The following is a 288,358-nucleotide window of genomic DNA, read 5'->3' as shown; positions in this document are numbered from 1 at the left end:
CAAGCGTTGTGCTGTGCTCGTTATAATGGTTGTCTTCGTACAAAGGGGGTGTTGAATACTCCTTCGCGAGTAGTCTAGGAGGTGGTGTGATGGGACGTATCTCAGAGGCGTTATGTGAGCGTATCACCATGGCCTAAGCAACTGCGACTACTGAGAGTACACCCAGTACAGACAGCGAGATCATTTTTTTTCTTGGGTGTTGTACGTGTGGGTACAGCCTCTTTAATGGCAGTGAGAGCAAGTGGGTATATGTTTTTATAGGTCACTAGCAGAAACTAAGGCACGTGGTCATAGTGTAATCGTAACTACCTAAAGTAGCTCTTGTCATAATTTAATATACATAGAAATCAGAAACGGGCATGTCAGGATAGACATCACGAGTGAAAAAGCGGCCAGTATCTGTGTGTGCTTGAGAGCACCTTGTTGTTCTACTGTGGTGCCCATGCCGCCGGGTCTGTAAATGTCATCGACCTTCTTTATATACGCATACGCTAAAGACCGTATATTCTCTATGGATTTGAACACGTCCTTTGTTTCGCGTAACGCTTGAGCTGTCTCGAGCGTGATGTTTTGAGCGTACGCCAGAGTTTCGCGTGCACCGAGGTCCGAAAGGGCATGCGCTACAACTATTAACCTTGGTTTGGGAGTGTGGCAAAACGCTCGCTCCGCTGTAATGGGCGGATGCAATGTTATCACCGGGTACGTTTCGTTAGCCGGGTCGTAACACACCGGTCCGTGTCACGGACCGTCACATTGTATGGGGCAAAGTAAGGACAACACGCCGCCGACCGTGACTTCGCACTCGACCGCGGTGGTGTTGTCGATTTGCAAAGGATCACATACGCTTCTCCAGTCGCCATGAGGCACATTGTAGTCGACGCGACCGTCGGTCACCATAGCTTTCGTCAGCCAACACACTCGATTGCCCTTCGAAACATCGGCGATCAACGTGAGCGTAGAGGTCGCCGTCGCTTTACTGTACGCCAGGATATCCGTGTGTGAGTGCACGCTCGACGGTGATTGACAACCGGTCATTTCAGACCTGATCAGACCTTCCGAACACATGACCATTAGTTGTTGTGCGGCCGAGAGTATCGCGATCATACTGTTGAGATGTGTAGAAAGCGCGTACACGCCAGCCTTCCACGTTTCCAAAGTTTCCAGCAGTCTAGAGGGACTTGTCTTAGCGCGCACGGCTGTGCTGAATTTGCGTTGAGTAGACACAACGGCTTCGACCTCGCTTAGGATCTGTGGGCTCATGTACTCGTGGTAGGCCAAGACGTGTATAGTCGAGCGCGGTGATGCCCCAAACACTTGACCCGGTTTTGTTGTGGCGATATGCGTGTCCAGTAACGCGGCAAAGTCCGCGTGTCTAGCGTGTATTGATTTTACAGCTCGCTCATACCCCAACAGTACGGTCCGTAGAAGTTCGTTCACTTGTTTCCATGCGCTCGTGGAACATAGGACATCGCAACCTCTGTGATACTCAAGTAAAGCGTCACACACCAGCTGCTTGCACGTTGGAAATACAATCGGTAGTAACTTCTTACTCTACTCTATGTTGAACTCGTATAGTATGTATATGGGCGGTTGCGGCGATTTGCGCATTTTCTATCTACCCTCCACTAATATGACTCTGTGGTCTGTCTCCTGAGATGGTGCGGTTGGAACTTGCGAGAGTGCACTATCGACGGTCGGTGTTTCCATTTCGCCAACTGTGCCATTTTCAGCCGCTGGCAAACGGCCGTCGACGGTCGATGCGAGACACCAACATAACGTTAGACCGTGACCCTCATGCCAGTTTTCTGTAGTACTGGTTGTAGTTTCTGGTGCACACTCGATACGCCATTAAGATCACAATTACGTTGATTAATAAATCCAGTGTTGTAGTGACTGCAGCCAGCGCCGTCGCGCAACTCGTGTCGGTGTTATCTCTCGATACTTTCATTCGTATCCGAGCATATGCAGAATCTACGGATCTGGTGAAATTGCTTGTCACTAGCTTGCGCACGTTTGATATGGCACTTTGCGCGAGACTCACACAACCTGCAGTGGCGACCGTCGCGTCAGTGCAAAGTTTTTCCGATATATCGCTCGCAACATCGTTTGTCATTTGCTGTACACTGCGCACACTGGCCGCGAGGTCGCGGAGAGGGTCTACGTTACGAGTTGTGTAATATCCGCTGACTTGCCGATTCAATTCTGGTGGCGCTGACCCAAACGAGAACGCTTTTAAGGCGCATGTCGTGGTAACTCTGGTAGCGCCGTGGTTGACGAGGACGATCATCTTTAGCAATAGTTCATCTCGAAACGCAACGATGGTGAGGGCGACGGGTTGGCCGGTTCTGCCTTCAGGCCACTCGGTTGCCGCTAGATTGCCCAATGCTACACACGCAGACGAACCCTGTACACACTCAATGACCCGTGTGCGATCGTTGATTTCTGCTAGTACGTTTGCTAGTTCTACGTGCTTCCACAGATCGGGCGTGGGCACTCGCTTGTTTTAGAGGCGTTTTTGCGCAGCCTCTACCCTGCACGACCACTCGTGGCCGCACTAGCTATATTTATCTTTATTTGTTTCACACACACACACACACACACACACACACACACACACACACACACACGCACATGCACACGCACACGCACACACACACACACACACACGCACACACACACACACACAGGCCCTTGCGTGCAAACCCCGGTCAGGCCTGCACTGTACACATCAGAGACATGATGTTCTTTCACAGAACTGAGGTTGTTCATTACTAAATGACTTTTACAGGAATATTGTTATTATACTATTCAACAGGTTGATCATAATAATGTGTATTAAACCCACAACCTAGCACTGAGGACAGAGGGACTTTATTTAAATTAGTACTTAATGGAAACGATACATAATGATACATAAGAGCCATGTCATACTTTCAGCCTAGGAATAGTAGCATTGTGCAGTATTAAAAATATACACATCAATTGCTCGAATCCCATTGTTGCAAAGTAAAACTCTAATAAATCTCTAGTCTGACATCAACAGAGAACACTTAGTGTATGTACTACAAATACAGCATTATGATTTCGAGTGGACCGTGCACCTTGTGAACCATCAGAGGCTTATGACGCAACATATCTTCCAGTTGCTATTAGACAAGTTATAATTCTCAACCATTTTTCGGAACTGGTTTCTTGGGTCCGTGAGTAAATGCCAAATGAGATGATAGTCCTTAAGTAAGTTCCTGGCGATCCCATGTCACGCTCTTGCCCATCAGCCGGTGAACGCTGAGACGGAACTCGATGAGAGCGATGTATTTTTTAAGTGCTCCGAATGTACTTCTAACAAGCGTGCGTTTCACTTCGTGAGTAAACCGCAGCTGCAGCTGATTCAAACAGTCGAGCCAACTTTCTACATCACAATATGCGTTTTGTAGTTAGTCGAGTTACCTTTTGTGTGGCGCATGCACGGGTTGTTAGCGTCCAGCTCCCAGCTTAGAGAGTCCTGTATTGACACAGACATCAATACATCTCGATGTCATGCAACACACAAAGTCTGTCGTATACAGGTGGGTTAACACATGTACGATACCTTTTGTGTGGCGCATGCATGGGTCGTTAGCGTCCAGCTCCCGGCTTATAGAGAGTCCTGTATTGACACAGACGTCAATACATCTCGATGTCATGCAACACACAAAGTCTGTCGCATACAGGTGGGTTAACACACATGTACGATGTGTGCGATGGTGCGCCCATTTACAATGGGACACGACGATGATCATTGTTAACCAAACTCTTGTTTCTCACGACAGGTGGTAGCGTTGTCTCCTGCACCTGGTCTTCGTGCACAGAGGGTGTTGTAATGTGCTCGTCATAGTCGCGATCGTTGTCACTCGAATCCGTTGTTCTCACGACAGGTGGTAGCGTTGTCTCCTGCATGTTGTCTTTGTGTGCGGCAAGCGTTGTGCTGTGCTCGTTATAATGGTTGTCTTCGTACAAAGGGGGTGTTGAATACTCCTTCGCGAGTAGTCTAGGAGGTGGTGTGATGGGACGTATCTCAGAGGCGTTATGTGAGCGTATCACCATGGCCTAAGCAACTGCGACTACTGAGAGTACACCCAGTACAGACAGCGAGATCATTTTTTTTCTTGGGTGTTGTACGTGTGGGTACAGCCGCTTTAATGGCAGTGAGAGCAAGTGGGTATAAGTATTTATAGGTCACTAGCAGAAACTAAGGCACGTGGTCATAGTGTAATCGTAACCACCTAAAGTAGCTCTTGTCATAATTTAATATACATAGAAATCAGAAACGGGCATGTCAGGATAGACATCACGAGTGATAATGCGGCCAGTATCTGTGTGCGTTTGAGAGCACCTTGTTGTTCTACTGTGGTGCCCACGCCGCCGGGTCTGTAAATGTCATCGACCTTCTTTATATACGCATACGCTAAAGACTGTATATTCTCTATGGATTTGAACACGTCCTTTGTTTCGCGTAACGCTTGAGCTGTCTCGAGCGTGATGTTGTGAGTGTACGCCAGTGTTTCGCGTGCACCGAGGTCCGAAAGGGCGTGCGCTACAACTATTAACCTTGGTTTGGGAGTGTGGCGAAACGCTCGCTCCGCTGTAATGGGCGGATGCAATGTTATCACCTGGTACGTTTCGTTAGTCGGGTCGTAACACACCGGTCCGTCACACGGACCGTCACATTGTATGGGGCACAGTAAGGACAACACGCCGCCGACCGTGACTTCGCACTCGACCGCGGTGGTGTTGTCGATTTGCAAAGGATCACATACGCCTCTCCAGTCGCAATGAGGCACATTCTAGTCGACGCGACTGTCGGTCACCATAGCTTTCGTCAGCCAACACACTCGATTGCCCTTCGAAACATCGGCGATCAACGTGAGCGTAGAGGTCGCCGTCGCTTTAATATCCGTGTGTGAGTGCACGCTCGACGTCGATTGACAACCGGTCATGTCAGACCTGATCAGACCTTCCGAACACATGACCATTAGTTTGTTGTGCGGCCGAGAGTATCGCGATCATACCGTTGAGATGTGTAGAATGCGCGTACACGCCAGCCTTCCACGTTTCCAAAGTTTCCAGCAGTCTAGAGGGACTTCTCTTAGCGCTACGGCTGTGCTGAATTTGCGTTGAGTAAACACAACGGCTTCGACCTCGCTTAGGATCTGTGGGCTCATGTACTCGTGGTAGGCCAAGACGTGTATAGTCGAGCGCGGTGTCGCCCCGAACACTTGACCCGGTTTTGTTGTGGCGATATGCGTGTCCAGTAACGCAGCAAAGTCCGCTTGTCTAGCGTGTATTGATTTTACAGCTCACTCATACCCCAACAGTACGGTCCGTAGAAGTTCGTTCACTTGTTTCCATGCGCTCGTGGAACACAGGACATCGCAACCTCTGTGATACTCAAGTAAAGCGTCACACAGCAGCTGCTTGCACGTTGGAAATACAATCGGTAGTAACTTCTTACTCCACTCTATGTTGAACTCGGATAGTATGTATATGGGCGGTTGCGGCGGTTTGCGCATTTTCTATCCACCCTCCGCTAATATGACTCTGTGGTCTGTCTCCTGAGATGGTGCGGTTGGAACTTGCGAGAGTGCACTATCGACGGTCGGCGTTTCCATTTCGTCAACTGTGCCATTTTCAGCCGCTGGCAAACGGCCGTCGACGGTCGATGCGAGACACCAACATAACGTTAGACCGCGACCCTCATGCCAGTTTTCTGTAGTACTGGTTGTAGTTTCTGGTGCACACTCGAAACGCCATTACGATCACAATTACGTTGATTAATAAATCCAGTGTTGTAGCGACTGCAGCCAGCGCCGTCGCGCAACTCGTGTCGGTGTTATCTCTCGATACTTTCATTCGTATCCGAGCGTATGCAGAATCTACGGATCTGGTGAAGTTGCTTGTCACTAGCTTGCGCACATTTGATATGGCACTTTGCGCGAGACTCACACAACCTGCAGTGGCGACCGTCGCGTCAGTGCAAAGTTTTTCCGATATATCGCTCGCAACATCGTTTGTCATTTGCTGTACACTGCGCACACTGGCCGCGAGGTCGCGGAGAGGGTTTTCGTTACGAGTTGTGTAATATCCGCTGACTTGCCGATTCAATTCTGGTGGCGCTGACCCAAACGAGAACGCTTTTAAGGCTCATGTCGTGGTAACTCTGGTAGCGCCGTGGTTGACGAGGACGATCATCTTTAGCAATAGTTCATCTCGAAGCGCAACGATGGTGAGGGCGACGGGTTGGCCGGTTCCGCCTTCAGGCCACTCGGTTGCCGCTAGATTGCCCAATGCCACACACGTAGACAAACCCTGTACACACTCAATGACCCGTGTGCGATCGTTGATTTCTGCTTGTACGTTTGCTAGTTCTACGTGCTTCCACGGATCGAGCGTGGGCACGCGCTTGTTTTAGAGGCGTTTTCGCACAGCCTCTACCCTGCACGACCGCTCGTGGCCGCACTAGCTATATTTATCTTTATTTGTTTCACACACACACACACACACACACACACACACACACACACACACACACACACACACACACACACACACACACACACACACACACACACACACACACACACACACACAGGCCCTTGCGTGCAAACCCCGGTCAGGCCTGCAGTGTACACATCAGAGACATGATGTTCTTTCACGGAACTGAGGTTGTTCATTACTAAATGACTTTTACAGGAATATTGTTATTATACTATTCAACAGGTTGATCATAATAATGTGTATTAAACCCACAACCTAGCACTGAGGACAGAGGGACTTTATTTAAATTAGTACTTAATGGAAACGATACATAATGATACATAAGAGCCATGTCATACATTCAGCCTAGGAATAGTAGCATTGTGCACTATTAAAAATATACACATCAATTGCTCGAATCCCATTGTTGCAAAGTAAAACTCTAATAAAACTCTAGTCTGACATCAACAGAGAAGACTTAGTGTATGTACTACAAATACAGCATTATGATTTCGAGTGGACCGTGCACCTTGTGAACCATCAGAGGCTTATGACGCAACATATCTTCCAGTTGCTATTAGACAAGTTATAATTCTCGACCATTTTTCGGAACTGGTTTCTTGGGTCCGTGAGTAAATGCCAAATGAGATGATAGTCCTTAATTAAGTTCCTGGCGATCCCATGTCACGCTCTTGCCCATCAGCCGGTGAACGCTGAGACGGAACTCGATGAGAGCGATGTATTTTTTAAGTGCTCAGAATGTACTTCTAACAAGCGTGCGATTCACTTTGTGAGTAAACCGCAGCTGCAGCTGATTCAAACAGACGAGCCAACTTTCTACATCACAATATGCGTTTTGTAGTTAGTTGAGTTACCTTTTGTGTGGCGCATGCACGGGTCGTTAGCGTCCAGCTCCCAGCTTATAGAGTCCTGTATTGACACAGACGTCAATACATCTCGATGTCATGCAACACACAAAGTCTGTCGTATACAGGTGGGTTAACACATGTACGATACCTTTTGTGTGGCGCATGCATGGGTCGTTAGCGTCCAGCTCCCGGCTTATAGAGAGTCCTGTATTGACACAGACGTCAATACATCTCGATGTCATGCAACACACAAAGTCTGTCGCATACAGGTGGGTTAACACACATGTGCGATGTGTGCGATGGTGCGCCCATTTACAATGGGACACGACGATGATCATTGTTAACCAAACTCTTGTTTCTCACGACAGGTGGTAGCGTTGTCTCCTGCACCTGGTCTTCGTGCACAGAGGGTGTTGTAATGTGCTCGTCATAGTCGCGATCGTTGTCACTCGAATCCGTTGTTCTCACGACAGGTGGTAGTGTTGTCTCCTGCATGTTGTCTTCGTGTGCGCCAAGCGTTGTGCTGTGCTCGTTATAATGGTTGTCTTCGTACAAAGGGGGTGTTGAATACTCCTTCGCGAGTAGTCTAGGAGGTGGTGTGATGGGACGTATCTCAGAGGCGTTATGTGAGCGTATCACCATGGCCTAAGCAACTGCGACTACTGAGAGTACACCCAGTACAGACAGCGAGATCATTTTTTTTCTTGGGTGTTGTACGTGTGGGTACAGCCTCTTTAATGGCAGTGAGAGCAAGTGGGTATATGTTTTTATAGGTCACTAGCAGAAACTAAGGCACGTGGTCATAGTGTAATCGTAACTACCTAAAGTAGCTCTTGTCATAATTTAATATACATAGAAATCAGAAACGGGCATGTCAGGATAGACATCACGAGTGAAAAAGCGGCCAGTATCTGTGTGTGCTTGAGAGCACCTTGTTGTTCTACTGTGGTGCCCATGCCGCCGGGTCTGTAAATGTCATCGACCTTCTTTATATACGCATACGCTAAAGACCGTATATTCTCTATGGATTTGAACACGTCCTTTGTTTCGCGTAACGCTTGAGCTGTCTCGAGCGTGATGTTTTGAGCGTACGCCAGAGTTTCGCGTGCACCGAGGTCCGAAAGGGCATGCGCTACAACTATTAACCTTGGTTTGGGAGTGTGGCAAAACGCTCGCTCCGCTGTAATGGGCGGATGCAATGTTATCACCGGGTACGTTTCGTTAGCCGGGTCGTAACACACCGGTCCGTGTCACGGACCGTCACATTGTATGGGGCAAAGTAAGGACAACACGCCGCCGACCGTGACTTCGCACTCGACCGCGGTGGTGTTGTCGATTTGCAAAGGATCACATACGCTTCTCCAGTCGCAATGAGGCACATTGTAGTCGACGCGACCGTCGGTCACCATAGCTTTCGTCAGCCAACACACTCGATTGCCCTTCGAAACATCGGCGATCAACGTGAGCGTAGAGGTCGCCGTCGCTTTACTGTACGCCAGGATATCCGTGTGTGAGTGCACGCTCGACGGTGATTGACAACCGGTCATTTCAGACCTGATCAGACCTTCCGAACACATGACCATTAGTTGTTGTGCGGCCGAGAGTATCGCGATCATACTGTTGAGATGTGTAGAAAGCGCGTACACGCCAGCCTTCCACGTTTCCAAAGTTTCCAGCAGTCTAGAGGGACTTGTCTTAGCGCGCACGGCTGTGCTGAATTTGCGTTGAGTAGACACAACGGCTTCGACCTCGCTTAGGATCTGTGGGCTCATGTACTCGTGGTAGGCCAAGACGTGTATAGTCGAGCGCGGTGATGCCCCAAACACTTGACCCGGTTTTGTTGTGGCGATATGCGTGTCCAGTAACGCGGCAAAGTCCGCGTGTCTAGCGTGTATTGATTTTACAGCTCGCTCATACCCCAACAGTACGGTCCGTAGAAGTTCGTTCACTTGTTTCCATGCGCTCGTGGAACATAGGACATCGCAACCTCTGTGATACTCAAGTAAAGCGTCACACACCAGCTGCTTGCACGTTGGAAATACAATCGGTAGTAACTTCTTACTCTACTCTATGTTGAACTCGTATAGTATGTATATGGGCGGTTGCGGCGATTTGCGCATTTTCTATCTACCCTCCACTAATATGACTCTGTGGTCTGTCTCCTGAGATGGTGCGGTTGGAACTTGCGAGAGTGCACTATCGACGGTCGGTGTTTCCATTTCGCCAACTGTGCCATTTTCAGCCGCTGGCAAACGGCCGTCGACGGTCGATGCGAGACACCAACATAACGTTAGACCGTGACCCTCATGCCAGTTTTCTGTAGTACTGGTTGTAGTTTCTGGTGCACACTCGATACGCCATTAAGATCACAATTACGTTGATTAATAAATCCAGTGTTGTAGTGACTGCAGCCAGCGCCGTCGCGCAACTCGTGTCGGTGTTATCTCTCGATACTTTCATTCGTATCCGAGCATATGCAGAATCTACGGATCTGGTGAAATTGCTTGTCACTAGCTTGCGCACGTTTGATATGGCACTTTGCGCGAGACTCACACAACCTGCAGTGGCGACCGTCGCGTCAGTGCAAAGTTTTTCCGATATATCGCTCGCAACATCGTTTGTCATTTGCTGTACACTGCGCACACTGGCCGCGAGGTCGCGGAGAGGGTCTACGTTACGAGTTGTGTAATATCCGCTGACTTGCCGATTCAATTCTGGTGGCGCTGACCCAAACGAGAACGCTTTTAAGGCGCATGTCGTGGTAACTCTGGTAGCGCCGTGGTTGACGAGGACGATCATCTTTAGCAATAGTTCATCTCGAAACGCAACGATGGTGAGGGCGACGGGTTGGCCGGTTCTGCCTTCAGGCCACTCGGTTGCCGCTAGATTGCCCAATGCTACACACGCAGACGAACCCTGTACACACTCAATGACCCGTGTGCGATCGTTGATTTCTGCTAGTACGTTTGCTAGTTCTACGTGCTTCCACAGATCGGGCGTGGGCACTCGCTTGTTTTAGAGGCGTTTTTGCGCAGCCTCTACCCTGCACGACCACTCGTGGCCGCACTAGCTATATTTATCTTTATTTGTTTCACACACACACACACACACACACACACACACACACACACACACACACGCACATGCACACGCACACGCACACACACACACACACACACGCACACACACACACACACAGGCCCTTGCGTGCAAACCCCGGTCAGGCCTGCACTGTACACATCAGAGACATGATGTTCTTTCACAGAACTGAGGTTGTTCATTACTAAATGACTTTTACAGGAATATTGTTATTATACTATTCAACAGGTTGATCATAATAATGTGTATTAAACCCACAACCTAGCACTGAGGACAGAGGGACTTTATTTAAATTAGTACTTAATGGAAACGATACATAATGATACATAAGAGCCATGTCATACTTTCAGCCTAGGAATAGTAGCATTGTGCAGTATTAAAAATATACACATCAATTGCTCGAATCCCATTGTTGCAAAGTAAAACTCTAATAAATCTCTAGTCTGACATCAACAGAGAACACTTAGTGTATGTACTACAAATACAGCATTATGATTTCGAGTGGACCGTGCACCTTGTGAACCATCAGAGGCTTATGACGCAACATATCTTCCAGTTGCTATTAGACAAGTTATAATTCTCAACCATTTTTCGGAACTGGTTTCTTGGGTCCGTGAGTAAATGCCAAATGAGATGATAGTCCTTAAGTAAGTTCCTGGCGATCCCATGTCACGCTCTTGCCCATCAGCCGGTGAACGCTGAGACGGAACTCGATGAGAGCGATGTATTTTTTAAGTGCTCCGAATGTACTTCTAACAAGCGTGCGTTTCACTTCGTGAGTAAACCGCAGCTGCAGCTGATTCAAACAGTCGAGCCAACTTTCTACATCACAATATGCGTTTTGTAGTTAGTCGAGTTACCTTTTGTGTGGCGCATGCACGGGTTGTTAGCGTCCAGCTCCCAGCTTAGAGAGTCCTGTATTGACACAGACATCAATACATCTCGATGTCATGCAACACACAAAGTCTGTCGTATACAGGTGGGTTAACACATGTACGATACCTTTTGTGTGGCGCATGCATGGGTCGTTAGCGTCCAGCTCCCGGCTTATAGAGAGTCCTGTATTGACACAGACGTCAATACATCTCGATGTCATGCAACACACAAAGTCTGTCGCATACAGGTGGGTTAACACACATGTACGATGTGTGCGATGGTGCGCCCATTTACAATGGGACACGACGATGATCATTGTTAACCAAACTCTTGTTTCTCACGACAGGTGGTAGCGTTGTCTCCTGCACCTGGTCTTCGTGCACAGAGGGTGTTGTAATGTGCTCGTCATAGTCGCGATCGTTGTCACTCGAATCCGTTGTTCTCACGACAGGTGGTAGCGTTGTCTCCTGCATGTTGTCTTTGTGTGCGGCAAGCGTTGTGCTGTGCTCGTTATAATGGTTGTCTTCGTACAAAGGGGGTGTTGAATACTCCTTCGCGAGTAGTCTAGGAGGTGGTGTGATGGGACGTATCTCAGAGGCGTTATGTGAGCGTATCACCATGGCCTAAGCAACTGCGACTACTGAGAGTACACCCAGTACAGACAGCGAGATCATTTTTTTTCTTGGGTGTTGTACGTGTGGGTACAGCCGCTTTAATGGCAGTGAGAGCAAGTGGGTATAAGTATTTATAGGTCACTAGCAGAAACTAAGGCACGTGGTCATAGTGTAATCGTAACCACCTAAAGTAGCTCTTGTCATAATTTAATATACATAGAAATCAGAAACGGGCATGTCAGGATAGACATCACGAGTGATAATGCGGCCAGTATCTGTGTGCGTTTGAGAGCACCTTGTTGTTCTACTGTGGTGCCCACGCCGCCGGGTCTGTAAATGTCATCGACCTTCTTTATATACGCATACGCTAAAGACTGTATATTCTCTATGGATTTGAACACGTCCTTTGTTTCGCGTAACGCTTGAGCTGTCTCGAGCGTGATGTTGTGAGTGTACGCCAGTGTTTCGCGTGCACCGAGGTCCGAAAGGGCGTGCGCTACAACTATTAACCTTGGTTTGGGAGTGTGGCGAAACGCTCGCTCCGCTGTAATGGGCGGATGCAATGTTATCACCTGGTACGTTTCGTTAGTCGGGTCGTAACACACCGGTCCGTCACACGGACCGTCACATTGTATGGGGCACAGTAAGGACAACACGCCGCCGACCGTGACTTCGCACTCGACCGCGGTGGTGTTGTCGATTTGCAAAGGATCACATACGCCTCTCCAGTCGCAATGAGGCACATTCTAGTCGACGCGACTGTCGGTCACCATAGCTTTCGTCAGCCAACACACTCGATTGCCCTTCGAAACATCGGCGATCAACGTGAGCGTAGAGGTCGCCGTCGCTTTAATATCCGTGTGTGAGTGCACGCTCGACGTCGATTGACAACCGGTCATGTCAGACCTGATCAGACCTTCCGAACACATGACCATTAGTTTGTTGTGCGGCCGAGAGTATCGCGATCATACCGTTGAGATGTGTAGAATGCGCGTACACGCCAGCCTTCCACGTTTCCAAAGTTTCCAGCAGTCTAGAGGGACTTCTCTTAGCGCTACGGCTGTGCTGAATTTGCGTTGAGTAAACACAACGGCTTCGACCTCGCTTAGGATCTGTGGGCTCATGTACTCGTGGTAGGCCAAGACGTGTATAGTCGAGCGCGGTGTCGCCCCGAACACTTGACCCGGTTTTGTTGTGGCGATATGCGTGTCCAGTAACGCAGCAAAGTCCGCTTGTCTAGCGTGTATTGATTTTACAGCTCACTCATACCCCAACAGTACGGTCCGTAGAAGTTCGTTCACTTGTTTCCATGCGCTCGTGGAACACAGGACATCGCAACCTCTGTGATACTCAAGTAAAGCGTCACACAGCAGCTGCTTGCACGTTGGAAATACAATCGGTAGTAACTTCTTACTCCACTCTATGTTGAACTCGGATAGTATGTATATGGGCGGTTGCGGCGGTTTGCGCATTTTCTATCCACCCTCCGCTAATATGACTCTGTGGTCTGTCTCCTGAGATGGTGCGGTTGGAACTTGCGAGAGTGCACTATCGACGGTCGGCGTTTCCATTTCGTCAACTGTGCCATTTTCAGCCGCTGGCAAACGGCCGTCGACGGTCGATGCGAGACACCAACATAACGTTAGACCGCGACCCTCATGCCAGTTTTCTGTAGTACTGGTTGTAGTTTCTGGTGCACACTCGAAACGCCATTACGATCACAATTACGTTGATTAATAAATCCAGTGTTGTAGCGACTGCAGCCAGCGCCGTCGCGCAACTCGTGTCGGTGTTATCTCTCGATACTTTCATTCGTATCCGAGCGTATGCAGAATCTACGGATCTGGTGAAGTTGCTTGTCACTAGCTTGCGCACATTTGATATGGCACTTTGCGCGAGAATCACACAACCTGCAGTGGCGACCGTCGCGTCAGTGCAAAGTTTTTCCGATATATCGCTCGCAACATCGTTTGTCATTTGCTGTACACTGCGCACACTGGCCGCGAGGTCGCGGAGAGGGTTTTCGTTACGAGTTGTGTAATATCCGCTGACTTGCCGATTCAATTCTGGTGGCGCTGACCCAAACGAGAACGCTTTTAAGGCTCATGTCGTGGTAACTCTGGTAGCGCCGTGGTTGACGAGGACGATCATCTTTAGCAATAGTTCATCTCGAAGCGCAACGATGGTGAGGGCGACGGGTTGGCCGGTTCCGCCTTCAGGCCACTCGGTTGCCGCTAGATTGCCCAATGCCACACACGTAGACAAACCCTGTACACACTCAATGACCCGTGTGCGATCGTTGATTTCTGCTTGTACGTTTGCTAGTTCTACGTGCTTCCACGGATCGAGCGTGGGCACGCGCTTGTTTTAGAGGCGTTTTCGCACAGCCTCTACCCTGCACGACCGCTCGTGGCCGCACTAGCTATATTTATCTTTATTTGTTTCACACACACACACACACACACACACACACACACACACACACACACACACACACACACACACACACACACACACACACACACACACACACACACACACACAGGCCCTTGCGTGCAAACCCCGGTCAGGCCTGCAGTGTACACATCAGAGACATGATGTTCTTTCACGGAACTGAGGTTGTTCATTACTAAATGACTTTTACAGGAATATTGTTATTATACTATTCAACAGGTTGATCATAATAATGTGTATTAAACCCACAACCTAGCACTGAGGACAGAGGGACTTTATTTAAATTAGTACTTAATGGAAACGATACATAATGATACATAAGAGCCATGTCATACATTCAGCCTAGGAATAGTAGCATTGTGCACTATTAAAAATATACACATCAATTGCTCGAATCCCATTGTTGCAAAGTAAAACTCTAATAAAACTCTAGTCTGACATCAACAGAGAAGACTTAGTGTATGTACTACAAATACAGCATTATGATTTCGAGTGGACCGTGCACCTTGTGAACCATCAGAGGCTTATGACGCAACATATCTTCCAGTTGCTATTAGACAAGTTATAATTCTCGACCATTTTTCGGAACTGGTTTCTTGGGTCCGTGAGTAAATGCCAAATGAGATGATAGTCCTTAATTAAGTTCCTGGCGATCCCATGTCACGCTCTTGCCCATCAGCCGGTGAACGCTGAGACGGAACTCGATGAGAGCGATGTATTTTTTAAGTGCTCAGAATGTACTTCTAACAAGCGTGCGATTCACTTTGTGAGTAAACCGCAGCTGCAGCTGATTCAAACAGACGAGCCAACTTTCTACATCACAATATGCGTTTTGTAGTTAGTCGAGTTACCTTTTGTGTGGCGCATGCACGGGTCGTTAGCGTCCAGCTCCCAGCTTATAGAGTCCTGTATTGACACAGACGTCAATACATCTCGATGTCATGCAACACACAAAGTCTGTCGTATACAGGTGGGTTAACACATGTACGATACCTTTTGTGTGGCGCATGCATGGGTCGTTAGCGTCCAGCTCCCGGCTTATAGAGAGTCCTGTATTGACACAGACGTCAATACATCTCGATGTCATGCAACACACAAAGTCTGTCGCATACAGGTGGGTTAACACACATGTGAGATGTGTGCGATGGTGCGCCCATTTACAATGGGACACGACAATGATCATTGTTAACCAAACTCTTGTTTCTCACGACAGGTGGTAGCGTTGTCTCCTGCACCTGGTCTTCGTGCACAGAGGGTGTTGTAATGTGCTCGTCATAGTCGCGATCGTTGTCACTCGAATCCGTTGTTCTCACGACAGGTGGTAGTGTTGTCTCCTGCATGTTGTCTTCGTGTGCGGCAAGCGTTGTGCTGTGCTCGTTATAATGGTTGTCTTCGTACAAAGGGGGTGTTGAATACTCCTTCGCGAGTAGTCTAGGAGGTGGTGTGATGGGACGTATCTCAGAGGCGTTATGTGAGCGTATCACCATGGCCTAAGCAACTGCGACTACTGAGAGTACACCCAGTAAGGACAGCGAGATCATTTTTATTCTTGGGTGTTGTACGTGTGGGTACAGCCTCTTTAATGGCAGTGAGAGCAAGTGGGTATATGTTTTTATAGGTCACTAGCAGAAACTAAGGCACGTGGTCATAGTGTAATCGTAACTACCTAAAGTAGCTCTTGTCATAATTTAATATACATAGAAATCAGAAACGGGCATGTCAGGATAGACATCACGAGTGATAAAGCGGCCAGTATCTGTGTGTGCTTGAGAGCACCTTGTTGTTCTACTGTGGTGCCCATGCCGCCGGGTCTGTAAATGTCATCGACCTTCTTTATATACGCATACTCTAAAGACCGTATATTCTCTATGGATTTGAACACGTCCTTTGTTTCGCGTAACGCTTGAGCTGTCTCGAGCGTGATGTTTTGAGCGTACGCCAGAGTTTCGCGTGCACCGAGGTCCGAAAGGGCATGCGCTACAACTATTAACCTTGGTTTGGGAGTGTGGCAAAACGCTCGCTCCGCTGTAATGGGCGGATGCAATGTTATCACCGGGTACGTTTCGTTAGCCGGGTCGTAACACACCGGTCCGTGTCACGGACCGTCACATTGTATGGGGCAAAGTAAGGACAACACGCCGCCGACCGTGACTTCGCACTCGACCGCGGTGGTGTTGTCGATTTGCAAAGGATCACATACGCTTCTCCAGTCGCAATGAGGCACATTGTAGTCGACGCGACCGTCGGTCACCATAGCTTTCGTCAGCCAACACACTCGATTGCCCTTCGAAACATCGGCGATCAACGTGAGCGTAGAGGTCGCCGTCGCTTTACTGTACGCCAGGATATCCGTGTGTGAGTGCACGCTCGACGTTGATTGACAACCGGTCATTTCAGACCTGATCAGACCTTCCGAACACATGACCATTAGTTGTTGTGCGGCCGAGAGTATCGCGATCATACTGTTGAGATGTGTAGAAAGCGCGTACACGCCAGCCTTCCACGTTTCCAAAGTTTCCAGCAGTCTAGAGGGACTTGTCTTAGCGCGCACGGCTGTGCTGAATTTGCGTTGAGTAGACACAACGGCTTCGACCTCGCTTAGGATCTGTGGGCTCATGTACTCGTGGTAGGCCAAGACGTGTATAGTCGAGCGCGGTGATGCCCCAAACACTTGACCCGGTTTTGTTGTGGCGATATGCGTGTCCAGTAACGCGGCAAAGTCCGCGTGTCTAGCGTGTATTGATTTTACAGCTCGCTCATACCCCAACAGTACGGTCCGTAGAAGTTCGTTCACTTGTTTCCATGCGCTCGTGGAACATAGGACATCGCAACCTCTGTGATACTCAAGTAAAGCGTCACACACCAGCTGCTTGCACGTTGGAAATACAATCGGTAGTAACTTCTTACTCTACTCTATGTTGAACTCGTATAGTATGTATATGGGCGGTTGCGGCGATTTGCGCATTTTCTATCTACCCTCCACTAATATGACTCTGTGGTCTGTCTCCTGAGATGGTGCGGTTGGAACTTGCGAGAGTGCACTATCGACGGTCGGTGTTTCCATTTCGCCAACTGTGCCATTTTCAGCCGCTGGCAAACGGCCGTCGACGGTCGATGCGAGACACCAACATAACGTTAGACCGTGACCCTCATGCCAGTTTTCTGTAGTACTGGTTGTAGTTTCTGGTGCACACTCGATACGCCATTAAGATCACAATTACGTTGATTAATAAATCCTGTGTTGTAGTGACTGCAGCCAGCGCCGTCGCGCAACTCGTGTCGGTGTTATCTCTCGATACTTTCATTCGTATCCGAGCATATGCAGAATCTACGGATCTGGTGAAATTGCTTGTCACTAGCTTGCGCACGTTTGATATGGCACTTTGCGCGAGACTCACACAACCTGCAGTGGCGACCGTCGCGTCAGTGCAAAGTTTTTCCGATATATCGCTCGCAACATCGTTTGTCATTTGCTGTACACTGCGCACACTGGCCGCGAGGTCGCGGAGAGGGTCTACGTTACGAGTTGTGTAATATCCGCTGACTTGCCGATTCAATTCTGGTGGCGCTGACCCAAACGAGAACGCTTTTAAGGCGCATGTCGTGGTAACTCTGGTAGCGCCGTGGTTGACGAGGACGATCATCTTTAGCAATAGTTCATCTCGAAACGCAACGATGGTGAGGGCGACGGGTTGGCCGGTTCTGCCTTCAGGCCACTCGGTTGCCGCTAGATTGCCCAATGCTACACACGCAGACGAACCCTGTACACACTCAATGACCCGTGTGCGATCGTTGATTTCTGCTAGTACGTTTGCTAGTTCTACGTGCTTCCACAGATCGGGCGTGGGCACTCGCTTGTTTTAGAGGCGTTTTTGCGCAGCCTCTACCCTGCACGACCACTCGTGGCCGCACTAGCTATATTTATCTTTATTTGTTTCACACACACACACACACACACACACACACACACACACACACACACATGCACACGCACACGCACACACACACACACACACACACACACGCACACACACACACACACAGGCCCTTGCGTGCAAACCCCGGTCAGGCCTGCACTGTACACATCAGAGACATGATGTTCTTTCACAGAACTGAGGTTGTTCATTACTAAATGACTTTTACAGGAATATTGTTATTATACTATTCAACAGGTTGATCATAATAATGTGTATTAAACCCACAACCTAGCACTGAGGACAGAGGGACTTTATTTAAATTAGTACTTAATGGAAACGATACATAATGATACATAAGAGCCATGTCATACTTTCAGCCTAGGAATAGTAGCATTGTGCAGTATTAAAAATATACACATCAATTGCTCGAATCCCATTGTTGCAAAGTAAAACTCTAATAAATCTCTAGTCTGACATCAACAGAGAACACTTAGTGTATGTACTACAAATACAGCATTATGATTTCGAGTGGACCGTGCACCTTGTGAACCATCAGAGGCTTATGACGCAACATATCTTCCAGTTGCTATTAGACAAGTTATAATTCTCAACCATTTTTCGGAACTGGTTTCTTGGGTCCGTGAGTAAATGCCAAATGAGATGATAGTCCTTAAGTAAGTTCCTGGCGATCCCATGTCACGCTCTTGCCCATCAGCCGGTGAACGCTGAGACGGAACTCGATGAGAGCGATGTATTTTTTAAGTGCTCCGAATGTACTTCTAACAAGCGTGCGATTCACTTCGTGAGTAAACCGCAGCTGCAGCTGATTCAAACAGTCGAGCCAACTTTCTACATCACAATATGCGTTTTGTAGTTAGTCGAGTTACCTTTTGTGTGGCGCATGCACGGGTTGTTAGCGTCCAGCTCCCAGCTTAGAGAGTCCTGTATTGACACAGACATCAATACATCTCGATGTCATGCAACACACAAAGTCTGTCGCATACAGGTGGGTTAACACATGTATGATACCTTTTGTGCGGCGCATGCACGGGTCGTTAGCGTCCAGCTCCCGGCTTATAGAGAGTCCTGTATTGACACAGACGTCAATACATCTCGATGTCATGCAACACACAAAGTCTGTCGCATACAGGTGGGTTAACACACATGTACGATGTGTGCGATGGCGCGCCCGTTTACAATGGGACACGACGATGATCATTGTTAACCAAACTCTTGTTTCTCACGACAGGTGGTAGCGTTGTCTCCTGCACCTGGTCTTCGTGCACAGAGGGTGTTGTAATGTGCTCGTCATAGTCGCGATCGTTGTCACTCGAATCCATTGTTCTCACGACAGGTGGTAGCGTTGTCTCCTGCATGTTGTCTTCGCGTGCCTCAAGCGTTGTGCTGTGCTCGTTATAATGGTTGTCTTCGTACAAAGGGGGTGTTGAATACTCCTTCGCGAGTAATCTAGGAGGTGGTGTGATGGGACGTATCTCAGAGGCGTTATGTGAGCGTACCACCATGGCCTAAGCAACTGCGACTACTGAGAGTACACCCAGTACAGACAGCGAGATCATTTTTTTTCTTGGGTGTTGTACGTGTGGGTACAGCCGCTTTAATGGCAGTGAGAGCAAGTGGGCAAATGTATTTATAGGTCACTAGAAGAAAATAAGGCACGTGGTCAGAGTGTAATCGTAACCACCGTAGCTCTTGTCATAATTTAATATACATAGAAATCAGAAACGGGCATGTCAGGATAGACATCACGAGTGATAATGCGGCCAGTATCTGTGTGCGTTTGAGAGCACCTTGTTGTTCTACTGTGGTGCCCACGCCGCCGGGTCTGTAAATGTCATCGACCTTCTTTGTATACGCATACGCTAAAGACTGTATATTCTCTATGGATTTGAACACGTCCTTTGTTTCGCGTAACGCTTGAGCTGTCTCGAGCGTGATGTTGTGAGTGTACGCCAGTGTTTCACGTGCACCGAGGTCCGAAAGGGCGTGCGCTACAACTATTAACCTTGGTTTGGGAGTGTGGCAAAACGCTCGCTCCGCTGTAATGGGCGGATGCAATGTTATCACCTGGTACGTTTCGTTAGTCGGGTCGTAACACACCGGTCCGTCACACGGACCGTCACATTGTATGGGGCACAGTAAGGACAACACGCCGCCGACCGTGACTTCGCACTCGACCGCGGTGGTGTTGTCGATTTGCAAAGGATCACATACGCCTCTCCAGTCGCAATGAGGCACATTGTAGTCGACGCGACCGTCGGTCACCATAGCTTTCGTCAGCCAACACACTCGATTGCCCTTCGAAACATCGGCGATCAACGTGAGCGTAGAGGTCGCCGTCGCTTTAATATCCGTGTGTGAGTGCACGCTCAACGTCGATTGACAACCGGTCATGTCAGACCTGATCAGACCTTCCGAACACATGACCATTACTTTGTTGTGCGGCCGAGAGTATCGCGATCATACCGTTGAGATGTTTAGAAAGCGCGTACACGCCAGCCTTCCACGTTTCCAAAGTTTCCAGCAGTCTAGAGGGACTTGTCTTAGCGCTACGGCTATGCTGAATTTGCGTTGAGTAGACACAACGGCTTCGACCTCGCTTAGGATCTGTGGGCTCATGTACTCGTGGTAGGCCAAGACGTGTATAGTCGAGCGCGGTGACGCCCCGAACACTTGACCCCGTTTTGTTGTGGCGATATGCGTGTCCAGTAACGCGGCAAAGTCCGCGTGTCTAGCGTGTATTGATTTTACAGCTCACTCATACCCCAACAGTACGGTCCGTAGAAGTTCGTTCACTTGTTTCCATGCGCTCGTGGAACACAGGACATCGCAACCTCTGTGATACTCAAGTAAAGCGTCACACAGCAGCTGCTTGCACGTTGGAAATACAATCGGTAGTAACTTCTTACTCTACTCTATGTTGAACTCGGATAGTATGTATATGGGCGGTTGCGGCGGTTTGCGCATTTTCTATCCACCCTCCGCTAATATGACTCTGTGGTCTGTCTCCTGAGATGGTGCGGTTGGAACTTGCGAGAGTGCACTATCGACGGTCGGCGTTTCCATTTCGTCAACTGTGCCATTTTCAGCCGCTGGCAAACGGCCGTCGACGGTCGATGCGAGACACCAACATAACGTTAGACCGCGACCCTCATGCCAGTTTTCTGTAGTACTGGTTGTAGTTTCTGGTGCACACTCGAAACGCCATTACGATCACAATTACGTTGATTAATAAATCCAGTGTTGTAGCGACTGCAGCCAGCGCCGTCGCGCAACTCGTGTCGGTGTTATCTCTCGATACTTTCATTCGTATCCGAGAGTATGCAGAATCTACGGATCTGGTGAAGTTGCTTGTCACTAGCTTGCGCACATTTGATATGGCACTTTGCGCGAGACTCACACAACCTGCAGTGGCGACCGTCGCGTCAGTGCAAAGTTTTTCCGATATATCGCTCGCAACATCGTTTGTCATTTGCTGTACACTGCGCACACTGGCCGCGAGGTCGCGGAGAGGGTTTTCGTTACGAGTTGTGTAATATCCGCTGACTTGCCGATTCAATTCTGGTGGCGCTGACCCAAACGAGAACGCTTTTAAGGCGCATGTCGTGGTAACTCTGGTAGCGCCGTGGTTGACGAGGACGATCATCTTTAGCAATAGTTCATCTCGAAGCGCAACGATGGTGAGGGCGACGGGTTGGCCGGTTCCGCCTTCAGGCCACTCGGTTGCCGCTAGATTGCCCAATGCCACACACGCAGACGAACCCTGTACACACTCAATGACCCGTGTGCGATCGTTGATTTCTGCTAGTACGTTTGCTAGTTCTACGTGCTTCCACGGATCGGGCGTGGGAACGCGCTTGTTTTAGAGGCGTTTTCGCGCAGCCTCTACCCTGCACGACTGCTCGTGGCCGCACTAGCTATATTTATCTTTATTTGTTTCACACACACACACACACACACACACACACACACACACACACACACACACACACACACACACACACACTCACACACACACACACACACACACACACACACACACACAGGCCCTTGCCTCTCCTGGAGGCGCTCAGTCAGACCGAGTGCTGACATGTGGAGAGGACACTGAGCGCCTCCAGGAGAGAGGCCCAAGCAAGACGCGCCCCGAGGAGCGTCTTGCCACATGTCAACAATGGGTCTGACTGAGGGCCTCCAGGAGAGAGGCCCAAGCAAGACGTGCCCCGAGGAGCGTCAACACTGGGTCTGACTGAGCTTCTCCAGGAGAGAGGCCCAAGCAAGACGCGCCCCGAGGAGCGTCTTGCCACATGTCACCTCTGGGTCTGACTGAGCACCTCCAGGAGAGAGGCCCAAGCAAGACGCGCCCCGAGGAGCGTCTTGTCACATGTCAACACTGGGTCTGACTGAGCGCCTCCGGGAGAGAGGCCCAAGCAAGAAACGCCCGAGGAGCGTCTTGACACATGTCAACACTGGGTCTGACTGAGCGCCTCCATGAGAGAAGCCCCAGCAAGACGCGCCCCGGGGAGCGTCTTGCCACATGTCAGCACTCGGTCTGACTGAGCGCCTCCAGGAGAGAGGCCCAAGCAAGACGCACCCCAAGGAGCGTCTTGCCACATGTCAACACTGGGTCTGACTGAGCGCCTCCAGGAGAGAGGCCCAAGCAAGACGCGCCCGGAGGAGCGTTTTGCCACATGTCAACACTGGGTCTGACAGAGGGCCTCAAGGAGAGAGGCCCAAGCAAGATGCGCCCCGAGGAGCATCTTGCCACATGTCAACAATGGGTCTGACTGAGGGCCTCCAGGAGAGAAGCCCAAGCAAGAAGCGCCCCGAGGAGCGTCTTGCCACATGTCAGCACTCGGTCTTACTGAGCGCCTCCAGGAGAGAGGCCCAAATAAGACGCGCCCCGAGGAGGGTCTTGCCACATGTCAACAATGGGTCTGACTGAGGGCCTCCAGGAGAGAAGCCCAAGCAAGACGCGCCCCGAGGAGCGTCTTGCCACATGTCAGAACTCGGTCTGACTGAGCGCCTCCAGGAGAGAGGCCCAAGCAAGACGTGCCCCGAGGAGCGTCTTGCCACATGTCAACAATGGGTCTGACTGAGCGCCTCCAGGAGAGAGGCCCAAGCAAGACGCGCCCCGAGGAGCGTCTTGCCACATGTGAACACTGGGTCTGAATGAGCGCCTCCAGGAGAGAGGCCCAAGCAAGACGCGCCCCGAGGAGCATCTTGCCACATGACAACACTGGGTCTGACTGAGCGCCTCCAGGAGAGAGGCCCAAGCAAGACGCGCCCCGAGGAGCGTCTTGTCACATGTCACTACTCGGTCTGACTGAGTGCCTCCAGGAGAGAGGCCCAAGCAAGACGTGCCCCGAGGAGCGTCTTGCCACATGTCAACAATGGGTCTGACTGAGGGCCTCCAGGAGAGAAGCCCAAGCAAGAAGCACCCCGGGGAGCGTCTTGCCAAATGTCAACACTGGGTCTGACTCAGCGCCTCCAGGAGAGAGCCCCAAGCAAGACACGCCCCGAGGAGCGTCTTGCCACATGTCAACACTGGGTCTGACTGAGCGCCTCCAGGTGAGAGGCCCAAGCAAGACGCGCCCAGAGGAGCGTCTTCCCACATGTCAACACTGGGTCTGACTGAGCACCTCCAGGAGAGAGGCCCAAGCAAGACGCGCCCCGAGGAGCGTCTTGCCACATGACAACAATGGGTCTGACTGAGAGCCTCCAGGAGAGAAGCCGAAGCAAGATGCGCCCCGAGGAGCGTCTTGCCACATGTCAGCACTCGGTCTGACTGAGCGGCTCCAGGAGAGAGGCCCAAGCAAGACGTGCCCCGAGGAGCGTCTTGCCACATGTCAGCACTCGGTCTGACTGAGCTCCTCCAGGAGAGAGGCCCAAGCAAGACGCGCCCCGAGGAGCGTCTTGCCACATGACAACAATGGGTCTGACTGACAGCCTCAAGGAGAAAAGCCCAAGCAAGATGCGCCCCGAGGAGCGTCTTGCCACATGTCAGCACTCGGTCTGACTGAGCGCCTCCAGGAGAGAGGCCTAAGCAAGACGCGCCCCGAGGAGCGTCTTGCCACATGTCAACAATGGGTCTGACTGAGGGCCTCCAGGAGAGAAGTCCAAGCAAGACGCGCCCCAAGGAGCGTCTTGCCACATGTCAGCACTCGGTCTGACTGAGCGCCTCCAGGAGAGAGGCCCAAGCAAGACGCGCCCCGAGGAGCGTCTTGCCACATGTCAACAATGGGTCTGACTGAGGGCCTCCAGGAGAGAAGTCCAAGCAAGACGCGCCCCAAGGAGCGTCTTGCCACATGTCAGCACTCGGTCTGACTGAGCGCCTCCAGGAGAGAGGCCCAAGCAAGACGCGCCCCGAGGAGCGTCTTGTCACATGTCAACACTGGGTCTGACTGAGCGCCTCCGGGAGAGAGGCCCAAGCAAGAAACGCCCGAGGAGCGTCTTGACACATGTCAACACTGGGTCTGACTGAGTGCCTCCATGAGAGAAGGCCCAGGAAGACGCGCCCCGGGGAGCGTCTTGCCACATGTCAGCACTCGGTCTGACTGAGCGCCTCCAGGAGAGAGGCCCAAGCAAGACGCGCCCCAAGGAGCGTCTTGCCACATGTCAACACTGGGTCTGACTGAGCGCCTCCAGGAGAGAGGCCCAAGCAAGACGCGCCCGGAGGAGCGTTTTGCCACATGTCAACACAGGGTCTGACAGAGGGCCTCCAGGAGAGAAGCCCAAGCAAGAAGCGCCCCGAGGAGTTTCTTGCCACATGTCAGCACTCGGTCTTACTGAGCGCCTCCAGGAGAGAGGCCTAAATAAGACGCGCCCCGAGGAGCGTCTTGCAACATGTCAACAATGGGTCTGACTGAGGGCCTCCAGGAGAGAAGCCCCAGCAAGACGTGCCCCAAGGAGCGTCTTGCCACATGTCAGCACTCGGTCTGACTGAGCGCCTCCAGGAGAGAGGCCCATGCAAGATGCGCCCGGAGGAGCTTCTTGCCACATGTCAACAATGGGTCTGAGTGAGGGCCTCCAGGAGAGAAGCCCAAGCAAGATGTGCCCCGAGGAGCGTCTTGCCACATGTCAGCACTCGGTCTGACTGAGCGCCTCCAGGAGAGAGGGCCAAGCAAGACGCGCCCCGAGGAGCGTCTTGCCACATGTCAACACTGGGTCTGACTGATTGCCTCCAGGAGAGAGGCCCAAGCAAGATGCGCCCCGAGGAGCGTCTTGCCACATGTCAACGAAGGGTCTGACTGAGGGCCTCCAGGAGAGAAGCCCAAGCAAGACGCGCCCTGAGGAGCGTCTTGCCACATGTCAGCACTAGGTCTGACTGAGCGCCTCCAGGAGAGAGGCCCAAGCAAGACGCGCCCCGAGGAGCATCTTGCCACATGTCAACACTGGGTCTGACTGAGCGCCTCCAGGAGAGAGGCCCAAGCAAGAAAAGCCCGAGGAGCGTCTTGACACATGTCAACACTGGGTCTGACTGATCGCCTCCCCAGGAGAGAGGCCCAAGCAAGACGCGCCCCGAGGAGCGTCTTGCCACATGTCAGCACTCGGTCTGACTGAGCGCCTCCAGGAGAGAGGCCCAAGCAAGACGCGCCCCGAGGAGCGTCTTGCCACATGGCAACAATGGGTCTGACTGACAGCCTCCAGGAGAAAAGCCCAAGCAAGATGCGCCCCGAGGAGCGTCTTGCCACATGTCAACAATGGGTCTGACTGAGGGCCTCCAGGAGAGAAGTCCAAGCAAGACGCGCCCCAAGGTGCGTCTTGCCACATGTCAGCACTCGGTCTGACTGAGCGCCTCCAGGAGAGAGGCCCAAGCAAGACGCGCCCCGAGGAGCGTCTTGCCACATGTCACCTCTGGGTCTGACTGAGCACCTCCAGGAGAGAGGCCCAAGCAAGACGCGCCCCGAGGAGCGTCTTGTCACATGTCAACACTGGGTCTGACTGAGCGCCTCCGGGAGAGAGGCCCAAGCAAGAAACGCCCGAGGAGCGTCTTGACACATGTCAACACTGGGTCTGACTGAGTGCCTCCATGAGAGAAGCCCCAACAAGACGCGCCCCGGGGAGCGTCTTGCCACATGTCAGCACTCGGTCTGACTGAGCGCCTCCAGGAGAGAGGCCCAAGCAAGACGCGCCCCAAGGAGCGTCTTGCCACATGTCAACACTGGGTCTGACTGAGCGCCTCCAGGAGAGAGGCCCAAGCAAGATGCGCCCGGAGGAGCGTTTTGCCACATGTCAACACTGGGTCTGACAGAGGGCCTCAAGGAGAGAGGCCCAAGCAAGATGCGCCCCGAGGAGCATCTTGCCACATGTCAACAATGGGTCTGACTGAGGGCCTCCAGGAGAGAAGCCCAAGCAAGAAGCGCCCCGAGGAGAGTCTTGCCACATGTCAGCACTCGGTCTTACTGAGCGCCTCCAGGAGAGAGGCCCAAATAACACGCGCCCCGAGGAGCGTCTTGCCACATGTCAACAATGGGTCTGACTGAGGGCCTCCAGGAGAGAAGCCCAAGCAAGACGCGCCCCGAGGAGCGTCTTGCCACATGTCAGAACTCGGTCTGACTGAGCGCCTCCAGGAGAGAGGCCCAAGCAAGACGTGCCCCGAGGAGCGTCTTGCCACATGTCAACAATGGGTCTGACTGAGCGCCTCCAGGAGAGAGGCCCAAGCAAGACGCGCCCCGAGGAGCGTCTTGCCACATGTGAACACTGGGTCTGAATGAGCGCCTCCAGGAGAGAGGCCCAAGCAAGATGCGCCCCGAGGAGCATCTTGCCACATGTCAACACTGGGTCTGACTGAGCGCCTCCAGGAGAGAGGCCCAAGCAAAACGCGCCCCGAGGAGCGTCTTGTCACATGTCACTACTCGGTCTGACTGAGTGCCTCCAGGAGAGAGGCCCAAGCAAGACGTGCCCCGAGGAGCGTCTTGCCACATGTCAACAATGGGTCTGACTGAGGGCCTCCAGGAGAGAAGCCCAAGCAAGAAGCGCCCCGGGGAGCGTCTTGCCACATGTCAACACTGGGTCTGACTGAGCGCCTCCAGGAGAGAGGCCCAAGCAAGACACGCCCCGAGGAGCGTCTTGACACATGTCAACAATGGGTCTGACTGAGGGCCTCCATGAGAGAAGCCCAAGCAAGACGCGCCCCGAGGAGAGTCTTGCCACATGTCAACACTGGGTCTGACAGAGGGCATCCAGGAGAGAGGCCCAAGCAATACGCGCCCCGAGGAGCGTCTTGCCACATGTCACCACTGGGTCTGACTGAGCGCCTCCAGGAGAGAGGCCCAAGCAAGAAGCGCCCCGAGGAGCGTCTTGCCACGTGTCAACACTGGGTCTGATTGAGGGCCTTCTGGAGAGAGGCCCAAGCAAGACGCGCCCCGAGGAGCATCTTGCCACATGTCAACAATGGGTCTGACTGAGGGCCTCCAGGAGAGAAGCCCAAGCAAGACGCGCCGCGAGGAGCTTCTTGCCACATGTCAGCACTCGGTCTGACTGAGCGCCTCCAGGACAAAGGGCCAAGCAAGACGCGCCCCGAGGAGCGTCTTGCCACATGTCAACACTGGGTCTGACTGAGCGCCTCCAGGAGAGAGGCCCAAGCAAGATGCGCCCCGAGGAGCGTCTTGCCACAGTTCAACGAAGGGTCTGACTGAGGGCCTCCAGGAGAGAAGCCCAAGCAAGACGCGCCCCGAGGAGCGTCTTGCCACATGTCAGCACTAGGTCTGACTGAGCGCCTCCAGGAGAGAGGCCCAAGCAAGATGCGCCCCGAGGAGCGTCTTGCCACATGTCAACGAAGGGTCTGACTGAGGGCCTCCAGGAGAGAAGCCCGAGCAAGACGCGCCCCGAGGAGCGTCTTGCCACATGTCAGCACTAGGTCTGACTGAGCGCCTCCAGGAGAGAGGCCCAAGCAAGACGCGCCCCGAGGAACGTCTTGCCACATGTCAACACTGGGTCTGACTGAGCGCCTCCAGGTGAGAGGCCCAAGCAAGACGCGCCCGGAGGAGCGTCTTGCCACATGTCAACACTGGGTCTGACTGAGCACCTCCAGGAGAGAGGCCCAAGCAAGACGCGCCCCGAGGAGCGTCTTGCCACATGACAACAATGGGTCTGACTGAGAGCCTCCAGGAGAGAAGCCGAAGCAAGATGCGCCCCGAGGAGCGTCTTGCCACATGTCAGCACTCGGTCTGACTGAGCGGCTCCAGGAGAGAGGCCCAAGCAAGACGTGCCCCGAGGAGCGTCTTGCCACATGTCAGCACTCGGTCTGACTGAGCGCCTCCAGGAGAGAGGCCCAAGCAAGACGCGCCCCGAGGAGCGTCTTGCCACATGACAACAATGGGTCTGACTGACAGCCTCCAGGAGAAAAGCCCAAGCAAGATGCGCCCCGAGGAGCGTCTTGCCACATGTCAGCACTCGGTCTGACTGAGCGCCTCCAGGAGAGAGGCCCAAGCAAGACGCGCCCCGAGGAGCGTCTTGCCACATGTCAACAATGGGTCTGACTGAGGGCCTCCAGGAGAGAAGTCCAAGCAAGACGCGCCCCAAGGAGCGTCTTGCCACATGTCAGCACTCGGTCTGACTGAGCGCCTCCAGGAGAGAGGCCCAAGCAAGACGCGCCCCGAGGAGCGTCTTGCCACATGTCACCTCTGGGTCTGACTGAGCACCTCCAGGAGAGAGGCCCAAGCAAGACGCGCCCCGAGGAGCGTCTTGTCACATGTCAACACTGGGTCTGACTGAGCGCCTCCGGGAGAGAGGCCCAAGCAAGAAACGCCCGAGGAGCGTCTTGACACATGTCAACACTGGGTCTGACTGAGCGCCTCCAGGAGAGAGGCCAAAGCAAGACGCGCCCGGAGGAGCGTTTTGCCACATGTCAACACTGGGTCTGACAGAGGGCCTCCAGGAGAGAAGCCCAAGCAAGAAGCGCCCCGAGGAGCTTCTCGCCACATGTCAGCACTCGGTCTTACTGAGCGCCTCCAGGAGAGAGGCCTAAATAAGACGCGCCCCGAGGAGCGTCTTGCCACATGTCAACAATGGGTCTGACTGAGGGCCTCCAGGAGAGAAGCCCAAGCAAGACGCGCCCCGAGGAGCATCTTGCCACATGTCAGAACTCGGTCTGACTGAGCGCCTCCAGGAGAGAGGCCCAAGCAAGACGTGCCCCGAGGAGCGTCTTGCCACATGTCAACAATGGGTCTGACTGAGCGCCTCCAGGAGAGAGGCCCAGGCAAGACGCGCCCCGAGGAGCGTCTTGCCACATGTGAACACTGTGTCTGACTGAGCGCCTCCAGGAGAGAGGCCCAAGCAAGACGCGCCCCGAGGAGCATCTTGCCACATGTCAACACTGGGTCTGACTGAGCGCCTCCAGGAGAGAGGCCCAAGCAAGACGCGCCCCGAGGAGAGTCTTGCCTCATGTCAACACTGGGTCTGACAGAGGGCATCCAGGAGAGAGGCCCAAGCAATACGCGCCGCGAGGAGCGTCTTGCCACATGTCACCACTAGGTCTGACTGAGCGCCTCCAGGAGAGAGGCCCAAGCAAGAAGCGCCCCGAGGAGCGTCTTGCCACATGTCAACACTGGGTCTGACTGAGCGCCTCCAGGTGAGAGGCCCAAGCAAGACGCGCCCGGAGGAGCGTCTTGCCACATGTCAACACTGGGTCTGACTGAGCACCTCCAGGAGAGAGGCCCAAGCAAGACGCGCCCCGAGGAGCGTCTTGCCACATGACAACAATGGGTCTGACTGAGAGCCTCCAGGAGAGAAGCCGAAGCAAGATGCGCCCCGAGGAGCCTCTTGCCACATGTCAGCACTCGGTCTGACTGAGCGCCTCCAGGAGAGAGGCCCAAGCAAGACGCGCCCGGAGGAGCGTCTTGCCACATGTCAACACTGGGTCTGACTGAGCACCTCCAGGAGAGAGGCCCAAGCAAGACGCGCCCCGAGGAGCGTCTTGCCACATGACAACAATGGGTCTGACTGAGAGCCTCCAGGAGAGAAGCCGAATCAAGATGCGCCCCGAGGAGCGTCTTGCCACATGTCAGCACTCGGTCTGACTGAGCGGCTCCAGGAGAGAGGCCCAAGCAAGACGTGCCCCGAGGAGCGTCTTGCCACATGTCAGCACTCAGTCTGACTGAGCGCCTCCAGGAGAGAGGCCCAAGCAAGACGCGCCCCGAGGAGCGTCTTGCCACATGACAACAATGGGTCTGACTGACAGCCTCCAGGAGAAAAGCCCAAGCAAGATGCGCCCCGAGGAGCGTCTTGCCACCTGTCAGCACTCGGTCTGACTGAGCGCCTCCAGGAGAGAGGCCCAAGCAAGACGCGCCCCGAGGAGCGTCTTGCCACATGTCAACAATGGGTCTGACTGAGGGCCTCCAGGAGAGAAGTCCAAGCAAGACGCGCCCCAAGGAGCGTCTTGCCACATGTCAGCACTCGGTCTGACTGAGCGCCTCCAGGAGAGAGGCCCAAGCAAGACGCGCCCCGAGGAGCGTCTTGCCACATGTCAACAATGGGTCTGACTGAGGGCCTCCAGGAGAGAAGTCCAAGCAAGACGCGCCCCAAGGAGCGTCTTGCCACATGTCAGCACTCGGTCTGACTGAGCGCCTCCAGGAGAGAGGCCCAAGCAAGACGCGCCCCGAGGAGCGTCTTGTCACATGTCAACACTGGGTCTGACTGAGCGCCTCCGGGAGAGAGGCCCAAGCAAGAAACGCCCGAGGAGCGTCTTGACACATGTCAACACTGGGTCTGACTGAGTGGCTCTATGAGAGAAGGCCCAGCAAGACGCGCCCCGGGGAGCGTCTTGCCACATGTCAGCACTCGGTCTGACTGAGCGCCTCCAGGAGAGAGGCCCAAGCAAGACGCGCCCGGAGGAGCGTTTTGCCACATGTCAACACTGGGTCTGACAGAGGGCCTCCAGGAGAGAAGCCCAAGCAAGAAGCGCCCCGAGGAGCGTCTTGCCACATGTCAACACTGGGTCTGACTGATTGCCTCCAGGAGAGAGGCCCAAGCAAGATGCGCCCCGAGGAGCGTCTTGCCACATGTCAACGAAGGGTCTGACTGAGGGCCTCCAGGATAGAAGCCCAAGCAAGACGCGCCCCGAGGAGCGTCTTGCCACATGTCAGCACTAGGTCTGACTGAGCGCCTCCAGGAGAGAGGCCCAAGCAAGACGCGCCCCGAGGAGCATCTTGCCACATGTCAACACTGGGTCTGACTGAGCGCCTCCAGGAGAGAGGCCCAAGCAAGAAAAGCCAGAGGAGCATCTTGACACATGTCAACACTGGGTCTGACTGATCGCCTCCCCAGGAGAGAGGCCCAAGCAAGACGCGCCCCGAGGAGCGTCTTGCCACATGACAACAATGGGTCTGACTGACAGCCTGCAGGAGAAAAGCCCAAGCAAGATGCGCCCCGAGGAGCGTCTTGCCACATGTCAACAATGGGTCTGACTGAGGGCCTCCAGGAGAGAAGTCCAAGCAAGACGCGCCCCAAGGTGCGTCTTGCCACATGTCAGCACTCGGTCTGACTGAGCGCCTCCAGGAGAGAGGCCCAAGCAAGACGCGCCCGGAGGAGCGTTTTGCCACATGTCAACACTGGGTCTGACAGAGGGCCTCAAGGAGAGAGGCCCAAGCAAGATGCGCCCCGAGGAGCATCTTGCCACATGTCAACAATGGGTCTGACTGAGGGCCTCCAGGAGAGAAGCCCAAGCAAGAAGCGCCCCGAGGAGCGTCTTGCCACATGTCAGCACTCGGTCTTACTGAGCGCCTCCAGGAGAGAGGCCCAAATAAGACGCGCCCCGAGGAGCGTCTTGCCACATGTCAACAATGGGTCTGACTGAGGGCCTCCAGGAGAGAAGCCCAAGAAAGACGCGACCCAAGGAGCGTCTTGCCACATGTCAGCACTCGGTCTGACTGAGCGCCTCCAGGAGAGAGGCCCAAGCAAGACGCGCCCCGAGGAGCGTCTTGCCACATGTCAACACTGGGTCTGAATGAGCGCCTCCAGGAGAGAGGCCCAAGCAAGACGCGCCCCGAGGAGCATCTTGCCACATGTCAACACTGGGTCTGACTGAGCGCCTCCAGGAGAGAGGCCCAAGCAAGACGCGCCCCGAGGAGCGTCTTGTCACATGTCACTACTCGGTCTGACTGAGTGCCTCCAGGAGAGAGGCCCAAGCAAGACGTGCCCCGAGGAGCGTCTTGCCACATGTCAACAATGGGTCTGACTGAGGGCCTCCAGGAGAGAAGCCCAAGCAAGAAGCGCCCCGGGGAGCGTCTTGCCACATGTCAACACTGGGTCTGACTGAGCGCCTCCAGGAGAGAGGCCCAAGCAAGACACGCCCCGAGGAGCGCCTTGACACATGTCAACAATGGGTCTGACTGAGTGCCTCCATGAGAGAAGCCCAAGCAAGACGCGCCCCGAGGAGAGTCTTGCCACATGTCAACACTGGGTCTGACAGAGGGCATCCAGGAGAGAGGCCCAAGCAATACGCGCCCCGAGGAGCGTCTTGCCACATGTCACCACTGGGTCTGACTGAGCGCCTCCAGGAGAGAGGCCCAAGCAAGAAGCGCCCCGAGGAGCGTCTTGCCACATGTCAACAATGGGTCTGACTGAGGGCCTCCAGGAGAGAAGCCCAAGCAAGACGCGCCGCGAGGAGCTTCTTGCCACATGTCAGCACTCGGTCTGACTGAGCGCCTCCAGGAGAAAGGGCCAAGCAAGACGCGCCCCGAGGAGCGTCTTGCCACATGTCAACACTGGGTCTGACTGAGCGCCTCCAGGAGAGAAGCCCAAGCAAGAAGCGCCCCGAGGAGCGTCTTGCCACATGTCAGCACTCGGTCTTACTGAGCGCCTCCAGGAGAGAGGCCCAAATAAGACGCGCCCCGAGGAGGGTCTTGCCACATGTCAACAATGGGTCTGACTGAGGGCCTCCAGGAGAGAAGCCCAAGCAAGACGCGCCCCGAGGAGCGTCTTGCCACATGTCAGAACTCGCTCTGACTGAGCGCCTCCAGGAGAGAGGCCCAAGCAAGACGTGCCCCGAGGAGCGTCTTGCCACATGTCAACAATGGGTCTGACTGAGCGCCTCCAGGAGAGAGGCCCAAGCAAGACGCGCCCCGAGGAGCGTCTTGCCACATGTGAACACTGGGTCTGAATGAGCGCCTCCAGGAGAGAGGCCCAAGCAAGACGCGCCCCGAGGAGCATCTTGCCACTTGACAACACTGGGTCTGACTGAGCGCCTCCAGGAGAGAGGCCCAAGCAAGACGCGCCCCGAGGAGCGTCTTGTCACATGTCACTACTCGGTCTGACTGAGTGCCTCCAGGAGAGAGGCCCAAGCAAGACGTGCCCCGAGGAGCGTCTTGCCACATGTCAACAATGGGTCTGACTGAGGGCCTCCAGGAGAGAAGCCCAAGCAAGAAGCACCCCGGGGAGCGTCTTGCCACATGTCAACACTGGGTCTGACTGAGCGCCTCCAGGAGAGAGGCCCAAGCAAGACACGCCCCGAGGAGCGTCTTGACACATGTCAACACTGGGTCTGACTGAGGGCCTCCATGAGAGAAGCCCAAGCAAGACGCGCCCCGAGGAGAGTCTTGCCACATGTCAACACTGGGTCTGACAGAGGGCATCCAGGAGAGAGGCCCAAGCAATACGCGCCCCGAGGAGCGTCTTGCCACATGTCACCACTGGGTCTGACTGAGCGCCTCCAGGAGAGAGGCCCAAGCAAGAAGCGCCCCGAGGAGCGTCTTGCCACGTGTCAACACTGGGTCTGATTGAGGGCCTTCTGGAGAGAGGCCCAAGCAAGACGCCCCCCGAAGAGCGTCTTGCCACATGTCAACAATGGGTCTGACTGAGGGCCTCCAGGAGAGAAGCCCAAGCAAGACGCGCCCCGAGGAGCGTCTTGCCACATGTCAGCACTAGGTCTGACTGAGCGCCTCCAGGAGAGAGGCCCAAGCAAGATGCGCCCCGAGGAGCGTCTTGCCACATGTCAACGAAGGGTCTGACTGAGGGCCTCCAGGAGAGAAGCCCAAGCAAGACGCGCCCCGAGGAGCGTCTTGCCACATGTCAGCACTAGGTCTGACTGAGCGCCTCCAGGAGAGAGGCCCAAGCAAGACGCGCCCCGAGGAGCGTCTTGCCACATGTCAACACTGGGTCTGACTGAGCGCCTCCAGGTGAGAGGCCCAAGCAAGACGCGCCCAGAGGAGCGTCTTGCCACATGTCAACACTAGGTCTGACTGAGCACCTCCAGGAGAGAGGCCCAAGCAAGACGCGCCCCGAGGAGCGTCTTGCCACATGACAACAATGGGTCTGACTGAGAGCCTCCAGGAGAGAAGCCGAAGCAAGATGCGCCCCGAGGAGCGTCTTGCCACATGTCAGCACTCGGTCTGACTGAGCGGCTCCAGGAGAGAGGCCCAAGCAAGACGTGCCCCGAGGAGCGTCTTGCCACATGTCAGCACTCGGTCTGACTGAGCGCCTCCAGGAGAGAGGCCCAAGCAAGACGCGCCCCGAGGAGCGTCTTGCCACATGACAACAATGGGTCTGACTGACAGCCTCCAGGAGAAAAGCCCAAGCAAGATGCGCCCCGAGGAGCGTCTTGCCACATGTCAGCACTCGGTCTGACTGAGCGCCTCCAGGAGAGAGGCCTAAGCAAGACGCGCCCCGAGGAGCGTCTTGCCACATGTCAACAATGGGTCTGACTGAGGGCCTCCAGGAGAGAAGTCCAAGCAAGACGCGCCCCAAGGAGCGTCTTGCCACATGTCAGCACTCGGTCTGACTGAGCGCCTCCAGGAGAGAGGCCCAAGCAAGACGCGCCCCGAGGAGCGTCTTGCCACATGTCAACAATGGGTCTGACTGAGGGCCTCCAGGAGAGAAGTCCAAGCAAGACGCGCCCCAAGGAGCGTCTTGCCACATGTCAGCACTCGGTCTGACTGAGCGCCTCCAGGAGAGAGGCCCAAGCAAGACGCGCCCCGAGGAGCGTCTTGTCACATGTCAACACTGGGTCTGACTGAGCGCCTCCGGGAGAGAGGCCCAAGCAAGAAACGCCCGAGGAGCGTCTTGACACATGTCAACACTGGGTCTGACTGAGTGCCTCCATGAGAGAAGGCCCAGCAAGACGCGCCCCGGGGAGCGTCTTGCCACATGTCAGCACTCGGTCTGACTGAGCGCCTCCAGGAGAGAGGCCCAAGCAAGACGCGCCCCAAGGAGCGTCTTGCCACATGTCAACACTGGGTCTGACTGAGCGCCTCCAGGAGAGAGGCCCAAGCAAGACGCGCCCGGAGGAGCGTTTTGCCACATGTCAACACTGGGTCTGACAGAGGGCCTCCAGGAGAGAAGCCCAAGCAAGAAGCGCCCCGAGGAGTTTCTTGCCACATGTCAGCACTCGGTCTTACTGAGCGCCTCCAGGAGAGAGGCCTAAATAAGACGCGCCCCGAGGAGCGTCTTGCCACATGTCAACAATGGGTCTGACTGAGGGCCTCCAGGAGAGAAGCCCCAGCAAGACGTGCCCCGAGGAGCGTCTTGCCACATGTCAGCACTCGGTCTGACTGAGCGCCTCCAGGAGAGAGGCCCATGCAAGATGCGCCCGGAGGAGCTTCTTGCCACATGTCAACAATGGGTCTGAGTGAGGGCCTCCAGGAGAGAAGCCCAAGCAAGATGTGCCCCGAGGAGCGTCTTGCCACATGTCAGCACTCGGTCTGACTGAGCGCCTCCAGGAGACAGGGCCAAGCAAGACGCGCCCCGAGGAGCGTCTTGCCACATGTCAACACTGGGTCTGACTGATTGCCTCCAGGAGAGAGGCCTAAGCAAGATGCGCCCCGAGGAGCGTCTTGCCACATGTCAACGAAGGGTCTGACTGAGGGCCTCCAGGAGAGAAGCCCAAGCAAGACGCGCCCCGAGGAGCGTCTTGCCACATGTCAGCACTAGGTCTGACTGAGCGCCTCCAGGAGAGAGGCCCAAGCAAGACGCGCCCCGAGGAGCATCTTGCCACATGTCAACACTGGGTCTGACTGAGCGCCTCCAGGAGAGAGGCCCAAGCAAGAAAAGCCCGAGGAGCGTCTTGACACATGTCAAAACTGGGTCTGACTGATCGCCTCCCCAGGAGAGAGGCCCAAGCAAGACGAGCCCCGAGGAGCGTCTTGCCACATGTCAGCACTCGGTCTTACTGAGCGCCTCCAGGAGAGAGGCCCAAGCAAGACGCGCCCCGAGGAGCGTCTTGCCACATGACAACAATGGGTCTGACTGACAGCCTCCAGGAGAGAAGCCCAAGCAAGAAGCGCCCCGAGGAGAGTCTTGCCACATGTCAGCACTCGGTCTTACTGAGCGCCTCCAGGAGAGAGGCCCAAATAACACGCGCCCCGAGGAGCGTCTTGCCACATGTCAACAATGGGTCTGACTGAGGGCCTCCAGGAGAGAAGCCCAAGCAAGACGCGCCCCGAGGAGCGTCTTGCCACATGTCAGAACTCGGTCTGACTGAGCGCCTCCAGGAGAGAGGCCCAAGCAAGACGTGCCCCGAGGAGCGTCTTGCCACATGTCAACAATGGGTCTGACTGAGCGCCTCCAGGAGAGAGGCCCAAGCAAGACGCGCCCCGAGGAGCGTCTTGCCACATGTGAACACTGGGTCTGAATGAGCGCCTCCAGGAGAGAGGCCCAAGCAAGATGCGCCCCGAGGAGCATCTTGCCACATGTCAACACTGGGTCTGACTGAGCGCCTCCAGGAGAGAGGCCCAAGCAAAACGCGCCCCGAGGAGCGTCTTGTCACATGTCACTACTCGGTCTGACTGAGTGCCTCCAGGAGAGAGGCCCAAGCAAGACGTGCCCCGAGGAGCGTCTTGCCACATGTCAACAATGGGTCTGACTGAGGGCCTCCAGGAGAGAAGCCCAAGCAAGAAGCGCCCCGGGGAGCGTCTTGCCACATGTCAACACTGGGTCTGACTGAGCGCCTCCAGGAGAGAGGCCCAAGCAAGACACGCCCCGAGGAGCGTCTTGACACATGTCAACAATGGGTCTGACTGAGGGCCTCCATGAGAGAAGCCCAAGCAAGACGCGCCCCGAGGAGAGTCTTGCCACATGTCAACACTGGGTCTGACAGAGGGCATCCAGGAGAGAGGCCCAAGCAATACGCGCCCCGAGGAGCGTCTTGCCACATGTCACCACTGGGTCTGACTGAGCGCCTCCAGGAGAGAGGCCCAAGCAAGAAGCGCCCCGAGGAGCGTCTTGCCACGTGTCAACACTGGGTCTGATTGAGGGCCTTCTGGAGAGAGGCCCAAGCAAGACGCGCCCCGAGGAGCATCTTGCCACATGTCAACAATGGGTCTGACTGAGGGCCTCCAGGAGAGAAGCCCAAGCAAGACGCGCCGCGAGGAGCTTCTTGCCACATGTCAGCACTCGGTCTGACTGAGCGCCTCCAGGACAAAGGGCCAAGCAAGACGCGCCCCGAGGAGCGTCTTGCCACATGTCAACACTGGGTCTGACTGAGCGCCTCCAGGAGAGAGGCCCAAGCAAGATGCGCCCCGAGGAGCGTCTTGCCACAGTTCAACGAAGGGTCTGACTGAGGGCCTCCAGGAGAGAAGCCCAAGCAAGACGCGCCCCGAGGAGCGTCTTGCCACATGTCAGCACTAGGTCTGACTGAGCGCCTCCAGGAGAGAGGCCCAAGCAAGATGCGCCCCGAGGAGCGTCTTGCCACATGTCAACGAAGGGTCTGACTGAGGGCCTCCAGGAGAGAAGCCCGAGCAAGACGCGCCCCGAGGAGCGTCTTGCCACATGTCAGCACTAGGTCTGACTGAGCGCCTCCAGGAGAGAGGCCCAAGCAAGACGCGCCCCGAGGAACGTCTTGCCACATGTCAACACTGGGTCTGACTGAGCGCCTCCAGGTGAGAGGCCCAAGCAAGACGCGCCCGGAGGAGCGTCTTGCCACATGTCAACACTGGGTCTGACTGAGCACCTCCAGGAGAGAGGCCCAAGCAAGACGCGCCCCGAGGAGCGTCTTGCCACATGACAACAATGGGTCTGACTGAGAGCCTCCAGGAGAGAAGCCGAAGCAAGATGCGCCCCGAGGAGCGTCTTGCCACATGTCAGCACTCGGTCTGACTGAGCGGCTCCAGGAGAGAGGCCCAAGCAAGACGTGCCCCGAGGAGCGTCTTGCCACATGTCAGCACTCGGTCTGACTGAGCGCCTCCAGGAGAGAGGCCCAAGCAAGACGCGCCCCGAGGAGCGTCTTGCCACATGACAACAATGGGTCTGACTGACAGCCTCCAGGAGAAAAGCCCAAGCAAGATGCGCCCCGAGGAGCGTCTTGCCACATGTCAGCACTCGGTCTGACTGAGCGCCTCCAGGAGAGAGGCCCAAGCAAGACGCGCCCCGAGGAGCGTCTTGCCACATGTCAACAATGGGTCTGACTGAGGGCCTCCAGGAGAGAAGTCCAAGCAAGACGCGCCCCAAGGAGCGTCTTGCCACATGTCAGCACTCGGTCTGACTGAGCGCCTCCAGGAGAGAGGCCCAAGCAAGACGCGCCCCGAGGAGCGTCTTGCCACATGTCACCTCTGGGTCTGACTGAGCACCTCCAGGAGAGAGGCCCAAGCAAGACGCGCCCCGAGGAGCGTCTTGTCACATGTCAACACTGGGTCTGACTGAGCGCCTCCGGGAGAGAGGCCCAAGCAAGAAACGCCCGAGGAGCGTCTTGACACATGTCAACACTGGGTCTGACTGAGCACCTCCAGGAGAGAGGCCAAAGCAAGACGCGCCCGGAGGAGCGTTTTGCCACATGTCAACACTGGGTCTGACAGAGGGCCTCCAGGAGAGAAGCCCAAGCAAGAAGCGCCCCGAGGAGCTTCTTGCCACATGTCAGCACTCGGTCTTACTGAGCGCCTCCAGGAGAGAGGCCTAAATAAGACGCGCCCCGAGGAGCGTCTTGCCACATGTCAACAATGGGTCTGACTGAGGGCCTCCAGGAGAGAAGCCCAAGCAAGACGCGCCCCGAGGAGCATCTTGCCACATGTCAGAACTCGGTCTGACTGAGCGCCTCCAGGAGAGAGGCCCAAGCAAGACGTGCCCCGAGGAGCGTCTTGCCACATGTCAACAATGGGTCTGACTGAGCGCCTCCAGGAGAGAGGCCCAGGCAAGACGCGCCCCGAGGAGCGTCTTGCCACATGTGAACACTGTGTCTGACTGAGCGCCTCCAGGAGAGAGGCCCAAGCAAGACGCGCCCCGAGGAGCATCTTGCCACATGTCAACACTGGGTCTGACTGAGCGCCTCCAGGAGAGAGGCCCAAGCAAGACGCGCCCCGAGGAGAGTCTTGCCTCATGTCAACACTGGGTCTGACAGAGGGCATCCAGGAGAGAGGCCCAAGCAATACGCGCCGCGAGGAGCGTCTTGCCACATGTCACCACTAGGTCTGACTGAGCGCCTCCAGGAGAGAGGCCCAAGCAAGAAGCGCCCCGAGGAGCGTCTTGCCACATGTCAACACTGGGTCTGACTGAGCGCCTCCAGGTGAGAGGCCCAAGCAAGACGCGCCCGGAGGAGCGTCTTGCCACATGTCAACACTGGGTCTGACTGAGCACCTCCAGGAGAGAGGCCCAAGCAAGACGCGCCCCGAGGAGCGTCTTGCCACATGACAACAATGGGTCTGACTGAGAGCCTCCAGGAGAGAAGCCGAAGCAAGATGCGCCCCGAGGAGCCTCTTGCCACATGTCAGCACTCGGTCTGACTGAGCGCCTCCAGGAGAGAGGCCCAAGCAAGACGCGCCCGGAGGAGCGTCTTGCCACATGTCAACACTGGGTCTGACTGAGCACCTCCAGGAGAGAGGCCCAAGCAAGACGCGCCCCGAGGAGCGTCTTGCCACATGACAACAATGGGTCTGACTGAGAGCCTCCAGGAGAGAAGCCGAATCAAGATGCGCCCCGAGGAGCGTCTTGCCACATGTCAGCACTCGGTCTGACTGAGCGGCTCCAGGAGAGAGGCCCAAGCAAGACGTGCCCCGAGGAGCGTCTTGCCACATGTCAGCACTCAGTCTGACTGAGCGCCTCCAGGAGAGAGGCCCAAGCAAGACGCGCCCCGAGGAGCGTCTTGCCACATGACAACAATGGGTCTGACTGACAGCCTCCAGGAGAAAAGCCCAAGCAAGATGCGCCCCGAGGAGCGTCTTGCCACCTGTCAGCACTCGGTCTGACTGAGCGCCTCCAGGAGAGAGGCCCAAGCAAGACGCGCCCCGAGGAGCGTCTTGCCACATGTCAACAATGGGTCTGACTGAGGGCCTCCAGGAGAGAAGTCCAAGCAAGACGCGCCCCAAGGAGCGTCTTGCCACATGTCAGCACTCGGTCTGACTGAGCGCCTCCAGGAGAGAGGCCCAAGCAAGACGCGCCCCGAGGAGCGTCTTGCCACATGTCAACAATGGGTCTGACTGAGGGCCTCCAGGAGAGAAGTCCAAGCAAGACGCGCCCCAAGGAGCGTCTTGCCACATGTCAGCACTCGGTCTGACTGAGCGCCTCCAGGAGAGAGGCCCAAGCAAGACGCGCCCCGAGGAGCGTCTTGTCACATGTCAACACTGGGTCTGACTGAGCGCCTCCGGGAGAGAGGCCCAAGCAAGAAACGCCCGAGGAGCGTCTTGACACATGTCAACACTGGGTCTGACTGAGTGGCTCTATGAGAGAAGGCCCAGCAAGACGCGCCCCGGGGAGCGTCTTGCCACATGTCAGCACTCGGTCTGACTGAGCGCCTCCAGGAGAGAGGCCCAAGCAAGACGCGCCCGGAGGAGCGTTTTGCCACATGTCAACACTGGGTCTGACAGAGGGCCTCCAGGAGAGAAGCCCAAGCAAGAAGCGCCCCGAGGAGCGTCTTGCCACATGTCAACACTGGGTCTGACTGATTGCCTCCAGGAGAGAGGCCCAAGCAAGATGCGCCCCGAGGAGCGTCTTGCCACATGTCAACGAAGGGTCTGACTGAGGGCCTCCAGGATAGAAGCCCAAGCAAGACGCGCCCCGAGGAGCGTCTTGCCACATGTCAGCACTAGGTCTGACTGAGCGCCTCCAGGAGAGAGGCCCAAGCAAGACGCGCCCCGAGGAGCATCTTGCCACATGTCAACACTGGGTCTGACTGAGCGCCTCCAGGAGAGAGGCCCAAGCAAGAAAAGCCAGAGGAGCATCTTGACACATGTCAACACTGGGTCTGACTGATCGCCTCCCCAGGAGAGAGGCCCAAGCAAGACGCGCCCCGAGGAGCGTCTTGCCACATGACAACAATGGGTCTGACTGACAGCCTGCAGGAGAAAAGCCCAAGCAAGATGCGCCCCGAGGAGCGTCTTGCCACATGTCAACAATGGGTCTGACTGAGGGCCTCCAGGAGAGAAGTCCAAGCAAGACGCGCCCCAAGGTGCGTCTTGCCACATGTCAGCACTCGGTCTGACTGAGCGCCTCCAGGAGAGAGGCCCAAGCAAGACGCGCCCGGAGGAGCGTTTTGCCACATGTCAACACTGGGTCTGACAGAGGGCCTCAAGGAGAGAGGCCCAAGCAAGATGCGCCCCGAGGAGCATCTTGCCACATGTCAACAATGGGTCTGACTGAGGGCCTCCAGGAGAGAAGCCCAAGCAAGAAGCGCCCCGAGGAGCGTCTTGCCACATGTCAGCACTCGGTCTTACTGAGCGCCTCCAGGAGAGAGGCCCAAATAAGACGCGCCCCGAGGAGCGTCTTGCCACATGTCAACAATGGGTCTGACTGAGGGCCTCCAGGAGAGAAGCCCAAGAAAGACGCGCCCCGAGGAGCGTCTTGCCACATGTCAACACTGGGTCTGAATGAGCGCCTCCAGGAGAGAGGCCCAAGCAAGACGCGCCCCGAGGAGCATCTTGCCACATGTCAACACTGGGTCTGACTGAGCGCCTCCAGGAGAGAGGCCCAAGCAAGACGCGCCCCGAGGAGCGTCTTGTCACATGTCACTACTCGGTCTGACTGAGTGCCTCCAGGAGAGAGGCCCAAGCAAGACGTGCCCCGAGGAGCGTCTTGCCACATGTCAACAATGGGTCTGACTGAGGGCCTCCAGGAGAGAAGCCCAAGCAAGAAGCGCCCCGGGGAGCGTCTTGCCACATGTCAACACTGGGTCTGACTGAGCGCCTCCAGGAGAGAGGCCCAAGCAAGACACGCCCCGAGGAGCGCCTTGACACATGTCAACAATGGGTCTGACTGAGTGCCTCCATGAGAGAAGCCCAAGCAAGACGCGCCCCGAGGAGAGTCTTGCCACATGTCAACACTGGGTCTGACAGAGGGCATCCAGGAGAGAGGCCCAAGCAATACGCGCCCCGAGGAGCGTCTTGCCACATGTCACCACTGGGTCTGACTGAGCGCCTCCAGGAGAGAGGCCCAAGCAAGAAGCGCCCCGAGGAGCGTCTTGCCACATGTCAACAATGGGTCTGACTGAGGGCCTCCAGGAGAGAAGCCCAAGCAAGACGCGCCGCGAGGAGCTTCTTGCCACATGTCAGCACTCGGTCTGACTGAGCGCCTCCAGGAGAAAGGGCCAAGCAAGACGCGCCCCGAGGAGCGTCTTGCCACATGTCAACACTGGGTCTGACTGAGCGCCTCCAGGAGAGAAGCCCAAGCAAGAAGCGCCCCGAGGAGCGTCTTGCCACATGTCAGCACTCGGTCTTACTGAGCGCCTCCAGGAGAGAGGCCCAAATAAGACGCGCCCCGAGGAGGGTCTTGCCACATGTCAACAATGGGTCTGACTGAGGGCCTCCAGGAGAGAAGCCCAAGCAAGACGCGCCCCGAGGAGCGTCTTGCCACATGTCAGAACTCGCTCTGACTGAGCGCCTCCAGGAGAGAGGCCCAAGCAAGACGTGCCCCGAGGAGCGTCTTGCCACATGTCAACAATGGGTCTGACTGAGCGCCTCCAGGAGAGAGGCCCAAGCAAGACGCGCCCCGAGGAGCGTCTTGCCACATGTGAACACTGGGTCTGAATGAGCGCCTCCAGGAGAGAGGCCCAAGCAAGACGCGCCCCGAGGAGCATCTTGCCACTTGACAACACTGGGTCTGACTGAGCGCCTCCAGGAGAGAGGCCCAAGCAAGACGCGCCCCGAGGAGCGTCTTGTCACATGTCACTACTCGGTCTGACTGAGTGCCTCCAGGAGAGAGGCCCAAGCAAGACGTGCCCCGAGGAGCGTCTTGCCACATGTCAACAATGGGTCTGACTGAGGGCCTCCAGGAGAGAAGCCCAAGCAAGAAGCACCCCGGGGAGCGTCTTGCCACATGTCAACACTGGGTCTGACTGAGCGCCTCCAGGAGAGAGGCCCAAGCAAGACACGCCCCGAGGAGCGTCTTGACACATGTCAACACTGGGTCTGACTGAGGGCCTCCATGAGAGAAGCCCAAGCAAGACGCGCCCCGAGGAGAGTCTTGCCACATGTCAACACTGGGTCTGACAGAGGGCATCCAGGAGAGAGGCCCAAGCAATACGCACCCCGAGGAGCGTCTTGCCACATGTCACCACTGGGTCTGACTGAGCGCCTCCAGGAGAGAGGCCCAAGCAAGAAGCGCCCCGAGGAGCGTCTTGCCACGTGTCAACACTGGGTCTGATTGAGGGCCTTCTGGAGAGAGGCCCAAGCAAGACGCCCCCCGAAGAGCGTCTTGCCACATGTCAACAATGGGTCTGACTGAGGGCCTCCAGGAGAGAAGCCCAAGCAAGACGCGCCGCGAGGAGCTTCTTGCCACATGTCAGCACTCGGTCTGACTGAGCGCCTCCAGGAGAAAGGGCCAAGCAAGACGCGCCCTGAGGAGCGTCTTGCCACATGTCAACACTGGGTCTGACTGAGCGCCTCCAGGAGAGAGGCCCAAGCAAGATGCGCCCCGAGGAGCGTCTTGCCACAGTTCAACGAAGGGTCTGACTGAGGGCCTCCAGGAGAGAAGCCCAAGCAAGACGCGCCCCGAGGAGCGTCTTGCCACATGTCAGCACTAGGTCTGACTGAGCGCCTCCAGGAGAGAGGCCCAAGCAAGATGCGCCCCGAGGAGCGTCTTGCCACATGTCAACGAAGGGTCTGACTGAGGGCCTCCAGGAGAGAAGCCCAAGCAAGACGCGCCCCGAGGAGCGTCTTGCCACATGTCAGCACTAGGTCTGACTGAGCGCCTCCAGGAGAGAGGCCCAAGCAAGACGCGCCCCGAGGAGCGTCTTGCCACATGTCAACACTGGGTCTGACTGAGCGCCTCCAGGTGAGAGGCCCAAGCAAGACGCGCCCAGAGGAGCGTCTTGCCACATGTCAACACTAGGTCTGACTGAGCACCTCCAGGAGAGAGGCCCAAGCAAGACGCGCCCCGAGGAGCGTCTTGCCACATGACAACAATGGGTCTGACTGAGAGCCTCCAGGAGAGAAGCCGAAGCAAGATGCGCCCCGAGGAGCGTCTTGCCACATGTCAGCACTCGGTCTGACTGAGCGGCTCCAGGAGAGAGGCCCAAGCAAGACGTGCCCCGAGGAGCGTCTTGCCACATGTCAGCACTCGGTCTGACTGAGCGCCTCCAGGAGAGAGGCCCAAGCAAGACGCGCCCCGAGGAGCGTCTTGCCACATGACAACAATGGGTCTGACTGACAGCCTCCAGGAGAAAAGCCCAAGCAAGATGCGCCCCGAGGAGCGTCTTGCCACATGTCAGCACTCGGTCTGACTGAGCGCCTCCAGGAGAGAGGCCTAAGCAAGACGCGCCCCGAGGAGCGTCTTGCCACATGTCAACAATGGGTCTGACTGAGGGCCTCCAGGAGAGAAGTCCAAGCAAGACGCGCCCCAAGGAGCGTCTTGCCACATGTCAGCACTCGGTCTGACTGAGCGCCTCCAGGAGAGAGGCCCAAGCAAGACGCGCCCCGAGGAGCGTCTTGCCACATGTCAACAATGGGTCTGACTGAGGGCCTCCAGGAGAGAAGTCCAAGCAAGACGCGCCCCAAGGAGCGTCTTGCCACATGTCAGCACTCGGTCTGACTGAGCGCCTCCAGGAGAGAGGCCCAAGCAAGACGCGCCCCGAGGAGCGTCTTGTCACATGTCAACACTGGGTCTGACTGAGCGCCTCCGGGAGAGAGGCCCAAGCAAGAAACGCCCGAGGAGCGTCTTGACACATGTCAACACTGGGTCTGACTGAGTGCCTCCATGAGAGAAGGCCCAGCAAGACGCGCCCCGGGGAGCGTCTTGCCACATGTCAGCACTCGGTCTGACTGAGCGCCTCCAGGAGAGAGGCCCAAGCAAGACGCGCCCCAAGGAGCGTCTTGCCACATGTCAACACTGGGTCTGACTGAGCGCCTCCAGGAGAGAGGCCCAAGCAAGACGCGCCCGGAGGAGCGTTTTGCCACATGTCAACACTGGGTCTGACAGAGGGCCTCCAGGAGAGAAGCCCAAGCAAGAAGCGCCCCGAGGAGTTTCTTGCCACATGTCAGCACTCGGTCTTACTGAGCGCCTCCAGGAGAGAGGCCTAAATAAGACGCGCCCCGAGGAGCGTCTTGCCACATGTCAACAATGGGTCTGACTGAGGGCCTCCAGGAGAGAAGCCCCAGCAAGACGTGCCCCGAGGAGCGTCTTGCCACATGTCAGCACTCGGTCTGACTGAGCGCCTCCAGGAGAGAGGCCCATGCAAGATGCGCCCGGAGGAGCTTCTTGCCACATGTCAACAATGGGTCTGAGTGAGGGCCTCCAGGAGAGAAGCCCAAGCAAGATGTGCCCCGAGGAGCGTCTTGCCACATGTCAGCACTCGGTCTGACTGAGCGCCTCCAGGAGACAGGGCCAAGCAAGACGCGCCCCGAGGAGCGTCTTGCCACATGTCAACACTGGGTCTGACTGATTGCCTCCAGGAGAGAGGCCTAAGCAAGATGCGCCCCGAGGAGCGTCTTGCCACATGTCAACGAAGGGTCTGACTGAGGGCCTCCAGGAGAGAAGCCCAAGCAAGACGCGCCCCGAGGAGCGTCTTGCCACATGTCAGCACTAGGTCTGACTGAGCGCCTCCAGGAGAGAGGCCCAAGCAAGACGCGCCCCGAGGAGCATCTTGCCACATGTCAACACTGGGTCTGACTGAGCGCCTCCAGGAGAGAGGCCCAAGCAAGAAAAGCCCGAGGAGCGTCTTGACACATGTCAAAACTGGGTCTGACTGATCGCCTCCCCAGGAGAGAGGCCCAAGCAAGACGAGCCCCGAGGAGCGTCTTGCCACATGTCAGCACTCGGTCTTACTGAGCGCCTCCAGGAGAGAGGCCCAAGCAAGACGCGCCCCGAGGAGCGTCTTGCCACATGACAACAATGGGTCTGACTGACAGCCTCCAGGAGAAAAGCCCAAGCAAGATGCGCCCCGAGGAGCGTCTTGCCACATGTCAACAATGGGTCTGACTGAGGGCCTCCAGGAGAGAGGCCCAAGCAAGACGCGCCCCGAGGAGCGTCTTGCCACATGTCACCTCTGGGTCTGACTGAGCACCTCCAGGAGAGAGGCCCAAGCAAGACGCGCCCCGAGGAGCGTCTTGTCACATGTCAACACTGGGTCTGACTGAGCGCCTCCGGGAGAGAGGCCCAAGCAAGAAACGCCCGAGGAGCGTCTTGACACATGTCAACACTGGGTCTGACTGAGTGCCTCCATGAGAGAAGCCCCAGCAAGACGCGCCCCGGGGAGCGTCTTGCCACATGTCAGCACTCGGTCTGACTGAGCGCCTCCAGGAGAGAGGCCCAAGCAAGACGCGCCCCAAGGAGCGTCTTGCCACATGTCAACACTGGGTCTGACAGAGGGCCTCCAGGAGAGAGGCCCAAGCAAGACGCGCCCCGAGGACCGTCTTGCCACATGACAACAATGGGTCTGACTGACAGCCTCCAGGAGAAAAGCCCAAGCAAGATGCGCCCCGAGGAGCGTCTTGCCACATGTCAACAATGGGTCTGACTGAGGGCCTCCAGGAGAGAAGTCCAAGCAAGACGCGCCCCAAGGTGCGTCTTGCCACATGTCAGCACTCGGTCTGACTGAGCGCCTCCAGGAGAGAGGCCCAAGCAAGACGCGCCCCGAGGAGCGTCTTGCCACATGTCACCTCTGGGTCTGACTGAGCACCTCCAGGAGAGAGGCCCAAGCAAGAAACGCCCGAGGAGCGTCTTGACACATGTCAACACTGGGTCTGACTGAGTGCCTCCATGAGAGAAGCCCCAGCAAGACGCGCCCCGGGGAGCGTCTTGCCACATGTCAGCACTCGGTCTGACTGAGCGCCTCCAGGAGAGAGGCCCAAGCAAGACGCGCCCCAAGGAGCGTCTTGCCACATGTCAACACTGGGTCTGACTGAGCGCCTCCAGGAGAGAGGCCCAAGCAAGACGCGCCCGGAGGAGCGTTTTGCCACATGTCAACACTGGGTCTGACAGAGGGCCTCAAGGAGAGAGGCCCAAGCAAGATGCGCCCCGAGGAGCATCTTGCCACATGTCAACAATGGGTCTGACTGAGGGCCTCCAGGAGAGAAGCCCAAGCAAGAAGCGCCCCGAGGAGCGTCTTGCCACATGTCAGCGCTCGGTCTTACTGAGCGCCTCCAGGAGAGAGGCCCAAATAAGACGCACCCCGAGGAGCGTCTTGCCACATGTCAACAATGGGTCTGACTGAGGGCCTCCAGGAGAGAAGCCCAAGCAAGACGCGCCCCGAGGAGCGTCTTGCCACATGTCAGAACTCGGTCTGACTGAGCGCCTCCAGGAGAGAGGCCCAAGCAAGACGTGCCCCGAGGAGCGTCTTGCCACATGTCAACAATGGGTCTGACTGAGCGCCTCCAGGAGAGAGGCCCAAGCAAGACGCGCCCCGAGGAGCGTCTTGCCACATGTGAACACTGGGTCTGAATGAGCGCCTCCAGGAGAGAGGCCCAAGCAAGACGCGCCCCGAGGAGCATCTTGCCACATGTCAACACTGGGTCTGACTGAGCGCCTCCAGGAGAGAGGCCCAAGCAAAACGCGCCCCGAGGAGCGTCTTGTCACATGTCACTACTCGGTCTGACTGAGTGCCTCCAGGAGAGAGGCCCAAGCAAGACGTGCCCCGAGGAGCGTCTTGCCACATGTCAACAATGGGTCTGACTGAGGGCCTCCAGGAGAGAAGCCCAAGCAAGAAGTGCCCCGGGGAGCATCTTGCCCGTGTCAACACTGGGTCTGACTGAGCGCCTCCAGGAGAGAGGCCCAAGCAAGACACGCCCCGAGGAGCGTCTTGACACATGTCAACAATGGGTCTGACTGAGGGCCTCCATGAGAGAAGCCCAAGCAAGACGCGCCCCGAGGAGAGTCTTGCCACATGTCAACACTGGGTCTGACAGAGGGCATCCAGGAGAGAGGCCCAAGCAATACGCGCCCCGAGGAGCGTCTTGCCACATGTCACCACTGGGTCTGACTGAGCGCCTCCAGGAGAGAGGCCCAAGCAAGAAGCGCCCCGAGGAGCGTCTTGCCACGTGTCAACACTGGGTCTGATTGAGGGCCTTCTGGAGAGAGGCCCAAGCAAGACGCGCCCCGAGGAGCGTCTTGCCACATGTCAACAATGGGTCTGACTGAGGGCCTCCAGGAGAGAAGCCCAAGCAAGACGCGCCGCGAGGAGCTTCTTGCCACATGTCAGCACTCGGTCTGACTGAGCGCCTCCAGGACAAAGGGCCAAGCAAGACGCGCCCCGAGGAGCGTCTTGCCACATGTCAACACTGGGTCTGACTGAGCGCCTCCAGGAGAGAGGCCCAAGCAAGATGCGCCCCGAGGAGCGTCTTGCCACAGTTCAACGAAGGGTCTGCCTGAGGGCCTCCAGGAGAGAAGCCCAAGCAAGACGCGCCCCGAGGAGCGTCTTGCCACATGTCAGCACTAGGTCTGACTGAGCGCCTCCAGGAGAGAGGCCCAAGCAAGATGCGCCCCGAGGAGCGTCTTGCCACATGTCAACGAAGGGTCTGACTGAGGGCCTCCAGGAGAGAAGCCCGAGCAAGACGCGCCCCGAGGAGCGTCTTGCCACATGTCAGCACTAGGTCTGACTGAGCGCCTCCAGGAGAGAGGCCCAAGCAAGACGCGCCCCGAGGAGCGTCTTGCCACATGTCAACACTGGGTCTGACTGAGCGCCTCCAGGTGAGAGAACCAAGCAAGACGCGCCCGGAGGAGCGTCTTGCCACATGTCAACACTGGGTCTGACTGAGCACCTCCAGGGGAGAGGCCCAAGCAAGACGCGCCCCGAGGAGCGTCTTGCCACATGACAACAATGGGTCTGACTGAGAGCCTCCAGGAGAGAAGCCGAAGCAAGATGCGCCCCGAGGAGCGTCTTGCCACATGTCAGCACTCGGTCTGACTGAGCGCCTCCAGGAGAGAGGCCCAAGCAAGACGCGCCCCGAGGAGCGTCTTGCCACATGTCAACAATGGGTCTGACTGAGGGCCTCCAGGAGAGAAGTCCAAGCAAGACGCGCCCCAAGGAGCGTCTTGCCACATGTCAGCACTCGGTCTGACTGAGCGCCTCCAGGAGAGAGGCCCAAGCAAGACGCGCCCCGAGGAGCGTCTTGCCACATGTCACCTCTGGGTCTGACTCAGCACCTCCAGGAGAGAGGCCCAAGCAAGACGCGCCCCGAGGAGCGTCTTGTCACATGTCAACACTGGGTCTGACTGAGCGCCTCCGGGAGAGAGGCCCAAGCAAGAAACGCCCGAGGAGCGTCTTGACACATGTCAACACTGGGTCTGACTGAGCGCCTCCAGGAGAGAGGCCAAAGCAAGACGCGCCCGGAGGAGCGTTTTGCCACATGTCAACACTGGGTCTGACAGAGGGCCTCCAGGAGAGAAGCCCAAGCAAGAAGCGCCCCGAGGAGCTTCTTGCCACATGTCAGCACTCGGTCTTACTGAGCGCCTCCAGGAGAGAGGCCTAAATAAGACGCGCCCCGAGGAGCGTCTTGCCACATGTCAACAATGGGTCTGACTGAGGGCCTCCAGGAGAGAAGCCCAAGCAAGACGCGCCCCGAGGAGCGTCTTGCCACATGTCAGAACTCGGTCTGACTGAGCGCCTCCAGGAGAGAGGCCCAAGCAAGACGTGCCCCGAGGAGCGTCTTGCCACATGTCAACAATGGGTCTGACTGAGCGTCTCCAGGAGAGAGGCCCAGGCAAGACGCGCCCCGAGGAGCGTCTTGCCACATGTGAACACTGTGTCTGACTGAGCGCCTCCAGGAGAGAGGCCCAAGCAAGACGCGCCCCGAGGAGCATCTTGCCACATGTCAACACTGGGTCTGACTGAGCACCTCCAGGAGAGAGGCCCAAGCAAGACGCGCCCCGAGGAGAGTCTTGCCTCATGTCAACACTGGGTCTGACAGAGGGCATCCAGGAGAGAGGCCCAAGCAATACGCGCCGCGAGGAGCGTCTTGCCACATGTCACCACTGGGTCTGACTGAGCGCCTCCAGGAGAGAGGCCCAAGCAAGACGCGCCCCGAGGAGCGTCTTGCCACATGACAACAATGGGTCTGACTGAGAGCCTCCAGGAGAGATGCCGAAGCAAGATGCGCCCCGAGGAGCGTCTTGCCACATGTCAGCACTCGGTCTGACTGAGCGCCTCCAGGAGAGAGGCCCAAGCAAGACGCGCCCCGAGGAGCGTCTTGCCACATGTCAACAATGGGTCTGACTGAGGGCCTCCAGGAGAGAAGTCCAAGCAAGACGCGCCCCAAGGAGCGTCTTGCCACATGTCAGCACTCGGTCTGACTGAGCGCCTCCAGGAGAGAGGCCCAAGCAAGACGCGCCCCGAGGAGCGTCTTGCCACATGTCACCTCTGGGTCTGACTCAGCACCTCCAGGAGAGAGGCCCAAGCAAGACGCGCCCCGAAGAGCGTCTTGTCACATGTCAACACTGGGTCTGACTGAGCGCCTCCGGGAGAGAGGCCCAAGCAAGAAACGCCCGAGGAGCGTCTTGACACATGTCAACACTGGGTCTGACTGAGCGCCTCCAGGAGAGGGGCCAAAGCAAGATGCGCCCCGAGGAGCGTCTTGCCACATGTCAGCACTCGGTCTGACTGAGCGGCTCCAGGAGAGAGGCCCAAGCAAGACGTGCCCCGAGGAGCGTCTTGCCACATGTCAGCACTCGGTCTGACTGAGCGCCTCCAGGAGAGAGGCCCAAGCAAGACGCGCCCGGAGGAGCGTCTTGCCACATGTCAACACTGGGTCTGACTGAGCACCTCCAGGAGAGAGGCCCAAGCAAGACGTGCCCCGAGGAGCGTCTTGCCACATGACAACAATGGGTCTGACTGAGAACCTCCAGGAGAGAAGCCGAATCAAGATGCGCCCCGAGGAGCGTCTTGCCACATGTCAGCACTCGGTCTGACTGAGCGGCTCCAGGAGAGAGGCCCAAGCAAGATGTGCCCCGAGGAGCGTCTTGCCACATGTCAGCACTCAGTCTGACTGAGCGCCTCCAGGAGAGAGGCCCAAGCAAGACGCGCCCCGAGGAGTGTCTTGCCACATGACAACAATGGGTCTGACTGAGGGCCTCCAGGAGAGAAGTCCAAGCAAGACGCGCCCCAAGGAGCGTCTTGCCACATGTCAGCACTCGGTCTGACTGAGCGCCTCCAGGAGAGAGGCCCAAGCAAGACGCGCCCCGAGGAGCGTCTTGCCACATGTCAACAATGGGTCTGACTGAGGGCCTCCAGGAGAGAAGTCCAAGCAAGACACGCCCCAAGGAGCGTCTTGCCACATGTCAACACTGGGTCTGACTGAGCGCCTCCGGGAGAGAGGCCCAAGCAAGAAACGCCCGAGGAGCGTCTTGACACATGTCAACACTGGGTCTGACTGAGTGCCTCTATGAGAGAAGGCCCAGCAAGACGCGCCCCGGGGAGCGTCTTGCCACATGTCAGCACTCGGTCTGACTGAGCGCCTCCAGGAGAGAGGCCCAAGCAAGACGCGCCCCAAGGAGCGTCTTGCAACATGTCAACACTGGGTCTGACTGAGCGCCTCCAGGAGAGAGGCCCAAGCAAGACGCGCCCGGAGGAGCGTTTTGCCACATGTCAACACTGGGTCTGACAGAGGGCCTCCAGGAGAGAAGCCCAAGCAAGAAGCGCCCCGAGGAGCTTCTTGCCACATGTCAGCACTCGGTCTTACTGAGCGCCTCCAGGAGAGAGGCCTAAATAAGACGCGCCCCGAGGAGCGTCTTGCCACATGTCAACAATGGGTCTGACTGAGGGCCTCCAGGAGAGAAGCCCCAGCAAGACGTGCCCCGAGGAGCGTCTTGCCACATGTCAGCACTCGGTCTGACTGAGCGCCTCCAGGAGAGAGGCCCATGCAAGATGCGCCCGGAGGAGCTTCTTGCCACATGTCAACAATGGGTCTGAGTGAGGGCCTCCAGGAGAAAAGCCCAAGCAAGATGCGCCCAGAGGAGCGTCTTGCCACATGTCAGCACTCGGTCTGACTGAGCGCCTCCAGGAGAGAGGGCCAAGCAAGACGCGCCCCGAGGAGCGTCTTGCCACATGTCAACACTGGGTCTGACTGATTGCCTCCAGGAGAGAGGCCCAAGCAAGATGCGCCCCGAGGAGCGTCTTGCCACATGTCAACGAAGGGTCTGACTGAGGGCCTCCAGGAGAGAAGCCCAAGCAAGACGCGCCCCGAGGAGCGTCTTGCCACATGTCAGCACTAGGTCTGACTGAGCGCCTCCAGGAGAGAGGCCCAAGCAAGACGCGCCCCGAGGAGCATCTTGCCACATGTCAACACTGGGTCTGACTGAGCGCCTCCAGGAGAGAGGCCCAAGCAAGAAAAGCCAGAGGAGCATCTTGCCACATGTCAACACTGGGTCTGACTGAGCGCCTCCAGGAGAGAGGCCCAAGCAAGACGCGCCCCGAGGAGCGTCTTGTCACATGTCACTACTCGGTCTGACTGAGTGCCTCCAGGAGAGAGGCCCAAGCAAGACGTGCCCCGAGGAGCGTCTTGCCACATGTCAACAATGGGTCTGACTGAGGGCCTCCAGGAGAGAAGCCCAAGCAAGAAGCGCCCCGGGGAGCGTCTTGCCACATGTCAACACTGGGTCTGACTGAGCGCCTCCAGGAGAGAGGCCCAAGCAAGACACGCCCCGAGGAGCGTCTTGACACATGTCAACAATGGGTCTGACTGAGTGCCTCCATGAGATAAGCCCAAGCAAGACGCGCTTCGAGGAGAGTCTTGCCACATGTCAACACTGGGTCTGACAGAGGGCATCCAGGAGAGAGGCCCAAGCAATACGCGCCCCGAGGAGCGTCTTGCCACATGTCACCACTGGGTCTGACTGAGCGCCTCCAGGAGAGAGGCCCAAGCAAGACGCGCCCCGAGGAGCGTCTTGCCACATGTCAACAATGGGTCTGACTGAGTGCCTCTATGAGAGAAGGCCCAGCAAGACGCGCCCCGGGGAGCGTCTTGCCACATGTCAGCACTCGGTCTGACTGAGCGCCTCCAGGAGAGAGGCCCAAGCAAGACGCGCCCCAAGGAGCGTCTTGCAACATGTCAACACTGGGTCTGACTGAGCGCCTCCAGGAGAGAGGCCCAAGCAAGACGCGCCCGGAGGAGCGTTTTGCCACATGTCAACACTGGGTCTGACAGAGGGCCTCCAGGAGAGAAGCCCAAGCAAGAAGCGCCCCGAGGAGCTTCTTGCCACATGTCAGCACTCGGTCTTACTGAGCGCCTCCAGGAGAGAGGCCTAAATAAGACGCGCCCCGAGGAGCGTCTTGCCACATGTCAACAATGGGTCTGACTGAGGGCCTCCAGGAGAGAAGCCCCAGCAAGACGTGCCCCGAGGAGCGTCTTGCCACATGTCAGCACTCGGTCTGACTGAGCGCCTCCAGGAGAGAGGCCCATGCAAGATGCGCCCGGAGGAGCTTCTTGCCACATGTCAACAATGGGTCTGAGTGAGGGCCTCCAGGAGAAAAGCCCAAGCAAGATGCGCCCAGAGGAGCGTCTTGCCACATGTCAGCACTCGGTCTGACTGAGCGCCTCCAGGAGAGAGGGCCAAGCAAGACGCGCCCCGAGGAGCGTCTTGCCACATGTCAACACTGGGTCTGACTGATTGCCTCCAGGAGAGAGGCCCAAGGAAGATGCGCCCCGAGGAGCGTCTTGCCACATGTCAACGAAGGGTCTGACTGAGGGCCTCCAGGAGAGAAGCCCAAGCAAGACGCGCCCCGAGGAGCGTCTTGCCACATGTCAGCACTAGGTCTGACTGAGCGCCTCCAGGAGAGAGGCCCAAGCAAGACGCGCCCCGAGGAGCATCTTGCCACATGTCAACACTGGGTCTGACTGAGCGCCTCCAGGAGAGAGGCCCAAGCAAGAAAAGCCAGAGGAGCATCTTGCCACATGTCAACACTGGGTCTGACTGAGCGCCTCCAGGAGAGAGGCCCAAGCAAGACGCGCCCCGAGGAGCGTCTTGTCACATGTCACTACTCGGTCTGACTGAGTGCCTCCAGGAGAGAGGCCCAAGCAAGACGTGCCCCGAGGAGCGTCTTGCCACATGTCAACAATGGGTCTGACTGAGGGCCTCCAGGAGAGAAGCCCAAGCAAGAAGCGCCCCGGGGAGCGTCTTGCCACATGTCAACACTGGGTCTGACTGAGCGCCTCCAGGAGAGAGGCCCAAGCAAGACACGCCCCGAGGAGCGTCTTGACACATGTCAACAATGGGTCTGACTGAGTGCCTCCATGAGATAAGCCCAAGCAAGACGCGCTTCGAGGAGAGTCTTGCCACATGTCAACACTGGGTCTGACAGAGGGCATCCAGGAGAGAGGCCCAAGCAATACGCGCCCCGAGGAGCGTCTTGCCACATGTCACCACTGGGTCTGACTGAGCGCCTCCAGGAGAGAGGCCCAAGCAAGACGCGCCCCGAGGAGCGTCTTGCCACATGTCAACAATGGGTCTGACTGAGGGCCTCCAGGAGAGAAGCCCAAGCAAGACGCGCCGCGAGGAGCTTCTTGCCACATGTCAGCACTCGGTCTGACTGAGAGCCTCCAGGAGAAAGGGCCAAGCAAGACGCGCCCCGAGGAGCGTCTTGCCACATGTCAACACTGGGTCTGACTGAGCGCCTCCAGGAGAGAGGCCCAAGCAAGATGCGCCCCGAGGAGCGTCTTGCCACAGTTCAACGAAGGGTCTGACTGAGGGCCTCCAGGAGAGAAGCCCAAGCAAGACGCGCCCCGAGGAGCGTCTTGCCACATGTCAGCACTAGGTCTGACTGAGCGCCTCCAGGAGAGAGGCCCAAGCAAGATGCGCCCCGAGGAGCGTCTTGCCACATGTAAACGAAGGGTCTGACTGAGGGCCTCCAGGAGAGAAGCCCGAGCAAGACGCGCCCCGAGGAGCGTCTTGCCACATGTCAGCACTAGGTCTGACTGAGCGCCTCCAGGAGAGAGGCCCAAGCAAGACGCGCCCTGAGGAGCGTCTTGCCACATGTCAACACTGGGTCTGACTGAGCGCCTCCAGGTGAGAGGCCCAAGCAAGACGCGCCCGGAGGAGCGTCTTGCCACATGTCAACACTGGGTCTGACTGACAGCCTCCAGGAGAAAAGCCCAAGCAAGATGCGCCCCGAGGAGCGTCTTGCCACATGACAACAATGGGTCTGACTGAGAGCCTCCAGGAGAGAAGCCGAAGCAAGATGCGCCCCGAGGAGCGTCTTGCCACATGTCAGCACTCGGTCTGACTGAGCGGCTCCAGGAGAGAGGCCCAAGCAAGACGTGCCCCGAGGAGCGTCTTGCCACATGTCAGCACTCGGTCTGACTGAGCGCCTCCAGGAGAGAGGCCCAAGCAAGACGCGCCCCGAGGAGCGTCTTGCCACATGACAACAATGGGTCTGACTGACAGCCTCCAGGAGAAAAGCCCAAGCAAGATGCGCCCCGAGGAGCGTCTTGCCACATGTCAGCACTCGGTCTGACTGAGCGCCTCCAGGAGAGAGGCCCAAGCAAGACGCGCCCCGAGGAGCGTCTTGCCACATGTCAACAATGGGTCTGACTGAGGGCCTCCAGGAGAGAAGTCCAAGCAAGACGCGCCCCAAGGAGCGTCTTGCCACATGTCAGCACTCGGTCTGACTGAGCGCCTCCAGGAGAGAGGCCCAAGCAAGACGCGCCCCGAGGAGCGTCTTGCCACATGTCAACAATGGGTCTGACTGAGGGCCTCCAGGAGAGAAGTCCAAGCAAGACGCGCCCCAAGGAGCGTCTTGCCACATGTCAGCACTCGGTCTGACTGAGCGCCTCCAGGAGAGAGGTCCAAGCAAGACGCGCCCCGAGGAGCGTCTTGCCACATGTCACCTCTGGGTCTGACTGAGCACCTCCAGGAGAGAGGCCCAAGCAAGACGCGCCCCGAGGAGCGTCTTGTCACATGTAAACACTGGGTCTGACTGAGCGGCTCCAGGAGAGAGGCCCAAGCAAGACGTGCCCCGAGGAGCGTCTTGCCACATGTCAGCACTCGGTCTGACTGAGCGCCTCCAGGAGAGAGGCCCAAGCAAGACGCGCCCCGAGGAGCGTCTTGCCACATGACAACAATGGGTCTGACTGACAGCCTCCAGGAGAAAAGCCCAAGCAAGATGCGCCCCGAGGAGCGTCTTGCCACATGTCAGCACTCGGTCTGACTGAGCGCCTCCAGGAGAGAGGCCCAAGCAAGACGCGCCCCGAGGAGCGTCTTGCCACATGTCAACAATGGGTCTGACTGAGGGCCTCCAGGAGAGAAGTCCAAGCAAGACGCGCCCCAAGGAGCGTCTTGCCACATGTCAGCACTCGGTCTGACTGAGCGCCTCCAGGAGAGAGGCCCAAGCAAGACGCGCCCCGAGGAGCGTCTTGCCACATGTCAACAATGGGTCTGACTGAGGGCCTCCAGGAGAGAAGTCCAAGCAAGACGCGCCCCAAGGAGCGTCTTGCCACATGTCAGCACTCGGTCTGACTGAGCGCCTCCAGGAGAGAGGTCCAAGCAAGACGCGCCCCGAGGAGCGTCTTGCCACATGTCACCTCTGGGTCTGACTGAGCACCTCCAGGAGAGAGGCCCAAGCAAGACGCGCCCCGAGGAGCGTCTTGTCACATGTAAACACTGGGTCTGACTGAGCGCCTCCGGGAGAGAGGCCCAAGCAAGAAACGCCCGAGGAGCGTCTTGACACATGTCAACACTGGGTCTGACTGAGTGCCTCCATGAGAGAAGGCCCAGCAAGACGCGCCCCGGGGAGCGTCTTGCCACATGTCAGCACTCGGTCTGACTGAGCGCCTCCAGGAGAGAGGCCCAAGCAAGACGCGCCCCAAGGAGCGTCTTGCCACATGTCAACACTGGGTCTGACTGAGCGCCTCCAGGAGAGAGGCCAAAGCAAGACGCGCCCGGAGGAGCGTTTTGCCACATGTCAACACTGGGTCTGACAGAGGGCCTCCAGGAGAGAAGCCCAAGCAAGAAGCGCCCCGAGGAGCTTCTTGCCACATGTCAGCACTCGGTCTTACTGAGCGCCTCCAGGAGAGAGGCCTAAATAAGACGCGCCCCGAGGAGCGTCTTGCCACATGTCAACAATGGGTCTGACTGAGGGCCTCCAGGAGAGAAGCCCAAGCAAGACGCGCCCCGAGGAGCGTCTTGCCACATGTCAGAACTCGGTCTGACTGAGCACCTCCAGGAGAGAGGCCCAAGCAAGACGTGCCCCGAGGAGCGTCTTGCCACATGTCAACAATGGGTCTGACTGAGCGCCTCCAGGAGAGAGGCCCAGGCAAGACGCGCCCCGAGGAGCGTCTTGCCACATGTGAACACTGGGTCTGACTGAGCGCCTCCAGGAGGGAGGCCCAAGCAAGACGCGCCCCGAGGAGCATCTTGCCACATTTCAACACTGGGTCTGACTGAGCGCCTCCAGGAGAGAGGCCCAAGCGAGACGCGCCCCGAGGAGAGTCTTGCCTCATGTCAACACTGGGTCTGACAGAGGGCATCCAGGAGAGAGGCCCAAGCAATACGCGCCGCGAGGAGCGTCTTGCCACATGTCACCACTGGGTCTGACTGAGCGCCTCCAGGAGAGAGGCCCAAGCAAGAAGCGCCCCGAGGAGCGTCTTGCCACGTGTCAACACTGGGTCTGATTGAGGGCCTTCTGGAGAGAGGCCCAAGCAAGACGCGCCCTGAGTAGCTTCTTGCCACATGTCAGCACTCGGTCTGACTGAGCGCCTCCAGGAGAAATGGCCAAGCAAGACGCGCCCCGAGGACCGTCTTGCCACATGTCAACACTGGGTCTGACTGAGCGCCTCCAGGAGAGAGGCCCAAGCAAGATGCGCCCCGAGGAGCGTCTTGCCACATGTCAACGAAGGGTCTGACTGAGGGCCTCCAGGAGAGAAGCCCAAGCAAGACGCGCCCCGAGGAGCGTCTTGCCACATGTCAGCACTAGGTCTGACTGAGCGCCTCCAGGAGAGAGGCCCAAGCAAGACGCGCCCCGAGGAGCGTCTTGCCACATGTCAACACTGGGTCTGACTGAGCGCCTCCAGGAGAGAGGCCCAAGCAAGAAGCGCCCCGAGGAGCGTCTTGCCACATGTCAACAATGGGTCTGACTGAGGGCCTCCAGGAGAGAAGCCCAAGCAAGACGCGACCCGAGGAGAGTCTTGCCACATGTCAACACTGGGTCTGACAGAGGGCATCCAGGAGAGAGGCCCAAGCAATACGCGCCCCGAGGAGCGTCTTGCCACATGTAACCACTGGGTCTGACTGAGCGCCTCCAGGAGAGGCCAAAGCAACGCCCGCCCCGAGGAGCGTCTTGACACATGTCAACACTGGGTCTGAAAGAGGGCCTCCATGAGAGAGGCCCAAGCAAGACGCGCCCCGAGGAGTGTCTTGCCACATGTCAACACTGGGTCCGACTGAGCGCCTCCAGGAGAGAGGCCCAAGCAAGACGCACCCCGAGGAACGTCTTGCCACGTGTCAACACTGGGTCTGACTTAGCGCCTCCAGGAGAGAGGCCCAAGCAAGATGCGCCTCGAGGAGCGTCTTGCCAATTGTCACCACTGGGTCTGACTGAGCTCCTCCAGGAGACAGGCCCAAGCAAGACGCGCCCCGAGGAGCGTCTTGCCACGTGTCACCACTGGGTCTGAGTGAGCACCTCCAGGAGAGAGGCCCCAGCAAGACGCGCCCCGAGGAGCGTCTCTCCTTATGTCAGCACTCGGTCTGACTGAGCGCCTCCAGGAGAGAGGCCCAAGCAAGACGCGCCCGGAGGAGCGTCTTGCCACATGTCAGCACTCGGTCTGACTGAGCGCCTCCAGGAGAGAGGCCCAAGCAAGACGCGCCCCGATGAGCGTCTTGACACATGTCTCCTCTGGGTCTGACTGAGCGCCTCAAGGAGAGAGGCCCAAGCAAGACGTGCCCAGAGGAGTATCTTGCCACATGTAAACACTGGGTCTGACTGAGTGCCTCCATGAGAGAAGCACCAGCAAGACGCGCCCCGAGGAGCGTCTTTCCACATGTCAACAATGGTTCTTACTGAGGGCCTCCAGGAGAGAAGCCCAAGCAAGACGCGCCCCGAGGAGCTTCTTGCCACATGTCAGCACTCGGTCTGACAGAGGGCCTCCATGAGAGAGGCCCAAGCAAGACGCGCCCCGAGGAGTGTCTTGCCAAATGTCAACACTGGGTCCGACTGAGCATCTCAGGGAGAGAGGTCCAAGCAAGACGCGCCCCCAGGAGCGTCTTGCCACATGTCACTACTCGGTCTGACTGAGCGCCTCAGTGAGAGAAGCCCCAGCAAGCCGCGCCCCGAGGAGCGTCTTGCCACATGTCACTACTCGGTCTGTTTGAGCGCCTCCAGGAGAGAGGCCCAAGCAAGACGTGCCCCGAGGAGCGTCTTGCCACATGTAAACAATGGGTCTGACTGTGGGCCTCCAGGAGAGAAGCCCAAGCAAGACGCGCCCCGAGGAGCGTCTTGCCACATGTCAACACTGTGTCTGACTGAGCGCCTCCAGGAGAGAGGCCCAAGCAAGACACGCCCCGAGGAGCGTCTTGACACATGTCAACACTGGGTCTGACTGAGGGCCTCCATGAGAGAAGCCCAAGCAAGACGCGCCCCGAGGAGAGTCTTGCCACATGTCAACACTCGGTCTGACAGAGGGCCTCCAGGAGAGAGGCCCAAGCAAGACGCGCCCCGAGGAGTGTCTAGCCACATGTCACCACTGGGTCTGACTGAGCGCCTCCAGGAGAGAGGCCCAAGCAAGACGCGCCCCGAGGAGCGTCTTGTCACATGTCAACACTGGGTCTTTCTGAGCGCCTCCAGGAGATAAGCCCAAGCAAGACGCGCCCCGAGGAGCGTCTTTCCACATGTCAGCACTCGTTCTGACTGAGCGCCTCCAGGAGAGAGGCCCAAGCAAGACGCGCCCCGAGGAGCGTCTTGCCACATGTCAACAATGGGTCTGACTGAGGGCCTCCAGGAGAAAAGCCCAAGCAACACGCGGCCCGAGGAGCGTCTTGCCACATGTCAGCACTCGGTCTGACTGAGCGCCTCCAGGAGAGAGGCCCAAGCAAGACGCGCCCCGAGGAGCGTCTTGCCACATGTCAACAATGGGTCTGACTGAGGGCCTCCAGGAGAGAAGCCCAAGCAAGACGCGCCCCGAGGAGCGTCTTGCCACGTGTCAACACTGGGTCTGATTGAGGGCCTTCTGGAGAGAGGCCCAAGCAAGACGCGCCCCGAGGAGCGTCTTGCCACATGTCAACAATGGGTCTTACTGAGGGCCTCCAGGAGAGAAGCCCAAGCAAGATGCGCCCCGAGGAGCTTCTTGCCACATGTCAGCACTCGGTCTGACTGAGGGCCTCCAGGAGAGAGGCCAAAGCAAGACGCGCCCCGAGGAGCGTCTTGACACATGTCAACACTGGGTCTGACAGAGGGCCTCCATGAGAGAGGCCCAAGCAAGACGCGCCCCGAGGAGTGTCTTGCCACATGTCAACACTGGGTCTGACTGAGCGCCTCCAGGAGAGAGGCCCAAGCAAGACGCGCCCCGAGGAGCGTCTTGCCACGTGTCACCACTGGGTCTGACTGATCGCCTCCAGGAGAGAGGCCCAAGCAAGACGCGCCCCGAGGAGCGTCTTGCCACGTGTCACCACTGGGTCTGATTGAGCGCCTCCAGGAGAGAGGCCCCAGCAAGACGCGCCCCGAGGAGCGTCTTGCCTTATGTCAGCACTCGGTCTGACTGAGCGCCTCCAGGAGAGAGGCCCAAGCAAGACGCGCCCCGAGGAGCTTCTTGCGACATGTCACTACTCGGTCTAACTGAGCGCCTCCAGGAGAGAGGTCCAAGCAAGACGCGCCCCGAGGAGCGTCTTGCCACATGTCACTACTCGGTCTGAGTGAGCGCCTCCAGGAGAGAGGCCCAAGCAAGATGTATCCCGAGGAGCGTCTTGCCACATGTCAACAATGGGTCTGACTGAGGGCCTCCAGGAGAGAAGCCCAAGCAAGATGCGCCCGGAGGAGCGTCTTGCCACATGTCAACACTGGGTCTGACTGAGGGCCTCCAGGAGAGAAGCCCAAGCAACACGCGGCCCGAGCAGCGTCTTGCCACAGTCAGCACTCGGTCTGACTGAGCGCCTCCAGGTGAGAGGCTCAAGCAAGACGCGCCCCGAGGAGCGTCTTGCCACATGTCAACAATGGGTCTGACTGAGGGCCTCCAGGAGAGAAGCCCAAGCAAGACGCGCCCCGAGGAGCATCTTGACACATGTCTACACTTGGTCTGACAGAGGGCCTCCAGGAGAGAGGCCCAAGCAAGACGCGCCCCGAGGAGTGTCTTGCCACATGTCACCACTTGGTCTGACTGAGCGCCTCCAGGAGAGAGGCCCAAGCAACACGCGCCCCGAGGAGCGTCAGGCCACATGTCACTACTCAGTCTGACTGAGCGCCTCCAGGAGAGAGGCCCAAGCAAGACGCGCCCCGAGGAGCATCTTGCCACGTGTCAACAATGGGTCTGACTGAGGGCCTCCAGGAGAGAAGCCCAAGCAACACGCGGCCCGAGGAGCGTCTTGCCACATGTCAGCACTCGGTCTGACTGAGCGCCTCCAGGAGAGAGGCCCAAGCAAGACGCGCCCCGAGGAGCGTCTTGCCACATGTCAACAATGGGTCTGAAAGAGGGCCTCCATGAGAGAGGCCCAAGCAAGACGCGCCCCGAGGAGTGTCTTGCCACATGTCAACACTGGGTCTGACTGAGCGCCTCCAGGAGAGAGGCCCAAGCAAGACGCACCCCGAGGAGCGTCTTGCCACGTGTCAACACTGGGTCTGACTTAGCGCCTCCAGGAGAGAGGCCCAAGCAAGATGCGCCTCGAGGAGCGTCTTGCCAATTGTCACCACTGGGTCTGACTGAGCTCCTCCAGGAGACAGGCCCAAGCAAGACGCGCCCCGAGGAGCGTCTTGCCACGTGTCACCACTGGTTCTGATTGAGCACCTCCAGGAGAGAGGCCCCAGCAAGACGCGCCCCGAGGAGCGTCTTGCCTTATGTCAGCACTCGGTCTGACTGAGCGCCTCCAGGAGAGAGGCCCAAGCAAGACGCGCCCGGAGGAGCGTCTTGCCACATGTCAGCACTCGGTCTAACTGAGCGCCTCCAGGAGAGAGGCCCAAGCAAGACGCGCCCCGAGGAGCGTCTTGACACATGTCTCCTCTGGGTCTGACTGAGCGCCTCAAGGAGAGAGGCCCAAGCAAGACATGCCCCGAGGAGCGTCTTGCCACATGTAAACACTGGGTCTGACTGAGTGCCTCCATGAGAGAAGCACCAGCAAGACGCGCCCCGAGGAGCGTCTTGCCACATGTCAACAATGGTTCTTACTGAGGGCCTCCAGGAGAGAAGCCCAAGCAAGACGCGCCCCGAGGAGGCTTCTTGCCACATGTCAGCACTCGGTCTGACAGAGGGCCTCCATGAGAGAGGCCCAAGCAAGACGCGCCCCGAGGAGTGTCTTGCCAAATGTCAACACTGGGTCCGACTGAGCACCTCAGGGAGAGAGGTCCAAGCAAGACGCGCCCCGAGGAGCGTCTTGCCACATGTCACTACTCGGTCTGACTGACCGCCTCAGTGAGAGAATCCCCAGCAAGACGCGCCCAAAGGAGCGTCTTGCCACATGTCACTACTCGGTCTGTTTGAGCGCCTCCAGGAGAGAGGCCCAAGCAAGACGTGCCCCGAGGAGCGTCTTGCCACATGTAAACAATGGGTCTGACTGAGGGCCTCCAGGAGAGAAGCCCAAGCAAGACGCGCCCCGAGGAGCGTCTTGCCACATGTCAACACTGTGTCTGACTGAGCGCCTCCAGGAGAGAGGCCCAAGCAAGACACGCCCCGAGGAGCGTCTTGACACATGTCAACACTGGGTCTGACTGAGGGCCTCCATGAGAGAAGCCCAAGCAAGACGCGCCCCGAGGAGAGTCTTGCCACATGTCAACACTCGGTCTGACAGAGGGCCTCCAGGAGAGAGGCCCAAGCAAGACGCGCCCCGAGGAGTGTCTAGCCACATGTCACCACTGGGTCTGACTGAGCGCCTCCAGGAGAGAGGCCCAAGCAAGATGCGCCCCGAGGAGCGTCTTGTCACATGTCAACACTGGGTCTTTCTGAGCGCCTCCAGGAGATAAGCCCAAGCAAGACGCGCCCCGAGGAGCGTCTTTCCACATGTCAGCACTCGTTCTGACTGAGCGCCTCCAGGAGAGAGGCCCAAGCAAGACGCGCCCCGAGGAGCGTCTTGCCACATGTCAACAATGGGTCTGACTGAGGGCCTCCAGGAGAGAAGCCCAAGCAAAACGCGGCCCGAGGAGCGTCTTGCCACATGTCAGCACTCGGTCTGACTAAGCGCCTCCAGGAGAGAGGGCAAAGCAAGACGCGCCCCGAGGAGCGTCTTGCCACATGTCAACAATGGGTCTGACTGAGGGCCTCCAGGAGAGAAGCCCAAGCAAGACGCGCCCCGAGGAGCGTCTTGACACATGTTAACACTGGGTCTGACAGAGGGCCTCCAGGAGAGAGGCCCAAGCAAGACGCGCCCCGAGGACTGTCTTGCCACATGTCACCACTTGGTCTGACTGAGCACCTCCAGGAGAGAGGCCCAAGCAACACGCGCCCCGAGGAGCGTCAGGCCACATGTCACTACTCAGTCTGACTGAGCGCCTCCAGGAGAGAGGCCCAAGCAAGACGCGCCCCGAGGAGCGTCTTGCCACGTGTCAACACTGGGTCTGATTGAGGGCCTTCTGGAGAGAGGCCCAAGCAAGAAGCGCCCCGAGGAGCGTCTTGCCACATGTCAACAATGGGTCTTACTGAGGGCCTCCAGGAGAGAAGCCCAAGCAAGACGCGCCCCGAGGAGCTTCTTGCCACATGTCAGCACTCGGTCTGACTGAGGGCCTCCATGAGAGAGGCCCAAGCAAGACGCGCCCCGAGGAGTGTCTTGCCACATGTCAACACTGGGTCTGACTGAGCGCCTCCAGGAGAGAGGCCCAAGCAAGACGCACCCCGAGGAGCGTCTTGCCACGTGTCAACACTGGGTCTGACTTAGCGCCTCCAGGAGAGAGGCCCAAGCAAGATGCGCCTCGAGGAGCGTCTTGCCAATTGTCACCACTGGGTCTGACTGAGCTCCTCCAGGAGACAGGCCCAAGCAAGACGCGCCCCGAGGAGCGTCTTGCCACGTGTCACCACTGGGTCTGATTGAGCACCTCCAGGAGAGAGGCCCCAGCAAGACGCGCCCCGAGGAGCGTCTTGCCTTATGTCAGCACTCGGTCTGACTGAGTTCCTCCAGAAGAGAGGCCCAAGCAAGACGCGCCCCGAGGAGCGTCTTGACACATGTCTCCTCTGGGTCTGACTGAGCGCCTCAAGGAGAGAGGCCCAAGCAAGACATGCCCCGAGGAGCGTCTTGCCACATGTAAACACTGGGTCTGACTGAGTGCCTCCATGAGAGAAGCACCAGCAAGACGCGCCCCGAGGAGCGTCTTGCCACATGTCAACAATGGTTCTTACTGAGGGCCTCCAGGAGAGAAGCCCAAGCAAGACGCGCCCCGAGGAGGCTTCTTGCCACATGTCAGCACTCGGTCTGACAGAGGGCCTCCATGAGAGAGGCCCAAGCAAGACGCGCCCCGAGGAGTGTCTTGCCAAATGTCAACACTGGGTCCAACTGAGCACCTCAGGGAGAGAGGTCCAAGCAAGACGCGCCCCGAGGAGCGTCTTGCCACATGTCACTACTCGGTCTGACTGACCGCCTCAGTGAGAGAAGCCCCAGCAAGACGCGCCCAGAGGAGCGTCTTGCCACATGTCACTACTCGGTCTGTTTGAGCGCCTCCAGGAGAGAGGCCCAAGCAAGACGTGCCCCGAGGAGCGTCTTGCCACATGTAAACAATGGGTCTGTCTGAGGGCCTCCAGGAGAGAAGCCCAAGCAAGACGCGCCCCGAGGAGCGTCTTGCCACATGTCAACACTATGTCTGACTGAGCGCCTCCAGGAGAGAGGCCCAAGCAAGACACGCCCCGAGGAGCGTCTTGACACATGTCAACACTGGGTCTGACTGAGGGCCTCCATGAGAGAAGCCCAAGCAAGACGCGCCCCGAGGAGAGTCTTGCCACATGTCAACACTCGGTCTGACAGAGGGCCTCCAGGAGAGAGGCCCAAGCAAGACGCGCCCCGAGGAGTGTCTAGCCACATGTCACCACTGGGTCTGACTGAGCGCCTCCAGGAGAGAGGCCCAAGCAAGACGCGCCCCGAGGAGCGTCTTGTCACATGTCAACACTGGGTCTTTCTGAGCGCCTCCAGGAGATAAGCCCAAGCAAGACGCGCCCCGAGGAGCGTCTTTCCACATGTCAGCACTCGTTCTGACTGAGCGCCTCCAGGAGAGAGGCCCAAGCAAGACGCGCCCCGAGGAGCGTCTTGCCACATGTCAACAATGGGTCTGACCGAGGGCCTCCAGGAGAGAAGCCCAAGCAACACGCGGCCCGAGGAGCGTCTTGCCACATGTCAGCACTCGGTCTGACTGAGCGCCTCCAGGAGAGAGGCCAAAGCAAGACGCGCCCCGAGGAGCGTCTTGCCACATGTCAACAATGGGTCTGACTGAGGGCCTCCAGGAGAGAAGCCCAAGCAAGACGCGCCCCGAGGAGCGTCTTGACACATGTTAACACTGGGTCTGACAGAGGGCCTCCAGGAGAGAGGCCAAAGCAAGACGCGCCCCGAGGACTGTCTTGCCACATGTCACCACTTGGTCTGACTGAGCGCCTCCAGGAGAGAGGCCCAAGCAACACGCGCCCCCAGGAGCGTCAGGCCACATGTCACTACTCAGTCTGACTGAGCGCCTCCAGGAGAGAGGCCCAAGGAAGACGCGCCCCGAGGAGCGTCTTGCCACGTGTCAACACTGGGTCTGATTGAGGGCCTTCTGGAGAGAGGCCCAAGCAAGAAGTGCCCCGAGGAGCGTCTTGCCACATGTCAACAATGGGTCTTACTGAGGGCCTCCAGGAGAGAAGCCCAAGCAAGACGCGCCCCGAGGAGCTTCTTGCCACATGTCAGCACTCGGTCTGACTGAGGGCCTCCAGCAGAGAGGCCAAAGCAAGACGCGCCCCGAGGAGTGTCTTGCCACATGTCAACACTGGGTCTGACTGAGCGCCTCCAGGAGAGAGGCCCAAGCAAGACGCACCCCGAGGAGCGTCTTGCCACGTGTCAACACTGGGTCTGACTTAGCGCCTCCAGGAGAGAGGCCCAAGCAAGATGCGCCTCGAGGAGCGTCTTGCCAATTGTCACCACTGGGTCTGACTGAGCTCCTCCAGGAGACAGGCCCAAGCAAGACGCGCCCCGAGGAGCGTCTTGCCACGTGTCACCACTGGGTCTGATTGAGCACCTCCAGGAGAGAGGCCCCAGCAAGACGCGCCCCGAGGAGCGTCTTGCCTTATGTCAGCACTCGGTCTGACTGAGTTCCTCCAGAAGAGAGGCCCAAGCAAGACGCGCCCCGAGGAGCGTCTTGACACATGTCTCCTCTGGGTCTGACTGAGCGCCTCAAGGAGAGAGGCCCAAGCAAGACATGCCCCGAGGAGCGTCTTGCCACATGTAAACACTGGGTCTGACTGAGTGCCTCCATGAGAGAAGCACCAGCAAGACGCGCCCCGAGGAGCGTCTTGCCACATGTCAACAATGGTTCTTACTGAGGGCCTCCAGGAGAGAAGCCCAAGCAAGACGCGCCCCGAGGAGGCTTCTTGCCACATGTCAGCACTCGGTCTGACAGAGGGCCTCCATGAGAGAGGCCCAAGCAAGACGCGCCCCGAGGAGTGTCTTGCCAAATGTCAACACTGGGTCCAACTGAGCACCTCAGGGAGAGAGGTCCAAGCAAGACGCGCCCCGAGGAGCGTCTTGCCACATGTCACTACTCGGTCTGACTGACCGCCTCAGTGAGAGAAGCCCCAGCAAGACGCGCCCAGAGGAGCGTCTTGCCACATGTCACTACTCGGTCTGTTTGAGCGCCTCCAGGAGAGAGGCCCAAGCAAGACGTGCCCCGAGGAGCGTCTTGCCACATGTAAACAATGGGTCTGTCTGAGGGCCTCCAGGAGAGAAGCCCAAGCAAGACGCGCCCCGAGGAGCGTCTTGCCACATGTCAACACTATGTCTGACTGAGCGCCTCCAGGAGAGAGGCCCAAGCAAGACACGCCCCGAGGAGCGTCTTGACACATGTCAACACTGGGTCTGACTGAGGGCCTCCATGAGAGAAGCCCAAGCAAGACGCGCCCCGAGGAGAGTCTTGCCACATGTCAACACTCGGTCTGACAGAGGGCCTCCAGGAGAGAGGCCCAAGCAAGACGCGCCCCGAGGAGTGTCTAGCCACATGTCACCACTGGGTCTGACTGAGCGCCTCCAGGAGAGAGGCCCAAGCAAGACGCGCCCCGAGGAGCGTCTTGTCACATGTCAACACTGGGTCTTTCTGAGCGCCTCCAGGAGATAAGCCCAAGCAAGACGCGCCCCGAGGAGCGTCTTTCCACATGTCAGCACTCGTTCTGACTGAGCGCCTCCAGGAGAGAGGCCCAAGCAAGACGCGCCCCGAGGAGCGTCTTGCCACATGTCAACAATGGGTCTGACCGAGGGCCTCCAGGAGAGAAGCCCAAGCAACACGCGGCCCGAGGAGCGTCTTGCCACATGTCAGCACTCGGTCTGACTGAGCGCCTCCAGGAGAGAGGCCAAAGCAAGACGCGCCCCGAGGAGCGTCTTGCCACATGTCAACAATGGGTCTGACTGAGGGCCTCCAGGAGAGAAGCCCAAGCAAGACGCGCCCCGAGGAGCGTCTTGACACATGTTAACACTGGGTCTGACAGAGGGCCTCCAGGAGAGAGGCCAAAGCAAGACGCGCCCCGAGGACTGTCTTGCCACATGTCACCACTTGGTCTGACTGAGCGCCTCCAGGAGAGAGGCCCAAGCAACACGCGCCCCCAGGAGCGTCAGGCCACATGTCACTACTCAGTCTGACTGAGCGCCTCCAGGAGAGAGGCCCAAGGAAGACGCGCCCCGAGGAGCGTCTTGCCACGTGTCAACACTGGGTCTGATTGAGGGCCTTCTGGAGAGAGGCCCAAGCAAGAAGTGCCCCGAGGAGCGTCTTGCCACATGTCAACAATGGGTCTTACTGAGGGCCTCCAGGAGAGAAGCCCAAGCAAGACGCGCCCCGAGGAGCTTCTTGCCACATGTCAGCACTCGGTCTGACTGAGGGCCTCCAGCAGAGAGGCCAAAGCAAGACGCGCCCCGAGGAGCGTCTTGACACATGTCAACACTGGATCTAACAGAGGGCCTCCATGAGAGAGGCCCAAGCAAGACGCGCCCCGAGGAGTGTCTTGCCACATGTCAACACTGGGTCTGACTGAGCGCCTCCAGGAGAGAGGCCCAAGCAAGACGCGCCCCGAGGAGCGTCTTGCCACGTGTCAACACTGGGTCTGACTGAGCGCCTCCAGGAGAGAGGCCCAAGCAAGATGCGCCCCGAGGAGCGTCTTGCCACGTGTCACCACTGGGTCTGACTGAGCGCCTCCAGGAGAGAGGCCCAAGCAAGACGCGCCCCGAGGAGCGTCTTGCCACGTGTCACCACTGGGTCTGATTGAGCGCCTCCAGAAGAGAGGCCCCAGCAAGACGCGCCCCGAGGAGCGTCTTGCCTTATGTCAGCACTCGGTCTGACTGAGCGCCTCCAGGAGAGAAGCCCAAGCAACACGCGGCCCGAGCAGCGTCTGGCCACATGTCAGCACTCGGTCTGACTGAGCGCCTCCAGGTGAGAGGCCCAAGCAAGACGCGCCCCGAGGAGCTTCTTGCGACATGTCACTACTCGGTCTAACTGAGCGCCTCCAGGAGAGAGGTCCAAGCAAGACGCGCCCCGAGGAGCGTCTTGCCACATGTCACTACTCGGTCTGACTGAGCGCCTCCAGGAGAGAGGCCCAAGCAAGACGTATCCCGAGGAGCGTCTTGCCACATGTCAACAATGGGTCTGACTGAGGGCCTCCAGGAGAGAAGCCCAAGCAAGATGCGCCCGGAGGAGCGTCTTGCCACATGTCAACACTGGGTCTGACTGAGGGCCTCCAGGAGAGAAGCCCAAGCAACACGCGGCCCGAGCAGCGTCTGGCCACATGTCAGCACTCGGTCTGACTGAGCGCCTCCAGGTGAGAGGCCCAAGCAAGACGCGCCCCGAGGAGTGTCTTGCCACATGTCACCACTTGGTCTGACTGAGCGCCTCCAGGTGAGAGGCCCAAGCAAGAAGCGCCCCGAGGAGCGTCTTGCCACATGTCAACAATGGGTCTGACTGAGGGCCTCCAGGAGAGAAGCCCAAGCAAGACGCGCCCCGAGGAGCATCTTGACACATGTCAACACTTGGTCTGACAGAGGGCCTCCAGGAGAGAGGCCCAAGCAAGACGCGCCCCGAGGAGTGTCTTGCCACATGTCACCACTTGGTCTGACTGAGCGCCTCCAGGAGAGAGGCCCAAGCAACACGCGCCCCGAGGAGCGTCAGGCCACATGTCACTACTCAGTCTGACTGAGCGCCTCCAGGAGAGAGGCCCAAGCAAGACGCGCCCCGAGGAGCATCTTGCCACGTGTCAACAATGGGTCTGACTGAGGGCCTCCAGGAGAGAAGCCCAAGCAACACGCGGCCCGAGGAGCGTCTTGCCACATGTCAGCACTCGGTCTGACTGAGCGCCTCCAGGAGAGAGGCCCAAGCAAGACGCGCCCCGAGGAGCGTCTTGCCACATGTCAACAATGGGTCTGACTGAGGGCCTCCAGGAGAGAAGCCCAAGCAAGACGCGCCCCGAGGAGCTTCTTGACACATGTCAACACTGGGTCTGACAGAGGGCCTCCAGGAGAGAGGCCCAAGCAAGACGCGCCCCGAGGAGTGTCTAGCCACATGTCACCACTTGGTCTGACTGAGCGCCTCCAGGAGAGAGGCCCAAGCAACACGCGCCCCGAGGAGCGTCAGGCCACATGTCACTACTCAGTCTGACTGAGCGCCTCCAGGAGAGAGGCCCAAGCAAGACGCGCCCCGAGGAGCGTCTTGCCACGTGTCAACACTGGGTCTGATTGAGGGCCTTCTGGAGAGAGGCCCAAGCAAGACGCGCCCCGAGGAGCGTCTTGCCACATGTCAACAATGGGTCTTACTGAGGGCCTCCAGGAGAGAAGCCCAAGCAAGACGCGCCCCGAGGAGCTTCTTTCCACAAGTCAGCACTCGGTCTGACTGAGCGCCTCCAGGAGAGAGGCCAAAGCAAGACGCGCCCCGAGGAGCGTCTTGACACATGTCAACACTGGGTCTGACAGAGGGCCTCCATGAGAGAGGCCCAAGCAAGACGCGCCCCGAGGAGTGTCTTGCCACATGTCAACACTGGGTCTGACAGAGGGCCTCCATGAGAGAGGCCCAAGCAAGACGCGCCCCGAGGAGTGTCTTGCCACATGTCACCACTTGGTCTGACTGAGCGCCTCCAGGAGAGAGGCCCAAGCAACACGCGCCCCGAGGAGCGTCAGGCCACATGTCACTACTCAGTCTGACAGAGGGCCTCCATGAGAGAGGCCCAAGCAAGACGCGCCCCGAGGAGTGTCTTGCCAAATGTCAACACTGGGTCTGACTGAGCGCCTCAGGGAGAGAGGTCCAAGCAAGACGCACCCCGAGGAGCGTCTTGCCACATGTCACTACTCGGTCTGACTGAGCGCCTCAGTGAGAGAAGCCCCAGCAAGACGCGCCCCAAGGAGCATCTTGCCACATGTCACTACTCGGTCTGTTTGAGCGCCTCCAGGAGAGAGGCCCAAGCAAGACGTGCCCCGAGGAGCGTCTTGCCACATGTCAACAATGGGTCTGACTGAGGGCCTCCAGGAGAGAAGCCCAAGCAAGACGCGCCCCGAGGAGAGTCTTGCCACATGTCAACACTCGGTCTGACAGAGGGCCTCCAGGAGAGAGGCCCAAGCAAGACGCGCCCCGAGGAGTGTCTTGCCACATGTCACCACTGGGTCTGACTGAGCGCCTCCAGGAGAGAGGCCCAAGCAAGACGCGCCCCGAGGAGCGTCTTGTCACATGTCAACACTGGGTCTTTCTGAGCGCCTCCAGGAGAGAAGCCCAAGCAAGACACGCCCCAAGGAGCTTCTTGCCACATGTCAGCACTCGGTCTGACTGAGCGCCTCCAGGAGAGAGGCCAAAGCAAGACGCGCCCCGAGGAGCGTCTTGACACATGTCAACACTGGGTCTGACAGAGGGCCTCCATGAGAGAGGCCCAAGGTAGACGCGCCCCGAGGAGTGTCTTGCCACATGTCAACACTGGGTCTTACTGAGCGCCTCCAGGAGAGAGGCCCAAGCAAGACGCGCCCCGAGGAGCGTCTTGCCACGTGTCAACACTGGGTCTGACTGAGCGCCTCCAGGAGAGAGGCCCAAGCAAGACGCGCCCCGAGGAGCGTCTTGCCAACGTGTCACCACTTGGTCTGACTGAGCGCCTCCAGGAGAGAGGCCCAAGTAAGACGCGCCCCGAGGAGCGTCTTGCCACGTGTCAACACTGGGTCTTACTGAGGGCCTCCAGGAGAGAAGCCCAAGCAAGACGCGCCCCGAGGAGCTTCTTGCCACATATCAGCACTCGGTCTGACAGAGGGCCTCCATGAGAGAGGCCCAAGCAAGACGCGCCCCGAGGAGTGTCTTGCCAAATGTCAACACTGGGTCTGACTGAGCGCCTCAGGGAGAGAGGTCCAAGCAAGACGCGCCCCGAGGAGCGTCTTGCCACATGTCACTACTCGGTCTGACTGAGCGCCTCAGTGAGAGAAGCCCCAGCAAGACGCGCCCCGAGGAGCGTCTTGCCACATGTCACTACTCGGTCCGTTTGAGCACCTCCAGGAGAGAGGCCCAAGCAAGACGTGCCCCGAGGAGCGTCTTGCCACATGTCAACAATGGGTCTGACTGAGGGCCTCCAGGAGAGAAGCCCAAGCAAGACGCGCCCCGAGGAGCGCCTTGCCACATGTCAACACTGGGTCTGACTGAGCGCCTCCAGGAGAGAGGCCCAAGCAAGACACGCCCCGGGGAGCGTCTTGACACATGTCAACACTGGGTCTGACAGAGGGCCTCCAGGAGAGAGGCCCAAGCAAGACGCACCCCGAGGAGTGTCTTGCCAAATGTCACCACTGGGTCTGACTGAGCGCCTCCAGGCGAGAGGCCCAAGCAAGACGCGCCCCGAGGAGCGTCTTGTCACAGGTCAACACTGGGTCTTTCTGAGCGCCTCCAGGAGAGAAGCCCAAGCAAGACGCGCCCCGAGGAGCGTCTTTCCACATGTCAGCACTCGTTCTGACTGAGCGCCTCCAGGAGAGAGGCCGAAGCAAGATGCGCCCCGAGGAGCGTCTTGCCACGTGTCACCACTGGGTCTGACTGAGCGCCTCCAGGAGAGAGGCCCAAGCAAGACGCGCCCCGAGGAGCGTCTTGCCACGTGTCACCACTGGGTATGATTGAGCGCCTCCAGGAGAGAGGCCCCAGCAAGACGCGCCCCGAGGAGCGTCTTGCCTTATGTCAGCACTCGGTCTGACTGAGCGCCTCCAGGAGAGAGGCCCAAGCAAGACGCGCCCCGAGGAGCGTCTTGCGACATGTCACTACTCGGTCTAACTGAGCTCCTCCAGGAGAGAGGTCAAAGCAAGACGCGCCCCGAGGAGCGTCAGGCCACATGTCACTACTCAGTCTGACTGAGCGCCTCCAGGAGAGAGGCCAAAGCAAGACGCGCCCCGAGGAGCATCTTGCCACGTGTCAACAATGGGTCTGACAAAGGGCCTCCAGGAGAGAAGCCCAAGCAACACGCGGCCCGAGGAGCGTCTTGCCACATGTCAGCACTCGGTCTGACTTAGTGCCTCCAGGAGAGAGGCCCAAGCAAGACGCGCCCCGAGGAGCGTCTTTCCACATGTCAGCACTCGTTCTGACTGAGGGCCTCCAGGAGAGAGGCCGAAGCAAGATGCGCCCCGAGGAGCGTCTTGCCACGTGTCACCACTGGGTCTGACTGAGCGCCTCCAGGAGAGAGGCCCAAGAAAGACGCGCCCCGAGGAGCGTCTTGCCACGTGTCACCACTGGGTATGATTGAGCGCCTCCAGGAGAGAGGCCCCAGCAAGACGCGCCCCGAGGAGCGTCTTGCCTTATGTCAGCACTCGGTCTGACTGAGCGCCTCCAGGAGAGAGGCCCAAGCAAGACGCGCCCCGAGGAGCGTCTTGCGACATGTCACTACTCGGTCTAACTGAGCTCCTCCAGGAGAGAGGTCAAAGCAAGACGCGCCCCGAGGAGCGTCTTGCCACATGTCACTACTCGGTCTGACTGAGCGCCTCCAGGAGAGAGGCCCAAGCAAGACGTGCCCCGAGGAGCGTCTTCCCACATGTCAACAATGGGTCTGACTGAGGGCCTCCAGGAGAGAAGCCCAAGCAACACGCGGCCAGAGCAGCGTCTTGCCACATGTCAGCACTCGGTCTGACTGAGCGCCTCCAGGAGAGAGGCCCAAGCAAGACGCGCCCCGAGGAGCGTCTTGCCACATGTCAACAATGGGTCTGACAGAGGGCCTCCAGGAGAGAGGCCCAAGCAAGACGCGCCCCGAGGAGTGTCTTGCCACATGTCACCACTTGGTCTGACTGAGCGCCTCCAGGAGAGAGGCCCAAGCAACACGCGCCCCGAGGAGCGTCAGGCCACATGTCACTACTCAGTCTGACTGAGCGCCTCCAGGAGAGAGGCCAAAGCAAGACGCGCCCCGAGGAGCATCTTGCCACGTGTCAACAATGGGTCTGACAAAGGGCCTCCAGGAGAGAAGCCCAAGCAACACGCGGCCCGAGGAGCGTCTTGCCACATGTCAGCACTCGGTCTGACTTAGTGCCTCCAGGAGAGAGGCCCAAGCAAGACACGCCCCGAGGAGCGTCTTGCCACATGTCAAGAATGGGTCTGACTGAGGGCCTCCAGGAGAGAAGCCCAAGCAAGACGCGCCCCGAGGGGCGTCTTGACACATGTCAACACTGGGTCTGACAGAGGGCCTCCAGGAGAGAGGCCCAAGCAAGACGCGCCCCGAGGAGTGTCTTGCCAAATGTCAACACTGGGTCCGACTGAGCACCTCAGGGAGAGAGGTCCAAGCAAGACGCGCCCCGAGGAGCGTCTTGCCACATGTCACTACTCGGTCTGACTGAGCGCTTCAGTGAGAGAAGCCCCAGCAAGACGCGCCCCGAGGAGCTTCTTGCCACATGTCACTACTCGGTCTGTTTGAGCGCCTCCAGGAGAGAGGCCCAAGCAAGACGTGCCCCGAGGAGCGTCTTGCCACATGTAAACAATGGGTCTGACTGAGGGCCTCCAGGAGAGAAGCCCAAGCAAGACGCGCCCCGAGGAGCGTCTTGCCACATGTCAACACTGTGTCTGACTGAGCGCCTCCAGGAGAGAGGCCCAAGCAAGACACGCCCCGAGGAGCGTCTTGACACATGTCAACACTGGGTCTGACTGAGGGCCTCCATGAGAGAAGCCCAAGCAAGACGCGCCCCGAGGAGAGTCTTGCCACATGTCAACACTCGGTCTGACAGAGGGCCTCCAGGAGAGAGGCCCAAGCAAGACGCGCCCCGAGGAGTGTCTAGCCACATGTCACCACTGGGTCTGACTGAGCGCCTCCAGGAGGGAGGCCCAAGCAAGACGCGCCCCGAGGAGCGTCTTGTCACATGTCAACACTGGGTCTTTCTGAGCGCCTCCAGGAGATAAGCCCAAGCAAGTCGCGCCCCGAGGAGCGTCTTGCCACATGTCAAAAATGGGTCTGACTGAGGGCCTCCAGGAGAGAAGCCCAAGCAACACGCGGCCCGAGGAGCGTCTTGCCACATGTCAGCACTCGTTCTGACTGAGCGCCTCCAGGAGAGAGGCCGAAGCAAGATGCGCCCCGAGGAGCGTCTTGCCACGTGTCACCACTGGGTCTGACTGAGCGCCTCCAGGAGAGAGGCCCAAGCAAGACGCGCCCCGAGGAGCGTCTTGCCACGTGTCACCACTGGGTATGATTGAGCGCCTCCAGGAGAGAGGCCCCAGCAAGACGCGCCCCGAGGAGCGTCTTGCCTTATGTCAGCACTCGGTCTGACTGAGCGCCTCCAGTAGAGAGGCCCAAGCAAGACGCGCCCCGAGGAGCGTCTTGCGACATGTCACTACTCGGTCTAACTGAGCTCCTCCAGGAGAGAGGTCAAAGCAAGACGCGCCCCGAGGAGCGTCAGGCCACATGTCACTACTCAGTCTGACTGAGCGCCTCCAGGAGAGAGGCCAAAGCAAGACGCGCCCCGAGGAGCATCTTGCCACGTGTCAACAATGGGTCTGACAAAGGGCCTCCAGGAGAGAAGCCCAAGCAACACGCGGCCCGAGGAGCGTCTTGCCACATGTCAGCACTCGGTCTGACTTAGTGCCTCCAGGAGAGAGGCCCAAGCAAGACGCGCCCCGAGGAGCGTCTTTCCACATGTCAGCACTCGTTCTGACTGAGGGCCTCCAGGAGAGAGGCCGAAGCAAGATGCGCCCCGAGGAGCGTCTTGCCACGTGTCACCACTGGGTCTGCCTGAGCGCCTCCAGGAGAGAGGCCCAAGCAAGACGCGCCCCGAGGAGCGTCTTGCCACGTGTCACCACTGGGTATGATTGAGCGCCTCCAGGAGAGAGGCCCCAGCAAGACGCGCCCCGAGGAGCGTCTTGCCTTATGTCAGCACTCGGTCTGACTGAGCGCCTCCAGGAGAGAGGCCCAAGCAAGACGCGCCCCGAGGAGCGTCTTGCGACATGTCACTACTCGGTCTAACTGAGCTCCTCCAGGAGAGAGGTCAAATCAAGACGCGCCCCGAGGAACGTCTTGCCACATGTCACTACTCGGTCTGACTGAGCGCCTCCAGGAGAGAGGCCCAAGCAAGACGTGCCCCGAGGAGCGTCTTCCCACATGTCAACAATGGGTCTGACTGAGGGCCTCCAGGAGAGAAGCCCAAGCAACATGCGGCCCGAGCAGCGTCTTGCCACATGTCAGCACTCGGTCTGACTGAGCGCCTCCAGGAGAGAGGCCCAAGCAAGACGCGCCCCGAGGAGCGTCTTGCCACATGTCAACAATGGGTCTGACTGAGGGCCTCCAGGAGAGAAGCCCAAGCAAGACGCGCCCCGAGGAGCGTCTTGACACATGTCAACACTTGGTCTGACTGAGCGCCTCCAGGAGAGAGGCCAAAGCCAGACGTGCCCCGAGGAGCATCTTGCCACGTGTCAACAATGGGTCTGACAAAGGGCCTCCAGGAGAGAAGCCCAAGCAACACGCGGCCCGAGGAGCGTCTTGCCACATGTCAGCACTCGGTCTGACTTAGTGCCTCCAGGAGAGAGGCCCAAGCAAGACGCGCCCCGAGGAGCGTCTTGCCACATGTCAACAATGGGTCTGACTGAGGGCCTCCAGGAGAGAAGCCCAAGCAAGACGCGCCCCGAGGGGCGTCTTGACACATGTCAACACTGGGTCTGACAGAGGGCCTCCAGGAGAGAGGCCCAAGCAAGACGCGCCCCGAGGAGTGTCTTGCCAAATGTCAACACTGGGTCCGACTGAGCACCTCAGGGAGAGAGGTCCAAGCAAGACGCGCCCCGAGGAGCGTCTTGCCACATGTCACTACTCGGTCTGACTGAGCGCCTCAGTGAGAGAAGCCCCAGCAAGACGCGCCCCGAGGAGCTTCTTGCCACATGTCACTACTCGGTCTGTTTGAGCGCCTCCAGGAGAGAGGCCCAAGCAAGACGTGCCCCGAGGAGCGTCTTGCCACATGTAAACAATGGGTCTGACTGAGGGCCTCCAGGAGAGAAGCCCAAGCAAGACGCGCCCCGAGGAGCGTCTTGCCACATGTCAACACTGTGTCTGACTGAGCGCCTCCAGGAGAGAGGCCCAAGCAAGACACGCCCCGAGGAGCGTCTTGACACATGTCAACACTGGGTCTGACTGAGGGCCTCCATGAGAGAAGCCCAAGCAAGACGCGCCCCGAGGAGAGTCTTGCCACATGTCAACACTCGGTCTGACAGAGGGCCTCCAGGAGAGATGCCCAAGCAAGACGCGCCCCGAGGAGTGTCTAGCCACATGTCACCACTGGGTCTGACTGAGCGCCTCCAGGAGAGAGGCCCAAGCAAGAAGCGCCCCGAGGAGCGTCTTGTCACATGTCAACACTGGGTCTTTCTGAGCGCCTCCAGGAGATAAGCCCAAGCAAGACGCGCCCCGAGGAGCGTCTTTCCACATGTCAGCACTCATTCTGACTGAGCGCCTCCAGGAGAGAGGCCCAAGCAAGTCGCGCCCCGAGGAGCGTCTTGCCACATGTCAAAAATGGGTCTGACTGAGGGCCTCCAGGAGAGAAGCCCAAGCAACACGCGGCCCAAGGAGCGTCTTGCCACATGTCAGCACTCGGTCTGACTGAGCGCCTCCAGGAGAGAGGCCAAAGCAAGACGCGCCCCGAGGAGCGTCTTGCCACATGTCAACAATGGGTCTGACTGAGGGCCTCCAGGAGAGAAGGCCAAGCAAGACGCGCCCCGAGGAGCGTCTTGACACATGTTAACACTGGGTCTGACAGAGGGCCTCCAGGAGAGAGGCCCAAGCAAGACGCGCCACGAGGACTGTCTTGCCACATGTCACCACTTGGTCTGACTGAGCGCCTCCAGGAGAGAGGCCCAAGCAACACGCGCCCCGAGGAGCGTCAGGCCACATGTCACTACTCAGTCTGACTGAGCACCTCCAGGAGAGAGGCCCAAGCAAGATGCGCCCCGAGGAGCGTCTTGCCACGTGTCAACACTGGGTCTGATTGAGGGCCTTCTGGAGAGAGGCCCAAGCAAGACGCGCCCCGAGGAGCGTCTTGCCACATGTCAACAATGGGTCTTACTGAGGGCCTCCAGGAGAGAAGCCCAAGCAAGACGCGCCCCGAGGAGCTTCTTGCCACATGTCAGCACTCGGTCTGACTGAGGGCCTCCAGGAGAGAGGCCAAAGCAAGACGCGCCCCGAGGAGCGTCTTGACACATGTCAACACTGGGTCTGACAGAGGGCCTCCATGAGAGAGGCCCAAGCAAGACGCGCCCCGAGGAGCGTCTTGCCACATGTCAACACTGGGTCTGACTGAGCGCCTCCAGGAGAGAGGCCCAAGCAAGACGCGCCCCGAGGAGCGTCTTGCCACGTGTCAACACTGGGTCTGACTGAGCGCCTCCAGGAGAGAGGCCCAAGCAAGATGCGCCCCGAGGAGCGTCTTGCCACGTGTCACCACTGGGTCTGACTGAGCGCCTCCAGGAGAGAGGCCCAAGCAAGACGCGCCCCGAGGAGCGTCTTGCCACGTGTCACCACTGGGTCTGATTGAGCGCCTCCAGGAGAGAGGCCCCAGCAAGACGTGCCCCGAGGAGCGTCTTGCCTTATGTCAGCACTCGGTCTGACTGAGCGCCTCCAGGAGAGAGGCCCAAGCAAGACGCGCCCCGAGGAGCTTCTTGCGACATGTCACTACTCGGTCTAACTGAGCGCCTCCAGGAGAGAGGTCCAAGCAAGACGCGCCCCGAGGAGCGTCGTGCCACATGTCACTACTCGGTCTGACTGAGCGCCTCCAGGGGAGAGGCCCAAGCAAGACGTATCCCGAGGAGCGTCTTGCCACATGTCAACAATGGGTCTGACTGAGGGCCTCCAGGAGAGAAGCCCAAGCAAGATGCGCCCGGAGGAGCGTCTTGCCACATGTCAACACTGGGTCTGACTGAGGGCCTCCAGGAGAGAAGCCCAAGCAACACGCGGCCCGAGCAGCGTCTTGCCACATGTCAGCACTCGGTCTGACTGAGCGCCTCCAGTTGAGAGGCCCAAGCAAGACGCGCCCCGAGGAGCGTCTTGCCACATGTCAACAATGGGTCTGACTGAGGGCCTCCAGGAGAGAAGCCCAAGCAAGACGCGCCCCGAGGAGCATCTTGACACATGTCAACACTTGGTCTGACAGAGGGCCTCCAGGAGAGAGGCCCAAGCAAGAGGCGCCCCGAGGAGTGTCTTGCCACATGTCACCACTTGGTCTGACTGAGCGCCTCCAGGAGAGAGGCCCAAGCAACACGCGCCCCAAGGAGCGTCAGGCCACATGTCACTACTCAGTCTGACTGAGCGCCTCCAGGAGATAGGCCCAAACAAGACGCGCCCCGAGGAGCATCTTGCCACGTGTACACAATGGGTCTGACTGAGGGCCTCCAGGAGAGAAGCCCAAGCAACACGCGGCCCGAGGAGCGTCTTGCCACATGTCAGCACTCGGTCTGACTGAGCGCCTCCAGGAGAGAGGCCCAAGCAAGACGCGCCCCGAGGAGCGTCTTGCCACATGTCAACAATGGGTCTGACTGAGGGCCTCCAGGAGAGAAGCCCAAGCAAGTCGCGCCCCGAGGAGCGTCTTGACACATGTCAACACTGGGTCTGACAGAGGGCCTTCAGGAGAGAGGCCCAAGCAAGACGCGCCCCGAGGAGTGTCTTGCCAAATGTCAACACTGGGTCTGACTGAGCGCCTCAGGGAGAGAGGTCCAAGCAAGACGCGCCCCGAGGAGCGTCTTGCCACATGTCACTACTCGGTCTGACTGAGCGCCTCAGTGAGAGAAGCCCCAGCAAGACGCGCCCCGAGGAGCATCTTGCCACATGTCAACACTGGGTCTGACAGAGGGCCTCCATGAGAGAGGCCCAAGCAAGACGCGCCCCGAGGAGTGTCTTGCCTGATGTCAACACTGGGTCTGACTGAGCGCCTCCAGGAGAGAGGCCCAAGCAAGACGCGCCCCGAGGAGCGTTTTGCCACGTGTCAACACTGGGTCTGACTGAGCGCCTCCAGGAGAGAGGCCCAAGCAAGACGCGCCCCGAGGAGCGTCTTGCCAACGTGTCACCACTGGGTCTGACTGAGCGCCTCCAGGAGAGAGGCCCAAGTAAGATGCGCCCCGAGGAGCGTCTTGCCACGTGTCAACACTGGGTCTTACTGAGGGCCTCCAGGAGAGAAGCCCAAGCAAGACGCGCCCCGAGGAGCTTCTTGCCACAAATCAGCACTCGGTCTGACAGAGGGCCTCCATGAGAGAGGCCCAAGCAAGACGCGCCCCGAGGAGTGTCTTGCCAAATGTCAACACTAGGTCTGACTGAGCGCCTCAGGGAGAGAGGTCCAAGCAAGACGCGCCCCGAGGAGCGTCTTGCCACATGTCACTACTCGGTCTGACTGAGCGCCTCAGTGAGAGAAGCCCCAGCAAGACGCGCCCCGAGGAGCGTCTTGCCACATGTCACTACTCGGTCCGTTTGAGCACCTCCAGGAGAGAGGCCCAAGCAAGACGTGCCCCGAGGAGCGTCTTGCCACATGTCAACACTGGGTCTGACTGAGCGCCTCCAGGAGAGAGGCCCAAGCAAGACACGCCCCGGGGAGCGTCTTGACACATGTCAACACTGGGTCTGACAGAGGGCCTCCAGGAGAGAGGCCCAAGCAAGACGCGCCCCGAGGAGTGTCTTGCCACATGTCACCACTGGGTCTGACTGAGCGCCTCCAGGAGAGAGGCCCAAGCAAGACGCGCCCCGAGGAGCGTCTTTCCACAGGTCAGCACTCGTTCTGACTGAGCGCCTCCAGGAGAGAGGCCGAAGCAAGATGCGCCCCGAGGAGCGTCTTGCCACGTGTCACCACTGGGTCTGACTGAGCGCCTCCAGGAGAGAGGCCCAAGCAAGACGCGCCCCGAGGAGCGTCTTGCCACGTGTCACCACTGGGTCTGATTGAGCGCCTCCAGGAGAGAGGCCCCAGCAAGACGCGCCCCGAGGAGCGTCGTGCCTTATGTCAGCACTCGGTCTGACTGAGCGCCTCCAGGAGAGAGGCCCAAGCAAGACGCGCCCCGAGGAGCGTCTTGCGACATGTCACTACTCGGTCTAACTGAGCGCCTCCAGGAGAGAGGTCAAAGCAAGACGCGCCCCGAGGAGCGTCTTGCCACATGTCAGCACTCGGTCTGACTGAGCGCCTCCAGGAGAGAGGCCCAAGCAAGACGTGCCCCGAGGAGCGTCTTCCCACATGTCAACAATGGGTCTGACTGAGGGCCTCCAGGAGAGAAGCCAAAGCAAAACTCGGCCCGAGCAGCGTCTTGCCACATGTCAGCACTCGGTCTGACTGAGCGCCTCCAGGAGAGAGGCCCAAGCAAGACGCGCCCCGAGGAGAGTCTTGCCACATGTCAACAATGGGTCTGACTGAGGGCCTCCAGGAGAGAGGCCCAAGCAAGACGCGCCCCGAGGAGCGTCTTGCGACATGTCACCACTGGGTCTGATTGAGCGCCTCCAGGAGAGAGGCCCCAGCAAGACGCGCCCCGAGGAGCGTCTTGCCTTATGTCAGCACTCGGTCTGACTGAGCGCCTCCAGGAGAGAGGCCCAAGCAAGACGCGCCCCGAGGAGTGTCTAGCCACATGTCATCACTTGGTCTGACTGAGCGCCTCCAGGAGAGAGGCCCAAGCAACACGCGCCCCGAGGAGCGTCAGGCCACATGTCACTACTCAGTCTGACTGAGCGCCTCCAGGAGAGAGGCACAAGCAAGACGCGCCCCGAGGAGCGTCTTGCCACGTGTCAACACTGGGTCTGATTGAGGGCCTTCTGGAGAGAGGCCCAAGCAAGACGCGCCCGGAGGAGCGTCTTGCCACATGTCAACAATGGGTCTTACTGAGGGCCTCCAGGAGAGAAGCCCAAGGAAGACGCGCCCCGAGGAGCTTCTTTCCACATGTCAGCACTCGGTCTGACTGAGCGCCTCCAGGAGAGAGGCCAGAGCAAGACGCGCCCCGAGGAGCGTCTTGACACCTGTCAACACTGGGTCTGACAGAGGGCCTCCATGAGAGAGGCCCAAGCAAGACGCGCCCCGAGGAGTGTCTTGCCACATGTCAACACTGGGTCTGACAGAGGGCCTCCATGAGAGAGGCCCAAGCAAGACGCGCCCCGAGGAGTGTCTTGCCACATGTCACCACTTGGTCTGACTGAGCGCCTCCAGGAGAGAGGCCCAAGCAACACGCGCCCCGAGGAGCGTCAGGCCACATGTCACTATTCAGTCTGACTGAGCGCCTCCAGGAGAGAGGCCCAAGTAAGACGCGCCCCGAGGAGCGTCTTGACACGTGTCAACACTGGGTCTGATTGAGGGCCTTCTGGAGAGAGGCCCAAGCAAGACGCGCCCCGAGGAGCTTCTTGCCACATGTCAGCACTCGGTCTGGCAGAGGGCCTCCATGAGAGAGGCCCAAGCAAGACGTGCCCCGAGGAGTGTCTTGCCAAATGTCAACACTGGGTCTGACTGAGCGCCTCAGGGAGAGAGGTCCAAGCAAGACGCGCCCCGAGGAGCGTCTTGCCACATGTCACTACTCGGTCTGACTGAGCGCCTCAGTGAGAGAAGCCCCAGCAAGACGCGCCCCGAGGAGCGTCTTGCCACATGTCACTACTCGGTCTGTTTAAGCGCCTCCAGGAGAGAGGCCCAAGCAAGACGTGCCCCGAGGAGCGTCTTGCCACATGTCAACAATGGGTCTGACTGAGGGCCTCCAGGAGAGAGGCCCAAGCAAGACACGCCCCGAGGAGCGTCTTGACACATGTCAACACTGGGTCTGACTGAGGGCCTCCATGAGAGAAGCCCAAGCAAGACGCGCCCCGAGGAGAGTCTTGCCACATGTCAACACTGGGTCTGACTGAGCGCCTCCAGGAGAGAGGCCCAAGCAAGACGCGCCCCGAGGAGTGTCTTGCCACACGTCACCACTGGGTCTGACTGAGCGCCTCCAGGAGAGAGGCCCAAGCAAGACGCGCCCCGAGGAGCGTCTTGTCACATGTCAACACTGGGTCTTTCTGAGCGCCTCCAGGAGAGAAGCCCAAGCAAGACGTGCCCCGAGGAGCTTCTTGCCACATGTCAGCACTCGGTCTGACTGAGCGCCTCCAGGAGAGAGGCCAAAGCAAGACGCGCCCCGAGGAGTGTCTTGACACATGTCAACACTGGGTCTGACAGAGGGCCTCCATGAGAGAGGCCCAAGCAAGACGCGCCCCGAGGAGTGTCTTGCCACATGTCAACACTGGGTCTGACTGAGCGCCTCCAGGAGAGAGGCCCAAGCAAGATGCGCCCCGAGGAGCGTCTTGCCACGTGTCAACACTGGGTCTGACTGAGCGCCTCCAGGAGAGAGGCCCAAGCAAGACGCACCCCGAGGAGCGTCTTGCCACGTGTCACCACTGGGTCTGACTGAGCGCCTCCAGGAGAGAGGCCCCAGCAAGACGCGCCCCGAGGAGCGTCTTTCCTTTGTCAGCACTCGGTCTGACTGAGCGCCTCCAGGAGAGAGGCCCAAGCAAGACGCGCCCCGAGGAGCGTCTTGCCACATGTCAACAATGGGTCTTACTGAGGGCCTCCAGGAGAGAAGCCCAAGCAAGACGCGCCCCGAGGAGCTTCTTTCCACATGTCAGCACTCGGTCTGACTGAGCGCCTCGAGGGAGAGAGGCCAAAGCAAGACGCGCCCCGAGGAGCGTCTTGACACATGTCAACACTGGGTCTGACAGAGGGCCTCCAGGAGAGTGGCCCAAGTAAGACGCGCCCCGAGGAGCGTCTTAACACGTGTCAACACTGGGTCTGATTGAGGCACTTCTGGAGAGAGGCCCAAGCAAGACACGCCCCGAGGAGCGTCTTGACACATGTCAACACTGGGTCTGACTGAGCGCCTCCAGGATAGAGGCCCAAGCAAGACACGCCCCGAGGAGCGTCTTGACACATGTCAACACTGGGTCTGACTGAGGGCCTCCATGAGAGAAGCCCAAGCAAGACGCGCCCCGAGGAGAGTCTTGCCACATGTGAACACTCGGTCTGACAGAGGGCCTCCAGGAGACAGGCCCAAGCAAGACGCGCCCCGAGGAGTGTCTTGCCACATGTCACCACTGGGTCTGACTGAGCGCCTCCAGGAGAGAGGCCCAAGCAAGACGCGCCCCGAGGAGCGTCTTGTCACATGTCAACACTGGGTCTTTCTGAGCGCCTCCAGGAGAGAAGCCCAAGCAAGACGCGCCCCGAGGAGCGTCTTGACACATGTTAACACTGGGTCTGACAGAGGCCCTCCAGGAGAGAGGCCAAAGCAAGTCGCGCCCCGAGGAGCGTCTTGCCACATGTCACCACTTGGTCTGACTGAGCGCCTCCAGGAGAGAGGCCAGAGCAACACGCGCCCCGAGGAGCGTCAGGCCACATGTCACTACTCAGTCTGACTGAGCGCCTCCAGGAGAGAGGCCCAAGCAAGACGCGCCCCGAGGAGCGTCTTGCCACGTGTCAACACTGGGTCTGATTGAGGGCCTTCTGGAGAGAGGCCCAAGCAAGACGCGCCCCGAGGAGCGTCTTGCCACATGTCAACTATGGGTCTTACTGAGGGCCTCCAGGAGAGAAGCCCAAGCAAGACGCGCCCCGAGGAGCTTCGTGCCACATGTCAGCACTCGGTCTGACTGAGCGCCTCCAGGAGAGAGGCCAAAGCAAGACGCGCCCCGAGGAGCGTCTTGACACATGTCAACACTGGGTCTGACAGAGGGCCTCCATGAGAGAGGCCCAAGCAAGACGCGCCCCGAGGAGTGTCTTGCCACATGTCAACACTGGGTCTGACTGAGCGCCTCCGGGAGAGAGGCCCAAGCAAGACGCGCCCGGAGGAGCGTCTTGCCACGTGTCAACACTGGGTCTGACTGAGGGCCTCCAGGAGAGAGGCCCAAGCAAGATGCGCCCCGAGGAGCTTCTTGCCACATGTCAGCACTCGGTCTGACTGAGCGCCTCCAGGAGAGAGGCCAAAGGCACGATGCGCCCCGAGGAGCGTCTTGACACATGTCAACACTGGGTCTGACAGAGGGCCTCCATGAGAGAGGCCCAAGCAAGACGCGCCCCGAGGAGTGTCTTGCCACATGTCAACACTGGGTCTGACTGAGCGCCTCCATGAGAGAAGCCCCACTAAGACGCGCCCCGAGGAGCGTCTTGCCACATGTCACTACTCTGTCTGACTGAGCGCCTCCAGGAGAGAGGCCCAAGCAAGACGTGCCCCGAGGAGCGTCTTGCCACATGTCAACAATGGGTCTGACTGAGGGCCTCCAGGAGAGAAGCCCAAGCAAGACGCGCCCCGAGGAGCGTCTTGCCACATGTCAACACTGGGTCTGACTGAGGGCCTCCAGGAGAGAGGCCCAAATAAGACGCGCCCCGAGGAGCGTCTTGCCACATGTCAACAATGGGTCTGACTGAGGGCCTCCAGGAGTGAAGCCCAAGCAAGACGCGCCCCGAGGAGCGTCTTGCCACATGTCAGCACTCGGTCTGACTGAGCGCCTCCAGGAGAGAGGCCCAAGCAAGACGCGCCCCGAGGAGCGTCTTGACACATGTCTCCTCTGGGTCTGACTGAGCGCCTCCAGGAGAGAGGCCCAAGCAAGACGTGCCCCGAGGAGCATCTTGCCACATGTCAACACTGGGTCTGACTGAGTGCCACCATGAGAGAAGCCCCAGCAAGACGCGCCCCGAGGAGCGTCTTGCCACATGTCAACACTGGGTCTGACTGAGCACCTCCAGGAGAGAGGCCCAAGCAAGACGCGCCCCGAGGAGCGTCTTGCCAAATGTCAACACTGGGTCTGACTGAGCGCCTCCAGGAGAGAGGCTCGAGGAGCGTCTTGACACAAGTCAACACTGGGTCTGACTGAGCTCCTCCAGGAGAGAGGCCCCAGAAAGACGCGCCCCGAGGAGCGTCTTGCCACATGTCAGCACTCGGTCTGACTGAGCGCCTCCAGGAGAGAAGCCCAAGCAAGAAGCGCCCCGAGGAGCATCTTGCCACATGTCAACAATGGGTCTGACTGAGGCTCTCCAGGAGATAAGCCCAAGCAAGACGCGCCCCGAGGAGCGTCTTGCCACATGTCAACACTGGGTCTGACTGAGCGCCTCCAGGAGAGAGGTCCAAGCAACACGCGCCCCGAGGAGCGTCTTGCCACATGTCAACACTGGGTCTGACTGAGTGCCTCCATGAGAGAAGCCCCAGCAAGACGCGCCCCGAGGAGCGTCTTGCCACATGTCACTACTCGGTCTGACTGAGCGCTTCCAGGAGATAGGCCCAAGCAAGACGTGCCCCGAGGAGTGTCTTGCCACATGTCAACAATGGGTCTGACTGAGGGCTTCCAGGAGAGAAGCCCAAGCAAGAAGCGCCCCGAGGAGCGTCTTGCCACATGTCAACACTGGGTCTGACTGAGCGCCTCCAGGAGAGAGGCCCAAGCAAGACGTGCCCCGAGGAGCGTCTTGCCACATGTCAACACTGGGTCTGACTGATGGCCTCCAGGAGAGAAGCCCAAGCAAGAAGCGCCCCGAGGAGCGTCTTGTCACATGTCACTACTCGGTCGGACTGAGCGCCTCCAGGAGAGAGGCCCAAGCAAGACGTGCCCCGAGGAGCGTCTTGCCACATGTCAACAATGGGTCTGACTGAGGGCCTCCAGGAGAGAAGCCCAAGCAAGAAGCGCCCCGAGGAGCGTCTTGCCACATGTCAACACTGGGTCTGACTGAGCGCATCCAGGAGAGAGGCCCAAGCAAGACACGCCCCGAGGAGCGTCTTGACACATGTCAACACTGGGTCTGACTGAGGACCTCCATGTGAGAAGCCCAAGCAAGACGCGCCCCGAGGAGAGTCTTGCCACATGTCAACACTGGGTCTGACAGAGGGCATCCAGGAGAGAGGCCCAAGCAATACGCGCCCCGAGGAGCATCTTGCCACATGTCAACAATGGGTCTGACTGAGGGCCTCCAGGAGAGAAGCCCAAGGAAGACGTGCCCCGAGGAGCTTCTTGCCACATGTCAGCACTCGGTCTGACTGAGCGCCTCCAGGAGAGAGGCCAAAGCAAGATGCGCCCCGAGGAGCGTCTTGACACATGTCAACACTGGGTCTGACAGAGGGCCTCCATGAGAGAGGCCCAAGGAAGACGCGCCCCGAGGAGTGTCTTGCCACATGTCAACACTGGGTCTGACTGAGCGCCTCCAGGAGAGAGGCCCAAGCAAGACGCGCCCCGAGGAGCGTCTTGCCACGTGTCAACACTGGGTCTGACTTAGCGCCTCCAGGAGAGAGGCCCAAGCAAGATGCGCCCCGAGGAGCGTCTTGCCACGTGTCACCACTGGGTCTGACTGAGCTCCTCCAGGAGAGAGGCCCCAGCAAGACGCGCCCCGAGGAGCGTCTTGCCACATGTCACTACTCGGTTTAACTGAGCGCCTCCAGGAGAGAGGTCCAAGCAAGACGCGCCCCGCGGAGCGTCTTGCTACATGTCACTACTCGGTCTGACTGAGCGCCTCCAGGAGGGAGGTCCAAGCAAGACACGCCCCGAGGAGCGTCTTGCCACATGTCACTACTCTGTCTGACTGAGCGCCTCCAGGAGAGAGGCCCAAGCAAGACGTGCCCCGAGGAGCGTCTTGCCACATGTCAACAATGGGTCTGACTGAGGGCCTCCAGGAGAGAAGCCCAAGCAAGACGCGCCCCGAGGAGCGTCTTGCCACATGTCACTACTCGGTCTGACTGAGCGCCTCAGTGAGAGAAGCCCCAGCAAGACGCGCCCCGAGGAGCGTCTTGCCACATGTCACTACTCGGTCCGTTTGAGCACCTCCAGGAGAGAGGCCCAAGCAAGACGTGCCCCGAGGAGCGTCTTGCCACATGTCAACAATGGGTCTGACTGAGGGCCTCCAGGAGAGAAGCCCAAGCAAGAAGCGCCCCGAGGAGCGTCTTGCCACATGTCAACACTGGGTCTGACTGAGCGCCTCCAGGAGAGAGGCCCAAGCAAGACACGCCCCGGGGAGCGTCTTGACACATGTCAACACTGGGTCTGACAGAGGGCCTCCAGGAGAGAGGCCCAAGCAAGACGCGCCCCGAGGAGTGTCTTGCCACATGTCACCACTGGGTCTGACTGAGCGCCTCCAGGAGAGAGGCCCAAGCAAGACGCGCCCCGAGGAGCGTCTTGTCACAGGTCAACACTGGGTCTTTCTGAGCGCCTCCAGGAGAGAAGCCCAAGCAAGACGCGCCCCGAGGAGCATCTTTCCACATGTCAGCACTCGTTCTGACTGAGCTCCTCCAGGAGAGAGGCCCCAGCAAGACGCGCCCCGAGGAGCGTCTTGCCACATGTCACTACTCGGTTTAACTGAGCGCCTCCAGGAGAGAGGTCCAAGCAAGACGCGCCCCGCGGAGCGTCTTGCTACATGTCACTACTCGGTCTGACTGAGCGCCTCCAGGAGGGAGGTCCAAGCAAGACGCGCCCCGAGGAGCGTCTTGCCACATGTCACTACTCTGTCTGACTGAGCGCCTCCAGGAGAGAGGCCCAAGCAAGACGTGCCCCGAGGAGCGTCTTGCCACATGTCAACAATGGGTCTGACTGAGGGCCTCCAGGAGAGAAGCCCAAGCAAGACGCGCCCCGAGGAGCGTCTTGCCACATGTCACTACTCGGTCTGACTGAGCGCCTCAGTGAGAGAAGCCCCAGCAAGACGCGCCCCGAGGAGCGTCTTGCCACATGTCACTACTCGGTCCGTTTGAGCACCTCCAGGAGAGAGGCCCAAGCAAGACGTGCCCCGAGGAGCGTCTTGCCACATGTCAACAATGGGTCTGACTGAGGGCCTCCAGGAGAGAAGCCCAAGCAAGACGCGCCCCGAGGAGCGTCTTGCCACATGTCAACACTGGGTCTGACTGAGCGCCTCCAGGAGAGAGGCCCAAGCAAGACACGCCCCGGGGAGCGTCTTGACACATGTCAACACTGGGTCTGACAGAGGGCCTCCAGGAGAGAGGCCCAAGCAAGACGCGCCCCGAGGAGTGTCTTGCCACATGTCACCACTGGGTCTGACTGAGCGCCTCCAGGAGAGAGGCCCAAGCAAGACGCGCCCCGAGGAGAGTCTTGTCACAGGTCAACACTGGGTCTTTCTGAGCGCCTCCAGGAGAGAAGCCCAAGCAAGACGCGCCCCGAGGAGCGTCTTTCCACATGTCAGCACTCGTTCTGACTGAGCGCCTCCAGGAGAGAGGCCGAAGCAAGATGCGCCCCGAGGAGCGTCTTGCCACGTGTCACCACTGGGTCTGACTGAGCGCCTCCAGGAGAGAGGCCCAAGCAAGACGCGCCCCGAGGAGCGTCTTGCCACGTGTCACCACTGGGTCTGATTGAGCGCCTCCAGGAGAGAGGCCCCAGCAAGACGCGCCCCGAGGAGCGTCTTGCCTTATGTCAGCACTCGGTCTGACTGAGCGCCTCCAGGAGAGAGGCCCAAGCAAGATGCTCCTCGGGGCGCGTCAGGCCACATGTCACTATTCAGTCTGACTGAGCGCCTCCAGGAGAGAGGCCCAAGTAAGACGGGCCCCGAGGAGCGTCTTGACACGTGTCAACACTGGGTCAGATTGAGGGCCTTCTGGAGAGAGGCCCAAGCAAGACGCGCCCCGAGGAGCTTCTTGCCACATGTCAGCACTCGGTCTGACAGAGGGCCTCCATGAGAGAGGCCCAAGCAAGACGCGCCCCGAGGAGTGTCTTGCCAAATGTCAACACTGGGTCTGACTGAGCGCCTCAGGGAGAGAGGTCCAAGCAAGACGCGCCCCGAGGAGCGTCTTGCCACATGTCACTACTCGGTCTGACTGAGCGCCTCAGTGAGAGAAGCCCCAGCAAGACGCGCCCCGAGGAGCGTCTTGCCACATGTCACTACTCGGTCTGTTTAAGTGCCTCCAGGAGAGAGGCCCAAGCAAGACGTGCCCCGAGGAGCGTCTTGCCACATGTCAACAATGGGTCTGACTGAGGGCCTCCAGAAGTGAAGCCCAAGCAAGACACGCCCCGAGGAGCGTCTTGCCACATGTCAACACTGGGTCTGACTGAGCGCCTCCAGGAGAGAAGCCCAAGCAAGACGCGCCCCGAGGAGAGTCTTGCCACATGTCAACACTGGGTCTGACTGAGCGCCTCCAGGAGAGAGGCCCAAGCAAGACGCGCCCCGAGGAGTGTCTTGCCACATGTCACCACTGGGTCTGACTGAGCGCCTCCAGGAGAGAGGCCCAAGCAAGACGCGCCCCGAGGAGCGTCTTGTCACATGTCAACACTGGGTCTTTCTGAGCGCCTCCAGGAGAGAAGCCCAAGCAAGACGCGCCCCGAGGAGCTTCTTGCCACATGTCAGCACTCGGTCTGACTGAGCGCCTCCAGGAGAGAGGCCAAAGCAAGACGCGCCCCGAGGAGTGTCTTGACACATGTCAACACTGGGTCTGACAGAGGGCCTCCATGAGAGAGGCCCAAGCAAGACGCGCCCCGAGGAGTGTCTTGCCACGTGTCAACACTGGGTCTGACTGAGCGCCTCCAGGAGGGAGGCCCAAGCAAGATGCGCCCCGAGGAGCGTCTTGCCACGTGTCAACACTGGGTCTGACTGAGCGCCTCCAGGAGAGAGGCCCAAGCAAGACGCGCCCCGAGGAGCGTCTTGCCACGTGTCACCACTGGGTCTGACTGAGCGCCTCCAGGAGAGAGGCCCAAGCAAGACGCGCCCCGAGGAGCGTCTTGTCACGTGTCACCACTGGGTCTGATTGAGCGCCTCCAGGAGAGAGGCCCCAGCAAGACGCGCCCCGAGGAGCGTCTTTCCTTATGTCAGCACTCGGTCTGACTGAGCGCCTCCAGGAGAGAGGCCCAAGCAAGACGCGCCCCGAGGAGCGTCTTGCCACATGTCAACAATGGGTCTTACTGAGGGCCTCCAGGAGAGAAGCCCAAGCAAGACGCGCCCCGAGGAGCTTCTTTCCACATGTCAGCACTCGGTCTGACTGAGCGCCTCCAGGAGAGAGGCCAAAGCAAGACGCGCCCCGAGGAGCGTCTTGACACATGTCATCACTGGGTCTGACAGAGGGCCTCCATGAGAGAGGCCCAAGCAAGACGCGCCCCGAGGAGTGTCTTGCCACATGTCAACACTGGGTCTGACAGAGGGCCTCCATGAGAGAGGCCCAAGCAAGACGCGCCCCGAGGAGTGTCTTGCCACATGTCACCACTTGGTCTGACTGAGCGCCTCCAGGAGAGAGGCCCAAGCAACACGCGCCACGAGGAGCGTCAGGCCACATGTCACTACTCAGTCTGACTGAGCGCCTCCAGGAGAGTGGCCCAAGAAAGACGCGCCCCGAGGAGCGTCTTGACACGTGTCAACACTGGGTCTGATTGAGGCACTTCTGGAGAGAGGCCCAAGCAAGACGCGCCCCGAGGAGCGTCTTGCCACATGTCAACACTGGATCTGACTGAGCGCCTCCAGGAGAGAGGCCCAAGCAAGACACGCCCCGAGGAGCGTCTTGACACATGTCAACACTGGGTCTGACTGAGGGCCTCCATGAGAGAAGCCCAAGCAAGACGCGCCCCGAGGAGAGTCTTGCCACATGTCAACACTCGGTCTGACAGAGGGCCTCCAGGAGACAGGCCCAAGCAAGACGCGCCCCGAGGAGTGTCTTGCCACATGTCACCACTGGGTCTGACTGAGCGCCTCCAGGAGAGAGGCCCAAGCAAGACGCGCCCCGAGGAGCGTCTTGTCACATGTCAACACTGGGTCTTTCTGAGCGCCTCCAGGAGAGAAGCCCAAGCAAGACGCGCCCCGAGGAGCTTCTTTCCACATGTCAGCACTCGGTCTGACTGAGCGCCTCCAGGAGAGAGGCCAAAGCAAGACGCGCCCCGAGGAGTGTCTTGACACATGTCAACACTGGGTCCGACAGAGGGCCTCCATGAGAGAGGCCCAAGCATGACGCGCCCCGAGGAGTGTCTTGCCACATGTCAACACTGGGTCTGACTGAGCGCATCCAGGAGAGAGGCCCAAGCAAGATGCGCCCCGAGGAGCGTCTTGCCACGTGTCAACACTGGGTCTGACTGAGCGCCTCCAGGAGAGAGGCCCAAGCAAGACGCGCCCCGAGGAGCGTCTTGCCACGTGTCACCACTGGGTCTGACTGAGCGCCTCCAGGAGAGAGGCCCAAGCAAGACACGCCCCGAGGAGCGTCTTGCCACGTGTCACCACTGGGTCTGATTGAGCGCCTCCAGGAGAGAAGCCCAAGCAAGACGCGCCCCGAGGAGCGTCTTTCCTTATGTCAGCACTCGGTCTGACTGAGCGCCTCCAGGAGAGAGGCCCAAGCAAGACGCGCCCCGAGGAGCGTCTTGCCACATGTCAACAATGGGTCTTACTGAGGGCCTCCAGGAGAGAAGCCCAAGCAAGACGCGCCCCGAGGAGCTTCTTTCCACATGTCAGCACTCGGTCTGACTGAGCGCCTCCAGGAGAGAGGCCAAAGCAAGACGCGCCCCGAGGAGCGTCTTGACACATGTCAACACTGGGTCTGACAGAGGGCCTCCATGAGAGAGGCCCAAGCAAGACGCGCCCCGAGGAGTGTCTTGCCACGTGTCAACACTGGGTCTGACTGAGCGCCTCCAGGAGGGAGGCCCAAGCAAGATGCGCCCCGAGGAGCGTCTTGCCACGTGTCAACACTGGGTCTGACTGAGCGCCTCCAGGAGAGAGGCCCAAGCAAGACGCGCCCCGAGGAGCGTCTTGCCACGTGTCACCACTGGGTCTGACTGAGCGCCTCCAGGAGAGAGGCCCAAGCAAGACGCGCCCCGAGGAGCGTCTTGCCACGTGTCACCACTGGGTCTGATTGAGCGCCTCCAGGAGAGAGGCCCCAGCAAGACGCGCCCCGAGGAGCGTCTTTCCTTATGTCAGCACTCGGTCTGACTGAGCGCCTCCAGGAGAGAGGCCCAAGCAAGACGCGCCCCGAGGAGCGTCTTGCCACATGTCAACAATGGGTCTTACTGAGGGCCTCCAGGAGAGAAGCCCAAGCAAGACGCGCCCCGAGGAGCTTCTTTCCACATGTCAGCACTCGGTCTGACTGAGCGCCTCCAGGAGAGAGGCCAAAGCAAGACGCGCCCCGAGGAGCGTCTTGACACATGTCAACACTGGGTCTGACAGAGGGCCTCCATGAGAGAGGCCCAAGCAAGACGCGCCCCGAGGAGTGTCTTGCCACATGTCAACACTGGGTCTGACAGAGGGCCTCCATGAGAGAGGCCCAAGCAAGACGCGCCCCGAGGAGTGTCTTGCCACATGTCACCACCTGGTCTGACTGAGCGCCTCCAGGAGAGAGGCCCAAGCAACACGCGCCACGAGGAGCGTCAGGCCACATGTCACTACTCAGTCTGACTGAGCGCCTCCAGGAGAGTGGCCCAAGAAAGACGCGCCCCGAGGAGCGTCTTGACACGTGTCAACACTGGGTCTGATTGAGGCACTTCTGGAGAGAGGCCCAAGCAAGACGCGCCCCGAGGAGCGTCTTGCCACATGTCAACACTGGATCTGACTGAGCGCCTCCAGGAGAGAGGCCCAAGCAAGACACGCCCCGAGGAGCGTCTTGACACATGTCAACACTGGGTCTGACTGAGGGCCTCCATGAGAGAAGCCCAAGCAAGACGCGCCCCGAGGAGAGTCTTGCCACATGTCAACACTCGGTCTGACAGAGGGCCTCCAGGAGACAGGCCCAAGCAAGACGCGCCCCGAGGAGTGTCTTGCCACATGTCACCACTGGGTCTGACTGAGCGCCTCCAGGAGAGAGGCCCAAGCAAGACGCGCCCCGAGGAGCGTCTTGTCACATGTCAACACTGGGTCTTTCTGAGCGCCTCCAGGAGAGAAGCCCAAGCAAGACGCGCCCCGAGGAGCTTCTTTCCACATGTCAGCACTCGGTCTGACTGAGCGCCTCCAGGAGAGAGGCCAAAGCAAGACGCGCCCCGAGGAGTGTCTTGACACATGTCAACACTGGGTCCGACAGAGGGCCTCCATGAGAGAGGCCCAAGCATGACGCGCCCCGAGGAGTGTCTTGCCACATGTCAACACTGGGTCTGACTGAGCGCCTCCAGGAGAGAGGCCCAAGCAAGATGCGCCCCGAGGAGCGTCTTGCGACGTGTCAACACTGGGTCTGACTGAGCGCCTCCAGGAGAGAGGCCCAAGCAAGACGCGCCCCGAGGAGCGTCTTGCCACGTGTCACCACTGGGTCTGACTGAGCGCCTCCAGGAGAGAGGCCCAAGCAAGACACGCCCCGAGGAGCGTCTTGCCACGTGTCACCACTGGGTCTGATTGAGCGCCTCCAGGAGAGAAGCCCAAGCAAGACGCGCCCCGAGGAGCGTCTTTCCTTATGTCAGCACTCGGTCTGACTGAGCGCCTCCAGGAGAGAGGCCCAAGCAAGACGCGCCCCGAGGAGCGTCTTGCCACATGTCAACAATGGGTCTTACTGAGGGCCTCCAGGAGAGAAGCCCAAGCAAGACGCGCCCCGAGGAGCTTCTTTCCACATGTCAGCACTCGGTCTGACTGAGCGCCTCCAGGAGAGAGGCCAAAGCAAGACGCGCCCCGAGGAGCGTCTTGACACATGTCAACACTGGGTCTGACAGAGGGCCTCCATGAGAGAGGCCCAAGCAAGACGCGCCCCGAGGAGTGTCTTGCCACGTGTCAACACTGGGTCTGACTGAGCGCCTCCAGGAGGGAGGCCCAAGCAAGATGCGCCCCGAGGAGCGTCTTGCCACGTGTCAACACTGGGTCTGACTGAGCGCCTCCAGGAGAGAGGCCCAAGCAAGACGCGCCCCGAGGAGCGTCTTGCCACGTGTCACCACTGGGTCTGACTGAGCGCCTCCAGGAGAGAGGCCCAAGCAAGACGCGCCCCGAGGAGCGTCTTGCCACGTGTCACCACTGGGTCTGATTGAGCGCCTCCAGGAGAGAGGCCCCAGCAAGACGCGCCCCGAGGAGCGTCTTTCCTTATGTCAGCACTCGGTCTGACTGAGCGCCTCCAGGAGAGAGGCCCAAGCAAGACGCGCCCCGAGGAGCGTCTTGCCACATGTCAACAATGGGTCTTACTGAGGGCCTCCAGGAGAGAAGCCCAAGCAAGACGCGCCCCGAGGAGCTTCTTTCCACATGTCAGCACTCGGTCTGACTGAGCGCCTCCAGGAGAGAGGCCAAAGCAAGACGCGCCCCGAGGAGCGTCTTGACACATGTCAACACTGGGTCTGACAGAGGGCCTCCATGAGAGAGGCCCAAGCAAGACGCGCCCCGAGGAGTGTCTTGCCACATGTCAACACTGGGTCTGACAGAGGGCCTCCATGAGAGAGGCCCAAGCAAGACGCGCCCCGAGGAGTGTCTTGCCACATGTCACCACTTGGTCTGACTGAGCGCCTCCAGGAGAGAGGCCCAAGCAACACGCGCCACGAGGAGCGTCAGGCCACATGTCACTACTCAGTCTGACTGAGCGCCTCCAGGAGAGTGGCCCAAGAAAGACGCGCCCCGAGGAGCGTCTTGACACGTGTCAACACTGGGTCTGATTGAGGCACTTCTGGAGAGAGGCCCAAGCAAGACGCGCCCCGAGGAGCGTCTTGCCACATGTCAACACTGGATCTGACTGAGCGCCTCCAGGAGAGAGGCCCAAGCAAGACACGCCCCGAGGAGCGTCTTGACACATGTCAACACTGGGTCTGACTGAGGGCCTCCATGAGAGAAGCCCAAGCAAGACGCGCCCCGAGGAGAGTCTTGCCACATGTCAACACTCGGTCTGACAGAGGGCCTCCAGGAGACAGGCCCAAGCAAGACGCGCCCCGAGGAGTGTCTTGCCACATGTCACCACTGGGTCTGACTGAGCGCCTCCAGGAGAGAGGCCCAAGCAAGACGCGCCCCGAGGAGCGTCTTGTCACATGTCAACACTGGGTCTTTCTGAGCGCCTCCAGGAGAGAAGCCCAAGCAAGACGCGCCCCGAGGAGCTTCTTTCCACATGTCAGCACTCGGTCTGACTGAGCGCCTCCAGGAGAGAGGCCAAAGCAAGACGCGCCCCGAGGAGTGTCTTGACACATGTCAACACTGGGTCCGACAGAGGGCCTCCATGAGAGAGGCCCAAGCATGACGCGCCCCGAGGAGTGTCTTGCCACATGTCAACACTGGGTCTGACTGAGCGCCTCCAGGAGAGAGGCCCAAGCAAGATGCGCCCCGAGGAGCGTCTTGCCACGTGTCAACACTGGGTCTGACTGAGCGCCTCCAGGAGAGAGGCCCAAGCAAGACGCGCCCCGAGGAGCGTCTTGCCACGTGTCACCACTGGGTCTGACTGAGCGCCTCCAGGAGAGAGGCCCAAGCAAGACACGCCCCGAGGAGCGTCTTGCCACGTGTCACCACTGGGTCTGATTGAGCGCCTCCAGGAGAGAAGCCCAAGCAAGACGCGCCCCGAGGAGCGTCTTTCCTTATGTCAGCACTCGGTCTGACTGAGCGCCTCCAGGAGAGAGGCCCAAGCAAGACGCGCCCCGAGGAGCGTCTTGCCACATGTCAACAATGGGTCTTACTGAGGGCCTCCAGGAGAGAAGCCCAAGCAAGACGCGCCCCGAGGAGCTTCTTTCCACATGTCAGCACTCGGTCTGACTGAGCGCCTCCAGGAGAGAGGCCAAAGCAAGACGCGCCCCGAGGAGCGTCTTGACACATGTCAACACTGGGTCTGACAGAGGGCCTCCATGAGAGAGGCCCAAGCAAGACGCGCCCCGAGGAGTGTCTTGCCACATGTCAACACTGGGTCTGACAGAGGGCCTCCATGAGAGAGGCCCAAGCAAGACGCGCCCCGAGGAGTGTCTTGCCACATGTCACCACTTGGTCTGACTGAGCGCCTCCAGGAGAGAGGCCCAGGCAACACGCGCCACGAGGAGCGTCAGGCCACATGTCACTACTCAGTCTGACTGAGCGCCTCCAGGAGAGTGGCCCAAGTAAGACGCGCCCCGAGGAGCGTCTTGACACGTGTCAACACTGGGTCTGATTGAGGCACTTCTGGAGAGAGGCCCAAGCAAGACGCGCCCCGAGGAGCGTCTTGCAACATGTCAACACTGGGTCTGACTGAGCGCCTCCAGGAGAGAGGCCCAAGCAAGACACGCCCCGAGGAGCGTCTTGACACATGTCAACACTGGGTCTGACTGAGGGCCTCCATGAGAGAAGCCCAAGCAAGATGCGCCCCGAGGAGAGTCTTGCCACATGTCAACACTCGGTCTGACAGAGGGCCTCCAGGAGACAGGCCCAAGCAAGACGCGCCCCGAGGAGTGTCTTGCCACATGTCACCACTGGGTCTGACTGAGCGCCTCCAGGAGAGAGGCCCAAGCAAGACGCGCCCCGAGGAGTGTCTTGTCACATGTCAACACTGGGTCTTTCTGAGCGCCTCCAGGAGAGAAGCCCAAGCAAGACGCGCCCCGAGGAGCTTCTTGCCACATGTCAGCACTCGGTCTGACTGAGCGCCTCCAGGAGAGAGGCCAAAGCAAGACGCGCCCCGAGGAGCGTCTTGCCACGTGTCAACACTGGGTCTGACTTAGCGCCTCCAGGAGAGAGGCCCAAGCAAGATGCGCCCCGAGGAGCGTCTTGCCACGTGTCACCACTGGGTCTGACTGAGCTCCTCCAGGAGAGAGGCCCCAGCAAGACGCGCCCCGAGGAGCGTCTTGCCACATGTCACTACTCGGTTTAACTGAGCGCCTCCAGGAGAGAGGTCCAAGCAAGACACGCCCCGGGGAGCGTCTTGACACATGTCAACACTGGGTCTGACAGAGGGCCTCCAGGAGAGAGGCCCAAGCAAGACGCGCCCCGAGGAGTGTCTTGCCACATGTCACCACTGGGTCTGACTGAGCGCCTCCAGGAGAGAGGCCCAAGCAAGACGCGCCCCGAGGAGCGTCTTGTCACAGGTCAACACTGGGTCTTTCTGAGCGCCTCCAGGAGAGAAGCCCAAGCAAGACGCGCCCCGAGGAGCGTCTTTCCACATGTCAGCACTCGTTCTGACTGAGCGCCTCCAGGAGAGAGGCCGAAGCAAGATGCGCCCCGAGGAGCGTCTTGCCACGTGTCACCACTGGGTCTGACTGAGCGCCTCCAGGAGAGAGGCCCAAGCAAGACGCGCCCCGAGGAGCGTCTTGCCACGTGTCACCACTGGGTCTGATTGAGCGCCTCCAGGAGAGAGGCCCCAGCAAGACGCGCCCCGAGGAGCGTCTTGCCTTATGTCAGCACTCGGTCTGACTGAGCGCCTCCAGGAGAGAGGCCCAAGCAAGACGCGCCCCGAGGAGTGTCTAGCCACATGTCACCACTTGGTCTGACTGAGCGCCTCCAGGAGAGAGGCCCAAGCAACACGCGCCCCGAGGAGCGTCAGGCCACATGTAACTACTCAGTCTGACTGAGCGCCTCCAGGAGAGAGGCCCAAGCAAGACGCGCCCCGAGGAGCGTCTTGCCACGTGTCAACACTGGGTCTGATTGAGGGCCTTCTGGAGAGAGGCCCAAGCAAGACGCGCCCCGAGGAGCGTCTTGCCACATGTCAGCAATGGGTCTTACTGAGGGCCTCCAGGAGAGAAGCCCAAGCAAGACGCGCCCCGAGGAGCTTCTTTCCACATGTCAGCACTCGGTCTGACTGAGCACCTCCAGGAGAGAGGCCAGAGCAAGACGCGCCCCGAGGAGCGTCTTGACACATGTCAACACTGGGTCTGACAGAGGGCCTCCATGAGAGAGGTCCAAACAAGACGCGCCCCGAGGAGTGTCTTGCCATATGTCAACACTGGGTCTGACAGAGGGCCTCCATGAGAGAGGCCCAAGCAAGACGCGCCCCGAGGAGTGTCTTGCCACATGTCACCACTTGGTCTGACTGAGCGCCTCCAGGAGAGAGGCCCAAGCAACACGCGCCCCGAGGAGCGTCAGGCCACATGTCACTATTCAGTCTGACTGAGCGCCTCCAGGAGAGAGGCCCAAGTAAGACGCGCCCCGAGGAGCGTCTTGACACTTGTCAACACTGGGTCTGATTGAGGGCCTTCTGGAGAAAGGCCCAAGCAAGACGCGCCCCGAGGAGCTTCTTGCCACATGTCAGCACTCGGTCTGACAGAGGGCCTCCATGAGAGAGGCCCAAGCAAGACGCGCCCCGAGGAGTGTCTTGCCAAATGTCAACACTGGGTCTGACTGAGCGCCTCAGGGAGAGAGGTCCAAGCAAGACGCGCCCCGAGGAGCGTCTTGCCACATGTCACTACTCGGTCTGACTGAGCGCCTCAGTGAGAGAAGCCCCAGCAAGACGTGCCCCGAGGAGCGTCTTGCCACATGTCACTACTCGGTCTGTTTAAGCGCCTCCAGGAGAGAGGCCCAAGCAAGACGTGCCCCGTGGAGCGTCTTGCCACATGTCAACAATGGGTCTGACTGAGGGCCTCCAGGAGTGAAGCCCAAGCAAGACGCGCCCCGAGGAGCGTCTTGCCACATGTCAACACTGGGTCTGACTGAGCGCCTCCAGGAGAGAGGCCCAAGCAAGACACGCCCCGAGGAGCGTCTTGACATATGTCAACACTGGGTCTGACTGAGGGCCTCCATGAGAGAAGCCCAAGCAAGACGCGCCCCGAGGAGCGTCTTGTCACATGTCAACACTGGGTCTTTCTGAGCGCCTCCAGGAGAGAAGCCCAAGCAAGACGCGCCCCGAGGAGCTTCTTGCCACATGTCAGCACTCGGTCTGACTGAGCGCCTCCAGGAGAGAGGCCAAAGCAAGACGCGCCCGGAGGAGTGTCTTGACACATGTCAACACTGGGTCTGACAGAGGGCCTCCATGAGAGAGGCCCAAGCAAGACGCGCCCCTAGGAGTGTCTTGCCACATGTCAACACTGGCTCTGACTGAGCGCCTCCAGGAGAGAGGCCCAAGCAAGATGCGCCCCGAGGAGCGTCTTGCCACGTGTCAACACTGGGTCTGACTGAGCGCCTCCAGGAGAGAGGCCCAAGCAAGACGCGCCCCGAGGAGCGTCTTGCCACGTGTCACCACTGGGTCTGACTGAGCGCCTCCAGGAGAGAGGCACAAGCAAGACACGCCCCGAGGAGCGTCTTGCCACGTGTCACCACTGGGTCTGATTGAGCGCCTCCAGGAGAGAGGCCCCAGCAAGACGCGCCCCGAGGAGCGTCTTTCCTTATGTCAGCACTCGGTCTGACTGAGCGCCTCCAGGAGAGAGGCCCAAGCAAGACGCGCCCCGAGGAGCGTCTTGCCACATGTCAACAATGGGTTTTACTGAGGGCCTCCAGGAGAGAAGCCCAAGCAAGACGCGCCCCGAGGAGCTTCTTTCCACATGTCAGCACTCGGTCTGACTGAGCGCCTCCAGGAGAGAGGCCAAAGCAAGACGCGCCCCGAGGAGCGTCTTGACACATGTCAACACTGGGTCAGACAGAGGGCCTCCATGAGAGAGGCCCAAGCAAGACGCTCCCCGAGGAGTGTCTTGCCACATGTCAACACTGGGTCTGACAGAGGGCCTCCATGAGAGAGGCCCAAGCAAGACGCGCCCCGAGGAGTGTCTTGCCACATGTCACCACTTGGTCTGACTGAGGGCCTCCAGGAGAGAGGCCCAAGCAACACGCGCCACGAGGAGCGTCAGGCCACATGTCACTACTCAGTCTGACTGAGCGCCTCCAGGAGAGTGGCCCAAGTAAGACGCGCCCCGAGGAGCGTCTTGACACGTGTCAACACTGGGTCTGATTGAGGCACTTCTGGAGAGAGGCCCAAGCAAGACGCGCCCCGAGGAGCGTCTTGCCACATGTCAACACTGGGTCTGACTGAGCGCCTCCAGGAGAGAGGCCCAAGCAAGACACGCCCCGAGGAGCGTCTTGACACATGTCAACACTGGGTCTGACTGAGGGCCTCCATGAGAGAAGCCCAAGCAAGACGCGCCCCGAGGAGAGTCTTGCCACATGTCAACACTCGGTCTGACAGAGGGCCTCCAGGAGACAGGCCCAAGCAAGACGCGCCCCGAGGAGTGTCTTGCCACATGTCACCACTGGGTCTGACTGAGCGCCTCCAGGAGAGAGGCCCAAGCAAGATGCGCCCCGAGGAGCGCCTTGTCACATGTCAACACTGGGTCTTTCTGAGCGCCTCCAGGAGAGAAGCCCAAGCAAGACGCGCCCCGAGGAGCTTCTTGCCACATGTCAGCACTCGGTCTGACTGAGCGCCTCCAGGAGAGAGGCCAAAGCAAGACGCGCCCCGAGGAGCGTCTTGACACATGTCAACACTGGGTCTGACAGAGGGCCTCCATGAGAGAGGCCCAAGCAAGACGCGCCCCGAGGAGCGTCTTGCCGCGTGTCACCACTGGGTCTGACTGAGCGCCTCCAGGAGAGAGGCCCAAGCAAGACGCGCCCTGAGGAGCGTCTTGCCACGTGTCACCACTGGGTCTGATTGAGCGCCTCCAGGAGAGAGGCCCCAGCAAGACGCGCCCCGAGGAGCGTCTTTCCTTATGTCAGCACTCGGTCTGACTGAGCGCCTCCAGGAGAGAGGCCCAAGCAAGACGCGCCATGAGGAGCGTCTTGCGACATGTCACTACTCGGTCTAACTGAGCGCCTCCAGGAGAGAGGTCCAAGCAAGACGCGCCCCGAGGAGCGTCTTGCCACATGTCACTACTCGGTCTGACTGAGCGCCTCCAGGAGAGAGGCCCAAGCACGACGTGCCCCGAGGAGAGTCTTGCCACATGTCAACAATGGGTCTGACTGAGGGCCTCCAGGAGAGAAGCCCAAGCAAGATGCGCCCCGAGGAGCGTCTTGCCACATGTCAACACTGGGTCTGACTGAGCGCCTCCAGGAGAGAGGCCCAAGCAAGACACGCCCCGAGGAGCGTCAGGCCACATGTCACTACTCAGTCTGACTGAGCTCCTCCAGGAGAGAGGCCCAAGCAAGACGTGCTCGAGGAGCGTCTTGCCACATGTCAACAATGGGTCTTACTGAGGGCCTCCAGGAGAGAGGCCCAAGCAAGATGCGCCCGGAGGAGCGTCTTGCCACATGTCAACACTGGGTCTGACTGAGGGCCTCCAGGAGAGAAGCAAAAGCAACACGCGGCCCGAGCAGCGTCTTGCCACATGTCAGCACTCGGTCTGGCTGAGCGCCTCCAGGAGAGAGGCCCAAGCAAGACGCGCCCCGAGGAGCGTCTTGCCACATGTCAACAATGGGTCTGACTGAGGGCCTCCAGGAGAGAAGCCCAAGCAAGACGTGCCCTGAGGAGCGTCTTGACACATGTCAACACTTGGTCTGACAGAGGGCCTCCAGGAGAGAGGCCCAAGCAAGACGCGCCCCGAGGAGTGTCTTGCCACATATCACCACTTGGTCTGACTGAGCGCCTCCAAGAGAGAGGCCCAAGCAACACGCGCCCCGATGAGCGTCAGGCCACATGTCACTACTCAGTCTGACTGAGCGCCTCCAGCAGAGAGGCCCAAGCAAGACGCGCCCCGAGGAGCATCTTGCCACGTGTCAACAATGGGCCTGACTGAGGGCCTCCAGGAGAGAAGCCCAAGCAACACGCGGCCCGAGGAGCGTCTTGCCACATGTCAGCACTCGGTCTGACTGAGCGCCTCCAGGAGAGAGGCCCAAGCAAGACGCGCCCCGAGGAGCGTCTTGCCACATGTCAACAATGGGTCTGACTGAGGGCCTCCAGGAGAGAAGCCCAAGCAAGATGCGCCCCGAGGAGCGTCTTGACACATGTCAACACTGGGTCTGACAGAGGGCCTCCAGGAGAGAGGCCCAAGCAAGACGCGCCCCGAGGAGTGTCTAGCCACATGTCACCACTTGGTCTGACTGAGCGCCTCCAGGAGAGAGGCCCAAGCAACACGCGCCCCGAGGAGCGTCAGGCCACATGTAACTACTCAGTCTGACTGAGCGCAAACAGGAGAGAGGCCCAAGCAAGACGCGCCCCGAGGAGCGTCTTGCCACGTGTCAACACTGGGTCTGATTGAGGGCCTTCTGGAGAGAGGCCCAAGCAAGACGCGCCGCGAGGAGAGTCTTGCCACATGTCAACAATGGGTCTTACTGAGGGCCTCCAGGAGAGAAGCCCAAGCAAGACGCGCCCCGAGGTGCTTCTTTCCACATGTCAGCACTCGGTCTGACAGAGCTCCTCCAGGAGAGAGGCCAAAGCAAGACGCGCCCCGAGGAGCGTCTTGACACATGTCAACACTGGGTCTGACAGAGGGCCTCCATGAGAGAGGCCCAAGCAAGACGCGCCCCGAGGAGTGTCTTGCCACATGTCAACACTGGGTCTGACAGACGGCCTCCATGAGAGAGGCCCAAGCAAGACGCGCCCCGAGGAGTGTCTTGCCACATGTCACCACTTGGTCTGACTGAGCGCCTGCAGGAGAGAGGCCCAAGCAACACGCGCCCCGATGAGCGTCAGGCCACATGTCACTACTCAGTCTGACTGAGCGCCTCCAGGAGAGAGGCCCAAGTAAGACGCGCCCCGAGGAGCGTCTTGACACGTGTAAACACTGGGTCTGATTGAGGCACTTCTGGAGAGAGGCCCAAGCAAGACGCGCCCCGAGGAGCGTCTTGCCACATGTCAACAATGGTTCTTACTGAGGGCCTCCAGGAGAGAAGCCCAAGCAAGACGCGCCCCGAGGAGCTTCTTGCCACATGTCAGCACTCGGTCTGACAGAGGGCCTCCATGAGAGAGGCCCAAGCAAGACGCGCCCCGAGGAGTGTCTTGCCACATGTCAACACTGGGTCTGACTGAGCGCCTCAGGGAGAGAGGTCCAAGCAAGACGCGCCCCGAGGAGCGTCTTGCCACATGTCACTACTCGGTCTGACTGAGCGCCTCAGTGAGAGAAGCCCCAGCAAGACGCGCCCCGAGGAGCGTCTTGCCACATGTCACTACTCGGTCTGTTTGAGCGCCTCCAGGAGAGAGGCCCAAGCAAGACGTGCCCCGAGGAGCGTCTTGCCACATGTCAACAATGGGTCTGACTGAGGGCCTCCAGGAGAGAAGCCCAAGCAAGACGCGCCCCGAGGAGCGTCTTGCCACATGTTAACACTGGGTCTGACTGAGCGCCTCCAGGAGAGAGGCCCAAGCAAGACACGCCCCGAGGAGCGTCTTGACACATTTCAACACTGGGTCTGACTGAGGGCCTCCATGAGAGAAGCCCAAGCAAGACGCGCCCCGAGGAGCGTCTTTCCACATGTCAGCACTCGTTCTGACTGAGCGCCTCCAGGAGAGAGGCCCAAGCAAGACGCGCCCCGAGGAGCGTCTTGCCACATGTCAACAATGGGTCTGACTGAGGGCCTCCAGGAGAGAAGTCCAAGCAACACGCGGCCCGAGGAGCGTCTTGCCACATGTCAACAATGGGTCTTACTGAGGGCCTCCAGGAGAGAGGCCCAAGCAAGATGCGCCCGGAGGAGCGTCTTGCCACATGTCAACACTGGGTCTGACAGAGGGCCTCCAGGAGAGAGGACCAAGCAAGATGCGCCCCGAGGAGCGTCTTGCCACATGTCACCTCTGGTTCTGACTGAGCGCCTCCAGGAGAGAGGCCCAAGCAATACGCGCCCCGAGGAGCGTCTTGCCACATGTCAGCACTCGGTCTGACTGAGCGCCTCCAGGAGAGAGGCCCAAGCAAGACGCGCCCCGAGGAGCGTTTTGCCACATGTCAACAATGGGTCTGACTGAGGGCCTCCAGGAAAGAAGCCCAAGCAACACGCGGCCCGAGGAGCGTCTTGCCACATGTCAGCAATCGGTCTGACCGAGCGCCTCCAGGAGAGAGGCCCAAGCAAGTCGCGCCCCGAGGAGCGTCTTGCCACATGTCAACAATGGGTCTGACTGAGGGCCTCCAGGAGAGAAGCCCAAGCAAGACGCGCCCCGTGGAGCGTCTTGACACATGTCAACACTGGGTCTGACAGAGGGCCTCTAGGAGAGAGGCCCAAGCAAGACGCGCCCCGAGGAGTGTCTTGCCACATATCACAACTGGGTCTGACTCAGCGCCTCCAGGAGAGAGGCCCAAGCAAGATGCGCCCCGAGGAGCGTCAGGCCACATGTCACTACTCAGTCTAACTGAGCGCCTCCAGGAGAGAGGCCCAAGCAAGACGTGCCCCGAGGAGCGTCTTGCCACGTGTCAACACTGGGTCTGATTGAGGGCCTTCTGGAGAGAGGCCCAAGCAAGACGCGCCCCGAGGAGCGTCTTGCCACATGTAAACAATGGGTCTTACTCAGGGCCTCCAGGAGAGAAGCCCAAGCAAGACGCGCCCCGAGGAGCGTCTTGACACATGTCAACACTGGGTCTGACTGAGGGCCTCCATGTGAGAAGCCCAAGCAAGACGCGCCCCGAGGAGAGTCTTGCCACATGTCAACACTGGGTCTGACAGAGGGCATCCAGGAGAGAGGCCCAAGCAATACACGCCCCGAGGAGCGTCTTGCCACATGTCAACAATGGGTCTGACTGAGGGCCTCCAGGAGAGAAGCCCAAGGAAGACGCGCCCCGAGGAACTTCTTGCCACATGTCAGCACTCGGTCTGACTGAGCGCCTCCAGGAGAGAGGCCAAAGCACGATGCGCCCCGAGGAGCGTCTTGACACATGTCAACACTGGGTCTGACAGAGGGCCTCCATGAGAGAGGCCCAAGCAGGACGCGCCCCGAGGAGTGTCTTGCCACATGTCAACACTGGGTCTGACTGAGCGCCTCCAGGAGAGAGGCCCAAGCAAGACGCGCCCCGAGGAGCGTCTTGCCACGTGTGAACACTGGGTCTGACTTAGCGCCTCCAGGAGTGAGGTCCAAGCAAGACGCGCCCCGAGGAGCGTCTTGCCACATGTCAACACTGGGTCTGACTGAGTGCCTCCATGAGAGAAGCCCCAGCAAGACGCGCCCCGAGGAGCGTCTTGCCACATGTCACTACTCTGTCTGACTGAGCGCCTCCAGGAGAGAGGCCCAAGCAAGACGTGCCCCGAGGAGCGTCTTGCCACATGTCAACAATGGGTCTGACTGAGGGCCTCCAGGAGAGAAGCCCAAGCAAGACGCGCCCCGAGGAGCGTCTTGCCACTGTCAACACTGGGTCTGACTGAGGGCCTCCAGGAGAGAGGCCCAAATAAGACGCGCCCCGAGGAGCGTCTTGCCACATGTCAACAATGGGTCTGACTGAGGGCCTCCAGGAGAGAAGCCCAAGCAAGACGCGCCCCGAGGAGCGTCTTGCCACATGTCAGCACTCGGTCTGACTGAGCGCCTCCAGGAGAGAGGCCCAAGCAAGACGCGCTTGAGGAGCGTCTTGCCACATGTGAACACTGGGTCTGACTGAGCGCCTCCAGGAGAGAGGCCCAAGCAAGACGCGCCCTGAGGAGCGTCTTGCCACATGTCAGCACTCGGTCTGACTGAGCGCCTCCAGGAGAGAGGCCCAAGCAAGACGCGCCCCGAGGAGCGTCTTGACACATGTCTCCTCTGGGTCTGACTGAGCGCCTCCAGGAGAGAGGCCCAAGCAAGACGTGCCCCGAGGAGCATCTTGCCACATGTCAACACTGGGTCTGACTGAGTGCCTCCATGAGAGAAGCCCCAGCAAGACGCGCCCCGAGGAGCGTCTTGCCACATGTCAACACTGGGTCTGACTGAGCACCTCCAGGAGAGAGGCCCAAGCAAGACGCGCCCCGAGGAGCGTCTTGCCAAATGTCAACACTGGATCTGACTGAGCGCCTCCAGGAGAGAGGCTCGAGGAGCGTCTTGCCACATGTCACCTCTGGGTCTGACTGAGCGCATCCAGGAGAGAGGCCCAAGCAAGAAACGCCCGAGGAGCGTCTTGACACAAGTCAACACTGGGTCTGACTGAGCTCCTCCAGGAGAGAGGCCCCAGAAAGACGCGCCCCGAGGAGCGTCTTGCCACATGTCAGCACTCGGTCTGACTGAGCGCCTCCAGGAGAGAGGCCCAAGCAAGAAGCGCCCCGAGGAGCATCTTGCAAAATGTCAACAATGGGTCTGACTGAGGCTCTCCAGGAGAGAAGCCCAAGCAAGACGCGCCCCGAGGAGCGTCTTGCCACATGTCAACACTGGGTCTGACTGAGCGCCTCCAGGAGAGAGGTCCAAGCAACACGCGCCCCGAGGAGCGTCTTGCCACATGTCAACACTGGGTCTGACTGAGTGCCTCCATGAGAGAAGCCCCAGCAAGACGCGCCCCGAGGAGCGTCTTGCGACATGTCACTACTCGGTCTGACTGAGCGCTTCCTGGAGATAGGATCAAGCAAGACGTGCCCCGAGGAGTGTCTTGCCACATGTCAACAATGGGTCTGACTGAGGGCTTCCAGGAGAGAAGACCAAGCAAGAAGCGCCCCGAGGAGCGTCTTGCCACATGTCAACACTGGGTCTGACTGAGCGCCTCCAGGAGAGAGGCCCAAGCAAGACGTGCCCCGAGGAGCGTCTTGCCACATGTCAACACTGGGTCTGACTGAGGGCCTCCAGGAGAGAAGCCCAAGCAAGAAGCGCCCCGAGGAGCGTCTTGTCACATGTCACTACTCGGTCTGACTGAGCGCCTCCAGGAGAGAGGCCCAAGCAAGACGTGCCCCGAGGAGCGTCTTGCCACATGTCACTACTCTGTCTGACTGAGCGTCTCCAGGAGAGAGGCCCAAGCAAGACGTGCCCCGAGGAGCGTCTTGCCACATGTCAACAATGGGTCTGACTGAGGGCCTCCAGGAGAGAAGCCCAAGCAAGACGCGCCCCGAGGAGCGTCTTGCCACATGTCAACACTGGGTCTGACTGAGGGCCTCCAGGAGAGAGGCCCAAATAAGACGCGCCCCGAGGAGCGTCTTGCCACATGTCAACAATGGGTCTGACTGAGGGCCTCCAGGAGAGAAGCCCAAGCAAGACGCGCCCCGAGGAGCGTCTTGCCACATAGGAACACTGGGTCTGACTGAGCGCCTCCGAGGAGAGAGGCCCAAGCAAGACGCGCCCTGAGGAGCGTCTTGCCACATGTCAGCACTCGGTCTGACTGAGCGCCTCCAGGAGAGAGGCCCAAGCAAGACGCGCCCCGAGGAGCGTCTTGACACATGTCTCCTCTGGGTCTGACTGAGCGCCTCCAGGAGAGAGGCCCAAGCAAGACGTGCCCCGAGGAGCATCTTGCCACATGTCAACTCTGGGTCTGACTGAGTGCCTCCATGAGAGAAGCCCCAGCAAGACGCGCCCCGAGGAGCGTCTTGCCACATGTCAACACTGGGTCTGACTGAGCACCTCCAGGAGAGAGGCCCAAGCAAGACGCGCCCCGAGGAGCGTCTTGCCAAATGTCAACACTGGATCTGACTGAGCGCCTCCAGGAGAGAGGCTCGAGGAGCGTCTTGCCACATGTCACCTCTGGGTCTGACTGAGCGCATCCAGGAGAGAGGCCCAAGCAAGAAACGCCCGAGGAGCGTCTTGACACAAGTCAACACTGGGTCTGACTGAGCTCCTCCAGGAGAGAGGCCCCAGAAAGACGCGCCCCGAGGAGCGTCTTGCCACATGTCAGCACTCGGTCTGACTGAGCGCCTCCAGGAGAGAGGCCCAAGCAAGAAGCGCCCCGAGGAGCATCTTGCCACATGTCAACAATGGGTCTGACTGAGGCTCTCCAGGAGAGAAGCCCAATCAAGAAGCGCCCCGAGGAGCGTCTTGCCACATGTCAACACTGGGTCTGACTGATCGCCTCCAGGAGAGAGGCCCAAGCAAGACGTGCCCCGAGGAGCGTCTTGCCACATGTCAACACTGGGTCTGACTGAGGGCCTCCAGGAGAGAAGCCCAAGCAAGAAGCGCCCCGAGGAGCGTCTTGTCACATGTCACTACTCGGTCTGACTGAGCGCCTCCAGGAGAGAGGCCCAAGCAAGACGTGCCCCGAGGAGCGTCTTGCCACATGTCAACAATGGGTCTGACTGAGGGCCTCCAGGAGAGAAGCCCAAGCAAGAAGCGCTCCGAGGAGCGTCTTGCCACATGTCAACACTGGGTCTGACTGAGCGCATCCAGGAGAGAGGCCCAAGCAAGACACGCCCCGAGGAGCGTCTTGACACATGTCAACACTGGGTCTGACTGAGGGCCTCCATGTGAGAAGCCCAAGTAAGACGCGCCCCGAGGAGAGTCTTGCCACATGTCAACACTGGGTCTGACAGAGGGCATCCAGGAGAGAGGCCCAAGCAATACGTGCCCCGAGTAGCGTCTTGCCACATGTCAACAATGGGTCTGACTGAGGGCCTCCAGGAGAGAAGCCCAAGGAAGATGCGCCCCAAGGAGCTTCTTGCCACATGTCAGCACTCGGTCTGACTGAGCGCCTCCAGGAGAGAGGCCAAAGCAAGATGCGCCCCGAGGAGCGTCTTGACACATGTCAACACTGGGTCTGACAGAGGGCCTCCATGAGAGAGGCCCAAGCAAGACGCGCCCCGAGGAGTGTCTTGCCACATGTCAACACTGGGTCTGACTGAGCGCCTCCAGGAGAGAGGCCCAAGCAAGACGCGCCCCGAGGAGCGTCTTGCCACGTGTCAACACTGGGTCTGACTTAGCGCCTCCAGGAGAGAGGCCCAAGCAAGAGGCGCCCCGAGGAGCGTCTTGCCACGTGTCACCACTGGGTCTGACTGAGCTCCTCCAGGAGAGAGGCCCCAGCAAGACGCGCCCCGAGGAGCGTCTTGCCACATGTCACTACTCGGTTTAACTGAACGCCTCCAGGAGAGAGGTCCAAGCAAGACGCGCCCCGCGGAGCGTCTTGCCACATGTCACTACTCGGTCTGACTGAGCGCCTCCAGGAGGGAGGTCCAAGCAAGACGCGCCCCGAGGAGCGTCTTGCCACATGTCACTACTCTGTCTGACTGAGCGCCTCCAGGAGAGAGGCCCAAGCAAGACGTGCCCCGAGGAGCGTCTTGCCACATGTCAACAATGGGTCTGACTGAGGGCCTCCAGGAGAGAAGCCCAAGCAAGACGCGCCCCGAGGAGCGTCTTGCCACACATCAACACTGGGTCTGAATGAGGGCCTCCAGGAGAGAGGCCCAAATAAGACGCGCCCCGAGGAGCGTCTTGCCACATGTCAACAATGGGTCTGACTGAGGGCCTCCAGGAGAGAAGCCCAAGCAAGACGCGCCCCGAGGAGCGTCTTGCCACATGTCAGCACTCGGTCTGACTGAGCGCCTCCAGGAGAGAGGCCCAAGCAAGACGCGCCCCGAGGAGCGTCTTGCCACATGTCAACACTGGGTCTGACTGAGCGCCTCCAGGAGAGAGGCCCAAGCAAGACGCGCCCCGAGGAGCGTCTTGCCACATGTGAACACTGGGTCTGACTGAGCGCCTCCAGGAGAGAGGCCCAAGCAAGACGCGCCCTGAGGAGCGTCTTGCCACATGTCAGCACTCGGTCTGACTGAACGCCTCCAGGAGAGAGGCCCAAGCAAGACGCGCCCCGAGGAGCGACTTGACACATGTCTCCTCTGGGTCTGACTGAGCGCCTCCAGGAGAGAGGCCCAAGCATGACGTGCCCCGAGGAGCGTCTTGCCACATGTCAACACTGGGTCTGACTGAGCGCATCCAGGAGAGAGGCCCAAGCAAGACACGCCCCGAGGAGCGTCTTGACACATGTCAACACTGGGTCTGACTGAGGGCCTCCATGTGAGAAGCCCAAGTAAGACGCGCCCCGAGGAGAGTCTTGCCACATGTCAACACTGGGTCTGACAGAGGGCATCCAGGAGAGAGGCCCAAGCAATACGTGCCCCGAGTAGCGTCTTGACACATGTCAACAATGGGTCTGACTGAGGGCCTCCAGGAGAGAAGCCCAAGGAAGATGCGCCCCGAGGAGCTTCTTGCCACATGTCAGCACTCGGTCTGACTGAGCGCCTCCAGGAGAGAGGCCAAAGCAAGATGCGCCCCGAGGAGCGTCTTGACACATGTCAACACTGGGTCTGACAGAGGGCCTCCATGAGAGAGGCCCAAGCAAGACGCGCCCCGAGGAGTGTCTTGCCACATGTCAACACTGGGTCTGACTGAGCGCCTCCAGGAGAGAGGCCCAAGCAAGACGCGCCCCGAGGAGCGTCTTGCCACGTGTCAACACTGGGTCTGACTTAGCGCCTCCAGGAGAGAGGCCCAAGCAAGATGCGCCCCGAGGAGCGTCTTGCCACGTGTCACCACTGGGTCTGACTGAGCTCCTCCAGGAGAGAGGCCCCAGCAAGACGCGCCCCGAGGAGCGTCTTGCCACATGTCACTACTCGGTTTAACTGAACGCCTCCAGGAGAGAGGACCAAGCAAGACGCGCCCCGCGGAGCGTCTTGCCACATGTCACTACTCGGTCTGACTGAGCGCCTCCAGGAGGGAGGTCCAAGCAAGACGCGCCCCGAGGAGCGTCTTGCCACATGTCACTACTCTGTCTGACTGAGCGCCTCCAGGAGAGAGGCCCAAGCAAGACGTGCCCCGAGGAGCGTCTTGCCACATGTCAACAATGGGTCTGACTGAGGGCCTCCAGGAGAGAAGCCCAAGCAAGACGCGCCCCGAGGAGCGTCTTGCCACACATCAACACTGGGTCTGAATGAGGGCCTCCAGGAGAGAGGCCCAAATAAGACGCGCCCCGAGGAGCGTCTTGCCACATGTCAACAATGGGTCTGACTGAGGGCCTCCAGGAGAGAAGCCCAAGCAAGACGCGCCCCGAGGAGCGTCTTGCCACATGTCAGCACTCGGTCTGACTGAGCGCCTCCAGGAGAGAGGCCCAAGCAAGACGCGCCCCGAGGAGCGTCTTGCCACATGTCAACACTGGGTCTGACTGAGCGCCTCCAGGAGAGAGGCCCAAGCAAGACGCGCCCCGAGGAGCGTCTTGCCACATGTGAACACTGGGTCTGACTGAGCGCCTCCAGGAGAGAGGCCCAAGCAAGACGCGCCCTGAGGAGCGTCTTGCCACATGTCAGCACTCGGTCTGACTGAGCGCCTCCAGGAGAGAGGCCCAAGCAAGACGCGCCCCGAGGAGCGACTTGACACATGTCTCCTCTGGGTCTGACTGAGCGCCTCCAGGAGAGAGGCCCAAGCATGACGTGCCCCGAGGAGCATCTTGCCACATGTCAACACTGGGTCTGACTGAGTGCCTCCATGAGAGAAGCCCCAGGAAGACGCGCCCCGAGGAGCGTCTTGCCACATGTCAACACTGGGTCTGACTGAGCACCTCCAGGAGAGAGGCCCAAGCAAGACGCGCCCCGAGGAGCGTCTTGCCACATGTCAACACTGTGTCTGACTGAGCGCCTCCAGGAGAGAGGCCCGAGGAGCGTCTTGCCACATGTCACCTCTGGGTCTGACTGAGCGCCTCCAGGAGAGAGGCCCAAGCAAGAAACGCCCGAGGAGCGTCTTGACACATGTCAACACTGGGTCTGACTGAGCGCCTCCAGGAGAGAGGCCCAAGCAAGACGCGCCCCGAGGAGCGTCTTGCCACGTGTCAACACTGGGTCTGACTTAGCGCCTCCAGGAGAGAGGTCCAAGCAAGACGCGCCCCGAGGAGCGTCTTGCCACATGTCAACACTGGGTCTGACTGAGTGCCTCCATGAGAGAAGCCCCAGCAAGACGCGCCCCGAGGAGCGTCTTGCCACATGTCACTACTCTGTCTGACTGAGCGCCTCCAGGAGAGAGGCCCAAGCAAGACGTGCCCCGAGGAGCGTCTTGCCACATGTCAACAATGGGTCTGACTGAGGGCCTCCAGGAGAGAAGCCCAAGCAAGACGCGCCCCGAGGAGCGTCTTGCCACATGTCAACACTGGGTCTGACTGAGGGCCTCCATGTGAGAAGCCCAAGCAAGACGCGCCCCGAGGAGAGTCTTGCCACATGTCAACACTGGGTCTGACTGAGGGCCTCCAGGAGAGAAGCCCAAGCAAGACGCGCCCCGAGGAGCGTCTTGCCACATGTCAGCACTCGGTCTGACTGAGCGCCTCCAGGAGAGAGGCCCAAGCAAGACGCGCCCCGAGGAGCGTCTTGCCACATGTCAACACTGGGTCTGACTGAGCGCCTCCAGGAGAGAGGCCCAAGCAAGACGCGCCCCGAGGAGCGTCTTGCCACATGTGAACACTGGGTCTGACTTAGCGCCTCCAGGAGAGAGGCCCAAGCAAGATGCGCCCCGAGGAGTGTCTTGCCACGTGTCACCACTGGGTCTGCCTGAGCTCCTCCAGGAGAGAGGCCCCAGCAAGACGCGCCCCGAGGAGCGTCTTGCCACATGTCACTACTCGGTTTAACTGAGCGCCTCCAGGAGAGAGGTCCAAGCAAGACGCGCCCCGAGGAGCGTCTTGCCACATGTCACTACTCTGTCTGACTGAGCGCCTCCAGGAGAGAGGCCCAAGCAAGACGTGCCCCGAGGAGCGTCTTGCCACATGTCAACAATGGGTCTGACTGAGGGCCTCCAGGAGAAAATCCCAAGCAAGACGCGCCCCGAGGAGCGTCTTGCCACATGTCAACACTGGGTCTGAATGAGGGCCTCCAGGAGAGAGGCCCAAATAAGACGCGCCCCGAGGAGCGTCTTGCCACATGTCAACAATGGGTCTGACTGAGGGCCTCCAGGAGAGAAGCCCAAGCAAGACGCGCCCCGAGGAGCGTCTTGCCACATGTCAGCACTCGGTCTGACTGAGCGCCTCCAGGAGAGAGGCCCAAGCAAGACGCGCCCCGAGGAGCGTCTTGCCACATGTCAACACTGGGTCTGACTGAGCGCCTCCAGGAGAAAGGCCCTAGAAAGACGCGCCCCGAGGAGCTTCTTGCCACATGTGAACACTGGGTCTGACTGAGCGCCACCAGGAGAGAGGCCCAAGCAAGACGCGCCCTGAGGAGCGTCTTGCCACATGTCAGCACACGGTCTGACTGAGCGCGTCCAGGAGAGAGGCCCAAGCAAGACGCACCCCGAGGAGCGACTTGACACATGTCACCTCTGGGTCTGACTGAGCGCCTCCAGGAGAGAGGCCCAAGCATGACGTGCCCCGAGGAGCATCTTGCCACATGTCAACACTGGGTCTGACTGAGTGCGTCCATGAGAGAAGCCCCAGCAAGACGCGCCCCGAGGAGCGTCTTGCCACATGTCAACACTGGGTCTGACCTAGCGCCTCCAGGAGAGAGGCCCGAGGAGCGTCTTGCCACATGTCACCTCTGGGTCTGACTGAGCGCCTCCAGGAGAGAGGCCCAAGCAAGAAACGCCCGAGGAGCGTCTTGACACATGTCAACACTGGGTCTGACTGAGCGCCTCCAGGAGAGAGGCCCAAGCAAGACGCGCCCCGAGGAGCGACTTGACACATGTCTCCTCTGGGTCTGACTGAGCGCCTCCAGGAGAGAGGCCCAAGCATGACGTGCCCCGAGGAGCATCTTGCCACATGTCAACACTGGGTCTGACTGAGTGCCTCCATGAGAGAAGCCCCAGCAAGACGCGCCCCGAGGAGCGTCTTGCCACATGTCAACACTGGGTCTGACTGAGCACCTCCAGGAGAGAGACCCAAGCAAGACTCGCCCCGAGGAGCGTCTTGCCACATGTCAACACTGTGTCTGACTGAGCGCCTCCAGGAGAGAGGCCCGAGGAGCGTCTTCCCACATGTCACCTCTGGGTCTGACTGAGCGCCTCCAGGAGAGAGGCCCAAGCAAGAAACGCCCGAGGAGCGTCTTGACACATGTCAACACTGGGTCTGACTGAGCGCCTCCAGGAGAGAGGCCCAAGCAAGAAGCGCCCCGAGGAGCGTCTTGCCAAATGTCAACAATGGGTCTGACTGAGGCTCTCCAGGAGAGAAGCCCAAGCAAGACGCGCCCCGAGGAGCGTCTTGCCACATGAAAACACTGGGTCTGACTGAGCGCCTCCAGGAGAGAGGCCCAAGCAAGACGCGCCCCGAGGAGCGTCTTGCCACATGTCACTACTCGGTCTGACTGAGCGCCTCCAGGAGAGAGGTCCAAGCAACACGCGCCCCGAGGAGCGTCTTGCCACATGTCAACACTGGGTCTGACTGAGTGCCTCCATGAGAGAAGCCCCAGCAAGACGCGCCCCGAGGAGCGTCTTGCCACATGTCAACACTGGGTCTGACTGAGCACCTCCAGGAGAGAGACCCAAGCAAGACGCGCCCCGAGGACCGTCTTGCCACATGTCAACACTGTGTCTGACTAAGCGCCTCCAGGAGAGAGTTCCGAGGAGCGTCTTGCCACATGTCACCTCTGGGTCTGACTGAGCGCCTCCAGGAGAGAGGTCCGAGGAGCGTCTTGCCACATGTCACCTCTGGGTCTGACTGAGCGCCTCCAGGAGAGAGGCCCAAGCAAGACGCGCCCCGAGGAGCGTCTTGCCACATGTCACTACTCGGTCTGACTGAGCGCCTCCAGGAGAGAGGTCCAAGCAACACGCGCCCCGAGGAGCGTCTTGCCACATGTCAACACTGGGTCTGACTGAGTGCCTCCATGAGAGAAGCCCCAGCAAGACGCGCCCCGAGGAGCGTCTTACCACATGTCACTACTCGGTCTGACTGAGCGCCTCCAGGAGAGAGGCCCAAGCAAGACGTACCCCGAGGAGCGTCTTGCCACATGTCAACATTGGGTCTGACTGAGGGCCTCCAGAAGAGAGGCCAAAGCAAGACGCGCCCCGAGGAGCGTCTTGACACATGTCAACACTGGGTCTGACAGAGGGCCTCCATGAGAGAGGCCCAAGCAAGAAGCGCCCCGAGGAGTGTCTTGCCACATGTCAACACTGTGTCTGACTGAGCGCCTCCAGGAGAGAGGCCCAAGCAAGACGCGCCCCGAGGAGCCTCCTGCCACGTGTCAACACTGGGTCTGACTTAGCGCCTCCAGGAGAGAGGCCCAAGCAAGATGCGTCCCGAGGAGCGTCTTGCCACGTGTCACCACTGGGTCTGACTGAGCTCCTCCAGGAGAGAGGCCCAAGCAAGACGCGCCCCGAGGAACGTCTTGCCACGTGTCACCACTGGGTCTGATTGAGCACCTCCAGGAGAGAGGCCCCAGCAAGACGCGCCCCGAGGAGAGTCTTGCCACATGTCACTACTCGGTCTGACTGAGCGCCTCCAGGAGGGAGGTCCAAGCAAGATGCGCCCCGAGGAGCGTCTTGCCACATGTCACTACTCGGTCTGACTGAGCGCCTCCAGGAGAGAGGCCCAAGCAAGACGTGCCCCGAGGAGCGTCTTGACACATGTCAACACTGGGTCGGACTGAGGGCCTCCATGAGAGAAGCCCAAGCAAGACACGCCCCGAGGAGCGTCTTGACACATGTCAACACTGGGTCGGACTGAGGGCCTCCATGAGAGAAGCCCAAGCAAGACGCGCCCCGAGGAGAGTCTTGCCACATGTCAACACTCGATCTGACAGAGGGCATTCAGGAGAGAGGCCAAAGCAAGACGCGCCCCGAGGAGCGTCTTGCCACGTGTCAACACTGTGTCTGACTGAGCGCCTCCAGGAGAGAGGCCCAAGCAAGACGCGCCCCGAGGAGCGTCTTTCCACGTGTCACCACTGGGTCTGACTGAGCGCCTCCAGGAGAGAGGCATAAGCAAGACGCGCCCCGAGGAGCGTCTTGCCACATGTCAACACTGGGTCTGACTGAGCGCCTCCAGGAGAGAGGCCCAAGCAAGACGCGCCCCGAGGAGCGTCTTGCCACATGTAACCTCTGGTTCTGACTGAGCGCCTCCAGGAGAGAGGCCCAAGCAAGACGCGCCCCGAGGAGCGTCTTGACACATGTCAACACTGGGTCTGACAGAGGGCCTCCAGGAGAGAGGCCCAAGCAAGACGCGCCCCGAGGAGTGTCTTGCCACATGTCACCACTGGGTCTGACTGAGCGTCTCCAGGAGAGAGGCCCAAGCAAGACGCGCCCCGAGGAGCGTCAGGCCACATGTCACTACTCAGTCTGACTGAGCGCCTCCAGGAGAGAGGCCCAAGCAAGACGTGCCCCGAGGAGCGTCAGGCCACATGTCACTACTCAGTCTGACTGAGCGCCTCCAGGAGAGAGGCCCAAGCAAGACGCGCCCCGAGGAGCGTCTTGCCACATGTCAGCACTGGGTCTGACTGAGCGCCTCCAGGAGAGAGGCCCCAGCAAGACGTGCCCCGAGGAGCGTCTTGCCTTATGTCAGCACTCGGTCTGACTGAGCGCCTCCAGGAGAGAGGCCCAAGCAAGACGCGCCCTGAGGAGCGTCTTGCAACATGTCAACAATGGGTCTGACTGAGGGCCTCCAGGAGAGAGGCCCAAGCAAGATGCGCCCGGAGGAGCGTCTTGCCACATGTCAACACTGGGTCTGACAGAGGGCCTCCAGGAGAGAGGCCCAAGCAAGACGCGCCCCGAGGAGCGTCTTGCCACATGTCACCTCTGGTTCTGACTGAGCGCCTCCAGGAGAGAGGCCCAAGCAAGACGCGCCCCGAGGAGCGTCTTGTCACATGTCAACACAGGGTCTTTCTGAGCGCCTCCAGGAGAGAAGCCCAAGCAAGACACACCCCGAGGAGCGTCTTGCCACATGTCAGCACTCGGTCTGACTGAGCGCCTCCAGGAGAGAGGCCCAAGGAAGACGCGCCCCGAGGAGCGTCTTGCCACATGTCAACAATAGGTCTGACTGAGGACCTCCAGGAGGGAAGCCCAAGCAACACGCGGCCCGAGGAGCGTCTTGCCACATGTCAGCACTCGGTCTGACTGAGCGCCTCCAGGAGAGAGGCCCAAGCAAGACGCGCCCGAGGAGCGTCTTGCCACATGTCAACAATGGGTCTGACTGAGGGCCTCCAGGAGAGAAGCCCAAGCAAGACTGCGCCCCGAGGAGCGTCTTGACACATGTCAACACTGGGTCTGACAGAGGGCCTCCAGGAGAGAGGCCCAAGCAAGACGTGCCCCGAGGAGTGTCTTGCCACATGTCACCACTGGGTCTGACTGAGCGCCTCCAGGAGAGAGGCCCAAGCAAGCCGCGCCCCGAGGAGCGTCTGGCCACATGTCACTACTCAGTCTGACTGAGCGCCTCCAGGAGAGAGGCCCAAGCAAGACGCGCCCCGAGGAGCGTCTTGCCACATGTCAACAATGGGTCTGACTGAGGGCCTCCAGGAGAGAGGCCCAAGCAAGATGCGCCCGGAGGAGCGTCTTGACACATGTCAACACTGGGTCTGACTGAGCGCCTCCAGGAGAGAGGCCCAAGCAAGAAGCGCCCCGAGGAGCGTCTTGACACATGTCAACACTGGGTCTGACTGAGGGCCTCCATGTGAGAAGCCCAAGTAAGACGCGCCCCGAGGAGAGTCTTGCCACATGTCAACACTGGGTCTGACAGAGGGCATCCAGGAGAGAGGCCCAAGCAATACGTGCCCCGAGTAGCGTCTTGCCACATGTCAACAATGGGTCTGACTGAGGGCCTCCAGGAGAGAAGCCCAAGGAAGATGCGCCCCGAGGAGCTTCTTGCCACATGTCAGCACTCGGTCTGACTGAGCGCCTCCAGGAGAGAGGCCAAAGCAAGATGCGCCCCGAGGAGCGTCTTGACACATGTCAACACTGGGTCTGACAGAGGGCCTCCATGAGAGAGGCCCAAGCAAGACGCGCCCCGAGGAGTGTCTTGCCACATGTCAACACTGGGTCTGACTGAGCGCCTCCAGGAGAGAGGCCCAAGCAAGACGCGCCCCGAGGAGCGTCTTGCCACGTGTCAACACTGGGTCTGACTTAGCGCCTCCAGGAGAGAGGCCCAAGCAAGAGGCGCCCCGAGGAGCGTCTTGCCACGTGTCACCACTGGGTCTGACTGAGCTCCTCCAGGAGAGAGGCCCCAGCAAGACGCGCCCCGAGGAGCGTCTTGCCACATGTCACTACTCGGTTTAACTGAACGCCTCCAGGAGAGAGGTCCAAGCAAGACGCGCCCCGCGTAGCGTCTTGCCACATGTCACTACTCGGTCTGACTGAGCGCCTCCAGGAGGGAGGTCCAAGCAAGACGCGCCCCGAGGAGCGTCTTGCCACATGTCACTACTCTGTCTGACTGAGCGCCTCCAGGAGAGAGGCCCAAGCAAGACGTGCCCCGAGGAGCGTCTTGCCACATGTCAACAATGGGTCTGACTGAGGGCCTCCAGGAGAGAAGCCCAAGCAAGACGCGCCCCGAGGAGCGTCTTGCCACACATCAACACTGGGTCTGAATGAGGGCCTCCAGGAGAGAGGCCCAAATAAGACGCGCCCCGAGGAGCGTCTTGCCACATGTCAACAATGGGTCTGACTGAGGGCCTCCAGGAGAGAAGCCCAAGCAAGACGCGCCCCGAGGAGCGTCTTGCCACATGTCAGCACTCGGTCTGACTGAGCGCCTCCAGGAGAGAGGCCCAAGCAAGACGCGCCCCGAGGAGCGTCTTGCCACATGTCAACACTGGGTCTGACTGAGCGCCTCCAGGAGAGAGGCCCAAGCAAGACGCGCCCCGAGGAGCGTCTTGCCACATGTGAACACTGGGTCTGACTGAGCGCCTCCAGGAGAGAGGCCCAAGCAAGAAGCGCCCTGAGGAGCGTCTTGCCACATGTCAGCACTCGGTCTGACTGAGCGCCTCCAGGAGAGAGGCCCAAGCAAGACGCGCCCCGAGGAGCGACTTGACACATGTCTCCTCTGGGTCTGACTGAGCGCCTCCAGGAGAGAGGCCCAAGCATGACGTGCCCCGAGGAGCGTCTTGCCACATGTCAACACTGGGTCTGACTGAGCGCATCCAGGAGAGAGGCCCAAGCAAGACACGCCCCGAGGAGCGTCTTGACACATGTCAACACTGGGTCTGACTGAGGGCCTCCATGTGAGAAGCCCAAGTAAGACGCGCCCCGAGGAGAGTCTTGCCACATGTCAACACTGGGTCTGACAGAGGGCATCCAGGAGAGAGGCCCAAGCAATACGTGCCCCGAGTAGCGTCTTGACACATGTCAACAATGGGTCTGACTGAGGGCCTCCAGGAGAGAAGCCCAAGGAAGATGCGCCCCGAGGAGCTTCTTGCCACATGTCAGCACTCGGTCTGACTGAGCGCCTCCAGGAGAGAGGCCAAAGCAAGATGCGCCCCGAGGAGCGTCTTGACACATGTCAACACTGGGTCTGACAGAGGGCCTCCATGAGAGAGGCCCAAGCAAGACGCGCCCCGAGGAGTGTCTTGCCACATGTCAACACTGGGTCTGACTGAGCGCCTCCAGGAGAGAGGCCCAAGCAAGACGCGCCCCGAGGAGCGTCTTGCCACGTGTCAACACTGGGTCTGACTTAGCGCCTCCAGGAGAGAGGCCCAAGCAAGATGCGCCCCGAGGAGCGTCTTGCCACGTGTCACCACTGGGTCTGACTGAGCTCCTCCAGGAGAGAGGCCCCAGCAAGACGCGCCCCGAGGAGCGTCTTGCCACATGTCACTACTCGGTTTAACTGAACGCCTCCAGGAGAGAGGTCCAAGCAAGACGCGCCCCGCGGAGCGTCTTGCCACATGTCACTACTCGGTCTGACTGAGCGCCTCCAGGAGGGAGGTCCAAGCAAGACGCGCCCCGAGGAGCGTCTTGCCACATGTCACTACTCTGTCTGACTGAGCGCCTCCAGGAGAGAGGCCCAAGCAAGACGTGCCCCGAGGAGCGTCTTGCCACATGTCAACAATGGGTCTGACTGAGGGCCTCCAGGAGAGAAGCCCAAGCAAGACGCGCCCCGAGGAGCGTCTTGCCACACATCAACACTGGGTCTGAATGAGGGCCTCCAGGAGAGAGGCCCAAATAAGACGCGCCCCGAGGAGCGTCTTGCCACATGTCAACAATGGGTCTGACTGAGGGCCTCCAGGAGAGAAGCCCAAGCAAGACGCGCCCCGAGGAGCGTCTTGCCACATGTCAGCACTCGGTCTGACTGAGCGCCTCCAGGAGAGAGGCCCAAGCAAGACGCGCCCCGAGGAGCGTCTTGCCACATGTCAACACTGGGTCTGACTGAGCGCCTCCAGGAGAGAGGCCCAAGCAAGACGCGCCCCGAGGAGCGTCTTGCCACATGTGAACACTGGGTCTGACTGAGCGCCTCCAGGAGAGAGGCCCAAGCAAGACGCGCCCTGAGGAGCGTCTTGCCACATGTCAGCACTCGGTCTGACTGAGCGCCTCCAGGAGAGAGGCCCAAGCAAGACGCGCCCCGAGGAGCGACTTGACACATGTCTCCTCTGGGTCTGACTGAGCGCCTCCAGGAGAGAGGCCCAAGCATGACGTGCCCCGAGGAGCATCTTGCCACATGTCAACACTGGGTCTGACTGAGTGCCTCCATGAGAGAAGCCCCAGGAAGACGCGCCCCGAGGAGCGTCTTGCCACATGTCAACACTGGGTCTGACTGAGCACCTCCAGGAGAGAGGCCCAAGCAAGACGCGCCCCGAGGAGCGTCTTGCCACATGTCAACACTGTGTCTGACTGAGCGCCTCCAGGAGAGAGGCCCGAGGAGCGTCTTGCCACATGTCACCTCTGGGTCTGACTGAGCGCCTCCAGGAGAGAGGCCCAAGCAAGAAACGCCCGAGGAGCGTCTTGACACATGTCAACACTGGGTCTGACTGAGCGCCTCCAGGAGAGAGGCCCAAGCAAGACGCGCCCCGAGGAGCGTCTTGCCACGTGTCAACACTGGGTCTGACTTAGCGCCTCCAGGAGAGAGGTCCAAGCAAGACGCGCCCCGAGGAGCGTCTTGCCACATGTCAACACTGGGTCTGACTGAGTGCCTCCATGAGAGAAGCCCCAGCAAGACGCGCCCCGAGGAGCGTCTTGCCACATGTCACTACTCTGTCTGACTGAGCGCCTCCAGGAGAGAGGCCCAAGCAAGACGTGCCCCGAGGAGCGTCTTGCCACATGTCAACAATGGGTCTGACTGAGGGCCTCCAGGAGAGAAGCCCAAGCAAGACGCGCCCCGAGGAGCGTCTTGCCACATGTCAACACTGGGTCTGACTGAGGGCCTCCATGTGAGAAGCCCAAGCAAGACGCGCCCCGAGGAGAGTCTTGCCACATGTCAACACTGGGTCTGACTGAGGGCCTCCAGGAGAGAAGCCCAAGCAAGACGCGCCCCGAGGAGCGTCTTGCCACATGTCAGCACTCGGTCTGACTGAGCGCCTCCAGGAGAGAGGCCCAAGCAAGACGCGCCCCGAGGAGCGTCTTGCCACATGTCAACACTGGGTCTGACTGAGCGCCTCCAGGAGAGAGGCCCAAGCAAGACGCGCCCCGAGGAGTGTCTTGCCACATGTGAACACTGGGTCTGACTTAGCGCCTCCAGGAGAGAGGCCCAAGCAAGATGCGCCCCGAGGAGTGTCTTGCCACGTGTCACCACTGGGTCTGCCTGAGCTCCTCCAGGAGAGAGGCCCCAGCAAGACGCGCCCCGAGGAGCGTCTTGCCACATGTCACTACTCGGTTTAACTGAGCGCCTCCAGGAGAGAGGTCCAAGCAAGACGCGCCCCGAGGAGCGTCTTGCCACATGTCACTACTCTGTCTGACTGAGCGCCTCCAGGAGAGAGGCCCAAGCAAGACGTGCCCCGAGGAGCGTCTTGCCACATGTCAACAATGGGTCTGACTGAGGGCCTCCAGGAGAAAATCCCAAGCAAGACGCGCCCCGAGGAGCGTCTTGCCACATGTCAACACTGGGTCTGAATGAGGGCCTCCAGGAGAGAGGCCCAAATAAGACGCGCCCCGAGGAGCGTCTTGCCACATGTCAACAATGGGTCTGACTGAGGGCCTCCAGGAGAGAAGCCCAAGCAAGACGCGCCCCGAGGAGCGTCTTGCCACATGTCAGCACTCGGTCTGACTGAGCGCCTCCAGGAGAGAGGCCCAAGCAAGACGCGCCCCGAGGAGCGTCTTGCCACATGTCAACACTGGGTCTGACTGAGCGCCTCCAGGAGAAAGGCCCTAGAAAGACGCGCCCCGAGGAGCGTCTTGCCACATGTGAACACTGGGTCTGACTGAGCGCCACCAGGAGAGAGGCCCAAGCAAGACGCGCCCTGAGGAGCGTCTTGCCACATGTCAGCACACGGTCTGACTGAGCGCGTCCAGGAGAGAGGCCCAAGCAAGACGCACCCCGAGGAGCGACTTGACACATGTCTCCTCTGGGTCTGACTGAGCGCCTCCAGGAGAGAGGCCCAAGCATGACGTGCCCCGAGGAGCATCTTGCCACATGTCAACACTGGGTCTGACTGAGTGCGTCCATGAGAGAAGCCCCAGCAAGACGCGCCCCGAGGAGCGTCTTGCCACATGTCAACACTGGGTCTGACTGAGCACCTCCAGGAGAGAGGCCCAAGCAAGACGCGCCCCGAGGAGCGTCTTGCCACATGTCAACACTGGGTCTGACCTAGCGCCTCCAGGAGAGAGGCCCGAGGAGCGTCTTGCCACATGTCACCTCTGGGTCTGACTGAGCGCCTCCAGGAGAGAGGCCCAAGCAAGAAACGCCCGAGGAGCGTCTTGACACATGTCAACACTGGGTCTGACTGAGCGCCTCCAGGAGAGAGGCCCAAGCAAGACGCGCCCCGAGGAGCGACTTGACACATGTCTCCTCTGGGTCTGACTGAGCGCCTCCAGGAGAGAGGCCCAAGCATGACGTGCCCCGAGGAGCATCTTGCCACATGTCAACACTGGGTCTGACTGAGTGCCTCCATGAGAGAAGCCCCAGCAAGACGCGCCCCGAGGAGCGTCTTGCCACATGTCAACACTGGGTCTGACTGAGCACCTCCAGGAGAGAGACCCAAGCAAGACGCGCCCCGAGGAGCGTCTTGCCACATGTCAACACTGTGTCTGACTGAGCGCCTCCAGGAGAGAGGCCCGAGGAGCGTCTTGCCACATGTCACCTCTGGGTCTGACTGAGCGCCTCCAGGAGAGAGGCCCAAGCAAGAAACGCCCGAGGAGCGTCTTGACACATGTCAACACTGGGTCTGACTGAGCGCCTCCAGGAGAGAGGCCCCAGCAAGACGCGCCCCGAGGAGCGTCTTGCCACATGTCAGCACTCGGTCTGACTGAGCGCCTCCAGGAGAGAGGCCCAAGCAAGAAGCGCCCCGAGGAGCGTCTTGCCAAATGTCAACAATGGGTCTGACTGAGGCTCTCCAGGAGAGAAGCCCAAGCAAGACGCGCCCCGAGGAGCGTCTTGCCACATGAAAACACTGGGTCTGACTGAGCGCCTCCAGGAGAGAGGCCCAAGCAAGACGCGCCCCGAGGAGCGTCTTGCCACATGTCACTACTCGGTCTGACTGAGCGCCTCCAGGAGAGAGGTCCAAGCAACACGCGCCCCGAGGAGCGTCTTGCCACATGTCAACACTGGGTCTGACTGAGTGCCTCCATGAGAGAAGCCCCAGCAAGACGCGCCCCGAGGAGCGTCTTGCCACATGTCAACACTGGGTCTGACTGAGCACCTCCAGGAGAGAGACCCAAGCAAGACGCGCCCCGAGGACCGTCTTGCCACATGTCAACACTGTGTCTGACTAAGCGCCTCCAGGAGAGAGTTCCGAGGAGCGTCTTGCCACATGTCACCTCTGGGTCTGACTGAGCGCCTCCAGGAGAGAGGTCCGAGGAGCGTCTTGCCACATGTCACCTCTGGGTCTGACTGAGCGCCTCCAGGAGAGAGGCCCAAGCAAGACGCGCCCCGAGGAGCGTCTTGCCACATGTCACTACTCGGTCTGACTGAGCGCCTCCAGGAGAGAGGTCCAAGCAACACGCGCCCCGAGGAGCGTCTTGCCACATGTCAACACTGGGTCTGACTGAGTGCCTCCATGAGAGAAGCCCCAGCAAGACGCGCCCCGAGGAGCGTCTTACCACATGTCACTACTCGGTCTGACTGAGCGCCTCCAGGAGAGAGGCCCAAGCAAGACGTACCCCGAGGAGCGTCTTGCCACATGTCAACATTGGGTCTGACTGAGGGCCTCCAGAAGAGAGGCCAAAGCAAGACGCGCCCCGAGGAGCGTCTTGACACATGTCAACACTGGGTCTGACAGAGGGCCTCCATGAGAGAGGCCCAAGCAAGAAGCGCCCCGAGGAGTGTCTTGCCACATGTCAACACTGTGTCTGACTGAGCGCCTCCAGGAGAGAGGCCCAAGCAAGACGCGCCCCGAGGAGCCTCCTGCCACGTGTCAACACTGGGTCTGACTTAGCGCCTCCAGGAGAGAGGCCCAAGCAAGATGCGCCCCGAGGAGCGTCTTGCCACGTGTCACCACTGGGTCTGACTGAGCTCCTCCAGGAGAGAGGCCCAAGCAAGACGCGCCCCGAGGAACGTCTTGCCACGTGTCACCACTGGGTCTGATTGAGCACCTCCAGGAGAGAGGCCCCAGCAAGACGCGCCCCGAGGAGAGTCTTGCCACATGTCACTACTCGGTCTGACTGAGCGCCTCCAGGAGGGAGGTCCAAGCAAGATGCGCCCCGAGGAGCGTCTTGCCACATGTCACTACTCGGTCTGACTGAGCGCCTCCAGGAGAGAGGCCCAAGCAAGACGTGCCCCGAGGAGCGTCTTGACACATGTCAACACTGGGTCGGACTGAGGGCCTCCATGAGAGAAGCCCAAGCAAGACACGCCCCGAGGAGCGTCTTGACACATGTCAACACTGGGTCGGACTGAGGGCCTCCATGAGAGAAGCCCAAGCAAGACGCGCCCCGAGGAGAGTCTTGCCACATGTCAACACTCGATCTGACAGAGGGCATTCAGGAGAGAGGCCAAAGCAAGACGCGCCCCGAGGAGCGTCTTGCCACGTGTCAACACTGTGTCTGACTGAGCGCCTCCAGGAGAGAGGCCCAAGCAAGACGCGCCCCGAGGAGCGTCTTTCCACGTGTCACCACTGGGTCTGACTGAGCGCCTCCAGGAGAGAGGCATAAGCAAGACGCGCCCCGAGGAGCGTCTTGCCACATGTCAACACTGGGTCTGACTGAGCGCCTCCAGGAGAGAGGCCCAAGCAAGACGCGCCCCGAGGAGCGTCTTGCCACATGTAACCTCTGGTTCTGACTGAGCGCCTCCAGGAGAGAGGCCCAAGCAAGACGCGCCCCGAGGAGCGTCTTGCCACATGTCAACAATGGGCCTGACTGAAGGCCTCCAGGAGAGAAGCCCAAGCAAGACTGCGCCCCGAGGAGCGTCTTGACACATGTCAACACTGGGTCTGACAGAGGGCCTCCAGGAGAGAGGCCCAAGCAAGACGCGCCCCGAGGAGTGTCTTGCCACATGTCACCACTGGGTCTGACTGAGCGTCTCCAGGAGAGAGGCCCAAGCAAGACGCGCCCCGAGGAGCGTCAGGCCACATGTCACTACTCAGTCTGACTGAGCGCCTCCAGGAGAGAGGCCCAAGCAAGACGTGCCCCGAGGAGCGTCAGGCCACATGTCACTACTCAGTCTGACTGAGCGCCTCCAGGAGAGAGGCCCAAGCGAGACGCGCCCCGAGGAGCGTCTTGCCACATGTCAGCACTGGGTCTGACTGAGCGCCTCCAGGAGAGAGGCCCCAGCAAGACGTGCCCCGAGGAGCGTCTTGCCTTATGTCAGCACTCGGTCTGACTGAGCGCCTCCAGGAGAGAGGCCCCAGCAAGACGCGCCCCGAGGAGCGTCTTGCCACATGTCAGCACTCGGTCTGACTGAGCGCCTCCAGGAGAGAGGCCCAAGCAAGAAGCGCCCCGAGGAGCGTCTTGCCAAATGTCAACAATGGGTCTGACTGAGGCTCTCCAGGAGAGAAGCCCAAGCAAGACGCGCCCCGAGGAGCGTCTTGCCACATGAAAACACTGGGTCTGACTGAGCGCCTCCAGGAGAGAGGCCCAAGCAAGACGCGCCCCGAGGAGCGTCTTGCCACATGTCACTACTCGGTCTGACTGAGCGCCTCCAGGAGAGAGGTCCAAGCAACACGCGCCCCGAGGAGCGTCTTGCCACATGTCAACACTGGGTCTGACTGAGTGCCTCCATGAGAGAAGCCCCAGCAAGACGCGCCCCGAGGAGCGTCTTGCCACATGTCAACACTGGGTCTGACTGAGCACCTCCAGGAGAGAGACCCAAGCAAGACGCGCCCCGAGGACCGTCTTGCCACATGTCAACACTGTGTCTGACTAAGCGCCTCCAGGAGAGAGTTCCGAGGAGCGTCTTGCCACATGTCACCTCTGGGTCTGACTGAGCGCCTCCAGGAGAGAGGTCCGAGGAGCGTCTTGCCACATGTCACCTCTGGGTCTGACTGAGCGCCTCCAGGAGAGAGGCCCAAGCAAGACGCGCCCCGAGGAGCGTCTTGCCACATGTCACTACTCGGTCTGACTGAGCGCCTCCAGGAGAGAGGTCCAAGCAACACGCGCCCCGAGGAGCGTCTTGCCACATGTCAACACTGGGTCTGACTGAGTTTCTCCATGAGAGAAGCCCCAGCAAGACGCGCCCCGAGGAGCGTCTTACCACATGTCACTACTCGGTCTGACTGAGCGCCTCCAGGAGAGAGGCCCAAGCAAGACGTACCCCGAGGAGCGTCTTGCCACATGTCAACATTGGGTCTGACTGAGGGCCTCCAGAAGAGAGGCCAAAGCAAGACGCGCCCCGAGGAGCGTCTTGACACATGTCAACACTGGGTCTGACAGAGGGCCTCCATGAGAGAGGCCCAAGCAAGAAGCGCCCCGAGGAGTGTCTTGCCACATGTCAACACTGTGTCTGACTGAGCGCCTCCAGGAGAGAGGCCCAAGCAAGACGCGCCCCGAGGAGCCTCCTGCCACGTGTCAACACTGGGTCTGACTTAGCGCCTCCAGGAGAGAGGCCCAAGCAAGATGCGCCCCGAGGAGCGTCTTGCCACGTGTCACCACTGGGTCTGACTGAGCTCCTCCAGGAGAGAGGCCCAAGCAAGACGCGCCCCGAGGAACGTCTTGCCACGTGTCACCACTGGGTCTGATTGAGCACCTCCAGGAGAGAGGCCCCAGCAAGACGCGCCCCGAGGAGAGTCTTGCCACATGTCACTACTCGGTCTGACTGAGCGCCTCCAGGAGGGAGGTCCAAGCAAGATGCGCCCCGAGGAGCGTCTTGCCACATGTCACTACTCGGTCTGACTGAGCGCCTCCAGGAGAGAGGCCCAAGCAAGACGTGCCCCGAGGAGCGTCTTGACACATGTCAACACTGGGTCGGACTGAGGGCCTCCCTGAGAGAAGCCCAAGCAAGACACGCCCCGAGGAGCGTCTTGACACATGTCAACACTGGGTCGGACTGAGGGCCTCCATGAGAGAAGCCCAAGCAAGACGCGCCCCGAGGAGAGTCTTGCCACATGTCAACACTCGATCTGACAGAGGGCATTCAGGAGAGAGGCCAAAGCAAGACGCGCCCCGAGGAGCGTCTTGCCACGTGTCAACACTGTGTCTGACTGAGCGCCTCCAGGAGAGAGGCCCAAGCAAGACGCGCCCCGAGGAGCGTCTTTCCACGTGTCACCACTGGGTCTGACTGAGCGCCTCCAGGAGAGAGGCATAAGCAAGACGCGCCCCGAGGAGCGTCTTGCCACATGTCAACACTGGGTCTGACTGAGCGCCTCCTGGAGAGAGGCCCAAGCAAGACGCGCCCCGAGGAGCGTCTTGCCACATGTAACCTCTGGTTCTGACTGAGCGCCTCCAGGAGAGAGGCCCAAGCAAGACGCGCCCCGAGGAGCGTCTTGCCACATGTCAACAATGGGCCTGACTGAAGGCCTCCAGGAGAGAAGCCCAAGCAAGACTGCGCCCCGAGGAGCGTCTTGACACATGTCAACACTGGGTCTGACAGAGGGCCTCCAGGAGAGAGGCCCAAGCAAGACGCGCCCCGAGGAGTGTCTTGCCACATGTCACCACTGGGTCTGACTGAGCGTCTCCAGGAGAGAGGCCCAAGCAAGACGCGCCCCGAGGAGCGTCAGGCCACATGTCACTACTCAGTCTGACTGAGCGCCTCCAGGAGAGAGGCCCAAGCAAGACGTGCCCCGAGGAGCGTCAGGCCACATGTCACTACTCAGTCTGACTGAGCGCCTCCAGGAGAGAGGCCCAAGCAAGACGCGCCCCGAGGAGCGTCTTGCCACATGTCAGCACTGGGTCTGACTGAGCGCCTCCAGGAGAGAGGCCCCAGCAAGACGTGCCCCGAGGAGCGTCTTGCCTTATGTCAGCACTCGGTCTGACTGAGCGCCTCCAGGAGAGAGGCCCAAGCAAGACGCGCCCTGAGGAGCGTCTTGCAACATGTCAACAATGGGTCTGACTGAGGGCCTCCAGGAGAGAGGCCCAAGCAAGATGCGCCCGGAGGAGCGTCTTGCCACATGTCAACACTGGGTCTGACAGAGGGCCTCCAGGAGAGAGGCCCAAGCAAGACGCGCCCCGAGGAGCGTCTTGCCACATGTCACCTCTGGTTCTGACTGAGCGCCTCCAGGAGAGAGGCCCAAGCAAGACGCGCCCCGAGGAGCGTCTTGTCACATGTCAACACAGGGTCTTTCTGAGCGCCTCCAGGAGAGAAGCCCAAGAAAGACACGCCCCGAGGAGCGTCTTGCCACATGTCAGCACTCGGTCTGACTGAGCGCCTCCAGGAGAGAGGCCCAAGCAAGACGCGCCCCGAGGAGCGTCTTGCCACATGTCAACAATAGGTCTGACTGAGGACCTCCAGGAGGGAAGCCCAAGCAACACGCGGCCCGAGGAGCGTCTTGCCACATGTCAGCACTCGGTCTGACTGAGCGCCTCCAGGAGAGAGGCCCAAGCAAGACGCGCCCGAGGAGCGTCTTGCCACATGTCAACAATGGGTCTGACTGAGGGCCTCCAGGAGAGAAGCCCAAGCAAGACTGCGCCCCAAGGAGCGTCTTGACACATGTCAACACTGGGTCTGACAGAGGGCCTCCAGGAGAGAGGCCCAAGCAAGACGTGCCCCGAGGAGTGTCTTGCCACATGTCACCACTGGGTCTGACTGAGCGCCTCCAGGAGAGAGGCCCAAGCAAGCCGCGCCCCGAGGAGCGTCTGGCCACATGTCACTACTCAGTCTGACTGAGCGCCTCCAGGAGAGAGGCCCAAGCAAGACGCGCCCCGAGGAGCGTCTTGCCACATGTCAACAATGGGTCTGACTGAGGGCCTCCAGGAGAGAGGCCCAAGCAAGATGCGCCCGGAGGAGCGTCTTGCCACATGTTAACACTGGGTCTGACAGAGGGCCTCCAGGAGAGAGGCCCAAGCAAGACGCGCCCCGAGGAGCGTCTTGCCACATGTCACCTCTGGTTCTGACTGAGCGCCTCCAGGAGAGAGGCCAAAGCAAGACGCGCCCCGAGGAGCGTCTTGTCACATGTCAACACTGGGTCTTTCTGAGCGCCTCCAGGAGAGAAGCCAAAGCAAGACGCGCCCCGAGGAGCGTCTTGCCACATGTCAACACTGGGTCTGACAGAGGGCCTCCATAAGAGAGGCCCAAGCAAGACGCGCCCCGAGGAGTGTCTTGCCACATGTCACCACTTGGTCTGACTGAGCGCCTCCAGGAGAGAGGCCCAAGCAACACGCGCCCCGAGGAGCGTCAGGCCACATGTCACTACTCAGTCTGACTGAGCGCCTCCAGGAGAGAGGCCCAAGTAAGACGCGCCCCGAGGAGCGTCTTGCCACATGTCAACACTGGGTCTGATTGAGGGCCTTCTGAAGAGAGGCCCAAGCAAGACGTGCCCCGAGGAGCGTCTTGACACATGTCAACACTGGGTCGGACTGAGGGCCTCCATGAGAGAAGCCCAAGCAAGACACGCCCCGAGGAGCGTCTTGACACATGTCAACACTGGGTCGGACTGAGGGCCTCCATGAGAGAAGCCCAAGCAAGACGCGCCCCGAGGAGAGTCTTGCCACATGTCAACACTCGATCTGACAGAGGGCATTCAGGAGAGAGGCCAAAGCAAGACGCGCCCCGAGGAGCGTCTTGCCACGTGTCAACACTGTGTCTGACTGAGCGCCTCCAGGAGAGAGGCCCAAGCAAGACGCGCCCCGAGGAGCGTCTTTCCACGTGTCACCACTGGGTCTGACTGAGCGCCTCCAGGAGAGAGGCATAAGCAAGACGCGCCCCGAGGAGCGTCTTGCCACATGTCAACACTGGGTCTGACTGAGCGCCTCCAGGAGAGAGTCCCAAGCAAGACGCGCCCCGAGGAGCGTCTTGCCACATGTAACCTCTGGTTCTGACTGAGCGCCTCCAGGAGAGAGGCCCAAGCAAGACGCGCCCCGAGGAGCGTCTTGCCACATGTCAACAATGGGCCTGACTGAAGGCCTCCAGGAGAGAAGCCCAAGCAAGACTGCGCCCCGAGGAGCGTCTTGACACATGTCAACACTGGGTCTGACAGAGGGCCTCCAGGAGAGAGGCCCAAGCAAGACGCGCCCCGAGGAGTGTCTTGCCACATGTCACCACTGGGTCTGACTGAGCGTCTCCAGGAGAGAGGCCCAAGCAAGACGCGCCCCGAGGAGCGTCAGGCCACATGTCACTACTCAGTCTGACTGAGCGCCTCCAGGAGAGAGGCCCAAGCAAGACGTGCCCCGAGGAGCGTCAGGCCACATGTCACTACTCAGTCTGACTGAGCGCCTCCAGGAGAGAGGCCCAAGCAAGACGCGCCCCGAGGAGCGTCTTGCCACATGTCAGCACTGGGTCTGACTGAGCGCCTCCAGGAGAGAGGCCCCAGCAAGACGTGCCCCGAGGAGCGTCTTGCCTTATGTCAGCACTCGGTCTGACTGAGCGCCTCCAGGAGAGAGGCCCCAGCAAGACGCGCCCCGAGGAGCGTCTTGCCACATGTCAGCACTCGGTCTGACTGAGCGCCTCCAGGAGAGAGGCCCAAGCAAGAAGCGCCCCGAGGAGCGTCTTGCCAAATGTCAACAATGGGTCTGACTGAGGCTCTCCAGGAGAGAAGCCCAAGCAAGACGCGCCCCGAGGAGCGTCTTGCCACATGAAAACACTGGGTCTGACTGAGCGCCTCCAGGAGAGAGGCCCAAGCAAGACGCGCCCCGAGGAGCGTCTTGCCACATGTCACTACTCGGTCTGACTGAGCGCCTCCAGGAGAGAGGTCCAAGCAACACGCGCCCCGAGGAGCGTCTTGCCACATGTCAACACTGGGTCTGACTGAGTGCCTCCATGAGAGAAGCCCCAGCAAGACGCGCCCCGAGGAGCGTCTTGCCACATGTCAACACTGGGTCTGACTGAGCACCTCCAGGAGAGAGACCCAAGCAAGACGCGCCCCGAGGACCGTCTTGCCACATGTCAACACTGTGTCTGACTAAGCGCCTCCAGGAGAGAGTTCCGAGGAGCGTCTTGCCACATGTCACCTCTGGGTCTGACTGAGCGCCTCCAGGAGAGAGGTCCGAGGAGCGTCTTGCCACATGTCACCTCTGGGTCTGACTGAGCGCCTCCAGGAGAGAGGCCCAAGCAAGACGCGCCCCGAGGAGCGTCTTGCCACATGTCACTACTCGGTCTGACTGAGCGCCTCCAGGAGAGAGGTCCAAGCAACACGCGCCCCGAGGAGCGTCTTGCCACATGTCAACACTGGGTCTGACTGAGTGCCTCCATGAGAGAAGCCCCAGCAAGACGCGCCCCGAGGAGCGTCTTACCACATGTCACTACTCGGTCTGACTGAGCGCCTCCAGGAGAGAGGCCCAAGCAAGACGTACCCCGAGGAGCGTCTTGCCACATGTCAACATTGGGTCTGACTGAGGGCCTCCAGAAGAGAGGCCAAAGCAAGACGCGCCCCGAGGAGCGTCTTGACACATGTCAACACTGGGTCTGACAGAGGGCCTCCATGAGAGAGGCCCAAGCAAGAAGCGCCCCGAGGAGTGTCTTGCCACATGTCAACACTGTGTCTGACTGAGCGCCTCCAGGAGAGAGGCCCAAGCAAGACGCGCCCCGAGGAGCCTCCTGCCACGTGTCAACACTGGGTCTGACTTAGCGCCTCCAGGAGAGAGGCCCAAGCAAGATGCGCCCCGAGGAGCGTCTTGCCACGTGTCACCACTGGGTCTGACTGAGCTCCTCCAGGAGAGAGGCCCAAGCAAGACGCGCCCCGAGGAACGTCTTGCCACGTGTCACCACTGGGTCTGATTGAGCACCTCCAGGAGAGAGGCCCCAGCAAGACGCGCCCCGAGGAGAGTCTTGCCACATGTCACTACTCGGTCTGACTGAGCGCCTCCAGGAGGGAGGTCCAAGCAAGATGCGCCCCGAGGAGCGTCTTGCCACATGTCACTACTCGGTCTGACTGAGCGCCTCCAGGAGAGAGGCCCAAGCAAGACGTGCCCCGAGGAGCGTCTTGACACATGTCAACACTGGGTCGGACTGAGGGCCTCCATGAGAGAAGCCCAAGCAAGACACGCCGCGAGGAGCGTCTTGACACATGTCAACACTGGGTCGGACTGAGGGCCTCCATGAGAGAAGCCCAAGCAAGACGCGCCCCGAGGAGAGTCTTGCCACATGTCAACACTCGATCTGACAGAGGGCATTCAGGAGAGAGGCCAAAGCAAGACGCGCCCCGAGGAGCGTCTTGCCACGTGTCAACACTGTGTCTGACTGAGCGCCTCCAGGAGAGAGGCCCAAGCAAGACGCGCCCCGAGGAGCGTCTTTCCACGTGTCACCACTGGGTCTGACTGAGCGCCTCCAGGAGAGAGGCATAAGCAAGACGCGCCCCGAGGAGCGTCTTGCCACATGTCAACACTGGGTCTGACTGAGCGCCTCCTGGAGAGAGGCCCAAGCAAGACGCGCCCCGAGGAGCGTCTTGCCACATGTAACCTCTGGTTCTGACTGAGCGCCTCCAGGAGAGAGGCCCAAGCAAGACGCGCCCCGAGGAGCGTCTTGCCACATGTCAACAATGGGCCTGACTGAAGGCCTCCAGGAGAGAAGCCCAAGCAAGACTGCGCCCCGAGGAGCGTCTTGACACATGTCAACACTGGGTCTGACAGAGGGCCTCCAGGAGAGAGGCCCAAGCAAGACGCGCCCCGAGGAGTGTCTTGCCACATGTCACCACTGGGTCTGACTGAGCGTCTCCAGGAGAGAGGCCCAAGCAAGACGCGCCCCGAGGAGCGTCAGGCCACATGTCACTACTCAGTCTGACTGAGCGCCTCCAGGAGAGAGGCCCAAGCAAGACGTGCCCCGAGGAGCGTCAGGCCACATGTCACTACTCAGTCTGACTGAGCGCCTCCAGGAGAGAGGCCCAAGCAAGACGCGCCCCGAGGAGCGTCTTGCCACATGTCAGCACTGGGTCTGACTGAGCGCCTCCAGGAGAGAGGCCCCAGCAAGACGTGCCCCGAGGAGCGTCTTGCCTTATGTCAGCACTCGGTCTGACTGAGCGCCTCCAGGAGAGAGGCCCAAGCAAGACGCGCCCTGAGGAGCGTCTTGCAACATGTCAACAATGGGTCTGACTGAGGGCCTCCAGGAGAGAGGCCCAAGCAAGATGCGCCCGGAGGAGCGTCTTGCCACATGTCAACACTGGGTCTGACAGAGGGCCTCCAGGAGAGAGGCCCAAGCAAGACGCGCCCCGAGGAGCGTCTTGCCACATGTCACCTCTGGTTCTGACTGAGCGCCTCCAGGAGAGAGGCCCAAGCAAGACGCGCCCCGAGGAGCGTCTTGTCACATGTCAACACAGGGTCTTTCTGAGCGCCTCCAGGAGAGAAGCCCAAGAAAGACACGCCCCGAGGAGCGTCTTGCCACATGTCAGCACTCGGTCTGACTGAGCGCCTCCAGGAGAGAGGCCCAAGCAAGACGCGCCCCGAGGAGCGTCTTGCCACATGTCAACAATAGGTCTGACTGAGGACCTCCAGGAGGGAAGCCCAAGCAACACGCGGCCCGAGGAGCGTCTTGCCACATGTCAGCACTCGGTCTGACTGAGCGCCTCCAGGAGAGAGGCCCAAGCAAGACGCGCCCGAGGAGCGTCTTGCCACATGTCAACAATGGGTCTGACTGAGGGCCTCCAGGAGAGAAGCCCAAGCAAGACTGCGCCCCAAGGAGCGTCTTGACACATGTCAACACTGGGTCTGACAGAGGGCCTCCAGGAGAGAGGCCCAAGCAAGACGTGCCCCGAGGAGTGTCTTGCCACATGTCACCACTGGGTCTGACTGAGCGCCTCCAGGAGAGAGGCCCAAGCAAGCCGCGCCCCGAGGAGCGTCTGGCCACATGTCACTACTCAGTCTGACTGAGCGCCTCCAGGAGAGAGGCCCAAGCAAGACGCGCCCCGAGGAGCGTCTTGCCACATGTCAACAATGGGTCTGACTGAGGGCCTCCAGGAGAGAGGCCCAAGCAAGATGCGCCCGGAGGAGCGTCTTGCCACATGTTAACACTGGGTCTGACAGAGGGCCTCCAGGAGAGAGGCCCAAGCAAGACGCGCCCCGAGGAGCGTCTTGCCACATGTCACCTCTGGTTCTGACTGAGCGCCTCCAGGAGAGAGGCCAAAGCAAGACGCGCCCCGAGGAGCGTCTTGTCACATGTCAACACTGGGTCTTTCTGAGCGCCTCCAGGAGAGAAGCCAAAGCAAGACGCGCCCCGAGGAGCGTCTTGCCACATGTCAACACTGGGTCTGACAGAGGGCCTCCATAAGAGAGGCCCAAGCAAGACGCGCCCCGAGGAGTGTCTTGCCACATGTCACCACTTGGTCTGACTGAGCGCCTCCAGGAGAGAGGCCCAAGCAACACGCGCCCCGAGGAGCGTCAGGCCACATGTCACTACTCAGTCTGACTGAGCGCCTCCAGGAGAGAGGCCCAAGTAAGACGCGCCCCGAGGAGCGTCTTGCCACATGTCAACACTGGGTCTGATTGAGGGCCTTCTGAAGAGAGGCCCAAGCAAGACGCGCCCCGAGGAGCGTCTTGCCACATGTCAACAATGGGTCTGACTGAGGGCCTCCAGGAGAGAGGCCCAAGCAAGATGCGCCCGGAGGAGCGTCTTGCCACATGTTAACACTGGGTCTGACAGAGGGCCTCCAGGAGAGAGGCCCAAGCAAGACGCGCCCCGAGGAGCGTCTTGCCACATGTCACCTCTGGTTCTGACTGAGCGCCTCCAGGAGAGAGGCCCAAGCAAGACGCGCCCCGAGGAGCGTCTTTTCACATGTCAACACTGGGTCTTTCTGAGCGCCTCCAGGAGAGAAGCCAAAGCAAGACGCGCCCCGAGGAGCGTCTTGCCACATGTCAACACTGGGTCTGACAGAGGGCCTCCATAAGAGAGGCCCAAGCAAGACGCGCCCCGAGGAGTGTCTTGCCACATGTCACCACTTGGTCTGACTGAGCGCCTCCAGGAGAGAGGCCCAAGCAACACGCGCCCCGAGGAGCGTCAGGCCACATGTCACTACTCAGTCTGACTGAGCGCCTCCAGGAGAGAGGCCCAAGTAAGACGCGCCCCGAGGAGCGTCTTGCCACATGTCAACACTGGGTCTGATTGAGGGCCTTCTGAAGAGAGGCCCAAGCAAGACGCGCACCGAGGAGCGTCTTGCCACATGTCAACAATGGTTCTTACTGAGGGCCTCCAGGAGAGAAGCCCAAGCAAGACGCGCCCCGAGGAGCTTCTTGCCGCATGTCAGCACTCGGTCTGACAGAGGGCCTCCATGAGAGAGGCCCAAGCAAGACGCGCCCCGAGGAGCGTCTTGCCACATGTCAACATTGGGTCTGACTGAGGGCCTCCTGGAGAGAAGCCCAAGGAAGACGCACCCCGAGGAGCTTCTTGCTACATGTCAGCACTCGGTCTGACTGAGTGCCTCCAGGAGAGAGGCCAAAGCAAGACGCGCCCCGAGGAGCGTCTTGACACATGTCAACACTGGGTCTGACAGAGGGCCTCCATGAGAGAGGCCCAAGCAAGAAGCGCCCCGAGGAGTGTCTTGCCACATGTCAACACTGTGTCTGACTGAGCGCCTCCAGGAGAGAGGCCCAAGCAAGAAGCGCCCCAAGGAGCGTCTTGCCAAGTGTCACCACTGGGTCTGACTGAGCTCCTCCAGGAGAGAGGCCCAAGCAAGACACGCCCCGAGGAGCGTCTTGCCACATGTCACTACTCGGTCTGACTGAGCGCCTCCAGGAGGGAGGTCCAAGCAAGACGCGCCCCGAGGAGCGTCTTGCCACATGTCACTACTCGGTCTGACTGAGCGCCTCCAGGAGAGAGGCCCAAGCAAGACGTGCCCCGAGGAGCATCTTGCCACATGTCAACAATGGGTCTGACTGAGGGCCTCCAGGAGAGAAGCCCAAGCAAGACGCGCCCAGAGGAGCGTCTTGCCACATGTCAACACTGGGTCTGACTGAGCGCCTCCAGGAGAGAGGCCCAAGCAAGACACGCCCCGAGGAGCGTCTTGACACATGTCAACACTGGGTCGGACTGAAGGCCTCCAAGAGAGAAGCCCAAGCAAGACGCGCACCGAGGAGAGTCTTGCCACATGTCAACACTCGGTCTGACAGAGGGCATTCAGGAGAGAGGCCCAAGCAATACGCGCCCCGAGGAGCGTCTTGCCACATGCCAACACTGGGTCTGACTGAGCGCCTCAAGGAGAGAGGCCCAAGCAAGACGCGCCCCGAGGAGCGTCTTGCCACGTGTCAACACTGGGTCTGACTGAGCGCCTCCAGGAGAGAGGCCCAAGCAAGACGCGCCCCGAGGAGCGTCTTTCCACGTGTCAACACTGGGTCTGACTGAGCACCTCCAGGAGAGAGGCCCAAGCAAGACGCGCCCCGAGGAGCGTCTTGCCGCATGTCAACAATGGGTCTGACTGAGAGCCTCCAGGAGAGAAGCCCAAGCAACACGCGGCCCGAGGAGCGTCTTGCCACATGTCAACACTCGGTCTGACTGAGCGCCTCCATGAGAGAGGCCCAAGCAAGACGCGCCCCGCGGAGTGTCTTGCCACATGTCACCACTTGGTCTGACTGAGCGCCTCCAGGAGAGAGGCCCAAGCAACAAGCGCCCCGAGGAGCGTCAGGCCACATGACACTACTCAGTCTGACTGAGCGCCTCCAGGAGAGAGGCCCAAGTAAGACGCGCCCCGAGGAGCGTCTTGCCACATGTCAACACTGGGTCTGATTGAGGACCTTCTGGAGAGAGGCCCAAGCAAGACGCGCACCGAGGAGCGTCTTGCCACATGTCAACAATGGTTCTTACTGAGGGCCTCCAGGAGAGAAGCCCAAGCAAGACGCGCCCCGAGGAGCTTCTTGCCGCATGTCAGCACTCGGTCTGACAGAGGGCCTCCATGAGAGAGGCCCAAGCAAGACGCGCCCCGAGGAGCGTCTTGCCACATGTCAACAATGGGTCTGACTGAGGACCTCCAGGAGAGAAGCCCAAGCAACACACGGCCCGAGGAGCGTCTTGCCACATGTCAGCACTCGGTCTGACTGAGCGCCTCCAGGAGAGAGGCCCAAGCAAGACGCGCCCCGAGGAGCGTCTTGCCACATGTCAACAATGGGTCTGACTGAGGGCCTCCAGGAGAGAAGCCCAAGCAAGACTGCGCCCCGAGGAGCGTCTTGACACATGTCAACACTGGGTCTGACAGAGGGCCTCCAGGAGAGAGGCCCAAGCAAGACGTGCCCCGAGGATTCTCTTGCCACATGTCACCACTGGGTCTGACTGAGCGCCTCCAGGAGAGAGGCCCAAGCAAGCCGCGCCCCGAGGAGCGTCAGGCCACATGTCACTACTCAGTCTGACTGAGCGCCTCCAGGAGAGAGGCCAAAGCAAGACGCGCCCCGAGGAGCGTCTTGCCACATGTCAGCACTGGGTCTGACTGAGCGCCTCCAGGAGAGAGGCCCAAGCAAGACGCGCCCCGAGGAGCGTCTTGCCACATGTCAACAATGGGTCTGACTGAGGGCCTCCAGGAGAGAGGCCCAAGCAAGATGCGCACGGAGGAGCGTCTTGCCACATGTCAACACTGGGTCTGACAGAGGGCCTCCAGGAGAGATGCCCAAACAAGACGCGCCCCGAGGAGCGTCTTGCCACATGTCACCTCTGGTTCTGACTGAGCGCCTCCAGGAGAGAGGCCCAAGCAAGACGCGCCCCGAGGAGCGTCTTGCCACATGTCAGGACTCGGTCTGACTGAGCGCCTCCAGGAGAGAGGCCCAAGCAAGACGCGCCCCGAGGAGCGTCTTGCCGCATGTCAACAATGGGTCTGACTGAGGGCCTCCAGGAGAGAAGCCCAAGCAACACGCGGCCCGAGGAGCGTCTTGCCACATCTCAGCACTCGGTCTGACTGAGCGCCTCCAGGAGAGAGGCCCAAGCAAGACGCGCCCCGAGGAGCGTCTTGCCACATGTCAACAATGGGTCTGACTGACGGCCTCCAGGAGAGAAGCCCAAGCAAGACGCGCCCCGCGGAGCATCTTGACACATGTCAACACTGGGTCTGACAGAGGGCCTTCAGGAGAGAGGCCCAAGCAAGACGCGCCCCGAGGAGTGTCTTGCCACATGTCTCTACTTGGTCTGACTGAGCGCCTCCAGGAAGGAGGCCAAAGCAACACGCGCCCCGAGGAGCGTCAGGCCACATGTCACTACTCAGTCTGACTGAGCGCCTCCAGGAGAGAGGCCCAAGAAAGACGCGCCCCGAGGAGTGTCTTGCCACATGTCAACAATGGGTCTTACTGAGGGCCTCCAGGAGAGAAGCCCAAGCAAGACGCGCCCCGAGGAGCTTCTTTCCACATGTCAGCACTCGGTCTGACTGAGCGCCTCCAGGAGAGAGGCCAAAGCAAGACGCGCCCCGAGGAGCGTCTTGACACATGTCAACACTGGTTCTGACAGAGGGCCTCCATGAGAGAGGCCCAAGCAAGACGCGCCCCGAGGAGTGTCTTGCCACATGTCACCACTTGGTCTGACTGAGCGCCTCCAGGAGAGAGGCCCAAGCAACACGCGCCCCGAGGAGCGTCAGGCCACATGTCACTACTCAGTCTGACTGAGCGCCTCCAGGAGAGAGGCCCAAGTAAGACGCGCCCCGAGGAGCGTCTTGCCACGTGTCAACACTGGGTCTGATTGAGGGCCTTCTGGAGAGAGGCCCAAGCAAGACGCGCCCCGAGGAGCGTCTTGCCACATGTCAACAATGGTTCTTACTGAGGGCCTCCAGGAGAGAAGCCCAAGCAAGACGCGCCCCGAGGAGCTCATTGCCGCATGTCAGCACTCGGTCTGACAGAGGGCCTCCATGAGAGAGGCCCAAGCAAGACACGCCCCGAGGAGCGTCTTGACACATGTCACCACTTGGTCTGACTGAGCGCCTCCAGGAGAGAGGCCCAAGCAACACGCGCCCCGAGGAGCGTCAGGCCAAATGTCAACACTGGGTCTGACTGAGCGCCTCAGGGAGAGAGGTCCAAGCAAGACGCGCCCCGAGGAGCGTCTTGCCACATGTCACTACTCGGTCTGACTGAGCGCCTCAGTGAGAGAGGTCCAAGCAAGACGCGCCCCGAGGAGCGTCTTGCCACATGTCAACACTGGGTCTGACTGAGTGCCTCCATGAGAGAAGCCCCAGCAAGACGCGCCCCGAGGAGCGTCTTGCCACATGTCACTACTCGGTCTGTTTGAGCGCCTCCAGGAGAGAGGCCCAAGCAAGACGTGCCCCGAGGAGCGTCTTGCCACATGTCAACAATGGGTCTGACTGAGGGCCTCCAGGAGAGAAGCCTAAGCAAGACGCGCCCCGAGGAGCGTCTTGCCACATGTCAACACTGGGTCTGACTGAGCGCCTCCAGGAGAGAGGCCCAAGCAAGACGCGCCCCGAGGAGCGTCTTGCCACATGTCAACACTGGGTCTGATTGAGGGCCTTCTGGAGAGAGGCCCAAGCAAGACGCGCCCCGAGGAGCGTCTTGCCACATGTCAACAATGGGTCTTACTGAGGGCCTCCAGGAGAGAGGCCCAAGCAAGATGCGCCTGGAGGAGCGTCTTGCCACATGTCAACACTGGGTCTGACAGAGGGCCTCCAGGAGAGAGGCCCAAGCAAGACGCGCCCCGAGGAGCATCTTGCCACATGTCACCTCTGGTTCTGACTGAGCGCCTCCAGGAGAGAGGCCCAAGCAAGACGCGCCCCGAGGAGCGTCTTGTCACATGTCAACACTGGGTCTTTCTGAGCGCCTCCAGGAGAGAAGCCCAAGCAAGACGCGCCCCGAGGAGCGTCTTGCCACATGTCAGCACTCGGTCTGACTGAGCGCCTCCAGGAAAGAGGCCCAAGCAAGACGCGCCCCGAGGAGCGTCTTGCCACATGTCAACAATGGGTCTGACTGAGGGCCTCCAGGAAAGAAGCCCAAGCAACACGCGGCCCGAGGAGCGTCTTGCCACATGTCAGCAATCGGTCTGACCGAGCGCCTCCAGGAGAGAGGCCCAAGCAAGACGCGCCCCGTGGAGCGTCTTGACACATGTCACCACTGGGTCTGACTGAGCGCCTCCAGGAGAGAGGCCCAAGCAAGACGCGCCCCGAGGAGCGTCAGGCCACATGTCACTACTCAGTTTGACTGAGCGCCTCCAGGAGAGAGGCCCAAGCAAGACGCGCCCCGAGGAGCGTCTTGCCACGTGTCAACACTGGGTCTGATTGAGGGCCTTCTGGAGAGAGGCCCAAGCAAGACGCGCCCCGAGGAGTGTCTTGCCACATGTCAACAATGGGTCTTACTGAGGGCCTCCAGGAGAGAAGCCCAAGCAAGACGCGCCCCGAGGAGCGTCAGGCCACATGTCACTACTCAGTTTGACTGAGCGCCTCCAGGAGAGAGGCCCAAGCAAGACGCGCCCCGAGGAGCGTCTTGCCACGTGTCAACACTGGGTCTGATTGAGGGCCTTCTGGAGAGAGGCCCAAGCAAGACGCGCCCCGAGGAGTGTCTTGCCACATGTCAACAATGGGTCTTACTGAGGGCCTCCAGGAGAGAAGCCCAAGCAAGACGCGCCCCGAGGAGCGTCTTGACACATGTCAACACTGGGTCGACAGAGGGCCTCCATGAGAGAGGCCCAAGCAAGACGCGCCCCGAAGAGTGTCTTGCCACATGTCAACACTGGGTCTGACTGAGCGCCTCCAGGAGAGAGGCCCAAGCAAGATGCGCCCCGAGGAGCTTCTTGCCACGTGTCACCACTGGGTCTGACTGAGCGCCTCCAGGAGAGAGGCCCAAGCAAGACGCGCACCGAGGAGCGTCTTGCCACGTGTCACCACTGGGTCTGATTGAGCGCCTCCAGGAGAGAGGCCCCAGCATGACCGGTCAGGCCTGCAGTGTACACATCAGAGACATGATGTTCTTTCACAGAACTGAGGTTGTTCATTACTAAATGACTTTTACAGAAATATTGTTATTATACTATTCAACAGGTTGATCATAATAATGTGTATTAAACCCACAACCTAGCACTGAGGACAGAGGGACTTTATTTAAATTAGTACTTAATGGAAACGATACATAAAGATACATAAGAGCCATGTCATACATTCAGCCTAGGAATAGTTGCATTGTGCACTATTAAAAATATACACGTCAATTGCTCGAATCCCATTGTTGCAAAGTAAAACTCTAATAAAACTCTAGTCTGACATCAACAGAGAAGACTTAGTGTATGCACTACAAATACAGCATTAGGATTTCGAGTGGACCGTGCACCTTGTGAACCATCAGAGGCTTATGACGCAACATATCTTCCAGTTGCTATTAGACAAGTTATATTTCTCGACCATTTTTCGGAACTGGTTTCTTGGGTCCGTGAGTAAATGCCAAATGAGATGATAGTCCTTAAGTAAGTTCCTGGCGATCCCATGTCACGCTTTTGCCCATCAGCCGGTGAACGCTGAGACGGAACTCGATGAGAGCGATGTATTTTTTAAGTGCTCCGAATGTACTTCTAACAAGCGTGCGATTCACTTCGTGAGTAAACCGCAGCTGCAGCTGATTCAAACAGTCGAGCCAACTTTCTACATCACAATATTCGTTTTGTAGTTAGTCGAGTTACCTTTTGTGTGGCGCATGCACGGGTCGTTAGCGTCCAGCTCCCAGCTTAGAGAGTCCTGTATTGACACAGACGTCAATACATCTCGATGTCATGCAACACACAAAGTCTGTCGCGTACAGGTGGGTTAACACATGTACGATACCTTTTGTGTGGCGCATGCACGGGTCGTTAGCGTCCAGCTCCCGGCTTATAGAGAGTCCTGTATTGACACAGACGTCAATACATCTCGATGTCATGCAACACACAAAGTCTGTCGCATACAGGTGGGTTAACACACATGTACGATGTGTGCAATGGCGCTCCCGTTTACAATGGGACACGACGATGATCATTGTTAACCAAACTCTTGTTTCTCACGACAGGTGGTAGCGTTGTCTCCTGCACTTGGTCTTCGTGCACAGAGGGTGTTGTAATGTGCTCGTCATAGTCGCGATCGTTGTCACTCGAATCCGTTGTTCTCACGACCGGTGGTAGCGTTGTCTCCTGCATGTTGTCTTTGCGTGCGGCAAGCGTTGTGCTGTGCTCGTTATAATTGTTGTCTTCGTACAAAGGGGGTGTTGAATACTCCTTCGCGAGTAGTCTAGGAGGTGGTGTGATGGGAGGTATCTCAGGGGCGTTATGTGAGCGTACCACCATGGCCTGAGCAACTGTGACTACTGAGAGTACACCCAGTACAGACAGCGAGATCTTTTTTTTTCTTGGGTGTTGTACGTGTGGGTACAGCCGCTTTAATGGCAGTGAGAGCAAGTGGTCAAATGTATTTATATGTCACTAGCAGAAACTAAGGCACGTGGTCAGAGTGTAATCGTAACCACCGTAGCTCTTGTCATAATTTAATATACATAGAAATCAGAAACGGGCATGTCAGGATAGAAACCGCGAGTGATAATGCGGCCAGTATCTGTGTGCGCTTGAGAGCACCTTGTTGTTCTACTGTGGTGCCCACGCCGCCGGGTCTGTAAATGTCATCGACCTTCTTTATATACGCATACGCTAAAGACCGTATATTCTCTATGGATTTGAACACGTCCTTTGTTTTGTGTAACACTTGAGCTGTCTCGAGCGTGATGTTGTGAGTGTACGCCAGTGTTTCGCGTGCACCGAGGTCCGAACGTGCGTGCGCTACAACTATTAACCTTGGTTTGGGAGTGTGGCGAAACGCTCGCTCCGCTGTAATGGGCAGATGCAATGTTATCACCTGGTACGTTTCGTTAGTCGGGTCGTAACACACCAGTCCGTGACACGGACCGTCACATTGTATGGGGCACAGTAAGGACAACACGCCGCCAACCGTGACTTCGCACTCGACCGCGGTGGTGTTGTCAATTTGCAAAGGATCACATACGCCTCTCCAGTCGCAATGAGGCACATTGTAGTCGACGCGACCGTCGGTCACCATGGCTTTCCTCAGCCAACACACTCGATTGCCCTTCGAAACATCGGCGATCAACGTGAGCGTAGAGGTCGCTGTCGCTTTACTGTACGCCAAGATATCCGTGTGTGAGTGCACGCTCGACGTCAATTGACAACCGGTCATGTCAGACCTGATTAGACCTTCCGAACACATGACCATTAGTTGTTGTGCGGCCGAGAGTATCGCGATCATACCGTTGAGATGTGTAGAAAGCGCGTACACGCCAGCCTTCCACGTTTCCAAAGTTTCCAGCAGTCTAGAGGGACTTAGCGCGCACGGCTGTGCTGAATTTGCGTTGGGTAGACACAACGGCTTCGACCTCGCTTAGGATCTTGTGGGCTCATGTACTCGTGGTAGGCCAAGACGTGTATAGTCGAGCGCGGTGACGCCCCGAACACTTGACCCAGTTTTGTTGTGGCGATATGCGTGTCCAGTAACGCGGCAAAGTCCGCGTGTCTAGCGTGTATTGATTTTACAGCTCGCTCAAACCCCAACAGTACGGTCCGTAGAAGTTCGTTCACTTGTTTCCATGCGCTCGTGGAACACAGGACATCGCAACCTCTGTGATACTCAAGTAAAGCGTCACACACCAGCTGCTTGCACATTGGAAATACAATCGGTAGTAACTTCTTACTCCACTCTATGTTGAACTCGTATAGTATGTATATGGGCGGTTGCGGCGGTTTGCGCATTTTCTATCTACCCTCCGCTAATATGACTCTGTGGTCTGTCTCCTGAGATGGTGCGGTTGGAACTTGCGAGAGTGCACTATCGACGGTCGGCGTTTCCATTTCGTCAACTGTGCCATTTTCAGCCGCTGGCAAACGGCCGTCGACGGTCGATGCGAGACACCAACATAACGTTAGACCGCGACCCTCATGCCAGTTTTCTGTAGTACTGGTTGTAGTTTCTGGTGCACACTCGATACGCCATTACGATCACAATTAGGTTGATTAATAAATCCAGTGTTGTAGCGACTGCAGCCAGCGCCGTCGCGCAACTCGTGTCAGTGTTATCTCTCGATACTTTCATTCGTATCCAAGCGTATGCAGAATCTACGGATCTGGTGAAGTTGCTTGTCACTAGCTTGCGCACATTTGATATGGCACGTTGCGCGAGACTCACACAACCTGCAGTGGCGACCGTCGCGTCAGTGCAAAGTTTTTCCGATATATCGCTCGCAACATCGTTTGTCATTTGCTGTACACTGCGCACACTGGCCGCGAGGTCGCGGAGAGGCTCTTCGTTACGAGTTGTGTAATATCCCCTGACTTGCCGATTCAATTCTGGTGGCGCTGACCCAAACGAGAACGCTTTTAAGGCGCATGTCGTGGTAACTCTGGTAGCGCCGCGGTTGACGAGGACGATCATCTTTAGCAATAGTTCTTCTCGAAGCACAACGATGGTGAGGGCAACGGGTTGGCCGGTTCCGCCTTCAGGCGACTCGGTTGCCGCTAGATTGCCCAATGCCACACACGCAGACGAACCCTGTACACACTCAATGACCCGTGTGCGATCGTTGATTTCTGCTAGTACGTTTGCTAGTTCTACGTGCTTCCACGGATCGGGCATGGGCACGAGCTTGTTTTAGAGGCGTTTTCGCGCAGCCTCTACCCTGCACGACCGCTCGTGGCCGCACTAGCTATATTTATCTTTATTTGTTTCACACACACACACACACACACACACACACACACACACACACACACACACACACACACACACACACACACACACACACACACACACACACACACACACACACACACACACACACACACACACACACACACACACACACACACACACACACACACACACACTCACACACACACACACAGGCCCTTGCGTGCAAACCCCGGTCAGGCCTGCAGTGTACACATCAGAGACATGATGTTCTTTCACAGAACTGAGGTTGTTCATTACTAAATGACTTTTACAGGAATATTGTTATTATACTATTCAACAGGTTGATCATAATAATGTGTATTAAACCCACAACCTAGCACTGAGGACAGAGGGACTTCATTTAAATGAGTACTTAATGGAAACGATACATAATGATACATAAGAGCCATGTCATACATTCAGCCTAGGAATAGTAGCATTGTGCACTATTAAAAATATACACATCAATTGCTCGAATCCCATTGTTGCAAAGTAAAACTCTAATAAAACTCTAGTCTGACATCAACAGAAAAGACTTAGTGTATGTACTACAAATACAGCATTAGGATTTCGAGTGGACCGTGCACCTTGTGAACCATCAGAGGCTTATGACGCAACATATCTTCCAGTTGCTATTAGACAAGTTATAATTCTCGACCATTTTTCGGAACTGGTTTCTTGGGTCCGTGAGTAAATGCCAAATGAGATGATAGTCCTTAAGTAAGTTCCTGGCGATCCCACGTCACACTCTTGCCCATCAGCCGGTGAACGCTGAGACGGAACTCGATGAGAGCGATGTATTTTTTAAGTGCTCCGAATGTACTTCTAACAAGCGTGCGTTTCACTTCGTGTGTAAACCGCAGCTGCAGCTGATTCAAACAGTCAAGCCAACTTTCTACATCACAATATGCGTTTTGTAGTTAGTCGAGTTACCTTTTGTGTGGCGCATGCACGGGTTGTTAGCGTCCAGCTCCCAGCTTAGAGAGTCCTGTATTGACACATACGTCAATACATCTCGATGTCATGCAACACACAAAGTCTGTTGCATACAGGTGGGTTAACACATGTACGATACCTTTTGTGTGGCGCATGCACGGGTCGTTAGCGTCCAGCTCCCGGCTTATAGAGAGTCCTGTATTGACACAGACGTCAATACATCTCGATGTCATGCAACGCACACAGTCTGTCACATACAGGTGGGTTCACACACATGTACGATGTGTGCGATGGCACGCCCGTTTACAATGGGACACGACGATGATCATTGTTAACCAAACTCTTGTTTCTCACGACAGGTGGTAGCGTTGTCTCCTGCACCTGGTCTTCCTGCACAGAGGGTGTTGTAATGTGCTCGTCATAGTCGCGATCGTTGTCACTCGAATCCGTTGTTCTCACGACAGGTGGTAGCGTTGTCTCCTGCATGTTGTCTTCGCGTGCGGCAAGCGTTGTGCTGTGCTCGTTTTAATGGTTGCCTTCGTACAAAGGGGGTGTTGAATACTCCTTCGCGAGTAGTGTAGGAGGTGGTGTGATGGGACGTATCTCAAAGACGTTATGTGAGCGTACCACCATGGCCTGAGCAACTGCGACTACTGAGAGTACACCCAGTACAGACAGCGAGATCATTTTTTTTCTTGGGTGTTGTACGTGTGGGTACAGCCGCTTTAATGGCAGTGAGAGCAAGTGGGCAAATGTATTTATAGGTCACTAGCAGAAACTAAGGCACGTGGTCAGAGTGTAATCGTAACCATCGTAGCTCTTGTCATAATTTAATATACATAGAAATCAGAAACGGGCATGTCAGGATAAACATCGCAAGTGATAATGCGGCCAGTATCTGTGTGCGCTTGAGAGCACCTTGTTGTTCTACTGTGGTGCCCACGCCGCCGGGTCTGTAAATGTCATCGACCTTCTTTATATATGCATACGCTAAAGACCGTATATTCTCTATGGATTTGAACACGTCCTTTGTTTCGCGTAACGCTTGAGCTGTCTCGAGCGTGATGTTGTGAGTGTACGCCAGTGTTTCACGTGCACCGAGGTCTGAAAGGGCGTGCGCTACAACTATTAACCTTGGTTTGGGAGTGTGGCGAAACGCTCGCTCCGCTGTAATGGGCGGATGCAATGTTATCACCTGGTACGTTTCGTTAGTCGGGTCGTAACACACCGGTCCGTCACACGGACCGTCACATTGTAAGGGGCACAGTAAGGACAACACGCCGCCGACCGTGACTTCGCACTCGACCGCGGTGGTGTTATCGATTTGCAAAGGATCACATACGCCTCTCCAGTCGCAATGAGGCACATTGTAGTCGACGCGATCGTCGGTCACCATAGCTTTCGTCAGGCAACACACTCGATTGCCCTTCGAAACATCGGCGATCAACGTGAGCGTAGAGGTCGCCGTCGCTTTACTGTACGCCAGGATATCCGTGTGTGAGTGCACGCTCGACGTCGATTGACAACCGGTCATGTCAGACCTGATCAGACCTTCCGAACACATGACCATTAGTTCTTGTGCGGCCGAGAGTATCGCGATCATACCGTTGAGATGTGTAGAAAGCGCGTACACGCCAGCCTTCCACATTTCCAAAGTTTCCAGCAGTCTAGAGGGACTTGTCTTAGCGCGCACGGCTGTGCTGAATTTGCGTTGGGTAGACACAACGGCTTCGACCTCGCTTAGGATCTGTGGGCTCATGTACTCGTGGTAGGCCAAGACGTGTATAGTCGAGCGCGGTGATGCCCCGAACACTTGACCCGGTTTTGTTGTGGCGATATGCGTGTCCAGTAACGCGGCAAAGTCCGCGTGTCTAGCGTGTATTGATTTTACAGCTCGCTCATACCCCAACAGTACGGTCCGTAGAAGTTCGTTCACTTGTTTCCATGCGCTCGTGGAACACAGGACATCGCAACCTCTGTGATACTCAAGTAAAGCGTGACACACCAGCTGCTTGCACGTTGGAAACACAATCGGTAGTAACTTCTTACTCCACTCTATGTTGAACTCGTATAGTATGTATATGGGCGGTTGCGGCGGTTTGCGCATTTCCTATCTACCCTTCGCTAATATGACTCTGTGGTCTGTCTCCTGAGATGGTGCGGTTGGAACTTGCGAGAGTGCACTATCGACGGTCGGCGTTTCCAGACCACCTGTCGTGAGAAACAAGAGTTTGGTTAACAATGATCATCGTCGTGTCCCATTGTAAACGGGCGCGCCATCGCACACATCGTACATGTGTGTTAACCCACCTGTATGCGACAGACTTTGTGTGTTGCATGACATCGAGATGTATTGACGTCTGTGTCAATACAGGACTCTCTATAAGCCGGGAGCTGGACGCTAACGACCCGTCCATGCACCACACAAAAGGTATCGTACATGTGTTAACCCACCTGTATGCGACAGACTTTGTGTGTTGCATGACATCGAGATGTACTGACGTCTGTGTCAATACAGGACTCTCTAAGCTGGGAGCTGGACGCTAACGACCCGTGCATGCACCACACAAAAGGTAACTCGACTAACTACAAAACGCATATTGTGATGTAGAAAGTTGGCTCGACTGTTTGAATCAGCTGCAGCTGCGGTTTACTCACGAAGTGAATCGCACGCTTGTTAGAAGTACATTCGGAGCACTTAAAAAATACATCGCTCTCATCGAGTTCCGTCTCAGCGTTCACCGGCTGATGGGCAAGAGCGTGACATGGGATCGCCAGGAACTTACTTAAGGAAAATTATCTCATTTGGCATTTACTCACGGACCCAAGAAACCAGTTCCGAAAAATGGTCGAGAATTATAACTTGTCTAATAGCAACTGGAAGATATGTTGCGTCATAAGCCTCTGATGGTTCACAAGGTGCACGGTCCACTCGAAATCCTAATGCTGTATTTGTAGTAAATACACTAAGTCTTCTCTGTTGATGTCAGACTAGAGTTTTATTAGAGTTTTACTTTGCAACAATGGGATTCGAGCAATTGATGTGTATATTTTTAATAGTGCAAAATGCTACTATTCCTAGGCTGAATGTATGACATGGCTCTTTTGTATCATTATGTATCGTTTCCATTAAGTACTAATTTAAATAAAGTCCCTCTGTCCTCAGTGCTAGGTTGTGGGTTTAATACACATTATTATGATCAACCTGTTGAATAGAATAATAACAATATTCCTGTAAAAGTGATTTAGTAATGAACAACCTCAGTTCTGTGAAAGAACATCATGTCTCTGATGTGTACACTGCAGGCCTGACCGGGGTTTGCACGCAAGGGCCTGTGTGTGTGTGTGTGTGTGTGTGTGTGTGTGTGTGTGTGTGTGTGTGTGTGTGTGTGTGTGTGTGTGTGTGTGTGTGTGTGTGTGTGTGTGTGTGTGTGTGTGTGTGTGTGTGTGTGTGTGAAACAAATAAAGATAAATATAGCTAGTGCGGCCACGAGCGGTCGTGCAGGGTAGAGGCTGCGCGAAAACGCCTCTAAAAACAAGCGCGTGCCCACACCCGATCCGTGGAAGCACGTAGACCTAGCAAACATACTAGCAGAAATCAACGATCGCACATGGGTCATTGCGTGTGTACAGGGTTCGTCTGCGTGTGTGGCATTGGGCAATCTAGCGGCAACCGAGTGGCCTGAAGGCGGAACCGGCCAACCCGTCGCCCTCACCATCGTTGCGCTTCGAGATGAACTATTGCTAAAGATGATCGTCCTCATCAACCACGGCACTACCAGAGTAGCTCGTAACGAAGAAAATCTCCGCGACCTCGCGGCCAGTGTGCATAGTGTACAGCAAATGACAAACAATGTTGCGAGCGATTTATCGGAAAAACTTTGCACTGACGCGACGGTCGCCACTGCAGGTTGTGTGAGTCTCGCGCAAAGTGCCATATCAAACGTGCGCAAGCTAGTGACAAGCAACTTCACCAGATCCGTAGATTCTGCATACGCTCGGATACGAATGAAAGTATCGAGAGACAACACCGACACGAGTTGCGCGACGGCGCTGGCTGCAGTCGCTACAACACTGGATTTATTAATCAACGTAATTGTGATCTTAATGGCATATCGAGTGTGAACCAGAAACTACAACCAGTACTACAGAAAACTGGCATGAGGGTCGCGGTCTAACGTTATGTTGGTGTCTCGCATCGACCGTCGACGGCCGTTTGCAAGCGGCTGAAAATGGCACAGTTGACGAAATGGAAACGCCGACCGTCGATAGTGCACTCTCGCAAGTTCCAACCGCACCATCTCAGGAGACAGACCACAGAGTCATATTAGCGGAGGGTAGATAGAAAATGCGCAAACCGCCGCAACCGCCCATATACATACTATACGAGTTCAACATAGAGTGGAGTAAGAAGTTACTACCGATTGTATTTCCAACGTGCAAGCAGCTGGTGTGTGACGCTTTACTAGAGTATCACAGAGGTTGCGATGTCCTGTGTTCCACGAGTGCATGGAAACAAGTGAACAAACTTCTACGGACCGTACTTTTGGGGTATGAGCGAGCTGTAAAATCAATACACGCTAGACTTTGCCGCGTTACTGGACACGCATATCGCCACAACAAAACTGGGTCAAGTGTTCGGGGCGTCACCGCGCTCGACTATACACGTCTTGGCCTACCACGAGTACATGAGCCCACAGATCCTAAGCAAGGTCGAAGCCGTTGTGTCTACCCAACGCAAATTCAGCACAGCCGTGCGCGCTAAGACAAGTCCCTCTAGACTGCTGGAAACTTTAGAAACGTGGAAGGCTGGCGTGTACGCGCTTTCTACACATCTCAACGGTATGATCGCGATACTCTCGGCCGCACAACAACTAATGGTCATGTGTTCGGAAGGTCTGATCAGGTCTGACATGACCGGTTGTCAATCGACGTCGAGCGTGCACTCACACACGGATATCCTGGCGTACAGTAAAGCGACGGCGACCTCTATGCTCATGTTGATCGCCGATGTTTCGAAGGGCAATCGAGTGTGTTGGCTGACGAAAGCTATGGTGACCGACGGTCGCGTAGACTACAATGTGCCTCATTGCGACTGGAGAGGCGTATGTGATCCTTTGCAAATCGACAACACCACCGCGGTCGAGTGCGAAGTCACGGTCGGCGGTGTGTTGTCCTTACTGTGCCCCATAAAATGTGACGGTCCGTGTGACGGACCGGTGTGTTACTGTAACAGCCCATGTCTGTCACCTGGTGCCTATCGGCTTTGGTTGAACTTGTTAAATTACTTATATGTGTGACATACAGTTTGGAGGTTATTGTCTTTATTTTTGTTGCTGATTTCTGTGACCTAAGAGAAGGACAGCATCACATTGAGTATTGTTTTATTGATCGTTTTGTCTGCCTGACTTCTATAAGAGGTGAGTTAGGAGACACGCCCCGCCCCCGAGAGTGGTACTCCCTCACCTGTCTGGAGGACGCTGGAGACAGGAGGAAGTGAGTTTTGATCGGACGCTGCCAAGCGGTGTTATGGACTAAGGATTATCGCACCTACGACTAGGGAGAGGCTAGCTGACCTATGTGACTTATCTGATGTGCTGGAGGAGTAGGCTGGGAGCGTTTGTTCTGGTGAACCGCCGAAGCAGCGGCCTGTCGGGACCTCAGCGGTACCGTGAGTAAACAGCTGATCGACGCAGCGGTTGCTGCAGCTGCTGTATACTGAATCAGCGATAATCTTAGTTTTTTTTTTGCTGAGTATATTATGGACGCGCATTTTTCATTTCTGAACTGAACTGAACTGAATTTATCTGAACTGAACTGAATTTATCTGAACTGAACTGAATTTATCTGAACTGAACTGAATTTATCCGAACTGAACTGAATTTATTTGAACGGAACTGAATTTATCTGAACGGAACTGAATTTATCTGAACGGGACTCTCGGACCTTTCCATTAATTTTTATATATGTTGTTGCAAAAGATCTGATTTAATACACCCCCGTTTTTGCCTTTTGCTTATGTGATTATTTGGGTTTGTTTGTTTCAGTCCAGGTTAGGGTGATACACACTTCAAATTGTTTACATCCTTTGTGTTGTGAAGTGAGTGTGAGTTACAAGGGAAAGTTGTTAATAATTGTATTTATTTCTTATATGTCAGGAGAGAGACCTGGCTGGCACCCCGATTAAATCCCTTAGTTACACCTGCTTCCGTCACATAAAAAATTGGCACCCCAGATGGGACCGTTAAAGGGCAGATATTAAATATACTGAAAAATACAAACCCGGTAATAACAAATAAATAGTTAGCATACAGAATAAAGAATAGACTGTAAAGGGTTAGGAAGACTAAACAAATTAGGACATTTGGAAATGGCAGCACAAGCTGGGTCAGAGAATCAAACTGGCCTGCCTGATGAGCCTCCTACATCATATTCCCTTTTGGATATGGAGCTGTTTGAGCTCCCAGGGCTGGCCACTCCGTTAGAGGCCATCAGCCCTGTTCCTGTGAGCAGAAAGTTAGATGAATGCACACAAACAGTGAATTGTTCCAGTTCACCTCCAGACCAGACCCAATACCAACTGGAAATAGGTGAAATAAAGTTAGACATTGAAGAGTTATCCAAAGGAATAACCTCTCAAATGGAACAGTTGAAGGAAAGATTGACTGAGTCATTCATGGAGCAGCAAAAACAACTAGTCAAGCATGTGGATACACGAGTTGAGTATTTACGAACCCAGCTGGATGCTTCCCTTGGATGGAGGCTTAAAGATCAGTACACTGAAATTACCACGAAACTCATACCAGATATCATCCAACCAGTGAAAGAGGAGCTTTCCCTCTGTCTTAACACGTTGCACACCATGGCTGAAGAGCTCACCTCCACGCGGCTAAACCCCTCAATGGGACAGGCAAGCGTGCAGACCATGCCAGATGATTTAGGTGGGAGACCGCTGGGACATGCAGGTCACCCCAGACTGCAGTCGACAATAAGGAGCAGTAAACCAAATGATCTGCTTGACTCCCCTCGAAGCACTGCCATCCAAGGAGAAACTAGGAGCAGGCTTGCGGGAAAGGCTCCCATTAAAGTACAGTTCCCAACATTTGGAAGAATCGATGACTCCTCGGACCCCCTTCAGTACCTGGAGAGATGTGAAGATTTTTTAGCCCTCAACCCACTCACTGATGAGGAGCTCATGGCCACTCTCCGTAATGTGCTTCACGGTACTTCCAGGGACTGGTGGGATGTGGCCCGTCATAAAGTCCAAACGTGGACTGAATTCAACAAGCAGTTTCGTGCTGCGTTCCTATCTGAGGACTATGAGGATGAGTTGGCTGAAAGAGTGCGTAACAGAATCCAAGAAGAGAATGAAGGCATCAGAGACTTTGCTTACATGTATCAATCGCTATGCAAGCGATGGAAGCCCTCTATAACGGAAGGGGATGTTGTGAAGTTGATCCTAAAGAATATCAACCCCCAACTCGCCAGTCAACTGCGGAGCAGAGTCACCTCGGTGGATGAACTTGTTCGTCTGGGACAACAACTGGAGAAGGACCAACAAAACCAACTGCAATATGAACAGAGGAAAGGTCTGCGGAAGGCAGTTCAGAAGCCTCCTTCCAACCTAACTCCCACACCTTCCACTACACAAACGACACCACGCCAACTGAACCCAGCAGCTTCCACCCAACCTCAGGTGTACTGCTGGCGCTGCAAAGGCCACCATGCACCTGTTTCATGCCCCCAGTGGAGGGCTGATAAAAATAGGGCTCCAAACGTATCCAGTCCACAAACTTCTAGTAATCCCCAAAGGCAACTTCAAGGACCATTTCACTCACTTTCCCCCCATACCCAACAAGGAGCCACTGCCTCTGTAAGTTATTTTCCTGCACCTGCTGGAACCAGCATGCCCTGTCAGCTAATGATGCCATTGAATGTTGGTGCGTGGTCAGGAACTGCCATCCTGGACACGGGCTCCTCGTACACCCTGATAAATGAGAATGTTTGGTCCACAGTAAGTGATCCACAGGAGATTCTCAAGCCCTGGACCAGGGGACCTTTATATCTGGCAGACGGAGAAAGTCGGCAACCGCTAGGATGGAGCGAACTGAAACTGACTATACAATCTGCAACAGTGACATTACCTTGTGTGATCCTGCCTGGAAAAAGTCTCGCTTTCCCTGCAGTAGTTGGACTCGACTTCATTTTTTTTTCAGGCTTACAGTTTGATGTCTCAGAAAACAGTTATTGGTTCAAAGCCAATAAGCATCAACGCTATCTATTTATAAGTGCATCTGCTGGGAAGCCCGGAAACCATTCTCAACCATATGTTGCTTTCTTTTCCGCAATGACTCCGGCACAATTAATATCTCCTCCTCACAACTACCTAGAAATGGCTGTACAAAATGCCCATCTAGACGACTTCGGAAAGAAACAACTGTTGTATCAACTACAAAATAACATACATATTTGTACCAATAGCTTGGGCCGTACTAACCTTCTCACCCACAAGATATTTCTCACTCACAATGTGCCCATCAAACAAAAGCCTTACCGTGTATCACCCTTCAAGTTGCAAGTGATTAAGGAGCATGTACAAGAAATGCTGGAGAAAGATATAATAGAACCATCCACTTCTCCTTATGCTTCTCCTGTAGTCCTGGTACCAAAAAAACTCGAGTCCAAACCACGATTCTGTGTTGATTACAGAAAACTAAATGCCGTAACCCGTACTGATGCTTATCCCATCCCTAACATTCAGGAGATATTAGAATCACTTGTTGGAGCTGCCATATTCACCACGTTGGACCTGAACAGTGGCTACTGGCAGGTCCAAATGGAGGAAGAGAGTCGTGAGAAAACAGCTTTTATCAGTCCCCTCGGCTTGTATCAATTTAAGGTGATGCCATTTGGGCTAAAAAATGCACCTGCCACCTTCCAAAGGTTAATGGAGGTAGTTCTGGGGGACTTGAGAGGAAAAAATTGTTTTGTATATTTGGATGATATCATTGTTTATTCATCCACACCAGAGCAGCACAGGTTTGACCTTCAAGCTGTCTTTGACAAACTGCAAATGGCGAATTTAACGGTGAACATGAAAAAGAGTCACTTCTTCCGTACCTCACTAAAATTCCTAGGACATGTGGTCTCCTCCTCTGGAGTGGAGGTAGACGCAGAAAAAACCAAGGCTGTTCAGGATTTCCCAGTCCCACAGAACATAAAGGAGCTACAGCGGTTTCTTGGAATAGCTGGATGGTACCATCGCTTTGTGCCTGGATTTTCACAGTTAACTGAACCACTTCATGCTTTGAAACGGAGAGGAGCAAAGTACATCTGGACACCTCAATGCCAAGCAGCCTTTGAAACTCTTAAAAAATATCTAGTCTCTCCACCAATACTTGGCCATCCAGACTTCAACCTCCCTTTTATAGTATACACAGACGCCAGTGAAGTAGGTCTAGGGGCTGTGTTGACTCAACCAACAGGACTCGGGACAGAACAGGTTCTTGCTTTTGCCAGCCGCACCCTTAATAAGGCAGAGAGAAATTACTCTACCACAGAACAAGAGTGTCTGGCTGTGGTGTGGGCTCTTGAGAAGTGGAGATACTATCTGGAAGGGAGGCACTTCACGGTTGTTACGGATCATTCTTCCCTTGTTTGGGTCTTTAAGACCACCAAACCCAGCACCAGACTGATACGGTGGGCCCTTCGTCTACAAGAGTTCTCCTTCACGGTGGAATACCGTAAAGGCAGATATAATACCGTACCAGATGCTCTATCAAGAGCTCCAGTGGACCTCAATCAAATACCTACGTGTGCGGCTGTGTTGGGCTCACTGAAGGACTCCTCACCGGAATTACATATAACAGACGAGGATATCTGGAAAGCACAACAGATGGATCCAGATATTCAAAGCCTGTATGAAAAAATCATTGAAACAGGAGAAATCATTGAAGGTCCAACCACCAGGTTCACCATCATAGAGGATAAAGTGTACAGAATGACCCAACTACCGCATAAAACTATATATCAAATCTACATCCCCTCACCTCTTCGTCAACAGCTGCTCCATCACTCCCATGACAATCCCTTATCTGGCCACCTTGGACGATTTAAAACTTACAAGAGGTTACAGTCCCTTGTGTATTGGCCCAGGATGAGCTTGGACGTAAGAAACTACGTTCGCAGTTGTAAGATCTGCCAGCTTTATAAACCAGAGAACCGGAAACCCCGCGGAAAACTTCAACAGACTCTGGTCAGTGGCCCTTGGGAGATGTTGGGGGTGGACCTCATGGGGCCTTTTCCTCGGAGCACCTATGGAAATGTATACCTGATAGTCTTTGTCGACTACTATACTCGATGGATAGAGTTATTCCCACTCCGTAAGGCCACAGCTCAGACTGTATCCCAAATCCTGATAAAGGAAATTCTCACCCGTTGGGGTTCACCCACCTACATCCTTTCGGACCAAGGCCCACAGTTTGTTTCATCTGTCTTCGAGGAAACGTGCAAACGGTGGAATCTCCAGCAGAAGAGAACTTCACCATATCATCCCCAAACGAACTTAACAGAAAGAATAAACCGAAATTTAAAAGCCATGATCGCATCCTACGTAGAGGAAAAACACAAAACCTGGGATATGTACTTATCAGAGTTCCGTTTTGCCCTCAACTCAGCAGTGCATGAGTCCTCAGGAGTAACCCCTGCTGAGCTCAACCTAGGGCGCTCTTTAAAGAGACCCCTGGATAATGAGCTCCAACCCCATTTCAGTGATCCTGACTCGCATGCGTATCCCACGGCCAGGCAACTGACAAAACTCAAACACCTGGTTTCTCAACACATGGAAAAGGCTCGCCAAAAACAAAAGAAATATTATGACAAAGGAAGAAGAGAACCAGAGTTCAGGTCACAAGATCGAGTCTGGCTCCGCACTCATCCCAGTTCGAGAGCTGATCTGGCTTATTCTGCCAAGTTAGCCCCCCGTTGGAAAGGTCCCTACCGTATCACCCAGAAGTTAGGGCCTTTGAATTATGAAGTTGTCATGGAAGACACCGGAGAGGACCTACGGGTAGTACATGCAACCCAGTTAAAACCTTGCTATCCTCTTGCAGAGGAAGTCGACCAGGCACAGCGACAAAATCTCTTTCGGAAATTTGAAGAGGATAGCAGTGACGAAGACTTCTCAGGGTTTATGTAAAACTAAAACCTATATGATTGACGCCTACGCAGGCTTTGGCTTATTGCAGGGGAGGGGGTGTGTAACAGCCCATGTCTGTCACCTGGTGCCTATCGGCTTTGATTGAACTTGTTAAATTACTTATATGTGTGACATACAGTTTGGAGGTTATTGTCTTTATTTTTGTTGCTGATTTCTGTGACCTAAGAGAAGGACAGCATCACGTTGAGTATTGTTTTATTGATCGTTTTGTCTGCCTGACTTCTATAAGAGGTGAGTTAGGAGACACGCCCCGCCCCCGAGAGTGGTACTCCCTCACCTGTCTGGAGGACGCTGGAGACAGGAGGAAGTGAGTTTTGATCGGACGCTGCCAAGCGGTGTTATGGACTAAGGATTATCGCACCTACGACTAGGGAGAGGCTAGCTGACCTATGTGACTTATCTGATGTGCTGGAGGAGTAGGCTGGGAGCGTTTGTTCTGGTGAACCGCCGAAGCAGCGGCCTGTCGGGACCTCAGCGGTACCGTGAGTAAACAGCTGATCGACGCAGCGGTTGCTGCAGCTGCTGTATACTGAATCAGCGATAATCTTAGTTTTTTTTTTGCTGAGTATATTATGGACGCGCATTTTTCATTTCTGAACTGAACTGAACTGAATTTATCTGAACTGAACTGAATTTATCTGAACTGAACTGAATTTATCCGAACTGAACTGAATTTATTTGAACGGAACTGAATTTATCTGAACGGAACTGAATTTATCTGAACGGGACTCTCGGACCTTTCCATTAATTTTTATATATGTTGTTGCAAAAGATCTGATTTAATACACCCCCGTTTTTGCCTTTTGCTTATGTGATTATTTGGGTTTGTTTGTTTCAGTCCAGGTTAGGGTGATAAACACTTCAAATTGTTTACATCCTTTGTGTTGTGAAGTGAGTGTGAGTTACAAGGGAAAGTTGTTAATAATTGTATTTATTTCTTATATGTCAGGAGAGAGACCTGGCTGGCACCCCGATTAAATCCCTTAGTTACACCTGCTTCCGTCACATTACGACCCGACTAACGAAACATACCAGGTGATAACATTGCATCCGCCCATTACAGCAGAGCGAGCGTTTCGCCACACTCCCAAACCAAGGTTAATAGTTGTAGCGCACGCCCTTTCGGACATCGTTGCACGCGAAACACTGGCGTACACTCACAACATCACGCTCGAGACAGCTCAAGCGTTACGCAAAACAAAGGACGTGTTCAAATCCATAGAGAATATACGGTCTTTAGCGTATGCGTATATAAAGAAGGTCGATGACATTTGCAGACCCGGCGGCGTGGGCACCACAGTAGAACAACAAGGTGCTCTCAAGCGCACACAGATAGTGGCCGCATTATCACTCGCGATGTCTATCCTGACATGCCCGTTTCTGATTTCTATGTATACTAAATTATGACAAGAGCTACGGTGGTTACGATTACACTCTGACCACGTGCCTTAGTTTCTGCTAGTGACCTATAAATACATTTGCCAACTTGCTCCCACTGCCATTAAAGCGGCTGTACCCACACGTACAACACCCAAGAAAAATAATGATCTCGCTGTCTGTACTGGGTGTACTCTCAGTAGTCGCAGTTGCTCAGGCCATGGTGGTACGCTCACATAACGCCTCTGAGATACGTCCCATCACACCACCTCCTAGACTACTCGCGAAGGAGTATTCAACACCCCCTTAGTACGAAGACAACCATTATAACGAGCACAGCACAACGCTTGCCGCACGCGAAGACAACATGCAGGAGACAACGCTACCACCTGTCGTGAGAACAACGGATTCGAGTGACAACGATCGCGGCTATGACGAGCACATTACAGCACCCTCTGTGCACGAAGACCAGGTGCAGGAGACAACGCTACCACCTGTCGTGAGAAACAAGAGTTTGGTTAACAATGATCATCGTCGTGTCCCATTGTAAACGGGCGCGCCATCGCACACATCGTACATGTGTGTTAACCCACCTGTATGCGACAGACTTTGTGTGTTGCATGACATCGAGATGTATTGACGTCTGTGTCAATACAGGACTCTCGATAAGCTGGGAGCTGGACGCTAACGACCCGTGCATGCGCCACACAAAAGGTATCTTATATGTGTTAACCCACCTGTATGCGACAGACTTTGTGTGTTGCATGACATCGAGATGTATTGACGTCTGTGTCAATACAGGACTCTCTAAGCTGGGAGCTGGACGCTAACGACCCGTGCATGCGCCACACAAAAGGTATCTTATATGTGTTAACCCACCTGTATGCGACAGACTTTGTGTGTTGCATGACATCGAGATGTATTGACGTCTGTGTCAATACAGGACTCTCTCTAAGCTGGGAGCTGGACGCTTATGACCCGTGCATGCGCCACACAAAAGGTAACTCGACTAACTACAAAACGCATATTGTGATGTAGAAAGTTGGCTCGACTGTTTGAATCAGCTGCAGCTGCGGTTTACTCACCAAGTGAATCGCACGCTTGTTAGAAGTACATTCGGAGCACTTAAAAAATACATCGCTCTCATCGAGTTCCGTCTCAGCGTTCACTGGCTGATGGGCAAGAGCGTGACATGGGATCGCCAGGAACTTACTTAAGGACTATCATCTCATTTGGCATTTACTCACGGACCCAAGAAACCAGTTCCGAAAAATGGTCGAGAAATATAACTTGTATAATAGCAACTGGAAGATATGTTGCGTCATAAGCCTCTGATGGTTCACAAGGTGCACGGTCCACTCGAAATCCTAATGCTGTATTTGTAGTACATAGACTAAGTCTTCTCTGTTGATGTCAGACTAGAGTTTTATTAGAGTTTTACTTTGCAACAATGGGATTCGAGCAATTGATGTGTATATTTTTAATAGTGCACAATGCTACTATTCCTAGGCTGAATGTATGACATGGCTCTTATGTATCATTATGTATCGTTTCCATTAAGTACTAATTTAAATAAAGTCCCTCTGTCCTCAGTGCTAGGTTGTGGGTTTAATACACATTATTATGATCAACCTGTTGAATAGTATAATAACAATATTCCTGTAAAAGTCATTTAGTAATGAACAACATCAGTTCTGTGAAAGAACATCATGTCTCTGATGTGTACACTGCAGGCCTGACCGGGGTTTGCACGCAAGGGCCTGTGTGTGTGTGTGTGTGTGTGTGTGTGTGTGTGTGTGTGTGTGTGTGTGTGTGTGTGTGTGTGTGTGTGTGTGTGTGTGTGTGTGTTTGAAACAAATAAAGATAAAAATAGCTAGTGCGGCCACGAGCGGTCGTGCAGGGTAGAGGCTGCGCGAAAACGCCTCTAAAACAAGCGCGTGCCCACGCCCGATCCGTGGAAGCACGTAGAACTAGCAAACGTACTAGCAGAAATCAACGATCGCACACGGGTCATTGAGTGTGTACAGGGTTCGTCTGCGTGTGTGGCATTGGGCAATCTAGCGGCAACCGAGTGGCCTGAAGGCGGAACCGGCCAACCCGTCGCCCTCACCATCGTTGCGCTTCGAGACGAACTATTGCTAAAGATGATCGTCCTCGTCAACCACGGCGCTACCAGAGTTACCACGACATGCGCCTTAAAAGCGTTCTCGTTTGGGTCAGCGCCACCAGAATTGAATCGGCAAGTCAGCGGATATTACACCACTCGTAACGAAGACCCTCTCCGCGACCTCGCGGCCAGTGTGCGCAGTGTACAGCAAATGACAAACAATGTTGCGAGCGATATATCGGAAAAACTTTGCACTGACGCGACGGTCGCCACTGCAGGTTGTGTGAGTCTCGCGCAAAGTGCCATATCAAACGTGCGCAAGCTAGTGACAAGCAACTTCACCAGATCCGTAGATTCTGCATACGCTCGGATACGAATGAAAGTATCGAGAGATTACACCGACACAAGTTGCGCGACGGCGCTGGCTGCAGTCGCTACAACACTGGATTTATTAATCAACGTAATTGTGATCGTAATGGCGTTTCGAGTGTGCACCAGAAACTACAACCAGTACTACAGAAAACTGGCATGAGGGTCGCGGTCTAACGTTATGTTGGTGTCTCGCATCGACCGTCGACGGCCGTTTGCCAGCGGCTGAAAATGGCAGTTGATGAAATGGAAACGCCGACCGTCGATAGTGCACTCTCACAAGTTCCAACCGCACCATGTCAGGAGACAGACCACAGAGTCATATTAGCGGAGGGTAGATGGAAAATGCGCAAACCGCAGCAACCGTGTGCTATACGAGTTCAACATAGAGTGGAGTAAGAAGTTACTACCGATTGTATTTCCAACGTGCAAGCAGCTGGTGTTTGACGCTTTACTTGAGTATCACAGAGGTTGCGATGTCCTGTGTTCCACGAGCGCATGGAAACAAGTGAACGAACTTCTACGGACCGTACTGTTGGGGTATGAGCGAGCTGTAAAATCAATACACGCTAGACACGCGGACTTTGCCGCGTTACTGGACACGCATATCGCCACAACAAAACCGGGTCAAGTGTTCGGGGCGTCACCGCGCTCGACTATACACGTCTTGGCCTACCACGAGTACATGAGCCCACAGATCCTAAGCGAGGTCGAAGCCGTTGTGTCTACCCAACGCAAATTCAGCACAGCCGTGCTCGCTAAGACAAGTCCCTCTAGATTGCTGGAAATTTTGGAAACATGGAAGGTTGGCGTGTACGCGCTTTCTACACATCTCAACGGTATGATCGCGATACTCTCGGCCGCACAACAACTAATGGTCATGTGTTCGGAAGGTCTGATCAGGTCTGACATGACCGGTTGTCAATCGACGTCGAGCATGCACTCACACACGGATATCCTGGCGTACAGTAAAGCGACGGCGACCTCTACGCTCACGTTGATCGCCGATGTTTCGAAGGGCAATCGAGTGTGTTGGCTGACGAAAGCTATGGTGACCGACAGTCGCGTAGACTACAATGTGCCTCATTGCGACTGGAGGGGCGTATGTGATCCTTTGCAAATCGACAACACCACCGCGGTCGAGTGCGAAGTCACGGTCGGCGGCGTGTTGTCCTTACTGTGCCCCGTAAAATGTGACGGTCCGTGTGACAGACCGGTGTGTTACGACCCGACTAACGAAACATACCAGGTGATAACATTGCATCCGCCCATTACAGCAGAGCGAGCGTTTCACCACACTCCCAAACCAAGGTTAATAGTTGTAGCGCACGCCCTTTCGGACATCGTTGCACGCGAAATACTGGCGTACACTCACAACATCACGCTCGAGACAGCTCAAGCGTTATGCAAAACAAAGGACGTGTTCAAATCCATAGAGAATATACGGTCTTTAGCGTATGCGTATATAAAGAAGGTCGATGACATTTGCAGACCCGGCGGCGTGGGCACCACAGTAGAACAACAAGGTGCTCTCAAGCGCACACAGATACTGGCCGCATTATCACTCGCGATGTCTATCCTGACATGCCAGTTTCTTATTTCTATGTATACTAAATTATGACAAGAGCTACGGTGGTTACGATTACACTCTGACCACGTGCCTTAGTTTCTGCTAGTGACCTATAAATACATTTGCCCACTTGCTCCCACTGCCATTAAAGCGGCTGTACCCACACGTACAACACCCAAGAAAAATAATGATCTCGCTGTCTGTACTGGGTGTACTCTCAGTAGTCGCAGTTGCTCAGGCCATGGTGGTACGCTCACATAACGCCTCTGAGATACGTCCCATCACACCACCTCCTAGACTACTCGCGAAGGAGTATTCAACACCCCCTTTGTACGAAGACAACCATTATAACGAGCACAGCACAACGCTTGCCGCACGCGAAGACAACATGCAGGAGACAACGCTACCACCTGTCGTGAGAACAACGGATTCGAGTGACAACGATCGCGACTATGACGAGCACATTACAGCACCCTCTGTGCACGAAGACCAGGTGCAGGAGACAACGCTACCACCTGTCGTGAGAAACAAGAGTTTGGTTAACAATGATCATCGTCGTGTCCCATTGTAAACGGGCGCGCCATCGCACACATCGTACATGTGTGTTAACCCACCTGTATGCGACATACTTTGTGTGTTGCATGACATCGAGATGTATTGACGTCTGTGTCAATACAGGACTCTCTATAAGCCGGGAGCTGGACGCTAACGACCCGTGCATGCGCCACACAAAAGGTATCTTATATGTGTTAACCCACCTGTATGCGACAGACTTTGTGTGTTGCATGACATCGAGATGTATTGACGTCTGTGTCAATACAGGACTCTCTAAGCTGGGAGCTGGACGCTAACGACCCGTGCATGCGCCACACAAAAGGTATCTTATACGTGTTAACCCACCTGTATGCGACAGACTTTGTGTGTTGCATGACATCGAGATGTATTGACGTCTGTGTCAATACAGGACTCTCTCTAAGCTGGGAGCTGGACGCTTACGACCCGTGCATGCGCCACACAAAAGGTAACTCGACTAACTACAAAACGCATATTGTGATGTAGAAAGTTGGCTCGACTGTTTGAATCAGCTGCAGCTGCGGTTTACTCACGAAGTGAATCGCACGCTTGTTAGAAGTACATTCGGAGCACTTAAAAAATACATCGCTCTCATCGAGTTCCGTCTCAGCGTTCACCGGCTGATGGGCAAGAGCGTGACATGGGATCACCAGGAACTTACTTAAGGACTATCATCTCATTTGGCATTTACTCACGGACCCAAGAAACCAGTTCCGAAAAATGGTCGAGAATTATAACTTGTATAATAGCAACTGGAAGATATGTTGCGTCATAAGCCTCTGATGGTTCACAAGGTGCACAGTCCACTCGAAATCCTAATGCTGTATTTGTAGTACATACACTAAGTCTTCTCTGTTGATGTCAGACTAGAGTTTTATTAGAGTTTTACTTTGCAACAATGGGATTCGAGCAATTGATGTGTATATTTTTAATAGTGCACAATGCTACTATTCCTAGGCTGAATGTATGACATGGCTCTTATGTATCATTATGTATCGTTTCCATTAAGTACTAATTTAAATAAAGTCCCTCTGTCCTCAGTGCTAGGTTGTGGGTTTAATACACATTATTATGATCAACCTGTTGAATAGTATAATAACAATATTCCTGTAAAAGTCATTTAGTAATGAACAACCTCAGTTCTGTGAAAGAACATCATGTCTCTGATGTGTACACTGCAGGCCTGACCGGGGTTTGCACGCAAGGGCCTGTGTGTGTGTGTGTGTGTGTGTGTGTGTGTGTGTGTGTGTGTGTGTGTGTGTGTGTGTGTGTGTGAAACAAATAAAGATAAAAATAGCTAGTGCGGCCACGAGCGGTCGTGCAGGGTAGAGGCTGCGCGAAAACGCCTCTAAAACAAGCGCGTGCCCACGCCCGAACCGTGGAACCACGTAGAACTAGCAAACGTACTAGCAGAAATCAACGATCGCACACGGGTCATTGAGTGTGTACAGGGTTCGTCTGGGTGTGTGGCATTGGGCAATCTAGCGGCAACCGAGTGGCCTGAAGGCGGAACCGGCCAACCCGTCGCCCTCACCATCGTTGCGCTTCGAGACGAACTATTGCTAAAGATGATCGTCCTCGTCAACCACGGCGCTACCAGAGTTACCACGACATGCGCCTTAAAAGCATTCTCGTTTGGGTCAGCGCCACCAGAATTGAATCGGCAAGTCAGCGGATATTACACAACTCGTAACAAAGACCCTCTCCGCGACCTCGCGGCCAGTGTGCGCAGTGTACAGCAAATGACAAACGATGTTGCGAGCGATATATCGGAAAAACTTTGCACTGACGCGACGTTCGCCACTGCAGGTTGTGTGAGTCTCGCGCAAAGTAACATATCAAACGTGCGCAAGCTAGTGACAAGCAACTTCACCAGATCCGTAGATTCTGCATACGCTCGGATACGAATGAAAGTATCGAGAGATAACACCGACACAAGTTGCGCGACGGCGCTGGCTGCAGTCGCTACAACACTGGATTTATTAATCAACGTAATTGTGATCGTAATGGCGTTTCGAGTGTGCACCAGAAACTACAACCAGTACTACAGAAAACTGGCATGAGGGTCGCGGTCTAACGTTATGTTGGTGTCTCGCATCGACCGTCGACGGCCATTTGCCAGCGGCTGAAAATGGCAGTTGATGAAATGGAAACGCCGACCGTCGATAGTGCACTCTCGCAAGTTCCAACCGCACCATCTCAGGAGACAGACCACAGAGTCATATTAGCGGAAGGTAGATAGAAAATGCGCAAACCGCAGCAACCGTGTGCTATACGAGTTCAACATAGAGTGGAGTAAGAAGTTACTACCGATTGTATTTCCAACGTGCAAGCAGCTGGTGTTTGACGCTTTACTTGAGTATCACAGAGGTTGCGATGTCCTGTGTTCCACGAGCGCATGGAAACAAGTGAACGAACTTCTACGGACCGTACTGTTGGGGTATGAGCGAGCTGTAAAATCAATACACGCTAGACACGCGGACTTTGCCGCGTTACTGGACACGCATATCGCCACAACAAAACCGGGTCAAGTGTTCGGGGCGTCACCGCGCTCGACTATACACGTCTTGGCCTACCACGAGTACATGAGCCCACAGATCCTAAGCGAGGTCGAAGCCGTTGTGTCTACCCAACGCAAATTCAGCACAGCCGTGCGCGCTAAGACAAGTCCCTCTAGACTGCTGGAAATTTTGGAAACGTGGAAGGTTGGCGTGTACGCTCTTTCTACACATCTCAACGGTATGATCGCGATACTCTCGGCCGCACAACAACTAATGGTCATGTGTTCGGAAGGTCTGATCAGGTCTGACATGACCGGTTGTCAATCGACGTCGAGCGTGCACTCACACACGGATATCCTGGCGTACAGTAAAGCGACGGCGACCTCTAAGCTCACGTTGATCGCCGATGTTTCGAAGGGCAATCGTGTGTGTTGGCTGACGAAAGCTATGGTGACCGACGGTCACGTCGACTACAATGTGCCTCATTGCGACTGGAGAGGCGTATGTGATCCTTTGCAAATCGATACCACCGTGGTCGAGTGCGAAGTCACGGTCGGCGGCGTGTTGTCCTTACTGTGCCCCATACAATGTGACGGTCCGTGTGACGGACCGGTGTGTTACGACCCGACTAACAAAACGTACCAGGTGATAACATTGCATCCGCCCATTACAGCGGAGCGAGCGTTTCGCCACACTCCCAAACCAAGGTTAATAGTTGTAGCGCACGCCCTTTCGGACCTCAGTGCACGTGAAACACTGGCGTACACTCACAACATCACGCTCGAGACAGCTCAAGCGTTACGCGAAACAAAGGACGTGTTCAAATCCATAGAGAATATACGGTCTTTAGCGTATGCGTATATAAAGAAGGTCGATGACATTTGCAGACCCGGCGGCGTGGGCACCACAGTAGAACAACAAGGTGCTCTCAAGCGCACACAGATACTGGCCGCATTATCACTCGCGATGTCTATCCTGACATGCCCGTTTCTGATTTCTATGTATATTAAATTATGACAAGAGCTACGGTGGTTACGATTACACTCTGACCACGTGCCTTAGTTTCTGCTAGTGACCTATAAATACATTTGCCCACTTGCTCCCACTGCCATTAAAGCGGCTGCACCCACACGTACAACACCCAAGAAAAAAAATGATCTCGCTGTCTGTACTGGGTGTACTCTCAGTAGTCGCAGTTGCTCAGGCCATGGTGGTACGCTCACATAACGCCTCTGAGATACGTCCCATCACACCACCTCCTAGACTACTCGCGAAGGAGTATTCAACACCCCCTTTGTACGAAGACAACCATTATAACGAGCACAGCACAACGCTTGCCGCACGCGAAGACAACATGCAGGAGACAACGCTACCACCTGTCGTGAGAACAACGGATTCGAGTGACAACGATCGCGACTATGACGAGCACATTACCGCACCCTCTGTGCACGAAGACCAGGTGCAGGAGACAATGCTACCACATGTCGTGAGAAACAAGAGTTTGGCTAACAATGATCATCGTCGTGTCCCATTTGAAACGGGCGCGCCATCGCACACATCGTACATGTGTGTTAACCCACCTGTATGCGACAGACTTTGTGTGTTGCATGACATCGAGATGTATTGACGTCTGTGTCAATACAGGACTCTCTATAAGCCGGGAGCTGGACGCTAACGACCCGTGCATGCGCCACACAAAAGGTATCGTACATGTGTTAACCCACCTGTATGCGACAGACTTTGTGTGTTGCATGACATCGAGATGTATTGACGTCTGTGTCAATACAGGACTCTCTAAGCTGGGAGCTGGACGCTAACGACCCGTGCATGCGCCACACAAAAGGTAACTCGACTAACTACAAAACGAATATTGTGATGTAGAAAGTTGGCTCGACTGTTTGAATCAGTTGCAGCTGCGGTTTACTCACGAAGTGAATCGCACGCTTGTTAGAAGTACATTCGGAGCACTTAAAAAATACATCGCTCTCATCGAGTTCCGTCTCAGCGTTCACCGGCTGATGGGCAAGAGCGTGACACGGGATCGCCAGGAACTTACTTAAGGACTATCATCTCATTTGGCATTTACTCACGGACCCAAGAAACCAGTTCCGAAAAATGGTCGAGAATTATAACTTGTCTAATAGCAACTGGAAGATATGTTGCGTCATAAGCCTCTGATGGTTCACAAGGTGCACGGTCCACTCGAAATCCTAATGCTGTATTTGTAGTACATACACTAAGTCTTCTCTGTTGATGTCAGACTAGAGTTTTATTAGAGTTTTACTTTGCAACAATGGGATTCGAGCAATTGATGTGTATATTTTTAATAGTGCACAATGCTACTATTCCTAGGCTGAATGTATGACATGGCTCTTATGTATCATTATGTATCGTTTCCATTAAGTACAAATTTAAATAAAGTCCCTCTGTCCTCAGTGCTAGGTTGTGGGTTTAATACACATTATTATGATCAACCTGTTGAATATTATAATAACAATATTCCTGTAAAAGTCATTTAGTAATGAACAACCTCAGTTCTGTGAAAGAACATCATGTCTCTGATGTGTACACTGAAGGCCTGACCGGTCTTGCTGGGGCCTCTCTCCTGGAGGCGCTCAATCAGACCCAGTGGTGACACGTGGCAAGACGCTCCTCGGGGCGCATCTTGCTTGGGCCTCTCTCCTGGAGGCGCTCAGTCAGACCCAGTGGTGACACATGGAAAGACGCTCCTCGGGGCGCATCTTGCTTGTGCCTCTCTCCTGGAGGCGCTCAGTCAGACCCAGTGTTGACACGTGGCAAGACGCTCCTCGGGGCGCGTCTTGCTTGGGCCTCTCTCCTGGAGGCGCTCAGTCAGACCCAGTGTTTACATGTGGCAAGACACTCCTCGGGGCGCGTCTTGCTTGGGCCTCTCTCATGGAGGCCCTCTGTCAGACCCAGTGTTGACATGTGTCAAGACGCTCCTCAGGGCGCGTCTTGCTTTGGCCTCTCTCCTGGAGGCGCTCAGTCAGACCGAGTGCTGACATGTGGCAAGAAGCTCCTCGGGGCGCGTGTTGCTTGGGCTTCTCTCCTGGAGGCCCTCAGTAAAACCCATTGTTGACATGTGGCAAGACGCTCCTCGGGGCGCGTCTTGCTTGGGCCTATCTCCAGAAGGCCCTCAATCAGACCCAGTGTTGACACGTGGTAAGACGCTCCTCGGGGTGCGTCTTGCTTGGGCCTCTCTCCTGGAGGCGCTCAGTCAGACTGAGTAGTGACATGTGGCCTGATGCTCCTCGGGGCGCGTTTTGCTTGGGCCTCTCTCCTGGAGGCGCTCAGTCAGACCAAGTGGTGACATGTGGCAAGACACTCCTCGGGGCGGGTCTTGCTTGGGCCTCTCTTCTGGAGGCCCTCGGTCAGACCCAGTGTTGACATGTGTCAAGACGCTCCGCGGGGCGTGTCTTGCTTGGGCTTCTCTCCTGGAGGCCCTCAGTCATACCCATTGTTGACATGTGGCAAGACGCTCCTCGGGGCGCGTCTTGCTTTGGCCTCTCTCCTGGAGGCGCTCAGTCAGACCGAGTGCTGACATGTGTGAAGACGCTCCTCGGCCGGTTGTTGCTTGGGCTTCTCTCCTGGAGGCCGTCAGTCAGACCCATTGTTGACATGTTGCAAGACGCTCCTTTGGGCGCGTCTTGCTTGGGCCTCTCTCCTGGAGGCGCTCAGTCAGACCGAGTGCTGACATGTGGAAAGACGCTCCTCGGGGCGCGTCTTGCTTGGGCTTCTCTCCTGGAGGCGCTCAGAAAGACCCAGTGTTGACATGTGACAAGACGCTCCTCGGGGCGCATCTTGCTTGGGCCTCTCTCCTCGAGGCGCTCAGTCAGACTCAGTGGTGACATGTGGCAAGACACTCCTCGGGGCGCGTCTTGCTTGGGCCTCTCTCCTGGAGGCCCTCTGTCAGACCCAGTGTTGGCATGTGGTAAGACGCTCCTCAGGGCGCGTCTTGGTTGGGCCTCTCTCCTGGAGGCGCTCAGTCAGACCCAGTGGTGACATGTGGCAAGACGCTCCTCGGGGCGCGTATTGCTTGGGCCTCTCTCCTGGATGCCCTCTGTCAGACCGAGTATTGACATGTGGCAAGACTCTCCTCGGGGCGCGTCTTGCTTGGGCTTCTCTCATGGAGGCCCTCAGTCAGACCCAGTGTTGACATGTGTCAAGACGCTCCTCGGGGCGTGTCTTGCTTGGGCCTCTCTCCTGGAGGCGCTCAGTCAGATCCAGTGTTGACATGTGGCAAGACGCTCCTCGGGGCGCGTCTTGCTTGGGCTTCTCTCCTGGAGGCCCTCAGTCAGACCCATTGTTGACATGTGGCAAGACGCTCCTCGGGGCACGTCTTGCTTGGGCCTCTCTCCTGGAGGCGCTCAAACAGACCGAGTAGTGACATGTGGCAAGACGCTCCTCGGGGCGCGTCTTGCTGGGGCTTCTCTCATGGAGGCACTCAGTCAGACCCAGTGTTGACATGTGGCAAGACGCTCCTCGGGGCGCGTCTTGCTTGGACCTCTCTCCCTGAGGCACTCAGTCAGACCCAGTGTTGACATTTGGCAAGACACTCCTCGGGGCGCGTCTTGCTTGGGCCTCTCTCATGGAGGCACTCAGTCAGACCCAGTGTTGACATGTGGCAAGACGCTCCTCGGGGCTCGTCTTGCTGGGGCTTCTCTCATGGAGGCACTCAGTCAGACCCAGTGTTGACATGTGGCAAGACGCTCCTCGGGGCGCGTCTTGCTTGGACCTCTCTCCCTGAGGCGCTCATTCAGACCCAGTGTTGACATTTGGCAAGACACTCCTCGGGGCGCGTCTTGCTTGGGCCTCTCTCATGGAGGCCCTCTGTCAGACCCAGTGTTGACATATGTCAAGACGCTCCTCGGGGCGCGTCTTGCTTGGGCCTCTCTCATGGAGGCACTCAGTCAGACCCAGTGTTGACATGTGGCAAGACGCTCCTCGGGGCTCGTCTTGCTGGGGCTTCTCTCATGGAGGCACTCAGTCAGACCCAGTGTTGACATGTGGCAAGACGCTCCTCGGGGCGCGTCTTGCTTGGACCTCTCTCCCTGAGGCGCTCAGTCAGACCCAGTGTTGACATTTGGCAAGACACTCCTCGGGGCGCGTCTTGCTTGGGCCTCTCTCATGGAGGCCCTCTGTCAGACCCAGTGTTGACATATGTCAAGACGCTCCTCGGGGGGCGTCTTGCTTTGGCCTCTCTCCTGGAGGTGCTCAGTCAGACCGAGTGCTGACATGTGGCAAGAAGCTCCTCGGGGCGCGTCTTGCTTGGGCTTCTCTCCTGGAGGCCCTCAGTAAGAACCATTGTTGACATGTGGCAAGACGCTCCTCGGGGCGCGTCTTGCTTGGGCCTCTCTCCAGAAGGCCCTCAATCAGACCCAGTGTTGACACGTGGCAAGACGCTCCTCGGGGCGCGTCTTGCTTGGGCCTCTCTCCTGGAGGCGCTCAGTCAGACTGAGTAGTGACATGTGGCCTGACGCTCCTCGGGGCGCGTGTTGCTTGGGCCTCTCTCCTGGAGGCGCTCAGTCAGACCAAGTGGTGACATGTGGCAAGACACTCCTCGGGGAGCGTCTTGCTTGGGCCTCTCTCCTGGAGGCCCTCTGTCAGACCCAGTGTTGACATGTGGCAAGACACTCCTCGGGGCGCGTCTTGCTTGGGCCTCTCTCATGGAGGCCCTCTGTCAGACCCAGTGTTGACATGTGTCAAGACGCTCCTCGGTGCGCGTCTTGCTTTGGCCTCTCTCCTGGAGGCGCTCAGTCAGACTGAGTAGTGACATGTGGCCTGACGCTCCTCGGGGCGCGTGTTGCTTGGGCCTCTCTCCTGGAGGCGCTCAGTCAGACCAAGTGGTGACATGTGGCAAGACGCTCCTCGGGGCGCGTCTTGCTTGGGCCTCTCTCCTGGAGGTGCTCAGTCAGACCAAGTGGTGACATGTGGCAAGACACTTCTCGGGGCGCGTCTTGCTTGGGCCTCTCTCCTGGAGGCCCTCTGTCAGACCCAGTGTTGACATGTGGCAAGACACTCCTCGGGGCGCGTCTTGCTTGGGCCTCTCTCATGGAGGCCCTCTGTCAGACCCAGTGTTGACATGTGTCAAGATGCTCCTCGGGGAGCGTCTTGCTTTGGCCTCTCTCCTGGAGGCGCTCAGTCAGACCGAGTGCTGACATGTGGCAAGCCGCTCCTCGGGCCGCGTTTTGCATGGGCTTCTCTCCTGGAGGCCCTCAGTCAGACCCATTGTTGACATGTCTCTCTAGGACATTCAGAAGCCAAGTTATAAGCCCACAAATGTGTAACTGGACTACTTCTTTAAATTGACACCAGATCCGGTGACCTTTGGGACATAGTTTGACCTCCTTGGGAAAGTGCTATCAGCATGAAACGTTCAGATCACTTACAACTCAATAGATTCTACCTTCCTGTAACGTTTCAGCCTGATTGGATCTTGTTTTCACACAAATGGACCCCGAATGATTTGAAATTGTGCTTCGTACAACATAATTCTGGATGCCATTTACAAACCATGAGTGCTAATGACTCCATTCCTTTGTGTGGTTGTAGGGGCTGTTGATTGGAGTACACTAAAACAAACCTGATCTCTCCAGGACATTCAGAAGCCAAGTTATAAGCCCACAAATGTGTAACTGGACTACTTCTTTAAATTGACACCAGATCCGGTGACCTTTGGGACATGGTTTGACCCCCTTAGGAAAGTGCGATCATCATGAAACGTTCAGATCACTTACAACTCAATAGATTCTACCTTCCTGTAACGTTTCAGCCTGATTGGACCTTGTTTTCACACAAATGAACCCAGAATGATGTGAAATTGTGCTTCGTACAACATAATTCTGGGTGCCATTTAAAAACCATAAGTGCTAATGACTCCATTCCTTTTTGGGGTAATGGGGGCTGTTAACTGGAGTACTCTAAAACAAACCTGCCCTCTTTAGGATATTCAGAAGCCAAGTTATAAGCTCACAAAGGTGTAACTGGACTACTTCTTTAAAGTGACACCAGGCCCGGTGACCTTTGGGACATGGTTTTAGCCCCTACAGGAATGTGTGATCATCATGAAACGTTCAGATCACTTACAACTCAATAGATTCTACCTTCTTGTAACGTTTCAGCCTGATTGGACCTTGTTTTCACACAAATGGACCCAGAATGATGTGAAATTGTGCTTCGTGCAACATAATTCTGGGTGCCATTTAAAACCATTAGTGCTAATCACTCCATTCCTTTTTGTGGTGGTAGGGGCTGTTGATTGGAGTACACTAAAACAAGCCTGACCTCTCTAGGACATTCAGAAGCCAAGTTATGAGCCCACAAATGTGTAACTGGACTACTTCTTTAAATTGACACCAGATCCGGTGACATTTGGGACATGGTTTGACCCCCTTAGGAAAGTGCTATCATCATGAAACGTTCAGATCACTTACAACTGAATAGATTCTACCTTCCTGTAACGTTTCAGCCTGATTGGACCTTGTTTTCACACAAATGAACCCAGAATGATGTGAAATTGTGCTTCGTGCAACATAATTCTGGGTGCCATTTACAAACCATAAGTGCTAATGACTCCATTCCTTTTTGTGGTTGTAGGGGCTGTTTATTGGAGTACACTAAATTAAATCTGATCTCTCTAGGACATTCAGAAGCCAAGTTATAAGCCCACAAATGTGTAACTGGACTACTTCTTTAAATTGACACCAGATCCGGTGACCTTTGGGACATAGTTTGACCTCCTTAGGAAAGTGCTATCAGCATGAAACGTTCAGATCACTTACAACTCAATAGATTCTACCTTCCTGTAACGTTTCAGCCTGATTGGACCTTGTTTTCACACAAATGAACCCAGAATGATGTGAAATTGTGCTTCGTGCAACATAATTCTGGGTGCCATTTACAAACCATAAGTGCTAATGACTCCATTCCTTTTTGTGGTTGTAGGGGTTGTTTATTGGAGTACACTAAATTAAACCTGATCTCTCTAGGACATTCAGAAGCCAAGTTATAAGCCCACAAAGGTGTAACAGGACTACTTCTTTAAAGTGACACCAGGCCCGGTGACCTTTGGGACATGGTTTGACCCCCTATAGGAATGTGCGATCATCATGAAACGTTCAGATCACTTACAACTCAATAGATTCTACCTTCTTGTAACGTTTCAGCCTGATTGGACCTTGTTTTCACACAAATGGACCCAGAATGATGTGAAATTGTGCTTCGTGCAACATATTTCTGGGTGCCATTTACAAACCATTAGTGCTAATCACTCCATTCCTTTTTGTGGTTGTAGGGGCTGTTGATTGGAGTACACTAAAACAAGCCTGACCTCTCTAGGACATTCAGAAGCCAAGTTATAAGCCCACAAATGTGTAACTGGACTACTTCTTTAAATTGACACCAGATCCGGTGACCTTTGGGACATGGTTTGACCCCCTTAGGAAAGTGCTATCATCATGAAACGTTCAGATCACTTACAACTCAATAGATTCTACCTTCCTGTAACGTTTCAGCCTGATTGGACCTTGTTTTCACACAAATGAACCCAGAATGATGTGAAATTGTGCTTCGTGCAACATAATTCTGGGTGCCATTTACAAACCATAAGTGCTAATGACTCCATTCCTTTTTGTGGTTGTAGGGGCTGTTTATTGGAGTACACTAAATTAAACCTGATCTCTCTAGGACATTCAGAAGCCAAGTTATAAGCCCACAAATGTGTAACTGGACTACTTCTTTAAATTGACACCAGATCCGGAGACCTTTGGGACATGGTTTGACCTCCTTAGGAAAGTGCTATCAGCATGAAACGTTCAGATCACTTACAACTCAATAGATTCTACCTTCCTGTAAGGTTTCAGCCTGATTGGACCTTGTTTTCACACAAATGAACCCAGAATGATGTGAAATTGTGCTTCGTGCAACATAATTCTGGGTGCCATTTAAAAACCATAAGTGCTAATGACTCCATTCCTTTTTGGGGTAATGGGGGCTGTTAACTGGAGTACTCTAAAACAAACCTGACCTCTTTAGGATATTCAGAAGCCAAGTTATAAGCTCACAAAGGTGTAACTGGACTACTTCTTTAAAGTGACACCAGGCCCGGTGACCTTTGGGACATGGTTTTACCCCCTACAGGAATGTGTGATCATCATGAAACGTTCAGATCACTTACAACTCAATAGATTCTACCTTCTTGTAACGTTTCAGCCTGATTGGACCTTGTTTTCACACAAATGGACCCAGAATGATGTGAAATTGTGCTTCGTGCAACATAATTCTGGGTGCCATTTAAAACCATTAGTGCTAATCACTCCATTCCTTTTTGTGGTGGTAGGGGCTGTTGATTGGAGTACACTAAAACAAGCCTGACCTCTCTAGGACATTCAGAAGCCAAGTTATAAGCCCACAAATGTGTAACTGGACTACTTCTTTAAATTGACACCAGATCCGGTGACCTTTGGGACATGGTTTGACCCCCTTAGGAAAGTGCTATCATCATGAAACGTTCAGATCACTTACAACTCAATAGATTCTACCTTCCTGTAACGTTTCAGCCTGATTGGACCTTGTTTTCACACAAATGAACCCAGAATGATGTGAAATTGTGCTTCGTGCAACATAATTCTGGGTGCCATTTACAAACCATAAGTGCTAATCACTCCATTCCTTTTTGTGGTTTTAGGGGCTGTTGATTGGAGTACACTAAATTAAACCTGATCTCTCTAGGACATTCAGAAGCCAAGTTATAAGCCCACAAATGTGTAACTGGACTACTTCTTTAAATTGACACCAGATCCGGTGACCTTTGGGACATAGTTTGACCTCCTTAGGAAAGTGCTATCAGCATGAAACGTTCAGATCACTTACAACTCAATAGATTCTACCTTCCTGTAACGTTTCAGCCTGATTGGACCTTGTTTTCACACAAATGAACCCAGAATGTTGTGAAATTGTGCTTCGTGCAACATAATTCTGGGTGCCATTTACAAAACATAAGTGCTAATGACTCCATTCCTTTTTGTGGTTGTAGGGGCTGTTTATTGGAGTACACTAAATTAAACCTGATCTCTTTAGGACATTCAGAAGCCAAGTTATAAGCCCACAAAGGTGTAACAGGACTACTTCTTTAAAGTGACACCAGGCCCGGTGACCTTTGGGACATGGTTTGACCCCCTATAGGAATGTGCGATCATCATGAAACGTTCAGATCACTTACAACTCAATAGATTCTACCTTCTTGTAACGTTTCAGCCTGATTGGACCTTGTTTTCACACAAATGGACCCAGAATGATGTGAAATTGTGTTTCCTGCAACATATTTCTGGGTGCCATTTACAAACCATAAGTGCTAATCACTCCATTCCTTTTTGTGGTTGTAGGGGCTGTTGATTGGAGTACACTAAAACAAGCCTGACCTCTCTAGGACATTCAGAAGCCAAGTTATAAGCCCACAAATGTGTAACTGGACTACTTCTTTAAATTGACACCAGATCCGGTGACCTTTGGGACATGGTTTGACCCCCTTAGGAAGGTGCTATCATCATGAAACGTTCAGATCACTTACAACTCAATAGATTCTACCTTCCTGTAACGTTTCAGCCTGATTGGACCCTGTTTTCACACAAATGGACCCAGAATGATGTGAAATTGTGCTTCGTGCAACATAATTCTGGGTGCCATTTACAAACCATAAGTGCTAATGACTCCATTCCTTTTTGGGGTAATGGGGGCTGTTAACTGGAGTACTCTAAAACAAACCTGACCTCTTTAGGATATTCAGAAGCCAAGTTATAAGCTCACAAAGGTGTAACTGGACTACTTCTTTAAAGTGACACCAGGCCCGGTGACCTTTGGGACATGGTTTTACCCCCTACAGGAATGTGTGATCATCATGAAACGTTCAGATCACTTACAACTCAATAGATTCTACCTTCTTGTAACGTTTCAGCCTGATTGGACCTTGTTTTCACACAAATGGACCCAGAATGATGTGAAATTGTGCTTCGTGCAACATAATTCTGGGTGCCATTTAAAACCATTAGTGCTAATCACTCCATTCCTTTTTGTGGTGGTAGGGGCTGTTGATTGGAGTACACTAAAACAAGCCTGACCTCTCTAGGACATTCAGAAGCCAAGTTATAAGCCCACAAATGTGTAACTGGACTACTTCTTTAAATTGACACCAGATCCGGTGACCTTTGGGACATAGTTTGACCCCCTTAGGAAAGTGCTTTCATCATGAAACGTTCAGATCACTTACAACTCAATAGATTCTACCTTCCTGTAACGTTTCAGCCTGATTGGACCTTGTTTTCACACAAATGAACCCAGAATGATGTGAAATTGTTCTTCGTGTAACATAATTCTGGGTGCCATTTACAAACCATAAGTGCTAATGACTCCATTCCTTTTTGTGGTTGTAGGGGCTGTTTATTTGAGTACACTAAATTAAACCTGATCTCTCTAGGACATTCAGAAGCCAAGTTATAAGCCCACAAATGTGTAACTGGACTACTTCTTTAAATTGACACCAGATCCGGTGACCTTTGGGACATGGTTTGACCCCCTTAGGAAAGTGCTATCATCATGAAACGTTCAGATCACTTACAACTCAATAGATTCTACCTTCCTGTAACGTTTCAGCCTGATTGGACCTTGTTTTCACACAAATGAACCCAGAATGATGTGAAATTGTGCTTCGTGCAACATAATTCTGGGTGCCATTTACAAACCATAAGTGCTAATGACTCCATTCCTTTTTGTGGTTGTAGGGGCTGTTTATTGGAGTACACTAAATTAAATCTGATCTCTCTAGGACATTCAGAAGCCAAGTTATAAGCCCACAAATGTGTAACTGGACTACTTCTTTAAATTGACACCAGATCCGGTGACCTTTGGGACATAGTTTGACCTCCTTAGGAAAGTGCTATCAGCATGAAACGTTCAGATCACTTACAACTCAATAGATTCTACCTTCCTGTAACGTTTCAGCCTGATTGGACCTTGTTTTCACACAAATGAACCCAGAATGATGTGAAATTGTGCTTCGTGCAACATAATTCTGGGTGCCATTTACAAACCATAAGTGCTAATGACTCCATTCCTTTTTGTGGTTGTAGGGGCTGTTTATTGGAGTACACTAAATTAAACCTGATCTCTCTAGGACATTCAGAAGCCAAGTTATAAGCCCACAAATGTGTAACAGGACTACTTCTTTAAAGTGACACCAGGCCCGGTGACCTTTGGGACATGGTTTGACCCCCTAGAGGAATGTGCGATCATCATGAAACGTTCAGATCACTTACAACTCAATAGATTCTACCTTCTTGTAACGTTTCAGCCTGATTGGACCTTGTTTTCACACAAATGGACCCAGAATGATGTGAAATTGTGCTTCGTGCAACATATTTCTGGGTGCCATTTACAAACCATAAGTGCTAATCACTCCATTCCTTTTTGTGGTTGTAGGGGCTGTTGATTGGAGTACACTAAAACAAGCCTGACCTCTCTAGGACATTCAGAAGCCAAGTTATAAGCCCACAAATGTGTAACTGGACTACTTCTTTAAATTGACACCAGATCCGGTGACCTTTGGGACATGGTTTGACCCCCTTAGGAAAGTGCTATCATCATGAAACGTTCAGATCACTTACAACTCAATAGATTCTACCTTCCTGTAACGTTTCAGCCTGATTGGACCTTGTTTTCACACAAATGAACCCAGAATGATGTGAAATTGTGCTTCGTGCAACATAATTCTGGGTGCCATTTACAAACCATAAGTGCTAATGACTCCATTCCTTTTTGTGGTTGTAGGGGCTGTTTATTGGAGTACACTAAATTAAACCTGATCTCTCTAGGACATTCAGAAGCCAAGTTATAAGCCCACAAATGTGTAACTGGACTACTTCTTTAAATTGACACCAGATCCGGAGACCTTTGGGACATGGTTTGACCTCCTTAGGAAAGTGCTATCAGCATGAAACGTTCAGATCACTTACAACTCAATAGATTCTACCTTCCTGTAACGTTTCAGCCTGATTGGACCTTGTTTTCACACAAATGAACCCAGAATGATGTGAAATTGTGCTTCGTGCAACATAATTCTGGGTGCCATTTAAAAACCATAAGTGCTAATGACTCCATTCCTTTTTGGGGTAATGGGGGCTGTTAACTGGAGTACTCTCAAACAAACCTGACCTCTTTAGGATATTCAGAAGCCAAGTTATAAGCTCACAAAGGTGTAACTGGACTACTTCTTTAAAGTGACACCAGGCCCGGTGACCTTTGGGACATGGTTTTACCCCCTACAGGAATGTGTGATCATCATGAAACGTTCAGATCACTTACAACTCAATAGATTCTACCTTCTTGTAACGTTTCAGCCTGATTGGACCTTGGTTTCACACAAATGGACCCAGAATGATGTGAAATTGTGCTTCGTGCAACATAATTCTGGGTGCCATTTAAAACCATTAGTGCTAATCACTCCATTCCTTTTTGTGGTGGTAGGGGCTGTTTATTGGAGTACACTAAATTAAACCTGATCTCTCTAGGACATTCAGAAGCCAAGTTATAAGCCCACAAAGGTGTAACAGGACTACTTCTTTAAAGTGACACCAGGCCCGGTGACCTTTGGGACATGGTTTGACCCCCTATAGGAATGTGCGATCATCATGAAACGTTCAGATCACTTACAACTCAATAGATTCTACCTTCCTGTAACGTTTCAGCCTGATTGGAGCTTGTTTTCACACAAATGAACCCAGAATGATGTGAAATTGTGCTTCGTGCAACATAATTCTGGGTGCCATTTACAAACCATAAGTGCTAATGACTCCATTCCTTTTTGTGGTTGTAGGGGCTGTTTATTGGAGTACACTAAATTAAACCTGATCTCTCTAGGACATTCAGAAGCCAAGTTATAAGCCCACAAATGTGTAACTGGACTACTTCTTTAAATTGACACCAGATCCGGTGACCTTTGGGACATAGTTTGACCTCCTTAGGAAAGTGCTATCAGCATGAAACCTTCAGATCACTTACAACTCAATAGATTCTACCTTCCTGTAACGTTTCAGCCTGATTGGACCTTGTTTTCACACAAATGGACCCAGAATGATTTGAAATTGTGCTTCGTACAACTTAATTCTGGATGCCATTTACAAACCATAAGTGCTAATGACTCCATTCCTTTTTGTGGTTGTAGGGGCTGTTGACTGGAGTACACTAAAACAAGCCTGACCTCTCTAGGACATTCAGAAGCCAAGTTATAAGCCCACAAATGTTGGTACTGGACTACTTCATTAAATTGACACCAGATCCGGTGACCTTTGGGACATGGTTTGACCCCCTTAGGAAAGTGCTATCATCATGAAACGTTCAGATCACTTACAACTCAATAGATTCTACCTTCCTGTAACGTTTCAGCCTGATTGGACCTTGTTTTCACACAAATGAACCCAGAATGATGTGAAATTGTGCTTCGTGCAACATAATTCTGGGTGCCATTTACAAACCATAAGTGCTAATGACTCCATTCCTTTTTGTGGTTGTAGGGGCTGTTTATTGGAGTACACTAAATTAAATCTGATCTCTCTAGGACATTCAGAAGCCAAGTTATAAGCCCACAAATGTGTAACTGGACTACTTCTTTAAATTGACACCAGATCCGGTGACCTTTGGGACATAGTTTGACCTCCTTAGGAAAGTGCTATCAGCATGAAACGTTCAGATCACTTACAACTCAATAGAATCTACCTTCCTGTAACGTTTCAGCCTGATTGGACCTTGTTTTCACACAAATGAACCCAGAATGATGTGAAATTGTGCTTCGTGCAACATAATTCTGGGTGCCATTTACAAACCATAAGTGCTAATGACTCCATTCCTTTTTGTGGTTGTAGGGGCTGTTTATTGGAGTACACTAAATTAAACCTGATCTCTCTAGGACATTCAGAAGCCAAGTTATAAGCCCACAAAGGTGTAACAGGACTACTTCTTTAAAGTGACACCAGGCCCGGTGACCTTTGGGACATGGTTAGACCCCCTATAGGAATGTGCGATCATCATGAAACGTTCAGATCACTTACAACTCAATAGATTCTACCTTCTTGTAACGTTTCAGCCTGATTGGACCTTGTTTTCACACAAATGGACCCAGAATGATGTGAAATTGTGCTTCGTGCAACATATTTCTGGGTGCCATTTACAAACCATAAGTGCTAATCACTCCATTCCTTTTTGTGGTTGTAGGGGCTGTTGATTGGAGTACACTAAAACAAGCCTGACCTCTCTAGGACATTCAGAAGCCAAGTTATAAGCCCACAAATGTGTAACTGGACTACTTCTTTAAATTGACACCAGATCCAGTGACCTTTGGGACATGGTTTGACCCCCTTAGGAAAGTGCTATCATCATGAAACGTTCAGATCACTTACAACTCAATAGATTCTACCTTCCTGTAACGTTTCAGCCTGATTGGACCTTGTTTTCACACAAATGAACCCAGAATGATGTGAAATTGTGCTTCGTGCAACATAATTCTGGGTGCCATTTACAAACCATAAGTGCTAATGACTCCATTCCTTTTTGTGGTTGTAGGGGCTGTTTATTGGAGTACACTAAATTAAACCTGATCTCTCTAGGACATTCAGAAGCCAAGTTATAAGCCCACAAATGTGTAACTGGACTACTTCTTTAAATTGACACCAGATCCGGAGACCTTTGGGACATGGTTTGACCTCCTTAGGAAAGTGCTATCAGCATGAAACGTTCAGATCACTTACAACTCAATAGATTCTACCTTCCTGTAACGTTTCAGCCTGATTGGACCTTGTTTTCACACAAATGAACCCAGAATGATGTGAAATTGTGCTTCGTGCAACATAATTCTGGGTGCCATTTAAAAACCATAAGTGCTAATGACTCCATTCCTTTTTGGGGTAATGGGGGCTGTTAACTGGAGTACTCTCAAACAAACCTGACCTCTTTAGGATATTCAGAAGCCAAGTTATAAGCTCACAAAGGTGTAACTGGACTACTTCTTTAAAGTGACACCAGGCCCGGTGACCTTTGGGACATGGTTTTACCCCCTACAGGAATGTGTGATCATCATGAAACGTTCAGATCACTTACAACTCAATAGATTCTACCTTCTTGTAACGTTTCAGCCTGATTGGACCTTGGTTTCACACAAATGGACCCAGAATGATGTGAAATTGTGCTTCGTGCAACATAATTCTGGGTGCCATTTAAAACCATTAGTGCTAATCACTCCATTCCTTTTTGTGGTGGTAGGGGCTGTTTATTGGAGTACACTAAATTAAACCTGATCTCTCTAGGACATTCAGAAGCCAAGTTATAAGCCCACAAAGGTGTAACAGGACTACTTCTTTAAAGTGACACCAGGCCCGGTGACCTTTGGGACATGGTTTGACCCCCTATAGGAATGTGCGATCATCATGAAACGTTCAGATCACTTACAACTCAATAGATTCTACCTTCCTGTAACGTTTCAGCCTGATTGGAGCTTGTTTTCACACAAATGAACCCAGAATGATGTGAAATTGTGCTTCGTGCAACATAATTCTGGGTGCCATTTACAAACCATAAGTGCTAATGACTCCATTCCTTTTTGTGGTTGTAGGGGCTGTTTATTGGAGTACACTAAATTAAACCTGATCTCTCTAGGACATTCAGAAGCCAAGTTATAAGCCCACAAATGTGTAACTGGACTACTTCTTTAAATTGACACCAGATCCGGTGACCTTTGGGACATAGTTTGACCTCCTTAGGAAAGTGCTATCAGCATGAAACCTTCAGATCACTTACAACTCAATAGATTCTACCTTCCTGTAACGTTTCAGCCTGATTGGACCTTGTTTTCACACAAATGGACCCAGAATGATTTGAAATTGTGCTTCGTACAACTTAATTCTGGATGCCATTTACAAACCATAAGTGCTAATGACTCCATTCCTTTTTGTGGTTGTAGGGGCTGTTGACTGGAGTACACTAAAACAAGCCTGACCTCTCTAGGACATTCAGAAGCCAAGTTATAAGCCCACAAATGTTGGTACTGGACTACTTCATTAAATTGACACCAGATCCGGTGACCTTTGGGACATGGTTTGACCCCCTTAGGAAAGTGCTATCATCATGAAACGTTCAGATCACTTACAACTCAATAGATTCTACCTTCCTGTAACGTTTCAGCCTGATTGGACCTTGTTTTCACACAAATGAACCCAGAATGATGTGAAATTGTGCTTCGTGCAACATAATTCTGGGTGCCATTTACAAACCATAAGTGCTAATGACTCCATTCCTTTTTGTGGTTGTAGGGGCTGTTTATTGGAGTACACTAAATTAAATCTGATCTCTCTAGGACATTCAGAAGCCAAGTTATAAGCCCACAAATGTGTAACTGGACTACTTCTTTAAATTGACACCAGATCCGGTGACCTTTGGGACATAGTTTGACCTCCTTAGGAAAGTGCTATCAGCATGAAACGTTCAGATCACTTACAACTCAATAGAATCTACCTTCCTGTAACGTTTCAGCCTGATTGGACCTTGTTTTCACACAAATGAACCCAGAATGATGTGAAATTGTGCTTCGTGCAACATAATTCTGGGTGCCATTTACAAACCATAAGTGCTAATGACTCCATTCCTTTTTGTGGTTGTAGGGGCTGTTTATTGGAGTACACTAAATTAAACCTGATCTCTCTAGGACATTCAGAAGCCAAGTTATAAGCCCACAAAGGTGTAACAGGACTACTTCTTTAAAGTGACACCAGGCCCGGTGACCTTTGGGACATGGTTAGACCCCCTATAGGAATGTGCGATCATCATGAAACGTTCAGATCACTTACAACTCAATAGATTCTACCTTCTTGTAACGTTTCAGCCTGATTGGACCTTGTTTTCACACAAATGGACCCAGAATGATGTGAAATTGTGCTTCGTGCAACATATTTCTGGGTGCCATTTACAAACCATAAGTGCTAATCACTCCATTCCTTTTTGTGGTTGTAGGGGCTGTTGATTGGAGTACACTAAAACAAGCCTGACCTCTCTAGGACATTCAGAAGCCAAGTTATAAGCCCACAAATGTGTAACTGGACTACTTCTTTAAATTGACACCAGATCCAGTGACCTTTGGGACATGGTTTGACCCCCTTAGGAAAGTGCTATCATCATGAAACGTTCAGATCACTTACAACTCAATAGATTCTACCTTCCTGTAACGTTTCAGCCTGATTGGACCTTGTTTTCACACAAATGAACCCAGAATGATGTGAAATTGTGCTTCGTGCAACATAATTCTGGGTGCCATTTACAAACCATAAGTGCTAATGACTCCATTCCTTTTTGTGGTTGTAGGGGCTGTTTATTGGAGTACACTAAATTAAACCTGATCTCTCTAGGACATTCAGAAGCCAAGTTATAAGCCCACAAAGGTGTAACAGGACTACTTCTTTAAAGTGACACCAGGCCCGGTGACCTTTGGGACATGGTTTGACCCCCTATAGGAATGTGCGATCATCATGAAACGTTCAGATCACTTACAACTCAATAGATTCTACCTTCTTGTAACGTTTCAGCCTGATTGGACCTTGTTTTCACACAAATGGACCCAGAATGATGTGAAATTGTGCTTCGTGCAACATATTTCTGGGTGCCATTTACAAACCATAAGTGCTAATCACTCCATTCCTTTTTGTGGTTGTAGGGGCTGTTGATTGGAGTACACTAAAACAAGCCTGACCTCTCTAGGACATTCAGAAGCCAAGTTATAAGCCCACAAATGTGTAACTGGACTACTTCTTTAAATTGACACCAGATCCGGTGACCTTTGGGTCATGGTTTGACCCCCTTAGGAAAGTGCTATCATCATGAAACGTTCAGATCACTTACAACTCAATAGATTCTACCTTCCTGTAACGTTTCAGCCTGATTGGACCTTGTTTTCACACAAATGAACCCAGAATGATGTGAAATTGTGCTTCGTGCAACATAATTCTGGGTGCCATTTACAAACCATAAGTGCTAATGACTCCATTCCTTTTTGTGGTTGTAGGGGCTGTTTATTGGAGTACACTAAATTAAACCTGATCTCTCTAGGACATTCAGAAGCCAAGTTATAAGCCCACAAATGTGTAACTGGACTACTTCTTTAAATTGACACCAGATCCGGAGACCTTTGGGACATGGTTTGACCTCCTTAGGAAAGTGCTATCAGCATGAAACGTTCAGATCACTTACAACTCAATAGATTCTACCTTCCTGTAACGTTTCAGCCTGATTGGACCTTGTTTTCACACAAATGAACCCAGAATGATGTGAAATTGTGCTTCGTGCAACATAATTCTGGGTGCCATTTAAAAACCATAAGTGCTAATGACTCCATTCCTTTTTGGGGTAATGGGGGCTGTTAACTGGAGTACTCTAAAACAAACCTGACCTCTTTAGGATATTCAGAAGCCAAGTTATAAGCTCACAAAGGTGTAACTGGACTACTTCTTTAAAGTGACACCAGGCCCGGTGACCTTTGGGACATGGTTTTACCCCCTACAGGAATGTGTGATCATCATGAAACGTTCAGATCACTTACAACTCAATAGATTCTACCTTCTTGTAACGTTTCAGCCTGATTGGACCTTGTTTTCACACAAATGGACCCAGAATGATGTGAAATTGTGCTTCGTGCAACATAATTCTGGGTGCCATTTAAAACCATTAGTGCTAATCACTCCATTCCTTTTTGTGGTGGTAGGGGCTGTTGATTGGAGTACACTAAAACAAGCCTGACCTCTCTAGGACATTCAGAAGCCAAGTTATAAGCCCACAAATGTGTAACTGGACTACTTCTTTAAATTGACACCAGATCCGGTGACCTTTGGGACATGGTTTGACCCCCTTAGGAAAGTGCTATCATCATGAAACGTTCAGACCACTTACAACTCAATAGATTCTACCTTCCTGTAACGTTTCAGCCTGATTGGACCTTGTTTTCACACAAATGAACCCAGAATGATGTGAAATTGTGCTTCGTGCAACATAATTCTGGGTGCCATTTACAAACCATAAGTGCTAATGACTCCATTCCTTTTTGTGGTTGTAGGGGCTGTTTATTGGAGTACACTAAATTAAACCTGATCTCTCTAGGACATTCAGAAGCCAAGTTATAAGCCCACAAATGTGTAACTGGACTACTTCTTTAAATTGACACCAGATCTGGTGACCTTTGGGACATAGTTTGACCTCCTTAGGAAAGTGCTATCAGCATGAAACGTTCAGATCACTTACAACTCAATAGATTCTACCTTCCTGTAACGTTTCAGCCTGATTGGACCTTGTTTTCACACAAATGAACCCAGAATGATGTGAAATTGTGCTTCGTGCAACATAATTCTGGGTGCCATTTACAAACCATAAGTGCTAATGACTCCATTCCTTTTTGTGGTTGTAGGGGCTGTTTATTGGAGTACACTAAATTAAACCTGATCTCTCTAGGACATTCAGAAGCCAAGTTATAAGCCCACAAAGGTGTAACAGGACTACTTCTTTAAAGTGACACCAGGCCAGCTGACCTTTGGGACATGGTTTGACCCCCTATAGGAATGTGCGATCATCATGAAACGTTCAGATCACTTACAACTCAATAGATTCTACCTTCTTGTAACGTTTCAGCCTGATTGGACCTTGTTTTCACACAAATGGACCCAGAATGATGTGAAATTGTGCTTCGTGCAACATATTTCTGGGTGCCATTTACAAACCATAAGTGCTAATCACTCCATTCCTTTTTGTGGTTGTAGGGGCTGTTGATTGGAGTACACTAAAACAAGCCTGACCTCTCTAGGACATTCAGAAGCCAAGTTATAAGCCCACAAATGTGTAACTGGACTACTTCTTTAAATTGACACCAGATCTGGTGACCTTTGGGACATAGTTTGACCTCCTTAGGAAAGTGCTATCAGCATGAAACGTTCAGATCACTTACAACTCAATAGATTCTACCTTCCTGTAACGTTTCAGCCTGATTGGACCTTGTTTTCACACAAATGAACCCAGAATGATGTGAAATTGTGCTTCGTGCAACATAATTCTGGGTGCCATTTACAAACCATAAGTGCTAATGACTCCATTCCTTTTTGTGGTTGTAGGGGCTGTTTATTGGAGTACACTAAATTAAACCTGATCTCTCTAGGACATTCAGAAGCCAAGTTATAAGCCCACAAAGGTGTAACAGGACTACTTCTTTAAAGTGACACCAGGCCAGCTGACCTTTGGGACATGGTTTGACCCCCTATAGGAATGTGCGATCATCATGAAACGTTCAGATCACTTACAACTCAATAGATTCTACCTTCTTGTAACGTTTCAGCCTGATTGGACCTTGTTTTCACACAAATGGACCCAGAATGATGTGAAATTGTGCTTCGTGCAACATATTTCTGGGTGCCATTTACAAACCATAAGTGCTAATCACTCCATTCCTTTTTGTGGTTGTAGGGGCTGTTGATTGGAGTACACTAAAACAAGCCTGACCTCTCTAGGACATTCAGAAGCCAAGTTATAAGCCCACAAATGTGTAACTGGACTACTTCTTTAAATTGACACCAGATCCGGTGACCTTTGGGACATGGTTTGACCCCCTTAGGAAAGTGCTATCATCATGAAACGTTCAGATCACTTACAACTCAATCGATTCTACCTTCCTGTAACGTTTCAGCCTGATTGGACCTTGTTTTCACACAAATGAACCCAGAATGATGTGAAATTGTGCTTCGTGCAACATAATTCTGGGTGCCATTTACAAACCATAAGTGCTAATGACTCCATTCCTTTTTGTGGTTGTAGGGGCTGTTTATTGGAGTACACTAAATTAAACCTGATCTCTCTAGGACATTGAGAAGCCAAGTTATAAGCCCACAAATGTGTAACTGGACTACTTCTTTAAATTGACACCAGATCCGGTGACCTTTGGGACATAGTTTGACCTCCTTAGGAAAGTGCTATCAGCATGAAACGTTCAGATCACTTACAACTCAATAGATTCTACCTTCCTGTAACGTTTCAGCCTGATTGGACCTTGTTTTCACACAAATGGACCCAGAATGATTTGAAATTGTGCTTCGTACAACTTAATTCTGGATGCCATTTACAAACCATAAGTGCTAATGACTCCATTCCTTTTTGTGGTTGTAGGGGCTGTTGATTGGAGTACACTAAAACAAACCTAACCTCTCTAGTACATTCAGAAGCCAAGTTATAAGCCCACAAAGGTGTAACTGGACTACTTCTTTAAAGTGACACCAGGCCCGGTGACCTTTGGGACATGGTTTTACCCCCTATAGGAATGTGCGATCATCTTGAAACGTTCAGATCACTTACAACTCAATAGATTCTACCTTCTTGTAGCGTTTCAGCCTGATTGGACCTTGTTTTCACACAAATGGACCCAGAATGATGTGAAATTGTGCTTTGTGCAACATAATTCTGGGTGCCATTTACAAACCTTAAGTGCTAATGACTCCATTCTTTTTGTGGTTGTAGGGGCTGTTGATTGGAGTACACTAAAACAAACCTGATCTCTCTAAGACATTCAGAAGCCAAGTTATAAGCCCACTAATGTGTAACTGGACTACTTCTTTAAATTGACACCAGATCCGGTGACCTTTGGGACATGGTTTGACCCCCTTAGGAAAGTGCTATCATCATGAAACGTTCAGATCACTTACAACGCAATAGATTCTACCTTCCTGTAACGTTTCAGCCTGATTGGACCTTGTTTTCACACAAATGAACCCAGAATGATGTGAAATTGTGCTTCGTGCAACATAATTCTGGGTGCCATTTAAAAACCATAAGTGCTAATGACTCCATTCCTTTTTGGGGTAATGGGGGCTGTTAACTGGAGTACTCTAAAACAAACCTGACCTCTTTAGGATATTCAGAAGCCAAGTTATAAGCTCACAAAGGTGTAACTGGACTACTTCTTTAAAGTGACACCAGGCCCGGTGACCTTTGGGACATGGTTTTACCCCCTACAGGAATGTGTGATCATCATGAAACGTTCAGATCACTTACAACTCAATAGATTCTACCTTCTTGTAACGTTTCAGCCTGATTGGACCTTGTTTTCACACAAATGGACCCAGAATGATGTGAAATTGTGCTTCGTGCAACATAATTCTGGGTGCCATTTAAAACCATTAGTGCTAATCACTCCATTCCTTTTTGTGGTGGTAGGGGCTGTTGATTGGAATACACTAAAACAAGCCTGACCTCTCTAGGACATTCAGAAGCCAAGTTATAAGCCCACAAATGTGTAACTGGACTACTTCTTTAAATTGACACCAGATCCGGTGACCTTTGGGACATGGTTTGACCCCCTTAGGAAAGTGCTATCATCATGAAACGTTCAGACCACTTACAACTCAATAGATTCTACCTTCCTGTAACGTTTCAGCCTGATTGGACCTTGTTTTCACACAAATGAACCCAGAATGATGTGAAATTGTGCTTCGTGCAACATAATTCTGGGTGCCATTTACAAACCATAAGTGCTAATGACTCCATTCCTTTTTGTGGTTGTAGGGGCTGTTTATTGGAGTACACTAAATTAAACCTGATCTCTCTAGGACATTCAGAAGCCAAGTTATAAGCCCACAAAGGTGTAACAGGACTACTTCTTTAAAGTGACACCAGGCCCGCTGACCTTTGGGACATGGTTTGACCCCCTATAGGAATGTGCGATCATCATGAAACGTTCAGATCACTTACAACTCAATAGATTCTACCTTCTTGTAACGTTTCAGCCTGATTGGACCTTGTTTTCACACAAATGGACCCAGAATGATGTGAAATTGTGCTTCGTGCAACATATTTCTGGGTGCCATTTACAAACCATAAGTGCTAATCACTCCATTCCTTTTTGTGGTTGTAGGGGCTGTTGATTGGAGTACACTAAAACAAGCCTGACCTCTCTAGGACATTCAGAAGCCAAGTTATAAGCCCACAAATGTGTAACTGGACTACTTCTTTAAATTGACACCAGATCCGGTGACCTTTGGGACATGGTTTGACCCCCTTAGGAAAGTGCTATCATCATGAAACGTTCAGATCACTTACAACTCAATCGATTCTACCTTCCTGTAACGTTTCAGCCTGATTGGACCTTGTTTTCACACAAATGAACCCAGAATGATGTGAAATTGTGCTTCGTGCAACATAATTCTGGGTGCCATTTACAAACCATAAGTGCTAATGACTCCATTCCTTTTTGTGGTTGTAGGGGCTGTTTATTGGAGTACACTAAATTAAACCTGATCTCTCTAGGACATTGAGAAGCCAAGTTATAAGCCCACAAATGTGTAACTGGACTACTTCTTTAAATTGACACCAGATCCGGTGACCTTTGGGACATAGTTTGACCTCCTTAGGAAAGTGCTATCAGCATGAAACGTTCAGATCACTTACAACTCAATAGATTCTACCTTCCTGTAACGTTTCAGCCTGATTGGACCTTGTTTTCACACAAATGGACCCAGAATGATTTGAAATTGTGCTTCGTACAACTTAATTCTGGATGCCATTTACAAACCATAAGTGCTAATGACTCCATTCCTTTTTGTGGTTGTAGGGGCTGTTGATTGGAGTACACTAAAACAAACCTAACCTCTCTAGTACATTCAGAAGCCAAGTTATAAGCCCACAAAGGTGTAACTGGACTACTTCTTTAAAGTGACACCAGGCCCGGTGACCTTTGGGACATGGTTTTACCCCCTATAGGAATGTGCGATCATCTTGAAACGTTCAGATCACTTACAACTCAATAGATTCTACCTTCTTGTAGCGTTTCAGCCTGATTGGACCTTGTTTTCACACAAATGGACCCAGAATGATGTGAAATTGTGCTTTGTGCAACATAATTCTGGGTGCCATTTACAAACCTTAAGTGCTAATGACTCCATTCTTTTTGTGGTTGTAGGGGCTGTTGATTGGAGTACACTAAAACAAACCTGATCTCTCTAAGACATTCAGAAGCCAAGTTATAAGCCCACTAATGTGTAACTGGACTACTTCTTTAAATTGACACCAGATCCGGTGACCTTTGGGACATGGTTTGACCCCCTTAGGAAAGTGCTATCATCATGAAACGTTCAGATCACTTACAACGCAATAGATTCTACCTTCCTGTAACGTTTCAGCCTGATTGGACCTTGTTTTCACACAAATGAACCCAGAATGATGTGAAATTGTGCTTCGTGCAACATAATTCTGGGTGCCATTTAAAAACCATAAGTGCTAATGACTCCATTCCTTTTTGGGGTAATGGGGGCTGTTAACTGGAGTACTCTAAAACAAACCTGACCTCTTTAGGATATTCAGAAGCCAAGTTATAAGCTCACAAAGGTGTAACTGGACTACTTCTTTAAAGTGACACCAGGCCCGGTGACCTTTGGGACATGGTTTTACCCCCTACAGGAATGTGTGATCATCATGAAACGTTCAGATCACTTACAACTCAATAGATTCTACCTTCTTGTAACGTTTCAGCCTGATTGGACCTTGTTTTCACACAAATGGACCCAGAATGATGTGAAATTGTGCTTCGTGCAACATAATTCTGGGTGCCATTTAAAACCATTAGTGCTAATCACTCCATTCCTTTTTGTGGTGGTAGGGGCTGTTGATTGGAATACACTAAAACAAGCCTGACCTCTCTAGGACATTCAGAAGCCAAGTTATAAGCCCACAAATGTGTAACTGGACTACTTCTTTAAATTGACACCAGATCCGGTGACCTTTGGGACATGGTTTGACCCCCTTAGGAAAGTGCTATCATCATGAAACGTTCAGACCACTTACAACTCAATAGATTCTACCTTCCTGTAACGTTTCAGCCTGATTGGACCTTGTTTTCACACAAATGAACCCAGAATGATGTGAAATTGTGCTTCGTGCAACATAATTCTGGGTGCCATTTACAAACCATAAGTGCTAATGACTCCATTCCTTTTTGTGGTTGTAGGGGCTGTTTATTGGAGTACACTAAATTAAACCTGATCTCTCTAGGACATTCAGAAGCCAAGTTATAAGCCCACAAAGGTGTAACAGGACTACTTCTTTAAAGTGACACCAGGCCCGCTGACCTTTGGGACATGGTTTGACCCCCTATAGGAATGTGCGATCATCATGAAACGTTCAGATCACTTACAACTCAATAGATTCTACCTTCTTGTAACGTTTCAGCCTGATTGGACCTTGTTTTCACACAAATGGACCCAGAATGATGTGAAATTGTGCTTCGTGCAACATATTTCTGGGTGCCATTTACAAACCATAAGTGCTAATCACTCCATTCCTTTTTGTGGTTGTAGGGGCTGTTGATTGGAGTACACTAAAACAAGCCTGACCTCTCTAGGACATTCAGAAGCCAAGTTATAAGCCCACAAATGTGTAACTGGACTACTTCTTTAAATTGACACCAGATCCGGTGACCTTTGGGACATGGTTTGACCCCCTTAGGAAAGTGCTATCATCATGAAACGTTCAGATCACTTACAACTCAATCGATTCTACCTTCCTGTAACGTTTCAGCCTGATTGGACCTTGTTTTCACACAAATGAACCCAGAATGATGTGAAATTGTGCTTCGTGCAACATAATTCTGGGTGCCATTTACAAACCATAAGTGCTAATGACTCCATTCCTTTTTGTGGTTGTAGGGGCTGTTTATTGGAGTACACTAAATTAAACCTGATCTCTCTAGGACATTGAGAAGCCAAGTTATAAGCCCACAAATGTGTAACTGGACTACTTCTTTAAATTGACACCAGATCCGGTGACCTTTGGGACATAGTTTGACCTCCTTAGGAAAGTGCTATCAGCATGAAACGTTCAGATCACTTACAACTCAATAGATTCTACCTTCCTGTAACGTTTCAGCCTGATTGGACCTTGTTTTCACACAAATGGACCCAGAATGATTTGAAATTGTGCTTCGTACAACTTAATTCTGGATGCCATTTACAAACCATAAGTGCTAATGACTCCATTCCTTTTTGTGGTTGTAGGGGCTGTTGACTGGAGTACACTAAAACAAGCCTGACCTCTCTAGGACATTCAGAAGCCAAGTTATAAGCCCACAAATGTTGGTACTGGACTACTTCATTAAATTGACACCAGATCCGGTGACCTTTGGGACATGGTTTGACCCCCTTAGGAAAGTGCTATCATCATGAAACGTTCAGATCACTTACAACTCAATAGATTCTACCTTCCTGTAACGTTTCAGCCTGATTGGACCTTGTTTTCACACAAATGAACCCAGAATGATGTGAAATTGTGCTTCGTGCAACATAATTCTGGGTGCCATTTACAAACCATAAGTGCTAATGACTCCATTCCTTTTTGTGGTTGTAGGGGCTGTTGATTGGAGTACACTAAAACAAACCTGATCGCTCTAGGACATTCAGAAGCCAAGTTATAAGCCCACAAATGTGTAACTGGACTACTTCTTTAAATTGACACCAGATCCGGTGACCTTTGGGACATGGTTTGACCCCCTTAGGAAAGTGCTATCATCATGAAACGTTCAGATCACTTACAACTCAATAGATTCTACCTTCCTGTAACGTTTCAGCCTGATTGGACCTTGTTTTCACACAAATGAACCCAGAATGATGTGAAATTGTGCTTCGTGCAACATAATTCTGGGTGCCATTTACAAACCATAAGTGCTAATGACTCCATTCATTTTTGTGGTTTTAGGGGCTGTTGATTGGAGTACACTAAAACAAACCTGATCTCTCTAGGACATTCAGAAGCCAAGTTATAAGCCCACAAAGGTGTAACTGGACTACTTCTTTAAATTGACACCAGATCCGGTGACCTTTGGGACATGGTTTGACCCCCTTAGGAAAGTGCTATCATCATGAAACGTTCAGATCACTTACAACGCAATAGATTCTACCTTCCTGTAATGTTTCAGCCTGACTGGACCTTGTTTTCACACAAATGAACCCAGAATGATGTGAAATTGTGCTTCGTGCAACATAATTCTGGGTGCCATTTAAAAACCATAAGTGCTAATGACTCCATTCCTTTTTGAGGTTGTAGGGGCTGTTGATTGGAGTACACTAAAACAACCCTGATCTCTCTAGGACATTCAGAAGCCAAGTTATAAGTCCACAAATGTGTAACTGGACTACTTCTTTAAAGTGACACCAGATCCGGTGACCTTTGGGACATGATTTGACCCCCTTAGGAAAGTGCTATCATCATGAAACGTTCAGATCACTTACAACTCAATAGATTCTACCTTCCTGTAACGTTTCAGCCTGATTGGACCTTGTTTTCACACAAATGAACCCAGAATGATGTGAAATTGTGCTTCGTGCAACATAATTCTGGGTGCCATTTACAAACCATAAGTGCTAATGACTCCATTCCTTTTAGTGGTAATGGGGGCTGTTAATTGGAGTACTCTAAAACAAACCTGACCTCCCTAGGATATTCAGAAGCCAAGTTATAAGCCCACAAAGGTGTAACTGGACTACTTCTTTAAAGTGACACCAGGCCCGGTGACCTTTGGGACATGGTTTTACCCCCTATAGGAATGTGCGATCATCTTGAAACGTTCAGATCACTTACAACTCAATAGATTCTACCTTCTTGTAGCGTTTCAGCCTGATTGGACCTTGTTTTCACACAAATGGACCCAGAATGATGTGAAATTGTGCTTCGTGCAACATAATTCTGGGTGCCATTTACAAACCTTAAGTGCTAATGACTCCATTCCTTTTTGTGGTTGTAGGGGCTGTTGATTGGAGTACACTAAAACAAACCTGATCTCTCTAGGACATTCAGAAGCCAAGTTATAAGCTCACAAAGGTGTAACTGGACTACTTCTTTAAAGTGACACCAGGCCCGGTGACCTTTGGGACATGGTTTTACCCCCTACAGGAATGTGTGATCATCATGAAACGTTCAGATCACTTACAACTCAATAGATTCTACCTTCTTGTAACGTTTCAGCCTGATTGGACCTTGTTTTCACACAAATGGACCCAGAATGATGTGAAATTGTGCTTCGTGCAACATAATTCTGGGTGCCATTTAAAACCATTAGTGCTAATCACTCCATTCCTTTTTGTGGTGGTAGGGGCTGTTGATTGGAGTACACTAAAACAAGCCTGACCTCTCTAGGACATTCAGAAGCCAAGTTATAAGCCCACAAATGTGTAACTGGACTACTTCTTTAAATTGACACCAGATCCGGTGACCTTTGGGACATGGTTTGACCCCCTTAGGAAAGTGCTATCATCATGAAACGTTCAGACCACTTACAACTCAATAGATTCTACCTTCCTGTAACGTTTCAGCCTGATTGGACCTTGTTTTCACACAAATGAACCCAGAATGATGTGAAATTGTGCTTCGTGCAACATAATTCTGGGTGCCATTTACAAACCATAAGTGCTAATGACTCCATTCCTTTTTGTGGTTGTAGGGGCTGTTTATTGGAGTACACTAAATTAAACCTGATCTCTCTAGGACATTCAGAAGCCAAGTTATAAGCCCACAAATGTGTAACTGGACTACTTCTTTAAATTGACACCAGATCTGGTGACCTTTGGGACATAGTTTGACCTCCTTAGGAAAGTGCTATCAGCATGAAACGTTCAGATCACTTACAACTCAATAGATTCTACCTTCCTGTAACGTTTCAGCCTGATTGGACCTTGTTTTCACACAAATGAACCCAGAATGATGTGAAATTGTGCTTCGTGCAACATAATTCTGGGTGCCATTTACAAACCATAAGTGCTAATGACTCCATTCCTTTTTGTGGTTGTAGGGGCTGTTTATTGGAGTACACTAAATTAAACCTGATCTCTCTAGGACATTCAGAAGCCAAGTTATAAGCCCACAAAGGTGTAACAGGACTACTTCTTTAAAGTGACACCAGGCCAGCTGACCTTTGGGACATGGTTTGACCCCCTATAGGAATGTGCGATCATCATGAAACGTTCAGATCACTTACAACTCAATAGATTCTACCTTCTTGTAACGTTTCAGCCTGATTGGACCTTGTTTTCACACAAATGGACCCAGAATGATGTGAAATTGTGCTTCGTGCAACATATTTCTGGGTGCCATTTACAAACCATAAGTGCTAATCACTCCATTCCTTTTTGTGGTTGTAGGGGCTGTTGATTGGAGTACACTAAAACAAGCCTGACCTCTCTAGGACATTCAGAAGCCAAGTTATAAGCCCACAAATGTGTAACTGGACTACTTCTTTAAATTGACACCAGATCCGGTGACCTTTGGGACATGGTTTGACCCCCTTAGGAAAGTGCTATCATCATGAAACGTTCAGATCACTTACAACTCAATCGATTCTACCTTCCTGTAACGTTTCAGCCTGATTGGACCTTGTTTTCACACAAATGAACCCAGAATGATGTGAAATTGTGCTTCGTGCAACATAATTCTGGGTGCCATTTACAAACCATAAGTGCTAATGACTCCATTCCTTTTTGTGGTTGTAGGGGCTGTTTATTGGAGTACACTAAATTAAACCTGATCTCTCTAGGACATTGAGAAGCCAAGTTATAAGCCCACAAATGTGTAACTGGACTACTTCTTTAAATTGACACCAGATCCGGTGACCTTTGGGACATAGTTTGACCTCCTTAGGAAAGTGCTATCAGCATGAAACGTTCAGATCACTTACAACTCAATAGATTCTACCTTCCTGTAACGTTTCAGCCTGATTGGACCTTGTTTTCACACAAATGGACCCAGAATGATTTGAAATTGTGCTTCGTACAACTTAATTCTGGATGCCATTTACAAACCATAAGTGCTAATGACTCCATTCCTTTTTGTGGTTGTAGGGGCTGTTGATTGGAGTACACTAAAACAAACCTAACCTCTCTAGTACATTCAGAAGCCAAGTTATAAGCCCACAAAGGTGTAACTGGACTACTTCTTTAAAGTGACACCAGGCCCGGTGACCTTTGGGACATGGTTTTACCCCCTATAGGAATGTGCGATCATCTTGAAACGTTCAGATCACTTACAACTCAATAGATTCTACCTTCTTGTAGCGTTTCAGCCTGATTGGACCTTGTTTTCACACAAATGGACCCAGAATGATGTGAAATTGTGCTTTGTGCAACATAATTCTGGGTGCCATTTACAAACCTTAAGTGCTAATGACTCCATTCTTTTTGTGGTTGTAGGGGCTGTTGATTGGAGTACACTAAAACAAACCTGATCTCTCTAAGACATTCAGAAGCCAAGTTATAAGCCCACTAATGTGTAACTGGACTACTTCTTTAAATTGACACCAGATCCGGTGACCTTTGGGACATGGTTTGACCCCCTTAGGAAAGTGCTATCATCATGAAACGTTCAGATCACTTACAACGCAATAGATTCTACCTTCCTGTAACGTTTCAGCCTGATTGGACCTTGTTTTCACACAAATGAACCCAGAATGATGTGAAATTGTGCTTCGTGCAACATAATTCTGGGTGCCATTTAAAAACCATAAGTGCTAATGACTCCATTCCTTTTTGGGGTAATGGGGGCTGTTAACTGGAGTACTCTAAAACAAACCTGACCTCTTTAGGATATTCAGAAGCCAAGTTATAAGCTCACAAAGGTGTAACTGGACTACTTCTTTAAAGTGACACCAGGCCCGGTGACCTTTGGGACATGGTTTTACCCCCTACAGGAATGTGTGATCATCATGAAACGTTCAGATCACTTACAACTCAATAGATTCTACCTTCTTGTAACGTTTCAGCCTGATTGGACCTTGTTTTCACACAAATGGACCCAGAATGATGTGAAATTGTGCTTCGTGCAACATAATTCTGGGTGCCATTTAAAACCATTAGTGCTAATCACTCCATTCCTTTTTGTGGTGGTAGGGGCTGTTGATTGGAATACACTAAAACAAGCCTGACCTCTCTAGGACATTCAGAAGCCAAGTTATAAGCCCACAAATGTGTAACTGGACTACTTCTTTAAATTGACACCAGATCCGGTGACCTTTGGGACATGGTTTGACCCCCTTAGGAAAGTGCTATCATCATGAAACGTTCAGACCACTTACAACTCAATAGATTCTACCTTCCTGTAACGTTTCAGCCTGATTGGACCTTGTTTTCACACAAATGAACCCAGAATGATGTGAAATTGTGCTTCGTGCAACATAATTCTGGGTGCCATTTACAAACCATAAGTGCTAATGACTCCATTCCTTTTTGTGGTTGTAGGGGCTGTTTATTGGAGTACACTAAATTAAACCTGATCTCTCTAGGACATTCAGAAGCCAAGTTATAAGCCCACAAAGGTGTAACAGGACTACTTCTTTAAAGTGACACCAGGCCCGCTGACCTTTGGGACATGGTTTGACCCCCTATAGGAATGTGCGATCATCATGAAACGTTCAGATCACTTACAACTCAATAGATTCTACCTTCTTGTAACGTTTCAGCCTGATTGGACCTTGTTTTCACACAAATGGACCCAGAATGATGTGAAATTGTGCTTCGTGCAACATATTTCTGGGTGCCATTTACAAACCATAAGTGCTAATCACTCCATTCCTTTTTGTGGTTGTAGGGGCTGTTGATTGGAGTACACTAAAACAAGCCTGACCTCTCTAGGACATTCAGAAGCCAAGTTATAAGCCCACAAATGTGTAACTGGACTACTTCTTTAAATTGACACCAGATCCGGTGACCTTTGGGACATGGTTTGACCCCCTTAGGAAAGTGCTATCATCATGAAACGTTCAGATCACTTACAACTCAATCGATTCTACCTTCCTGTAACGTTTCAGCCTGATTGGACCTTGTTTTCACACAAATGAACCCAGAATGATGTGAAATTGTGCTTCGTGCAACATAATTCTGGGTGCCATTTACAAACCATAAGTGCTAATGACTCCATTCCTTTTTGTGGTTGTAGGGGCTGTTTATTGGAGTACACTAAATTAAACCTGATCTCTCTAGGACATTGAGAAGCCAAGTTATAAGCCCACAAATGTGTAACTGGACTACTTCTTTAAATTGACACCAGATCCGGTGACCTTTGGGACATAGTTTGACCTCCTTAGGAAAGTGCTATCAGCATGAAACGTTCAGATCACTTACAACTCAATAGATTCTACCTTCCTGTAACGTTTCAGCCTGATTGGACCTTGTTTTCACACAAATGGACCCAGAATGATTTGAAATTGTGCTTCGTACAACTTAATTCTGGATGCCATTTACAAACCATAAGTGCTAATGACTCCATTCCTTTTTGTGGTTGTAGGGGCTGTTGACTGGAGTACACTAAAACAAGCCTGACCTCTCTAGGACATTCAGAAGCCAAGTTATAAGCCCACAAATGTTGGTACTGGACTACTTCATTAAATTGACACCAGATCCGGTGACCTTTGGGACATGGTTTGACCCCCTTAGGAAAGTGCTATCATCATGAAACGTTCAGATCACTTACAACTCAATAGATTCTACCTTCCTGTAACGTTTCAGCCTGATTGGACCTTGTTTTCACACAAATGAACCCAGAATGATGTGAAATTGTGCTTCGTGCAACATAATTCTGGGTGCCATTTACAAACCATAAGTGCTAATGACTCCATTCCTTTTTGTGGTTGTAGGGGCTGTTGATTGGAGTACACTAAAACAAACCTGATCGCTCTAGGACATTCAGAAGCCAAGTTATAAGCCCACAAATGTGTAACTGGACTACTTCTTTAAATTGACACCAGATCCGGTGACCTTTGGGACATGGTTTGACCCCCTTAGGAAAGTGCTATCATCATGAAACGTTCAGATCACTTACAACTCAATAGATTCTACCTTCCTGTAACGTTTCAGCCTGATTGGACCTTGTTTTCACACAAATGAACCCAGAATGATGTGAAATTGTGCTTCGTGCAACATAATTCTGGGTGCCATTTACAAACCATAAGTGCTAATGACTCCATTCATTTTTGTGGTTTTAGGGGCTGTTGATTGGAGTACACTAAAACAAACCTGATCTCTCTAGGACATTCAGAAGCCAAGTTATAAGCCCACAAAGGTGTAACTGGACTACTTCTTTAAATTGACACCAGATCCGGTGACCTTTGGGACATGGTTTGACCCCCTTAGGAAAGTGCTATCATCATGAAACGTTCAGATCACTTACAACGCAATAGATTCTACCTTCCTGTAATGTTTCAGCCTGACTGGACCTTGTTTTCACACAAATGAACCCAGAATGATGTGAAATTGTGCTTCGTGCAACATAATTCTGGGTGCCATTTAAAAACCATAAGTGCTAATGACTCCATTCCTTTTTGAGGTTGTAGGGGCTGTTGATTGGAGTACACTAAAACAACCCTGATCTCTCTAGGACATTCAGAAGCCAAGTTATAAGTCCACAAATGTGTAACTGGACTACTTCTTTAAAGTGACACCAGATCCGGTGACCTTTGGGACATGATTTGACCCCCTTAGGAAAGTGCTATCATCATGAAACGTTCAGATCACTTACAACTCAATAGATTCTACCTTCCTGTAACGTTTCAGCCTGATTGGACCTTGTTTTCACACAAATGAACCCAGAATGATGTGAAATTGTGCTTCGTGCAACATAATTCTGGGTGCCATTTACAAACCATAAGTGCTAATGACTCCATTCCTTTTAGTGGTAATGGGGGCTGTTAATTGGAGTACTCTAAAACAAACCTGACCTCCCTAGGATATTCAGAAGCCAAGTTATAAGCCCACAAAGGTGTAACTGGACTACTTCTTTAAAGTGACACCAGGCCCGGTGACCTTTGGGACATGGTTTTACCCCCTATAGGAATGTGCGATCATCTTGAAACGTTCAGATCACTTACAACTCAATAGATTCTACCTTCTTGTAGCGTTTCAGCCTGATTGGACCTTGTTTTCACACAAATGGACCCAGAATGATGTGAAATTGTGCTTCGTGCAACATAATTCTGGGTGCCATTTACAAACCTTAAGTGCTAATGACTCCATTCCTTTTTGTGGTTGTAGGGGCTGTTGATTGGAGTACACTAAAACAAACCTGATCTCTCTAGGACATTCAGAAGCCAAGTTATAAGCCCACAAATGTGTAACTGGACTACTTTAAATTGACACCAGATCCGGTGACCTTTGGGACATGGTTTGACCCCCTTAGGAAAGTGCTATCATCATGAAACGTTCAGATCATTTACAACTCAATAGATTCTACCTTCCTGTAACTTTTCAGCCTGATTGGACCTTGATTTCACACAAATGAACCCAGAATGATGTGAAATTGTGCTTCGTGCAACATAATTCTGGGTGCCATTTAAAAACCATAAGTGCTAATGACTCCATTCCTTTTTGTGGTTGTGGGGGCTGTTGATTGGAGTATACTAAAATAAACCTGATCTCTCTAGGACATTCAGAAGCCAAGTTATAAGCCCACAAAGGTGTAACTGGACTACTTCTTTAAATTGACACCAGATCCGGTGACCTTTGGGACATGGTTTGACCCCCTTAGGAAAGTGCTATCATCATGAAACGTTCAGATCACTTACAACGCAATAGATTCTACCTTCCTGTAACGTTTCAGCCTGATTGGACCTTGTTTTCACACAAATGAACCCAGAATGATGTGAAATTGTGCTTCGTGCAACATAATTCTGGGTGCCATTTAAAAACCATAAGTGCTAATGACTCCATTCCTTTTTGAGGTTGTAGGGGCGGTTGATTGGAGTACACTAAAACAAGTCTGATCTCTCTAGGACATTCAGAAGCCAAGTTATAAGCCCACAAATGTGTAACTGGACTACTTCTTTAAATTCACACCAGATCCGGTGACCTTTGGGACATGGTTTGACCCCCTTAGGAAAGTGCTATCATCATGAAACGTTCAGATCACTTACAACTCAATAGATTCTACCTTCCTGTAACGTTTCAGCCTGATTGGACCTTGTTTTCACACAAATGAACCCAGAATGATGTGAAATTGTGCTTCGTGCAACATAATTCTGGGTGCCATTTAAAAACCATAAGTGCTAATGACTCCATTCCTTTTTGTGGTTGTAGGGGCTGTTGATTGGAGTACACTAAAACAAACCTGATCGCTCTAGGACATTCAGAAGCCAAGTTATAAGCCCACAAATGTGTAACTGGACTACTTCTTTAAATTGACACCAGATCCGGTGACCTTTGGGACATGATTTGACCCCCTTAGGAAAGTGCTATCATCATGAAACGTTCAGATCACTTACAACTCAATAGATTCTACCTTCCTGTAACGTTTCAGCCTGATTGGACCTTGTTTTCACACAAATGAACCCAGAATGATGTGAAATTGTGCTTCGTGCAACATAATTCTGGGTGCCATTTAAAAACCATAAGTGCTAATGACTCCATTCCTTTTTGGGGTAATAAGGGCTGTTGATTGGAGTACACTAAGACAAACCTGACCTCTCTGAGACATTCAGAAGCTAAGTTATAAGCCCCCAAATGTGTTTTTGGAACCCCGCCTTCAAGGAACAAGTGATCCGGTGACCTTTATGACCTGATTTGACGCCCTTAGGAATCTGCTATCATCATGAAACACAGGAATCATTTACAACTCAATAGATTCTACTTTTCTGTGACATTTCAGCCTGATTGAAGCTTTTTTCTGTGAAATGGACCCGGAATGATGTGAAATTGTGCTTTGTGCAACATAATTCTGGGTGCCATTTAAAAACCATAAGTGCTAAAGACTCCATTCCTTTCTGGGGTTTTAGGGGATGTTAATTGTAGTACTCTAAAACAAACTTGACCTCTCTAGGACATTCAGAAGAAACGTTATAAGCCCACAAAGGTGTAACTGGACTACTTCTTTAAAGTGACACCAGGCCCGGTGACCTTTGGGACATGGTTTGACCCCCTATAGGAAAGTGCTATCATCATGAAACGTTCAGATCACTTACAACTCAATAGATTCTACCATCCTGTAACGTTTAAGCCTGATTGGACCTTGTTTTCACACAAATGGACCCAGAATGATGTGAAATTGTGCTTCGTGCAACATAATTCTGGGTGCCATCTAAAAACCATAAGTGCTAATGACTCCATTCCTTTTTGGGGTAATAGGGGCTGTTGATTGGAGTACCCTAAAACAAACCTGACCTCTCTAGGATATTCAGAAGCCAAGTTATAAGCCCACAAATGTGTAACTGGACTACTTCTTTAAAGTGACACCTGGCCCGGTGACCTTTGGGACATGGTTTTACCCCCTATAGGAATGTGCGATCATCATGAAACGTTCAGATCACTTACAACTCAATAGATTCTACCTTCCTGTAACGTTTCAGCCTGATTGGACCTTGTTTTCACACAAATGAACCTAGAATGATGTGAAATTGTGCTTCGTGCAACATAATTCTGGGTGCCATTTGAAAACCATAAGTGCTAATGACTCCATTCCTTTTTGTGGTTGTAGGGGCTGTTGATTGGAGTACACTAAAACAAACCTGATCTCTCTAGAACATTCAGAAGCCAAGTTATAAGGCCACAAATGTGTAACTGGACTACTTCTTTAAAGTGACACCAGATCCGGTGACCTTTGCGACATGGTTTGACCCCCTTAGGAAAGTGCTATCATCATGAAACGTTCAGATCACTTACAACTCAATAGATTCTACCTTCCTGCAATGTTTCAGCCTAATTGGACCTTGTTTTCACACAAATGGACCCAGAATGATGTGAAATTGTGCTTTGTGCAACATAATTCTGGGTGCCATTTAAAAACCATAAGTGCTAATGACTCCATTCCTTTTTGGGGTAATGGGGGCTGTTAATTGGAGTACTCTAAAACAAACCTGACCTCTCTAGGATATTCAGAAGCCAAGTTATAAGCCCACAAAGGTGTAACTTGACTACTTCTTTAAAGTGACACAGGCCCGGTGACCTTTGGGACATGGTTTGACCCCCTATAGGAATGTGCGATCATCTTGAAACGTTCAGATCACTTACAACTCAATAGATTCTACCTTCTTGTAACGTTTCAGCCTGATTGGACCCTGTTTTCACACAAATGGACCCAGAATGATGTGAAATTGTGCTTCGTGCAACATAATTCTGGGTGCCATTTACAAACCATAAGTGCTAATGACTCCATTCCTTTTTGTGGTTGTAGTGGCTGTTGATTGGAGTATACTAAAACAAACCTGATCTCTCTAGGACATTCAGAAGCCAAGTTATGAGCCCACAAATGTGTAACTGGACTACTTCTTTAAATTGACACCAGATCCGGTGACCTTTGGGACATGGTTTGACCCCCTATAGGAATGTGCTATCATCATGAAACGTTCAGATCACTTACAACTCAATAGATTCTACCTTCCTGTAACGTTTCAGCCTGATTGGACCTTGTTTTCACACAAATGGACCCAGAATGATGTGAAATTGTGCTTCGTGCAAAATAATTCTGGGTGCCATTTACAAACCATAAGTGCTAATGACTACTTCTTTAAATTGACACCAGTTCCGGTGACCTTTGGGACATGGTTTGACCCCCTTAGGAAAGTGCTATCATCATGAAACGTTCAGATCACTTACAACTCAGTAGATTCTACCTTCATGTAACGTTTCAGCCTGATTGGACCTTGTTTTCACACAAATGAACCCAGAATGATGTGAAATTGTGCTTCGTGCAACATAATTCTGGGTGCCATTTACAAACCATAAGTGCTAATGACTCCATTCCTTTTATTGGTTGTAGGGGCTGTTGATTGGAGTACATTAAAACAAACCTGATCTCTCTAGGACATTCAGAAGCCAAGTTAAAAGCCCACAAATGTGTATCTGGACTACTTCTTTAAATTGACACCAGATCCGGTGACCTTTGGGACATAGTTTGACCCCCTTAGGAAAGTGCTATCATCATGAAACGTTCAGATCACTTACAACTCAATAGATTCTACCTTCCTGTAACGTTTCAGCCTGATTGGACCTTGTTTTCACACAAATGAACCCAGAATGATGTGAAATTGTGCTTCGTACAACATAATTCTGGGTGCCATTTACAAACCATAAGTGCTAATGACTCCATTCCTTTTTGTGGTTGTAGGGGCTGTTGATTGGAGTACACTAAAACAAACCTAACCTCTCTAGCACATTCAGAAGCCAAGTTATAAGCCCACAAAGGTGTAACTGGACTACTTCTTTAAAGTGACACCAGGCCCGGTGACCTTTGGGACATGGTTTTACCCCCTATAGGAATGTGCGATCATCTTGAAACGTTCAGATCACTTACAACTCAATAGATTCTACCTTCTTGTAGCGTTTCAGCCAGAATGGACCTTGTTTTCACACAAATGGACCCAGAATGATGTGAAATTGTGCTTTGTGCAACATAATTCTGGGTGCCATTTACAAACTTTAAGTGCTAATGACTCCATTCCTTTTTGTGGTTGTAGGGGCTGTTGATTGGAGTACACTAAAACAAACCTGATCTCTCTAAAACATTCAGAAGCCAAGTTATAAGCCCACTAATGTGTAACTGGACTACTTCTTTAAATTGACACCAGATCCGGTGACCTTTGGGACATGGTTTGACCCCCTTAGGAAAGTGCTATCATCATGAAACGTTCAGATCACTTACAACTCAATAGATTCTACCTTCCTGTAACGTTTCAGCCTGATTGGACCTTGTTTTCACACAAATGAACCCAGAATGATCTGAAATTGTGCTTCGTGCAACATAATTCTGGGTGCCATTTAAAAACCATAAGTGCTAATGACTCCATTCCTTTTTGTGGTTGTAGGGGGTGTTGATTGGAGTATACTAAAACAAACCTGATATCTCTAGGACATTCAGAGGCCAAGTTATAAGCCCACAAAGGTGTAACTGGACTACTTCTTTAAATTGACACCAGATCCGGTGACCTTTGGGACATGGTTTGACCCCCTTAGGAAAGTGCTATCATCATGAAACGTTCAGATCACTTACACCTCAATAGATTCTACCTTCTTGTAACGTTTCAGCCTGATTGGACCTTGTTTTCACACAAATGGACCCAGAATGATGTGAAATTGTGCTTCGTGCAACATAATTCTGGGTGCCATTTACAAACCATAAGTGCTAATGACTCCATTCCTTTTTGTGGTTGTAGGGGCTGTTGATTGGAGTACACTAAAACAAACCTGATCTCTCTAGGACATTCAGAAGCCAAGTTATAAGCCCACAAATGTGTAACTGGACTACTTCTTTAAATTGACACCAGATCCGGTGACCTTTGGGACATGGTTTGACCCCCTTAGGAAAGTGCTATCATCATGAAACATTCAGATCACTTACAACTCAATAGATTCTACCTTCCTGTAACGTTTCAGCCTGATTGGACCTTGTTTTCACAAAAATGAACCCAGAATGATGTGAAATTGTGCTTCGTGCAATATAATTCTGGGTGCCATTTAAAAACCATAAGTGCTAATGACTCCATTCCTTTTTGGGGTAATGGGGGCTGTTAATTGGAGTACGCTAAAACAAACCTGATCTCTCTAGGACATTCAGAAGCCAAGTTATAAGCCCACAAATGTGTAACTGGACTACTTCTTTAAATTGACACCAGTTCCGGTGACCTTTGGGACATGGTTTGACCCCCTTAGGAAAGTGCTATCATCATGAAACGTTCAGATCACTTACAACTCAGTAGATTCTACCTTCCTGTAACGTTTCAGCCTGATTGGACCTTGTTTTCACACAAATGAACCCAGAATGATGTGAAATTGTGCTTCGTGCAACATAATTCTGGGTGCCATTTACAAACCATAAGTGCTAATGACTCCATTCCTTTTTGTGGTTGTAGGGGCTGTTGATTGGAGTACATTAAAACAAACCTGATCTCTCTAGGACATTCAGAAGCCAAGTTATAAGCCCACAAATGTGTATCTGGACTATTTCTTTAAATTGACACCAGATCCGGTGACCTTTGGGACATAGTTTGACCCCCTTAGGAAAGTGCTATCATCATGAAATGTTCAGATCACTTACAACTCAATAGATTCTACCTTCCTGTAACATTTCAGCCTGATTGGACCTTGTTTTCACACAAATGAACCCAGAATGATGTGAAATTGTGCTTCGTGCAACATAATTCTGGGTGCCATTTACAAACCATAAGTGCTAATGACTCCATTCCTTTTTGTGGTTGTAGGGGCTGTTGATTGGAGTACACTAAAACAAACCTAACCTCTCTAGCACATTCAGAAGCCAAGTTATAAGCCCACAAAGGTGTAACTGGACTACTTCTTTAAAGTGACACCAGGCCCGGTGACCTTTGGGACATGGTTTTACCCCCTATAGGAATGTGCGATCATCTTGAAACGTTCAGATCACTTACAACTCAATAGATTCTACCTTCTTGTAGCGTTTCAGCCAGATTGGACCTTGTTTTCACACAAATGGACCCAGAATGATGTGAAATTGTGCTTTGTGCAACATAATTCTGGGTGCCATTTACAAACCTTAAGTGCTAATGACTCCATTCCTTTTTGTGGTTGTAGGGGCTGTTGATTGGAGTACACTAAAACAAACCTGATCTCTCTAAAACATTCAGAAGCCAAGTTATAAGCCCACTAATGTGTAACTGGACTACTTCTTTAAATTGACACCAGATCCGGTGACCTTTGGGACATGGTTTGACCCCCTTAGGAAAGTGCTATCATCATGAAACGTTCAGATCATTTACAACTCAATAGATTCTACCTTCCTGTAACGTTTCAGCCTGATTGGACCTTGTTTTCACACAAATGAACCCAGAATGATGTGAAATTGTGCTTCGTGCAGCATAATTCTGGGTGCCATTTACAAACCATAAGTGCTGATGACTCCATTCCGTTTTGAGGTTGTAGGGTATGTTGATTGGAGTACACCAAAACAAACCTGACCTCTCTAGGACATTCAGAAGCCAAGTTATAAGCCCACAAAGGTGTAACTGGACTACTTCTTTAAAGTGACACCAGGCCCGGTGACCTTTGGGACATGGTTTTACCCCCATAGGGATGTGCGATCATCTTGAAACATTCAGATCACTTACAACTCAATAGATTCTACCTTCTTGTAGCGTTTCAGCCTGATTGGACCTTGTTTTCACACAAATGGACCCAGAATAATGTGAAATTGTGCTTCGTGCAACACAATTCTGGGTGCCATTTACAAACCATAAGTGCTAATGACTCCATTCCTTTTTGTGGTTGTAGGGGCTGTTGATTGGAGTACATTAAAACAAACCTGATCTCTCTAGGACATCCAGAAGCCAAGTTATAAGCCCACAAATGTGTAACTGGACTACTTCTTTAAATTGACACCAGATCCGGTGACTTTTGGGACATGGTTTGACCCCCTTAGGAAAGTGCTATCATCATGAAACGTTCAGATCACTTACACCTCAATAGATTCTACCTTCCTGTAACGTTTCAGCCTGATTGGATCTTGTTTTCACACAAATGAACCCAGAATGATGTGAAATTGTGCTTTGTGCAACATAATTCTGGGTGCCATTTAAAAACCATAAGTGCTAATGACTCCATTCCTTTTTGGGGTAATGGGGGCTGTTAATTGGAGTACGCTAAAACAAACCTGATCTCTCTAGGACATTCAGAAGCCAAGTTATAAGCCCACAAATATGTAACTGGACTACTTCTTTAAATTGACACCAGTTCCGGTGACCTTTGGGACATGGTTTGACCCCCTTAGGAAAGTGCTATCATCATGAAACGTTCAGATCACTTACAACTCAGTAGATTCTACCTTCCTGTAACGTTTCAGCCTGATTGGACCTTGTTTTCACACAAATGAACCCAGAATGATGTGAAATTGTGCTTCGTGCAACATAATTCTGGGTGCCATTTACAAACCATAAGTGCTAATGACTCCATTCCTTTTTGTGGTTGTAGGGGCTGTTTATTGGAGTACACTAAATTAAACCTGATCTCTCTACGACATTCAGAAGCCAAGTTATAAGCCCACAAATGTGTAACTGGACTACTTCTTTAAATTGACACCAGATCCGGTGACCTTTGGGACATAGTTTGACCTCCTTGGGAAAGTGCTATCAGCATGAAACGTTCAGATCACTTACAACTCAATAGATTCTACCTTCCTGTAACGTTTCAGCCTGATTGGACCTTGTTTTCACACAAATGGACCCCGAATGATTTGAAATTGTGCTTCGTACAACATAATTCTGGATGCCATTTACAAACCATAAGTGCTAATGACTCCATTCCTTTGTGTGGTTGTAGGGGCTGTTGATTGGAGTACACTAAAACAAACCTGATCTCTCCAGGACATTCAGAAGCCAAGTTATAAGCCCACAAATGTGTAACTGGACTACTTCTTTAAATTGACACCAGATCCGGTGACCTTTGGGACATGGTTTGACCCCCTTAGGAAAGTGCGATCATCATGAAACGTTCAGATCACTTACAACTCAATAGATTCTACCTTCCTGTAACGTTTCAGCCTGAATGGACCTTGTTTTCACACAAATGAACCCAGAATGATGTGAAATTGTGCTTCGTGCAACATAATTCTGGGTGCCATTTAAAAACCATAAGTGCTAATGACTCCATTCCTTTTTGGGGTAATGGGGGCTGTTAACTGGAGTACTCTAAAACAAACCTGACCTCTTTAGGATATTCAGAAGCCAAGTTATAAGCTCACAAAGGTGTAACTGGACTACTTCTTTAAAGTGACACCAGGCCCGGTGACCTTTGGGACATGGTTTTAGCCCCTACAGGAATGTGTGATCATCATGAAACGTTCAGATCACTTACAACTCAATAGATTCTACCTTCTTGTAACGTTTCAGCCTGATTGGACCTTGTTTTCACACAAATGGACCCAGAATGATGTGAAATTGTGCTTCGTGCAACATAATTCTGGGTGCCATTTAAAACCATTAGTGCTAATCACTCCATTCCTTTTTGTGGTGGTAGGGGCTGTTTATTGGAGTACACTAAAACAAGCCTGACCTCTCTAGGACATTCAGAAGCCAAGTTATAAGCCCACAAATGTGTAACTGGACTACTTCTTTAAATTGACACCAGATCCGGTGACCTTTGGGACATGGTTTGACCCCCTTAGGAAAGTGCTATCATCATGAAACGTTCAGATCACTTACAACTCAATAGATTCTACCTTCCTGTAACGTTTCAGCCTGATTGGACCTTGTTTTCACACAAATGAACCCAGAATGATGTGAAATTGTGCTTCGTGCAACATAATTCTGGGTGCCATTTACAAACCATAAGTGCTAATGACTCCATTCCTTTTTGTGGTTGTAGGGGCTGTTTATTGGAGTACACTAAATTAAATCTGATCTCTCTAGGACATTCAGAAGCCAAGTTATAAGCCCACAAATGTGTAACTGGACTACTTCTTTAAATTGACACCAGATCCGGTGACCTTTGGGACATAGTTTGACCTCCTTAGAAAAGTGCTATCAGCATGAAACGTTCAGATCACTTACAACTCAATAGATTCTACCTTCCTGTAACGTTTCAGCCTGATTGGACCTTGTTTTCACACAAATGAACCCTGAATGATGTGAAAGTGTGCTTCGTGCAACATAATTCTGGGTGTCATTTACAAACCATAAGTGCTAATGACTCCATTCCTTTTTGTGGTTGTAGGGGCTGTTTATTGGAGTACACTAAATTAAACCTGATCTCTCTAGGACATTCAGAAGCCAAGTTATAAGCCCACAAAGGTGTAACAGGACTACTTCTTTAAAGTGACACCAGGCCCGGTGACCTTTGGGACATGGTTTGACCCCCTATAGGAATGTGCGATCATCATGAAACGTTCAGATCACTTACAACTCAATAGATTCTACCTTCTTGTAACGTTTCAGCCTGATTGGACCTTGTTTTCACACAAATGGACCCAGAATGATGTGAAATTGTGCTTCGTGCAACATATTTCTGGGTGCCATTTACAAACCATAAGTGCTAATCACTCCATTCCTTTTTGTGGTTGTAGGGGCTGTTGATTGGAGTACACTAAAACAAGCCTGACCTCTCTAGGACATTCAGAAGCCAAGTAATAAGCCCACAAATGTGTAACTGGACTACTTCTTTAAATTGACACCAGATCCGGTGACCTTTGGGACATGGTTTGACCCCCTTAGGAAAGTGCTATCATCATGAAACGTTCAGATCACTTACAACTCAATAGATTCTACCTTCCTGTAACGTTTCAGCCTGATTGGACCTTGTTTTCACACAAATGAACCCAGAATGATGTGAAATTGTGCTTCGTGCAACATAATTCTGGGTGCCATTTACAAACCATAAGTGCTAATGACTCCATTCCTTTTTGTGGTTGTAGGGGCTGTTTATTGGAGTACACTAAATTAAACCTGATCTCTCTAGGACATTCAGAAGCCAAGTTATAAGCCCACAAAGGTGTAACAGGACTACTTCTTTAAAGTGACACCAGGCCCGGTGACCTTTGGGACATGGTTTGACCCCCTTAGGAAAGTGCTATCATCATGAAACGTTCAGATCACTTACAACTCAATAGATTCTACCTTCCTGTAACGTTTCAGCCTGATTGGACCTTGTTTTCACACAAATGAACCCAGAATGATGTGAAATTGTGCTTCGTGCAACATAATTCTGGGTGCCATTTACAAACCATAAGTGCTATTGACTCCATTCCTTTTTGTGGTTGTAGGGGCTGTTTATTGGAGTACACTAAATTAAACCTGATCTCTCTAGGACATTCAGAAGCCAAGTTATAAGCCCACAAATGTGTAACTGCACTACTTCTTTAAATTGACACCAGATCCGGTGACCTTTGGGACATAGTTTGACCTCCTTAGGAAAGTGCTATCAGCATGAAACGTTCAGATCACTTACAACTCAATAGATTCTACCTTCCTGTAACGTTTCAGCCTGATTGGACCTTGTTTTCACACAAATGAACCCAGAATGATGTGAAATTGTGCTTCGTGCAACATAATTCTGGGTGCCATTTAAAAACCATAAGTGCTAATGACTCCATTCTTTTTTGGGGTAATGGGGGCTGTTAACTGGAGTACTCTAAAACAAACCTGACCTCTTTAGGATATTCAGAAGCCAAGTTATAAGCTCACAAAGGTGTAACTGGACTACTTCTTTAAAGTGACACCAGGCCCGGTGACCTTTGGGACATGGTTTTACCCCCTACAGGAATGTGTGATCATCATGAAACGTTCAGATCACTTACAACTCAATAGATTCTACCTTCTTGTAACGTTTCAGCCTGATTGGACCTTGTTTTCACACAAATGGACCCAGAATGATGTGAAATTGTGCTTCGTGCAACATAATTCTGGGTGCCATTTAAAACCATTAGTGCTAATCACTCCATTCCTTTTTGTGGTTGTAGGGGCTGTTGATTGGAGTACACTAAAACAAGCCTGACCTCTCTAGGACATTCAGAAGCCAAGTTATAAGCCCACAAATGTGTAACTGGACTACTTCTTTAAGTTGACACCAGATCCGGTGACCTTTGGGACATGGTTTGACCCCCTTAGGAAAGTGCTATCATCATGAAACGTTCAGATCACTTACAACTCAATAGATTCTACCTTCCTGTAACGTTTCAGCCTGATTGGACCTTGTTTTCACACAAATGAACCCAGAATGATGTGAAATTGTGCTTCGTGCAACATAATTCTGGATGCCATTTACAAACCATAAGTGCTAATGACTCCCTTCCTTTTTGTGGTTGTAGGGGCTGTTGATTGGAGTAAACTAAAACAAACCTGATCTCTCTAGGACATTCAGAAGCCAAGTTATAAGCCCACAAATGTGTAACTGGACTACTTCTTTAAATTGACACCAGATCCGGTGACCTTTGGGACATGGTTTGACCCCCTTAGGAAAGTGCTATCATCATTAAATGTTCAGATCACTTACAACTCAATAGATTCTACCTTCCTGTAACGTTTCAGCCTGATTGGACCTTGTTTTCACACAAATGAACCCAGAATGATGTGAAATTGTGCTTCGTGCAACATAATTCTGGGTGCCATTTACAAACCATAAGTGCTAATGACTCCATTCCTTTTTGTGGTTGTAGGGGCTGTTGATTGGAGTACACTAAAACAAACCTGACCTCTCTAGGACATTCAGAAGCCAAGTTATAAGCCCACAAATGTGTAACTGGACTACTTCTTTAAATTGACACCAGATCCGGTGACCTTTGGGACATGGTTTGACCCCTTAGGAAATTGCTATCATCATGAAACGTTCAGATCACTTACAACTCAATAGATTCTACCTTCCTGTAACGTTTCAGCCTGATTGGACCTTGTTTTCACACAAATGAACCCAGAATGATGTGAAATTGTGCTTCGTGCAACATAATTCTGGGTGCCATTTAAAAACCATAAGTGCTAATGACTCCATTCCTTTTTTGGGGTAATGGGGGCTGTTAATTGGAGTACTCTAAAACAAACCTGACATCTCTAGGATATTCAGAAGCCAAGTTATACGCCCACAAATGTGTAACTGGACTACTTCTTTAAAGTGACACCAGATCCGGTGACCTTAGGGACATGGTTTGACCCCTTCATGAGCTAGCACCATTCCTGCTACCTGGGCTACAGCAGCTCCCTGGGCTAGCACCAACACTGCTACCATGGCTAACACCATTACTACAACCTGGGTTACGGCAGCTTCAGGCTCCAATACTATCATTGTTAACTGGGCTGCAACAGCATCCGGGTTTTACATCGTTAATGCCGCTTGGGCTACAGCAGCTTCCAGGACTAACATCGTCGCAGCCACCTGGGCCACAGCAGCCTCCCGGATTAACATCATCGTTACCAATAGGGCTACAGCAGCTCCCTGGGCTACCATCACTGCTACCGGGGCTACAGCAGTCTACTGGACCAACACCATCGCTGCCACCTGGGCTACAGCCGCCTCTTGGACCGATACCACCATTGCCAATTGGGCTACAACAGCCTTCTGGACTAACACCACCACTGGTACCTGGGTTACAGCAGTCTCCTGGACTAACACCATCCCTGCTTCCAGGTCTACAGCAGCCTCCTAGTCTAATACCAACTCTGCGGAGCCCGATTACAACTAAACTTAGTAAGTCAACACAACCTATCTTACCTATGGTTATACAGAGGAACCCTGTGTTTAAAAAGCATCGATTGTTTAAGTTATTTCGGACTCTTAATCAAGCTAGGACTATTTGGGATCCACAGTATAAGGTCAAAGGGCTGCTAGGTGGCCATCTGAACATACGCAGCATGGCCCCTAAGAGGGAACAACTGGAACATCTTCTCGTTAATTCAAATGTTGATTTTATGGGACTTTCGGAAACTTGGCTCACACCCTCTTCTCCACAAGCACTGATAACTATACAAGGTTATCATGTCTTTAGAAAAGATAGGCATCAAGGAAAGGGGGGTGGGGTGTTGTTGTATATGAAGGACTCTCTAAAATGTACACAAATAATCTGGCCTAATGAAATCTCTATTGAATGTGTTGGAGTTAAAGTGTCACTCTCAGCAGAAATGTCATTTACTGTTTTATGTCTTTATCGCCCACCTTCAGCGAAAGTGGATTTTTATGACCAATTCAAGGCACTTCTAAATTCTTGTGACATCAGTAATGAACTTATCCTAATGGGAGACTTAAATGTAAATTGGGATGACATAAGCGACAGAAAGAAATTAAAAGAAATCACAGATAATTTTGGTTTACAACAAATGATCAATGATTCCACTAGAATAACAAATCGCTCTAGAACTCTAATAGACCTGGTGTTCTCTAATAAACCGGATAGAATGATAAAAACATATAACTTTTTGACTGGCTTGTCGGACCACAATGCCATATTCTTCTCTAGAAAGCTAACTAAAAAACGACTGAGATGTTTCAGTAAAAGGACGAATATAAAACAAGCATTCATTCCCAAAAATCAAGAGCCACATTTAACAGCTGCTCTAAATAATTTGGACTGGAATAGCATACTAACATATGATGACACTAATAAATGTTGTGATCTAGTATACTCTGCTATTAAAGGGGTCTTGTCACAGTTTCAGAAAGAGTGCCTTTTAAAGAAACAAGTTTATTCATTGCCTTGGATTAATACTGAGTGTAAACAGCTTATGAGACTTAGAGATCGGTTACTCAAAAAATCGTTACAATCTGGATTACATACTGATCGATTACATTTTATATCTGCAAGGAATAAAGTCACACAAACCTTGAGAATGGCAAAAGCTAATTTTTTCATGACTGTAATTAATAATGCCAAAGGAAACTGTAAGCTAATCTGGGAAAATATTAACAAACTTCTTGGTAACAGTAAGCATAATGCAGAGAAGGACCTTGAACTTAAATTTGCCAGTGAACTAGTGTCAGAACCACTTAGCCTAGCTACTAAATTAAATGATTTCTTCCAAAGTACCATTAATGAAATTGCACAGTTGTTTTCTAATTCTGATGACCATCGACAAAATATTGGGAATATCGGCACCGAAGAGGAAGATTCTTTACCAGACTCAAAGTTCAATATTCATAAAATTACGGAAAGTGAAGCAGAAAATATAATATCTAAATTAAGAAGTTCTAAAGCAAAGGATGACTTTGGATTTGACACAAATTTCTTAAAGCATTATAAATCTAGTCTTTTGGTGCCTGTGACCCATCTTATTAATTTATCAATCTCGCAGGCAGTCGTTCCTTTGAGTTGGAAGGTGGCGAAAGTAACACCAATTTATAAATCGGGTGATAAAATAGACCCTATTAATTATCGACCTATTAGTATACTGCCCATCTTTTCAAAGGTAGCAGAAAAGTGGGTTGCTAAATCTATCATTGAACATCTTAATGATTCCAATCCGGGTTTGCATCCTATGCAATTTGGATTTCGCACTCTTCATTCAACTGAAACGGCTGTCTGTGTTTTTGTTGAGAGAGTGAAATCTTATTTAGACAAGAGTCGTTGTGTTGCGGCAGTTTTTCTCGATTTCAAACGTGCATTTGACACTGTCAATCATCATACACTCTGGTCTAGACTGTCGACATTTAACTTTAGTAATCATACTGTTAAATGGATACAGTCTTATTTATCAGATAGAAAACAATGTGTGCAAATAAAGAATAGCAAGTCACCCTATCTTAACTGCATGCAAGGTGTTCCCCAGGGTTCAATTTTGGGTCCCCTGTTATTTTCACTTTATGTAAATGACTTGCCTAATGTATGTACAAATGTGGACACAATTATGTATGCTGATGATACAGTAATTTTTACGCAAGCCGAAACTCCGGATGATGCAGCCCATCAGCTTTCACTGGCATTACGTGATTTACAAAAATGGCTGAATGACTCATGCCTGTGCCTTAATTTTAACAAGACCGTATCAATGTTTTTCAGTAAACCTAAGACAACCGTAGCTGCAGGAAAAGTTTGCTTGGGTGCACATGAATTAATTAATGTTGAGGAGTTTAAGTATTTGGGAGTGCGATTAGACTCTAAATTAACTTTTAAAAAACATATTAGTAAAGTAGTGAAAACTGTTAATGTTAATATACGGAACTTTAGATATATCCGATCGTCATTAACACACACGGCAGCGATTACATTCCTGCATTCTATGATACTGGCTCATATTGAATATTGTATTACCAGTTGGTCCTATACGAGCTCGGCTGCTATTGGGCCAATTGAAGTATGCTACAAAAGAGCATTGAAAATATTAGATAAAAAACCTCTCTCATATCACCACTGTCAAATTTTAGATAAATACAAGTTTTTAAATTTTACTAATTTTAAATTATTTAAATCGGCCTGTTTAATATATAAAGTTATACATGGCCTGGCGCCACCACCAATGAGTGATTTTATTAAACAAAAGTCTAGCAGTGTTGTCGGGTCTCGACTGACTCGAGCCACTGCTAGAGGTGACTGTGAACTGACATTCAGGCGGACTACCTTTTCACAGACTGCTCTGTCATACCAGGGAGTGACATTCTGGAATAGTCTTCCACTATCTGTAAGGGAAAGTACCAGTCTAAACATCTTTAAGAGTCGCTTAAAACAGCGGCTGAGGGACACACAAACATGTGATCATGTCTAATATTTATATTTCATATTTGTCCGGGAAAAGAGTTGGTACAGTATTAAAAGGGAAACAACTGCTAGTTTAATGGGTGAATGTAATCTCACGACAGTCAGGGCATATGCACTATCGGGGTTTGTGCAATACAATTGATGTGTTTCCGTTATTGCTGTCTATGTTGTTCTCTGTGTCCACTTTCTTTGACATTTGTTTGTGTTTGTATAATGGGATGACAGTTTTTGTCTCTGTCACATGACTTGTAAATACTATCTCTGTATGTTTACACTACTTTGTGTCTAACATCAACCTGCCGGAGGGTCTGCAGATGGAAATTAGCCCAAGGCTATAATCTGGCATATTTACATTTATTGAAATGTTCATTAATATGTATTGACCCACTTCCTAAATAAATAAATAAATAAATAAATATAGGAATGTGCGATCATCATGAAACGTTCAGATCACTTACAACTCAATAGATTCTACGTTCTTGTAAAGTTTCAGCCTGATTGGACCTTGTATTCACACAAATGGACCCAGAATGATGTGAAATTGTACTTCGTGCAACATAATTCTGGGTGCCATTTACAAATCATAAGTGCTAATGACTCCCTTCCTTTTTGTGGTTGTAGGGGCTAACCTGATCTCTCTAGGACATTCAGAAGCCAAGTTATAAGCCCACAAATGTGTAACTGGACTACTTCTTTAAATTGTCACCAGATCCGGTGACCTTTGGGACATGGTTTGACCCCCTTAGGAAAGTGCTATCATCATGAAACGTTCAGATCACTTACAACTCAATAGATTCTACCTTCCTGTAACGTTTCAGCCTGATTGGACCTTGTTTTCACACAAATGAACCCAGAATGATGTGAAATTGTGCTTTGTGCCACATAATTCTGGGTACCATTTAAAAACCATAAGTGCTAATGACTCCATTCCTTTTTGTGGTTGTAGGGGCTGTTGATTGGAGTATACTAAAACAAACCTGATCTCTCTAGGACATTCAGAAGCCAAGTTATAAGCCCACAAATGTGTAACTGGACTACTTCTTTAAGTTGACACCAGATCCGGTGACCTTTGGGACATGGTTTGACCCCTTAGGAAAGTGCTATCATCATGAAACGTTCAGATCACTTACAACTCAATAGATTCTACCTTCCTGTCACGTTTCAGCCTGATTGGACCTTGTTTTCACACAAAAGAACCCAGAATGATGTGAAATTGTGCTTCGTGCAACATAATTCTGGGTGCCATTTAAAAACCATAAGTGCTAATGACTCCATTCCTTTTAGTGGTAATGGGGGCTGTTAATTGGAGTACTCTAAAACAACCCTGACCTCTCTAGGATATTCAGAAGCCAAGTTATAAGCCCACAAAGGTGTAACTGGACTACTTCTTTAAAGTGACACCAGGCCCGGTGACCTTTGGGACATGGTTTGACCCCCTATAGGAATGTGCGATCATCATGAAACGTTCAGATCACTTACAACTCAATAGATTCTACCTTCTTGTAACGTTTCAGCCTGATTGGACCTTGTTTTCACACAAATGGACCCAGAATGATGTGAAATTGTGCTTCGTGCAACATAATTCTGGGTGCCATTTACAAACCATAAGTGCCAATGACTCCATTCCTTTTTGTGGTTGTAGGGGCTGTTGATTGGAGTAAACTAAAACAAACCTGATCTCTCTAGGACATTCAGAAGCCAAGTTATAAGCCCACAAATGTGTAACTGGACTACTTCTTTAAATTGACACCAGATCCCGTGACCTTTGGGACATGGTTTGACCCCCTATAGGAATGTGCGATCATCATGAAACGTTCAGATCACTTACAACTCACTAGATTCTACCTTCTTGTAACGTTTCAACCTGATTGGACCTTGTTTTCACACAAATGAACCCAGAATGATGTGAAATTGTGCTTCGTGCAACATAATTCTGGGTGCCATTTACAAACCATAAGTGCTAATGACTCCATTCCTTTTTGTGGTTGTAGGGGCTATTGATTGGAGTACACTAAAACAAACCTGACCTCTCTAAGACATTCAGAAGCCAAGTTATAAGCCCACAAAGGTGTAACTGGACTACTTCTTTAAATTGACACCAGATCCGGTGACCTTTGGGACATGGTTTGACCCCCTATAGGAATGTGCGATCATCATGAAACGTTCAGATCACTTACAACTCAATAGATTCTACCTTCCTGTAACGTTTCAGCCTGATTGGACCTTGTTTTCACACAAATGAACCCAGAATGATGTGAAATTGTGCTTCGTGCAACATAATTCTGGGTGCCATTTAAAAACCATAAGTGCTAATGACTCCATTCCTTTTTGGGGTAATTGGGGCTGTTAATTAGAGTACTCTAAAACAAACCTGACCTCTCTAGGATATTCAGAAGCCAAGTTATAAGCCCACAAATGTGTAACTGGACTACTTCTTTAAATTGACACCAGATCCGGTGACCTTTGGGACATGGTTTGACCCCCTTAGGAAAGTGCTATCATCATCAAACGTTCTTATCACTTACAACTCAATAGATTCTATCCTGTAACGTTTCAGCCTGATTGGACCTTGTTTTCACACAAATGAACCCAGAATGATGTGAAATTGTGCTTCGTGCAACATAATTCTGGGTGCCATTTAAAAACCATAAGTGCTAATGACTCCATTCCTTTTTGGGGTAATGGGGGCTGTTGATTGGAGTACACGAAAACAAACCTGACCTCTCTGAGACATTCAGAAGCCAAGTTATAAGCCCCCAAAGGTGTGTTTGGAATCCCGCCTTTAAGGAACAAGTGATCCGGTGACATTTATGACCTGATTTGACACCCTTAGGAATGTGCTATCATCATGAAACACAGGAATCGTTTACAACTCAATAGATTCTACTTTTCTGTGACGTTTCAGCCTGATTGAAGCTTTTTTCTGAGAAATGGACCCAGAATGATGTGAAATTGTGCTTTTGTGCGACGTAATTCTGGGTGTCATTTAAAAACCATAAGTGCTAATGACTCCATTCCTTTTTGGGGTAATAGGGGCTGTTGATTGGAGTACACTAAAACAAACTTGATCTCTCTAGGACATTCAGAAGCCAAGTATAAGCCCACAAATATGTAACTGGACTACTTTAAATTTCACCAGATCCGGTGACCTTTGGGACATGGTTTGACCCCCTTAGGAAAGTGCTATCATCATGAAACGTTCAGATCACTTACAACTCAATAGATTCTACCTTCCTGTCACGTTTCAGCCTGATTGGACCTTGTTTTCACACAAAAGAACCCAGAATGATGTGAAATTGTGCTTCGTGCAACATAATTCTGGGTGCCATTTAAAAACCATAAGTGCTAATGACTCCATTCCTTTTAGTGGTAATGGGGGCTGTTAATTGGAGTACTCTAAAACAACCCTGACCTCTCTAGGATATTCAGAAGCCAAGTTATAAGCCCACAAAGGTGTAACTGGACTACTTCTTTAAAGTGACACCAGGCCCGGTGACCTTTGGGACATGGTTTGACCCCCTATAGGAATGTGCGATCATCATGAAACGTTCAGATCACTTACAACTCAATAGATTCTACCTTCTTGTAACGTTTCAGCCTGATTGGACCTTGTTTTCACACAAATGGACCCAGAATGATGTGAAATTGTGCTTCGTGCAACATAATTCTGGGTGCCATTTACAAACCATAAGTGCCAATGACTCCATTCCTTTTTGTGGTTGTAGGGGCTGTTGATTGGAGTAAACTAAAACAAACCTGATCTCTCTAGGACATTCAGAAGCCAAGTTATAAGCCCACAAATGTGTAACTGGACTACTTCTTTAAATTGACACCAGATCCCGTGACCTTTGGGACATGGTTTGACCCCCTATAGGAATGTGCGATCATCATGAAACGTTCAGATCACTTACAACTCAATAGATTCTACCTTCTTGTAACGTTTCAACCTGACTGGACCTTGTTTTCACACAAATGAACCCAGAATGATGTGAAATTGTGCTTCGTGCAACATAATTCTGGGTGCCATTTACAAACCATAAGTGCTAATGACTCCATTCCTTTTTGTGGTTGTAGGGGCTATTGATTGGAGTACACTAAAACAAACCTGACCTCTCTAGGACATTCAGAAGCCAAGTTATAAGCCCACAAAGGTGTAACTGGACTACTTCTTTAAATTGACACCAGATCCGGTGACCTTTGGGACATGGTTTGACCCCCTATAGGAATGTGCGATCATCATGAAACGTTCAGATCACTTACAACTCAATAGATTCTACCTTCCTGTAACGTTTCAGCCTGATTGGACCTTGTTTTCACACAAATGAACCCAGAATGATGTGAAATTGTGCTTCGTGCAACATAATTCTGGGTGCCATTTAAAAACCATAAGTGCTAATGACTCCATTCCTTTTTGTGGTAATTGGGGCTGTTAATTAGAGTACTCTAAAACAAACCTGACCTCTCTAGGATATTCAGAAGCCAAGTTATAAGCCCACAAATGTGTAACTGGACTACTTCTTTAAATTGACACCAGATCCGGTGACCTTTGGGACATGGTTTGACCCCCTTAGGAAAGTGCTATCATCATCAAACGTTCTTATCACTTACAACTCAATAGATTCTACCTTCCTGTAACGTTTCAGCCTGATTGGACCTTGTTTTCACACAAATGAACCCAGAATGATGTGAAATTGTGCTTCGTGCAACATAATTCTGGGTGCCATTTAAAAACCATAAGTGCTAATGACTCCATTCCTTTTTGGGGTAATGGGGGCTGTTGATTGGAGTACACGAAAACAAACCTGACCTCTCTGAGACATTCAGAAGCCAAGTTATAAGCCCCCAAAGGTGTGTTTGGAATCCCGCCTTTAAGGAACAAGTGATCCGGTGACATTTATGACCTGATTTGACACCCTTAGGAATGTGCTATCATCATGAAACACAGGAATCGTTTACAACTCAATAGATTCTACTTTTCTGTGACGTTTCAGCCTGATTGAAGCTTTTTTCTGAGAAATGGACCCAGAATGATGTGAAATTGTGCTTTTGTGCGACATAATTCTGGGTGTCATTTAAAAACCATAAGTGCTAATGACTCCATTCCTTTTTGGGGTAATAGGGGCTGTTGATTGGAGTACACTAAAACAAACTTGATCTCTCTAGGACATTCAGAAGCCAAGTATAAGCCCACAAATATGTAACTGGACTACTTCTTTAAATTTCACCAGATCCGGTGACCTTTGGGACATGGTTTGACCCCCTTAGGAAAGTGCTATCATCATGAAACGTTCAGATCACTTACAACTCAATAGATTCTACCTTCCTGTAACGTTTCAGCCTGATTGGACCTTGTTTTCACACAAATGAACCCAGAATGATGTGAAATTGTGCTTCGTGCAACATAATTCTGAGTGCCATTTACAAACCATAAGTGCTAATGACTCCATTCCTTTTTGTGGTTGTAGGGGCTGTTGATTGGAGTATACTAAAACAAACCTGATCTCTCTAGGACATTCAGAAGCCAAGTTATAAGCCCACAAATGTGTAAACGGACTTCTTCTTTAAATTGACACCAGATCCGGTGACCTTTGGGACATGGTTTGACCCCCTTAGGAAAGGGCTACCATCATGAAACGTTCAGATCACTTACAACTCAATAGATTCTACCTTCCTGTAACGTTTCAGCCTGATTGGACCTTGTTTTCACACAAATGAACCCAGAATGATGTGAAATTGTGCTTCGTGCAACATAATTCTGGGTGCCATTTAAAAACCATAAGTGCTAATGACTCCATTCCTTCTTCGTCTTCGTCTTCCTCCGCTTATCCGGGTCCGGGTCATGGAGGCAGCATCCCAATTAGGGAGCTCCAGGCCGTCCTCTCCCCGGCCTTGTCCACCAGCTCTTCCGGCAGGACCCCAAGGCGTTCCCGGACCAGATTGGAGATGTAACCTCTCCAACGTGTCCTGGGTCGACCCGGGGGCCTTCTGCCGGCAGGACATGCCCGAATCACCTCCCCGGGGAGGCGTCCAGGAGGCATCCTGACCAGATGCCCAAACTACCTCAACTGGCTCCTTTCGATCCGGAGGAGCAGCGGTTCTACTCCGAGTCCCTCCCGAATGTCCGAGCTCCTCACCCTATCTCTAAGGCTGAGCCCGGCCACCCTACGGAGGAAACTCATTTCGGCCGCTTGTATCCGCGATCTCGTTCTTTCGGTCATTAGCCAAAGCTCATGACCATAGGTGAGGATTGGGACGTAGATCGACCGGTAAATCGAGAGCCTGGCTTTCTGGCTTAGCTCCCTCTTCCCCACGACAGATCGGCTCAGCGCCCGCATCACTGCAGACGCCGAACCAATCCGCCTGTCGATCTCCCGATCCCTCCTACCCTCACTCGTGAACAAGACCCCGAGATACTTAAACTCCTCCACTTGAGGTAGGACCTCTCCCCCGACCCGGAGGTGGCAAGCCACCCTTTTCCGGTCGAGAACCATGGTCTCAGATTTGGAGGTGCTGATCCTCATCCCAGCCGCTTCACATTCGGCCGCGAACCTACCCAGCAAGAGCTGAAGGTCAGAGCTGGATGAAGCTAGGAGGACCACATCATCCGCAAAAAGCAGAGACGAGATTCTCCTGCCACCAACTCGACACACTCCACACCACGGCTGCGTCTAGAAATTCTGTCCATAAAAGTGATGAACAGAACCGGTGACAAAGGGCAGCCCTGGCGGAGTCCAACCCTCACTGGGAACAGGTCCGACTTACTACCGGCTATGCGGACCAAACTCACGCTCCTCTGGTAAAGGGACTGAATGGCCCTTAACAGAAAGCCACCCACCCCATACTCCTGGAGCGTCCCCCACTGGGTGCCCCTGGGGACACGGTCATAAGCCTTCTCCAAATCCACAAAGCACATGTGGATTGGTTGGGCAAACTCCCATGCCCCCTCCATCACCCTTGCAAGGGTATAGAGCTGGTCCACAGTTCCACGGCCAGGACGAAAACCACATTGCTCCTCCTCTATCTGAGATTCAACTATCGATCGGACCCTCCTCTCCAGTACCTTGGCGTAGACCTTTCCAGGGAGGCTGAGGAGTGTGATCCCCCTATAGTTGGAACACACCCTCAGGTCACCCTTCTTAAAGATGGGGACCACCACCCCGGTCTGCCACTCCCTAGGAACTGCCCCCGATGACCACGCAATGTTGTAGAGACGTGTCAACCATGACAGCCCTACAACATCCATAGCCTTGAGATACCCAGGACGAACCTCATCCGCCCCCGGGGCTCCGCCGCTGTGTAGTTGTTTGACTACCTCAGCAACTTCTGCCCCCGAGATCGGACAGTATGACCACGCAATGTTGTAGAGACGTGTCAACCATGACAGCCCTACAACATCCATAGCCTTGAGATACCCAGGACGAACCTCATCTGCCCCCGGGGCTCCGCCGCTGTGTAGTTGTTTGACTACCTCAGCAACTTCTGCCCCCGAGATCGGACAGTCCATCCCCAGGCCTCCCAGCTCTGGTTCCTCCTCGGAATGCGCATTGGTGGGATTGAGGAGCTCCTCAAAGTATTCCTTCCACCGTCCGACTATAGCCTCAGTTGACGTCAGCAGCTCCCAAACCCCACTGTAAACAGTGTGAGCGAGTTGCTGCCTTCCTCTCCTGAGGCGCCGGACAGTTTGCCAGAACCTCTTTGGAGCCGATCGATAGTCTTTCTCCATGGCCTCACCAAACTCCTCCCACGCCCGAGATTTTGCCTCGGCAACTGCCACTGCTGCACCCCGCTTGGCTATCCGGTACCTGTCTGCTGCCTCCGGAGACCCACAGACCAGCCACGCCCTGTAGGCCTCCTTCTTCAGCCTGACGGCTCCCCGAACCTCTGGTGTCCACCAGCGGGTACGGGGGTTGCCACCACGACTGGCACCGGTCACCTTACGACCACAGCTAGCAACAGCCGCCTCGACAATCGCAGAGTGGAACAAGGCCCACTCGGACTCAATGTCCCCCACTGCTCTCAGGACGTGGTCAAAGCTCTGCCGGAGGTGGGAGTTGAAGACCGTCTTGACAGGTTCTTCTGCCAGGCGTTCCCAGCAGACCCTCACTATGCGTTTGGGTCTGCCAGGTCTACGCGGCATGTTCCCTTGCCATCTGATCCAACTCACCACCAGGTGGTGATCAGTTGACAGCTCCGCCCCTCTCTTCACTCGGGTGTCCAAAACATACGGCCGCAGGTCAGATGATACGACTACAAAATCTATCATCGACCTGTGACGTAGGCTGCCCTGGTACCAAGTGTAATGGTGGGCATCCTTATGTTCGAACATGGTGTTCGTTATGGCCAAACTGCGGCTTGCACAGAAGTCCAATAAATAAACACCGCTCGAGTTCAGATTAGGTGGGCCGTTCCTCCCAATCACACCCCTCCAGGTCAAGCTGTCATTGCCCACGTGAGCATTGAAGTCCCCCAGCAGGACAATGGAGTCCCCTGATGGAGCACTATCTAGCACTCGTCCCAGGGACTCCAAAAAGGGTGGGTACTCTGAACTGATATTTGGCCCATAAGCACAAACAACAGTCAGGACCCGTTCCCCGACCCGAAGGCGCAAGGAAGCTACCCTCTTGTCCCCCGGGGTAAACCCCAACACACAGGCAGAGAGTCTCGGGGCTAACAAAAAGCCAACCCCAGCCCTCCGCCTCTCACCCGGAGCAACTCCAGCAAAGTAGAGTGTCCAACCCCTCTCCAGGTCTCGGGTTCCAGAGCCAATGCAATGTGTCGAGGTGAGTACGACTATATCTAGCCGGTACCGCTCAACCTCTGCCACAAGCTCCGGCTCCTTCCCTGCCAGCGAGGTGACGTTCCATGTCCCAAAAACTAGTTTTCTTGTCCGGGGATTGGACCGCCAAGGCTCCCGCCTTGGTCTGCCACCCGATTCGCATTGCACCGGACCCTTCATGTTCCTCCTGCGGGTGGTGGGTCCACAGTTGGACGAGCCCATGTATCCGGTTCGGGCTGGGCCCGGCCGGGCCCCATGGGCGAAAGCCCGGCCACCAGGCGCTCGCTCACGGGCCCCAACCCCAGGCCTGGCTCCAGGGTGGGACCCCGGTAACCCTCCGGGCCGGGTACTCCGACTCTTCGTTTTAACCGCCATGAAAAATCCTTCGAACCGTTCTTTGTCTCACCCTTCACCTAAGACCAATTTGTCATGGGAGACCCTACCAGGGGCACTAAGTGCCCCAGACAACATAGCTCCTAGGATCATTAGGGCACTCAAACTCCTCCACCACGATAAGGTGACGGTTCAAGGAGGAGCGACTCCATTCCTTTTAGTGGTAATAGGGGCTGTTAATTGGAGTACTCTAAAACAAACCTGACCTCTCTAGGATATTCAGAAGCCAAGTTATAAGCCCACAAAGGTGTAACTGGACTACTTCTTTAAAGTGACACCAGGCCCGGTGACCTTTGGGAGATGGTTTTACCCCCTATAGGAATGTGCGATCATCTTGAAATGTTCAGATCACTTACAACTCAATAGATTCTACCTTCTTGTAACGTTTCAGCCTGATTGGACCTTGTTTTCACACAAATGGACCCAGAATGATGTGAAATTGTGCTTCGTGCAACATAATTCTGGGTGCCATTTACAAACCATAAGTGCTAATGACTCCATTCCTTTTTGTGGTTGTAGGGGCTGTTGATTGGAGTATACTAAAACAAACCTGATCTCTCTAGGACATTCAGAAGCCAAGTTATAAGCCCACAAATGTGTAACTGGACTACTTCTTTAAATTGACACCAGATCCGGTGACCTTCGGGACATGGTTTGACCCCCTATAGGAATGTGCTATCATCATGAAACGTTCAGATCACTTACAACTCAATAGATTCTACCTTCCTGTAACGTTTCAGCCTGATTGGACCTTGTTTTCACACAAATGAACCCAGAATGATGTGAAATTGTGCTTCGTGCAACATAATTCTGGGTACCATTTAAAAACCATAAGTGCTAATGACTCCATTCCTTTTTGTGGTTATAGGGGCTGTTGATTGGAGTATACTAAAACAAACCTGATCTCTCTAGGACATTCAGAAGCCAAGTTATAAGCCCACAAATGTGTAACTGGACTACTTCTTTAAATTGACACCAGATCCGGTGACCTTTGGGACATGGTTTGACCCCTTAGGAAAGTGCTATCATCATGAAACGTTCAGATCACTTGCAACTCAATAGATTCTACCTTCCTGTCACGTTTCAGCCTGATTGGACCTTGTTTTCACACAAAAGAACCCAGAATGATGTGAAATTGTGCTTCGTGCAACATAATTCTGGGTGCCATTTAAAAACCATAAGTGCTAATGACTCCATTCCTTTTAGTGGTAATGGGGGCTGTTAATTGGAGTACTCTAAAACAAACCTGACCTCTCTAGGATATTCAGAAGCCAAGTTATAAGCCCACAAAGGTGTAACTGGACTACTTCTTTAAAGTGACACCAGGCCCGGTGACCTTTGGGACATGGTTTGACCCCCTATAGGAATGTGTGATCATCATGAAACGTTCAGATCACTTACAACTCAATAGATTCTACCTTCTTGTAACGTTTCAGCCTGATTGGACCTTGTTTTCACACAAATGGACCCAGAATGATGTGAAATTGTGCTTCGTGCAACATAATTCTGGGTGCCATTTACAAACCATAAGTGCCAATGACTCCTTTCCTTTTTGTGGTTGTAGGGGCTGTTGATTGGAGTACATTAAAACAAACCTGATCTCTCTAGGACATTCGGAAGCCAAGTTATAAGCCCACAAATGTGTAACTGGACTACTTCTTTAAATTGACACCAGATCCGGTGACCTTTGGGACATGGTTTGACCCCCTGAGGGATTGCTTCATTTTGGGCATTCTAAAATGCGCTTTTTGGCACAATTTTGCGTCAAAAGTGGCCCCAATGGAATTGGGCTCCTTAAATTTGGGTTACTTTTTACATTTTGGCACACCCCTGGACTCAGAATGGGTTACTTTTGCTTCACTTTGGGACTTGGACACTAGGGGAGCCCTTGGACAAGAAATTTAAAAGTGACCCGTATCACGCCCAAACTCACCCCTTCTGAATTCATTGGCGCAGAACACCCCACACCTTCCCCCTCCCCAAAGTAACCCGTTTTGAGGTCGCCGCCCCAGAGACCTCCCCCTGGTCCGCTGACCGGCCCACCTCAGCCCCCCCCCCCAACCACCCCCCACCCCCCACCCCCATGTGTCCCAAAATGGAGGAAAAGTAGCCCGTTCTGAACCCTGGTCCGCTGACCTGCCCACCTCAGCCCCCCCCACCCCCCCACCCCACCCCCCCCCCACCCCCCACCCCCCACCCCATCTGTCCCAAAATGGAGGAAACGTAGCCCGTTCTGAACCAAAGGGTCAAGTGGAGTCCGTCGCCCATCCCCCACCCGTTCTGACCTGACCTTTTGACTGGGTGGCAGACACTATACACTTTATTTCAGGGCTACTTTCAAAAGTTAGCCCAAAACGGAGACGTGCTGCTCACCAAAACAGCTGTGGGCTTATAACTTGGCTTCTGAATGTCCTAGAGAGGTCAGGTCTGTTGTAAAATACTCCAATTAATGGTCTGTATCTAGAACAGAAGGAATTGAGTTGATAGGATGTACAGTTTTTAAATGGCACCCATAATGATGTCACACAAAGCACTGTTTCACATGTTTCTGGGTCTCCACCCATCCCCCGTGCGTCCCAAAATGAAGACAAGTACCCCGTTCTGAACCAAAGGGTCAAGTGGAGTCCGTCACCCATCCCCCACCCGTTCTGACCTGAACTTTGGATTTGGTGGCAGACACTATGCACTTTATTTCGGGCTACTTTCAAAAAACACCCAAAACGGAGACATCCTGCTCACCAAAAAAGCAGCTGTTGGTCTTATAACTTGGCTTCTGAATGTCCTAGAGAGGTCAGGTCTGTTTTAAAATACTCCAATTAACAGCCCCTACTACCAGAAAAAGGACTTAAGTCAATAGCACTTATGGGTTTTAAATGGGACCCAGAACTATGTTGCACCAAGCACAATTTCACATTATTATGGGTCCAGTTCACTGAAAAAAGATTCAATCAGGCTGAAACACCACAGGAAAGTAGAATCTTTTTAGTTATAAGTGATTCCAACGTTTCATGATGATAGCTCATTCCTAAGATGGTCAAATGGTGTCACAAAGGTCATTGGATCACTTGTTCTTTAAAGGTGTAGTTCGTATCACACATTTGTGGGCATATAACTTTTCTTCTGAATGTCCTAGAGAGATCAGGTCTGTTTTAAAATACTCCAATTAACAGCCCCTACTACCAGAAAAAGGAATCAAGTCAATAGCACTTATGGGGTTTAAATGGGACCCAGACCCCAGACCTATGTTGCACCAAGCACAATTTCACATTATTATGGATCCAGTTCTCTGAAAAAAGCTTCAATCAGGCTGAAACACCACAGAAAGGTAGAATCTAGTGAGTTGTAAGAGATCTGAACTTTTCATGATGATAGCACCTTCCTAAGGGGGTCAAACCATGGCCCAAAGGTCACCGAGCATGGTGTCACCTAAAGAAAAATGTCCGGATACACCTTTGGAGGCTCATAACTTGGCTTATGAATGTCCTAGAGAGGTCAAATTTGTTTTGAGATACTCCAATTAATGGTCTGTATCGATAACAGAAGGAGTGGAGTGGATAGGATGTACAGTTTTTAAATGGCACACACAGAATTATGTTGCACCAAGCACAATTTCACATAATTTTGGTTCCAGTTCCCTCAAACAAGGTCCAATCTGGCTGAAACACCACAGGAAGGTAGAATCTATTGAGTTGTAAGTGATCTGCACGTTTCATGATGACAGCACATTCCTAAGGGGGTCAGATGATGTCACAAAGGTCACCGGATCACTTCTGCCTTAAAGAAAAATGTCCGGATACACCTTTGGAGGCTCATAACTTGGCTTCTGAATGTCCTAGAGAGGTCAGGTTAGGTTTAAATGACTCCAATTAACAGCCCCTATCACCAGCAGAAGGAATAGAGTCATTAGCCCTTACGGTTTTTAAACAGCACCCTGAAATATGTCGCACAAAGCACATTTTCACATAATGTTGGTTGCTTTTGTGTGAAAACAAGGTCCAATCTGGCTGAAACACAACAGGAAGGTACAATCTATTGAGTTGTAAGTTATCTGTACATTTCATGATGATAGCACATTCCTAAGGGGGTCAGATGATGTCCCAAAGGTCACCGGATCACTTCTGCCTTAAAGACAAATGTCCGGATACACCTTTGGAGGCTCATAACTTGGCTTCTGAATGTCCTAGAGAGGTCAGGTTGGGTTTAAATGACTCCAATTAACAGCCCCTATCACCAGCAGAAGGAATGGAGTCGTCAGCACTTATGGTTTTTAAATGGCACCCAGAAATATGTCGCACCAAGCACAATTTCTGATCTCTCTAGGACATTCAGAAGCCAAGTTATAAGCCCACAAATGTGTAACTGGACTACTTCTTTAAATTGACACCAGATCCGGTGACCTTTGGGACATGGTTTGACCCCCTTAGGAAAGTGCTATCATCATGAAACGTTCAGATCACTTACAACTCAATAGATTCTACCTTCCTGTAACATTTCAGCCTGATTGGACCATGTTTTCACACAAATGAACCCAGAATGATGTGAAATTGTGCTTAGTGCAGCATAATTCTGGGTGCCATTTACAAACCATAAGTGCTAATGACTCCATTCCGTTTTGAGGTTGTAGGGTATGTTGATTGGAGTACACCAAAACAAACCTGACCTCTCTAGGACATTCAGAAGCCAAGTTATAAGCCCACAAAGGTGTAACTGGACAACTTCTTTAAAGTGACACCAGGCCCGGTGACCTTTGGGACATGGTTTTACCCCCATAGGGATGTGCGATCATCTTGAAACATTCAGATCACTTACAACTCAATAGATTCTACCTTCTTGTAGCGTTTAAGCCTGATTGGACCTTGTTTTCACACAAATGGACCCAGAAAAATGTGAAATTGTGCTTCGTGCGACACAATTCTGGGTGCCATTTACAAACCATAAGTGCTAATGACTCCATTCCTTTTTGTGGTTGTAGGGGCTGTTGATTGGAGTACATTAAAACAAACCTGATCTCTCTAGGACATTCAGAAGCCAAGTTATAAGCCCACAAATGTGTAACTGGACTACTACTTTAAATTGACACCAGATCCGGTGACCTTTGGGACATGGTTTGACCCCCTTAGGAAAGTGCTATCATCATGAAACGTTCAGATCACTTACAACTCAATAGATTCTACCTTGCTGTAATGTTTCAGCCTGATTGGACCTTGTTTTCACACAAATGAACCCAGAATGATGTGAAATTGTGCTTCGTGCAACATAATTCTGGGTGCTATTTAAAAACCATAAGTGCTAATGACTCCATTCCTTTTTGGGGTAATGGGGGCTGTTAATTGGAGTACGCTAAAACAAACCTGATCTCTCTAGGACATTCAGAAGCCAAGTTATAAGCCCACAAATGTGTAACTGGACTACTTCTTTAAATTGACACCAGTTCCGGTGACCTTTGGGACATGGTTTTACCCCCTATAGGAATGTGTGATAATCTTGAAACGTTCAGATCACTTACAACTCAATAGATTCTACCTTCTTGTAGCGTTTCAGCCTGATTGGACCTTGTTTTCACACAAATGGACCCAGAATGATGTGAAATTGTGCTTTGTGCAACATAATTCTGGGTGCCATTTACAAACCTTAAGTGCTAATGACTCCATTCCTTTTTGTGGTTGTAGGGGCTGTTGATTGGAGTACACTAAAACAAACCTGATCTCTCTAAGACATTCAGAAGCCAAGTTATAAGCCCACTAATGTGTAACTGGACTACTTCTTTAAATTGACACCACATCCGGTGACCTTTGGGACATGGTTTGACCCCCTTAGGAAAGTGCTATCATCATGAAACGTTCAGATCACTTACAACTCAATAGATTCTACCTTCCTGTAACGTTTCAGCCTGATTGGACCTTGTTTTCACACAAATGAACCCAGAATGATGTGAAATTGTGCTACGTGCAACATAATTCTGGGTGCCATTTAAAAATCATAAGTGCTAATGACTCCATTCCTTTTTGGGGTAATGGGGGCTGTTAATTGGAGTACGCTAAAACAAACCTGATCTCTCTAGGACATTCAGAAGCCAATTTATAAGCCCACAAATCTGTAACTGGACTACTTCTTTAAATTGACACCAGTTCCGGTGACCTTTGGGACATGGTTTGACCCCCTTAGGAAAGTGCTATCATCATGAAACGTTCAGATCACTTACAACTCAATAGATTCTACTTTCTTGTAGCGTTTCAGCCTGATTGGACCTTGTTTTCACACAAATGAACCCAGAATGATATGAAATTGTGCTTCGTGCAACATAATTCTGGGTGCCATTTACAAACCATAAGTGCTAATGACTCCATTCCTTTTTGTGGTTGTAGGGGCTGTTGATTGGAGTATACTAAAACAAACATGATCTCTCTAGGACATTCAGAGGCCAAGTTATAAGCCCACAAAGGTGTAACTGGACTACTTCTTTAAATTGACACCAGATCCGGTGACCTTTGGGACATGGTTTGACCCCCTTAGGAAAGTGCTATCATCATGAAACGTTCAGATCACTTACAACTCAATAGATTCTACCTTCTTGTAACGTTTCAGCCTGATTGGACCTTGTTTTCACACAAATGGACCCAGAATGATGTGAAATTGTGCTTCGTGCAACATAATTCTGGGTGCCATTTACAAACCATAAGTGCTAATGACTCCATTCCTTTTTGTGGTGGTAGGGGCTGTTGATTGGAGAACACTAAAACAAACCTGATCTCTCTAGGACATTCAGAAGCCAAGTTATAAGCCCACAAATGTGTAACTGGACTACTTCTTTAAATTGACACCAGATCCGGTGACCTTTGGGACATGGTTTGACCCCCTTAGGAAAGTGCTATCATCATGAAACGTTCAGATCACTTACAACTCAATAGATTCTACCTTCCCGTAACGTTTCAGCCTCATTGGACCTTGTTTTCACACAAATGAACCCAGAATGATGTGAAATTGTGCTTCGTGCAACATAATTCTGGGTGCCATTTAAAAACCATAAGTGCTAATGACTCCATTCCTTTTTGGGGTAACGGGGGTTGTTAATTGGAGTACGCTAAAACAAACCTGATCTCTCTAGGACATTCAGAAGCCAAGTTATAAGCCCACAAATGTCTAACTGGACTACTTCTTTAAATTGACACCAGATCCGGTGACCTTTGGGACATGGTTTGACCCCCTTAGGAAAGTGCTATCATCATGAAACGTTCAGATCACTTACAACTCAATAGATTCTACCTTCCTGTAACGTTTCAGCCTGATTAGACCTTGTTTTCACACAAATGAACCCAGAATGATGTGAAATTGTGCTTCGTACAACATAATTCTGGGTGCCATTTACAAACCATAAGTGCTAATGACTCCATTCCTTTTTGTGGTTGTAGGGGCTGTTGATTGGAGTACACTAAAACAAACCTAACCTCTCTAGTACATTCAGAAGCCAAGTTATAAGCCCACAAAGGTGTAACTGGACTACTTCTTTAAAGTGACACCAGGCCCGGTGACCTTTGGGACATGGTTTTACCCCCTATAGGAATGTGCGATCATCTTGAAACGTTCAGATCACTTACAACTCAATAGATTCTACCTTCTTGTAGCGTTTCAGCCTGATTGGACCTTGTTTTCACACAAATGGACCCAGAATGATGTGAAATTGTGCTTTGTGCAACATAATTCTGGGTGCCATTTACAAACCTTAAGTGCTAATGACTCCATTCTTTTTGTGGTTGTAGGGGCTGTTGATTGGAGTACACTAAAACAAACCTGATCTCTCTAAGACATTCAGAAGCCAAGTTATAAGCCCACTAATGTGTAACTGGACTACTTCTTTAAATTGACACCAGATCCGGTGACCTTTGGGACATGGTTTGACCCCCTTAGGAAAGTGCTATCATCATGAAACGTTCAGATCACTTGCAACTCAATAGATTCTACCTTCCTGTAACGTTTCAGCCTGATTGCACCTTGTTTTCACACAAATGAACCCAGAATGATGTGAAATTGTGCTTCGTGCAACATAATTCTGGGTGCCATTTAAAAACCATAAGTGCTAATGACTCCATTCCTTTTTGTGTTTGTAGGGGCTGTTGATTGGAGTATACTAAAACAAACCTTATCTCTCTAGGACATTCAGAGGCCAAGTTATAAGCCCACAAAGGTGTAACTGGACTACTTCTTTAAATTGACACCAGATCCGGTGACCTTTGGGACATGGTTTGACCCCCTTAGGAAAGTGCTATCATAATGAAACGTTCAGATCACTTACAACTCAGTAGATTCTACCTTCCTGTAACGTTTCAGCCTGATTGGACCTTGTTTTCACAAAAATGAACCCAGAATGATGTGAAATTGTGCTTCGTGCAACATAATTCTGGGTGCCATTTACAAACCATAAGTGCTAATGACTCCATTCCTTTTTGTGGTTGTAGGGGCTGTTGATTGGAGTACATTAAAACAAACCTGATCTCTCTAGGACATTCAGAAGCCAAGTTATAAGCCCACAAATGTGTAACTGGACTACTTCTTTAAATTGACACCAGTTCCGGTGACCTTTGGGACATGGTTTGACCCCCTTAGGAAAGTGCTATCATCATGAAACGTTCAGATCACTTACAACTCAGTAGATTCTACCTTCCTGTAACGTTTCAGCCTGATTGGACCTTGTTTTCACACAAATGAACCCAGAATGATGTGAAATTGTGCTTCGTGCAACATAATTCTGGGTGCCATTTACAAACCATAAGTGCTAATGACTCCATTCCTTTTTGTGGTTGTAGGGGCTGTTGATTGGAGTACATTAAAATAAACCTGATCTCTCTAGGACATTCAGAAGCCAAGTTATAAGCCCACAAATGTCTAACTGGACTACTTCTTTAAATTGACACCAGATCCGGTGACCTTTGGGACATGGTTTGACCCCCTTAGGAAAGTCCTATCATCATGAAACGTTCAGATCACTTACAACTCAATAGATTCTACCTTCCTGTAACGTTTCAGCCTGATTAGACCTTGTTTTCACACAAATGAACCCAGAATGATGTGAAATTGTGCTTCGTGCAACATAATTCTGGGTGCCATTTACAAACCATAAGTGCTAATGACTCCATTCCTTTTTGTGGTTGTAGGGGCTGTTGATTGGAGTACACTAAAACAAACCTAACCTCTCTAGCACATTCAGAAGCCAAGTTATAAGCCCACAAAGGTGTAACTGGACTACTTCTTTAAAGTGACACCAGGCCCGGTGTTCTTTGGGACATGGTTTTACCCCCTATAGGAATGTGCGATCATCTTGAAACGTTCAGATCACTTACAACTCAATAGATTCTACCTTCTTGTAGCGTTTCAGCCTGATAGGACCTTGTTTTCACACAAATGGACCCAGAATGATGTGAAATTGTGCTTTGTGCAACATAATTCTGGGTGCCATTTACAAACCTTAAGTGCTAATGACTCCATTCTTTTTGTGGTTGTAGGGGCTGTTGATTGGAGTACACTAAAACAAACCTGATCTCTCTAAGACATTCAGAAGCCAAGTTATAAGCCCACTAATGTGTAACTGGACTACTTCTTTAAATTGACACCAGATCCGGTGACCTTTGGGACATGGTTTGACCCCCTTAGGAAAGTGCTATCATCATGAAACGTTCAGATCACTTGCAACTCAATAGATTCTACCTTCCTGTAACGTTTCAGCCTGATTGGACCTTGTTTTCACACAAATGAACCCAGAATGATGTGAAATTGTGCTTCGTGCAACATAATTCTGGGTGCCATTTAAAAACCATAAGTGCTAATGACTCCATTCCTTTTTGTGGTTGTAGGGGCTGTTGATTGGAGTATACTAAAACAAACCTGATCTCTCTAGGACATTCAGAGGCCAAGTTATAAGCCCACAAAGGTGTAACTGGACTACTTCTTTAAATTGACACCAGATCCGGTGACCTTTGGGACATGGTTTGACCCCCTTAGGAAAGTGATATCATAATGAAATGTTCAGATCACTTACAACTCAGTAGATTCTACCTTCCTGTAACGTTTCAGCCTGATTGGACCTTCTTTTCACACAAATGAACCCAGATTGATGTGAAATTGTGCTTCGTGCAACATAATTCTGGGTGCCATTTACAAACCATAAGTGCTAATGACTCCATTCCTTTTTGTGGTTGTAGGGGCTGTTGATTGGAGTACATTAAAACAAACCTGATCTCTCTAGGACATTCAGAAGCCAAGTTATAAGCCCACAAATGTGTAACTGGACTACTTCTTTAAATTGACACCAGATCCGGTGACCTTTGGGACATGTTTGGACCCCCTTAGGAAAGTGCTATCATCATGAAACGTTCAGATCACTTACAACTCAATAGATTCTACCTTCCTGTAACGTTTCAGTCTGATTTGACCTTGTTTTCACACAAATGGACCCAGAATGATGTGAAATTGTGCTTCGTGCAACATAATTCTGGGTGCCATTTACAAACCATAATTGCTAATGACTCCATTCCTTTTTGTGGTTGTAGGGGCTGTTGATTGGAGTACATTAAAACAAACCTGATCTCTCTAGGACATTCAGAAGCCAAGTTATAAGCCCACAAATGTGTAACTGGACTACTTCTTTAAATTGACACCAGATCCGGTGACCTTTGGGACATGGTTTGACCCCCTTAGGAAAGGGCTATCATCATGAAACGTTCAGATCACTTACAACTCAATAGATTCTACCTTCCTGTAACGTTTCAGCCTGATTGGACCTTGTTTTCACACAAATGGACACCGAATGATGTGAAATTGTGCTTCGTGCAACATAATTCTGGGTGCCATTTACAAACCATAAGTGCTAATGACTCCATTCCTTTTTGTGGTTGTAGGGGCTGTTGATTGGAGTACATTAAGACAAACCTGATCTCTCTAGGACATTCAGAAGCCAAGTTATAAGCCCACAAATGTGTAACTGGACTACTTTAAATTGACACCAGATCCGGTGACCTTTGGGACATGGTTTGACCCCCTTAGGAATGTGCTATCATCATGAAACATTCAGATCACTTACAACTCAATAGATTCTACCTTCCTGTAACGTTTCAGCCTGATTGGACCTTGTTTTCACACAAATGAAACCAGAATGATGTGAAATTGTGCTTCGTGCAACATAATTCTGGGTGCCATTTAAAAACCATAAGTGCTAATGACTCCATTCCTTTTTGTGGTTGTACGGGCTGTTGATTGGAGTACACTAAAACAAACCTGATCCCTCTAAGACATTCAGAAGCCAAGTTATAAGCCCACAAATGTGTAACTGGACTACTTCTTTAAATTGACACCAGATCCAGTGACCTTTGGGACATGGTTTGACCCCCTTAGGAAAGTGCTATCATCATGAAACGTTCAGATCACTTACAACTCAATAGATTCTACCTTCCTGTAACGTTTCAGCCTGATTGGACCTTGTTTTCACACAAATGAACCCAGAATGATGTGAAATTGTGCTTCGTGCAACATAATTCTGGGTGCCATTTAAAAACCATAAGTGCTAATGACTCCATTCCTTTTTGGGGTAATGGGGGCTGTTAATTGGAGTACGCTAAAACAAACCTGATCTCTCTAGGACATTCAGAAGCCAAGTTATAAGCCCACAAATGTGTAACTGGACTACTTCTTTAAATTGACACCAGATCCGGTGACCTTTGGGACATGGTTTGACCCCCTTAGGAAAGTGCTATCATCATGAAACGTTCAGATCACTTACAACTCAATAGATTCTACCTTCTTGTAACGTTTCAGCCTGATTGGACCTTGTTTTCACACAAATGGACCCAGATTGATGTGAAATTGTGCTTCGTGCAACATAATTCTGGGTGCCATTTACAAACCATAAGTGCTAATGACTCCATTCATTTTTGTGGTTGTAGGGGCTGTTGGTTGGAGTACATTAAAACAAACCTGATCTCTCTAGGACATTCAGAAGCCAAGTTATAAGCCCACAAATGTGTAACTGGACTACTTCTTTAAATTGACATCAGATCCGGTGACCTTTGGGACATGGTTTGACCCCCTTAGGAAAGTTCTATCATCATGAAACGTTCAGATCATTTACAACTCAATAGATTCTACCTTCCTGTAACGTTTCAGCCTGATTGGACCATGTTTTCACACAAATGAACCCAGAATGATGTGAAATTGTGCTTCGTGCAACATAATTCTGGGTGCCATTTACAAACCATAAGTGCTAATGACTCCATTCCTTTTTGTGGTTGTAGGGGCTGTTGATTGGAGAACACTAAAACAAACCTAACCTCTCTAGGACATTCAGAAGCCAAGTTATAAGCCCACAAAGGTGTTACTGGACTACTTCTTTAAAGTGACACCAGGCCCGGTGACCTTCGGGACATGGTATTACCCCCTATAGGAATGAGCGATCATCTTGAAACGTTCAGATCACTTACAACTCAATAGATTCTACCTTCTTGTAGCGTTTCAGCCTGATTGGACCTTGTTTTCACACAAATGGACCCAGAATGATGTGAAATTGTGCTTCGTGCAACATAATTCTGGGTGCCATTTACAAACCATAAAAGCTAATGACTCCATTCCGTTTTGAGGTTGTAGGGTATGTTGATTGGAGTACACCAAAACAAACCTGACCTCTCTAGGACATTCAGAAGCCAAGTTATAAGCCCACAAAGGTGTAACTGGACAACTTCTTTAAAGTGACACCAGGCCCGGTGACCTTTGGGACATGGTTTTACCCCCATAGGGATGTGCGATCATCTTGAAACATTCAGATCACTTACAACTCAATAGATTCTACCTTCTTGTAGCGTTTAAGCCTGATTGGACCTTGTTTTCACACAAATGGACCCAGAAAAATGTGAAATTGTGCTTCGTGCGACACAATTCTGGGTGCCATTTACAAACCATAAGTGCTAATGACTCCATTCCTTTTTGTGGTTGTAGGGGCTGTTGATTGGAGTACATTAAAACAAACCTGATCTCTCTAGGACATTCAGAAGCCAAGTTATAAGCCCACAAATGTGTAACTGGACTACTACTTTAAATTGACACCAGATCCGGTGACCTTTGGGACATGGTTTGACCCCCTTAGGAAAGTGCTATCATCATGAAACGTTCAGATCACTTACAACTCAATAGATTCTACCTTGCTGTAATGTTTCAGCCTGATTGGACCTTGTTTTCACACAAATGAACCCAGAATGATGTGAAATTGTGCTTCGTGCAACATAATTCTGGGTGCTATTTAAAAACCATAAGTGCTAATGACTCCATTCCTTTTTGGGGTAATGGGGGCTGTTAATTGGAGTACGCTAAAACAAACCTGATCTCTCTAGGACATTCAGAAGCCAAGTTATAAGCCCACAAATGTGTAACTGGACTACTTCTTTAAATTGACACCAGTTCCGGTGACCTTTGGGACATGGTTTTACACCCTATAGGAATGTGTGATAATCTTGAAACGTTCAGATCACTTACAACTCAATAGATTCTACCTTCTTGTAGCGTTTCAGCCTGATTGGACCTTGTTTTCACACAAATGGACCCAGAATGATGTGAAATTGTGCTTTGTGCAACATAATTCTGGGTGCCATTTACAAACCTTAAGTGCTAATGACTCCATTCCTTTTTGTGGTTGTAGGGGCTGTTGATTGGAGTACACTAAAACAAACCTGATCTCTCTAAGACATTCAGAAGCCAAGTTATAAGCCCACTAATGTGTAACTGGACTACTTCTTTAAATTGACACCATATCCGGTGACCTTTGGGACATGGTTTGACCCCCTTAGGAAAGTGCTATCATCATGAAACGTTCAGATCACTTACAACTCAATAGATTCTACCTTCCTGTAACGTTTCAGCCTGATTGGACCTTGTTTTCACACAAATGAACCCAGAATGATGTGAAATTGTGCATCGTGCAACATAATTCTGGGTGCCATTTAAAAATCATAAGTGCTAATGACTCCATTCCTTTTTGGGGTAATGGGGGCTGTTAATTGGAGTACGCTAAAACAAACCTGATCTCTCTAGGACATTCAGAAGCCAATTTATAAGCCCATAAATCTGTAACTGGACTACTTCTTTAAATTGACACCAGTTCCGGTGACCTTTGGGACATGGTTTGACCCCCTTAGGAAAGTGCTATCATCATGAAACGTTCAGATCACTTACAACTCAATAGATTCTACTTTCTTGTAGCGTTTCAGCCTGATTGGACCTTGTTTTCACACAAATGAACCCAGAATGATATGAAATTGTGCTTCGTGCAACATAATTCTGGGTGCCATTTACAAACCATAAGTGCTAATGACTCCATTCCTTTTTGTGGTTGTAGGGGCTGTTGATTGGAGTATACTAAAACAAACCTGATCTCTCTAGGACATTCAGAGGCCAAGTTATAAGCCCACAAAGGTGTAACTGGACTACTTCTTTAAATTGACACCAGATCCGGTGACCTTTGGGACATGGTTTGACCCCCTTAGGAAAGTGCTATCATCATGAAACGTTCAGATCACTTACAACTCAATAGATTCTACCTTCTTGTAACGTTTCAGCCTGATTGGACCTTGTTTTCACACAAATGGACCCAGAATGATGTGAAATTGTGCTTCGTGCAACATAATTCTGGGTGCCATTTACAAACCATAAGTGCTAATGACTCCATTCCTTTTTGTGGTGGTAGGGGCTGTTGATTGGAGAACACTAAAACAAACCTGATCTCTCTAGGACATTCAGAAGCCAAGTTATAAGCCCACAAATGTGTAACTGGACTACTTCTTTAAATTGACACCAGATCCGGTGACCTTTGGGACATGGTTTGACCCCCTTAGGAAAGTGCTATCATCATGAAACGTTCAGATCACTTACAACTCAATAGATTCTACCTTCCCGTAACGTTTCAGCCTCATTGGACCTTGTTTTCACACAAATGAACCCAGAATGATGTGAAATTGTGCTTCGTGCAACATAATTCTGGGTGCCATTTAAAAACCATAAGTGCTAATGACTCCATTCCTTTTTGGGGTAACGGGGGCTGTTAATTGGAGTACGCTAAAACAAACCTGATCTCTCTAGGACATTCAGAAGCCAAGTTATAAGCCCACAAATGTGTAACTGGACTACTTCTTTAAATTGACACCAGTTCCGGTGACCTTTGGGACATGGTTTGACCCCCTTAGGAAAGTGCTATCATCATGAAACGTTCAGATCACTTACAACTCAGTAGATTCTACCTTCCTGTAACGTTTCAGCCTGATTGGACCTTGTTTTCACACAAATGAACCCAGAATGATGTGAAATTGTGCTTCGTGCAACATAATTCTGGGTGCCATTTACAAACCATAAGTGCTAATGACTCCATTCCTTTTTGTGGTTGTAGGGGCTGTTGATTGGAGTACATTAAAACAAACCTGATCTCTCTAGGACATTCAGAAGCCAAGTTATAAGCCCACAAATGTCTAACTGGACTACTTCTTTAAATTGACACCAGATCCGGTGACCTTTGGGACATGGTTTGACCCCCTTAGGAAAGTGCTATCATCATGAAACGTTCAGATCACTTACAACTCAATAGATTCTACCTTCCTGTAACGTTTCAGCCTGATTAGACCTTGTTTTCACACAAATGAACCCAGAATGATGTGAAATTGTGCTTCGTACAACATAATTCTGGGTGCCATTTACAAACCATAAGTGCTAATGACTCCATTCCTTTTTGTGGTTGTAGGGGCTGTTGATTGGAGTACACTAAAACAAACCTAACCTCTCTAGTACATTCAGAAGCCAAGTTATAAGCCCACAAAGGTGTAACTGGACTACTTCTTTAAAGTGACACCAGGCCCGGTGACCTTTGGGACATGGTTTTACCCCCTATAGGAATGTGCGATCATCTTGAAACGTTCAGATCACTTACAACTCAATAGATTCTACCTTCTTGTAGCGTTTCAGCCTGATTGGACCTTGTTTTCACACAAATGGACCCAGAATGATGTGAAATTGTGCTTTGTGCAACATAATTCTGGGTGCCATTTACAAACCTTAAGTGCTAATGACTCCATTCTTTTTGTGGTTGTAGGGGCTGTTGATTGGAGTACACTAAAACAAACCTGATCTCTCTAAGACATTCAGAAGCCAAGTTATAAGCCCACTAATGTGTAACTGGACTACTTCTTTAAATTGACACCAGATCCGGTGACCTTTGGGACATGGTTTGACCCCCTTAGGAAAGTGCTATCATCATGAAACGTTCAGATCACTTGCAACTCAATAGATTCTACCTTCCTGTAACGTTTCAGCCTGATTGGACCTTGTTTTCACACAAATGAACCCAGAATGATGTGAAATTGTGCTTCGTGCAACATAATTCTGGGTGCCATTTAAAAACCATAAGTGCTAATGACTCCATTCCTTTTTGTGTTTGTAGGGGCTGTTGATTGGAGTATACTAAAACAAACCTTATCTCTCTAGGACATTCAGAGGCCAAGTTATAAGCCCACAAAGGTGTAACTGGACTACTTCTTTAAATTGACACCAGATCCGGTGACCTTTGGGACATGGTTTGACCCCCTTAGGAAAGTGCTATCATAATGAAACGTTCAGATCACTTACAACTCAGTAGATTCTACCTTCCTGTAACGTTTCAGCCTGATTGGACCTTGTTTTCACAAAAATGAACCCAGAATGATGTGAAATTGTGCTTCGTGCAACATAATTCTGGGTGCCAGTTACAAACCATAAGTGCTAATGACTCCATTCCTTTTTGTGGTTGTAGGGGCTGTTGATTGGAGTACATTAAAACAAACCTGATCTCTCTAGGACATTCAGAAGCCAAGTTATAAGCCCACAAATGTGTAACTGGACTACTTCTTTAAATTGACACCAGTTCCGGTGACCTTTGGGACATGGTTTGACCCCCTTAGGAAAGTGCTATCATCATGAAACGTTCAGATCACTTACAACTCAGTAGATTCTACCTTCCTGTAACGTTTCAGCCTGATTGGACCTTGTTTTCACACAAATGAACCCAGAATGATGTGAAATTGTGCTTCGTGCAACATAATTCTGGGTGCCATTTACAAACCATAAGTGCTAATGACTCCATTCCTTTTTGTGGTTGTAGGGGCTGTTGATTGGAGTACATTAAAATAAACCTGATCTCTCTAGGACATTCAGAAGCCAAGTTATAAGCCCACAAATGTCTAACTGGACTACTTCTTTAAATTGACACCAGATCCGGTGACCTTTGGGACATGGTTTGACCCCCTTAGGAAAGTCCTATCATCATGAAACGTTCAGATCACTTACAACTCAATAGATTCTACCTTCCTGTAACGTTTCAGCCTGATTAGACCTTGTTTTCACACAAATGAACCCAGAATGATGTGAAATTGTGCTTCGTGCAACATAATTCTGGGTGCCATTTACAAACCATAAGTGCTAATGACTCCATTCCTTTTTGTGGTTGTAGGGGCTGTTGATTGGAGTACACTAAAACAAACCTAACCTCTCTAGCACATTCAGAAGCCAAGTTATAAGCCCACAAAGGTGTAACTGGACTACTTCTTTAAAGTGACACCAGGCCCGGTGACCTTTGGGACATGGTTTTACCCCCTATAGGAATGTGCGATCATCTTGAAACGTTCAGATCACTTACATCTCAATAGATTCTACCTTCTTGTAGCGTTTCAGCCTGATTGGACCTTGTTTTCACACAAATGGACCCAGAATGATGTGAAATTGTGCTTTGTGCAACATAATTCTGGGTGCCATTTACAAACCTTAAGTGCTAATGACTCCATTCTTTTTGTGGTTGTAGGGGCTGTTGATTGGAGTACACTAAAACAAACCTGATCTCTCTAAGACATTCAGAAGCCAAGTTATAAGCCCACTAATGTGTAACTGGACTACTTCTTTAAATTGACACCAGATCCGGTGACCTTTGGGACATGGTTTGACCCCCTTAGGAAAGTGCTATCATCATGAAACGTTCAGATCACTTGCAACTCAATAGATTCTACCTTCCTGTAACGTTTCAGCCTGATTGGACCTTGTTTTCACACAAATGAACCCAGAATGATGTGAAATTGTGCTTCGTGCAACATAATTCTAGGTGCCATTTAAAAACCATAAGTGCTAATGACTCCATTCCTTTTTGTGGTTGTAGGGGCTGTTGATTGGAGTATACTAAAACAAACCTGATCTCTCTAGGACATTCAGAGGCCAAGTTATAAGCCCACAAAGGTGTAACTGGACTACTTCTTTAAATTGACACCAGATCCGGTGACCTTTGGGACATGGTTTGACCCCCTTAGGAAAGTGCTATCATAATGAAATGTTCAGATCACTTACAACTCAGTAGATTCTACCTTCCTGTAACGTTTCAGCCTGATTGGACCTTCTTTTCACACAAATGAACCCAGAATGATGTGAAATTGTGCTTCGTGCAACATAATTCTGGGTGCCATTTACAAACCATAAGTGCTAATGACTCCATTCCTTTTTGTGGTTGTAGGGGCTGTTGATTGGAGTACATTAAAACAAACCTGATCTCTCTAGGACATTCAGAAGCCAAGTTATAAGCCCACAAATGTGTAACTGGACTACTTCTTTAAATTGACACCAGATCCGGTGACCTTTGGGACATGTTTTGACCCCCTTAGGAAAGTGCTATCATCATGAAACGTTCAGATCACTTACAACTCAATAGATTCTACCTTCCTGTAACGTTTCAGTCTGATTTGACCTTGTTTTCACACAAATGGACCCAGAATGATGTGAAATTGTGCTTCGTGCAACATAATTCTGGGTGCCATTTACAAACCATAATTGCTAATGACTCCATTCCTTTTTGTGGTTGTAGGGGCTGTTGATTGGAGTACATTAAAACAAACCTGATCTCTCTAGGACATTCAGAAGCCAAGTTATAAGCCCACAAATGTGTAACTGGACTACTTCTTTAAATTGACACCAGATCCGGTGACCTTTGGGACATGGTTTGACCCCCTTAGGAAAGGGCTATCATCATGAAACGTTCAGATCACTTACAACTCAATAGATTCTACCTTCCTGTAACGTTTCAGCCTGATTGGACCTTGTTTTCACACAAATGGACACCGAATGATGTGAAATTGTGCTTCGTGCAACATAATTCTGGGTGCCATTTACAAACCATAAGTGCTAATGACTCCATTCCTTTTTGTGGTTGTAGGGGCTGTTGATTGGAGTACATTAAGACAAACCTGATCTCTCTAGGACATTCAGAAGCCAAGTTATAAGCCCACAAATGTGTAACTGGACTACTTTAAATTGACACCAGATCCGGTGACCTTTGGGACATGGTTTGACCCCCTTAGGAATGTGCTATCATCATGAAACGTTCAGATCACTTACAACTCAATAGATTCTACTTTCTTGTAGCGTTTCAGCCTGATTGGACCTTGTTTTCACACAAATGAACCCAGAATGATATGAAATTGTGCTTCGTGCAACATAATTCTGGGTGCCATTTACAAACCATAAGTGCTAATGACTCCATTCCTTTTTGTGGTTGTAGGGGCTGTTGATTGGAGTATACTAAAACAAACCTGATCTCTCTAGGACATTCAGAGGCCAAGTTATAAGCCCACAAAGGTGTAACTGGACTACTTCTTTAAATTGACACCAGATCCGGTGACCTTTGGGACATGGTTTGACCCCCTTAGGAAAGTGCTATCATCATGAAACGTTCAGATCACTTACAACTCAATAGATTCTACCTTCTTGTAACGTTTCAGCCTGATTGGACCTTGTTTTCACACAAATGGACCCAGAATGATGTGAAATTGTGCTTCGTGCAACATAATTCTGGGTGCCATTTACAAACCATAAGTGCTAATGACTCCATTCCTTTTTGTGGTGGTAGGGGCTGTTGATTGGAGAACACTAAAACAAACCTGATCTCTCTAGGACATTCAGAAGCCAAGTTATAAGCCCACAAATGTGTAACTGGACTACTTCTTTAAATTGACACCAGATCCGGTGACCTTTGGGACATGGTTTGACCCCCTTAGGAAAGTGCTATCATCATGAAACGTTCAGATCACTTACAACTCAATAGATTCTACCTTCCCGTAACGTTTCAGCCTCATTGGACCTTGTTTTCACACAAATGAACCCAGAATGATGTGAAATTGTGCTTCGTGCAACATAATTCTGGGTGCCATTTAAAAACCATAAGTGCTAATGACTCCATTCCTTTTTGGGGTAACGGGGGCTGTTAATTGGAGTACGCTAAAACAAACCTGATCTCTCTAGGACATTCAGAAGCCAAGTTATAAGCCCACAAATGTGTAACTGGACTACTTCTTTAAATTGACACCAGTTCCGGTGACCTTTGGGACATGGTTTGACCCCCTTAGGAAAGTGCTATCATCATGAAACGTTCAGATCACTTACAACTCAGTAGATTCTACCTTCCTGTAACGTTTCAGCCTGATTGGACCTTGTTTTCACACAAATGAACCCAGAATGATGTGAAATTGTGCTTCGTGCAACATAATTCTGGGTGCCATTTACAAACCATAAGTGCTAATGACTCCATTCCTTTTTGTGGTTGTAGGGGCTGTTGATTGGAGTACATTAAAACAAACCTGATCTCTCTAGGACATTCAGAAGCCAAGTTATAAGCCCACAAATGTCTAACTGGACTACTTCTTTAAATTGACACCAGATCCGGTGACCTTTGGGACATGGTTTGACCCCCTTAGGAAAGTGCTATCATCATGAAACGTTCAGATCACTTACAACTCAATAGATTCTACCTTCCTGTAACGTTTCAGCCTGATTAGACCTTGTTTTCACACAAATGAACCCAGAATGATGTGAAATTGTGCTTCGTACAACATAATTCTGGGTGCCATTTACAAACCATAAGTGCTAATGACTCCATTCCTTTTTGTGGTTGTAGGGGCTGTTGATTGGAGTACACTAAAACAAACCTAACCTCTCTAGTACATTCAGAAGCCAAGTTATAAGCCCACAAAGGTGTAACTGGACTACTTCTTTAAAGTGACACCAGGCCCGGTGACCTTTGGGACATGGTTTTACCCCCTATAGGAATGTGCGATCATCTTGAAACGTTCAGATCACTTACAACTCAATAGATTCTACCTTCTTGTAGCGTTTCAGCCTGATTGGACCTTGTTTTCACACAAATGGACCCAGAATGATGTGAAATTGTGCTTTGTGCAACATAATTCTGGGTGCCATTTACAAACCTTAAGTGCTAATGACTCCATTCTTTTTGTGGTTGTAGGGGCTGTTGATTGGAGTACACTAAAACAAACCTGATCTCTCTAAGACATTCAGAAGCCAAGTTATAAGCCCACTAATGTGTAACTGGACTACTTCTTTAAATTGACACCAGATCCGGTGACCTTTGGGACATGGTTTGACCCCCTTAGGAAAGTGCTATCATCATGAAACGTTCAGATCACTTGCAACTCAATAGATTCTACCTTCCTGTAACGTTTCAGCCTGATTGGACCTTGTTTTCACACAAATGAACCCAGAATGATGTGAAATTGTGCTTCGTGCAACATAATTCTGGGTGCCATTTAAAAACCATAAGTGCTAATGACTCCATTCCTTTTTGTGTTTGTAGGGGCTGTTGATTGGAGTATACTAAAACAAACCTTATCTCTCTAGGACATTCAGAGGCCAAGTTATAAGCCCACAAAGGTGTAACTGGACTACTTCTTTAAATTGACACCAGATCCGGTGACCTTTGGGACATGGTTTGACCCCCTTAGGAAAGTGCTATCATAATGAAACGTTCAGATCACTTACAACTCAGTAGATTCTACCTTCCTGTAACGTTTCAGCCTGATTGGACCTTGTTTTCACAAAAATGAACCCAGAATGATGTGAAATTGTGCTTCGTGCAACATAATTCTGGGTGCCAGTTACAAACCATAAGTGCTAATGACTCCATTCCTTTTTGTGGTTGTAGGGGCTGTTGATTGGAGTACATTAAAACAAACCTGATCTCTCTAGGACATTCAGAAGCCAAGTTATAAGCCCACAAATGTGTAACTGGACTACTTCTTTAAATTGACACCAGTTCCGGTGACCTTTGGGACATGGTTTGACCCCCTTAGGAAAGTGCTATCATCATGAAACGTTCAGATCACTTACAACTCAGTAGATTCTACCTTCCTGTAACGTTTCAGCCTGATTGGACCTTGTTTTCACACAAATGAACCCAGAATGATGTGAAATTGTGCTTCGTGCAACATAATTCTGGGTGCCATTTACAAACCATAAGTGCTAATGACTCCATTCCTTTTTGTGGTTGTAGGGGCTGTTGATTGGAGTACATTAAAATAAACCTGATCTCTCTAGGACATTCAGAAGCCAAGTTATAAGCCCACAAATGTCTAACTGGACTACTTCTTTAAATTGACACCAGATCCGGTGACCTTTGGGACATGGTTTGACCCCCTTAGGAAAGTCCTATCATCATGAAACGTTCAGATCACTTACAACTCAATAGATTCTACCTTCCTGTAACGTTTCAGCCTGATTAGACCTTGTTTTCACACAAATGAACCCAGAATGATGTGAAATTGTGCTTCGTGCAACATAATTCTGGGTGCCATTTACAAACCATAAGTGCTAATGACTCCATTCCTTTTTGTGGTTGTAGGGGCTGTTGATTGGAGTACACTAAAACAAACCTAACCTCTCTAGCACATTCAGAAGCCAAGTTATAAGCCCACAAAGGTGTAACTGGACTACTTCTTTAAAGTGACACCAGGCCCGGTGACCTTTGGGACATGGTTTTACCCCCTATAGGAATGTGCGATCATCTTGAAACGTTCAGATCACTTACAACTCAATAGATTCTACCTTCTTGTAGCGTTTCAGCCTGATTGGACCTTGTTTTCACACAAATGGACCCAGAATGATGTGAAATTGTGCTTTGTGCAACATAATTCTGGGTGCCATTTACAAACCTTAAGTGCTAATGACTCCATTCTTTTTGTGGTTGTAGGGGCTGTTGATTGGAGTACACTAAAACAAACCTGATCTCTCTAAGACATTCAGAAGCCAAGTTATAAGCCCACTAATGTGTAACTGGACTACTTCTTTAAATTGACACCAGATCCGGTGACCTTTGGGACATTGTTTGACCCCCTTAGGAAAGTGCTATCATCATGAAACGTTCAGATCACTTGCAACTCAATAGATTCTACCTTCCTGTAACGTTTCAGCCTGATTGGACCTTGTTTTCACACAAATGAACCCAGAATGATGTGAAATTGTGCTTCGTGCAACATAATTCTAGGTGCCATTTAAAAACCATAAGTGCTAATGACTCCATTCCTTTTTGTGGTTGTAGGGGCTGTTGATTGGAGTATACTAAAACAAACCTGATCTCTCTAGGACATTCAGAGGCCAAGTTATAAGCCCACAAAGGTGTAACTGGACTACTTCTTTAAATTGACACCAGATCCGGTGACCTTTGGGACATGGTTTGACCCCCTTAGGAAAGTGCTATCATAATGAAATGTTCAGATCACTTACAACTCAGTAGATTCTACCTTCCTGTAACGTTTCAGCCTGATTGGACCTTCTTTTCACACAAATGAACCCAGAATGATGTGAAATTGTGCTTCGTGCAACATAATTCTGGGTGCCATTTACAAACCATAAGTGCTAATGACTCCATTCCTTTTTGTGGTTGTAGGGGCTGTTGATTGGAGTACATTAAAACAAACCTGATCTCTCTAGGACATTCAGAAGCCAAGTTATAAGCCCACAAATGTGTAACTGGACTACTTCTTTAAATTGACACCAGATCCGGTGACCTTTGGGACATGTTTTGACCCCCTTAGGAAAGTGCTATCATCATGAAACGTTCAGATCACTTACAACTCAATAGATTCTACCTTCCTGTAACGTTTCAGTCTGATTTGACCTTGTTTTCACACAAATGGACCCAGAATGATGTGAAATTGTGCTTCGTGCAACATAATTCTGGGTGCCATTTACAAACCATAATTGCTAATGACTCCATTCCTTTTTGTGGTTGTAGGGGCTGTTGATTGGAGTACATTAAAACAAACCTGATCTCTCTAGGACATTCAGAAGCCAAGTTATAAGCCCACAAATGTGTAACTGGACTACTTCTTTAAATTGACACCAGATCCGGTGACCTTTGGGACATGGTTTGACCCCCTTAGGAAAGGGCTATCATCATGAAACGTTCAGATCACTTACAACTCAATAGATTCTACCTTCCTGTAACGTTTCAGCCTGATTGGACCTTGTTTTCACACAAATGGACACCGAATGATGTGAAATTGTGCTTCGTGCAACATAATTCTGGGTGCCATTTACAAACCATAAGTGCTAATGACTCCATTCCTTTTTGTGGTTGTAGGGGCTGTTGATTGGAGTACATTAAGACAAACCTGATCTCTCTAGGACATTCAGAAGCCAAGTTATAAGCCCACAAATGTGTAACTGGACTACTTTAAATTGACACCAGATCCGGTGACCTTTGGGACATGGTTTGACCCCCTTAGGAATGTGCTATCATCATGAAACATTCAGATCACTTACAATTCAATAGATTCTACCTTCCTGTAACGATTCAGCCTGATTGGACCTTGTTTTCACACAAATGAAACCAGAATGATGTGAAATTGTGCTTCGTGCAACATAATTCTGGGTGCCATTTAAAAACCATAAGTGCTAATGACTCCATTCCTTTTTGTGGTTGTACGGGCTGTTGATTGGAGTACACTAAAACAAACCTGATCCCTCTAAGACATTCAGAAGCCAAGTTATAAGCCCACAAATGTGTAACTGGACTACTTCTTTAAATTGACACCAGATCCAGTGACCTTTGGGACATGGTTTGACCCCCTTAGGAAAGTGCTATCATCATGAAACGTTCAGATCACTTACAACTCAATAGATTCTACCTTCCTTTAACGTTTCAGCCTGATTGGACCTTGTTTTCACACAAATGAACCCAGAATGATGTGAAATTGTGCTTCGTGCAACATAATTCTGGGTGCCATTTACAAACCATAAGTGCTAATGACTCCATTCCTTTTTGTGGTTGTAGGGGCTTTTGATTGGAGTACACTAAAACAAACCTGATCTCTCTAGGACATTCAGAAGCCAAGTTATAAGCCCACAAAGGTGTAACTGGACTACTTCTTTAAAGAGACACCAGGCCCGTTGACCTTTGGGAAATGGTTTGACCCCCTATAGGAATGTGTGATCATCTTGAAACGTTCAGATCACTTACAACTCAATAGATTCTACCTTCTTGTAGCGTTTCAGCCTGATTGGACCTTGTTTTCACACAAATGAACCCAGAATGATGTGAAATTGTGCTTTGTGCAACATAATTCTGGGTGCCATTTACAAACCATAAGTGCTAATGACTCCATTCCTTTTTGTGGTTGTAGGGGCTGTTGATTGGAGTACATTAAAACAAACCTGATCTCTCTAGGACATTCAGAAGCCAAGTTATAAGCCCACAAATGTGTAACTGGACTACTACTTTAAAGTGACACCAGGCCCGGTGACCTTTGGGACATGGTTTTACCCCCTATAGGAATGTGCGATCATCTTGAAACGTTCAGATCACTTACAACTCAATAGATTCTACCTTCTTGTAGCGTTTCAGCCTGATTGGACCTTGTTTTCACACAAATGGACCCAGAATGATGTGAAATTGTGCTTCGTGCAACATATTTCTGGGTGCCATTTACAAACCATAAGTGCTAATGACTCCATTCCTTTTTGTGGTTGTAGGGGCTGTTGATTGGAGTACACTAAAACAAACCTGATCTCTCTAGGACATTCAGAAGCCAAGTTATAAGCCCACAAATGTGTAACTGGACTACTTCTTTAAATTGACACCAGATCCGGTGACCTTTGGGACATGGTTTGACCCCCTTAGGAAAGTGCTATCATCATGAAACGTTCAGATCACTTACAACTCAATAGATTCTACCTTCTTGTAACGTTTCAGCCTGATTGGACCTTGTTTTCACACAAATGGACCCAGATTGATGTGAAATTGTGCTTCGTGCAACATAATTCTGGGTGCCATTTACAAACCATAAGCGCTAATGACTCCATTCATTTTTGTGGTTGTAGGGGCTGTTGGTTGGAGTACATTAAAACAAACCTGATCTCTCTAGGACATTCAGAAGCCAAGTTATAAGCCCACAAATGTGTAACTGGACTACTTCTTTAAATTGACATCAGATCCGTTGACCTTTGGGACGTGGTTTGACCCCCTTAGGAAAGTGCTATCATCATGAAACGTTCAGATCATTTACAACTCAATAGATTCTACCTTCCTGTAACGTTTCAGCCTGATTGGACCATGTTTTCACACAAATGAACCCAGAATGATGTGAAATTGTGCTTCGTGCAACATAATTCTGGGTGCCATTTACAAACCATAAGTGCTAATGACTCCATTCCTTTTTGTGGTTGTAGGGGCTGTTGATTGGAGAACACTAAAACAAACCTAACCTCTCTAGGACATTCAGAAGCCAAGTTATAAGCCCACAAAGGTGTTACTGGACTACTTCTTTAAAGTGACACCAGGCCCGGTGACCTTCGGGACATGGTATTACCCCCTATAGGAATGAGCGATCATCTTGAAACGTTCAGATCACTTACAACTCAATAGATTCTACCTTCTTGTAGCGTTTCAGCCTGATTGGACCTTGTTTTCACACAAATGGACCCAGAATGATGTGAAATTGTGCTTCGTGCAACATAATTCTGGGTGCCATTTACAAACCATAAGTGCTAATGACTCCATTCCTTTTTGTGGTTTTAGGGGCTGTTGATTGGAGTACACTAAAACAAACCTAACCTCTCTAGGACATTCAGAAGCCAAGTTATAAGCCCAAAAAGGTGTAACTGGACTACTACTTTAAAGTGACACCAGGCCTGGTGACCTTTGGGACATGGTTTTACCCCCTATAGGAATGTGCGATCATCTTGAAACGTTCAGATCACTTACAACTCAATAGATTCTACCTTCTTGTAGCGTTTCAGCCTGATTGGACCTTGTTTTCACACAAATGGACCCAGAATGATGTGAAATTGTGCTTCGTGCAACATATTTCTGGGTGCCATTTACAAACCATAAGTGCTAATGACTCCATTCCTTTTTGTGGTTGTAGGGGCTGTTGATTGGAGTACACTAAAACAAACCTGATCTCTCTAGGACATTCAGAAGCCAAGTTATAAGCCCACAAATGTGTAACTGGACTACTTCTTTAAATTGACACCAGATCCGGTGACCTTTGGGACATGGTTTGACCCCCTTAGGAAATGGCTATCATCATGAAACGTTCAGATCACTTACAACTCAATAGATTATACCTTCCTGTAACGTTTCAGCCTGATTGGACCTTGTTTTCACACAAATGAACCCAGAATGATGTGAAATTGTGCTTCGTGCAACATAATTCTGGGTGCCATTTAAAAACCATAAGTGCTAATGACTCCATTCCTTTTTGGGGTAATGGGGGCTGTTAATTGGAGTACGCTAAAAGAAACCTGATCTCTCTAGGACATTCAGAAGCCAAGTTATAAGCCCACAAATGTGTAACTGGACTACTTCTTTAAATTGACACCAGATCCGGTGACCTTTGGGACATGGTTTGACCCCCTTAGGAAAGTGCTATCATCATGAAACGTTCAGATCACTTACAACTCAATAGATTCTACCTTCCTGTAACGTTTCAGCCTGATTTGACCTTGTTTTCACACAAATGGACCCAGAATGATGTGAAATTGTGCTTCGTGCAACATAATTCTGGGTGCCATTTACAAACCATAAGTGCTAATGACTCCATTCCTTTTTGTGGTTGTAGGGGCTGTTGATTGGAGTACATTAAAACAAACCTGATCTCTCTAGGACATTCAGAAGCCAAGTTATAAGCCCAAAAATGTGTAACTGGACTACTTCTTTAAATTGACACCAGATCCGGTGACCTTTGGGACATGGTTTGACACCCTTAGGAAAGTGCTATCATCATGAAACGTGCAGATCACTCACAACTCAATAGATTCTACCTTCCTGTAACGTTTCAGCCTGATTGGACCTTGTTTTCACACAAATGAACCCAGAATGATGTGAAATTGTGCTTCGTGCAACATAAATCTGGGTACCATTTACAAACCATAAGTGCTAATGACTCCATTCCTTTTTGTGGTTGTACGGGCTGTTGACTGGAGTACACTAAAACAAACCTGATCTCTCTAGGACATTCAGAAGCCAAGTTATAAGCCCACAAATGTGTAACTGGACTACTTCTTTAAATTGACACTAGATCCGGTAACTTTGGGACATGGTTTGACCCCCTTAGGAAAGTGCTATCATCATGAAACGTGCAGATCACTTACAACTCAATAGATTCTACCTTCCTGTAATGTGTCAGCCTGATTGGACCTTGTTTTCACACAAATGAACCCAGAATGATGTGAAATTGTGCTTCGTGCAACATAATTCTGGGTGCCATTTACAAACCATAAGTGCTAATGACTCCATTCCTTTTTGTGGTTGTAGGGGCTTTTGATTGGAGTACACTAAAACAAACCTGATCTCCCTAGGACATTCAGAAGCCAAGTTATAAGCCCACAAAGGTGTAACTGGACTACTTCTTTAAAGTGACACCAGGCCCGGTGACCTTTGGGAAATGATTTTACCCCCTATAGGAATGTGTGATCATCTTGAAACGTTCAGATCACTTACACTCAATAGATTCTACCTTCTTGTAGCGTTTCAGCCTGATTGGACCTTGTTTTCACACAAATGGAACCAGAATGATGTGAAATTGTGCTTCGTGCAACATAATTCTGGGTGCCATTTACAAACCATAAGTGCTAATGACTCCATTCCTTTTTGTGTTTGTAGGGGCTCTTGATTGGAGTACATTAAAACAAACCTGATCTCTCTAGGACATTCAGAAGCCAAGTTATAAGCCCACAAATGTGAATTTGGACTTCTTCTTTAAATTGACACCAGATCCGGTGACCTTTGGGACATGGTTTGACCCCCTTAGGAAAGTGCTATCATCATGAAACGTTCAGATGACTTACAACTCAATAGATTCTACCTTCTTGTAACGTTTCAGCCTGATTGGACCTTGTTTTCACACAAATGAACCCAGAATGATGTGAAATTGTGCTTCGTGCAACATATTTCTGGGTGCCATTTACAAACCATAAGTGCTAATGACTCCATTCCTTTTTGTGGTTGTAGGGGCTGTTGATTGGAGTACACTAAAACAAACCTGATCTCTCTAGGACATTCAGAAGCCAAGTTATAAGCCCACAAATGTGTAACTGGACTACTTCTTTAAATTGACACCAGATCCGGTGACCTTTGGGACATGGTTTGACCCCCTTAGGAAAGTGCTATCATCATGAAACGTTCAGATCACTTACAACTCAATAGATTCTACCTTCTTGTAACGTTTCAGCCTGATTGGACCTTGTTTTCACACAAATGGACCCAGATTGATGTGAAATTGTGCTTCGTGCAACATAATTCTGGGTGCCATTTACAAACCATAAGCGCTAATGACTCCATTCATTTTTGTGGTTGTAGGGGCTGTTGGTTGGAGTACATTAAAACAAACCTGATCTCTCTAGGACATTCAGAAGCCAAGTTATAAGCCCACAAATGTGTAACTGGACTACTTCTTTAAATTGACATCAGATCCGTTGACCTTTGGGACATGGTTTGACCCCCTTAGGAAAGTGCTATCATCATGAAACGTTCAGATCATTTACAACTCAATAGATTCTACCTTCCTGTAACGTTTCAGCCTGATTGGACCATGTTTTCACACAAATGAACCCAGAATGATGTGAAATTGTGCTTCGTGCAACATAATTCTGGGTGCCATTTACAAACCATAAGTGCTAATGACTCCATTCCTTTTTGTGGTTGTAGGGGCTGTTGATTGGAGTACATTAAAACAAACCTGATCTCTCTAGGACATTCAGAAGCCAAGTTATAAGCCCAAAAATGTGTAACTGGACTACTTCTTTAAATTGACACCAGATCCGGTGACCTTTGGGACATGGTTTGACACCCTTAGGAAAGTGCTATCATCATGAAACGTGCAGATCACTCACAACTCAATAGATTCTACCTTCCTGTAACGTTTCAGCCTGATTGGACCTTGTTTTCACACAAATGAACCCAGAATGATGTGAAATTGTGCTTCGTGCAACATAAATCTGGGTACCATTTACAAACCATAAGTGCTAATGACTCCATTCCTTTTTGTGGTTGTACGGGCTGTTGACTGGAGTACACTAAAACAAACCTGATCTCTCTAGGACATTCAGAAGCCAAGTTATAAGCCCACAAATGTGTAACTGGACTACTTCTTTAAATTGACACTAGATCCGGTAACTTTGGGACATGGTTTGACCCCCTTAGGAAAGTGCTATCATCATGAAACGTGCAGATCACTTACAACTCAATAGATTCTACCTTCCTGTAATGTGTCAGCCTGATTGGACCTTGTTTTCACACAAATGAACCCAGAATGATGTGAAATTGTGCTTCGTGCAACATAATTCTGGGTGCCATTTACAAACCATAAGTGCTAATGACTCCATTCCTTTTTGTGGTTGTAGGGGCTTTTGATTGGAGTACACTAAAACAAACCTGATCTCCCTAGGACATTCAGAAGCCAAGTTATAAGCCCACAAAGGTGTAACTGGACTACTTCTTTAAAGTGACACCAGGCCCGGTGACCTTTGGGAAATGATTTTACCCCCTATAGGAATGTGTGATCATCTTGAAACGTTCAGATCACTTACACTCAATAGATTCTACCTTCTTGTAGCGTTTCAGCCTGATTGGACCTTGTTTTCACACAAATGGAACCAGAATGATGTGAAATTGTGCTTCGTGCAACATAATTCTGGGTGCCATTTACAAACCATAAGTGCTAATGACTCCATTCCTTTTTGTGTTTGTAGGGGCTCTTGATTGGAGTACATTAAAACAAACCTGATCTCTCTAGGACATTCAGAAGCCAAGTTATAAGCCCACAAATGTGAATTTGGACTTCTTCTTTAAATTGACACCAGATCCGGTGACCTTTGGGACATGGTTTGACCCCCTTAGGAAAGTGCTTTCATCATGAAACGTTCAGATGACTTACAACTCAATAGATTCTACCTTCTTGTAACGTTTCAGCCTGATTGGACCTTGTTTTCACACAAATGAACCCAGAATGATGTGAAATTGTGCTTCGTGCAACATATTTCTGGGTGTCATTTACAAACCATAAGTGCTAATGACTCCATTCCTTTTTGTGGTTGTAGGGGCTGTTGATTGGAGTACACTAAAACAAACCTGATCTCTCTAGGACATTCAGAAGCCAAGTTATAAGCCCACAAATGTGTAACTGGACTACTTCTTTAAATTGACACCAGATCCGGTGACCTTTGGGACATGGTTTGACCCCCTTAGGAAAGTGCTATCATCATGAAACGTTCAGATCACTTACAACTCAATAGATTCTACCTTCTTGTAACGTTTCAGCCTGATTGGACCTTGTTTTCACACAAATGGACCCAGATTGATGTGAAATTGTGCTTCGTGCAACATAATTCTGGGTGCCATTTACAAACCATAAGCGCTAATGACTCCATTCATTTTTGTGGTTGTAGGGGCTGTTGGTTGGAGTACATTAAAACAAACCTGATCTCTCTAGGACATTCAGAAGCCAAGTTATAAGCCCACAAATGTGTAACTGGACTACTTCTTTAAATTGACATCAGATCCGTTGACCTTTGGGACATGGTTTGACCCCCTTAGGAAAGTGCTATCATCATGAAACGTTCAGATCATTTACAACTCAATAGATTCTACCTTCCTGTAACGTTTCAGCCTGATTGGACCATGTTTTCACACAAATGAACCCAGAATGATGTGAAATTGTGCTTCGTGCAACATAATTCTGGGTGCCATTTACAAACCATAAGTGCTAATGACTCCATTCCTTTTTGTGGTTGTAGGGGCTGTTGATTGGAGAACACTAAAACAAACCTAACCTCTCTAGGACATTCAGAAGCCAAGTTATAAGCCCACAAAGGTGTTACTGGACTACTTCTTTAAAGTGACACCAGGCCCGGTGACCTTCGGGACATGGTATTACCCCCTATAGGAATGAGCGATCATCTTGAAACGTTCAGATCACTTACAACTCAATAGATTCTACCTTCTTGTAGCGTTTCAGCCTGATTGGACCTTGTTTTCACACAAATGGACCCAGAATGATGTGAAATTGTGCTTCGTGCAACATAATTCTGGGTGCCATTTACAAACCATAAGTGCTAATGACTCCATTCCTTTTTGTGGTTTTAGGGGCTGTTGATTGGAGTACACTAAAACAAACCTAACCTCTCTAGGACATTCAGAAGCCAAGTTATAAGCCCAAAAAGGTGTAACTGGACTACTACTTTAAAGTGACACCAGGCCCGGTGACCTTTGGGACATGGTTTTACCCCCTATAGGAATGTGCGATCATCTTGAAACGTTCAGATCACTTACAACTCAATAGATTCTACCTTCTTGTAGCGTTTCAGCCTGATTGGACCTTGTTTTCACACAAATGGACCCAGAATGATGTGAAACTGTGCTTCGTGCAACATATTTCTGGGTGCCATTTACAAACCATAAGTGCTAATGACTCCATTCCTTTTTGTGGTTGTAGGGGCTGTTGATTGGAGTACACTAAAACAAACCTGATCTCTCTAGGACATTCAGAAGCCAAGTTATAAGCCCACAAATGTGTAACTGGACTACTTCTTTAAATTGACACCAGATCCGGTGACCTTTGGGACATGGTTTGACCCCCTTAGGAAATGGCTATCATCATGAAACGTTCAGATCACTTACAACTCAATAGATTATACCTTCCTGTAACGTTTCAGCCTGATTGGACCTTGTTTTCACACAAATGAACCCAGAATGATGTGAAATTGTGCTTCGTGCAACATAATTCTGGGTGCCATTTAAAAACCATAAGTGCTAATGACTCCATTCCTTTTTGGGGTAATGGGGGCTGTTAATTGGAGTACGCTAAAAGAAACCTGATCTCTCTAGGACATTCAGAAGCCAAGTTATAAGCCCACAAATGTGTAACTGGACTACTTCTTTAAATTGACACCAGATCCGGTGACCTTTGGGACATGGTTTGACCCCCTTAGGAAAATGCTATCATCATGAAACGTTCAGATGACTTACAACTCAATAGATTCTACCTTCTTGTAACGTTTCAGCCTGACTGGACCTTGTTTTCACACAAATGAACCCAGAATGATGTGAAATTGTGCTTCGTGCAACATATTTCTGGGTGCTTTTTACAAACCATAAGTGCTAATGACTCCATTCCTTTTTGTGGTTGTAGGGGCTGTTGATTGGAGTACACTAAAACAAACCTGATCTCTCTAGGACATTCAGAAGCCAAGTTATAAGCCCACAAATGTGTAACTGGACTACTTCTTTAAATTGACACCAGATCCGGTGACCTTTGGGACATGGTTTGACCCCCTTAGGAAAGTGCTATCATCATGAAACGTTCAGATCACTTACAACTCAATAGATTCTACCTTCTTGTAACGTTTCAGCCTGATTGGACCTTGTTTTCACACAAATGGACCCAGATTGATGTGAAATTGTGCTTCGTGCAACATAATTCTGGGTGCCATTTACAAACCATAAGCGCTAATGACTCCATTCATTTTTGTGGTTGTAGGGGCTGTTGGTTGGAGTACATTAAAACAAACCTGATCTCTCTAGGACATTCAGAAGCCAAGTTATAAGCCCACAAATGTGTAACTGGACTACTCCTTTAAATTGACATCAGATCCGTTGACATTTGGGACATGGTTTGACCCCCTTAGGAAAGTGCTATCATCATGAAACGTTCAGATCATTTACAACTCAATAGATTCTACCTTCCTGTAACGTTTCAGCCTGATTGGACCATGTTTTCACACAAATGAACCCAGAATGATGTGAAATTGTGCTTCGTGCAACATAATTCTGGGTGCCATTTACAAACCATAAGTGCTAATGACTCCATTCCTTTTTGTGGTTGTAGGGGCTGTTGATTGGAGAACACTAAAACAAACCTAACCTCTCTAGGACATTCAGAAGCCAAGTTATAAGCCCACAAAGGTGTTACTGGACTACTTCTTTAAAGTGACACCAGGCCCGGTGACCTTCGGGACATGGTATTACCCCCTATAGGAATGAGCGATCATCTTGAAACGTTCAGATCACTTACAACTCAATAGATTCTACCTTCTTGTAGCGTTTCAGCCTGATTGGACCTTGTTTTCACACAAATGGACCCAGAATGATGTGAAATTGTGCTTCGTGCAACATAATTCTGGGTGCCATTTACAAACCATAAGTGCTAATGACTCCATTCCTTTTTGTGGTTTTAGGGGCTGTTGATTGGAGTACACTAAAACAAACCTGATCTCTCTAGGACATTCAGAAGCCAAGTTATAAGCCCACAAATGTGTAACTGGACTACTTCTTTAAATTGACACCAGATCCGGTGACCTTTGGGACATGGTTTGACCCCCTTAGGAAATGGCTATCATCATGAAACGTTCAGATCACTTACAACTCAATAGATTATACCTTCCTGTAACGTTTCAGCCTGATTGGACCTTGTTTTCACACAAATGAACCCAGAATGATGTGAAATTGTGCTTCGTGCAACATAATTCTGGGTGCCATTTAAAAACCATAAGTGCTAATGACTCCATTCCTTTTTGGGGTAATGGGGGCTGTTAATTCGAGTACGCTAAAAGAAACCTGATCTCTCTAGGACATTCAGAAGCCAAGTTATAAGCCCACAAATGTGTAACTGGACTACTTCTTTAAATTGACACCAGATCCGGTGACCTTTGGGACATGGTTTGACCCCCTTAGGAAAATGCTATCATCATGAAACGTTCAGATCTCTTACAACTCAGTAGATTCTACCTTCCTGTAATGTTTCAGCCTGATTGGACCTTGTTTTCAATTAAATGAACCCAGAATGATGTGAAATTGTGCTTTGTGCAACATAATTCTGGGTGCCATTTACAAACCATAAGTGCTAATGACTCCATTCCTTTTTGTGGTTGTAGGGGCTGTTGATTGGAGTACATTAAAACAAACCTGACCTCTCTAGGAAATTCAGAAGCCAAGTTATAAGCCCACAAATGTGTAACTGGACTACTTCTTTAAATTGACACCAGATCCGGTGACCTTTGGGACATGGTTTGACCCCCTTAGGAAAGTGCTATCATCATGAAACGTTCAGATAACTTACAACTCAATAGATTCTACCTTCCTGTAACGTTTCAGCCTGATTTGACCTTGTTTTCACACAAATGGACCCAGAATGATGTGAAATTGTGCTTCGTGCAACATAATTCTGGGTGCCATTTACAAACCATAAGTGCTAATGACTCCATTCCTTTTTGTGGTTGTAGGGGCTGTTGATTGGAGTACATTAAAACAAACCTGATCTCTCTAGGACATTCAGAAGCCAAGTTATAAGCCCAAAAATGTGTAACTGGACTACTTCTTTAAATTGACACCAGATCCGGTGACCTTTGGGACATGGTTTGACACCCTTAGGAAAGTGCTATCATCATGAAACGTGCAGATCACTCACAACTCAATAGATTCTACCTTCCTGTAACGTTTCAGCCTGATTGGACCTTGTTTTCACACAAATGAACCCAGAATGATGTGAAATTGTGCTTCGTGCAACATAAATCTGGGTACCATTTACAAACCATAAGTGCTAATGACTCCATTCCTTTTTGTGGTTGTACGGACTGTTGACTGGAGTACACTAAAACAAACCTGATCTCTCTAGGACATTCAGAAGCCAAGTTATAAGCCCACAAATGTGTAACTGGACTACTTCTTTAAATTGACACTAGATCCGGTAACTTTGGGACATGGTTTGACCCCCTTAGGAAAGTGCTATCATCATGAAACGTGCAGATCACTTACAACTCAATAGATTCTACCTTCCTGTAATGTGTCAGCCTGATTGGACCTTGTTTTCACACAAATGAACCCAGAATGATGTGAAATTGTGCTTCGTGCAACATAATTCTGGGTGCCATTTACAAACCATAAGTGCTAATGACTCCATTCCTTTTTGTGGTTGTAGGGGCTTTTGATTGGAGTACACTAAAACAAACCTGATCTCCCTAGGACATTCAGAAGCCAAGTTATAAGCCCACAAAGGTGTAACTGGACTACTTCTTTAAAGTGACACCAGGCCCGGTGACCTTTGGGAAATGATTTTACCCCCTATAGGAATGTGTGATCATCTTGAAACGTTCAGATCACTTACACTCAATAGATTCTACCTTCTTGTAGCGTTTCAGCCTGATTGGACCTTGTTTTCACACAAATGGAACCAGAATGATGTGAAATTGTGCTTCGTGCAACATAATTCTGGGTGCCATTTACAAACCATAAGTGCTAATGACTCCATTCCTTTTTGTGTTTGTAGGGGCTCTTGATTGGAGTACATTAAAACAAACCTGATCTCTCTAGGACATTCAGAAGCCAAGTTATAAGCCCACAAATGTGAATTTGGACTTCTTCTTTAAATTGACACCAGATCCGGTGACCTTTGGGACATGGTTTGACCCCCTTAGGAAAGTGCTATCATCATGAAACGTTCAGATGACTTACAACTCAATAGATTCTACCTTCTTGTAACGTTTCAGCCTGATTGGACCTTGTTTTCACACAAATGAACCCAGAATGATGTGAAATTGTGCTTCGTGCAACATAATTCTGGGTGCCATTTACAAACCATAAGTGCTAATGACTCCATTCCTTTTTGTTGTTGTAGGGGCTGTTGATTGGAGTACATTAAAACAAACCTGATCTCTCTAGGACATTCAGAAGCCAAGTTATAAGCCCACAAATGTGTAACTGGACTACTTCTTTAAATTGACACCAGATCCGGTGACATTTGGGACATGGTTTGACCCCCTTAGGAAAGTGCTATCATCATGAAACGTTCAGATACCTTACAACTCAATAGATTCTACCTTCCTGTAACGTTTCAGCCTGATTGGACCTTGTTTTCACACAAATGAACCCAGAATGATGTGAAATTGTGCTTCGTGCAACATAATTCTGGGTGCCATTTACAAACCATAAGTGCTAATGACTCCATTCCTTTTTGTGGTTGTAGGGGCTGTTGATTGGAGTACACTAAAACAAACCTAACCTCTCTAGGACATTCAGAAGCCAAGTTATAAGCCCACAAAGGTGTTACTGGACTACTTCTTTAAAGTGACACCAGGCCCGGTGACCTTCGGGACATGGTATTACCCCCTATAGGAATGAGCGATCATCTTGAAACGTTCAGATCACTTACAACTCAATAGATTCTACCTTCTTGTAGCGTTTCAGCCTGATTGGACCTTGTTTTCACACAAATGGACCCAGAATGATGTGAAATTGTGCTTCGTGCAACATAATTCTGGGTGCCATTTACAAACCATAAGTGCTAATGACTCCATTCCTTTTTGTGGTTGTAGGGGCTGTTGAATGGAGTACACTAAAACAAACCTGACTTCTCTAGGACATTCAGAAGCCAAGTTATAAGCCCACAAATGTGTAACTGGACTACTTCTTTAAAGTGACACCAGATCCGGTGACCTTTGGGACATGGTTTGACCCCCTTAGGAAAGTGCTATCATCATGAAACGTTCAGATCACTTACAACTCAATAGATTCTCCCTTCTTGTAACGTTTCAGCCTGATTGGACCTTGTTTTCACACAAATGGACCCAGATTGATGTGAAATTGTGCTTCGTGCAACATAATTCTGGGTGCCATTTACAAACCATAAGTGCTAATGACTCCATTCATTTTTGTGGTTGTAGGGGCTGTTGGTTGGAGTACATTAAAACAAACATGATCTCTCTAGGACATTCAGAAGCCAAGTTATAAGCCCACAAATGTGTAACTGGACTACTTCTTTAAATTGACACCAGATCCGGTGACCTTCGGGACATGGTTTGACCCCCTTAGGAAAGTGCTATCATCATGAAACGTTCAGATCACTTACAACTCAATAGATTCTACCTTCCTGTAACGTTTCAGCCTGATTGGACCATGTTTTCACACAAATGAACCCAGAATGATGTGAAATTGTGCTTCGTGCAACATAATTCTGGGTGCCATTTACAAACCATAAGTGCTAATGACTCCATTCCTTTTTGTGGTTGTAGGGGCTGTTGATTGGAGTACATTAAAACAAATCTGATCTCTCTAGGAAATTCAGAAGCCAAGTTATAAGCCCACAAATGTGTAACTGGACTACTTCTTTAAATTGACACCAGATCCGGTGACCTTTGGGACATGGTTTGACCCCCTTAGGAAAGTGCTATCATCATGAAACGTTCAGATCACTTACAACTCAATAGATTCTACCTTCCTGTAACGTTTCAGCCTGATTTGACCTTGTTTTCACACAAATAGACCAAGAATGATGTGAAATTGTGCTTCGTGCAACATAATTCTGGGCTCCATTTACAAACCATAAGTGCTAATGATTCCATTCCTTTTTGAGGTTGTAGGGGCTGTTGATTGGAGTACACTAAAACAAAGCTGATCTCTCTAGGACATTCAGAAGCCAAGTTATAAGCCCTCAAAGGTGTAATTGGACTACGTCTTTAAATTGACACCAGGCCCGGTGACCTTTGGGACATGGTTTGACCCCCTATAGGAATGTGCGATCATCATGAAACGTTCAGATCACTTACAACTCAATAGATTCTACCTTCTTGTAACGTTTCAGCCTGATTGGACCTTGTTTTCACACAAATGGACCCAGAATGATGTGAAATTGTGCTTCGTGCAACATAATTCTGGGTGCCATTTAAAAACCATAAGTGCTATTGACTCCATTCCTTTTACTGGTAATGGGGGCTGTTAATTGGAGTACTCTAAAACAAACCTGATCTCTCTAGGACATTCAGAAGCCAAGTTATAAGCCCACAAATGTGTAACTGGACTACTTCTTTAAATTGACACATGGCCCGGTGACCTTTGGGACATGGTTTTACCCCCTATAGGAATGTGCAATCATCATGAAACGTTCAGATCACTTACAACTCAATAGATTCTACCTTCTTGTAACGTTTCAGCCTGATTGGACCTTGTTTTCACTCAAATGAAACCAGAATCATGTGAAATTGTGCTTCGTGCAACATAATTCTGGGTGCCATTTAAAAACCATAAGTGCTAATGACTCCATTCCTTTTAGTGGTAATGGGGGCTGTTAATTGGAGTACTCTAAAACAAACCTGACCTCTCTAGGATATTCAGAAGCCAAGTTATAAGCCCACAAAGGTGTAACTGGACTACTTCTTTAAAGTGACACCAGACCTGGTGACCTTTGGGACATGGTTTGACCCCCTATAGGAATGTGCGATCATCATGAAACGTTCAGATCACTTACAACTCAACAGATTCTACCTTCTTGTAACGTTTCAGCCTGATTGGACCTTGTTTTCACACAAATGGACCCAGAATGATGTGAAATTGTGCTTCGTGCAACATAATTCTGGGTGCCATTTACAAACCATAAGTGCTAATGACTCCATTCCTTTTTGTGGTTGTAGGGGCTGTTGGTTGGAGTACATTAAAACAAACCCGATCTCTCTAGGACATTCAGAAGCCAAGTTATAAGCCCACAAATGTGTAACTGGACTACTTCTTTAAATTGACACCAGATCCGGTGACCTTTGGGACATGGTTTGACCCCCTTAGGAAGGGGCTATCATCATGAAACGTTCATATCACTTACAACTCAATAGATTCTACCTTTCTGTAACGTTTCAGCCTGATTGGACCTTGTTTTCACACAAATGAACCCAGAATGATGTGAAATTGTGCTTCGTGCAACATAATTCTGGGTGCCATTTAAAAACCATAAGTGCTAATGACTCCATTCCTTTTTGTGGTTGTAGGGGCTGTTGATTGGAGTATACTAAAACAAACCTGATCTCTCTAGGACATTCAGAAGCCAAGTTATAAGCCCACAAAGGTGTAACTGGACTACTTCTTTAAATTGACACCAGATCTGGTGACCTTTGGGACATGGTTTGACCCCCTTAGGAAAGTGCTATCATCATGAAACGTTCAGATCACTTACAACTCAATAGATTCTACCTTCCTGTAACGTTTCAGCCTGATTGGACCTTGTTTTCACACAAATGGACCCAGAATGATGTGAAATTGTGCTTCGTGCAACATAATGCTGGGTGCCATTTAAAAACCATAAGTGCTAATGACTCCATTCCTTTTTGAGGTTGTAGGGGCTGTTGATTGGAGTACACTAAAACAAACCTGATCTCTCTAGGACATTCAGAAACCAAGTTATAAGCCCTCAAAGGTGTAATTGGACTACTTCTTTAAAGTGACACCAGGCCCGGTGACCTTTGGGACATGGTTTGACCCCCTATAGGAATGTGCGATCATCATGAAACGTTCAGATCACTTACAACTCAATAGATTCTACCTTCTTGTAACGTTTCAGCCTGATTGGACCTTGTTTTCACACAAATGGACCCAGAATGATGTGAAATTGTTCTTCGTGCAACATAATTCTGGGTGCCATTTACAAACCATAAGTGCTAATGACTCCATTCCTTTTTGTGGTTGTAGGGGCTGTTGGTTGGAGTGCCTTAAAACAAACCTGATCTCTCTAGGACATTCAGAAGCCAAGTTATAAGCCCAAAAATGTGTAACTGGACTACTTCTTTAAATTGACACCAGATCCGGTGACCTTTGGGACATGGTTTGACCCCCTTAGGAAAGTGCGATCATCTTGAAACGTTCAGATCACTTACAACTCAATAGATTCTACCTTCTTGTAATGTTTCAGCCTGATTGGACCTTGTTTTCACACAAATGAACCCAGAATGATGTGAAATTGTGCTTCGTGCAACATAATTCTGGGTGCCATTTACAAACCATAAGTGCTAATGACGCCATTCCTTTTTGTTTGTTCTACAGGCTGTTGATTGGAGTACATTAAAACAAACCTGATCTCTCTAGGACATTCAGAAGCCAAGTTATAAGCCCACAAATGTGTAACTGGAGTACTTCTTTAAATTGACACCAGATCCGGTGACCTTTGGGACATGGTTTGACCCCCTTAGGAAAGTGCTATCATCATGAAACGTTCAGATCACTTACAACTCAATAGATTCTACCTTCCTGTAACGTTTCAGCCTGATTTGACCTTGTTTTCACACAAATGGACCCAGAATTATGTGAAATTGTGCTTCGTGCAACATAATTCTGGGTGCCATTTACAAACCATAAGTGCTAATGACTCCATTCCTTTTTGTGGTTGTAGGGGCTGTTGATTGGAGTACATTAAAACAAACCTGATCTCTCTAGGACATTCAGAAGCCAAGTTATAAGCCCACAAATGTGTAACTGGACTACTTCTTTAAATTGACACCAGATCCGGTGACCTTTGGGACATGGTTTGACCCCCTTAGGAAAGTGCTATCATCATGAAACGTTCAGATCACTTACAACTCAATAGATTCTTCCTTCTTGTAACGTTTCAGCCTGATTGTACCTTGTTTTCACACAAATGAACCCAGAATGATGTGAAATTGTGCTTCGTGCAACATAATTCTGGGTGCCATTTAAAAACCATAAGTGCTAATGATTCCATTCCTTTTTGAGGTTGTAGGGGCTGTTGATTGGAGTACACTAAAACAAAGCTGATCTCTCTAGGACATTCAGAAGCCAAGTTATAAGCCCTCAAAGGTGTAATTGGACTACGTCTTTAAAGTGACACCAGGCCCGGTGACCTTTGGGACATGGTTTGACCCCCTATAGGAATGTGCGATCATCATGAAACGTTCAGATCACTTACAACTCAATAGATTCTACCTTCTTGTAACGTTTCAGCCTGATTGGACCTTGTTTTCACACAAATGGACCCAGAATGATGTGAAATTGTGCTTCGTGCAACATAATTCTGGGTGCCATTTAAAAACCATAAGTGCTATTGACTCCATTCCTTTTACTGGTAATGGGGGCTGTTAATTGGAGTACTCTAAAACAAACCTGATCTCTCTAGGACATTCAGAAGCCAAGTTATAAGCCCACAAATGTGTAACTGGACTACTTCTTTAAAGTGACACATGGCCCGGTGACCTTTGGGACATGGTTTTACCCCCTATAGGAATGTGCAATCATCATGAAACGTTCAGATCACTTACAACTCAATAGATTCTACCTTCTTGTAACGTTTCAGCCTGATTGGACCTTGTTTTCACTCAAATGAAACCAGAATGATGTGAAATTGTGCTTCGTGCAACATAATTCTGGGTGCCATTTAAAAACCATAAGTGCTAATGACTCCATTCCTTTTAGTGGTAATGGGGGCTGTTAATTGGAGTACTCTAAAACAAACCTGACCTCTCTAGGATATTCAGAAGCCAAGTTATAAGCCCACAAAGGTGTAACTGGACTACTTCTTTAAAGTGACACCAGACCTGGTGACCTTTGGGACATGGTTTGACCCCCTATAGGAATGTGCGATCATCATGAAACGTTCAGATCACTTACAACTCAATAGATTCTACCTTCTTGTAACGTTTCAGCCTGATTGGACCTTGTTTTCACACAAATGGACCCAGAATGATGTGAAATTGTGCTTCGTGCAACATAATTCTGGGTGCCATTTAAAAACCATAAGTGCTAATGACTCAATTCCTTTTTGTGGTTGTAGGGGCTGTTGGTTGGAGTACATTAAAACAAACCCGATCTCTCTAGGACATTCAGAAGCCAAGTTATAAGCCCACAAATGTGTAACTGGACTACTTCTTTAAATTGACACCAGATCCGGTGACCTTTGGGACATGGTTTGACCCCCTTAGGAAAGTGCTATCATCATGAAACGTTCAGATCACTTACAACTCAATAGATTCTACCTTCCTGTAACGTTTCAGCCTGATTGGACCTTGTTTTCACACAAATGGACCCAGAATGATGTGAAATTGTGCTTCGTGCAACATAATGCTGGGTGCCATTTAAAAACCATAAGTGCTAATGACTCCATTCCTTTTTGAGGTTGTAGGGGCTGTTGATTGGAGTACACTAAAACAAACCTGATCTCTCTAGGACATTCAGAAACCAAGTTATAAGCCCTCAAAGGTGTAATTGGACTACTTCTTTAAAGTGACACCAGGCCCGGTGACCTTTGGGACATGGTTTGACCCCCTATAGGAATATGCGATCATCATGAAACGTTCAGATCACTTACAACTCAATAGATTCTACCTTCTTGTAACGTTTCAGCCTGATTGGACCTTGTTTTCACACAAATGGACCCAGAATGATGTGAAATTGTTCTTCGTGCAACATAATTCTGGGTGCCATTTACAAACCATAAGTGCTAATGACTCCATTCCTTTTTGTGGTTGTAGGGGCTGTTGGTTGGAGTGCCTTAAAACAAACCTGATCTCTCTAGGACATTCAGAAGCCAAGTTATAAGCCCAAAAATGTGTAACTGGACTACTTCTTTAAATTGACACCAGATCCGGTGACCTTTGGGACATGGTTTGACCCCCTTAGGAAAGTGCGATCATCTTGAAACGTTCAGATCACTTACAACTCAATAGATTCTACCTTCTTGTAATGTTTCAGCCTGATTGGACCTTGTTTTCACACAAATGAACCCAGAATGATGTGAAATTGTGCTTCGTGGACCAATAATTCTGGGTGCCATTTAAAAACCATAAGTGCTAATGACTCCATTCCTTTTTGTGGTTGTAGGGGCTGTTCATTGGAGTATACTAAAACAAACCTGATCTCTCTAGGCCATTCAGAAGCCAAATTATAAGCCCACAAATGTGTAACTGGACTACTTCTTTAAATTGACACCAGATCCGGTGACCTTTGGGACATGGGTTGACCCCCTTAGGAAAGTGCTATCATCATGAAACGTTCAGATCACTTACAACTCAATAGATTCTACCTTCCTGTAACGTTTCAGCCTGATTGTACCTTGTTTTCACACAAATGAACCCAGAATGATGTGAAATTGTGCTTCGTGCAACATAATTCTGGGTGCCATTTAAAAACCATAAGTGCTAATGACTCCATTCCTTTTGTGGTTGTAGGGGCTGTTGATTGGAGTATACTAAAACAAACCTGATCTCTCTAGGACATTCAGAAGCCAAGTTATAAGCCCACAAATGTGTAACTGGACTACTTCTTTAAATTGACACCAGGCCCGGTGACCTTTGGGACATGGTTTGACCCCCTTAGGAAAGTGCTATCATCATGAAACGTTCGGATCACTTACAACTCAATAGATTCTACATTCCTGTAATGTTTCAGCCTGATTGGACCTTGTTTTCACACAAATGAACCCAGAATGATGTGAAATTGTGCTTCGTGCAACATAATTCTGGGTGCCATTTAAAAACCATAAGTGCTAATGATTCCATTCCTTTTTGAGGTTGTAGGGGCTGTTGATTGGAGTACACTAAAACAAACCTGATCTCTCTAGAACATTCAGAAGCCAAGTTATAAGCCCTCAAAGGTGTAATTGGACTACATCTTTAAAGTCACACCAGGCCCGGTGACCTTTGGGACATGGTTTGACCCCCTATAGGAATGTGCGATCATCATGAAACGTTCAGATCACTTACAACTCAATAGATTCTACCTTCTTGTAACGTTTCAGCCTGATTGGACCTTGTTTTCACACAAATGGACCCAGAATGATGTGAAATTGTGCTTCGTGCAACATAATTCTGGGTGCCATTTACAAACCATAAGTGCTAATGACTCCATTCCTTTTTGTGGTTGTAGGGCCTGTTGATTGGAGTACACTAAAACAAACCTGATCTCTCTAGGACATTCAGAAGCCAAGTTATGAGCCCACAAATGTGTAACTGGACTACTTCTTTAAAGTGACACCAGGCCCGGTGACCTTTGGGACATGGTTTTACCCCCTATAGGAATGTGGGATCATCATGAAACGTTCAGATCACTTACAACTCAATAGATTCTACCTTCTTGTAATGTTTCAGCCTGATTGGAACTTGTTTTCACACAAATGAACCCAGAATGATGTGAAATTGTCCTTCGTGCAACATAATTCTGGGTGCCATTTAAAAACCATAAGTGCTATTGACTCCATTCCTTTTAGTGGTAATGGGGGCTGTTAATTGGAGTACTCTAAAACAAACCTGATCTCTCTAGGACATTCAGAAGCCAAGTTATGAGCCCACAAATGTGTAACTGGACTACTTCTTTAAAGTGACACCAGGCCTGTGACCTTTGGGACATGGTTTTACCCCCTATAGGAATGTGCAATCATCATGAAACGTTCAGATCACTTACAACTCAATAGATTCTACCTTCCTGTAACGTTTCAGCCTGATTGGACCTTGTTTTCACTCAAATGAAAACAGAATGATGTGAAATTGTGCTTCGTGCAACATAATTCTGGGTGCCATTTAAAAACCATAAGTGCTAATGACTCCATTCCTTTTAGTGGTAATGGGGGCTGTTAATTGGAGTACTCTAAAACAAACCTGACCTCTCTAGGATATTCAGAAGCCAAGTTATAAGCCCACAAAGGTGTAACTGGACTACTTCTTTAAAGTGACACGAGACCCGGTGACCTTTGGGACATGGTTTGACCCTCTATAGGAATGTGCGATCATCATGAAACATTCAGATCACTTACAACTCAATAGATTCTACCTTCTTGTAACGTTTCAGCCTGATTGGACCTTGTTTTCACACAAATGGACCCAGAATGATGTGAAATTGTGCTTCGTGCAACATAATTCTGGGTGCCATTTAAAAACCATAAGTGCTATTGACTCCATTCCTTTTACTGGTAATGGGGGCTGTTAATTGGAGTACTCTAAAACAAACCTGATCTCTCTAGGACATTCAGAAGCCAAGTTATAAGCCCACAAATGTGTAACTGGACTACTTCTTTAAAGTGACACATGGCCCGGTGACCTTTGGGACATGGTTTTACCCCCTATAGGAATGTGCAATCATCATGAAACGTTCAGATCACTTACAACTCAATAGATTCTACCTTCTTGTAACGTTTCAGCCTGATTGGACCTTGTTTTCACTCAAATGAAACCAGAATGATGTGAAATTGTGCTTCGTGCAACATAATTCTGGGTGCCATTTAAAAACCATAAGTGCTAATGACTCCATTCCTTTTAGTGGTAATGGGGGCTGTTAATTGGAGTACTCTAAAACAAACCTGACCTCTCTAGGATATTCAGAAGCCAAGTTATAAGCCCACAAAGGTGTAACTGGACTACTTCTTTAAAGTGACACCAGACCTGGTGACCTTTGGGACATGGTTTGACCCCCTATAGGAATGTGCGATCATCATGAAACGTTCAGATAACTTACAACTCAATAGATTCTACCTTCTTGTAACGTTTCAGCCTGATTGGACCTTGTTTTCACACAAATGGACCCAGAATGATGTGAAATTGTGCTTCGTGCAACATAATTCTGGGTGCCATTTACAAACCATAAGTGCTAATGACTCCATTCCTTTTTGTGGTTGTAGGGGCTGTTGGTTGGAGTACATTAAAACAAACCCGATCTCTCTAGGACATTCAGAAGCCAAGTTATAAGCCCACAAATGTGTAACTGGACTACTTCTTTAAATTGACACCAGATCCGGTGACCTTTGGGACATGGTTTGACCCCCTTAGGAAGGGGCTATCATCATGAAACGTTCATATCACTTACAACTCAATAGATTCTACCTTTCTGTAACGTTTCAGCCTGATTGGACCTTGTTTTCACACAAATGAACCCAGAATGATGTGAAATTGTGCTTCGTGCAACATAATTCTGGGTGCCATTTAAAAACCATAAGTGCTAATGACTCCATTCCTTTTTGTGGTTGTAGGGGCTGTTGATTGGAGTATACTAAAACAAACCTGATCTCTCTAGGACATTCAGAAGCCAAGTTGTAAGCCCACAAAGGTGTAACTGGACTACTTTTTTAAATTGACACCAGATCCGGTGACCTTTGGGACATGGTTTGACCCCCTTAGGAAAGTGCTATCATCATGAAACGTTCAGATCACTTACAACTCAATAGATTCTACCTTCCTGTAACGTTTCAGCCTGATTGGACCTTGTTTTCACACAAATGGACCCAGAATGATGTGAAATTGTGCTTCGTGCAACATAATGCTGGGTGCCATTTAAAAACCATAAGTGCTAATGACTCCATTCCTTTTTGAGGTTGTAGGGGCTGTTGATTGGAGTACACTAAAACAAACCTGATCTCTCTAGGACATTCAGAAACCAAGTTATAAGCCCTCAAAGGTGTAATTGGACTACTTCTTTAAAGTGACACCAGGCCCGGTGACCTTTGGGACATGGTTTGACCCCCTATAGGAATGTGCGATCATCATGAAACGTTCAGATCACTTACAACTCAATAGATTCTACCTTCTTGTAACGTTTCAGCCTGATTGGAACTTGTTTTCACACAAATGAACCCAGAATGATGTGAAATTGTCCTTCGTGCAACATAATTCTGGGTGCCATTTAAAAACCATAAGTGCTATTGACTCCATTCCTTTTAGTGGTAATGGGGGCTGTTAATTGGAGTACTCTAAAACAAACCTGATCTCTCTAGGACATTCAGAAGCCAAGTTATGAGCCCACAAATGTGTAACTGGACTACTTCTTTAAAGTGACACCAGGCCTGTGACCTTTGGGACATGGTTTTACCCCCTATAGGAATGTGCAATCATCATGAAACGTTCAGATCACTTACAACTCAATAGATTCTACCTTCCTGTAACGTTTCAGCCTGATTGGACCTTGTTTTCACTCAAATGAAAACAGAATGATGTGAAATTGTGCTTCGTGCAACATAATTCTGGGTGCCATTTAAAAACCATAAGTGCTAATGACTCCATTCCTTTTAGTGGTAATGGGGGCTGTTAATTGGAGTACTCTAAAACAAACCTGACCTCTCTAGGATATTCAGAAGCCAAGTTATAAGCCCACAAAGGTGTAACTGGACTACTTCTTTAAAGTGACACGAGACCCGGTGACCTTTGGGACATGGTTTGACCCTCTATAGGAATGTGCGATCATCATGAAACATTCAGATCACTTACAACTCAATAGATTCTACCTTCTTGTAACGTTTCAGCCTGATTGGACCTTGTTTTCACACAAATGGACCCAGAATGATGTGAAATTGTGCTTCGTGCAACATAATTCTGGGTGCCATTTAAAAACCATAAGTGCTATTGACTCCATTCCTTTTACTGGTAATGGGGGCTGTTAATTGGAGTACTCTAAAACAAACCTGATCTCTCTAGGACATTCAGAAGCCAAGTTATAAGCCCACAAATGTGTAACTGGACTACTTCTTTAAAGTGACACATGGCCCGGTGACCTTTGGGACATGGTTTTACCCCCTATAGGAATGTGCAATCATCATGAAACGTTCAGATCACTTACAACTCAATAGATTCTACCTTCTTGTAACGTTTCAGCCTGATTGGACCTTGTTTTCACTCAAATGAAACCAGAATGATGTGAAATTGTGCTTCGTGCAACATAATTCTGGGTGCCATTTAAAAACCATAAGTGCTAATGACTCCATTCCTTTTAGTGGTAATGGGGGCTGTTAATTGGAGTACTCTAAAACAAACCTGACCTCTCTAGGATATTCAGAAGCCAAGTTATAAGCCCACAAAGGTGTAACTGGACTACTTCTTTAAAGTGACACCAGACCTGGTGACCTTTGGGACATGGTTTGACCCCCTATAGGAATGTGCGATCATCATGAAACGTTCAGATAACTTACAACTCAATAGATTCTACCTTCTTGTAACGTTTCAGCCTGATTGGACCTTGTTTTCACACAAATGGACCCAGAATGATGTGAAATTGTGCTTCGTGCAACATAATTCTGGGTGCCATTTACAAACCATAAGTGCTAATGACTCCATTCCTTTTTGTGGTTGTAGGGGCTGTTGGTTGGAGTACATTAAAACAAACCCGATCTCTCTAGGACATTCAGAAGCCAAGTTATAAGCCCACAAATGTGTAACTGGACTACTTCTTTAAATTGACACCAGATCCGGTGACCTTTGGGACATGGTTTGACCCCCTTAGGAAGGGGCTATCATCATGAAACGTTCATATCACTTACAACTCAATAGATTCTACCTTTCTGTAACGTTTCAGCCTGATTGGACCTTGTTTTCACACAAATGAACCCAGAATGATGTGAAATTGTGCTTCGTGCAACATAATTCTGGGTGCCATTTAAAAACCATAAGTGCTAATGACTCCATTCCTTTTTGTGGTTGTAGGGGCTGTTGATTGGAGTATACTAAAACAAACCTGATCTCTCTAGGACATTCAGAAGCCAAGTTATAAGCCCACAAAGGTGTAACTGGACTACTTCTTTAAATTGACACCAGATCCGGTGACCTTTGGGACATGGTTTGACCCCCTTAGGAAAGTGCTATCATCATGAAACGTTCAGATCACTTACAACTCAATAGATTCTACCTTCCTGTAACGTTTCAGCCTGATTGGACCTTGTTTTCACACAAATGGACCCAGAATGATGTGAAATTGTGCTTCGTGCAACATAATGCTGGGTGCCATTTAAAAACCATAAGTGCTAATGACTCCATTCCTTTTTGAGGTTGTAGGGGCTGTTGATTGGAGTACACTAAAACAAACCTGATCTCTCTAGGACATTCAGAAACCAAGTTATAAGCCCTCAAAGGTGTAATTGGACTACTTCTTTAAAGTGACACCAGGCCCGGTGACCTTTGGGACATGGTTTGACCCCCTATAGGAATGTGCGATCATCATGAAACGTTCAGATCACTTACAACTCAATAGATTCTACCTTCTTGTAACGTTTCAGCCTGATTGGACCTTGTTTTCACACAAATGGACCCAGAATGATGTGAAATTGTTCTTCGTGCAACATAATTCTGGGTGCCATTTACAAACCATAAGTGCTAATGACTCCATTCCTTTTTGTGGTTGTAGGGGCTGTTGGTTGGAGTGCCTTAAAACAAACCTGATCTCTCTAGGACATTCAGAAGCCAAGTTATAAGCCCAAAAATGTGTAACTGGACTACTTCTTTAAATTGACACCAGATCCGGTGACCTTTGGGACATGGTTTGACCCCCTTAGGAAAGTGCGATCATCTTGAAACGTTCAGATCACTTACAACTCAATAGATTCTACCTTCTTGTAATGTTTCAGCCTGATTGGACCTTGTTTTCACACAAATGAACCCAGAATGATGTGAAATTGTGCTTCGTGGACCAATAATTCTGGGTGCCATTTAAAAACCATAAGTGCTAATGACTCCATTCCTTTTTGTGGTTGTAGGGGCTGTTCATTGGAGTATACTAAAACAAACCTGATCTCTCTAGGCCATTCAGAAGCCAAATTATAAGCCCACAAATGTGTAACTGGACTACTTCTTTAAATTGACACCAGATCCGGTGACCTTTGGGACATGGTTTGACCCCCTTAGGAAAGTGCTATCATCATGAAACGTTCAGATCACTTACAACTCAATAGATTCTACCTTCCTGTAACGTTTCAGCCTGATTGTACCTTGTTTTCACACAAATGAACCCAGAATGATGTGAAATTGTGCTTCGTGCAACATAATTCTGGGTGCCATTTAAAAACCATAAGTGCTAATGACTCCATTCCTTTTGTGGTTGTATGGGCTGTTGATTGGAGTATACTAAAACAAACCTGATCTCTCTAGGACATTCAGAAGCCAAGTTATAAGCCCACAAATGTGTAACTGGACTACTTCTTTAAATTGACACCAGGCCCGGTGACCTTTGGGACATGGTTTGACCCCCTTAGGAAAGTGCTATCATCATGAAACGTTCAGATCACTTACAACTCAATAGATTCTACATTCCTGTAATGTTTCAGCCTGATTGGACCTTGTTTTCACACAAATGAACCCAGAATGATGTGAAATTGTGCTTCGTGCAACATAATTCTGGGTGCCATTGAAAAACCATAAGTGCTAATGATTCCATTCCTTTTTGAGGTTGTAGGGGCTGTTGATTGGAGTACACTAAAACAAACCTGATCTCTCTAGGACATTCAGAAGCCAAGTTATAAGCCCTCAAAGGTGTAATTGGACTACATCTTTAAAGTCACACCAGGCCCGGTGACCTTTGGGACATGGTTTGACCCCCTATAGGAATGTGTGATCATCATGAAACGTTCAGATCACTTACAACTCAATAGATTCTACCTTCTTGTAACGTTTCAGCCTGATTGGACCTTGTTTTCACACAAATGGACCCAGAATGATGTGAAATTGTGCTTCGTGCAACATAATTCTGGGTGCCATTTTCAAACCATAAGTGCTAATGACTCCATTCCTTTTTGTGGTTGTAGGGCCTGTTGATTGGAGTACACTAAAACAAACCTGATCTCTCTAGGACATTCAGAAGCCAAGTTATGAGCCCACAAATGTGTACCTGGACTACTTCTTTAAAGTGACACCAGGCCCGGTGACCTTTGGGACATGGTTTTACCCCCTATAGGAATGTGGGATCATCATGAAACGTTCAGATCACTTACAACTCAATAGATTCTACCTTCTTGTAATGTTTCAGCCTGATTGGAACTTGTTTTCACACAAATGAACCCAGAATGATGTGAAATTGTGCTTCGTGCAACATAATTCTGGGTGCCATTTAAAAACCATAAGTGCTATTGACTCCATTCCTTTTAGTGGTAATGGGGGCTGTTAATTGGAGTACTCTAAAACAAACCTGATCTCTCTAGGACATTCAGAAGCCAAGTTATGAGCCCACAAATGTGTAACTGGACTACTTCTTTAAAGTGACACCAGGCCTGTGACCTTTGGGACATGGTTTTACCACCTATAGGAATGTGCAATCATCATGAAACGTTCAGATCACTTACAACTCAATAGATTCTACCTTCTTGTAACGTTTCAGCCTGATTGGACCTTGTTTTCACTCAAATGAAAACAGAATGATTTGAAATTGTGCTTCGTGCAACATAATTCTGGGTGCCATTTAAAAACCATAAGTGCTAATGACTCCATTCCTTTTAGTGGTAATGGGGGCTGTTAATTGGAGTACTCTAAAACAAACCTGACCTCTCTAGGATATTCAGAAGCCAAGTTATAAGCCCACAAAGGTGTAACTGGACTACTTCTTTAAAGTGACACGAGACCCGGTGACCTTTGGGACATGGTTTGACCCTCTATAGGAATGTGCGATCATCATGAAACATTCAGATCACTTACAACTCAATAGATTCTACCTTCTTGTAACGTTTCAGCCTGATTGGACCTTGTTTTCACACAAATGGACCCAGAATGATGTGAAATTGTGCTTCGTGCAACATAATTCTGGGTGACATTTACAAACCATAAGTGCTAATGACTCAATTCCTTTTTGTGGTTGTAGGGGCTGTTGGTTGGAGTACATTAAAACAAACCTGATCTCTCTAGGACATTCAGAAGCCAAGTTATAAGCCCACAAATGTGTAACTGGACTACTTCTTTAAATTGACACCAGATCCGGTGACCTTTGGGACATGGTTTGACCCCCTTAGGAAGGGGCTATAGTCATGAAACGTTCATATCACTTACAACTCAATAGATTCTACCTTTCTGTAACGTTTCAGCCTGATTGGACCTTGTTTTCACACAAATGAACCCAGAATGATGTGAAATTGTGCTTCGTGCAACATAATTCTGGGTGCCATTTACAAACCATAAGTGCTAATGACTCCATTCCTTTTTGTGGTTGTAGGGGCTGTTGATTGGAGTATACTAAAACAAACCTGATCTCTCTAGGACATCCAGAAGCCAAGTTATAAGCCCACAAAGGTGTAACTGGACTACTTCTTTAAATTGACACCAGATCCGGTGACCTTTGGGACATGGTTTGACCCCCTTAGGAAAGTGCTATCATCATGAAACGTTCAGATCACTTACAACTCAATAGATTCTACCTTCCTGTAACGTTTCAGCCTGATTGGACCTTGTTCTCACACAAATGAACCCAGCCTGATTGGACCTTGTTTTCACACAAATGAACCCAGAATGATGTGAAATTGTGCTTCGTGCAACATAATTCTGGGTGCCATTTAAAAACCATAAGTGCTAATGACTCCATTCCTTTTTGTGGTTGTAGGGGCTGTTGATTGGAGTACTCTAAAACAAACCTGACCTCTCTAGGATATTCAGAAGCCAAGTTATAAGCCCACAAAGGTGTAACTGGACTACTTCTTTAAAGTGACACCAGACCCGGTGACCTTTGGGACATGGTTTGACCCCCTATAGGAATGTGCAATCATCATGAAACGTTCAGATCACTTACAACTCAATAGATTCTACCTTCTTGTAACGTTTCAGCCTGATTGGACCTTGTTTTCACACAAATGGACCCAGAATGATGTGAAATTGTGCTTCGTGCAACATAATTCTGGGTGACATTTACAAACCATAAGTGCTAATGACTCCATTCCTTTTTGGGGTAAAGGTGGGCTGTTAATTGGAGTACTCTAAAAGTTATAAGCCCACAATGGTGTAACTGGACTACTTCTTTAATTTGACACCAGATCCGGTGACCCTTGGGACATGGTGTCACCCCCTTAGAAAAGTGCTATCATCATGAAACGTTCAAATCAATTACAACTCAATAGATTCTACCTTCCTGTAACGTTTCAGCCTGATTGGACCTTGTTTTCACACAAATGAACCCAGAATGATGTGAAATTGTGCTTTGTGCAACATAATTCTGGGTGCCATTTAAAAACTATAAGTGCTAATGACTCCATTCCTTTTTGGGGTAATGGGGGCTGTTAATTGGAGTACTCTTAAACAAACCTGACCTCTTTAGGATATTCAGAAGCCAAGTTAGAAGCCCACAAAGGTGTAACTGGACTACTTCTTTAAAGTGACACCAGGCCCGGTGACCTTTGGGACATGGTTTGACCCCCTATAGGAATGTGCGATCATCATGAAACGTTCAGATCACTTACAACTCAACAGATTCTACCTTCCTGTAACGTTTCAGCCTGATTGGACCTTCTTTTCACACAAATGGACCCAGAATGATGTGAAATTGTGCTTCGTGCAACATAATTCTGGGTGCCATTTACAAACCATAAGTGCTAATGACTCCATTCCTTTTTGTGGTTGTAGGGGCTGTTGATTGGAGTACACTAAAACAAACCTGATCTCTCTAGGACATTCAGAAGCCAAGTTATAAGCCCACAAATGTGTAACTGGACTACTTCTTTAAATTGACACCAGATCCGGTGACCTTTGGGAAGTGGTTTGACCCCCTTAGGAAAGTGCTATCATCATTAAACGTTCAGATCACTTACAACTCAATAGATTCTACCTTCCTGTAACGTTTCAGCCTGATTGGACATTGTTTTCACACAAATGGACCCAGAATGATGTGAAATTGTGCTTCGTGCAACATAATTCTGGATGCCATTTACAAACCATAAGTGCTAATGACTCCCTTCCTTTTTGTGGTTGTAGGGGCTGTTGATTGGAGTAAACTAAAACAAACCTGATCTCTCTAGGACATTCAGAAGCCAAGTTATAAGCCCACAAATGTGTAACTGGACTACTTCTTTAAATTGACACCAGATCCCGTGACCTTTGGGACATGGTTTGACCCCCTATGGGAATGTGCGATCATCATGAAATGTTCAGATCACTTACAACTCAATAGATTCTACCTTCTTGTAACGTTTCAGCCTGATTGGACCTTGTTTTCACACAAATGGACCCAGAATGATGTGAAATTGTGCTTCGTGCAACATAATTCTGGATGCCATTTACAAACCATAAGTGCTAATGACTCCCTTCCTTTTTGTGGTTGTAGGGGCTGTTGATTGGAGTAAACTAAAACAAACCTGATCTCTCTAGGACATTCAGAAGCCAAGTTATAAGCCCACAAATGTGTAACTGGACTACATCTTTAAATTGTCACCAGATCCGGTGACCTTTGGGACATGGTTTGACCCCATTAGGAAAGTGCTATCATCATGAAATGTTCATATCACTTACAACTCAATAGATTCTACCTTCTTGTAACGTTTCAACCCTATTGGACCTTGTTTTCACACAAATGGACCCAGAATGATGTGAAATTGTGCTTCGTGCAACATAATTCTGGATGCCATTTACAAACCATAAGTGCTAATGACTCCATTCGTTTTTGTGGTTGTAGGGGCTGTTGATTGGAGTACACTAAAACAAGCCTGACCTCTCTAGGACATTCAGAAGCCAAGTTATAAGCCCACAAATATTGGTACTGGACTACTTCTTTAAATTGACACCAGATCCGGTGACCTTTGGGACATGGTTTGACCCCCTTAGGAAAGTGCTATCATCATTAAATGTTCAGATTACTTACAACTCAATAGATTCTACCTTCCTGTAACGTTTCAGCCTGATTGGACCTTGTTTTCACACAAATGAACCCAGAATGATGTGAAATTGTGCTTCGTGCAACATAATTATGGGTGCCATTTAAAAACCATAAGTGCTAATGACTCCATTCCTTTTTGTGGTTGTAGGGGCTGTTGATTGGAGTATACTAAAACAAACCTGATCTCTCTAGGACATTCAGAAGCCAAGTTATATGCCCACAAATGTGTAACTGGACTACTTCTTTAAATTGACACCAGATCCGGTGACCTTTGGGACATGGTTTGACCCCTTAGGAAAGTGCTATCATGATGAAACGTTCAGATCACTTACAACTCAATAGATTCTACGTTCCTGTAACGTTTCAGCCTGATTGTACCTTGTTTTCACACAAATGAACCCAGAATGATGTGAAATTGTGCTTCGTGCAACATAATTCTGGGTGCCATTTAAAAACCATAAGTGCTAATGACTCCATTCCTTTTTGGGGTAATGGGGGCTGTTAATTGGAGTACTCTAAAACAAACCTGACCTCTCTAGGATATTCAGAAGCCAAGTTATAAGCCCACAAATGTGTAACTGGACTACTTCTTTAAAGTGACACCAGATCCGGTGACCTTAGGGACATGGTTTGACCCCCTATAGGAATGTGCGATCATCATGAAACGTTCAGATCACTTACAACTCAATAGATTCTACGTTCTTGTAAAGTTTCAGCCTGATTGGACCTTGTTTTCACACAAATGGACCCAGAATGATGTGAAATTGTGCTTCGTGCAACATAATTCTGGGTGCCATTTACAAACCATAAGTGCTAATGACTCCCTTCCTTTTTGTGGTTGCAGGGGCTAACCTGATCTCTCTAGGACATTCAGAAGCCAAGTTATAAGCCCACAAATGTGTAACTGGACTACTTCTTTAAATTTACACCAGATCCTGTGACCTTTGGGACATGGTTTGACCCCCTTAGGAAAGTGCTATCATCATGAAACGTTCAGATCAATTACAACTCAATAGATTCTACCTTCGTGTAACGTTTCAGCCTGATTGGACCTTGTTTTCACACAAATGAACCCAGAATGATGTGAAATTGTGCTTCGTGCAACATACTTCTGGGTGCCATTTACAAACCATAAGTGCTAATGACTCCATTCCTTTTTGTGGTTGTAGTGGCTATTGATTGGAGTACACTAAAACAAACCTGACCTCTCTAGGACATTCAGAAGCCAAGTTATAAGCCCACAAAGGTGTAACTGGACTACTTCTTTAAAGTGACACCAGATCCGGTGACCTTTGGGACATGGTTTGACCCCCTATAAGAAAGTGCTATCATCATGAAACGTTCAGATCACTTACAACTCAGTAGATTATACCTTCCTGTAACGTTTCAGCCTGATTGGACCTTGTTTTCACACAAATGAACCCAGAATGATGTGAAATTGTGCTTCGTGCAACATAATTCTGGGTGACATTTAAAAACCATAAGTGCTAATGACTCCATTCCTTTTTGTGGTTGTAGGGGCTGTTGATTGGAGTACACTAAAACAAACCTGATCGCTCTAGGACATTCAGAAGCCAAGTTATAAGCCCACAAATGTGTAACTGGACTACTTCTTTAAATTGACACCAGATCCGGTGACCTTTGGGACATGGTTTGACCCCCTTAGGAAAGTGCTATCATCATGAAACGTTCAGATCACTTACATCTCAATAGATTCTACCTTCCTGTAACGTTTCAGCCTGATTGGACCTTGTTTTTACACAAATGAACCCAGAATGATGTGAAATTGTGCTTCGTGCAACATAATTCTGGGTGCCATTTAAAAACCATAAGTGCTAATGACTCCATTCCTTTTTGGGGTAATTGGGGCTGTTAATTAGAGTACTCTAAAACAAACCTGACCTCTCTAGGATATTCAGAAGCCAAGTTATAAGCCCACAAATGTGTAACTGGACTACTTCTTTAAATTGACACCAGATCCGGTGACCTTTGGGACATGGTTTGACCCCCTTAGGAAAGTGCTATCATCATGAAACGTTCATATCACTTACAACTCAACAGATTCTACCTTCCTGTAACGTTTCAGCCTGATTGGACCTTGTTTTCACACAAATGAACCCAGAATGATGTGAAATTGTGCTTCGTGCAACATAATTCTGGGTGCCATTTACAAACCTTAAGTGCTAATGACTCCATTCCTTTTTGTGGTTGTAGGGCCTGTTGATTGGAGTACACTAAAACAAACCTGATCTCTCTAGGACATTCAGAAGCCAAGTTATAAGCCCACAAATGTGTAACTGGACTACTTCTTTAAAGTGACACCAGGCCCGGTGACCTTTGGGACATGGTTTTACCCCCTATAGGAATGTGCAATCATCATGAAACGTTCAGATCACTTACAACTCAATATATTCTACCTTCTTGTAACGTTTCAGCCTGATTGGACCTTGTTTTCACTCAAATGAAACCAGAATGATGTGAAATTGTGCTTCCTGCAACATAATTCTGGGTGCCATTTAAAAACCATAAGTACTAATGACTCCATTCCTTTTAGTGGTAATGGGGGCTGTTAATTGGAGTACTCTAAAACAAACCTGACCTCTCTAGGATATTCAGAAGCCAAGTTATAAGCCCACAAAGGTGTAACTGGACTACTTCTTTAAAGTGACACCAGACCTGGTGACCTTTGGGACATGGTTTGACCCCCTATAGGAATGTGCGATCATCATGAAACATTCAGATCACTTACAACTCAATAGATTCTACCTTCTTGTAACGTTTCAGCCTGATTGGACCTTGTTTTCACACAAATGGACCCAGAATGATGTGAAATTGTGCTTCGTGCAACATAATTCTGGGTGACATTTACAAACCATAAGTGCTAATGACTCAATTCCTTTTTGTGGTTGTAGGGGCTGTTGGTTGGAGTACATTAAAACAAACCTGATCTCTCTAGGACATTCAGAAGCCAAGTTATAAGCCCACAAATGTGTAACTGGACTACTTCTTTAAATTGACACCAGATCCGGTGACCTTTGGGACATGGTTTGACCCCCTTAGGAAGGGGCTATCATCATGAAACGTTCATATCACTTACAACTCAATAGATTCTACCTTTCTGTAACGTTTCAGCCTGATTGCACCTTGTTTTCAAACAAATGAACCCAGAATGATGTGAAATTGTGCTTCGTGCAACATAATTCTGGGTGCCATTTACAAACCATAATTGCTAATGACTCCATTCCTTTTTGGGGTAATGGGGGCTGTTAATTGGAGTACTCTAAAAGTTATAAGCCCACAAAGGTGTAACTGGACTACTTCTTTAAATTGACACCAGATCCGGTGACCTTTGGGACATGGTTTGACCCCCTTAGGAAGGGGCTATCATCATGAAACGTTCATATCACTTACAACTCAATAGATTCTACCTTCCTGTAACGTTTCAGCCTGATTGGACCTTGTTTTCACACAAATGAACCCAGAATGATGTGAAATTGTGCTTTGTGCAACATAATTCTGGGTGCCATTTAAAAACTATAAGTGCTAATGACTCCATTCCTTTTTGGGGTAATAGGGGCTGTTAATTGGAGTACTCTTAAACAAACCTGACCTCTTTAGGATATTCAGAAGCCAAGTTAGAAGCCCACAAAGGTGTAACTGGACTACTTCTTTAAAGTGACACCAGGCCCGGTGACCTTTGGGACATGGTTTGACCCCCTATCGGAATGTGCGATCATCATGAAACGTTCAGATCACTTACAACTCAACAGATTCTACCTTCCTGTAACGTTTCAGCCTGATTGGACCTTCTTTTCACACAAATGGACCCAGAATGATGTGAAATTGTGCTTCGTGCAACATAATTCTGGGTGCCATTTACAAACCATAAGTGCTAATGACTCCATTCCTTTTTGTGGTTGTAGGGGCTGTTGATTGGAGTACACTAAAACAAACCTGATCTCTCTAGGACATTCAGAAGCCAAGTTATAAGCCCACAAATGTGTAACTGGACTACTTCTTTAAATTGACACCAGATCCGGTGACCTTTGGGAAGTGGTTTGACCCCCTTAGGAAAGTGATATCATCATTAAACGTTCAGATCACTTACAACTCAATAGATTCTACCATCCTGTAACGTTTCAGCCTGATTGGACATTGTTTTCACACAAATGAAACCAGAATGATGTGAAATTGTGCTTCGTGCAACATAATTCTGGGTGCCATTTACAAACCTTAAGTGCTAATGACTCCATTCCTTTTTGTGGTTGTAGGGCCTGTTGATTGGAGTACACTAAAACAAACCTGATCTCTCTAGGACATTCAGAAGCCAAGTTATAAGCCCACAAATGTGTAACTGGACTACTTCTTTAAATTGACACCAGATCCGGTGACCTTTGGGACATGGTTTGACCCCCTTAGGAAAGTGCTATCATCATGAAACGTTCAGATCACTTACAACTCAATAGATTATACCTTCCTGTAACGTTTCAGCCTGATTGGACCTTGTTTTCACACAAATGAACCCAGAATGATGTGAAATTGTGCTTCGTGCAACATAATTCTGGTTGCCATTTAAAAACCATAAGTGCTATTGACTCCAATCCTTTTTGGGGTAATGGGGGCTGTTAATTGGAGTACGCTAAAACAAACCTGATCTCTCTAGGACATTCAGAAGCCAAGTTATAAGCCCACAAATGTGTACCTGGACTACTTCTTTAAATTGACACCAGTTCCGGTGACCTTTGGGACATGGTTTGACCCCCTTAGGAAAGTGCTATCATCATGAAACGTTCAGATCACTTACAACTCAATAGATTCTACCTTCTTGTAGCGTTTCAGCCAGATTGGACCTTGTTTTCACACAAATGGACCCAGAATGATGTGAAATTGTGCTTTGTGCAACATAATTCTGGGTGCCATTTACAAACCTTAAGTGCTAATGACTCCATTCCTTTTTGTGGTTGTAGGGGCTGTTGATTGGAGTACACTAAAACAAACCTGATCTCTCTAAAACATTCAGAAGCCAAGTTATAAGCCCACTAATGTGTAACTGGACTACTTCTTTAAATTGATACCAGATCCGGTGACCTTTCGGACATGGTTTGACCCCCTTAGGAAAGTGCTATCATCATGAAACGTTCAGATCACTTACAACTCAATAGATTCTACCTTCCTGTAACGTTTCAGCCTGATTGGACCTTGTTTTCACACAAATGAACCCAGAATGATGTGAAATTGTGCTTCGTGCAACATAATTCTGGGTGCCATTTAAAAACCATAAGTGCTAATGACTCCATTCCTTTTTGTGGTTGTAGGGGGTGTTGATTGTAGTATACTAAAACAAACCTGATATCTCTAGGACATTCAGAGGCCAAGTTATAAGCCCACAAAGGTGTAACTGGACTACGTCTTTAAATTGACACCAGATCCGGTGACCTTTGGGACATGGTTTGACCCCCTTAGGAAAGTGCTATCATCATGAAACGTTCAGATCACTTACAACTCAATAGATTCTACCTTCTTGTAACGTTTCAGCCTGATTGGACCTTGTTTTCACACAAATGGACCCAGAATGATGTGAAATTGTGCTTCGTGCAACATAATTCTGGGTGCCATTTACAAACCATAAGTGCTAATGACTCCATTCCTTTTTGTGGTTGTAGGGGCTGTTGATTGGAGTACACTAAAACAAACCTGATCTCTCTAGGACATTCAGAAGCCAAGTTATAAGCCCACAAATGTGTAACTGGA

The sequence above is a fragment of the Nothobranchius furzeri genome, chromosome 2, assembly GCF_043380555.1.
Source record: "Nothobranchius furzeri strain GRZ-AD chromosome 2, NfurGRZ-RIMD1, whole genome shotgun sequence".
Taxonomy (NCBI): Eukaryota; Metazoa; Chordata; class Actinopteri; order Cyprinodontiformes; family Nothobranchiidae; genus Nothobranchius; species Nothobranchius furzeri.
The sequence above is the reverse complement of the archived record's forward strand: the minus strand, read 5'-3'. Positions refer to the sequence as shown.